Raw genomic sequence first — 254,367 nt, 5'->3', positions numbered from 1 at the left:
GTAAAGCAGTGGTCCTCTATCTATGGATCTTGGACTGCACGTGGTTCTTCAGGGCGACAGCAAGTGGCTCTAATAGAGTTTAAGAGTATGATACATTCACTGCCTGATGCTCCCTACCCTCTGCCCTATACATGTGAGAAAGCAGGGGGAGTTCTCAGCAAACTCCCTGGGGCTAGGTGGGCTTTGCTCTCCTCCACACCCTACACACGGAGGGGAAGAAAGAAAAAAGCCACTGGAATTCTCGTTCACTCTCACCAAAAGCCAGAAGGGTGGAACAGGGAGAAGGAGAAATATCCTCACCATAGACTATCTGTGAGCCGGAAAATGGGGAAAATTCATCCCTCCTAGGGGAGGGTCAAGAGAAAGGGGAGACTAGCTACCCTCATAGCAGCCAGGTGGTAGGGAAGACAGAGGAGACCCCCTTGTATTTCATATGCCCTGGGTGCATGGCAGCTTATGCAGCATTTTCCTGGTGTGTTCTATACATCTGGTGAGAGAGAGGAGAAACTCATTTTTTGTAAATGCAGTTTTCATTGTTACGGACACGTCTGTATCAGCACAAAGGTATGAATGCTGACTAGCAAATAGACCTTCCCCTCCAACTAGTCCGCGGTGAAGACAGAAGCAGCCAGTGAGGCAAGTCTTTACAGCAGTGAATGATGGCCCATAACGGCACATAATAAAATGGCGTAAGAGCCTCATTACCAGTCTTGCCTCACTATACAAGCTTTAGTTGTTGTGACAGGGTTGGGCCAGATGGCTACAGGAGAGTAATAGAAGGCAAATATATTAGCCCCACGCTTAGTAGGTCTCTTTTTCCTTGGTAAGGTAACAGGGAAGGTTCTAGAACAATCAGGAACCTCCTGGAGACAGTTAAGACAGGCTGATTAGAACACCTGCAGCTGATCAAGAAGCTGCTAGAATCAATTAAGGCAGGCTAATCAGGGCACCTGGGTTTTAAAAAGGAGCTCACTTCAGTTTGTGGTGCATGTGAGGAGCTGGGAGCAAGAGGCACTAGGAGCTGAGAATGAGAACGCTGACTGTTGGAGGACTGAGGTGTACAAGCATTATCAGACACCAGGAGGAAGATCCTATGGTGAGGATAAAGAAGGTGTTGGGAGGAGGCCATGGGGAAGTAGCCCAGGGAGTTGTAGCTGTTGCACAGCTGTTCCAGGAGGCACTCTAGACAGCTGCATTCCACAGGGCCCTGGGCTGGAACCCGGAGTAGAGGGCAGTCCTGGGTTCCCCCCAAATCCTCCCAACTCCTGGTCAGACACAGGAGGAGTCGACCTGGACTGTGAATTCAGAAAAACGGCCAAGCTGGGGGCTACCGTGAAGCTCCAAAGGCGAGCAAATCCGCCAATAAGCACAAGACCCACCAAGGTAGAGCAGGAACTTTGTCATAGCTGGTGTCAGAAGTGGGATCTGGTGCCCACAGCGCGGCAGAAGACGGAGGGTGTTTGGAAGAAAAAAAAAGGGAAGAGGGTCTATTTTTTTTTCACCACAATGGAGGAGGTAGTGCGGGCACTGATACAAGCCACGGCTGCCCAGCAGGAGGCTACTCGTGTCCAGGCAGCCGCCCAACAGGAGGCAGTGCGGCTGCAGCAAGGGACTAATCGCCTGCTGATGGACCAGGCTTCTCAAGACTGGGCTATGTTGCAGGAACTGGTAAACCAGGTAAAGGCCCTTACAGAGCTGAACCGCGGCCATGATGGGAGGCAGATCATGCAGGCCAGCAATTGGCTGCAGAAAATGATGCAGGAGGATGATGTAGAGGCATACCTCCTGACCTTAGAGAGGACAGCCCTGTGGGAAGCTTGGCCCCGAGAACAGTGGTCTGGCATCCTTGCTCCATTCCTGTGTGGGGAGGCCCAGAAGGCCTACTATGATTTGCCTGAAGAGGCAGCGGCAGACTACCCCCAGCTGAAAGCAGAGATCCTGGCCAGATCTGGGGTAACGACTGCAGTGCGGGCCCAGTGATATCATGAGTGGAGGTACCAGGAAAACAAAATCTTGCAGTCCCAATTATATGACCTCATCCATCTCTCACAAAAGTGGTTATGAACTGAGTCCTGGAGTCCGGAGGAGATACTAGAGGTTCTGGTCATTGACTGGTACATGAGAGGACTACCACTAGACTTTCGCCGCCTGGGTAAGCCAGAACGAACCCTCCACCTATGACGAGGTTGTCATGCTGGTAGAAAGGCGAAGGATGGCGAGGGAGCTAATCCGACCAGTTAAGGAAGAATCACCCCAGGTTAAACTAGCAGCACCAAGCCCTAGCGCTCAGGTGACTGGGCCACCAGGAGAACCCAGGTGGAAAAAGAGAGGGGCTGAAGGCCCACCAGAAGCCACAAAGAGTCAGAGCATGAGGGGAAAGCGGATCGTAATGTTAGACTACCCAAACCAAGAGACCGGGGGATGCCTAGGGCTCCATACAGATGTTATGCCTGTGGGGAGTGGGGACACATAGCTGCACAGTGTCCCAATGCCGAGGAGCCTATGCAGTGTAACCTGGGGAACTGGGCAGACCCATGCTCCCTAATCCACCTTGTGGGGGGTCTCACTAGCCCCACATATGTTCACTAGACCAGTGAAGCTAAATGGGGTAGAGACCACAGCACTGGTTGATTCGGGGATTGCTATCATGCTTGTCTCGGGGAAGCTCATGAAGCGTAGTCAGCTGCTGTGGGCTAAGCATACGGGGATAACATGCGTCCATGGGACAGTTGGTTACTATCCCACCATCCCAGTAAAAATTGAGATTCAGGGGAACACTACTGAGGTAGCAGCAGGTGTAGTCCCTAAACTCCCGTACCCGGTGCTCATAGGGAGGGACTTCCCAGGGTTTGGAGACTTACTCCTGGTTGGGGAATTGGAGAAAGGGGGAAGTCCTGAAAGTAGTGAGGCATCCACAGTAGACTGTCAACCTCCAACCTTCTCTGAAATATCCCCAGATTTGTTCTCTGCTCCCAGACAGCATACAAAGACAAAAAGGGAAAGAAGGGCAGCTAAGGCCTTGGGAACCCGAATACTGGCCCAAAGCCAGAGGGTCACTCTCATAGGTAGGCGGACCCGAGCAGCTGAAAAGGAGGTCACCCAGGAGGGAGAAGCACCCGAGTCTGTCCCACACCCTAACGTCTCTGAACCAGTAGAGGCGACAGAGACTGGTCCTCTAGATCATGGGCAGATTAGGCCCAGGAGAGGAAATTTTGGACGGGACCAGGCTGAAGACCCAAGGTACGACAACATTAGGAAGGAGGTAACCGAAATAGATGGGGTCCCTGTGGAAGGGAAAACCCAGGGACCAGGACCCTACTTCATAACGAAGAAGAATCTCTTATACCGGGTTGCAGCAGTACAGGGGCTAAAGGTACAGCAGATCCTAGTACCTCAAAAACACCAGAATGTTGTATTAAGTCTGGCCCATAGTCATCCTTTTGGGAGGCATTTGGGGGTAGAGAAGACTCTGGCACGGGTCCTGTGATGATTCTTCTGGCCCAGACTACATGAAGCAGTGCGGAGGTACTGTGCGTCCTGCCCAGAGTGTCAGCTGCACAGTCCCCGTCCCCACTTGAGGGCACCATTAGTGCCCCTTCCCATCATAGAGGTCCCCTTGGAGCGAATAGCCATGGATCTAGTGGGACCCCTGGAGAAGACAGCCCGGGGCCACCAATATATACTTGTCATTCTGGATTATGCTACTCGCTACCCAGAAGCTGTCCCCCTGTAGACCACGGCCTCTAAAACAATAGCTGAAGAGTTGGTGGGGATCTTTGCCCAAGTGGGGCTACCAAAGGAGATATTAACAGACCAAGGTACGCCATTTATGTCGAAGCTAATGAAGGATCTCTGTACGCTGCTCCATATACATACCCTGAGAACTTCAGTCTATCATCCGCAGACTGATGGGCTGGTAGAAAGGTTTAACCGAACCCTCAAGGCAATGATAAGGAAAGTGGTAAGTCGAGATGGGGCAGAAGCAGCATAATTATTGGTCCATATAATATAAGCCCTATTTCCCACTGTGGGAAGGATAGGATACTACCCAACTTATGTTTGCAATCCTGGAGGTACCTCAGGCCTCAACTGGGTTTTCCCCCTTTGAATTATTATACGGACGCCACCCCTGTGGCATACTAGATATTGCAAAAGAAATCTGGAAAGAGGAACCCAATGAGGGAAGAAATATAATTGACCACGTGTTGCAGATGCGAGAACGGATAGCCTGGATCACCCCTATTGTACGGGAGAATTTGGAAAAGGCGCAGGAGGCCCAGCCAACCCATTACAATTGCCAGGCAAAAGTCCGACAGTTCCAAGAAGGGGATTGGGTGATGGTGTTGGTACCCACAGCAGAAAGCAAGCTTTTGGCCCAATGGCAGGGGGCCCTATGAGGTGGTTGAACCCGTGGGGGAAGTAACCTACAAGGTGCGGCAGCCAGGACGCTGGAAACAAGAACAAATTTATCACATTAACCTCTTAAAGCCTTGGCACCAATGAGAGGCGTGTGTAGTGGCCCAAGAGACCCCGATCCAGGGAAATAATATGCAGGAACACATCAGGATATCCACTGATCTGACACCAAACCAGAAGAATGAGGTAACTGAGATGATCAACCGATACCAGGACGTGTTTTCAACCAAACCAGGCCAGACCACCAAAGCATATCACCACATTATCACAGACCCTGGGGCAAAGGTAACTTTAAGGCCCTATCGGGTCCCAGCAGCAAAAAGGGAGGAGATCAAGGCAGAGGTAAAAAAAGGATGTTGGAGCTGGGAGTCATCGAAGAGTCCCACAGTCAGTGGTCAAGCCCAATTGTGTTGGTGCCCAAACCCGATGGCATCACTAGGTTTTGTAATGACTTTCGCCAGCTGAATGAGATATCCAAATTCGATGCATACCCCATACCCCATATCGATGAGTTAGTTGACCGCCTGGGCAATGCCTGATTTTTGACCACCCTTAATTTAACAAAGGGATACTGGCAGATTTTCTCTTCCTGAGAGAGAAGAATTTACACCCTTGTGTGATTAATGCTAATGAGAGTTCTGTCTATAAAGCATCACACATTAAGCCACAGCTAATACCGCATGGTGCTACAACAGCAGCTTCCCTCATGAAATCCAACAGAGGGAAGGAAAAAGAGAAACAAATAATAGTGAGTGCCGACCAGCCAGAGAGATTGTTATACATTTTCAGAGGCCGGTCACCTGTTCTTTGTTCCATAGCATAATAAACTGCCAAACCTCATAAACTTTTCAGAAAGACTTTCTGCTCCCACAGTCGCATTTTTACATTTAATTTGTGATATGAATTTGGACTTTGATTCTTCCATAGTTCATTCCACAGACATCTCTGCCTCCCAGAACACGTCAGAAATGTGATTGTTCTTGTGACAAGGTCTGAAGTGCCGCCCATATGAAGACCATCATACTGTCTGGCTACTATTGTCAGTAAATCCAGCTTCCAGCCATATCCCTGGAAATAATTTCCACAATGGGCTTCATGATGATCACGCTGGGCTTGATTGAAATAACCGTCCCCCTCTGCTAACCATTACACAAAACTGCCATCATCACACTCTTCATCTGTGAGTTTTACAGGAGACCCCTCACTTCAGGACTTTTGATCCAGAAAATCGGCTTCCTGTGAGTTTTTTTAATCAAGTCTGCTTACTTTAACAAAACCAAATGTTTGCTCCTGCTAACTCCTCACAGAGTCAATACAAGCATCAACGAATGACCTGATTTCTATTGTGCCTCCTATTCAGTAGCTCTGTCTGCTAAATTCTGATGACAAAATCTTTATTCCTAGTGATAGTGTAAGAGGCAGTCAGAATACATTCCTTGTATTCCATGTTGAGTATGCTGTATTGACAGTTGGAAAATTCACCCTTTGACTTTTAAACAGATCACACTTGATATCAAGGCACTAGAAGATGATATGTAAGAAACTCTGTGATAAATAAAATCACATCCTAACTGTCCAGTCCTGAGGGTATTTAAGCCCCTTGCCTCTTGCTGACTGCAATGAGTATTGAGGGCACTCAGCACCTCTCTGAAGCAGGCCCTAATGTGTTTCTTGGATCATTCCTTAACCAGTGCTCAGTTTGGAGGGCATATGGTTGGGTATACCATGTCTTCACTTGTTCCTTCTGTTGGCTCAAAATTGTTGAGAAAGTGTCGGAGCAAACATTGGAAGTAGGGCCTAGAAGATAGATAAAATGTTCCCTTTTTTTCCCTCCTCATCGAAAAGTCCTGTAAAGATTAATCGGGATGAATCCAATAGGTATCTATAGAAATTACTCTAAAAACCTGTTGAATTTAACAAAAAGAAAAGGAGTACTAGTGGCACCTTAGAGACTAACCAATTTATTTGAGCATAAGCTTTCATGAGCTACAGCTCACTTGATGATCGATGAAGTGAGCTGTAGCTCACGAAAGCTTATGCTCAAATAAATTGGTTAGTCTCTAAGGTGCCACTAGTACTCCTTTTCTTTTCGTGAATACAGACTAACACGGCTGCTACTCTGAAACCTGTTGAATTTAACAGAGGGTGATCTCCTCTTGATAGAATTTTTAACATTCACCTATAGACTTTAATGGAGAACTATATCCCTGCTAGAGAAATGTGTAGGACTCTCCCATAAGGCTCAGAAATGATTAACTCATTGAAATTTAGACTTAAAAGCAGCTGTGACTTTGCAATTAAAAGAATTATTTTCAGAAGCAGCATAATTATTGGTCCATATACATATAAACCCTATTTCCCACTGTGGGAGGGGGGAGAGGAATTCCCCACTTTAGACCTCAATGCACCTCCACCATCTCATTCCACCCCTCCTACCAAAATATTAATAAAATAAGCAAAAAGACAGTGTAAAACAAAGGGAATGGAACCTAATTAAGGTCACCAAAGGGATTTTGGCATTTCTGGGTATTATAACAGATGACTGTATAATGTACTACAATTAATATGGAGGAACTCTCACAGGCATTGAGATTTTATTTCTCCGTCTGTTTATCAGTGAACATTAGCACAAGTTTCCTTTTTCCTGTATAAGATACATACTTAACCTGAAAATATAACCCAGGTTACTATTAAAATAGTATCATATTAAAGAGTTAGACGGCATCGACAGATACATGCCTGATGTATTCAGCAGCAACACTTTAAGTTAGTTTCCCAGACCTGAAGTAGAGCTCTGTGTAGCTCAGAAGCTCGTCTCTCTCACCAACAGAAGTTGGTCCAATAAAAGATATTACCTCACCCACCTTATCTCTCTGATCCACATGTATAAAATTGTAAGCTTAAAAAGACCTTAAATTCCTAACAGGGAGTATGCAGGCATTCAGTTATTTTACATTCTGACATACATTGTCTACATTTTATTCTGGACGATACAGAATGCCACTCTGAGCAAAGTACAATTAGAAAGGCCTGAAAAATAAGTTCTTATGCTACTAAGAGATGTCAGGATTACCTGATCAAACAGACATTCTCCTAAATGGATAGTGGACTTATTTTAACCTTTCTTGTTTATTTAATGTTTTTCTCAGTTCTTAAAGTACCTCGATATCAGAGCTCCCTCAGCTCTGCAGTGGTGTCTGTGGTTTACAGAAGAAGCCATGGGTAATTTTAATTATATTGGTTATAAGCAGAATTGCTTGATGTTTTCAGTGGCAGAGGGAAGTTTGTGTTGTATTGGTCAACTGCCTGCAGTTGCATTTTGTTGTTGCTTGATATGTGATTGAGAATTGAAGGCATGAGAACAATTGTCTCTCAAGGAGAGCATCAAAATACGATGTGTTCTAATTTGGCATTACAAACCATGTAACCAGATATTTTAACAGAGATGCACATTTGGTTCCCTTCCTTTTAGTCTGTAAGGAGTTTTGCCAACTGTCTTATTGTCATTTAACTACGTGTCAGGGGAAATTCTTATTGAAAAGTAGTTCTGCTGGTCTTCTGTGTCTCATGGTCTCTCCTGCTGTTGCCTGTTCCAAGCATGAGTGCATTTTATTGCTATCATGGTTCCTGTTTTCCTTAAGCAGACATGACATGGGTGGAATGGACTGGGAAGAGTTAGGAAGTGTTGATGTACTGTATATAGCTCACCGAGTTCCAGTAATGAAGGAAGCACCTTGTATATCTGTTATTTCCCCTATGGTTTCTTGAAGCCCTATCTTACAAATAATTGCTCCTCCATGCCAGGCTTTTGAGATGGTCAGTTTGGAGCATTAATTGTTCAACCACAATGTGGCGCCTGCTGAATTTAGAAACTGTATCCTATAGTCCCTTCACCAACTCTGCAATATCAATCCATCCCAAACATTAAGAATATCCTCTTGACATCTACACATTAGAAATGAGGCTCACACTCTCTCCATCCTCAATGTCATCAGTTCCCTTTTTCCCTAAGCAATTCCTTGTTTGCTTTTCTGATTTTTCAGAGTCTTTATCGCTTGGTAGGGCACAAAACTATTCTAATTCTGCTTCCCCCCACACAAACCATCACAATTTTAAACCACAATTTCCTCAAATTATTGTAATATCAAGAATGAACAAATGACCCAGACATATACAAATAAGTAAGAGCTTACTGGGACAGGCAAAGCAGCTGATTTAAGTGGGTATTCTCTAACAAGAACCACACAACACTCCCTTCCTGGAAACAATGGACTCCGAAAATATGTATTTAGTTCTGTAGCTATATAAAAATACAATGTTTATTTAGAACATCTTCATTCCTAAAAGAAGTACTTGGGGGTGTCTTTTGTGACACAGCTCAATCCATCCTCTCCAGAGGACTTTAAAGCAGTTATCAGGTGGAAACCAAATTCCTGGTGTGAGAACAGGGACGTTTCGCTCAGTGCTTTTAGTGAAAGATCATATATAGGAGGTATCTTGATGCTTCTTTTTCCCACCACTTTTACTTTGGAGACTGAAGTAACAGAGGGAAAAAAGAAAAGAGATATATTTCTTAGCAGTAGCACCGTCCAATTTATTTTCAGTACAAATGTACAATTCCCTGCCCCTTGCTCAAAAAATCAAATCAATGTGATATTGAAGGAAAGACAGAGTACCTGGAGAGCTGTTCCACATCCTCCACTGTCTCTGGTAAGGAAATTCCCTTTGTCTCAGGTAAAAACAGCACTAAGATCCCACAGATCACTGCAAGTATACCTAGGACAGGCATTGAAGAAAAAAAAAAACAAGAACCAAAACTGGTTTGTCATTTTTCTCATTCTCAGGACAGTTTTGTGGTACAAAATAAGAAAAGGGTAGAAAGACCTGAAGTTGCTCCCAAAACACTAAGTAAAAGCTGAAGGCCCGTTTCTCCCCTGCCTTGCTTCTCATTTGGTCATTTACATTTTTGGAAAGTGAGTGTGAAATGTTACCATGCTGATTGTAAAGTTTTTGGGTGCAGGGACTGTTTTTTTGTCCTGTGTTTGTACAACACCTAGCACAGTGGGGTCCTGGTCAATGACTGGGGCTCCTAGGCCTGATGAAAATACAGATAATAATTTTATACCCAGTTACACAGTGTTGTTGAGGATCAGGTCTTCAGAGTGCAGCAGAAATTCTGAATACAAAGGTGTAAACTAGAACATCTGGATACTGCTATGGCTGGAATAATATTAATTTGAAAAATAAATTTCTTTTCTTCTCTCTTTTTTACTTTGTATTTCAAATCCTCTTTCTCCACCTCTCTTTCTTTTTCTATGTTCTGTCCCTCCTGCTCTTTCCTCATCATGTTTCTCTTCAGAAAAACATGATTTAGCCTTCAGACTCAGGATTTCCTAACAAAAGGAAATACTTTGCTCACACAATTAGCCTGTGGAACTCATTGTCACAAGACACCACTGAGACCAAGAGCTCATCGGGGAAAAAAAGATTAGATATTTATATGAATAACAAGAATATCTAGAGTTAGAACAAATTAAACATGATTTTTTGGAAGGGTTATAAATCCTCATGCACTAGGGAGTAAATCAACCTGGAAGTCAGCAGGAAAATTCCATGTGACCAGATTATCCAGCTGCAGGGTTTCTTGCACCTAACTTTGAAGCATCTGGTACTGACCCCTTTTGGTAACAGGATACTGGACTACATGGATCACTGTTCTGAACCAGTATGGCAATTCCTATGTTCCCGCAAAGCAGGACCTTAAGTGGGAGATAACATGGAAAACACCTTTTTGGCCAGATCTGCTCTGTTGACTTTGATAGAGCTATACTAACTTCCAACAGCAGAGAATGTGGCCCTTTGTTTATTTGGTCTGATGAGAGGTAGTCGCATATGAAAACTATCCCGAAAATGTTAGAAACCCATTGCTGCAAGTGCTCTGTTTTGATCAGTAAACACATTTTTAATGGCTTTTGAGGGGTCTTCCTTAGAGGGGCCTTAGACCTTCGGAAGGATACAAATGCAGCGGGACTCAGTTGGAATGCCTCCTGGAGCTCCATGTGTGTGGGTGCGCAAGCTGATGTCACCACCATCACTGAAAGGATGCCACACAGCTCCCCTTTGCACTTAGGTCATCTGTGCCGGCCAAAGAGGATGGAGATGATGTATTTGGGAAAGATAGGTCATGCAATAAAACTCTTCCCAAGAAAAGAAGCTGTGTTAGTACACAGATTAAAAACAAGTTATAATAAAGGGGTCATCAAGGGATTAACTGGATTATTCACAGTATTGTGGATGGGAGCCATGCTTCCACCTTTCCCTTATTTCCTCTTTATTTAGTGGGTGTTTTCCCCACTGTGTTTGTTATGTTGCTGAATAAAGCAGCACTTTCCCAGCCTGCAGTACTGTAAGTAAAGTATTTCTCTTATGCACTGAACAGTCTCTTTGAAAAAGAAATACTCTATCCAAGGTTGCATTTTAAATGATTTCTTACTAAAGATGATTAGAGGTAGCTCCATCCAGATGGCTGCTAATCGGAAGAGAAGAAATGGGGCTATGATACCCCCTATGTCACACAAACTCGAACACAGGGAAACACCAAAGTTTCTGCAAAAGAAAGATATTCATTTTAGAGAGGTTAAGACAATGTAACCTAGGAGATGCATGTGTTAGGCCCAAAATTATCTCATAATCAGGGCATACAACACACACTTACATAAGCAAACCAGCACAACGAGTCTAAACAGTGAACTCATGAGAAAACAGAGGGTTACTGAAAAATAATATATTGAACATAGCAGAAACTAACAGGAAATTTTAAAAGAATTCCAGCCACTTTAAGGGCCAGATTCTGCCACTGGCACATCAGATTGCGAATTACCCAGTGATCTTCCCTAATGGGATTTCAGAAGCCGTACCTCTGTGGAACACTAATCCTAAATCATGGCACACAACGCCTTTCTGCATTCAGACCTTTAAACTAACCAATCTCCAAAATAAAATACTATTGGCACCATCCTTTTGCTTTAGCTACAGCATGGACTTTAGTGTGGGTAGCTGCCCATCTAAGTACCCAGGGTCCCTGTGGGCTTCTGCAGCCCCTGCTGAAGCTTAAGCTGCCACTGCTTCACTGCTATTGCTTCTTCTTCTGCTAACTATGTTGAAGCTAGCTCAGGTGTATCTACACATGCTACAGTCACATCTCCATTTGCAATGTAGACATACTCTTGGTTGATGGGGATTCTATGATCAGCTTTGTCACCGTCCTCCTGGATAACCTGGGGCAACTTCATTTAAGTTCTCGGTGCCTGTTTTCCCATCCTTAAAATGCTCAGACCCAAGCTAAGTTAAATTAAATGTGGAAAGAGTTTGTGAAACACTGTATCAAATGCTTTACTAAAACCCAGATATATTGCATCTGTGTTTCCACAGCCATTCACTTTCTTATTTTATCTTTAAAAGTTATCCAGACTGTTGCAATATACCAAAGATCTTCCAATCTAATTTCAACATGACACAAGTGAGAGTCAGAAACTGACAAAAAAAAACCAAAAACTGAAGGAGGAATGGAAGACTAAGGGTAACAATTACCAGGTTATCTAGTTACCCAGTAAATCAAGTGTCTGGACAGTAGGAATGTTTTATATATAATTGGTTTGATGCACAGATAATAGGTTAGTTGAACAGGTCTATTTTCTTATGGGGTAAATTTTCTACTACATTTTATCTTTAGGAGCACTCAAAGTTTATTTGATTATGGTGGTGGGGCGAGCACCCATCCCAGCCAGGAGGGGTTAACAAGCTCCTCTGGGCGCAATCAAGTCCTACCTGGAGCAAGCTGCCCCTGAAGAAGGGAGGTTCCGTAAGAGAGTAAAGACAAATCCAGAGTGAGAGTGCCAACCCCTTAAATCCGCAGAATAGTGAATGCTGAGTAGGAAGGCTGCTGAAGATCCTCCATTGCCTAGATCCTCTGGATAAGTAGAGGAACCTCTAAATTATTTTCCTTTCTCTCAGCCCAGAACACTCAGCCTGGGCCCCTTGGACTGCAAAGGGGTTAGAGAAATCCAGCCCTAACTCAAAGAATACTGACCTATTTGCCTTGCAAAGCACACCAGGTGGACCTGGACTGCTTTGGGGTTGCAGGACTGTTATATTTTGCCCTTTTCATTTGGCCTCCTGTGGGGGAGTGCTGAATGAATCCCCGCTACTTGTAGCTAGAAAGACACTGACTCTGTAACAACCTCTGTAGCTGAAGGAAGGTACTTGGAACAAAGGGAGGTACCCCTGCCCGGTCTCTCAAAAGGGGGCACTCTAGAGGTAAATCCTAAGACAATTAGCTTGTTTATTTCTTTAATGGGTATCAATTTAGACCGGGTTAGCTGCATTGCTATACAGGTTTTGGCTTGTTGGATAGAAAATACATCCTTCTGAGTAATGTCTTTCCTTTACAGGTCTTTGATTATGTTGCCTCCTCTGTAATTTGTCTCCCATGGGACACTATAACGCTGCATTTTCAAATTAAATAGAACGTCTTAAATTATGGAGACACCAGTCACACCTCCCTATTTAAGGTGGAGTTGAGTTCTGCATTTAAAATGCATAAGAAGAATGTCTTTCAGAGAGGTGCTGCCAAATTAAGCCTGAACACGGGCACAGTTACACTGTAAAGCCATTTACTATTCCAATGTGTCTAATGCTACCGAAGGCAACTTCCTTAAGTTTAATGTGGATTTCAGCTGTGCATGAAACTACAGTTACCTTAATATTGTAGGATACAATTCACTGTTCACAAGATACACAATTTCAAAAGCCATGGTGATTCCCAGTCTTCCCAGGGTGGCTACTGTGGTTTTCAACCACAGGGTATCTGTTAACAAGGTAAATTCAAAAAGAAAGGTTGATGAAATGTGTTTTACCTGTCAGCTGGAAAGCATGGGGCTCATTCCACTCTCCCTTACGTGGGTTTCACACTGGTGTAACTCAGCTGAGTTCAATGGCATTACCGCTGATTTATATTGGTGTCAGTGAGCAGAAGCAAACATCAGGGCTAGATTCACAAAGGGATTTAGGGACCTAATCCAACATTTAGGCACCACTGACTTTCACAAAGCCACTGCTCAGCCTATGCCTACACCTGGAGGTGCCTAAATTTCTGCTGGGTGGGCAGGCACAAAGCTCCCTAAATCCTGATGCCGCCTCACAGGCAATGGAGCCTTCTTTCATGCCACAGCCCCAACAGGATACTCAAGCAAGGTGTTCCCCTGCCTACCTTGCCTGCAGGGCCCACTCTGGTGGGTGTGCTCAGAACATGAGAACCTACGATTTAGTGAGCAATTTCTGGCTTTTCTGGCTGTAATTGAAAACTGATCAAGGGAAATCCTTTTTACACAATGCATAATTAGACTGGGGAAAACATTGCAACAGGACGTCACTGAAGCCGACATTCACAAAGAGACTGAACATTTCCATGGCTAATAAGACTATCCAGAGTTATGATTGTTAATCATCGTTAATGCTAACAACAGATTTGGATGGGATATTGGGTTTAAGCCATTTCTAACAGGGAGCTGGATGAGACCTGAAGTGGGGCAGATGAACCCAATCTGCCTACCATGGAGTTTTGACACTTTCCCCTAAGGCATCTGGTGTTGGTCACAGTCAGAGACAAGCTAATGGACGAGATGGACGTTGGGTCTGATCCAGTTGGCCAATTCCTGTTTTCCGGTACCTATATCTTTCTCAAAACTACCCTCCAAGCCTGATCAGGAAGAGTTACATCAGAGGGACCCTGGATCAGGTTTAAGGAAGAGTAGAACCAAAAGGGCATTGCTGCCAGGTATCCCTGTGTGCTGGTCTCTATGGGTGTTCAAGGTTTGCCTACTCGTGCTTTGTTGTGTCACCCAGGCCAGTTTGAAGACTCAGAAATCAATTCCAACCCACTGACTCAATGAAAACGTGTTGCATAATGCCAGGTGTGGGAAAATGGGTGGTGAATGTCGTTGCCAAGCTCCCATGATCCTACCCAGATTGTGCAATCCTATGCTTCAGGCAGGCTGCTGGTCATTATCCAGGTGTGACGCTTCCCCCCGCAACATTTTTCTAAATCAAATTATAATCAGAGCTGAGTCCGACTGACTCCCAAATAGATCTGGGCAAAAATGTCTCTTGGCCCCATAGAAAAGTCCTCCAGAATTTAATAAAAAATGACAATTTTTTTCTATAGTTTTTTTCACCATCCTATAGATTTTATGATAGAAAATTAAATGCCTGCTATGGAATTCTATAGGATGGCTCAAAAAAACTCTAGAAGGGATAGCATTGTCTATGAAATTCGATAAAATTTTAGAGTAATTTCTAGACAACCCTATCAAATGTTCAGAGGTCTCCATAGATTTCATCCCTATTTAATGGTATAGGATCTTTTCCATTAAAGACTTCAATATTACTAGTTCATGAAAAAGAGAAATTCATCTATTTTCTTTTTGTCTTGAATTTTTTGCAAAAACAAATTTTTTTTGCTGGTAGAAAAACTTATTGAATCCCCCAAATCTGTTTGCGTGCACGCCTATGTGTGTGAAAATGGTGACTTTCTCCTGGCAGCAAATTCAGAGAAATCAGACACACACAAAGGTAACATTTGAGGACAGAAAGGGGCAAAATTTCATCCTGGATCAAATTCACGAATAGAGTTGAAGCTGTTTAAATGGGAGAATGATAACTGGGACAGTTGCTGTCATAGGACAAACTTAAAGAAAATATTTTTTCCTGTTAAACTGAATAAATGTTCCGTTGCTTTAACAGAAGGATTGTAATGACTGGAACCATGGTACTGGGATGTCTGGCTGCATGACTGCCCTGTAGATTACATGACACATTATAAACTACTTACTTTTAGGCAATAATAAAAATACCTGATGCATAATAATGCCCATCACTGATACCATACTTTCCATCCAAAGCGCTCTGCAGATGAGGGTAAGTATCATTTCAAACTGCTTTACAAACCAAGGGATGTGACTTGCCCAAGGTCATAAAGCAAGCCAGTGACAGATCCAGGAACAAAACTCAGATCTCCTGATGCTCAGACCCTGGCCACTGAGCCTGGATTTATTGAAATAACTGAGCTGCTGAAACATGTGGTGTTGTCTTAAAGTAACTTTTGAATAAACTTTAAAAATGAGGCTAATTGTGGTAAAACTGGACCCACTGAGGAATGTGTTTCTGTGAAGGATCTTTTATTGTGCTTCCAAACCCACCCGTTTTCATAGGCTCCATTTTACAGCTCTTCTCTTGGGATATCTGCCTGCTAACTGTTGCCTTGTGGTATAATTTCTGGAGCTGATAGCGCTAAGGCGAATTAGTATTGGCAACCCTGACTTCATTCTGCTGATGACATCCTTAGGGAGGGGTGATCCTTTCTAATGGTCATTCAACATCCTGTGTAGCTCCAACCTAAACTACTCTGAAGCAAAGAGGTGGGACTTCACAGTCAGGGAAAGGCTGTCTGTTCTCTGTCTGCCTTTAGTCTGCAGCACCTATGAATGCTTACCTGTTCGCTATAACCACATAGTGGAGAGACATCAGTTTATAGAAAAGAATCCCTTGTCAGGGGTGCTGAGTCACACCCCAGAGTCACCCTGGTAGTCCTTGAAGCAGGACAAGAATTACTAAAAGGGGAAGCCAGATCCTCTACCTCTGGTCTGTCCCCTTTGAATTACCAGCTGGTGATTCCCTTTGTGAAGGGGAAACCCATGGGGGTGTCAAGCCAGGATAGCTGGCTCTGTACCACCTGCTCCTAGCCCCTGCCCCATGCCAGGGACAGGCTGGATGAAACGAGGAATGGACAGAGCACACTGCACTCTGGCAAGCCCAGGCTAATGGAATGGCCTGTTACTGAGATTAGAGCCAAGAATCTGACTCAAGAGCTGCTAAGACTGACCAGCAGGAAATATATCATTTAAATAGGTTTGTTTCTTTTCTCAGACACTGATTTATTTGGAGATGGGAAGTTTCCCCAAACTACCAATTTCCTGGCTTCATATCTGTATGATAAATATCTTCCCGGCCAGGGAATGAGTGTATTTCCCCTTTCTTCATATTTTTGTTCTGTAGTTGGCATTATCATTTGCTAACTGTATCACAACACGCTTTTTACCTTGGTCCACTGCTTCAAAACCTTTGTGTGGCTTCAACCTCTTTACTCTAGGAACTTCACAGAGTAAATAGCGGATGCTCTGTAACCTGAAGACTTTAAATCATGATTTCAGGACTTCAGTAACTCAGTCAGAGGTTAGGGGTCTAGTACAGGAGTGGGTGGGTGAGGTTCTGTGGCCTGCAATGTGCAGGAGGTCAGACCTGATGATCATGATGGTCCCTCTGACCTTAAAGTCTATGAGTCTGTGAGATAAATCACTGATCTTGGGAAGCTAAGGAAAGAGTTACCTTCTGGTAAGAATGCAGTAATTAAGCATGCCACTCCCGCCACTATGTTGCTTATGGCAAATGGAAGGCGTCGGCCAATTCGATCGATTGTCAGTAAAATCAAGAGAGCTGCAGGTAATTCCACAGCTCCGGAGATGAAAAAGTCTAGGTAGAGGTTTCCTCCTATAATTCCTAGGCGCATAACAAGCCCTTGGTAAATCAGGGCACTTGTAAACCTAAACAGAAAACATTGAGACAAACACAAATAAATGTAAGCAGCTGACTTGAATTTCAAGTTTGAGAGAATCACAATACCGAAAAAATATGACACTCAAAACCCAGTAAAATTGGGACTTACCAGGCATACATTAGAATCAACGTGTATTTTCTCATATGGGGAGTTCTAACCAGATCGAGAAATGATGGATTACTAACCTCTTCATCTGTAACTGTGATCTACAGAAAAGCAAACATCAGAATCAGCAGACCATAGGCAGGAACACAGGCCACCACAGCTGAGCTAGTTCAGCAGCTATGGGAGAGGGCTCAAAATGTAATACAGCTGCAGACTAATTTCCAGCTCCTTAATATTTTGTAATGACAATATATATGCCAGAAAAAATACAGCTTATTTTCCCGCTCCTATTGAGTTTCAGGAGAAAAAAACCCATATTTTTACTTGTAAATGTGGAAGTGGACTTAGAGGTCCCTGGGAGGCAATAAACCTGGCATCCTGCAATGCCATTTTTACAGCTGCTTTTCAGGGCAGAATTGAACTTTAAGGGTGACACAGAGAAGGAACTCGATTGTGAGTTCATTCCCCACAGCCAGCCCATGAAATTGTAATGGTTGATGGTCAGAACAAAGGGGTGGGTCTGCAGAGGGGTAAGAGATGGAGAGAGCAAACAGCAATGGCCTTGAGAGTGTTTTTGATACTACAGCTGAGTAGCAGGAGGAAAAGTAGGGAGGAGGACACTATCAAGAAGTGAGGCCAGGGTGAAAAGGCCCAGAACAGAGAAAGATTAATGTCTGCCTTCCCCAAAACATTTAAATGAAGCAGAAGGCAATGGGCCTTCAGAATGTGCTTATAGTTAAGAATCTGCACAAGCATTCTGCTGATTTAGGCCTTTTCCTTAAAAATCTGCAAATTATTTAGAAATATCAATTAAGCAACCCTTCCCCGAGATGAGGAGGAAAGTATCGTTTTCTCCATTTTACAAGTAGGTAAAATGAGGGTGAGAAAGCACACGTGACTTAGGGCCTGGCTATACAAACAGTTAGACCACGGCAAACTGGGGTGTGAATCTCTCCCATGCTAGCTGCCTGCGGTTTAACTGTCTGTATGCACTCTGCGGGTGCATGTTAACAGTTCGCTAATGCGCTTTGAGCTACTCCCAGTTCAACGAGGACTAGATCAAAGCTCTCTCACAAACTGTTAATGCACATCAGCAGGGAGCACATGAACAGTTAGACCAGATTCATACCCCAGCTTGCTGTGATTTTTGTGTAGACAAGCCCTTAGCCAAGGTAATACAACAAATCAGCAACAGAATAAGGAGTAGAATCCAGGAGTCTTGATTGAGATTTTTAAAGCTGTGCAAGGGATTTAGTCTCACATAGTCAGTGGAAGAGGTGTGGCTAAATCCCCTGTGTTGCTTTGAAAGTCTCAGTCCCTGATGCTGGGTCCCTTGTTCTAACCACTCAATAGGTATCGTTACCTCCCCACCGATGGGGCCTTGCAGAGCAAACAGCGAACCAAGCAAGCACAAAAGAGGATTGATAAAAAAAGATGAGATTGTGGAAAGAGAAAGAAGGACCCCCCCCCTTCTCCCATCTGTGCTGTGAAGTCAATGGAAATTACTTTGTGTGGTGGGGGGAAAATGAGGCCAAAGGGAATATAGAGACAGAGACCATGCTGATTGGTGAGGAGAACAATAAACTTGGTCAAACAGCATTGCCCAGTGATCTGATTCTAGTTCAGCCAAGGCTGTATACATGAATTTTATTTTGTATTTATTCCTCATCTCATAATATATAACCTTAACTTTTCAGTGAGATAAACAGCCCTTTGAGTGGACTTTTAACACCCCCTTTAACAAAAAGAGTGTCCCAGAACATTGGAAGTGTTAATGAAACCCCAGTTTGCCCTGGGTTCTCTTCCATTCCCTTTCATCATTGCTAGGAACCCTCTTCCCATCTTTACAGCTATTTTGTTTTCTGTAACGGAGTGAGATGTTTTCTCAAAGTTGCTTCCATTCTTTACATGCCAGCTCCCACTTTTTTAATCCTACAATGTGTTTGTCAGGCACTCATTTACATTCCAGATCAGAATCTGCTGGTTGCTGACATTTGTTATGGGCACACTCATGAAGGAGATAAAGCTGCCTTCATTTTGTTTATAAGAACATGTTGGCAGTGAGCAGCATGTGAACCTTGTGCAAATATGGTATTCATTTTCCCATGCAGAGATAAATGAAGCAGTCTTAACACAATGCCCTGTCTGTCTCAAGTGCCACTAACACTAGTTGGAAATAATGTTTGAGTATGATTTATGGGCTGGGGGGAAAGGACATTAAAATCATTGCAAAAAAACTCTTAACTCTTTTAAGGTCAAATCTTGGCCTCACTGAAATCAATGAGCGTTTTCCCATTGACTTCAATGCAGCCACAATTTCACCGTTAGTACCCAAAGACATGTTATATCCTAACCCTGGGAAGAGCAAAGAGATTTTGTATAAAATGATGTACTTCATCAATTCCTATCTCATTGTTTCTACAATGGTTTTAAAAATTCCAGTAAAAGTTGTGTACTTCACAAGCTTCGGTGCGGATCCTGCAAACTCTATGCACTGTGACAGTCTCCAATTCAGCAGCCCATGTCTATTCAGCATAGAACCAAGCCTGGTCTTCACTACGGGGAGATAGATGCTGCTGCATCGATTTAGCAGGTCTAGTGATGACCCACTAAATCAATGGCAGAGTGCTCTCTGGTGGACCCCTGTACTCCAGTTCTCTGAGACGAGTAAGGGCTGTCAACCGGAGAGTGTCTCACATTCACACAGTGCAGTGAAGGCACTGGGGTAAGTCAACCTAAGCTATGTCGACTCCAGCTGCATTATTCACGTAGCTGGAGTAGCATAATTTACGTCGACTTACCCCCATAATGAAGATAAGCCCTAACAAGCTCTTGAAGTCAGTGGGATTTAAGCATAGACTTTAAGTGCTGTACTGAATTACAGCCACAGCGTATAAAATTAAGAACATGTGTAAGTCTTTGCAGCATCAGGACCTTAACAACATGAGCAAAATCTTCTGTGCATGTTCAGAGTGAGATTTTCCAAGGCTTACATCTCTGTCTAATCAAAATCAGTTTTCACTAGAATACTCCAGGTCATTTCTCCTCAGAGAGGATACTATCCACATCTATCCCTGCCATTTTAATGCAAGAGATCTTTTTTTAAAAAAGACAAGATTTTTTTTTTATAATGGGAAAATAATTTGTTCCTCTCTCCTGTCACTTAAAAATGGATGAAGTGATTTTGCACATATGCTTACAAAACATTCATCCTTGTGCAGAGACCAACTGTAAAACATTTCAGCTTGAAAAATGAAATTTGGGGGAAATTGTGCACAACTGAGAACAGGGGGTTACACTGGAAACAACATTTAATAAATTATGACCAGTCTCCTACTATCACAATTCTGTAATACAAATACTGAACAAAACAATGCTCATCTGTCTTCGCTTCACACTCATTACTTGAGCTAGTCAGAAAATATAACATCAAAGCAGAAGTGTTATGCAGAGATTTATTGGTTTCAATGAATATTTAATCAGGAAGGTTTGGGGGTCTGAGGGAAGGGAGTGGAGAGCGAGCGAGGGAAAGACTCTCTTGATGGTTAGGCACTGGTCTGGGATGTGAGACACTCAGGTTCAAAGCCCTGCTCTGCATGATTCAGAGGAGAGGTTTTTCATTCCCATATCACTCTGAATCAGGCATGTGTCCCAAACTCTCTCACGCATACTCATTCTCTGTCTCTCTCAATCAAAAGCTCAGGTTTCAACACAATTATGTTTTTGAGAAAACATTTGAAAGGCTTTTGACTTGTTCCAGTGAGGAACAAAACCAACATTTCAGAACCTTGAAAATTGCAGTGAAACAGAAGTGTCCTCCGGTCACCTCTATTCATCAACATGGTATCTGAGTGCCAATAAAGGCTCTGATTTTCTGGGCATCTAATCCTTTCAGGCTCTCTTGAAAATCTTAGCCAAAGTCCATGCATGTTATGGTGGATTCTCTCTCTCTCTCTCTCTCACACACACACACACACACACTAACGCCTTTGTAAAGCTAGAGATAATTATCAGGAAGACAATTCTGGTATGAGTAAAAATGAGAAATGTACTTGACCCCCTATTAATGCACTTCCTGAAATATCACTGTCTCCTGGGCACAGCATCAGGAATGACAGAAGTTGTATATCAAAAAGGTCCCAGGAACAGATCCAAAGTGCAGCTCAGATATTACTCAAGGTTAAGCAGTTGCAGCTGTGAACTGGGGTCATGACTGTGACTATTTCTTAAGAATGTCAGCTGAGATCTTAATAAGTGTGATGGGAAAAGATGCAAGTCTCTATATTCTAGTCCAGGTTTTTAAAATACTGAAGTGTAGAAAAGAGAGATTAATCTGAGAACATGAACAGTTTTACTGACTTCTGTCTCACTCATGTATCTTTCCACTTCATTTCTCTCTTAACTGTTTCAGATTACACGTCTGTAACTGCAGAAGATGCTATTCCAATCTAGCTAGTTTACCCCACTCAATCTCTTGGGCTGGGGGTGACACTGACATCATCTTGGCCTGCATAGTGGAAATGATTTACTAATTTCTGGCCTAGCCTTTCACTGGTAATCAAAACTTCATCCATCACACTGCTTCACATATCTACAGCCATCCTGTCCTCTAATTATATTCTGTTGGCCAAGTAAATGAGTGGCCCAATACGTTGCCTATTCCCACACAAAAAAATGTCATTAATGTAAGCTTGCTCCTGTGATTAATATAATGTTCACAGAAACTCCATAACAAGAACATTATGACAATTACACAAAACTATGCACTAAAAAGCATGGAAATGACTAGTTAAGGAAAGGTATATGGATATTTCAACATATCCATCCCTGCTGATATATGTGTATCTATAAAACATATAACTAATGATATATGTATGTGTTAAAATAGTTTGTAAAGGTGTCAGGAAGGTCAGAGTTTAGCTTGTTTGTGAAATATGTCAGGTGAACTCTTACATTTCAAAATTGTCATTAACTGAATGTATGAATTATAAGGATAATGGAATATTTACACATATTAATTTCTATGCTTTTTCGCACCTCTTTTTTTGCAATGGAATATGCAGTTTTTATGAGGACTATATTTATCATAGGAGCAACCATGAGTAACTGACACTGGGTGGGAGTTGTGACTAATTCAAAGAAATTTTTTCTTACAGTGTAAATAAAATCATGCAGATTTGGGCAAAGTGTCCACTTTTGTGGAGGAAGAACAATAACTTGAAGGGATAAATGCCTAGTCTTCTGTCCAAGGTGGGTGAGGAAATATCTTTTATGGGAAAAAGAAAAGGAGTACTTGTGGCACCTTAGAGACTAACAAATTTATTTGAGCATAAGCTTTTGTGAGCTCAAATAAATTTGTTAGTCTCTAAGGTGCCACAAGTACTCCTTTTCTTTTTGCAGCTACAGACTAACACAGCTGCTACTCTGAAACTTATCTTTTATTGGACTAACTTCTGTTGGTGAGAGAGACAAGATTTCGAGCTTACATAGAGCTGAAGAAGAGCGCTATGAAATTCAGGGTCAATGTAGTATATTGTGGCGCAGTCTCTTTCAAATTAGTCACGTGTAAGGCTGTGAGTTTGTCACAGAGGTCATGGATTCCATGGCTTTCCATGATATCCATGACTTCTTCAGCGGCAGGTAAGGCTGGCCTGGGGGCCGCCTGAGCAGCTCAGACAGCCCCTGGGCCAGCCACACCAGCTGGTGCTGGGGCTGTCTCGGGCCACCACCCCCCAGTGCCACCAGCAGAAGGAGTTTGGGGGTGAGGAGGCTCAGGGGTGGGGGTTGAGGTGTGGGAAGGGGTGAGGGTTCTGGGCAGTGCTTACTTTGCGCGGGGCTCCTCAGAAGCAGCGACATCCCTCGGCTCCTAAGGGGAGGCATGGCCAGCGGGCTCTGCGCTCTGCCTCCGCCTGCAGGCACCGCCCTCGCAGCTCCCATTGGCTGCAGTTCCCGGCCAATGGGAGCTGCAGAGTCAGCGCTCAGGGAGGAGGCAGCATGCAGAGCTGCGTGGTTGTGGCTCTGCCTAGGAACTGAGGGATGTCACCGCTTCCCAAGCACCCTTTGCACTCCCTGGGGCCACCCCCACAGCACCCGCAGCATCCCCTGGGGCTGCCCACCCCTGAGCACCCGTGGCACCCCTGGGCCACCCCTCTCCCCAATATTTAGTCAGGGATATATAGAAATATAGACTCATAGAATATCAGGGTTGGAAGGGACCTCAGGAGGTCATTTAGTCCAACCCCATGCTCAAAGCAGGACCAACACCAACTAAATCATCCCAGCCAGGGCTTTCTCAAGCCTGACCTTATAAAGCTCTAAGGAAGGAGATTCCACCACCTTCCTAGATAACCCATTCCAGCGCTTCACCACCCTCCTAGTGAAAAAGTTGTTCCTAATATCCAACCTAAACCTCCCCGACTGCAACTTGAGACCATTACTCCTTGTTCTGTCAAGTCATGGACTGGTCATGGGCCATGAATTTTTGTTTACTGCCTGTGACCTGTCCATGACTTTTACTGAAAATACCCATAACTAAAATGTAGCCTAAGTCATGTGTAATCACCAGAAGGCCTCCCAGGGTAATGAGTCTCTGATATGCAGACAAACTCAGGTCTGCATATTCAGAGTCCGTAGGAACCATCTTGTTATGTAACTTTTAAAGATGGTTCTAGTTTAAACTTTATATCCCTGGAGTCACTCTGGGTTCCTGATGTACAGGGGCTGCAGCATACCCACAAGGAAGATATTCTCAGCTGCGGTTTGAGCATTGGCCTGGTAAACCCAGGGTTGTGAGTTCAATCCTTGAGGGGGCCATTTAGGGATCTGGGGCAAAAATTGGGGATTGGCCCTGCTTCAAGCAGGGGGTTGGACTAGATGACCTCCTGAGGTCCCTTCCAAACCTAACCTTCTAAAAAAAAAAAAAAAAAAAAAAGTGTGATTCATGTTAGAGAGCACAACAGTTAGTGTTCAAGCTGCACAAAAAAAAGTCATTGACAGCAAACCTCCCCACCCAGGGAAAAGAGAGAGAGGCAGTTTTACTTCAAACCCATGAATCACAGACAAAATCTTTCCTCTAACCCATTTGGGGGTTATTGTGAAACTTTACCAATGTTGTTCAGCGTGCTGCTGAGTGAATATTTCCTACAAATATTTTTTCTTTACCAGGAACAAGTTAACCATTCCTTTTAAAAAATCTTAATATGTTCAGTGGTGGATAGACTGCAGTCCTCTAGGGATTTTCTCCAGTGAAGCTAATGATTTAAAACAGATCTTCTAAGGCGAACCTGTGAGGTTCTGAAGTCTGACATTTAACTTCCAAGCCTGGCTTGTAGACTATACCTACAGATCTCTTGACTGACTGTTGCTGATAGGCTATTTGTCTACATGTCCAAAGCTAAAGAAAGTACTCTTTTGAAACCATTCAATGCAATGAGATATAGTCCATGGCCATATGTAATGCCATAACACTATGACAATGTATACTTAACCATGTCAGTCCTTTCACCTCCATCCAGGGCCACAAGAGAATTCTGATTCCATCAGGTATCCTCCCTTTTGCAAATGGTGAACTCATAGTCAATACAGATTCTGCTTGCCCTAGTTTAAATTTTGGCCATCCCTTTGCTCCTGTAGAGAAACTCTTGGGAGGAGGGCAAATCTGTGGGTTTCAGTTCAGAGCTCCTCTTAGATCCTCCCTTTGGGCAGGAGGGGTTTGGGACCCAGTGGACCAGCCAAAGGAAGCAGCAGCAGCTCCCAAAGACCCTGATGCCTCCATGTGATTTGCCAGGTCTCCTGGACCCTCATTCCCTCAAATGATGGTCCAGGAGTATTGGCAAATCACGTCCAGGTTCAGCATGTAAGTTCATGCTGCAAAGAGCAATGCAAGCTTTCATGCAGCTATCCATATATGATGTTCTAGGAGAGGAGCATGAGCAGCAGTGTCATTGCACAGTAGTGCTGATACTGCCCACTTAAAACTGCAGTATGCTTGAACAACACTCCCGTGCCTTAGTACTGTCTCTTCCCCCTACAATCGGTATGCCCTCTAAAATTTGGCACGGCCCTTAACAAGCAGAATAGGCATGGAGGGGCTATTATGCTGTGCTCACTATGTTTAATAATATAGCATTACAGTAGCAATCAAAGACTCAAATCAGGATTAGGGTATCCTTGTGCTAGGCTTTCTACAAATATGTAGAAAGACACAATCTCCATTCTGCAACATAATTTAAGGCCCCTTTGCTGCGTTGTTCCTACTCCGTTGCTCTGAACCACAAGGTCTATAATTAGGGCTGACCAAGAAAAACATCATTACAAGAAATATGACCAAAAAAAACCAAAACGAGAAACAACTTTGTTAGGGAATCTTATTAACCAGCTCCCCCCCCCCCCACTAAGTACTTAGAACCCACTTCCTTGTTCAACCTTTATTTTTTAGGACTGAGATAAATATCAGCTCCACAATGAGACTAACGGACACATCCTCCACATGGTGTACGTCAGCTGACAGACTACTACACAATATTGTCGGATCATAAGCCGTTATGAAAGATGCTGGCCCCTAGTGATTTAAGATGTCTAGTATAGTTCTTTAAGATATGGGATGTTTAGTGTGAATTTTACATTAGTAACTCAGCACTCCCATCTCTTATGACTTCTTGGAAATCTTCTCATTTCAACACGTGTCCTTTCAATAAACCTACTTCTTCCTTCTCAAGAGAAAAAAAAAATTGAGCCAGACAATCTGTTCACGGTGTTGTACTGTAAAATTCTTCTAAACCAAACAGAAAGGCCACTGGTTAAAGATCAAACAAAACTGAAGCAAACATATGGTAAGTACCTCAGAGTAATATGGTGAGAGATATTTCCCATTATGCTTGGCAATGGTGTGCATAATGTTTAATGCCTTTTCTCCTTTTTTGCGTGTCAGCAGCCAGCGTGGAGATTCAGGAACTGCCCTGTAAAAGCACAGAGGGAGGCAAGGATTTTGCTTAATAGTGTCTAGAAAACCATGGGAATCATCACCTGCATTAACACCTAATGCAGTGATTCTTCAGCCTCTCAACAAGATAGAAATTCTTCCATGGACCCAGCTCCCCAGTCAACCTTCAGCTTGACTCTCAAAATACTTCATGCCATGGACAACCAGGAAGGTCTATGGACCACAGCTTGAGAACTAGTAGATTGTCTACAGTTTACATGCAACTTTCAGCCATTTATCTTTATCTTTTTTTATTCAAATAGTTGTTAGATCTTGCTCAACTTTCCTGAAAGTTTCCTAAGGCCCAGAAGCCGTAGGGAATTGGTGACAGGACATGTAACTTTTTGCCTCTACATTGGAGGTCCTAATCTAGTTCAGATCAAATGGTTGATTGATGGCCTATGTGAAAGGAGTTGTTGACCTGGTCTAGTTCTTAGCATTGCCCTGCAGTAGTAGCTGTGTCAGTCCCAGGATATTAGAGACACAAGGTGGGTGAGGTAATACCTTTTATTGAACCAACTTATCTTGGTGAGAGAAAGAAGCTTTAGAGCCACCCAGAGCTCTTCTTCAGACCTCCAGATTTCTTCAGCTTATCTCTCACCAACAGAAGTTGGTCCAGTAAAAGATATGACCCCACTCGCCTTGTCTCCAGTGCTTAATGTATAATCAAAGAGGTGCTGGGGCTCAAGCAATTATATGTTGGAGCTCAAGCAAATTTTTTACTGTCAAACTGACCTGGCAAGCGCAGAGGTACCAGGACTATGAACTGCCAAGCCTAGAGGTGCCAGAGCTCAGCCCTGGCACAACTTAAGCACTGCTTGTCTCTCTAATTCTTAGCAGACAGTTAAGCATGGGATTGGGTGATTGTAGAGTTCGGATTTAGTCCCAGCTCTGTCACTAGCTTGTTGTGAGAACTTCAACAAATCTGCCTCAGTTTCTCCAACTGCAAAGGAGAATAGTTACCCACCTTTGTAAAGTGCTTTGAGAGTTTTAGATGAAAACCACTGTAACTCTATAACCACAAAGTTTTATTAAAACTCACCACCAGGGTTTGCACTAAGTGGCACCTTTCTGACAGTCTCAGAGAGGAAAAGGAGTGAATGACATGGAGAATGAATTACCTGTTTAACCAGAGATGTAGTTCCCTTCAGGTCAGGGTTGAGGCACACAGCTGGGAAGAGAATGATAGGTAGGTGCAGCTGATTCAGAAGTAGCGCATACTTCCCCACACTGCCCTAACTAAAGTACTTCAACCTTGACTTGGAGGACAACTCCTACAAGAAAGAAGGTAAGGGAGTTCACTCTCCATTCCTGTTCAACCCTGGGCCTTTTCCATTCCATTCAAATGAAATATTGCTTGTGGTCAAGCCAAACATACAAGTTAATTAACATCTCTGTGTGGTTCTTGTTCCCCTCAAGTGTTTCCTGGCACTTTGAAAGTCCCTGACCTTCCAATAATCTCTTTGTAGAATACTGGGTGGGGGAATCATAGTGCCACAGAGTCAAAGAGTAAATTAACAACAACAAAAATAACATTTAAAACTTCTAATGGGTGTTGTTCTACCAATCATTGCTCTCGCCCCTCTTTTCGTATTTGGTACATTGAACTCTGCAAGGCCAAATTCAGTCCTGGTGTACCTCCTGTGTACTCAGTTGAATTACATCAGGGAACAATTTTTGGCTCAAAATGTTTGCTTGCCTTGTGAACACCTAGGAAAGAACTGAATGAAATTCCTTGGCTACTACTGGGACAGTATTCAGTCACAAATAAATGTAATTAAACTTTCAAAAACATGTATATGAGATCCTCCAAAGAAGTTTAATTTGGAATCCAGGCCTATGAGACCTCTACAAGGCAACCAGAGAACTTTGGAGGATGGACCTAGTGGTAACAAAAGTCCACCCATGAAAATATAGGCATATTGTGAAGGACATTTTTGGTGGATTCCAGACCTGTAAAACCTATTTGGAAATGTCAGACTATGGGTCTTGTATAGTTTGACTAATCAGAAAGGCATTTTATCAGGCCACAAAGTTTTTTTTTTCACTTTATATTTTGTAACCAGGTCTTAATCTGAAATGCATCCAACAGTAATTTCTGAAAAGTTCAGGGAAACCCTCTTTTTAAGAATTCTCTGATCTAGATCTGAATACAAAGTATGAACCTACAGAGGTCAAAATGAACACAATAACGTTACCAGTAATACAGCAGGAAAAGAAAACTGGGGAGCGTTACGGCCAGCTGAATCCCCTGCCATGTGGGAACCAGGTAAGCAATTCCAGGAAGAATCATTATTCCAAGGGTGAAGAACATCTGTATCACAATTCCAACAATCCTTCGCTGATCTGAGCCAACTATTTCTGTCACTGAAGAGAAGGGAAAAACAGAAACAGAAATAAACCCTATTCAAGTTAAAAATATTACATTTGCAATGTTGGCTCACAGTTATGCAGGAGGTTCTACCTTGGATTACAACTGAAGGTGCCCTTTTTCTAAAAATTACGTGTAACCCATGTGCCTAATAGGGAGTTATTGGGGGGGAAAGGGGAAGGAATGAGTGTCTGGGTCACTGTTGCTAGGCCAATGCACAGTTAGCGTTCCATGTCCAGAAGTTTCTGGAATTGGGTGCTGTGCTTTTGGTCATACTCAGTAGGCTCCCTGTAGCTGGACTCAGACTCCACTGACAGCAAATAGTTAGGGCAGCTGCTTTATAAAAAGACACATGACCTACATGGGCTGGGAGAAGCTCAGGAACAGGAGCAGGCTGGCTTCCCCTAACTCTGAAGCATTTTGCAGCCAGCTAGTGCTATGGCTAACTCTGCAACACTGGCAGGGAAGCACCGGCAGTGTTAGTTTCTCCCTCCCATTTCCTCTTTCTGTGACTATCTTCTTTCATTTTAATTATATACCTGGAATGTTATTTGATGTTTAGCTAAACTGTTTTAGTTAAATTGCCTTAACCAGTATGGGTCACAATCTCTCTTCTTAGTTAAGTGTGATGCTAGAGAAAGAGTCATCTGTATTTGGCTCTTCTCAGTTTCTTATTTTTATTGTAACAGGGTTTTTAATTTATATACTTAATACTGATTGGTTGGTTAATTGGTTGACTAGCTGATTGAGTCATTCTACAGTTCAGCAGAGAAGGAGAAAGAGTCTTCGTGGGCTTCAACTGGAGATTTCTGCATGCAAGAGGCGGGAATATATTGTTGCAGTGCTTTTAACTCAGCAGGCTGTTTTGAGTTCATGAGCAAAGACTGAAGAGAACTCCAACCTCAACTTTTGGAACTCTGAGTTACTTCTCACTGTGAGTTTGTGGGGACTAACCTGTTTAGATTTAATTGGTTTGATTTTTTGTTTCTATTTATGTATAACTCTGAAAATAATATATGTGGATTATGAAGTAGCCCTGTTATGTAGTAGAAAATAAGCTATTATTATTGTGTTTCTTTATCATTATAAGAGTTTATAAAATTGGTACTTAAGAATTAAGTTAATTACTTTTGCTCTTTTTTTTAACTTGATTGTGAGGAGGTTGACCTCTGCAGATGCAGAGGAATTTGTATCACCGGTGATTGAGAGCTCCTTAACATCAAGACTCAGAGACTCGATCTGAATACATTGAACTCCCATAATCTTGTCCCAGTAAAAACGGGTTCAGTATAAAATCTAAGATTCTTTGGGGGCAGCCTCTTCTTGGATTGTTCCAAAGTACCGTGTCAATAATTTGAAGGGTATATCTCCAGGATATTACAGGAACCAACCTCCAAGTGTACTGAAGTCAATGTTTTGGTATAAAGTATATGTTCCCCAGAGATCAATATATGAGGCATAGTAACTTAGGCCACTGATCAGCCTTAAACATACCTGCTGGTAAAGCAAAGGGATAAATAAATCACATTGACCAAGGCATGGTCAATACCAGAAAGTTAGGTCAGCATAACTACATCATTCAGGGAAAAATCACCACCACTAAGTGGCATAGTTAATTCACCGAAGACATCAGTGGAAGAATTTCTCCATTGACCTAGCTACCACCTCTCAGGGAGGTGGATTACTTACGCAGATGGGAGAACCTCTCCCATCTGCTTAGGTAGTGTCTACACTGATGCACTACAGAGGTGCAACTGCAGTGTAGACAAGCCCTTAGGCTGTTAAGTACCTACGTCACTTTTGAAAAGGGGACTTTGCCTTAGATCTACACTACAGAGTTAAATCGACTTAAGTTATGTCGACGCTCATAAACCACTGTAATTACATCGCTTGTGTATGTTCACACAAAGCTCCTTGTGTTGGCGGAGCGCATCCACAGTTGGTGCTCCAGTATCAACAGAGAAAGCAGTGCACCGTGGGTCGCTATCCCACTGTGCAACTCACCACCTTCTGCTGCCAGAAGTTCTGGGAATGGATCGCAGTGCATCATGGGGACAGGCTCATCATCCCATGTTGCAGTTTTCTCCATTCCATCATTCCATGCGCTTCCAACTACTTTTCAACTGCCCCTGTAGACTGTGTGCCCGCCATCTCTTCCTGATAGCATGAATCCTGCACTGCTCTCCAGTCTTGTTATGAACACAACACCGCTGATCCTACAGTATTTCATGACCTGCAAATCTGAAAATGAACCCGTGGTGCCTGCCCTGATGTGTGCCATGGAAAGAAACAATTCAAGATTGATGTTACCATTCACAAAAGAGCTGCACACAGTGGAGCATCACTACTGGCTTTGGGAAACAAGCACTGAGTGGTGGGGTCACATCATTATGCAGGTCTGGGATGATGAGCAGCTGCAGAATTTTCGGATGTGCAAAGCCACCTTCCTGGAACTCTGTGTGTGGAACTTGCCCCTGCCCTGTAGTGCAAGAACAATGAGAGCTGCCCACATGGTGGAAAAGCAAGTAGCAATAGCTGTGTGGAAGCTGGCAACTCCAACTGCTATTGGTCAGTTGCTAATCAGTTTGGAGTTGGGAAGTTCACCATAGGGGTTAGGATTATGCAAGTGTACAGGGCCATTAATTGCCTCCTGTTCCGAAGGACTGTGACTCAATGTATGGGAAATAATGAATGCTTTTGCAGCAATGGGATTCCCTAGCTGCAGTGGGGCAATAGGTGGCATGCATATCCCAGTTTTGGCCCCAGACAGATATAACAGATTACATCAACAGAAAGGGCTACTTCCCTATGGTATTGCAGGTGCTGGTGGATCACTGGGCTTGTTTCACTGACATCATTGTGGAGTTGTCAGGGAAGGTGCACACATCTTCAGGAACACTGATCTGTATAGAGAGCTGCTTGCAGGGACTTTCTTTCCACACCAATAAATTCCAAAAGGGGATGTGGAAATGCCGATAGTGATCCTGCCTACCTCTTACTCCCATGGCTCATGAAGCCTTACATGAAAGCTTGACAGCAGCAAAGAGTGCTTGAACAACAGGCTCAGCAGGTGCAGAATGTCCGCTGAATGTGCATTTGGTAGATTAAAGGGTCGCTGGCACTGCCTTTTGGCAGGTTAGACCTCAATGAGGAAAATATTTGCATGGCTGTAGCAGCCTGCTGTGCTCTGCATAACATTTGTGAAGCTAAAGGGGAAAAGTTTCCCCGGGATGGAATGCTGAGGTGGATCACTTGGCGGCAGATTTTGAGCAGCCAGATATCAGGGTTATAAGAGGGACTCTGGGAGGGCTATTTGAATCAGGGTTATGTTATGTTCCAGTGATGATCTATCTCCACTGGTTCCTTTCACCTCTGATCATTGGTGAACAACTGTACAGTTCTCACTTACCTTTACATTCAGGTAGTCTGTCCACCAACATCCATTCCCTCAATCTCCCCACCCAAAAAGGGGAAAAGTACAGCTCTTACCAATAACATAGGCTGTCATCCAGGTTCCCTTTCCAAATACACCTTGTAGGAAGCGAAAGATCAAAAATACATAAACATTTGGTGCAAATGCTACAACAAGGCCACATAAGCCTACTCCAAGGCAGGAGTAGAGGTAAATACGGATTCTGCCATATCTGCCAAAAAAAAAAAAGAGCAAAAATGTTGAAATATGACTAATATTTTCCTTCTCGACTTAGTTTATGGCTGGAGTTTAAACCTGCTCCTAAGTCTTGTGTTGATGCTATCAATCTTGTAAGGTTTCCCATCACTAGGCCTTATGATGGTGACTTTCTGAGTCTTTGTTGTACTGGCTACTAGGAATTGGAACTCTCTCCTCCTGGATATTAATCTCAGCCTCTCTATCTCCACTTTTAAAGCAGTGATTGAAAACGTTTAGGCCCAGTTTTTGGAAAACAGTTTCTAATTTTGCATGGTGCACTTAAATTATAGAAATTAGAATGCGCCTATTGAAATAAATGGGACTTTTGCTATTGACTTCAACATGTGCAAGATTATTCCCTTAAACTGCCTATTTTAAGTACAGGCACACCCTGTGTAGGAAATGTCTTACCCTTTACTAGAATGCCAAATGAAGCAGCTGCATAAATATTCTGTTTAGAGCTTATAATGTCTATCTTCCAGTATTTTAATTTTGTATTCATTAGTATTGAATTTTAAACATTTTATCCCAACAATATTAATGGACAAGCCAAGCCTAACTACAGGTCCAGACTAGAGTTGGTTTAAAAAAAGTCAATTTTTTAATAAAAATATTTTTGATCAAAATAAAAACTTTCATTTTTCTCAAAATTTCCTGTTTTTGTTTTTTGTTTTTGGCTGAAACCCAACCAACCAACACCCCTCTCCCCACCCCACACACTCCAGAAACCAAAAAAAATTATTTTTTAACAAAAGCAACTTCTGTATTTTTTTCAGGTTTGTTTTTGGGTGGGGGAGGGAGTTGTTGTTGTGGAGAGGACACAAAGCAAAACTAATAAGAAATTTTGACCAAAATGACTTTAAAAAAATACTAAGAAAAATAATTGGTATTTTTCGATAAGCTCTAGGTAAAACCCTTTGAACTATGTGGTAAAGAGACAATTACAGATCCAAATGTTGTGGGTAAGATGTAATTCTATAATAATATAAATTATTTCTATTATCATTTCATCCAAGACTGTCAGGTACTTTATAAGCATCATGATTCTCTCTGATTTGATCATGAGACAACTAGTTTATAGTTGCAGCCCTGAAATGTTGTCTTCATCCAATGTTAACCTGGCTTTAAATCCCTTTATTCTGAATATGGCTAAGTGAATACTTTCAAACAATGATTTATCAGCTCACTGTCTCTCTCCTTCTTTCTGTTTGCGAATTGTCTGTGTAAAGATTAAAAAAAATTTCTTCACTTGATTCTTTTAAAAGAATTATTCACTTAAGAATGTTTGCAAATAATCCTTGCTCTCTACCATATTTGAGAGCTTTGTTGTGTGACTTCAGTATGCAAAAGTTGTATTGTTTGCTTTTGATTGGACACGTAGGTCATGTGGTAGGTTTGTCCTCTACTGGATGACCATAATTCTCAGTACAATGAGGTTTTTATTGTAAATACTTTTGTTTAGGAATTCAAAGTGCTTTATCTGAGAATATTCTCTTGTGCTCTGCCTAATAAAATCACCTACTAGGATATTCATGGATAGCAAATAGAAAAGGAGCACAAAACAGCAAAGGTTAATATATTTTTCAAATCAAAGAAATATTCATCTACAGTGAAATTCACCCTTGTATTTGAGCTGGCATGAGGACTGCACACCATTTAATTCTGACTTAATTCCTTAAAATAAGGCTTCCTCCTCCTATTTTGAAGGAAAGTTGGACTTAAGTAGTGATTAGCTCTGGCATTGGCCCTGTTTACAGGGCTGGATTTCACCCACACATTTTTGCAGTATTCAGTCAGCTCTAAAAATGTTGAAGACCAACTGTAACCATGACCTTGGTGGTCAACATATGGGTATGTGTGCCTTATGTGTGAACTCAGAGGGTTGTAGCACTGAGTTTCTTCTTCCTCTCTCAAAGGAGCTGCTTTCTTCATCAATGGCCTTATGCCCCCTCAGAAATTGTCAACCCCAAAACTCTCTGTGAATGCTTGCTTTTCATTTCTGTGTTCCTCTGTACTTCCTGAGTTCAGATGTGAACAGAAATTATGAAATACCACAAGAAGGGCTCTTTTCATGCTATTTTAAGTCCTAACAGGACCAGGAAGTACTAAAAATCTCATGAAGTTTCCAGACCAGTTTTACAGACTCAGGAAGTTAAGTTTATATGGGACCTGCTTCTTGGAATTGAACTGAACCTCCAAACTTTGAATGTTTGCATACGGTGATTACAGCACAAAATGTTTCTGCCTCTATAAGGGTAGACTTGCATTAACACACATACTTTACCTGTCTGCAGCATAGCCTAGAGTGAATGCTCCTGTCAGAAACCCCAGATTGAGAACAGCTTGTGTTAGATCTAGCATCCAGGCATTGGCACACACAAGATTATACTGTGGGAACAAGCAAGAGATATAATAAGATTCCCCCACAGAGATGGAATATTTTTCCTCAAAGCAAAACATTTTAGCAATTGTCTTGCTCCAGGACAAAAAACACGCCTGAGCAAAAACCTGATCGCTAAGTGTTTGAGAAACTACTTTCAAGCTTTTTTGTTTTTTACCACCTCAGTGATTAGCATCCCATCTCAAACATCCGTTTTTAATAGAAATTTACTAAGAAGATTATAATGCGGGCTGCTCCAATAACTCTTGAATGCCATAGACTTCCTGTATCCCTATCAGTCTGGTTCCAGATCTAGCACAGAGACTGTGTTGATATTGCTGGTTGATTATCTCCTCACAGTGGTAGACCAGGGTAAGATATCCATGATGACTTTATTGGACTTATTAGCAGCTCTTGACACTGTTGACACCTTTGCCTATCTTGCGGGGTCTCAGCGTGTGGAGCTATGTCAATCGAGTGTCCTCCATGGATTCTCTCTTCCCAGAGGATCTCTGAGCAAATACAGTTTCTTACTGACTGGTCTCAGATTAAACATCATCCATCTTGTGACTTGTCATCCTTCCTATTTATTGTGTACTTGTTCAATGGCAGGCCCAGATGGCACAGAGAAATGCCCGCATTAGTGAGTCCAGATCACTGCAGTTACAGTAAACATACAGAAAATGGGTCCTTTTTACCAAAAGGCTGCTGTGTTTCAGGTTTTGTAGGCCAAATGTCCTCAACAGGGGAGACATCTGAATTGGTTTGTTGTTATACAGATTGAGCACAATAGTTTAACATCTGCTGGCAAGGAAATGCTGCATCTATGTTTAGCTCAGAGTAAATGCAGAGCTGTAACCAGGGAAAACACTAACATCTCCAAATGTTTTTAATTTTTTTCTTAGTGCCTCCTAGGCAAAAGTAGAGATACTTGACCTGTGAGGGTGCAGAAAACGAATTTCAAACCAATTTTTGACAGGTTGAAAATGTTTTTCTTGCTGTAACTTTCTCAGACCCTTCAATTCTTTATATTGCAGCAGCTGTTACAGGATGACAAAATGCTGCTCCTGCGTTCATCTGAAGAATTCATGGGGGAGGAGGCAGGGAGGGAAAGAGACCGGAAACAAAAATAAAACCAAATTAAAAATTCATTTGTTGTGCGGATAGTATTTTGTTGGCAATTACTTTACAGGGTCGTGGAGAACAATTATATGCCAACCTAGCTCAATAAGTCCTGCAGACCTCATTGTAGTCAGGATTTTTTGATCTCTGACTAGAATGTCCTTTTCAACAATGAGGAGTTAGGCAAAAGCAAAGTTAAGAATAAACTGAGGTAATATTCTCAGCAGTTTTAGCCATTTATTAAATAGCACTCTAGAAATAGCCATAATTTCCAAGGATGAGCTGTAATAAATAATATTAATAATAATATTTTACAGATAACTGAGATACAGAATATTTGCAATGCATTTAGTATTTCAAGTTCACACTCATAATAATGTATATCAGATGAAGGTGCTCAAATACTGCAGTGATGGGGGGGGCATAGAAGTACTTAGATAGAATGAAGACATCTTCTATTTCACATTGGCCAAGATTTTTAAAAGTAATAGTCTAAAGATAAGCTTTTAAATCCATATTAGGCACCTAAATAAGTGGTCCAATTTTTTTAAGTGCTGGTCCCAGTGATCTCACTGCTGCTGGCTATTATTGCCTCAATGCAAACTGTTAGGTTATCAGTGCTTTTGAAAATCAGGCCACTTATTTAGGTGTCTAAAAATGGATCTAGGACCCTAACTCAGTTTTGCCAACTCTTGTGATTTTACTGCAAGTCTCACAATATTTGTATTTTCTTAAAGCCACAGCTCCTGGAATCCTGTGATTAAGTGAGAATCTCAACTTTCTTTTTTAAAAGTGAGTTTCTACCCCTTACTGTGGTGGAGAAAAGTTTGACTACATGAAACCTACGATTCAAAATCCAGAACAACAATAAAGACCTCTACATTTATTATTTAAAAAATCTGATCATTTTGAAGCCAAGCTCTTGACTTTTGGGAGCTCAGCTCATCCTTTTTGAATGTCCAGGGGTGTTCACTTTTAACTCCTACTTTTATAAATCTAGGCCAGTATGTATAGAATCATTAGGTTCTTCCAGGAACAAAACTTTTTCTCATGTCTCAGAAACAATAACTGCTGTGGAATTTTCACAAACTCCAAAGCGTCGCACATTTACTCTTTGAAGAGTACTCCTACCTTCTTGTTTCTTAAACAAGTGCGACAGCAGGACAGAAAGGACAGAACTTCATGAAATATTTCCAGAACGTCCCACTTCACAGAGTTTTTTCAAGGGCATGGCCATTTCTAAAAGTGACTTTAGAAATACTTGTACATGCCTGTGACATTGTCACTAGTCAGAGATTTCAGGAGGAATGTTTAAAACCACCCACACAGGCAAACACAGCCTATTTGGTCTTTAAAACTAGCTTGTTGAGTAGAAAATACAGGGCTAGCTGATCTTCTGTAGAGAAAAACATGGAATGGAATAAAATAGTGAAAAAATAGGCAAAGAGGACTAGGTGGAAGAAAAGCAAGAATGGCACCAGTAAGCCTCCTCCCTCTCTCCACCTGAGCCTATGGAAGTCATTCTACCAGTCACTAGGAAATGGATCTCTACGTGATAGAGCATAACCAGCCAGAGGGGTGAGATGGAGTCAGGGAGCAGTCACCCTCTGTGGTACACTCTTCTGGAAATATATTGGAAACAACTGCCAGAAGAATCTGGACCAATAGTCCCCAAAACTTAATGTTGTTCAATGAGAATTAAGGTTGCTCAGCACCATGTAAGTTCAAGGTCTTAAAGAGAGAGACCAAGCTAGCAAATGAACAAAGGAGCTCAATGTTGGACTGCAATAAAGAGCCCCTCACCAAGGAGACCAATGCAATGAAGGCCTATTTAGGATTTGACAACTTTGCTTGCTCTTAAAGCAGAAAGCCCTGACAGAAGACTTCTGTCCACAAGTCCTGCAATCAAAGAAGTAAAATAGGCAGAAAAAGTAAAGTTACTGTCTCATCAGAGCTCATAATGGATTATTATGGGCACAGAATGAAAAGGATTTAAGAATGAAATACTTTTAAAATAAACACATCATGAAAGGAAAATGTTTTTGATCTCAAATCCTTAACAGAATTTACAGGCACACTTAAGTTACAAATAAATACATTTTAAAATGAATTAGTTTAAAATCACTTCCTTTAATAAATACATTTTAAAACTCATTAATTTTAAATCACTTTCTTTAATTCCACCATCCAAATTCAGAGTTCAGGACCTCATTTTTCTAACACTGAAAGTGGCATCAGGCTTATTGCCTGTGTCTCAATGTTAGATCAACTCTCCCAGGCGAAACAAGGATAGCTAAACACTTCAAATCAAAGAAAATTCACCTTTCACATATATGCATTTGTAATGCCACTTTTGAAACCCAGGGTTGGATTCCAATCTCATTCACTTGGCTGTAAATAAGGAACAATGCCCCCTGAAGTCAATGGAATTACACTGGCACAAAACCTGCATAGTTGAGATGAGAACCAGGTCCATAGCCTATAAATTTGAGCCCATAGATGTCTAAGTATCCTGTTTTGACTCATGCATTATTGGCATGGACCGAATTATGAGTGAAGATGTAGAGATCTCATTGAACATGTGAGCCTTACTTTTCAAGCCTATTCTGCTAGGGCAAAATTTGTCTCATTGCAGAGCCTCCACACACCTAAGCTCCAAAGACACCCTGTCAGTCCCATGCTTTAGTGGTGTGGAGGCCATTGTCTTGTGGTGCCTTTTGGTATTAAAGACATTGTGTGGGTTTTCCAAAAGCACATCATAAGTAACTTAGGATCATAAGTGGCAGTGAAAGTCAACAGTCCCTTAGGTGCTTTGGAAAAATCCCATCCATTGTTATTAATATTCTGATAATACTCAGAGAGGCCCCAGTCAGGAACAAAGCTAGATGCTAGATGCTTTGCAAACATGGGCCCCGGTACTGCAAGCTGTTCTGTGCTAGTGGACCCCTGCACGCCTGCATGGAGCTCCATGGATTTCCTTCATGGAACGGCTTGAAGGATTGGTCCGTAGAGATAGCTGGGCTCCTTGCCTTGGAAAGTTACTATGCTTGATCCTTTTAAAAGTATATATTTATTTTTGAAATAAATTAATCCACATTTAAGATAAACAGAGAGAAAGCGAACAATCTGACATGAAGGGCCGGGGGAAGAGAGTGCATCAAAGAGACAAGGGAAAATATGCTTCCTTTACAATGCCCTTGTACCTCAACGTACATTTCACATTGAGCAGCTGACAGTTGAAATAAATTGTTGCCTTAAAATATCAGTCAAATACTTTAAATCACTTGCATTTTCCATGAAACAAGAGACGATGGATAACAGTTAGGCACTGGGAGTACTTTCAAAAGGATTTATAGTGTAAAATGCTTAAGTAAATTAACTGATACCTTATAAATAAATCCTACGTTTTGCTCAGGTCTATATATTTAAATATTCTTGATGTAGCTAAGAATTCTTGGCTTCATTTTTTGTTGTTATTTTTTGTCTGTTCAGGGTCCACTTAAATGCTCTTTATATAAACAGTGTTGTTACAGCCGCGTTAGTCCCAGAATATAAGAAAAACTCGGTGCATGAGGAAATATCTTATATTGAACCAACCATAGGTGCTGGAAGTATGGAACCTGAGGGTGCCGCATCCCTGGCTGGAAGTGGTTTCCATTACATACAGGATTTGCAGTTTGGTCTAATGGCTCTCAGCAGCCCCACTATACAGATTGTTCCAGCACCACTGGGACCAATTTCGGCTAGTGAGAGAGACAAGCTTTTGAGCTTCCCCAGAGCTCTTCTTCATCCTTTTCATTAACAGAGTTAACCTTTAACACAGAAGTGTATATAGTGCAAAGGATTGTTTGAGTTCTACAGCTCGTCACTCCCAGACCACCCTTGGCTTGGTTTGGTAGTATCCAGAGGTGTAAAGTGTGCTGGTACGGCCCAGTATGGCATAGCAAGTGGCTGCTGGTACCGGCCAGGACACAGCCGATGTTAAAGCTGTTAACGTCGCTGCCTCTTTTGCCCCCTCCGAGGGCAGCTATGGGGGAGGGCAAAAGGGGCAGCTGCCCTGGGGCCTGGTGATTTAAAAGGACCCCGGGTGCCCACCTGCTGCTTCGCAGAAGCAGCTGGAGACCAGGGTGGCGCGGGCCTGGCAGCACGGAAGGGCTGGCAGGGGGACACTGACCCCAAGCCCAGCCCCTTCCACCCAAGGCCCCACACTGGTGAGATTTTTAAGTTATTTTCACTCCTGGTGGTGTCCGAAAGTTACCACCATCTGAAAGCCGTTTGGTGGCCTGGATGAAAAGAATTGGTGATTTCAGTCTAGTCCTTAAAAGAGAATCAACCCCATTTCAGAAAATTCACTAGCAACTAGCACCCTAGTTGGCAGCCTCAGCAAAAAGGCATGGATTTAATGTGAATATAAAGGGTTAAGGTAATGTAAAAGTGAAAAGTAAATGTCTAGAAAACATGACCGATGAGGAAAGATTGAAAAAATTAGGTTTGTTTAGTCTGGAGAAGAGACGACTGAGGGGGGACATGATAACAGTTCTCAAGTACATAAAAGGTGTTACAAGGAGGAGGGTGAAAAATTGTTCTCCTTAACCTCTGAGGACAGGACAAGAAGTAATGGGCTTAAATTGCAGCAAGGGAGGTTTAGGTTGGACATTAGGAAAAACTTTCTAACTGTCAGGTTAGTTAAGCACTGGAATAAATTGCGTAGGGGAGATTGTGGTATCTTTGTCATAGGAGGTTTTTAAGAACAGGTTAGACAAAAACCTGTCAGGAAAGGTCCAGTTCAGTGGTTCCCAACCTTGTTCCGCCGCTTGTGCAGAGAAAGCCCCTGGCGGGCCGGGCCGGTTTGTTTACCTGCCGCGTCCGCAGGTTTGGCCGATCGCAGCTCCCATTGGCCGCGGTTCGCTGCTCCAGGCCAATGGGAGCTGCGGGAAGCGGCACAGGCCAAGGGACATACTTCCAGCAGCTCCCGTTGGCCTGGAGCAGTGAACCGCAGCCAGTGGGAGCCGCGATTGGCCTAACCTGTGGACGCGGCAGGTAAACAAACCGGCCCGGCCTGCCAAGGGCTTTCTCTGCACAAGTGGCGGAAAGTTTGGGAACCACTGGTCTAGTTATTACTTAGTTCTGCCTTGAGTGCAGGGGACTGGACTAGATGACCTACTGAGGTCTCTTCCAGTCCTACACTTCTATGATTCTATGAATGGAGCCCAAACCACCCTCTCAGTCCTAGCTGTGATCCCATGCAGAAATGTGCAGGAGTGTACCAGGATGTATCTGTTCTGTAGCTATAAAGAGCTAAGGTCCAGACTGAATCCATTTCTCACACTGGTGAGCAGTTACTTACATGTGTAGTCCCAAGAAAGTCACTAAGATTATTTGTGTGAATAACTGTTCACAAATTGGGCTCACATGTATTGAAAGGAAAGCTTTGCTCTTTGTGCATGGGGAAAAGAAAATACAAGGCTTCAGAATGGAGGGGTCACAAGCCTCCCTCTCAATCTTCTGCTTGGTGTCCAGGGTCAGTAATGTAGAGAATCCAAAAATCCAGAGCCCTCTCTGCCTGGGCCTCTTCTGTCTTGCTTCATCTTTCATTGTTTCTTATTAACCTTTCCAACTTGGCAATCCTGTGAAAGCAGAGCTGTATAGTGCGTCTGCTGAAAATAAACTATAAAAAAGTTCTGAGAGGTCACACTAGAACTGGTCTAAACCAAAAACCTCAAGTCTGAACATCTCACAAACATTGGGCAAGTTTGGATCTAGATTCACATCTAATTTTGAGGATTTGCCTTTCTATCTCTCAGCCACTATGCTCTCTTTCTCCCCAAAATTTGGAAAAGTTCAGGCCCAGACCAGAACTTTGCCTCTCTATTCTGAGTTTAATTCAAATGGAAGACCTAATGCCTGGAGGAAGTTAGTTAAGTAGGTCGTTTTAATTTCAGGGTCAGCTCCTCCATTGATGTGTGTGTCAGAAAATCCACAACTGCACTTGTACACACAGCAGTAATGCCCTGCTTAAGGCTGGGATGTCCACATTTTACAACACTGAGGGCTGCATTGACAACTTGTCTGTGGGCTACACACTTCATTTGCTAACACAGTTTCCGTACAGTACATAACAAAATGCACATTACCACACTATATGCTTGAACTGTATTCTTCCTCAATTTAATACGATGGCTGGAAAGGGCCTGGTAGATGAATTCATAACCAGTACCAATCTGAACTCCTCTGCTCTCACCGCCAGTGACATGTGCAGACACCAGTCACTGCAAGCAGTCGAGATAGGAGCTTAGGAGAGGAGAAACCACTTACTTCAGGACAGTGCCACGACTCTCAGCTGCACTGTGTTATAAATAAAGGAATGGAAGAGGGGAAAGCTGATGTCATTAGTTCCTCCACCAACTCCTTTGGAGCTGCCAGATTGTAGGGGATGAAAGGTTTCAGAATAGCAGCTGTGTTAGTCTGTATCCGCAAAAAGAAAAGGAGTACTTGTGGCACTTGTCATAAATATAAAGGGAAGGGTAAACCCCTTTAAAATCCCTCCTGGCCAGAGGAAAAATCCTCTCACCTGTAAAAGGTTAAGAAGCTAAAGGTAACCTCACTGGCACCTGACCAAAATGACCAATGAGGAGACAAGATACTTTCAAAAGTTGGGAGGAGGGAGAAAAACAAAGGGTCTGTGTCTGTCTGTATGCTGCTTTTGCCGGGGACAGAACAGGAATGGAGTCTTAGAACTTTTAGTAAGTAATCTAGCTAGGTATGTGTTAGATTATGATTTCTTTAAATGGCTGAGAAAAGAGCTGTGCTGAATAGAATGACTATTCCTGTCTGTGTGTCTTTTTTGTAACTTAAGATTTTGCCTAGAGGGATTCTCTATGTTTTGAATCTAATTACCCTGTAAGGTATCTACCATCCTGATTTTACAGAGTGATTCCTTTACTTCTATTAAAAGTCTTCTTGTTAGAAAACTGAATGCTTTTTCATTGTTCTAAGATCCAAGGGTTTGGCTCTGTGGTCACCTATGCAAATTGGTGAGGATTTTTACCAAACCTTCCCCAGGAAGTGGGGTGCAAGGGTTGGGAGGATTTTGGGGGGAAAGATGTGTCCAAACTACGTTTCCCAGTAAACCCAGATAAAGTTTGGTGGTGACAGTGGAAATCCAAGGCCAAAGGGTAAAATTAATTTGTACCTTGGGGAAGTTTTAACCTAAGCTGGTAAAAGTAAGCTTAGGAGGTTTTCATGCAAGTCCCCACATCTGTACCCTAGAGTTCAGAGTGGGGAAGGAACCTTGACAGCACTTTAGAGCCTAACAAATTTATTTGAGCATAAGCTTTCGTGAGCTACAGCTCACTTCATCGGATGCATGCAGTGGAAAATACAGTGGGGAGATTTATATACACAGAGAACATGAAACAATGGGTGTTACCATACACACTGTAATGAGAGTGATCAGGTAAGGTGAGCTATTACCAGCAGGAGAGAAAAAAAAAACCTTTTGCAGTGATAATCAAGGTGGGCCATTTCCAACCGTTGACAAGAATGTGTGAGGAACAGTGTGTGTATGGGGGGGAGGAATAAACATGGGGAAATAGTTTTACTTTGTGTAATGACACATCCTCTCCCAGTCTTTATTCAAGCCTAATGTAATGGTGTCCAGTTTGCAAATTATTTCCAATTCAGCAGTCTCTCATTGGAGTCTGTTTTTGAAGTTTTTTTTGTTGAAGAATTGCAACTTTTAGGTCTGTAATCGAGTGACCAGAGAGATTGAAGTGTTCTCTGACTGGTTTTTGAATGTTAAATTCCTGACGTCTGATTTGTGTCCATTTATTCTTTTACGTAGAGACTGTCCAGTTTGGCCAATGTACATGGCAGAGGGGCACTGCTGGCACATGATGGCATATATCACATTGGTAGATGTGCAGGTGAACAAGCCTCTACAGCCCCCAACTAAAACCTCTCCAGCCCATCATCAAGGATCTACAACCTATCCTGAAGGACGACCTACAGACAGCCCCCCAACCTGAAGCAAATACTCAAATACTGAAGCTGCTACCCAGTCTGTACTTGCTTTGGGGGTGTATAGATTCTCTCATTCTCCAAAGCATTTTTCACCAGCATGTCACTGAAATCAAACTGGCCTGTCTCCCAAGATTTGTGAGAGTGTTGGGTCATCCTTTAGGATAGGTTGTAGATCCTTAATAATGCGTTGGAGGGGTTTTAGTTGGGGGCTGAAGGTGACGGCTAGTGGCGTTCTGTTATTTTCTTTGTTAGGCCTGTCCTGTAGTAGGTAACTTCTGGGAACTCTTCTGGCTCTATCAATCTGTTTCTTTACTTCTGCAGGTGGGTATTGTAGTTGTAAGAAAGCTTGACAGAGATCTTGTAGGTGTTTGTCTCTGTCTGAGGGGTTGGAGCAAATGCGGTTGTATCGCAGAGCTTGGCTGTAGACGATGGATCGTGTGGTGTGGTCAGGGTGAAAGCTGGAGGCATGCAGGTAGGAATAGCGGTCAGTAGGTTTCCGGTATAGGGTGGTGTTTATGTGACCATTGTTTATTAGCACTGTAGTGTCCAGGAAGTGGATCTCTTGTGTGGACTGGACCAGGCTGAGGTTGGTGGTGGGATGGAAATTGTTGAAATCATGGTGGAATTCCTCAAGGGCTTCTTTTCCATGGGTCCAGATGATGAAGATGTCATCAATATAGCGCAAGTAGAGTAGGGGCTTTAGGGGACGAGAGCTGAGGAAGCGTTGTTCTAAATCAGCCATAAAAATGTTGGCATACTGTGGGGCCATGCGGGTACCCATAGCAGTGCCGCTGATCTGAAGGTATACATTGTCCCCAAATGTGAAGTAGTTATGGGTAAGGACAAAGTCACAAAGTTCAGCCACCAAGTTAGCCGTGACATTATCGGGGATAGTGTTCTTGACGGCTTGTAGTCCATCTTTGTGTGGAATGTTGGTGTAGAGGGCTTCTACATCCATAGTGGCCAGGATGGTGTTATCAGGAAGATCACTGATGGATTGAAGTTTCCTCAGGAAGTCAGTGGTGTCTCGAAGGTAGCTGGGAGTGCTGGTAGCGTAGGGCCTGAGGAGGGAGTCTACATAGCCAGACAATCCTGCTGTCAGGGTGCCAATGCCTGAGATGATGGGGCGCCCAGGATTTCCAGGTTTATGGATCTTGGGTAGTAGATAGAATATCCCAGGTCGGGGTTCCAGGGGTGTGTCTGTGCGGATTTGATCTTGTGCTTTTTCAGGAAGTTTCTTGAGCAAATGCTGTAGTTGCTTTTGGTAACTCTCAGTGGGATCAGAGGGTAATGGCTTGTAGAAACTCGTGTTGGAGAGCTGCCGAGCAGCCTCTTGTTCATATTCCGACCTATTCATGATGACAACAGCACCTCCTTTGTCAGCCTTTTTGATTATGATGTCAGAGTTGTTTCTGAGGCTGTGGATGGCATTGCGTTCCGCATGGCTGAGGTTATGGGGCAAGTGATGCTGCTTTTCCACAATTTCAGCCCGTGCACGTCGGCGGAAGCACTCTATGTAGAAGTCCAGTCTGCTGTTTCGACCTTCAGGAGGAGTCCACCTAGAATCCCTCTTTCTGTAGTGTTGGTTGGGAGACCTCTGTGGATTAGTATGCTGTTCAGAGGTATTTTGGAAATATTCCTTGAGTCGGAGACGTCGAAAATAGGATTCTAGGTCACCACAGAACTGTATCATGTTCGTGGGGGTGGAGGGGCAGAAGGAGAGGCCCCGAGATAGAACAGCTGCTTCTGCTGGGCTGAGAGTATAGTTGGATAGGTTAACAATATTGCTAGGTGGGTTGAGGGAACCATTGCTGTGGCCCCTTGTAGCATGTAGTAGTTTAGAAAGTTTAGTGTCCTTTTTCTTTTGTAGAGAAGCTAAGTGTGCGTTGAAAATGGCTTGTCTAGTTTTAGTAAAATCCAGCCACGAGGAAGCTTGTGTGGAAGGTTGGTTTTTTATGAGAGTATCCATTTTTGAGAGCTCATTCTTAATCTTTCCCTGTTTGCTGTAGAGGATGTTGATCAGGTGGTTCCGCAGTTTCTTTGAGAGCGTGTGGCACAAGCTGTCAGCATAGTCTGTGTGGTATGTAGATTGTAATGGATTTTTTACCTTCAGTCCTTTTGGTACGATGTCCATCTGTTTGCATTTGGAAAGGAAGATGATGTCTGTCTGTATCTGTACAAGTTTTTTCATGCAGTTGATAGATTTCCACTCCATACGGCTAAATGCAGTGCCTTGCATAATGACAGGTTTCAGAGTAACAGCCGTGTTAGTCTGTATTCGCAAAAAGAAAAGGAGTACTTGTGGCACCTTAGAGACTAACCAATTTATTTGAGCATGAGCTTTCGTGAGCTACAGCTCACTTCCTCAGATGCATATCGTGGAAACTGCAGCAGGCTTTATATATACACAGAGAATATGAAACAATACCTATTCCCACCCCACTGTCCTGCTGGTAATAGCTTATCTAAAGTGATCATCAGGTGGGCCATTTCCAGCACAAATCCAGGTTTTCTCACCCTCCACCCCCCCACACAAATTCACTCTCCTGCTGGTGATAGCCCATCCAAAGTGACAACTCTTTACACAATGTGCATGACAATCAAGTTGGGCTATTTCCTGCACAAATCCAGGTTTTCTCACATCCCCCCCACCCCCATACACACACAAACTCACTCTCCTGCTGGTAATAGCTCATCCAAACTGACCACTCTTCAAGTTAAAATCCAAGTTAAACCAGAACATCTGGGGGGGGAGGGGGGGAGGAAAAAACAAGAGGAAACAGGCTACCTTGCATAATGACTTAGCCACTCCAAGTCTCTATTTAAGCCTAAATTAATAGTATCCAATTTGCAAATGAATTCCAATTCAGCAGTTTCTCGCTGGAGTCTGGATTTGAAGTTTTTTTGTTTTAAGATCAGCGGCACTGCTATGGGTACCCGCATGGCCCCACAGTATGCCAACATTTTTATGGCTGATTTAGAACAACGCTTCCTCAGCTCTCGTCCCCTAAAGCCCCTACTCTACTTGCGCTATATTGATGACATCTTCATCATCTGGACCCATGGAAAAGAAGCCCTTGAGGAATTCCACCATGATTTCAACAATTTCCATCCCACCACCAACCTCAGCCTGGTCCAGTCCACACAAGAGATCCACTTCCTGGACACTACAGTGCTAATAAACAATGGTCACATAAACACCACCCTATACCGGAAACCTACTGACCGCTATTCCTACCTGCATGCCTCCAGCTTTCACCCTGACCACACCACACGATCCATCGTCTACAGCCAAGCTCTGCGATACAACCGCATTTGCTCCAACCCCTCAGACAGAGACAAACACCTACAAGATCTCTGTCAAGCTTTCTTACAACTACAATACCCACCTGCAGAAGTAAAGAAACAGATTGATAGAGCCAGAAGAGTTCCCAGAAGTTACCTACTACAGGACAGGCCTAACAAAGAAAATAACAGAACGCCACTAGCCGTCACCTTCAGCCCCCAACTAAAACCCCTCCAACGCATTATTAAGGATCTACAACCTATCCTAAAGGATGACCCAACACTCTCACAAATCTTGGGAGACAGGCCAGTCCTTGCCTACAGACAGCCCCGCAACCTGAAGCAAATACTCACCAACAACCACATACCACACAACAGAACCACTAACCCAGGAACTTATCCTTGCAACAAAGCCCGTTGCCAATTGTGCCCACATATCTATTCAGGGGACACCATCACAGGGCCTAATAACATCAGCCACACTATCAGAGGCTCGTTCACCTGCACATCCACCAATGTGATATATGCCATCATGTGCCAGCAATGCCCCTCTGCCATGTACATTGGTCAAACTGGACAGTCTCTACGTAAAAGAATAAATGGACACAAATCAGATGTCAAGAATTATAACATTCATAAACCAGTTGGAGAACACTTCAATCTCTCTGGTCACGCGATCACAGACATGAAGGTCGCTATCTTAAAACAAAAAAACTTCAAATCCAGACTCCAGCGAGAAACTGCTGAATTGGAATTCATTTGCAAATTGGATACTATTAATTTAGGCTTAAATAGAGACTTGGAGTGGCTAAGTCATTATGCAAGGTAGCCTGTTTCCTCTTGTTTTTTCCTACCCCCCTCTCCCCCCAGATGTTCTGGTTTAACTTGGATTTTAACTTGAAGAGTGGTCAGTTTGGATGAGCTATTACCAGCAGGAGAGTGAGTTTGTGTGTGTATGGGGGTGGGGGGGATGTGAGAAAACCTGGATTTGTGCAGGAAATAGCCCAACTTGATTGTCATGCACATTGTGTAAAGAGTTGTCACTTTGGATGGGCTATCACCAGCAGGAGAGTGAATTTGTGTGGGGGGGTGGAGGGTGAGAAAACCTGGATTTGTGCTGGAAATGGCCCACCTGATGATCACTTTAGATAAGCTATTACCAGCAGGACAGTGGGGTGGGAATAGGTATTGTTTCATATTCTCTGTGTATATATAAAGCCTGCTGCAGTTTCCACGATATGCATCTGAGGAAGTGAGCTGTAGCTCACGAAAGCTTATGCTCTAATAAATTGGTTAGTCTCTAAGGTGCCACAAGTACTCCTTTTCTTTTTGCGAATACAGACTAACACGGCTGTTACTCTGAAACCTCTCATTACAGTGTGTATGGTAACACCCATTGTTTCATGTTCTCTGTGTATATAAAATCTCCCCACTGTATTTTCCACTGCATGCATCCGATGAAGTGAGCTATAGCTCACGAAAGCTTATGCTCAAATAAATTTGTTAGTTTCTAAGGTGCCACAAGTACTCCTTTTTTTTTTTTTTTAGGGGATGAAAGTATCCCCTGGTGAGGAGCCAGATGCCTGGAAGGTGCTAAATGCTCTCACTACCAAATAATGGTGCTACCATTTGGGACCATTTTAGTTTACTTTGCCTATTTTGCTTATCCAGGAAAAGGATATTAAACTATCTGTCCATCTCCCTAGGGAGAGGGGAGAGAATCCCCAATATGCCTAGGGATTTCACATCTGAAATAACCTTTAAACAAAGGAGGAGGATGGGTCTGAAATGAGCATTGAGAAGGTCAAGCTCATGACTAATACCTGGAAAACAAAATGGTTATTACAGTGTCTCCCCTCACAGTATGTCTGTCAGAGGGCAGATATTTTTTATTTTGGACTGACACTCAGATTCAGTTAGGGGATAGCAAGTACTCAACAATGTTTTTCTGTGTAATTCAAGGACTGAAGACAATGGGAGTTGCAGGTATTCAGCAGCATCTCACTTTTCCGTAGAGAGGTGCAAGTAATTTGGGACCTGAGCCAAAGGCCACTGAAGTCGACAAAGTCTTTCCATGACTTCAGTAAGCTTTGGATGAGGCCTCCCATCTCTGCGATACAACTAAGGACAGTCTTCTGTTCTGGTGCTGAGCGGGATGCTGGAAAGCTCATACCTTAGTCCTTCAGCACAGCCTTTCCCTGCCTTACCAGACTCAACCCTGCATTGTCTTACCTGATAATAATTCATCAGAGGACTTGGAAGGATAGCACCTTTGGCCTGAGGTTCTGAAAGCACTGTACAGTCTGTCACAACTAAGGGTCACAACAGACAGGTGAGATAAGTAAATATTTGATTTACAACTATCGTTTCATTAATTGACCAATACTAGGTGTTTTTCTATGCCTGTCTACAATGAATCGAAGGTCTCAGCTCAGTTCTGGCTGAACAAGTGTCCATTTGAAACAACCACCAGCAAAACTGGCATCCTCCTTGGCAGTATTAATAGAAGACCAGTTTATCCTCTCAGTCCTGCAGATGGTGCTCCAGGGGAGGCTGGAAGTACATTGCTAGGGCAATCTGGGGCAGCTCAGACTGCTGCTACCCAGTCTGTACTTGCTTTGGGGGTATATAGATTCTCTCATTCTCCAAAGCATTTTTCACCAGCACGTCACTGAAATCAAACTTCAAGCTGATTCAGCTCAAGGGGGGCAAACAGCCCTTTTTCTTGGTTTTATCAGGAAACAAAATGTGCTAAGAGACCTCTTTGGGGCAGATTTTCTTCTCTACCTTGTTCAGAGGTCAGCACACCAGTGGCACTTAATAATGCCAAAGAAAAATGGAGGGTCAGACTTCCCTTCACTCATAAGTTGCTGTGTCACAAGAACCTGAGTAGTGGGGTTTGTTTGGTTTTGATTTTGGGTTTTTTGCCTGAATTTTCCTACATGCCTTCAAGGTCCAGCTTGCATCACTTGTAGATCTGCTGGCTGGACCACCCAGAATGATACCAAGCCTTCTAATGTGAAATTGGCCACCTCCATTTTTTTTAAACATTTTCCTTTCTTATTACCACTGCTGCCTCCAGACTGGCAAAATAAAGGAGAGATTTGTAAACTCATCCCAACCCTGTGCAAGCATAGAAAAAGTTCAAACATTTGAAATCAGTGTTCCAGCTTCTCAGCCAGTGTAAATTAGTGCAACTTCACTGAAATAAATGGGGCTGTGAAGATCTGCCCTACCTGAAGCACAATCATTTGTATATGGGGGAAACCTTACTGAGTAAGTAGTCAGTCCCGCTGTCCACTCCCGACACCCTCTCACTACCCCTCAAACCCTACCTGATATAGGAAATATGAAAGAGTAGCCCTGATTTCTTGTATGAACCCAGACATACTAATCAAGGTAAGTGTAGGCTTTGGGGCTTTTCCATACTGTAGAATGAATTCTTCTGGAGTAGTATAGAAAAAGGAACAGCTGTTTTCTCTCCACTCCAGCTTTGACTGTCATGTTATTCGCTGCTTTAAGATGCTGTAAAAGTGGTAAGGTAAACATTACTGAACTGGTTACAGATCCCTTTGAAAATACAGTTTTGTTTGGGTTTTTTGAGACAGCTGCCAAGTAAAAGAGCATGATGATTTATTTGCAACAACTGTAGTAGAATAATGTGTTCTGGTGATGATTTATCCTTCTCAGACCTCACACGTGGGCAATGAATTGTTACCAAATCTCAAAATTACATAACTTTCATCACAGAGAAGTGTTGCTGACCGGCCACACTGGAATCAGTTCATTATGCTAAATGTGTGCCAGTAAAGGCTGCTATTAAGTCTGGAACACACCAGCTTTGCTTTTAGCAGTTGATGAATCCATTGATTACTGTCTCCGCTGACATCTGAATCTGTAGATTTGTTTGTAATCCATTAACATGCCACTAGGCGTCATCATTAGGCTGACCAGAGAGCAAGTGTGAAAAATTGGGACAGGGGTTGGGGTGTAATAGGAGCCTATATAAGAAAAAGCCCCAAATATCGGGACTGTCCCTATAAAATCGGGACATTTGGTCGCCTTCGTCATCACTGCCAAAAACATTTGGATAAAATTACCCACCCTGTGCAACATTTTATCAGCAGCTAGTGGAAATTATCTAGGCTCAGCTTTTTTTTTTTTTCTTTCCGATTGCTGGTCTACCATACGGAGCTGCTGAATCAGTGCACCCTCTCGCACCCTAGCCACATCCTCTTTTCAGCCTGCGCCACTCATTTGCGGAAGTGGCTTTTAGAGACTCCACTCCCATTCCTAAGAAAATGCAGTCTGGACCCCCGCATTATTTATGCTGACATCATCTGGCATTAATGGGGGATGAATTTTGGCCAAGATCAGTACCTCCTCTATGGCTCCCTTTCCCAGCAAAATCTGACAATCCATTTGATTCCAAACCTGCTGCTGACACAACTAGTTTCTTTCTCCGGGTTCATGAGGAGTAACAAAAGCTCAATAAAAATAAGTGGAAACAATATTTGATTTTATTTTTGGGGTATTTCCCAAATACTTAATTTCATTGAGCATTGTGTGTTCTCTTAAACAGGGAAACTTAATTACGTTTGTGGAATTACTGTGAGGTTTTACAAATAAAGTCAAAACTGATTTCAGTGCATTTGCTGCAATCTGCATCTTAAAATTATTCTGATTACTACTCTGTCTAGCTTTATTCCACCTCAGGATCAGGGAGCTAAAGGGCTCTAGCTGCATTATGTACTGAGAGTTAACCTGTTTGCCTTTTGTAAGGCAACTCTCTCTGATTTTAGGTGCCTGCAAGGAAAAGCATGACCCAAAGCTGTAGGATCATGACCCATCCTGGTACAATGTGCAAAATTTCAATTTGCAGTGGCAAGGAGAAAGAGGACTTGCTGTTGTACCTCCATAAGATACAAAGAATGTTTTATAAATGAATCTTAGGTTTTGCTATTTCACCTATCATGAAGGCCTGAAGAAGATAAATAGAGTTGCCAACTGTTGTCCATAATGGACATTATAGTGGATTCTGTTCTCCTCCTCCTCCTCAAAACACCTCATTGTGAAAGGACCCACTTCCAGCCACCTACCCTAGGTGTAAATAAATTAATCCAGCTACCATGGAATGGGCATTAGGCACTTCAGGTGCTGCTCATACGCCAGCTCCGGAGTTCCCATCAAACCGAACAATTACTTTTACTTCGTGGTTTCTGTAACTGCAGCTGCCTGTGGAACTATTTCGAAACAGTTTAACAAATGAACTAGACATAAAATAATAGAAAGTGACACCACATTCAAGTGTTCCCCACAGAGAGATCCAGACCCTTTTGCACCACCGGAGCAGTGTGAAGGGATCAGAACAAAGATGAGAAACTCACCCAGCGTATTTCATTAATTTAATAATTAATCCCTCCTGTCCTCTGATCATTTTTCTCTCTCTGGTAATGAGGTGCTCAAAACTGAATGCAGCATTTCAGGTGTGATTGCATAAGAACTGGATAGAGTGAAACTGTTACACTTCTGTTCTGTGGCATGACATCTTTGCATAGCAGCCCATGTTTGCATTGTCTTTTAGCTACTGTATCACATTGCAAACTTGTGCCTAATTTGCTGTCTAGTATAGCCCCCTGCAAGTTTCTTTCAGCATTGCTGCTTTTCAAGTTTCTCCTTCCCACTAACATCTGCTTTTCAGATTACTACGTTAAATCATCCTTTTGATTTAGTCTCCCTGGTCGTGTTCTCGGTAAACTTAATCAGATATGAAATAACACATGTTTAAACACAGTACAAAAACAACAGTTCATCTATATAAAAATGAAGGGTTTAAAAAGAGCAGGCACATTAGAAAAGGGGTAGCTGTTTCAATGGTCAAATTAGATAGGACAGTACTATGTCTAACTTGGCTTCTCATCTAAATTTTATGGAAATCCTAATGTGTTATATTTAACACATTATATAAATATATATTTATATATTTTATATATAAGCCCTAAGTGTGTTATATTTAACATATTTATGTTGTGAATTGCCTGCTATGTCACTGCTTAGTAAGTGAGTAAAGCCGATAATTGGGTATGTTGGAGCCAGACCCAAGCTACAGGGACTGGACTTTTGGGCCCTGATCCACAGCCCAGTGAAGTCAATTGGAGTCTTTCCACTGATCCCAGAACTCTTTGGATCAGGCCTTTGGAGTCTGAAAAGAGCCCTGTGAATGCTGCTACTTGGTATACCATATGGTCATCTGGGAAAGAAGAATATGGTAGCACTCTAGCCACTCTAGCCTATTACTATTCTTATGTCCTTGTCTTTAGGCTTTGTATGTGAGCCTGTTATTTTACAGAATAATATTCAGAGGTTTAGGGGGTAGATTTTCAAAGGCATAAAGGACAATTAGGTGCCCAACTTCCAGTCACATCCAATGGGAGTTGGATGCCTAACAGCCTTCATGCCTTTGAAAATTTCCTCATTAGTCAGTAAGAGCACTCTTGTCCACTGGCCTTCCCTCCCCTGACCTTATGTGGGCTATCCAACCCCCTTCTTCTTCTTATTTTTGGTAGGGGATTTGGCAGGCAACGGTGGTGAAAATCAAAACCACACTTCTAATTTGGCTGGTTTTCAGCAGCTTGTTCACATGCACCTGGAGCATTTCCATAAGGTTCCCATTCACCATTTCCTTGGTCACCTTCCTTTTCCCTGTAGCCCCGCTTTTCAATTACATGAGTGCTGCTGAACACACAGGTGAATGTGGTACAGGCTGAAGATGTTTGCCAACAGAACTTTGAACTTCAGCTCCCACTCCTTGCTCTGACGACCCACAAGTTTCATTTTCTCCATGCATCAGCTAGTGAGCAGGGAGGTTTTTTTCTTGCTGCTGACGCAAAATCATACTGGTTGCATCAGATACAGAATAATCTTTTACCTACTGCTGCTGTAAATGGACTCTGAGTGAAGCTTTACATTTCTGTTTTGCTCACCCACTTTCAGCAGTCATCAGGGTCAACAGCTGAAAAAACATGGACAAAAAAGTAACCACACCCAACACACACACTCCTAATTTTCATCTTAAAAATAATGTCAGTTAAACGATACTTCATGAAAGATTCTGGACTGAAAGCCCCTGGAGGTGGAAATTCTTTGTACATCTCCAGGACAAGCATGACATAGGCAGCAGTGCAAGTTTCCCCTGCCAGTGAGGTTCAATCCTCACCTGGAATAGCCACTCCTAGGAATCTGAACATATTTAATTTTCCTTGCCCATTCAATCCATTGCTGAGATGGCAAACGAATCTGCTCAGTGAAGACTGTGATTAATGTTTTTTGAGGCGTGGATTCTTATCTACCGACACATTTCAGACAGCTTGCACTCATCAGCTTATTCTGAGTTTCAGTTATTTCTAACCCAAACCAGCTATGATTCTATGATGGATGCTCTGAATCCATTTACCAATCTTCAGGCCACTCAGTTGCTCTTATTTAACATTTATTCAGGGCATACAATGTTCTAGGCCAGGGGTGGGCAAACTATGGCCCGCAGGCCACATCCAGCCCTTCAGACCATTTAATCCGGCCCTCAGCCCTGCCAGGGAGTGGGGTTGGAGGCTTGCCCCGCTCCGCGCAGCTCCCAGGAAGCCACTGGCATGACCCCCTTCTAGCTCCTACTTAGTATGCAGAGGTGTGGCCAAGTGGCTCTGCGGGCTGTCCATCTGCAGGCGCCACCCCTGCAGCTCTCATTGGATGCAGTTCCTGGCCAATGGGAGATGCAGGGGTGGCGCCTGCAGACGGGGAAGCATCCAGAGCCACCAGGTGGCGCCTTGAAGCCAGAGAGGGGACATGCTTCCAGGAGCTGCTTGCGCTAAGTGCCACCCGGAGCCTGCACCCTTAAACCCAATGGTCCCATCCAAGAGCCCCCTCTTGTACTCCAAACCCCTCATCCCTGGCCCCACCCCAGAGCCTGCACCCCCAGCCAAAGCCCTCACCCCTCCCATGCCACAACAGCCTGCCCCATCCCTGATTCCCTTCCTGCCCTCTGAACCCCTTGGTACCAGCCTGGAGCCCCCTCCTGCACCCCAAACCCCTCATCCCCAGCCCCACCCCAGAGCCCTCACCTCCCCGCACCCTGACCCAGAGCCTCCTCCTGCACCCTGAACTCCTCATTTCTGGCCCCACCCCAGAGTCCGCATCCCCAGTCGGAGCCCGCACCCCCTCCCTCACCTCTACGCCCAATTTCATGAGTATTCATGGCCCACCATACAATTTCCATACCCCAATGTGGCCCTCAGGCCAAAAAGTTGGCCCATCCCTGTTCTAGGCACTTTATGGAATGTGTATAAGGAAAGTTTCCTTCCCTGAAGATGTCATAATCTAAGAAGAGACAAAATAGAACAACTGATGACAGGACTGGCTGAGGGAAGGCAGATGAGACTATAAACTCTTTGGGTTAGGGACTGTCTCTTTGTACAGCACCTAGCACAAGGGGGTCCTGATCACAATGTGAGAACCTGCAGGGCTGGAACTGTGGGGGTTTAGGGCTGCTGATGCCTCCACATTACCATGGGAGCCTTAGGCTGGGCTCCCATGGGAGGACCCTGTGAGACTGGGATCAGCAGGAAATACCAACCACCAGGACTGGCGTGGCAGCTTCAGAAAGCCCCCTGATTGGCTGATACCAGTATATAAACCAGGAACCCATGAAAGGGAGCTGTCTGAGCAACAACATAGACTGCCTGCCTGTCTCTGCTCCAGACCCTGCTTGTGAGAGATCCTCAACTCCAGCTTCTGATCCTGCCTGCCTCCTAACTCTTGGTTTTCCCTCTGACCTGTTGCGTACTCTGACCTTGCAGTACCTGAGTTGGTCTGCCTTCTGACGCCAGACTCTTGCTTTTGTCCTCTGGCCTATCTAGCACTCTGACCTCCTGGTATCTGACTTGGCCTGCCTCCTGACACTTGACTCTCAGTTTGCCCTCTGGTCTATCCTGGATCTGACCTCCTGGTACCCGACTTGCCCTGACTTCTGCTCTGACCACTAGGATTGACTGACCAGGACCTGATCATGACATAAAAATAAATAATAATGGGAAGATAGCAGGACCATGGGCACAGTCATCAAATCATACGGTGGTTTTGATACAGTATGCAACACTACATGAAGATTACATACCTAATTTATTTAAATGTGTTTTGGTTATGGTGTTTCTGAGCACTACAGTTATCACAGTTATTTACACACACCCATGCATCTCTAGTGCTGAGTCTATGGATTAGAGTCACATTGCATTGCACCGACTACATGTCTATAATCAAGATCTCCTAGCACAACTTATTGGTTGTCCTTTCGCAGCCCAATAGAGAATAACTGTATTTGCCAACACTTACCACAAATGGAGTAACAGAGCAACTGCAGTTATCCATTCCTCAGGAAATAACTCTGGTATTTCGGATACCAGAGAGTGGTAACTGTTGGCAAAATATGACTTTTTAATGACAACCAATGTAATTCTATTTTCTTATCAAGGTTAGGGACACACAGAAGTGGTTAGACACTAATTATTTATTACTAGTAAGTCTAGATGTTTACTAAAATAAATTATATAATGTCTATATAACTGGCCAGATCACGAGCTGGCATAAATCAGCAGCAGTCAATTGAACAAAATTGATTTATACCAGCCAAGGACCTGCCCTTAAATGACCACTCTAATGCCTCAGTTGCAATGACATTACTCTTTGTTTATTTTAGTCAAGCATTACAACAGCAAGAAAGCAGTATCCCCATTTGAGTTCATCTGCTTCAGAGAGTCAATACTAGGGATCTTTCAGATTAGCTCACCCATTCCTAAAAGGCTGGCATTGCTGCTTGATAATACTCAATATCCTGATTCATTTGTAACTGTCAGAGAAACTGATGAAAACTTTATTCTTGTCCCATTAAAAACATCTATACTACATATGTATTGCTCTAGCAATCAATTTTTATTTTACAATCCTGCTCTGACAATGAAAACACTGATTGGAAAATGTTGATTTCCCTTACCTCACTGATGATCGTTGAGTGGGATTGTTTATATACCCAGCCATCCTGGCATGGAGTAAGCGCCACGTTGCCCAGGCTGCGATTAGTAAAGTGGGACAGTGGGTTGGCACAGCTCACAGAGGTGTTATTCCACTCTATGTCAAACCTCTCACACTGGCCACTGGAAAACCTGTTCACCAGGTTCGGAGCTGGCACAGTATAATTTTGTTCCTCTTCAAGGGTCCATCCACATCTCTCACTTAATTCAGCTGCACCAGGGATCCTGCACCAATAGTGCTCTGGTGCGTGCCCAAGAAAGACCACTCCCACAAATAGAAACGAAAAAGTTATGCCTGTCTGGCAAAGGAGGAAAAAGACCCTCTTTTGGTACCTTCCAAATTCCCCAGCTTCTTTTAAAACCTCATCAAAAGACGGCATTGTGTGCAGTAGGTTTTCAACTCGGAGGGATCCAAGAGATGGCAGAGTCAACAGCTTTCAAACTTTGTAACTAGTGCTGGTGCTTCCTGTAGATGTAGCTGTGTGGACTGTCTCGCTCCCTCTCCCTCTCCCCACACACACACACACACAACACCACGGTAGCATAAGCAGCTTTGGAACAGAGCAAAGTTCCACAGACCCACCCAGAGCGTTACAGTATGTCAAGTGGTGTGAGGCTTACACACAGCAGTGTAGGAGAGCAATATAAAGTGAGCAAACATACCATAGGAGAGAAGGGGCGTGCGTTTCCTATCTATCCAGAATCTTAAACAGATTATGCAATAAAAACAATTAACTCTTTAGGGACAGACGTGCAGTAAACACCAGCTCTGCAGGCAGGGGCATACAGCTCTTGTCCTTACAAAGGGATCCCAGAAAAATGCAGTGTGTTAAATAAAAACATAACAGAGAGGAAGCTGCTGCAAAAGTAGCAATGAGCGATGCTGTCAGCATTCTGGGTGGCAGTGACAGAAATGTTCATAAAAAGCTCTGAAGTCTCCCCTTCAGCACACAGGAGTTATTTCTGCAGCCACGTTCTAGTACTCATCCAAAGTGCTATTGAACCATGTGTACAACTTTTATTGGAAAGGCTATTTCCTGTCTATGTTATAATTAAAGAAAGGTTGTCATGCCCAAAATGTAGGAGTTCCTTTTAAAAATAGGTCTATCTGTGCTTTGACCTATTTATGTAGGTTTTTATATGGCCTCATTCATCTTAGTATCTGAGCATCCCCTGCTCTCTCCTTTCCCAGAGGAGCTATACATTTAGTTAGTTGATAAGTTTGCTTGGGGGCCAGGGACTTGTGGGGGCCAGAGATCAAGGTGGGCTAGGGGTGGGTGGCACTTCCAGAGGGCAATCTAAGCCACAGAAATAATGGGTTTTGCATTTAAAATTCTGAAAGAGGTGAGATTTGTGGCCCCTCTTATCTCTTTACAGGAATAAGTGGAGGTCCAGTTCCCAGGGCAGTTCTGTCTCTGGCAATTACCCGGCTCTTACTGGCTATGGTTGTCGTTGATGGGATGTTATGGTTGTGGAGATAGAAGCAACCTTTCAGGTAGCTAGGTCCAATCCCATGGAGGGCTTTGAATATCAGGACAGACAACTTGAAATGGTGCCCAGGGAGGGAGCAGAGATCTGAGGTGATGTGCTCATGACTTGTGTTGCTAAGCAGATGAGCTTTTGTATCAGGCTGAGCTCTTACAGGGTGTGTGGTTTCAGTCCTAGATATGAGTTGCAAAATAATGAAACCTGCAGGTCATGAACGCATGGCTCACTGCAGGCAGATCTGTGTCTGACATGGTGTGGCGCAGTCTTCTAGACAGTTACAGACAAAAGTGGGTGGGTTTTTTTGCCGCCAGAGTTATCTGTGAAGCCAATAAAACTAAAGAGTCGAAAAGAAAGAGGGCTTATCCCTGAAAAGCTCAATGATTGGGGAAGAGACCTTTTCTCAGGATAATCAGTGGCTGAAAGGGCCACGTTTAGCTGAATTCAATCCAAATTCCAAGCCTTTTATAGTTTCACTCCTTTGTGATAAAATCTGCATTTAAAATATGACCACTTAAATATGAAAGGAAAAGACTAAGTTTAACAAAGCCCCACCAACTGTAGATTAAAAAAAAAATCTGAGGACTCTAAAAGACAAAACATTCCTTCTAACCATCATCCCTTTTGTCAACTAGACCCTGCATCTGGAAATTGTTACAGAACAATGCTTGTGTTCGGTTGGCAAGCTCAGGTCCCATCCACATGGATACAGGTCCCAACACATAACTTTGAGATATCATCACTTGAGTCCCCCAGTTGACCTAGTCAACCCAAAAGTTGGATGGTAAAACCAAGAAACGTAGGCAGACTCTGTAACTGCACTAAACTAGAGCTGGGCATGGAACAGCTTTTTCAGTTGCCCGCAGTTTTGAAAAATAAATCACTTTGGGTCAAACAGAAACATTTTCAGCAAAGCAGAGAGTCAAAAAAATTGCTTTTGGTTGAACGAAACATTTCTTTTCACCAAATCATTTTTATTCTCAGCCATTTTTACATATTTTTTACAAATAAAATGAAAGGAAATTTGGAAACTGAATATCAAAACATTTCATTTGGAAAACCAAAATAAAACGTTTCAATTTGGGGATTTTTTAGGAGACATTGACATGAATTTGCAATATGTTTCGATGTCTCTGAAGCTGCATTTTCTCTGGGAAAAAGTTTCAACTGAAAATTTTCATCCAGCCCTACACTAGACCCACCAGTAAAGGGAGTTTGTCTGACTCCTGTTCAGAGGGATGACCAACAATGTATTTTCTAAGATGAGACTTTGTGCTGTGAAATTTAGTAGCCATTTTGTCTCGGACCATAATAACCAAGAATAATAATTTTCAGTGGGAACAGCAGCAATCAGAAGTACCAACGGGTCAAATTACCATATGAGATAAATGGGCTTAATTTATATTACAATAATACTGCAGATAAAGGGAACACATGGAAAATAGACATATTGGGGCAGATCGTCAGCTGGTGAAAATCACTGGAATTAGGAACATAAGACCAAAGGAATTTCCATACTGGATCAGACCAACAGTCCATCTTGTCCAGTATCCTGTCTCTGACAATGGGAAGCACCAGACACTTCAGAGGAGGGTGTAAGCACCGCACAGTAGTTAGATGTGGGGTAATTTCCCCCAGACATTATATTTCCTTCTGATCTCTGTTAGAGATTGGCTTAAGGCCGGAAGCATGAGGTTTAATATCCCTTCTGTAGTGTATGGGAATAGGGTAACATCCTGCTAAATATTTTGTGAGCCTACTAGTGCCCTCACTGTCTTCTACGTTCCACCAGAACTCTGCCAGAGCAGCAGTGTGTGTGGGTAGCCAGGTGGTACAGGTTATATATGATTAGTAAACATGGCTATTTGGACCTCACCTTGCCCATATGGTTCCTTTATATTACATATGTTGTATAGAGAGCACAAGACACAACACCTTCTAAAACCTTTGTTCCCATCAACTATGACAACTCTGGCTATTCTTGTTAACCTTATCCCTTTTTGATTCTTGCTAAGTTTTTGACTTTGACGACTTCATAGAATCATAGAATCATAGAATATCAGGGTTGGAAGGGACCCCAGAAGGTCATCTAGACCAACCCCCTGCTCAAAGCAGGACCAATTCCCAGTTAAATCATCCCAGCCAGGGCTTTGTCAAGCCTGACCTTAAAAACCTCTAAGGAAGGAGATTCTACCACCTCCCTAGGTAACGCATTCCAGTGTTTCACCACCCTCTTAGTGAAAAAGTTTTTCCTAATATCCAATCTAAACCTCCCCCACTGCAACTTGAGACCATTACTCCTCGTTCTGTCATCTGCTACAATTGAGAACAGTCTAGAGCCATCCTCTTTGGAACCCCCTTTTAGGTAGTTGAAAGCAGCTATCAAATCCCCCCTCATTCTTCTCTTCTGCAGGCTAAACAATCCCAGCTCCCTCAGCCTCTCCTCATAACTCATGTGTTCCAGTCCCCTAATCATTTTTGTTGCCCTTCGCTGGACTCTCTCCAATTTATCCACATCCTTCTTGAAGTGTGGGGCCCAAAACTGCACACAGTACTCCAGATGAGGCCTCACCAATGTCGAATAGAGGGGAACGATCACGTCCCTCGATCTGCTCGCTATGCCCCTACTTATACATCCCAAAATGCCATTGGCCTTCTTGGCAACAAGAGCACACTGCTGACTCATATCCAGCTTCTCGTCCACTGTCACCCCTAGGTCCTTTTCCGCAGAACTGCTGCCTAGCCATTTGGTCCCTAGTCTGTAGCTGTGCATTGGGTTCTTCTGTCCTAAGTGCAGGACCCTGCACTTATCCTTATTGAACCTCATCAGATTTCTTTTGGCCCAATCCTCCAATTTGTCTAGGTCCTTCTGTATCCTATCCCTCCCCTCCAGCATATCTACCACTCCTCCCAGTTTAGTATCATCCGCAAATTTACTGAGAGTGCAATCCACACCATCCTCCAGATCATTTATGAAGATATTGAACAAAACCGGCCCCAGGACCGACCCTTGGGGCACTCCACTTGATACCGGCTGCCAACTAGATATGGAGCCATTGATCACTACCCGTTGAGCCCGACAATCTAGCCAGCTTTCTACCCACCTTGTAGTGCATTCATCCAGCCCATACTTCCTTAACTTGCTGACAAGAATACTGTGGGAGACCGTGTCAAAAGCTTTGCTAAAGTCAAGAAACAATACATCCACTGCTTTCCCTTCATCCACAGAACCAGTAATCTCATCATAAAAGGCGATTAGATTTGTCAGGCATGACCTTCCCTTGGTGAATCCATGCTGGCTGTTCCTGATCACTTTCCTCTCATGCAAGTGCTTCAGGATTGATTCTTTGAGGACCTGCTCCATGATTTTTCCGGGGACTGAAGTGAGGCTGACTGGCCTGTAGTTCCCAGGATCCTCCTTCTTCCCTTTTTTAAAGATTGGCACTACATTAGCCTTTTTCCAGTCATCCGGGACTTCCCCAGTTCGCCACGAGTTTTCAAAGATAATGGTCAATGGCTCTGCAATCACAGCCGCCAATTCCTTCAGCACTCTTGGATGCAACTCGTCCGGCCCCATGGACTTGTGCACGTCCAGCTTTTCTAAATAGTCCCTAACCACCTCTATCTCCACAGAGGGCTGGCCATCTCTTCCCCATTTTGTGATGCCCAGCGCAGCAGTCTGGGAGCTGACCTTGTTAGTGAAAACAGAGGCAAAAAAAGCATTGAGTACATTAGCTTTTTCCACATCCTCTGTCACTAGGTTGCCTCCCTCATTCAGTAAGGGGCCCACACATTCCTTGGCTTTCTTCTTGTTGCCAACATACCTGAAGAAACCCTTCTTGTTACTCTTGACATCTCTGGCTAGCTGCAGCTCCAGGTGCGATTTGGCCCTCCTGATATCATTCCTACATGCCCGAGCAATATTTTTATACTCTTCCCTGGTCATATGTCCAACCTTCCACTTCTTGTAAGCTTCTTTTTTATGTTTAAGATCCGCTAGGATTTCACCATTAAGCCAAGCTGGTCGCCTGCCATATTTACTATTCTTTCGACTCATCGGGATGGTTTGTCCCTGTAACCTCAACAGGGATTCCTTGAAATACAGCCAGCTCTCCTGGACTCCTTTCCCCTTCAAGTTAGTCCCCCAGGGGATCCTGGCCATCCGTTCCCTGAGGGAGTCGAAGTCTGCTTTCCTGAAGTCCAGGGTCCGTATCCTGCTGCTTACCTTTCTTCCCTGCGTCAGGATCCTGAACTCAACCAACTCATGGTCACTGCCTCCCAGATTCCCATCCACTTTTACTTCCCCCACTAATTCTACCCGGTTTGTGAGCAGCAGGTCAAGAAAAGCGCCCCCCCTAGTTGGCTCCTCTAGCACTTGCGCCAGGAAATTGTCCCCTACGCTTTCCAAAAACTTCCTGGATTGTCTATGCACCGCTGTATTGCTCTCCCAGCAGATATCAGGATGATTAAAGTCCCCCATGAGAATCAGGGCATGCGATCTAGTAGCTTCCGTGAGCTGCCGGAAGAAAGCCTCATCTACCTCATCCCCCTGGTCCGGTGGTCTATAGCAGACTCCCACCACTACATCACTCTTGTTGCACACACTTCTAAACTTAATCCAGAGACACTCAGGTTTTTCTGCAGTTTCGTACCGGAGCTCTGAGCAGTCATACTGCTCCCTTACATACAGTGCTACTCCCCCACCTTTTCTGCCCTGCCTGTCCTTCCTGAACAGTTTATAACCAGCCATGACAGTACTCCAGTCATGTGAGTTATCCCACCAAGTTATCATGACACAGTGAGTTTGGTTCTCTAGTCTAATCACGTGTTGTCTGAAAAAATATTTCCTTTGATCAATTTTGAATTTGCCAACTTTTAATTGGTCAGTGGAGGTAGCTTGGATCCAGCCCATTAACTCAAAAAATTGTCTTGAATTGGAGATATGTGGTGAGTGCAAAGGGAGAAAATGCAGTCTAGTGGTTGGGGTACAGGCCTAGGAGTCAAAACTCATGGGTCTGTCCTGTTAATTACTCCTTATGGTCTTGTTTATATTAGAGAAATTTACCATGCAAAGTGACACTTTTTCCCCCTCAAACAATTGTGAAACACCTCTCTTCCACAAATGAAAGTGCTCCAAATTGGAACATCAGTTCTTCCAGCCTCCATCGTTTTAGTGCCTTACTGCAATCTCCCAGAATGCACTGCCATGAACTGTTGGGTAAGAATCTGGAGGACACTGTGTCTGAAAAGGTTTAGTGCTAGTGAGGACACAGGGCAAACTTGCAGGTATTCTTCACGTTTCAGTGAGGATGCACTGAACCATTTGTTCTCTACCTGGTTAAATATAATCGGTTCAATACTCTAGTGTAGATGAGGCCCAAGTGATCACAGTTCCTTAATATCTCTCTAGACTTCCATTTAGCCATCTAAAAATGGTGTATTAATACTTGCTTACACCACTGGGTGTTGTGAGATTTAGTGTTGATAAAGGAATTTAAAATAATCAAATTACAGATGCAGGCAGTGTGCATTAGTAGTATTCCAGAACAAGCGATTCTTAGATTACCTCAGGTTTTCCTGGAACTCCAACGTTAATTTAGATATCCAAGTTTCAAACTGACATTTGATTTCTGGGAGATTGTTTTGGAAGAATTTATTGGCTAGTAATGCTGGTGCTGAGGAGTGCATTTGCTGCTGGAACATTCATCACTGTATAAGGCTGATCTAACTGGTCCAGAGAAAGAGGGAAATCCTTGCTGTGCCAAGTAAAGGAAGGGGATAGGGATGCAGTCAGAGGGGAAAATAAGGCCACCCGAACTAGCTTAATTTTGTAATGGAGACAAATGTAGTCAAAGAGCCCCGCTCCAAAGTCACACCTAACAGGTAAATATAAGGTCTGGGTCCCTCTTCCAGTGGCTTGACAGCACAGGATGGGGAATCAGGCTCACTGACTTTTATTCCTAGCTCTACCACTGACTGACTAATTCAAACAGCTCAATCCAGGTGTGCCATGGTTTCCTTTCCCATAAAATAAAGTAGAGAGATGCTCAGCTGAAAAGTTCATACCTACATGAAAAGTTTGGGAGGTGTATGGAACCAGGGTTTTGGTTTGGGCCACTTTCTAAAACCTGGGATAATAATCCTTCCCCACTCAGAACTTCTAAAAAAGGGCTGAAGAAATGAAGCTCTGAAATAGCATTTACAGCTCTGAACAGCTCCAATTTAAAACCAGAAACGTATGCGTTATTTTTGTTTAGGTGAAAGTAGGGGAAGAAAAGCACTGACTAGAATGAATCAAAGGCTACAGCTACATTTGGAGCTAGGGACGTGAGTCCCAGCTTGTGTGGATATACTCATACTAGCTCTCCTAGAGCTAGCGCAGAGGTGGATTTACTATGAAACATACAGTGCCCTGGCACAGGGCCCCCCCAACTACAGGGGGCCCCAGGACCAGGCAGCCCAGCACCATCCAACACTGCCGCCGGGGGGGACCGCTGCGGGGGCAGAACCTGTGGGAGAGCAGGGAGGGAGCCGTTTAAGAGCCGTGCTGGAGGCACGGCGTGCGGTGCGCTCTCCCAGCCGGTGCGTTGGGCTCCTGCTGGCTCCCAGGGCTCCTGCTGCAGTCACAGCAGGCAACCAGGTGAGACAGGCAGGTGAGGGGCTGGCTGGGGGCATGCTGCAGGGGAGGTGTGCGTGCTCCTCTGGTGGGGCGTCCGTCTGCGCCTGTCCTGCTGCCCTGCTTCTCTGGACGCCGGGAAGCGCAGGTGCAGTCCCTGGTGTGCCCTGCTGCTGGTGGCCCCTGGAAAAAAAGCCAGGGGAAGGGAGTGGCAGGCCACGGGGTCTCAGCTTTCATATGCTGCTGCCACCACATCTCCCTTTGGGAGCGAACAGGAGCAGCGGCAGGGCAGGGATGCACCCACCAGACAGCCAGGTAAGGTAACCCAGCGGCCTCGACTGGGACTGTCCCAGCCCCGAGCTCCCCACACACTGCCCCCTACGCACACACACCCCTGAACAGGAGCGGCTCAGGGCAGGGGGCTGGGGTGGCCCTCACATACCCGGCCCTCCACACCGCCAGCCCTCACTCCTGCACCCCCTCACACACACCTCTAGCCCCCTAACCTCCCTGATTCCTGCATACCCCCCACACACCCAGCCCCCCCAGACACCCTCTGCCCTGACTCCTGCACACCCCCATCCCCAACCCCGCCCTGAGCACCAAATGGGAGCTCCTGCATCCCCCACCCCATCCCCACCTGCACTCCTTGCACCAAACAGAAGCAGCCCCAGGTAAGAGCTCTGCACCCCAACCCTCTGCCCCAGCCCCTGAGCCCCCTCCCACACCCGAACTCCTGGCCAGACCCCACACCCCAACCCGCTCCTGCACCCTAATTCCCTCCCAGACCCCACACCCCAACCCTGAGCCTCCTCCCATATCCTAACTCCTGGGTGCCAGACCCCGCACCCCAATGTTTTTTTTTAAATAAAGCGCTCTAATCCAAAGCACTTCACAAATGGTACAAACAATATTTGGAAAGATCATTAAGTAGTCTGCCGACATTTTCATGTGGTCTGTGAAAATAAACGTTAGACTCCAAAAACAATCAAGGTACCACACTTTATTTTCATTTACTTCCTATCACTTATAATATGAAGACAAAAAGAATGAAAGACAGGGATGGGGGAGATAAGAGAGACTGGGTCCCGAGGGGGTGGGGCAAAAATGAAGCTGAGCACAGGGCCCCACTAACTCTAAATCCGCCACTGAGCTAGTGCACTGAAAACAATAGCATCGCTGCAGTGGCGTAGGCAGCGTCAGCAGCTAACTGCCCCATGTATGTGCCCTTGGGCTGCAGGCAGGTTGTACTTGGGGCAGCTGCTCCATGATGCTGCTTGCTGCTGCCCATGCTGCCGTGGCTACACACTGCTGTTTTGAGAGCGCTAGTTCGGGTGCATATGTCTACGTGAGCTGGGCATCACCCTGCGCCCCCAGCTCCAAGTGGAGATGTAGCCATAGCAATCGCAGGCACTGGGCAAGCTCCCTGGCACAACTCTGCCTTTCCAGGTGAACACTGAACCCACCCCTTCTAATTCAGGTCTGGGATGCTGTCATGGAGTGCTTGTGAGACTCAAAATTCATTTTCATTTGGGATTTGTTTGGGGTTCTCAACTGTATCCAGAACTGGAAGGCTAATTCAGGCTACACGTAGCGTCCCCTGGAAAACTTCTTTGCTGGATACGCATGAACGGAAACACTGCCCAGAACCAGAAAATCCTGGGCATTTATAGTGACCTTACGTCTTCCAGTTCTCTGAAATGGTCTTAGGGCTGGTGCTGGTCCCGAGTCAAACCAGTATTTCAGGACATTAATCGCACGCACGCAGCACAAACTGATGCTCTTTGATATCTGGAAGGAAGTAGCCAAGATGAGGGCGAGATAGAGAGAGAAAAAATGGGCTGAGGAGTAAACAAAGGGGGAGAGGAAGGGACGGCGTGGGCCAGGGAAAAGCAAAGGGGGAGGGGAAGGGACGGCATGGGCCAGGGAAAAGCAAAGAGGGAGGGGAAGGAGCGGTGTGGCAGCCGTAGAAGGGGAGGAACAGTGACAGCAGCAGTGATGAAAGGGGGCATATTCAGAATCACGAATCGCAAACATGAGTATTGCAGTGTTTGCAACTCCCTTTAGGAACCCAAATGTCACAACCAGTTAAGAGGCAGGAGGAAAACTATATTGTTCCAGCAAACTGTCTGTGGGAGCATTTCATGCACAGATCAAACACACTGTGTGCCATCTCATGCCACTGTGCAGCTGATAGCACAGATGATCGATTTAGATTTACAACCATTCTTCTTGTATCCTGAAATATTTTCAGCCCCAGTGCTACATCCCAGCAAGATAACAATTGCCTGTACAGTGCAGCCTAGCATGGGGATGAGGGAGGGTTGCATTGTTCAGTTCCCAGAAGCCTAAGGGCATCACCCAATCTGTATGATCATTTATATTGTGAAACTATCTGGCCTGAATAAATAAAATTGTTATTTAGACTGTAAATTCCTCCTGATCAAAAACTATAGGCCTGAGGCTCCATTGCTCTGTACTCTGGGTTGCTATTTACACCTCTGCCAGAGATCTACTACTGATATAAACAAATGGAGAATTCTGACTTGCCGGCACTTTGCACATGTTTAAACGATAAGACAAGTTTCAGGCCCCTTGTTTCCTATAGGCCTGTTAAGCACTGAACTCACTTTCAACACTATATAAGCAGTAATAATACTACGAGTCCACATTTTCTGCATTAAAAGTGTCATGTTAAAGTATGATTTATGATTATTTGGTTCTCCTTTCAGTTTCTCTTGCTGCCACCAAAATATTTTAAAAAGCACAGGAACATGACTGCAGCATGTTGCACCCACCTTGATGCTGATCCTAGGGACACTAGACATTTACCAAGCTAATGAGAGTATGCGGAGTTATGATTGTTAATGCCAGCAAACCAGTTTTGAAGAGATATAAAACCTCATGCACCAGCGTTAAACCAGTATCTAACTATTAGGGGTGAGGATAAAGTGTACGGATCCAGATTATCCCACATCTACCTATTGCAGGATTTCTTACGCCTTCCCTTGAAGTACCTAGTCTGGCCAGTCTCAGAGATAGGATAATGGCTTCGATGGGCTTCCGTCTGACCCAGTCTGGCAAGTCCCATGTTCTGTCTCTTGCTTTCTCTACATTTTTGTTCATTTGTCTTCTTCCTTCTGTAATCAGTGTCAGGATGAGCTCCACCCTGACATCTGGTGGTGAGGTGTGGCAATTTGTGGAAAAGAACTTCAGGGGCCGATCTCATTTGCATAGGCACACCCACCACGCCTAGAATGAGACCATAGCTGCCCAAATGGTCACTTTGGCTGCTGTGGGATCCCCAGTGTCTCTGTTATTGGGGCAGGAAGAATAAATTGTTATTACCCTGATTATGGGAACTGTGCTTGGAACTGTACGTGGCCTTTTGTTATGATGGAGGGATTCACCATCAACTAAGTAGCACTCGCTAGGCAAGGGTCATGGGTTCCAAAACTGTGTGAATGGAGAGAGGCTGGGGACAAGTATTAATACTTGGTGGCATGGGCCCCCTGGTGAGGGCCTTACATGCTAATTGCACTTCCTCTTCTCTTCACTGTGGAATATCAGAGCTAATTTTGATTTCATTAGAAGTCTAGTTATAGGCTGCTGAGCTCACTTTGGGCTGACAGTGCACCAGCACTGAGGCTCCCCTATTATAAGCTGAATTCACCTAAGAGCTGAAATCACTGAGTGTTGTGTTAAGTAGTGGGGGAGCCTGAAGATATATTGTGGAGCAGTTTGCGGGACGGCTGGTGAAGCAGTTCGATGCGGCGCAGTGTGTGGATGGCAGGAGCTGCTTGTGGGCCGTGGAGCTGAGCGAAGGAGTTCGTGGGGCGGCTGACGGAGCGGAGCGGGGCGCAGCTGAGTGAAGGAGTTCGTGGGGCGGCTGGCGGAGCGGAGCGCAGCTAAGCGAAGGAGTTCGTGGGGCGGCTGGCGGAGCGGAGCGCAGCTGAGCGAAGGAGTTTGTGGGGCGGCTGGCGGAGTGGAGCGCCACTATGGAGCTATGGGGCGGTCAGCTTCAGATCACGTAAGGTGCCTCTTACCCCTGTCCCATTTCCACCCAGGTTGGGAGGTAAAGCTCCGCAGATAAACTTTCGAACTCTGGGGCTGCCCTGACCAGGGACAGAGACTTTTGGGGCATTGGACTTTTGGGACTTTGGGTGATTTGGGGTTGCTGGACTCAAGAACCAAAGGGAAAAGGGCATGCCCCCAATTTGCCTGGGGTGGGTTTTTTGCTCATGGGTTGTGTTATGAATCCTGTTGGTGGTATTTCCCCAACATAATGCCACATTGTTTCTCTCTGTTATTAAAAGACTTTTGCTACACTCAGACTATGTGCTTGCGAGAGGGGAAGTGTTGCCTCTTGGAGGCGCCCAGCGGGGGTGGTATATATTGGTCCCAGGTCACTGGGTGGGGGCTCGAGCCGGTTTGCATTGTGTTATTGGAATGGATCCCCTAGATATTGAACCCGGCCCTTGTTGCTGCCAACTCTGACGGGCAGAAGGGTTACACTTCCATTTTCCTCTTTCATTTTTAACTTTGATCTCACTCCATTTTTCTTCCTGCCTTTTTCTCTCTTTTCCAAAAGGTGGCAACACCACTCAAGGGAATGGCACATTTCCCATGCCTCGGGGTCAATCTAACAAATTGTAGCTAACTCTGGGGCACGGGAAATGTTCCTTTCCATCCACGGGGTTTCCACCTTTTGGTCACAAGAAAAAGCACTACACTGCACTATATTTTCCTCTATAACTTTTCCACGGCCATTAGGCTATTTTTATCCCCGTTTCCAAGTACAGACATAAATAAATGTGAATACTAGGAACCTCTGAGTACAAGAATCAGGGGGATCTGTGCTCATTGCTAGGACAGCGGCTGAAAACAGGAGAGGAACATTTAGGGAAGTGGGAGAGAAAAGCCAAAAGAGGGAGGGGAAAGCAGGAGTGGAACAGCAGAGACGAAAAAGAAAAACAGAAGGGAGTAAAGAAGCAGAACCTAGAGGAGGGAAAAAGAAGAGAACAGTAACCATGTTCAGTAACTGGGAATTGGTCCTGCTCTGAGCAGGGGGTTGGACTAGATGACCTTCTGGGGTCCCTTCCAACCCTGATATTCTATGATTCTATGTCCTATAGGATGAAATTTGCTTCCCCTGCATAAAACCCTATAACCTGGGCTTGATGCAGGTGAAATGCATGAGGTATGGGGTGGAATCCATCTCCCATCTCGGGGCTAGGGTTGGGATACAGCAAGGCCCTGCCCCCATGGCTGCTCCTCCAGCTAATTTACTGCACGTGGCCGCTGGGTAGTCATAGGCACAGACTACCACTTCCCTCCTGCTCCCACTGTCATTTTTACTTAACTCAGTTGGTGTAGAACTTTGCTTATCCCACAGTCTTAGGGATACCTGAAAGCTATGGCTAATCAGGGTTTTGGTTAAACATGGGAGCCAGCTAGCTGACACAGGAACAGGAATTGCCAGAGCTTGCTAGCTTCCCAAGGCCAGTGACAGAAGAAGAGCAGGAAGGGGAGAAGAGGAGAGCTCTTTTGAGCTCCTCTCTTAACTCTTGCCTGTAACCTATCAGCTTTGAGAAAACCAAAGGAGAGGCAGCCCTACTCCCTACCTTCCTCTTCAGACAGCTGTGCAGCAAACCGAGGGCACATGGCTTGGGTGTTGGCTAACCAGGAGTTTTGGTCATCTGGCGTTGGGATAATCAAGATTCAACCAGATATTCTAGAACATTGCACATAATGCAGTGACTAGACTCATAGAATATCTAGCCCAACCCCCTGCTCAAAGCAGGGCCAATCCCCCACTAAATCATCCCAGCCAGGGCTTTGTCAAGCCTAACCTTAAAAACGTCTAAAGGAAGGAGATTCCACCACCTCCCTAGGTAACACATTCCAGTGTTTCACCACCCTCCTAGTGAAAAAGTTTTTCCTAATATCCAACCTAAATCTCCCCCACTGCAACTTGAGACCATTACTCCTTGTTCTGTCATCAGCTACCACTGAGAACAGTCTAGATCCATCCTCTTTGGAACCACCTTTCAGGTAGTTGAAAGCAGCTATCAAATCCCCCCTCATTCTTCTCTTCTGCAGACTAAACAATCCCAGCTCCCTCAGCCTCTCCTCATAACTCATGTGTTCCAGTCCCCTAATCATTTTTGTTGCCCTCCGCTGGACGCTTTCCAATTTTTCCACATCCTTCTTGTAGTGTGGGGCCCAAAACTGGACACAGTACTCCAGATGAGGCCTCACAAATGTCAAATAAAGGGGAACAATCACGTCCCTCAATCTGCTGGCAATGCCCCTACTTATACATCCCAAAATGCCATTGGCCTTCTTGGCAACAAGGGCACACTGTTGACTCATGTCCAGCTTCTCGTCCACTGTAACCCCTAGGTCCTTTTCTGCAGAACTGCTGCCGAGCCATTCTGTCCCTAGTCTGTAGTGATGTGTGGGATTCTTCCGTCCTAAGTGCAGGACTCTGCACTTGTCCTTTTTGAACCTCATCAGATTTCTTTTGGCCCAATCCTCTAATTTGTCTAGGTCCCTCTGTATCATATCCCTACCCTCCAGCGTATCTACCTCTCCTCCCAGTTTAGTGTCATCTGCAAACTTGCTGAGGGCGCAATCCACACCATTCTCCAGACCATTTATGAAGATATTGAACAAAACCGGCCCGAGGACCGACCCTTGGGGCACTCCACTTGATACCGGCTGCCAACTAAACATGGATCCATTGATCACTACCCGTTGAGCCCGACAATCTAGCCAACTTTCTATCCACCTTATAGTCCATTCATCCAGCCCATACTTCTTTAACTTGCTGGCAAGAATGCTGTGGGAGACTGTGTCAAAAGCTTTGCTAAAGTCAAGGAACAACATGTCCACTGCTTTCCCCTCATCCACAGAGTCAGTTATCTCATCATAGAAGGCAATTAGATTAGTCAGGCATGACTTGCCCTTGGTGAATCCATGCTGACTGTTCCTGATCACTTTCCTCTCCTCTAAGTGCTTCAGAATTGATTCCTTGAGGACCTGCTCCATGATTTTTCCAGGGACTGAGGTGAGGCTGACTGGCCTGTAGTTCCCAGGATCCTCCTTCTTCCCTTTTTTAAAGATGGGCCTTACATTAGACTAGGGTTGTTTCTAGGGAGAGGTGAACCAGTTTCCATAAAACAAGTATGGCAACTTCCTCAGCCAGATGTGAATCAACATTGCCCCCACCACGAGGCTTGAAAAGTTTGGTTAGCATTTTCGTTCATTGATTTTTCCATTTCTGCACTTGTACTTGCATGCCTCAATTCCATTGGATTGGAAGCAAAAGTGTCAAAGTACCACGGGAGAGGGTGTGGTTGAAAGATTCCAGCCCAATGTTGCAAGCACAAAATATATGTACAATAAAGGAATATCTAAACCATATCAGAGTGGAAACTTTTGAAGCTTACTCATGAGTAGTTGTTTGTTTCCCTAACTATTTAGAGCTTAACACATTGTAAACATATTTGTAGAATGTCTAGTATGTCTTTTCTATTTAATACTGTACCATTTTATTGCTTATGTGGTGCTTATTGAATTATTGAATATTCCCATCAAGCCTCCTCTATGGGCTCTCTCTAGAGTATTACCTGATTTCTAGTTCTGAGACACCTTGAAATTTCTGGAGATTACAATAATTAATGGAACAAAAATGGCAAAATCACATGATTTCATACAGATAACAATATGATTCACAAGTATCACCACTGTCCTGCTAACATCAAATAGCTTCCTTCTGTGCTAAAGATCTGAGCTAAAAGAAGGAAGGAGGATGTTTCAATAAATAAAATCTGGTGTCTAAAATAGCCTTAAGAATCCTGATGTAATGAGACCTAGCCAATCAATTTCAAACTGGGGGAAATGCCACACTCTATATATGCAGCTTCCTAACATGGTGGATCCTGATAATCAGTGGAGAAGGAACCAACCCCTTGATGCCTGGAATCAAAAAGCATCACGTCAAGGGACTGCCCTTCCATGCACTATATATGTATGTGTACAAATCAACAGAAATTTGGTCTCAGCAAATTCCTGTTTCTGGCGTTCCAAAAAGAAACCTCAGAATGGTAACTGGAAAAGAATAAAGAAATGGCTATACATAACCTGACACAGACAGAGAGAGGGAACAATCCTAGTACAACAGCAGAAGACTGAGGGATTTTTAGTACAACAACAAAAGTCCAGCTCATACTGGATGGATGGGAACTAGTCAGTCTTTATCTCCATACTCTGTTTTTTGGCTCTTTGTGGTAAAAGTCTATTTATAGCAAACCTTATTTTTGTCTTTTCTCTGTCATTACATTGTGTTCTTTGCTCCAATCACATTGTACTAATCTAGAGATTTTTTTAACCTCTCAGCTACTCATCCCTTTCTTGAATAGCATGACTTATTAACAGGTGTGAAGACCAATCCACTTCCATCAGGTCATTCTACTAGCTGTCCATGTTATCTGTTCATGAACCAAGCATCCAATCAGCTTTGTTGCTCATCAACTTGTTTAACTAGGTGAAATTTTTTTCCTTAAAAATTACTTATTTTACAAAAAAATTCAAAGATCTAAATCTGTGCACATGGATTAAACATGAAAGGGTGGTGGAGATGGGGGCCAGAAGAATTATCCACCTATAAATATTTGGAGCATGTAAAATCCAAGGAGGAAAAAGAATTGCTTAAATTGCTGCAAGAGAGTGAGATTATGAACAACTGGATGAAACTGAACAAAGGACAATGTATGCTGAATATTTATTTACATGTCCTACCATTCAAGTCTAATGTATTGTGAAATAATCACGCCAGTGAATACATGGAAATCCTAAGGTCATTTGAACTGAATGGGCCAAAACAAATTTACCATAGGGGACAATCCTATATTGTTAGTGCATTTTTAGTGTTTTTGTTCTTTAATGTCTACAGGCTAGATCTCCCCTTGACAGAGAAGGTAATGGAAGGAGAGCATAGAAATCAGAACACTCTGTGAAGTGAAGCGGTTGGCTTCCTGGCATTTGCCATGTGAGGTGGGAGAGGTTAGGAGGGGCTTAACAAAGGGAGGGAGAGCAGCTTCCTAACATGGTGGATCCTGATCATCAGTGGAGACGGAAACCCCTTGATGCCTGGAATCAAAAAGCACCACGTCAAGGGATTGCCCTTCCACGCACTGTTAGGCAGACATCCACTTCCCCTAGCAGCATGGGACTAGGAGAAGTTGTGGAGTCACTGGCTAAGTCTTTGCAGCTGTGCAGTAACATCCATGGCAGAGGCTCTGTGGGAATTAATGCTGCCTGATCCATATGGATTATGGGGTCAGATAGGGATTGGTGCCATGGAGAATGGCTGATCCCACTATTCCCTGTGGAGCCCAATCTCTGCAATGCTGGGGCATTTCTGCAAGGTCATGAGAAGCTTGGGACAATGCCTCAGAGATGGCACTTCACTTTCTGTGCCCTTCCCACCAGTCCACCAACTTTTCATTCCATCCACCCCCCAGAAGGGAAGAACTGGCCCCACACATCTTTTATTTTAAGGTCCACATATTTAAATTCCCAAGCTTAGATTTAGAGATGGAGTGGACCACTCTCTGAGAACAAGTAGATACTAGACTCACAGTCATCCTCCTGGAAGAATGAGCCATCTCCCTTTCTCAAAGATGATCACTATTAAAGGGGCATTTGGGGGATTAGTTCATGCTTTATTTTAATTAAAGGATGATTGAAGAAAAACGCATTCATTTTGGCTTATTTAATAAATGACAACAGACCGTAGTTACGGTATAACTTCAGCCTGAGTGTTAGCACTACACATTAATGTTGGCACCAGTCTAACCCTTCAGATATCTATCCCCATAGCTTTTCCTATTACGGGCCGGATTGCGACTGGTCCCAAGTGGGTACACAAAAAGGTAGATGGAACAAAGAATTTCCCCTTCTTTGTGCCCCTGTACCAGGGCTAGACACAATCAACACTACTGTGCTCTGTATATTCGAGGACTGCTGGAGTGCAGGGCTATTGGCCTTGCCACACTTCTCAAAGGGGTTTATGGTTAAGGCTATGCTGGCCTGCCCAGCCCCAGCAATGGGGATGCTCAAGTGTAAGAGCTCTTGGTGTGTGCTCCCAAGTTCCCCATCAAAGGAATTCTGTCTGTCAGGCTCCCACTGCTGCACATCTGTTGCTCATCATTGCATGCTAATCCTGTCCCCAACATAGACCATAGCTTAAAGATACAATGAACCCCTGTAAATCTAATACCTCTTTACAGATTTTTATTTCATTTATTTATTTATTGAAAACGTAACTTAGAAAATATTGCTGGTAACCCACATTCTGATGAGTCAGGGAAGAAACAGCCCACAACAAATCTGAATGGCGCAGAGGACAGAATTGTTCTCTTTCTTTAAACTCTAATGTTAAAATGAGCAATTGTTCCAAAACAGTCACTACACTACATTATTTTTCTCTGGTGGAATGCACCAAATCACTATGCATTTGCATTGTGATACTGGGATATTAATATTTAATTCATTAAATATTTCGTTTACTCTTCTTAAAGCCTATAAACTTCCCAGTTGACCCTCTTCTGTATACTTCTATATCAGAGGAGGTTTGTTCCTTGGTTTCCCCCTACCCCACAAGGCCCATCACACCATGACACATTCTCAATTTACCCTGGTCTGCCCTAATTTGTCTCTTCTGAGGATGACCCTTTCAATCCACTTTCTGCTGGAAAAACCCAAACGTTTAAAAAATATTATGCACAATATTGAGAAATTCTTCCTCTATTACTCCCCTAGTCCAAAAAGCCATCCATCCAGGGGGGACTGACCTTGTGATCTACATAATGAGGCCAAGAAATTAATAGGCAGCAGGTTTAAAACAAACAAAGGGAAGTCAACCTGTGGAACTACTTGCCAGAGGCTGTTGTGAAGGCCAAGACTATAACAGGATTCAAAAAAGAGCTCATGGAAGATAGGTCCATCAATGGCTGTTAGCCAGGATGGGCAGGGATGGTTTTTCTAGCCTTTGTTTGACAGAAGCTGGGAATAGGCAACAGAGGATGAATTACTTGATGATTACCTATTCTATTCATTCCCTCTGAGGCACCTGGCACTGGCCATGGTCGGAAGATAGGATACTGAGCTAGATGGACCTTTGATCTGACCCAGTATGGCCATTCTTATGTCTGTGTTTCTCCAACAGTACACCCCCCAACATTCATTTAGTTTCATTTAGTTTATCAATTTGTTCCAAAACCTCCTCTAATGACACTTCAATCTGGGACAGTTCCTCAAATTTGTCACCTAAAAAGAATGGCTCAGGTTTGGGAATCTCCCTCACATCCTCAATCATGAAGACTGATGCAAAGAATTCATTTAGTTTCCTTGAGTGCTTCTTTAGCATCTTGATCATCCCATGGCACCACTGATTGTTTAGCAGGCTTCCTGCTTCTGATGTACTTAAAAAAAATTTTGCTATTACTTTTTGAGTCTTTGATTAGCTGTTCTTCATATTCTTTTTTGGCCTTACTAATTATGTTTTTACACTTCATTTGCCAGAGTTTATGCTCCTTTCTATTTTCCTCATTAGGATTTAACTTCCACTTTTTAAAGGATGCCTTTTTGTTGGATCATATTAAAGAAGTTCTGTATTAAAATCACAAATGAGTTTGGTTCCCCAGAGTTTAAATTCCAGGTTATTACTAATTAAGAGGTCTCTTGGTTTTTGGTACGTTTCTCTCCCTCTATGTATGAAACTTGCAAGCTGCTAATTGTGTTAGTACATTCTAAGACAGAGTCTGTTCTCAAAGCAATTCACAGAGAGAGAGACTCAAAGCAATACTCTGTAACAACAGAAACAGCACCCAGAGACTCCCCACCCTTTTGTTGTATTAACCATTGTGATTAAAATAGAGATAGAGGATGTATGTGGATGGATGCTTGGTGTGGATAATAACTGAATGATCAGGGAGGTGCCAGCCTAAGAATCCAGTGTCCATCGGCTGAAGAAGGCGTCAAGTGGAAATAACCAGAGGACCCCACCCGGAGGGCAGACTGGAATCCACCCAACAGCCTCAAGAATGGGAGAACCAAAGAACAAGATAACATCTTGGAGCCGTCAGGAATGTGCTATCTGCTGATTGATTCAGCAACAGCATGATGAAGCAATTCCCATAGACTGGCATAGGAAGAAATTCCTATAAAAATAGACTCTAAAAAGTGAGAATTTTGGGGTCTGATTCTGCAAACCAACTTCCAGGAGCATCAGATAAGCATCTAACAAGGCCCTGCTCCCTCCTCAGGTCCAGGCCACCTGGCCAGTGGCTTGGCATGAGCAACTCTAAGGCTGGTAACTATGATAACAACCTTGCAGAACGTGTGTGTGTGGGTGTGTATGTGTGTGTGTGTGTGTTTGTATGAATGAATGTGTGAATAAATATGAGATTGAATGGAATGTTATAGCTATAACTAACTGCTTACTAGGATTCTTTCTGTATTCACAATAAATGTGGTATTTTGCCTTTTTCCCTTTAATAAGATCCTGCTGGTTTTTATTTTATTGGTACAACATTTTGGTGGAGAATGCGAAAGGGGGAATATTGGTAAAAAACCTCAGTTATTGTAAATATTGGTGTGCACACCGCCAGCTCTAGTGAGCTAGGCATTTCTATTAGGTTAACCAGACCTGCTGGCCTCCGAGAAGGTAGCAGGGGACCTGCTGGCCTCCGAGAAGGTAGCAGGAAAAACAGATTAAACCAGACCTGCTGGCCTCCGAGAAGGTAGCAGGAAAAACAGATTAAACCAGACCTGCTGGCCTCCGAGAAGGTAGCAGGGGACCTGCTGGCCTCCGACAAGGTAGCAGGAAAAACAGATTAAACCAGACCTGCTGGCCTCTGAGAAGGTAGCAGGGGACCTGCTGGCCTCCGAGAAGGTAGTAGGGAAAACAGATTAAACCAGACCTGCTGGCCTCCGAGAAGGTAGCAGGGAAAACAGATTGAACTAGACCTGCTGGCCTCCGGGAAGGTAGCAGGGGACCTGCTGGCCTCCGAGAAGGTAGCAGGGAAGAACAGGTTAACCGGACCTGCTGGCCTCCGAGAAGGTAGCAGGGAGAAACAGGTTAACCAGACCTGCTGGCCTCCGAGAAGGTAGCAGGGAGAAATAGGTTAACTGGACCTGCTGGCCTCCGGGAAGGTAGCAGGGGACCTGCTGGCCTCCGGGAAGGTAGCAGGGGAAAAACGCATAGATTAAGCTTCAGAGTAACAGCCGTGTTAGTCTGTATTCGCAAAAAGAAAAGGAGTACTTGTGGCACCTTAGAGACTAACCAATTTATTAGAGCATAAGCTTTCGTGAGCTACAGCTCACTTCCTCAGATGCATATCGTGGAAACTGCAGCAGGCTTTATATATACACAGAGAATATGAAACAATACCTCCTCCCACTCCACTGTCCTGCTGGTAAAGATAAGCTATTACCAGCAGGACAGTGGGGTGGGAGGAGGTATTGTTTCATATTCTCTGTGTATATATAAAGCCTGCTGCAGTTTCCACGATATGCATCTGAGGAAGTGAGCTGTAGCTCACGAAAGCTTATGCTCTAATAAATTGGTTAGTCTCTAAGGTGCCACAAGTACTCCTATAGATTAAGCTATGATTTCAGAATCTAGGCTGTGTCACTTGCTAAGTAATACCAGCAGTGACAAAGAGATTGAAATATCCATGTTAAGATGTTTAAAAGAAAACAGGGTAAGCCAGTACTAGAGGGAGGAATGGAGTCAGAAGGAACTCCAACCTCACCTTTTGTTAAAGAAATTACACCTTTTAAACAAATCCTTCAAAAATTTGGGCACAGTCCTTGGACTAAACAAGCCCTAGCTGATGTCTGCACTATTTCGGACCTAGAGGATAGATTGGCTCAGTATATCCTCATATACAAACCTTCTAGTGCTGCCAAAAGAGATGCAGCAGCAATTTGGTTGTTGTGGGAGGCATGTAAGGATTCTTCCCTCCGCTTGTCTTCATGTAAAGAGGAAAAGGCACAAATGGAAAAGGGAGCAGACAATTGGAAGGTGCTGGCTACAAATACCCAAAGCCAGCTGAAAAGAGTGAAAAAGTTAACTCTGCAGAGGCTGGAGGGAGGCAGGTAAAGGGGGAGAAGGTCCTATGTAGGGCACCCCCAGGCATAATTACAAAGAGAAAAGAGAGTAAAAAAAAAAAAAAGTTAACTCTGCAGAGGCTGGAGGGAATTAAGCAGTTAAACTTTGTATTTCACCCAAACAACTTTTAACCGAAAATGTTAAAAAGGAAAAGTGTTAGAGCATTCTTGGTTTCTTTGCAGCCATTCTGAAAGAAAAATGGGCCCTTTTCCAAAGGAATGTCTGTAAATTAGCCAGGCAAAAATAAACTATCTGATTAAAATCATTTGACTGGACAATTTAGTCAAATTTGCTAAAAGAACATAAGAGGGTTCTATTGGAACTTAACTGCCTCAAATGTATAAAGGGAATGTAAAGATGTAAAAAACAGAGCAGTGTGGAAGGGATGTTAAGGAAAAGAAAATGTGTATGTATCTGTCTGTGTGTGTGTAAATATGTAAAGTTCTAAGGACCAGTTAGTTTTGTTTTTGTTTTAAATAATGCCACTAAAAATCCATTTGACTCTTTAATTCAAAGTTGCAAAACTGACAGACCTTTTTGCTAGACACAGGTAATTAGTGTTGTTTGGTTTTGGGATTTGGCATTTAACCCTTAAAAAGTAACTCAATGCTTTACAAAATTTAAAATGTTTTTAAGTTGTGGCTGCAGCAGGGCAGTCAAAATCAGGAGAATATAAAAAAAAAATTTTTTGGATTTTGGATTTTTTGGAAAAATCCTTTAAGGTCGTATGGTAATGATGCTTCTCAGTTATTACCTGTAAATAAAACTTAAAGCTTAACACAGCAGGAAAAACATTATAAACTTTACAATGCTTTACAAAATTTAAAATGTTTTTAAGTTGTGGCTGCAGCAGGGCAGTCAAAATCAGGAGAATATAAAAAAAAATTTTTTGGATTCTTTTTGTTTGTTTGTTTTTGTAACAAAATAGCAGATGAGAGTTGTAGTAAAAAAATAAAAATAAAAAAGACAGTGCCTCTCTGAAGCAACAGCAGAGGTGAGGTGCACAAAACAAAAAGAAGCAATGTTAGAAACACTGAGTCTTAAAATGGCTGGGTTTTCTTTTTCAGATTGCTGTGTGTTTTGGAAGCAGAAGTTAAAAGTAATCAAAACTCTGGTGAAAGTTGATTGTGTCCCTTTTAAGATAGAGTCTCTGAGCTGCTGATGGCTTTAAATCCAAAAGCAGGAAGTTTCTGTGAAAATGCAAATTACCTAAATGATAAAGGAAGGAAAGAACTAGCAGCACAAAGGAGCTGCAGATAAAGGACATACCTGGTCAGCAAACAAATTGTCTAAATAAAAGGCATGGGATAACAAGATAATTTTAATAAATTTAATGATAATAAGTATCCCTGTAACAACGTATAGTGTGTATGATTTTTTGGAAAAATCCTTTAAGGTCGTATGGTAATGATGCTTCTCAGTTATTACCTGTAAATAAAACTTAAAGCTTAACACAGCAGGAAAAACATTATAAACTTTACAATGCTTTACAAAATTTAAAATGTTTTTAAGTTGTGGCTGCAGCAGGGCAGTCAAAATCAGGAGAATATAAAAAAAAATTTTTTTGGATTCTTTTTGTTTGTTTTTTGTTTGTTTGTTTTTGTAACAAAATAGCAGATGAGAGTTGTAGTAAAAAAATAAAAATAAAAAAGACAGTGCCTCTCTGAAGCAACAGCAGAGGTGAGGTGCACAAAACAAAAAGAAGCAATGTTAGAAACACTGAGTCTTAAAATGGCTCTGAGTAATCAGACTGTCACTTTGATAAAGGTACATGAAAACTCTGTAAGCAAAAAAAGAAATAGTGACACCTTATGTAAAAATGGATCTGGATAATGTTATAGAAGTTAAACTATGGAAGAAATGTGCATTTGCCCCAGAACATGTGCAGGGTATATTGTAGAAGGGGCAAAAGAAATGCAAACATACCATGCTACTTAATTAAAATGCTATTAGGGCTCCAAAGGGAGCCACAATAGGTTGGGTTTTCTTTTTCAGATTGCTGTGTGTTTTGGAAGCAGAAGTTAAAAGTAATCAAAACTCTGGTGAAAGTTGATTGTGTCCCTTTTAAGATAGAGTCTCTGAGCTGCTGATGGCTTTAAATCCAAAAGCAGGAAGTTTCTGTGAAAATGCAAATTACCTAAATGATAAAGGAAGGAAAGAACTAGCAGCACAAAGGAGCTGCAGATAAAGGACATACCTGGTCAGCAAACAAATTGTCTAAATAAAAGGCATGGGATAACAAGATAATTTTAATAAATTTAATGATAATAAGTATCCCTGTAACAACGTATAGTGTGTATGATTTTTTGGAAAAATCCTTTAAGGTCGTATGGTAATGATGCTTCTCAGTTATTACCTGTAAATAAAACTTAAAGCTTAACACAGCAGGAAAAACATTATAAACTTTACAATGCTTTACAAAATTTAAAATGTTTTTAAGTTGTGGCTGCAGCAGGGCAGTCAAAATCAGGAGAGTTAGACTCTAAAAAGTGAGAATTTTGGGGTCTGATTCTGCAAACCAACTTCCAGAAGCATCAGATGAGCATCTAACAAGGCCCTGCTCCCTCCTCAGGTCCAGGCCACCTGGCCAGTGGCTTGGCATGAGCAACTCTAAGGCTGGTAACTATGATAACAACCTTGCAGAACGTGTGTGTGTGGGTGTGTATGTGTGTGTGTGTGTGTGTTTGTATGAATGAATGTGTGAATAAATATGAGATTGAATGGAATGTTATAGCTATAACTAACTGCTTACTATGATTCTTTCTGTATTCACAATAAATGTGGTATTTTGCCTTTTTCCCTTTAATAAGATCCTGCTGGTTTTTATTTTATTGGTACAACATTTTTGCCAGTCACTGCTGCTTTTACTGTGTTGTCTAGCCACTGTGGCTCTTTTTTGGTTTTCTTACTATGTTTTTTAATTTGGGGTATACATTTAAGTTGAGCCTCTATTATGGTGTCTTTAAAAAGTTTCCATGCAGCTTGCAGGGATTTTAGTTTTGGTGCTGTACCTTTTAATTTCTGCTTCACTAACCTCCTCATTTTTGTGTAGTTCCCCTTTCTGAAATCTGTGGTGTTTTCCCTGCCGCAGGGATGTTAAATTTAATTATATTATGGTCCCTATTACCAAGCAGACCAGCTATATTCACCTCCTGGACCTGATCCTGTGCTCCACTTAGGACTAAATCAAGAATTGCCTCTCCTCTTGTGGGTTCCAGGACTCAATGCTCCAAGAAGCAGTCATGTAAGGTGTCAAGAAATTTTATCTCTGCATCCTATCCTGAGGTGACATGTACCCAGTCAATATGGGGATAGTTGAAATCCCCCATTATTATTGAGTTTTTTATTTTAGTAGCCTCTCTAATCTCCCTGAGCATTTCACAGTCAATATTAACATCCTGGTCAGGTGGTTTGTAATATATTCCTACTGCTATATTCTTATTATTAGAGCATGGAATTACTATCCCTAGAGATTCTATGGTACAGTTTGGTTCATTTAAGATTTTTACTTCATTTGATTCTACGCTTTCTTTCACATATAGTGCAACTCCCCCACCAGGAGGACCTGTTCTGTCCTTCCAGTATATTTTGTACTCTGCTATTACTGGTTTCAGAGTAACAGCCGTGTTAGTCTGTATTCGCAAAAAGAAAAGGAGGACTTGTGGCACCTTAGAGACTAACCAATTTATTAGAGCATAAGCTTTCGTGAGCTACAGCTCACTTCTTCAGATGCATATCGTGGAAACTGCAGCAGGCTTTATATATACACAGAGAATATGAAACAATACCTATTCCCACCCCACTGTCCTGCTGGTAATAGCTTATCTAAAGTGATTTCCAGCACAAATCCAGGTTTTCTCACCCTCCACCCCCCCACACAAATTCACTCTCCTGCTGGTGATAGCCCATCCAAAGTGATAACTCTTTACACAATGTGCATGACAATTAAGCTGGGCTATTTCCTGCATAAATCCAGGTTCTCACATCCCCCCCACCCCCATACACACACAAACTCACTCTCCTGCTGGTAATAGCTCATCCAAACTGACCACTCTTCAAGTTAAAATCCAAGTTAAACCAGAACATCTGGGGGGGGGGGTAGGAAAAAACAAGAGGAAACAGGCTACCTTGCATAATGACTTAGCCACTCCAAGTCTCTATTTAAGCCTAAATTAATAGTATCCAATTTGCAAATGAATTCCAATTCAGCAGTTTCTCGCTGGAGTCTGGATTTGAAGTTTTTTTGTTTTAAGATAGCGACCTTCATGTCTGTGATCGCGTGACCAGAGAGATTGAAGTGTTCTCCGACTGGTTTATGAATGTTATAATTCTTGACATCTGATTTGTGTCCATTTATTCTTTTACGTAGAGACTGTCCAGTTTGACCAATGTACATGGCAGAGGGGCATTGCTGGCACATGATGGCATATATCACATTGGTGGATGTGCAGGTGAACGAGCCTCTGATAGTGTGGCTGATGTTATTAGGCCCTGTGATGGTGTCCCCTGAATAGATATGTGGGCACAGTTGGCAACGGGCTTTGTTGCAAGGATAAGTTCCTGGGTTAGTGGTTCTGTTGTGTGGTATGTGGTTGTTGGTGAGTATTTGCTTCAGGTTGCGGGGCTGTCTGTAGGCAAGGACTGGCCTGTCTCCCAAGATTTGTGAGAGTGTTGGGTCATCCTTTAGGATAGGTTGTAGATCCTTAATAATGCGTTGGAGGGGTTTTAGTTGGGGGCTGAAGGTGACGGCTAGTGGCGTTCTGTTATTTTCTTTGTTAGGCCTGTCCTGTAGTAGGTAACTTCTGGGAACTCTTCTGGCTCTATCAATCTGTTTCTTTACTTCTGCAGGTGGGTATTGTAGTTGTAAGAAAGCTTGACAGAGATCTTGTAGGTGTTTGTCTCTGTCTGAGGGGTTGGAGCAAATGCGGTTGTATCGCAGAGCTTGGCTGTAGACGATGGATCGTGTGGTGTGGTCAGGGTGAAAGCTGGAGGCATGCAGGTAGGAATAGCGGTCAGTAGGTTTCCGGTATAGGGTGGTGTTTATGTGACCATTGTTTATTAGCACTGTAGTGTCCAGGAAGTGGATCTCTTGTGTGGACTGGACCAGGCTGAGGTTGATGGTGGGATGGAAATTGTTGAAATCATGGTGGAATTCCTCAAGGGCTTCTTTTCCATGGGTCCAGATGATGAAGATGTCATCAATATAGCGCAAGTAGAGTAGGGGCTTTAGGGGACGAGAGCTGAGGAAGCGTTGTTCTAAATCAGCCATAAAAATGTTGGCATACTGTGGGGCCATGCGGGTACCCATAGCAGTGCCGCTGATCTGAAGGTATACATTGTCCCCAAATGTGAAGTAGTTATGGGTAAGGACAAAGTCACAAAGTTCAGCCACCAGGTTAGCCGTGACATTATCGGGGATAGTGTTCTTGACGGCTTGTAGTCCATCTTTGTGTGGAATGTTGGTGTAGAGGGCTTCTACATCCATAGTGGCCAGGATGGTGTTATCAGGAAGATCACCGATGGATTGTAGTTTCCTCAGGAAGTCAGTGGTGTCTCGAAGGTAGCTGGGAGTGCTGGTAGCGTAGGGCCTGAGGAGGGAGTCTACATAGCCAGACAATCCTGCTGTCAGGGTGCCAATGCCTGAGATGATGGGGCGCCCAGGATTTCCAGGTTTATGGATCTTGGGTAGTAGATAGAATATCCCAGGTCGGGGTTCCAGGGGTGTGTCTGTGCGGATTTGATCTTGTGCTTTTTCAGGAAGTTTCTTGAGCAAATGCTGTAGTTGCTTTTGGTAACTCTCAGTGGGATCATAGGGTAATGGCTTGTAGAAACTCGTGTTGGAGAGCTGCCGAGCAGCCTCTTGTTCATATTCCGACCTATTCATGACGACAACAGCACCTCCTTTGTCAGCCTTTTTGATTATGATGTCAGAGTTGTTTCTGAGGCTGTGGACGGCATTGCGTTCCGCATGGCTGAGGTTATGGGGCAAGTGATGCTGCTTTTCCACAATTTCAGCCCGTGCACGTCGGCGGAAGCACTCTATGTAGAAGTCCAGTCTGCTGTTTCGACCTTCAGGAGGAGTCCACCTAGAATCCCTCTTTCTGTAGTGTTGGTTGGGAGACCTCTGTGGATTAGTATGCTGTTCAGAGGTATTTTGGAAATATTCCTTGAGTCGGAGACGTCGAAAATAGGATTCTAGGTCACCACAGAACTGTATCATGTTCGTGGGGGTGGAGGGGCAGAAGGAGAGGCCCCGAGATAGAACAGCTCCTTCTGCTGGGCTGAGAGTATAGTTGGATAGGTTAACAATATTGCTAGGTGGGTTGAGGGAACCATTGCTGTGGCCCCTTGTAGCATGTAGTAGTTTAGAAAGTTTAGTGTCCTTTTTCTTTTGTAGAGAAGCAAAGTGTGCGTTGTAAATGGCTTGTCTAGTTTTAGTAAAATCCAGCCACGAGGAAGTTTGTGTGGAAGGTTGGTTTTTTATGAGAGTATCCATTTTTGAGAGCTCATTCTTAATCTTTCCCTGTTTGCTGTAGAGGATGTTGATCAGGTGATTCCGCAGTTTCTTTGAGAGCGTGTGGCATAAGCTGTCAGCATAGTCTGTGTGGTATGTAGATTGTAATGGATTTTTTACCTTCAGTCCTTTTGGTACGATGTCCATCTGTTTGCATTACTGTGTCCCATTGATTATCCTCATTCCACCAAGTTTCCATGATGCCTATTATATAAATATCCTCATTTAATATGAGGAACTCTAATTCACCCATCTTATTATTTAGACTTCTAGCATTTGGTATATAAGCACTTTAAAAACTTGTCACTTTTTAGCTGTCTGCCATTATATGATGTAATTGAATGGGACGTTTTTTCTTTTGACTGTTTCTCATCAGATCCTACCTGTATTTTATCATCTTCTATCCTCTCCTCATTAGGACATAGGGAATCTCCATTTATAGATACTCCCCAAGGGATGTCCAAACCACATGCTCTTCTGCACCTGTCAGCTTTCCCCCAGCCCTTAGTTTAAAAACTGCTCTACGACATTTTTAATTTTAAGCACCAGCAATCTGGTTCCATTTTGGTTTAGGTGGAGCCCATCCTTCCTGTATAGGCTCCCCCTTTCCCAAAAGTTTCCCCAGTTCCTAATAAATCTAACCCCCCTCCCTACGCCATTGTCTCATCCTGTAGCATTTAGGCTCTGATTACTGGAATCTTAGAAGGTCCACCTGGCTTTCCATATGTCCCTTCTGAAATCTTACATGGAGAATCCCTTTTCTGGTCACTCTGCTCCATTACCACCTCCACTTGATATCCAGAGGCAAGAAGAGTATGAAGTCAGGGACATCCTGGACTCCAAGTGAGTTTAAGACAAACTCTATTATCTGGTGGGACTATGGACTGGAAGAGTGATCATGAGAGCTGGTAGAAAACTTCCATGATCTAGAACTCTCATACTTTCCATCAGAAATACTCCCTGAAACCTGGTCACATGGCCCCTAGGAGGCACCTTTGAAGAAGTGAGGAGGAGAGTGCAGACTACCATCAGGTATCTAACCTGAAGCAGAGCCGGTCCCCTGGCAACCTAATGAACAATGGCCCTGATGGAAGCTGTCTGACTGAGTCACTGATTGGCTGAAGGAGACAGCAGGCTATACTTACATTCAGCAGCAGCAGTCCAGGGGCTGCTCATGCTCAGTGTATTCCTACAGCACAGCTGTGCTCGGTCCTCTCCCTGCCTCGCTGTGTCTAGCTTTCTCCAGCCCCAGCCTGTACCTACTCCCACTCCAGCCCCCAGCTTCATCCTGACTTCTGACTCCTGGCTCAGACCCTCTGTGTTGGATCATATTAAAGAAGTTCTGTATTAAAATCACAAATAAGTTTGATTCCTCATAGTTTAAATTCCAGGGTATTACTAATTAAGAGGTCTCTTGGTCTTTGGTCTCTTGTTTTCACTGTTTCTCTCCCTCTCTGTGCGAAACTTGCAAGCTGCTAATTGTGTTAGTACATCCTAAAGCAGAGTCTGTTCTCAAAGCAATTCTTTGTAACAACAACTACTCACACAGAGAGAGACTCAAAGCGATACTTTGTAACAACAGAAACAGCACACAGAGACTTCACACCCTTTTGTTGTATTTATCTCGCTTTGTTAACAATTGTGATTAAAATAGAGATAGAGGATGTATGTGATGGATGCTTGGCGTGGATAATAAATGAATGACCAGGGAGGTGCCAGCCTAAGAATCCAGTGTCAATCGGCCGAAGAAGGCGTCAAGTGGAAACAACCAGAGGACCCCGGGAGGGCAAACTGGAATCCACCCAAAAGCCTCAAGGGTGGGAGAACCAAAGAACAAGATAACATCTGGCAGCATGGAGCCATCAGGAACGTGCCATCTGCTGATTGATTCAGCAACAGCATGATGAAGCAATTCCCATAGACTAGCATAGGAAGACATTCCTATAAAAATAGACTCTAAAAAGTGAGAACTTTGGGGTCTGATTCTGCAAACCAACTTCCAGGAGCATCAGATGTGCATCTAACAAGGCCCTGCTCCCTCCTCGTGTCCAGGCCACCTGGCCAGTAGCTTGGCACAAGCAACTCTACAGCTGGCAACTATGATAACAACCTTGCAGAACCTGGGGGTGTGTGTGTATGAATGAATGTGTGAATAAACATGAAATTGAATGGAATATTATAGCTATAACTAACTGCTTACTATGATTCTTTCTGTATTCACAATACATGTGGCATTTTGCCTTATTCTCTTTAATAAGATCCTGCTGGTTTTTATTTTATTGGTATAACATCTGACTGTCTCTGGTTAAGTCTTCAGCTCAGGTTTTAGTTTATGACTCTCTGCTACATCTTCCGACTGCCACTCCAGTTAACCCTTCAGCTCTGGCTTTGGTTTCTGACACCGGGCTACAACCCTTGGCTTCACTCCAGGACCTCCTTGTCTGAATTCAACTCTAACTTGTAGGCTGTACTCTTGCTCCAACCACTAGGTCAGGCTGCCCATGACTCAGTTACCAACAGAGACAACATTAATGCATTCACAAATTGTCCATCATGTTCATGTACAGATTATGGGATGCTGTGAATTAGCACTGATACTGGTTTACTAGTGCAGAGGGCAATATAATAGTTTTAAAGTTACTGACTGCTCAGACTTGAACAGGAATCGGCAAGCATTTTAATTATCTAGATAGCCTCATTTCCCCTTCCAGCTTCTCATTCAGATCAGGTCCCTAACTACATTTAGCTTCTAGAGTTACCGCCTAGTGCCCACAGAACCTTCTATTTCAGTCCAACATGGTTAACAGTAATCTCTCAATATTTAGTTCAATAGGGACCCTTTTCAACAATAGAAGCCATGTGGCTAATGGAATTTCTGTCTCTCCGGAACAGTTACAGAGACTAACAGAAGGCCTGGAACAGGAATTTTTCCCTCTTCTACAACCTTTTTAAACAGCCTTTTACTTCAACATCTGTGAGCATGTTTGTTTTCCTATGTGCCTGGTTTATTGGGTAGATTTTGGGTCATTATTTATTGCCCCCTCTTCTTTGAAGGAAATAGCTGATCAGATAGTTCTTTGCTGTACCTGAAAACCAAAAGCAAATCAAAGAAAAAAGAGGGAAGTTTAAAAGAAATGTTATTTTGCCGACTATCTGACAAGATTTCTTTGCACTTTATATCAGCGCCTAAGAATGGTCTATTTAAATTTATCTTCTTAATTTGTATCCCCTGGAATTATCTGGGAACACACACAATTGTTAACTTTACATTCTTGATAAGATCAGAGCTTAGGGTTCTGGGAAAGAATAATATTGTCTCTGCATTGTACGTGACAGATTTGTTTAGATTTGCACATAGCATTATTGTCAAATTGTTCAGTTGGACCGCACACTTGTATCTGAAACACAATAAAGATCTGACTAGAAAATGATGCAGGGAGGGGACCCTGGCTGGACTCTTACATGTATCTAGCTGTATCGACCCTGTCCAAACTCAGTGCAACAGATGTTTTCTCCCACTTGATATTACTCTTACCAGATGTTTCCTCTCTTTGTTATTCCTCCTTTGTGTCTAGATTCCAATAAAGTTTGGTTCTCATGGAACCAGGCTTAAAATATAGTTATTATAGTAAAAACAACAGGACTTATACAAATACTTGTTCTAACAAACTTTGTAGGTTATAAACACAAAAATACATTAAAATAGCATTAAGGTTATGACTCAAATCAACAAGTCAAGAGATTCAAAATTATGGCTTGAGAAACTATGAAGATGCATGGAAACAAACATTCCAGACACCACATTCAGCAGCTAAACTGCATATAGAAGATGTATTATCATGATTAGAGCTCATGATTTTGTACTCCAAAATATAAGCCTTTGCTGTCAGAGAACCTCCATCAGCTACCAGTAGCTGTAAATGTTAGAGAAGGAGCCATTAGAATTTCAGTATTCGCCAACTAGATCTCTCCAATTCTAAGCATGGGGGGAAATACTCTCATACTGTCTGGTAAGTGTTGACAAATAGTGAGTTGTTAATGATGATCAGTCTCAGCATTCCTGGTGCCACCTCCTTCCCTGTTCTGAAAGCCCCTGAGCGCACCTAAAGTATTCAAAGACACTGGTCCACTCCCATCATGAGAATCATTTCCTCAATATCAGTTGAAATTGATTCTCTATTGACTTGAACCCTTAGGCTTGGGGGAAGGAGGTTCTACAGCCACCAGTCTCTGGCAAAATACACATCCCTGCAAAGCAGGGCATAGTTGATGGCAGCTGAAGGGAGCAGCAGGTTTTCTCAGTACCTAGTTCCACTCAGTAAACCAGGGTCTTTCCACATAGGCCTGGTAGCCTCTGGTTCTGACCATCGCCAATTACAGGTGGTCAGGATCCCCTGGCCTGCAAGAGAAGTTGCTCATTGTCCTTAATCTCTCCTGTGTGTTATGTGTACTAAGAGAATCAGAGCAGCCATTTCTGAAGTGGGCCCTGTCTATAATGCACCCTTACACTGTAGCTGTAAAAAAAAAAAAAATCCTCTGTCACCAGTTCTGCAACTTTGGCCCCAGTCTGCTGTAGTTGGGCTCAAAGGGTCACAATCTACTTGCACCAGATATAGGCATAGGCAGGGCCAGCACTAGACGTTTTGTCACCCAGATCAGAAAATGTTTTTACCGCCCCCCCCATCAACAGCAGAGAAAAAGTCAATTTGTCACCCCAGAAAGTGGCACCCACTCACCCACCCCGCTCGCCCACCCCTGTACATGCACTACTTGGGCACAAGGTAGGTAGCTATTCATTCAACTTGAAGTCTGTGCCGTAGAATAGGTAGCCCCCACACTGAGTCATCTACTGCTGGACTCCATAGTTAAACTGGTCTTTTCCCTTGTGACTGGGTACTCACCTGTGCTAGATTTTATTTTGATCTGTAGCTTGAGAACTAAGCTGGTTTAGTCATTTATTTATTTAGTTATTTAATTTCACGAACTGCCCTTACTTTAGTCCATGACGTACTAACTGCCTACGCCTCACAGCCCAGACTCCCTTCTGTTCACTCTCACCTTGAGAATGGACTCTCACTAGCTAGCTCTGTATTGGTATCTCACCAGTACAAAGCACAAAGGCCTCATTCCTCCCACTCATGCTCTTACAATAAGCCAGGCTCACCTCGGACTCTTCCATTTTGAAAACTCAGACTTTTCAAAGAGGTAAAAAAAGCTCTACAGCAAGACCCTGGGGACACAACGTTCTCTCCTTTTACACTTCCTGGAATTTCTTCTCCCCAGTTCTGAAATAAAATACGTCACAATGGGTCATATAATAACATAGGATGTCCCAGACAGAAAATGTTTGCCACTATCTTTTGGGTCATATGCCACCTATGATATGTCTGCCTTCCATGCAGCAGAAACTGATTATTAAGGAGTTTCCATGCATGCCCATCCATGGGTTTTTGTAAGGGAAAAATCTTTGACTCTCCAGGCCTTTTAAAAATGGGATGGGGAGGGAATGTACAATGTATCAGAACAAAATCTAATCGATTCACTTTATCCGCATTCTCAGAATTGTTCTCATTAGCTTTGAAAATTAAAGGCAGAATCCTGAAAACTATTACTCACTCGAGTAGTCCCATTGAAGTCAATGGGATTAAAGGGAGTAAGGACTATATGTGTATGTGAGTAAGAGGTTCGCAGAATCTGGACCAAAATTACCACGGCAATAGTATTTTTGTTTAAAAATATACAGCCCATCTTTTCCCTCTTGTTTCATCATTCCCTAAACTACAGCCATCAAAAATTCGGGTACCGGTCACTTGATATTTAAGTTCCCATTGCATCTCTTATAAGAGCTGGGGTGTTAACCCCAAGGTCTTTGCTGAGATTATATCCTCAATCTCTCTCTCCCTTTGCAGTTTCAGTTGACTTTATGACAATCTTTCATTGATGACAGACATGAATACAGGATTATAGCCCCAGACCCACAAACCCTACCCCAGGTGAGTATTCCTTAGTCACCCAAGTAGCTCCATTAGGGTTAGTGGATACTTCTCATAGGAATCCAGGTTTGTAGGCTCCGACTCTATGGTTTCACTGTAGGCTGTGAAGAAAGCCCCCCTTATAGCACAGATATCTGGTATAATAATAGTAAAGAGAATGCTGAAACACGCTGACAAAATACAGCTTCTTTTTCATTTCAAGGTTGCTCCAATATGCAAGTCCCCCTTTAAAGAGCAAATTTCACCACTCAGACGGTTATGCAGAGTAAATTCGGTATTTTTCAGCAACATTAAAATGTATTTTATTAACACAAACCCTCACACTTTGGCATTACACTTCTTGTATTGGCAGTGCTACCCACACAAGCTGCTAAGGGTAAATAAAGGTTGGAAGACAGTTGATGAGTGGGAAAAACACATAACAAATCACTGAAAAGAAAAGATAATGCTACAAAGGAGCAAACAAAACAAAAAGTACGGAGAGATGTTCAAAGGTAACATTGAAAGTTTGTTCCTTCCCATAGGCCTGATATTTATTATCTTTTCAAAACAAACCCACAACTGAAAGCAAAACATTTGGCCTGCTGCTAGCTTTCCAATTAAGCTAATTGCAGAGGGAAATTCTAATTGGAGTTAGGTACCAGCAAACAACTCATCTTGGCAAGCGTCTACAGAATCTGAGCTTCAAGGGCAAAACTACACAAAAAGTTCACAGATGTTTTTGCTTAGTGTGTTGCAAGGGGCTTGATCATACTACCCTTGAAGTCACTGGCAAAACTCCCATTGACCTCAACAGGAATCAGAGCAGACCCTAAGGCCCAGCAGACAGCTGTGTACCTCATGGAGTGTCAAGGACCAAGGACAAAGTTACTGAGACAACAAAAAGAAATAGGGCCTGACCCAAATCCCTTTGAAATCTATGCAAGTCTTCCATGGACTTTAATGAGAGTTGGACCAGGTGTATAAAAGGCAGTTCAATCATGAGAGCTCAGGTCCGTCCCCGACCCCTTCACAGATCATTTTTGCCAAAAATCCTTGAATGTCAATTTATCAGAGGCGGGTCATCTGATTGCTTCTCTGCTGCAGCCTTGCAGTGCAATGACCCTTTGTAACGGGAGCCCGAGTCACAGTCAAACAAAAGCCAGTATCCTCACAGGTGCACTATTGCTACTAACTTGCCCAACAATAAAAAAAATGAATGGAACATACTGAATCAGTTTCTTCAAATTCTTTTGAGTTCAAAAAATCATACCAGAAACTTGGAGGGAGGACAGATTTTCTCTGAATTTGCTGCAGGGATTCATTACTAGTTACTGATCACAAGGCCAAATTTTACCTGCTTCACAATGGCTTTTATTTAAAAAAAAAAGAAAAAAAAAAAAAGATGGGCTACGGATTATAAGCCAGCTAAACAAAGCTATCCCCCTTGCCAAATAAAAAAAAATTAAGATTTGTGAACAAATAAAAATAATTGGGTGCTTTACTGTTTCTGCAGAAGTACAAAAATTATTCTTACCCTAGAAGCCAAAAGAACTTGTATGAATCATCTGAGTAAAGACATTAAAAGGTGAATTCTCTCATGTTATCGTCAAGTGCCATAATGTTAAATAACCTTTTATATGACTCTGGGGAATCTATACTTGCCCCTAACATCTCTGACAGAGACCCTGATTCACCAATCCATCCTTATTTAGCAAAGTGCTTAAACACGTGATTAACTTTAAGCATGTGATTAAATCCCACTGACTTTAGTATAATTTATGCACATGCTCAATGTTAAGCATGTTGTACAGAATATAGCCTTGTGTTCACAACCTGCACACTAACGTAATAATGTTTGTACAAGGTATGCCTTGTGAGGTATCACTTAAAAACTCATAATTTGTTGATCAATAACAGCATGGCAAAATGCACATAACAGTGTTATATGTGAAGTTATAAACAATGAAATCATGACTAAAAGTATGTTTTCCAGATAAATCTGGGGAATGGCCAAACCAGTTCCTCAGAGACAAAGGGCAAGCTGATGCCTCAACACAGCTGATGGACCATTACCTGCTAAGTGGACATTCTTTGGCAGGAAAGGGGGCAAGGGAAAATATCTACATCTATGCAAAGAAAGAGCATGGAGTTTCCTTCTACACAGTCTGTTTGTTGCCTTGCTCCCAGCTTCTCATTCTGGAAATGCTTCTCAAAGGTGGGACAGGACCATAAAAAGAAGGGGCAGACACCCCAAAACATCCTCATCTCTCTCCCTCCCCATTGCATTCTCTGCACTTGAAAAGATAAAGGACACAGCTGTTGGACTTTGGGGCCAGGGAGCTGACCTAAAGATTGGTCACTATGACTGCTGAAAGCATACAGTGAGAAAACTTTGCTCTGAATCTAATACAGTTCATTAAATTAGGCACCAGTAGTGTTTTATGTTTATTTTTCTTGTAATCATTTTTAAATTTTATGCCTCACTACTTATACTCACTTAAAATCTCTTTGTCGTTAATAAACTTGTTTTACTGCTTCATCTAATCCAATGTATTAGAATCAGAATGTCTGGATTCTCTATTTAAAATAATAAGATGGCATATTATTCCCTTAAAGGAATAATGGATTTAATATATTTGTACTGTCCAGGAAAAGGCTGGGCAGCACAGAACGTACGTTTCTGAGGGATGATCCAGGACTGGAGGTGTGTTAGGGTCACCCTGCAGTATAACCGAGGCTGGCAAAAGCCAAGGTGCGGCTGTCTGGCTGAAGCACACACAGACATAGCTGGGAGTTACTTACATGCCGGAGACTGTTTGTGAGCAGTCCATGTTGGAGACTATAGCAGCAAGGCATTGTTAAGGGCACCCCCAGTTTACAGGGCAGGGGTGACACAGCCCCAGCTAGTCTGGTTTGTGCCCCTGGTATGTCACAATATGCTTACCAGTGCTGCTGAAAAGGGATGGACTTAAGCAGCACTTGCTTAAGTGCTTTGCTGAATCAGGGCCAGAGTGTCTTTTTGCATTCCCCTCATCAGTCCTCTGTGCTGTACCAGTAATGCCAGCCTTGATATCCCTTGTGGCTTTTCTTCTCATTAATATTTCTGTGCCTTCTTCCATGTGGCCCCTTGTTCTTAGTCTACCTGGAATCTGTTTAACAAGCCTCTACCATCTTCTCTTTCAAAACATACATAAATGCCCTGAGTCTGCAGCATCACCTATGCAAAAAGAACATCTTTACCCTTATGTCAAAAATAAATAGATACATTTGAACCATCAAGGCGTAGATTTGCCTAAAATGAGGACCCATGTAACATAGCTTCACCCCACTGCCTACCTTGTCCCTCAATGTCCTGCTATTCATTATATTCTCACTTGCCTATCAAATCAATCTTTTAGGTCCCAGTCCTGTAACTACTCCTGGGTGGGTGATCTGCTGTTCCCACGCAGATTCCCATTGAAGTTAATGGGCCTCAGAACAGGTATAGTAGTCTGCCCCTGCGAAGTTGCAGGATTGAGGTCTTAGACTGTACATACTTTTAGCCTAGGACATATCTTTTGTGTAGCACCTAGGACACTGTTGGCACTATAAAATAACAGTTGATTATAGCTGATCTCTTTTTCTATCTTTTTCCCTACAACAATTACTTATCAACACTCCTTGATAATAACTGATATACAAACACTTGGATGTTACCAATACTCCTTCAGACCAGATCTAATTTCCCTTCCTTCCAATATCAGATTTTTTTTTCCGTTACAATATCACACATATAATTACAGTACATATTCATAAATATACAGCTAAAGGTACATTGAAACGTTTATTAGTCAATCATAAAGCTATATTTTTCTAACATCCCAATTATTCCCTCCTCTGGGCTTCCCAGTATATTGCAGGCAACTATGTCTGTCATGTTTTAACTGTAAGCTCTTCATAGCAGGGACTGTGTACTGTGACTTTTACAGTACTGGAGAACTTGTTATAATTATGCATTGTGATTCTTGGACTGCACAAAGCCATAGTGTATTTATTATTTAATACCAAGTTGAGTTCAAGCTGCACAGATCCAGGGTTTTTGGTTCAGCTGCATCTTCAGTTTAAAATAACTTTTATTTTTATTTTGCAAGGGGAAAAAAATCTCTTGCAGAGTTACTGTTTACTCTCTTACAAAAATTAATTAATAGAATGTGACCTAACTGCAAAACTTACTCTTTTTTCTGCTATAAAATGCTGTAAATAAATATTGTGTGGACAGTAAAAGAACAAATTTATAAAGAGACAACTTCTGAGCCTGAACAACATGTTCACAGATCGGCGAATGGAAAACTCTGCATATTGTTATTCTTTGAAGGCCGTGTTCACCTTCAGGCATGCTAAAACCGATTGGGGATTTAAGTGGAATTGTACAAGTGGAATGAGGTCTTAACCAGCCATCCTGTGCCCAGAACTCTCAGTGACTGATATCAGCAGTAGCATTATTCTTGCAAGCATGATGATAAAGTAGGGCTTATACATATGGAACAGTGTAAGACCAAAATAGTTACTAACCTATCTGATTGAAGAACTACATTACTAGAGGAACCAAAGCGTTGTGGTGTCTATCAAGTGAGTTCTGGCATGGGACTCAATATGAGGAGACCAAGGGCTCGATTCACAAAGACACTTAGGTGTCACAACTCTGAGCGTCCCTACACCTCACTTTTAGGCTTGTAGAAAAATCACTGGGATTCACAAAGGCTGAACTCGGTTTCTAGGCAATGAATGGGGAGAGATCGGAGCCTGCAAATGGGATCCACAAAAGCCAGCACACGAGGTGGGAAGATACCAAGCAAAGGGGTGTGTGCTAAATCCTGCCCCTTTCTCAGAGCTACTGTCTAAGTCCAGGCTGCAGGGAGGTGCCCATCTCTGTTTGGGATCCTTATCTGCAAACCCGCTCTAGGTGTTAGGCATCAAAGCTGTTTTAGCAAGTAGCCCAGGGGGCAAGAGAACAATGATGACACCCTACCTTCTAGCTCTTAGCCCAGTGGTCAGGGTACTCACCTGAGATGTGGGAGACATCTGGCTCAATTCCCCTCTTCACCTGAGGGGGAGAAGGGAGTTGAACAGGGCTCTGCCACCTCCCAGGTGAGGACACTAGTCACTGGGCTACAGGATATTCTGACATGGGGCTCCCTCATTCTGTCTTGCTGAAGCTGCTCCACTGTGGATAAATAATTTAAAAAGTCATTGGAACCAGGGGACTGGCCCCTGGGTCTCCCACGGGCGTGTGCTAATCACCAGGCTACAGTGCCAGTCTCACGCTCACTTGCTTGCTCTCCGGCTCATTGACTTTTTCAGTTAGTCACAGTGGAACAGCTTTGACTGAAGAGACTGAGAGAGCCCCCCCAGATCAGAAAATGCCATAGCCCAGTGGTTAGTGCAGTCATGTGAGAGGTGAGAGATCCTGGTTCAGATCCCTTCCTCTCCCTCCCGGCAAAGTGGAATGGAGACTTGAGCAAGGGATCTCCTACATTCCAGGTGAGTGCCCTAATAACTCCTGGCCCAAAAGTTATAAGGGAGGTCCCTCTCCCTACCTCGCCTGGCCATTTTGTGTCAGCTTGTTTAGAGGGGCCCAATTCAGTAGGTGAGCTCTCAGCATGCTTACCAGATCAGGCCCTCTAAGTGAGTTCAGCAGAGGAATGCCTATCTGCCCCCCATTCGTGCCTGGGGTGGTTAGGTGGGTAAGTCCTTTTGTCAACCTAGCCCCTGGTTTCTATTCCTATCTGTGACACTTTGGGCAAGTCACTTAAGCTCTTTTTTACTCAGATTCCCTATCTTGGAAAATAAGGAGCACTATACTCACCCACTTTTAGAAAATGCTTTGAGATCTATGGATAAAAAGTGCCACTGTTTAAGTACAAAACGTTATTTTATTATTATTGGCTTCGATCTGTATTTGTGAACTACAATCAATTTTCTAGAGCGGGTTGTTAGATTTAACTTTGTTTATGTATTAAATGAAGATCCCTTAAAAAGACTATAAACGTGTATCAGAGGCTCCAGGAGTTCAGTGTACAGGAACATTTAACTCAGCTTTTGGAGCGTTGACATATTTCATAGCAGGCGTGATAATACATTACTTTCTATAAACTAAAGAGATTACTGATTATACACAGTAACAGTGTCTCAATAGACAACTGCTTTAATTAACCTACTGCAGCAGGGCAATATAGTCTTCTGGAAACAGATATAGTAACTCTCCATTCAAATGAGTGTTCCTGATTCTTTCACCTTTGCCTTATATCCCCTCAGTAAGCATCAGAGGGAACCCAGATCTTGATCTGCACTAGGGGGAGGACAGGCTAGAGCAGTGGTTCCCAAACTTGTTCCGCTGCTTGTGCGGGGAAAGCCCCTGGCGGGCTGGGCTGGTTTGTTTATCTGCCGCGGCCGCAGGTTTGGCCGATCGCTGCTCCCAGTGGCCGCGGTTCGCTGCTCCAGGCCAATGGGGCTGCGGGAAGTGGCGCAGGCTGAGGGACATACTGGCAAACAAACCGGCCGGCCCGCCAGGGGCTTTCCCTGCACAAGCGGCGGAACAAGTTTGGGAACCACTGGGCTAGAGCTATGGATCAATGACTGAACTGAAAAAACCCAGCTGAAGTACAAGTTACGCCACAAGGAGACAGAACAGACCTGGCGGATGGGAGCCTGATCAGACTGGGCCAGAACACACAGCGGGGACAGCCAGACCAGACACACAGAAGGGGTTTGTAACAGACTAGTCCCAGGTGTGAATGGGAACCATGGCTTACAGGAAAACTAAGGGCTAACGCAATGCAGCTTTATAATGATGGAAGTGACAGCATTTTCCACCTCCAACACATGCTTTTGAGTCTATGGTTAGACCTTTAACAAATAGCTGACCTTCAGGTGACTCTAAATCTGCCTGTTTAATCTTTTAGGCCCAGATTCTGGGCTTCCCTGTGGGCCAGTCTTCCAGCATATAGGGACCACAAATCCTGATCTACCCCTAGGGGATACACCGGGCATAGGGAGGATTCTCCTGTGGCATAGGGGCAGTGGAACAGCCCTGTATTGCTCCCCCACTTGCAGTTCCCGGCATGGAGTCATGCTGGGACATACCCAGGAGAGAGAAGGAGGACAAAGTGCATTTCCAAGATGCATTCATGCACCTGCCCTTATATTTATTTTGGTTTGGTTTAGTATTATCTTTAAATATAAATAAGTCTGTAACCGGTGTAAATTTAAAGGATGTTTGCTGGTGGATACAGTTACTGAAAAGTGCATCTCTCACTCTCTTACAGGTGGCATCACTCATCTCCTGCCTTTGACATGCAATAATCTGGGCTATAAATAGTTTAAAAGCTCCCTGTGAATAGGAAAAAAAATCTGATCTTTTATTATGCCATATAGAAATTGTTAATTTCAAAATAGTGCCCATATTTGTGACTCGCCGGGTAGTGTCCATGGATGGCGAATGATTACAGGATTAGAAAACATGGCTTGTAGTGATAGTCTCAAGAAGCTCAATCTATTTAGCTTAACAAAGAGAAGGTTAAGGGGTGACTTGATTACAATTATAAGTACCTACAAGGGGAACAAATATTTAACAGACTCTTCAATCTAGCTGAGAAAGGTATAAGATGACCCAATGGGTGGAATCTGAACCTAAACAAATTCAAACTTGAAATAAGGGATACATTTTTAACAAAGAGAGTAATTAATGATTGGAACAATTTACCAAGGGTTGTGGTGGATTCTCCATCACTGACAATTTCTAAATCAAGACTGGATGTTTTTCTCTGGGAACTATTTTGGGGAAGTACAATGACCTGTACTATTTAGAGGTCAGACTAGATGATCACAATGGTCCTTCTGGCCTTAGAATCTCAGCATAGTACAGGAGCACAACATGTATGCTCTCAAAAGACAGAAGAGAGTGAAGGGAACACTGAGATTTCTTTATAGCTTTAGCATAAGCCCAAATGTTAGCATTGTATAATCACATTACATGACATAAATGGAACGTATACACAAGTTTCTGAGCTAAGCCTCCCAGGAGGTGCAGGAAACAAAGCACAGCCCAGAAGGAAGGGGAGGCAAAGGAGGTTTTAAGGCCAACGTTGCATGCCCCAAATTCTGTTCGCTCTGGAGATTAGTGCAGCCCCCAGCATAGTTAGAACAGCCGTAGGTGTTGCTCTAATTTATGGACCTGTAGCCCCTACGGGCTGCTCTGCAGTCCAGAATAGCTACTTTATGCTGTGGCCCTTCCCCTGCCATCTCTCCCACCATCAGCACACCCTGTACTGGAGGCTCTGAGGAAGTTTGGGCCAGATTTGTGAAGATATTTAGCCACCTAAAGATGCAGATAGGTGCCTAGTGGGATTTTCCAAAGCAGCTAGGCACCACACTCCCAATGTTTAGGCACCTAGGTGCTTTGGAAAACCCTACTTGGCATCTACATGCATCGTTAGCTGGCTAAATACTTTTAAAAATCTGGAAATATGGTCCATATACACTGCCAGCGCAGCATATAGGGGCTAGAATCTGTTATACTTGAGGGTATAAAAATTTCAGGACCCTATGAACAATGAAGAACACAATAAGAAAAGGAATACTTGTGACACCTTAGAGACTAACAAATTTATTGGTGCCACAAGTACTTTTTCTTTTTGCATTTACAGACTAACACGGCTGCTATCTGAAGAATACAATGTGCATTTATAATGCTTATAGACTCAGATAATAGAAAAGTGTTTTACAGAGGAATAATTGTCAAGCCTATATCATATGCTAACAAATCAACAGATGCTATGTAAAACACCAAGTGTAATCTTCCGAGCCATAACGCACAAAACAAGCTAATCACCAACAGCAGAGTTTGCATCACATAAGAATCAAAGCTTGATTTGAAACAACGCTTGAGAAATAAAGGTTGCAACGCATGGTTTGTCAATTTACAAGGTAAATTAACTATTTGACTTTTGGTCAAGCATCCTGCAGTTATTTAAACAGCTCTGCTACCAACTAAATACAGAGCAATGCTGTGAAGAGCAGTCCGGTTACTTATTTTAATTGAGTTGCCATATGCAAAAATGCCAACCTTAGATGACATTCTAGAGCATATTGGGGAATTTGACTTGTTCCAGAAGCGAGCCTTCTTTGTCTTATGCCTGCTGTCTGCCTCCTTCACCCCTATTTATGTGGGTGTCGTCTTCCTGGGGTTCAGTCCAGAACACCGCTGTCTCAGTCCTGGAGTTGCTGAGTTGAGCAGCAGATGCGGCTGGAGTCTAGAAGAGGAGCTGAATTACACCGTTCCAGAGCAGGGAAGACATGGGGAGTCTTTCTCTAGTCAGTGCAGGAGATACAACGTGGACTGGAACACAACTGGCCTCAGCTGCACAAACCCCTTAGAAAACTTCACTGGTTACGGCAACAGGAGCAGTATCCCGCTCACCACTTGTCAAGATGGCTGGGTTTACAGTTCTTCAGGATCATCCATCGTGACTAAGGTAAGACTAATAAACAATCAGCAACAGCCCATGGTTACCCAGCTATTTGCAAACTGAAAAAATCCCAGATAATAATTTTCTGAAGGAGGAAACACTTATGCCAGCTAATAGTCTCATCTCAGCGTGTGCATAGATGGAGTATAACTCCCAGTAACAATGGTAACACTAGACCTGGTTGAAGGGTACAAACAGTGATCTGTGAATATATTTGTGGGGGTAAATGGTAAGTACACTGTGCTATTATTTACAGAGTCATATTACTAGTTTTTCAGGAGTAGTCAGAAGACTGGAAGTTTATTCATAAAATGTCCACAAATCCTGAAAGTTTCATTAATTTCCATACAAATGATTATGCACATTTCATCATTTGCTATTCTCTTGTTTAAATGTTTCAGTCATCTGTGCACGGGTCAGCTCTACAGATAGCATGAAAAGTTAGCAGCATTTAAAGCAAATACAAGTTAGTGAACTACTTTTCATGCTAAAATAGATGAAAACAAAAATCTGTGTCCAACTACATTTCAGAACAAAAATGGGTTTTAATGTTGTTTTTAATAAACAGGGGGAAAGAGTGTTATTTACCCCCAAATATTTACTCAGAAAACTGCAAAGCTAATTTTTTGCACCAATTTTCACCCATTTTTTCAACACTGATAAGTTCCAAGGACATTTTAAACAAAATAAAAGCTTTACACATGACCTAGCTGACTGATCTTGCACATGAATAATAAATAATGTCAAAGACACAGTGAAGACAAAATTGGAAATATTTTACATTGGAAAATATTTACATATAACAAATACAGTAATAGATAATAGGGATAAGTTAAAAAAGAGCTGCAAACAGAGAAAAAGCCTACATTTGTCACATAACTAATTTGCAATAGATAATTCAACTGGCTCTAGTTAACATAGATGCCTCCCCTGCTCCATTCTTCAAGATGAGAATACAACCTATAAGTGATCATCTGTCTTGAGCAGTTTCCAAAGTGAGCAAGTTGTAAGGGGGAAGGCGCCATGAAGACCTTTTAAGGTGAATTCCCCTCACAATTCCTCAGTTTCCCCAGCTGTAAGACTGAGGATAAATACTTTATCTCCTATGTAAAGCACTTTGAGATCTACTGATGAAAAATGCTACGTAAGAGCATGATATTGTCACTATTAATGTAGACAAATATGTTGAAGAAATATGCTGAGAGTTGAATTTGTGCTGTCAACTCCAGAAAGCCAGACATCAAGTACTATAAAAAAGGAGACTAAGAATAGTCCACACATTATCATAATGCCAGTATACACAGTGAGATAAAGCTTGATCTGCATCGATGCTGCATTCCCTTTAGGCAATCTTCCCTTGAAAGAGGCAAAGATCCAGAGAAATAATTGGGAGCATGTTGGGAGGGTGTATGTCACAGGGCGAGAGGCTAAAGAGATTACAATGATTTAATTTGGAAGGGGGATGAGAAAAAGCATATGTGATGGATACTATAAAGCAGTGGGGAATGGTAAGAAGTCTTGGTGCATGCTTTATCCCTTCTCGTAAATGAGAATGTGAGAAAATACTGTTGAATTAAACACCAACACACATAAATAAAAGGGCGTGAGTTAAACATTGGGTAAAGTGGAATCTGTGGAACTCATGGCTGTAGGATGTTATTGAGGCAAAGAGCATAAGAATTTAAGAAAAGGTTACACATGGGCAAGAACAATATCTGCTCTTACATTGGCTAGGATAAAATTATATGGACGAAGTGTTCTAAGGATGGGGAGCAGAAAATAAGGACATCCCCCACCTAATACCTGGTCCTTTTCCTGTTTTGCCATTGACTTCAATGAGAGTAAAACTGTGCCTGAAATACAGTATTAAACATTCAAGGTTTTCACTTTCCTTTGATGCATCTGGCATTGGCCAAGGCTGGAGACAGCCCCTCAGCCTGGAGAGATCATTGATGAGAGACCAGCCTGAGCCTCAATTTAAAAGCTCGGTCTACAAACAACTATTTTTAGAGCATGAGCATGACCCCCGCTAGCCCAAGTCTGTTGACCCGGTCTGGGAGGCTGTGGGCTGTGTAGACATACCCTATGTTTCTGTTGCTCAGTGAGTCGCAGCAAAGTTACAGAGTACATGCTTGCTGTAAGTAAAAGTGAAGTAGACTCTGCCGCTGGGCTTTGTGCCCGTACTAATTAAGAGTTTGAGAGCAGGTTGCTCAGCTTCACTCTGGCAGGGCCCATTGTATCACACCTAAAGACTCTATTAAGCAACAAATATGAACCCACAGCCCGTAGCCCATGGATGCTCCCACAGACATTACTGTCTTCACAGCTGCCGGGTTAAAGCTCAGTTCAGGAGCTCAGAGTTTGAAAATATCTTTACCTGCTGCTGAAAACTGCATTAGGCAAGCCTCCTAGCGTCCAGCAGCAGTGCAAACCCCCATGGTGCTGCCTAGCCCTATAAGCCAATCTAAAACTAATGAAAGGCACCAGGGTGATACCACAGAACAGCCGGAAAATGTAATGTACTCCTAAATCAAAGCCATAAATGCTTAACTCCAAAGCAGAACTGATGGACACTTCCTCCATACAGAGTCACTACACATAGATGAGAATGAAGCCGAGTAACACCTCTGCAGCATCACACCGTTTCGGTTGCTAGATAATTTGCAGTGAGCAAACCACCAAGTCTACAGGTTTGCCAAGATAAACTGATAGAGATTCAGACATTTTTCCAAATTTATCCAAAATTACAGGCAGATTAATTTTCTTAAGATTCCCTCCTCTTTCCCCCTGCACCCTCACCCTGAGAAGTAATTATGCTATTCAGAGAAATAATAGAAATCATAGAAATTTAGGGCTGGAAGGGACCTTGAGAAGTCATCAAGTGCAGCCCACTGTGCTAAGGCAGGACCAAGTGAACCTTCCCCACTCTGAACTCTAGGGTACAGATGTGGAACCTGCATGAAAGACCCCCTAAGCTTATTCTTACGAGCTTAGGTTAAACCCTGCCACCACCAAAGTGTTACACAAAGAACAGGGGAAGTGCCCACTTGGAAACGTCTCCCCCCAAAAAAAGTATCCCCCCAAGCACTACACCCCCTTTCCTGGGGAAGACTTGATAAAAATCCTCATCAATTTACATAGGTGAACACAGACCCAAACGCTTGGATCTTAAGAACAATGAAAAAGCAATCAGGTTCTTAAAAGAGAATTTTAATTAAAGAAAAAGTAAAAGAATCACCACATAGAGAATCCCTCTAGGTAAAACCTTAAGTTACAAAAAGACACAAACGTTCCATTCAGCACAACCTATTTTATCAGCCATTTAAACAAAACAGAATCTAACGCATATCTAACTAGATTGCTTACTGACTTTTTACAGGAGTTCTGACCTGCATTTCTGCTCTGCTCCCGGCAAAAGCAACACACAGACAGAGAGAACCCTTTGTCACCCTCCCCCCCCAGCTTTGAAAGTATCTTGTCTCCTCATTGGTCATTTTGGTCAGGTGCCAGCAAGGTTGTCTTAGCTTCTGAACCCTTTACATGTGAAAGGGTTTTTCCTCTGGCCAGGAGGGATTTAAAGGTGTTTACCCTTCCCTTTATATTTATGACAACCCTATACTAACTTTGTCCTCCCAAACCGCTAGCCCTCTGTTAAGGTCACATATTTTTATGCTTACCTGTAGACCTTTGTCACCTACCCCCTTTGAACCCTAGTTTAAAGCTCTCCTCACTAGGTTGGCGACACAGTGTGAGGTGGAGTCCATCTCTCCCCAGCACACCTCCTTCCTGGAACAGCCTCCCAAGGGCGCAGGGTGCCAAGCCCTCTGGTCTGTGCAGCCATGCATTCATCTCCAGTATGCACGTGTCCCTGCCTGGGCCCTCACCCTTAACAAGGGCAGTATTTTTCTGGAAATTGATACAAATTGGACAAAATGTATTTCAGCTATGATGGTTAAAAGAATTGGGTCATTTCATTTCTGGACAATTTTCCTAATTTCCTCTGTGTGTGTGTGTGTGGTGGGTTCATCATATCTCAAAATGTCTGGGCCATGTCTTATGTTAGGGAGTGTCTGTCCTCCCTATTCTAATGCTGATGTGCCTCTGCAGTTTAACCTGGTGTGTGAGGACTCCTGGAAGCTGGATCTCTTTCAGTCTTGTGTGAACACTGGATTTTTTATTGGCTCCCTAAGCATCGGCTACATAGCAGACAGGTACGTGTGGGATGAAACATTCACTTTGGGTATTTAACATTCATATTTTTAAACAGTTATGATTGAAGGGAAAAACGAACGCACTGAAAAACTAATTCAAAAGATCACTCAGTCCCTTAGAATAGAGTCATTTTTGGCAGCTAAAATATTTTATTTCCTAAAATATATGGTTCTGATCAGTGGATTTATATAAATGTCATTTCCCAGAAGCCAGGAGCGGAAGAGAGGGTGGATCACTGCAACTGCCATTTAGAAGCTTCAGTTAATGTAAAATAAGACTTCTTAGAGGTGTTAGTTCAAAGGAGTATATTAGACCTATTCATAGACTCAGCTGGTTTCTGGGCAAAATCCAAGGTGCTCATTTTGATCTATATAGTTTTATGTGTTTTGTACCCTGGTTACCATAAAGACCACCTCTCCTCTTATGCAATGTTTGAGATCAGCTATAGTACTCCTCACTTGCCCCTGCAGTTCAGATCTGGAACACTGAAGGCCCCTAGAGCATTCTTAGGAGATGGACCTTGAGTCTGGAATTTCCTGTTGGCCTTGCAAAGCCCTGTTGGCTGACCCTTAGGACGTAGTTCAAAATGACCTGCTTACGCAGGATTTGATGGAAGGGGGCATCTGAGTGACTTGAGCTGCTGATGTTTTTGAGGGGAAAAGAAATTTACTTTGGCTGTCATTTGTCACTCTGCTGTTTTTGTTAGTGTACATTTATTGGATTGGGATGCGGAGTTTTGACTGACGGTGCATTGTTATAAATAACTAAATAAAGAGTTCTCTATTAAACCAAACCAAAATGTCTTTCCAGCATTGTAATAAGCCTGTTTCTTTTGGAAACATTTACTTTTGAATATCAGTGGAGCCATTAGGATACCAATGGAGAGACAGCTGCAGGCCCAATATGAAATTTCTGAGCACTATATCTGGGGAAGGATGATCAGAATGAGGCAAAAATTAGTGTCATTGAATAGGTCAATGGAGGTCATTGTAGTAGTAGGTCAACTACTGTAGCATAGAAGAACTATTACCGATCAATGTAGCGTAAGCCACCACAGGATGTTTCCAGAGCCCATTAGCCCGGTCAGTAAGTGTTTATGGTAAGAAAATGTGCAAACACATGGGTGAAAGTCTGGAAGAACTCACCAAGATCATTGTAAAGGGAAAATCTTGGTGGAGGGGAACCACAAAGCAATTCCTGCCTTCATTAAAAGCAGCGGGGAAATCATGTGGGTAAAAGGAGATATAAGGACAGAGACTCTAGCTGTCGCCCCTCCACAGGCAAAAAAGAGGGCAATAACAGAAGAAAATAACAGCTCTTTCAATAGAATGAATTCAAAAAGTATTGCTTTGCAACCATCATGACTCAGCCACGGGAAAGTTTGCTCTTCAGTTGTATTTTACATGATGTAATGCATATAACGATCACAGATACATTTGTTTCTCTGCAGGTTTGGTCGTAAATTATGCCTTTTAATTACAATCCTTGTCAATTCCATTTCTGGAGTTCTCATGGCCTTTGCACCAAGCTACATGTGGATGCTGATCTATCGTTTCATACAAGGACTGGTCAGCAAGGGAGGCTGGTTAACAGGCTACGTACTGAGTAAGACGGATTGCAATTACCACTTCTGGGAATAAAGCCCCGGGTGTAGAAGTAGGGCTGAACAGATTTGTTCTAATACAGCTGAATGTAAGGAATTATTAGCTCACTGGGTAACACATTGAAAAATTAAGCTCATTTTATTCATTGAAAAACTGCAGTTCTATGCTCAAAACCAAGATTTATGTCAAAAATCACATTTTCTTTTCAGAGGTCACAATAGCAGGGTTTTCAGATCTAAAAACCTGGCATTCTTCCTTAAGCCTTTGAGAAGCCTACGCATATTGGAATAAGACAGTTTTGGAAAATACTGTGCCTTCCCACATTAACAAGCATATGTTCCAATAAATACCCATATAGGGACATGGATTAATTGGAAATGCTGTCAAAGGCAGGTTACATTTTAAGGGTGTACCTACAGCTGGAAGCAAGCCCAGGAAGACCCAGGGCTAGCCAGCTCAGTATGGATTGAAGGGGCTGGGTGGGCTTCTATTTGGGTGCCTTGCCTGCGTCACTGGCCATGTCATAACTTCCACACTGCTATTTTTAGCATGCTAGCTCAAGCACCTCTGTCTACCCAGGCTAGGAGACCCGCTCCCAGCTGCAGTGTACACATACCTGTACAGGCCGAGTGGGGCTGGCCTCAAAAGGTAGTGAGTAGTGTAGTGTCCAAATTGAATTTTTTGTTCACCAGACTTTTTGGGGTTCCATGACTTGAGACCGTATAAAAAACCGTATTTCCAGACAAGGTAAGGTTACTACATGACAATATTGTGCTCCCTCTTTACATTTAGAAAACCAAAGCACTTAAATGCTTTGTCCACATAACATGTTAATGGGTGAAATACTGGCCCTACTGATGTCAACGGCAAAACTCCCCTTCACTTCAGTGAGGATGGGATTTCACCTGTTATTCACATCAAGTACAAAGAAACGCATATTTCGTCACAACCCAACACCCTTAACTCTGACACACAAATACTCTTCTTTCATCTGTAATCTCAAAATGAGAACATATCACCAAGCCCTTTCTGAAAAAAAGAAATCTAAAAATTAAATATGCACACAGTAATGATACTGAACAGCTTCTAATACAAGTCCACATAACCATACATCGACATCTATTAAACTACATACACAACATTCTCAAGAAACATCAATTACAAGCTGTCTACCTCCTCCCCTGGCCCCCCTCACCCCTAAATCTACTGCCATTTTCCACTTAGCGGTATTCATTTAAAAAGGTAAATATTTAGATACCAAAATCATGGTTAGAAATTGACTGTGGTTTAGTAACATCCAAATTTTTCAAAAAGAGTCTATGTAACAGAAGTTCATGAAGCATGACCAATTTGTAGAATTTGATTTTTAAATAGTTATTATACATTATTGAAGAGAACTCAGTTTAAAGTGCTGTTAAGGCTTCTAGATAGGACAGAAATTTTACAAGGTCATAAATTCTAGAATCTATTAAATTTTAAATGGTTTTAAATTAGGGGATCGAGGTTCTCCAATCTCTAAATTGATTTATCACTGATTATTTTCTACCTTGATTTGTGTTATCTTTTTAGTCACAGAATTTGTTGGCTTAAGCTATAGAAGGACAGTAGGAATTGTTTACCAAGTAGCCTTTTCTGTCGGACTCCTTGTACTCTCTGCTATTGCTTATATGATTCCTCACTGGAGATGGCTGCAGCTCACTGTTACTCTGCCAAACTTCTTCTTCTTGCTCTATTACTGGTAAGCACATTTATATTTCACCCAAGAGCAAAAATACAAAATGGAGATTTTAGTTTACAGTTTAAGCTCCTTTTGATAACCTTAGTTTATTGTTAGGGCTAGTCAAAAAGGTTTCAGCTGTAACATTTTACCATTGAAAAATGGGTTTTCACCAGGATTCAAATTTTTCACAGGAAAGGATCAATTTCTACAGAACTTTCCATTAGAAAAATCTAAATGAAACCTTCTTTTTCATGTCAGGTCGACATTAACTTGTGTGTCTACCAAAGCCACTGTGTTGACTCATGGTATTTGTAGTTTCAGGTCTCTCATTCCCTGGTTCTCCCATGGGCCATTCTTCTCCAACTGGACTACATCTCCCATGATGCATGGCAGTCTTTCTCTGCAGCTGAGCCACTGCAGTATAACATGGGAGTCCCATAAGAATCAATCACAGGAAAAGACCACCTTGCATCATAACAGATGTAGTTCAACCAGGGTGCATTGTCTATAGGAGATAATGAGGGCATGAAGAACCCAGAACAACTCACATAAGGCATCACAGTGGCAAAGGCAGACACATACACACTAATGTCAACCTGAGCCAAAACAAAATGTTTCAACTTTTTTGAATTGAAATTGTTTGGAACCTGTTCTTCAAAAAGTTTTGATATTTTGACTTTTCTTCCTGATTCAGGATGAAAAGAAATGTTGAGATATTGGAGGTTCCCAGGGGATGGAAATTCCATTTTTCTATTAGATCTACTTCTCACCTGATTAGACAGCTAACCTGAGATTTTAGAATATTCTGCACAAAAAAATCTACCATATCATGAATGCAGTGTTATGGTCAATCTAGCACTCAATGTTGTTAATGAGTAAAGAGGTTGTTACCTAACAATGTAAGACACTCTATTCCATTCTATCATCCATAGCAAGGGTGCTGCATCTCCAGCATCTTCTCCGTACATTCAGCCTCAGAATGGCAATAATAAAACATTAGCTACTAGGTCACTATTCTAGGCTTATTTAGAGATGGGGGCCAGGATTCAAATCCAGGTCTGAATTTTGCATGTCATCCCACTCCTTCCAAACTTGGGGTTTTTTTAATCTAGAGGCCTCCGTTTGATCCATTAGAGAGCTATGGGCCAGCTGCAAAATTCAATACCACATTTGGGCTTGAACTCCCCACCACCCACTGTTACCCGATGCACAGAGTTCCAGGGTGTTTCTCTAGACCCATCTCTAGCTGTGATGTTTAACATTTGAAACATGGGTGTCTTTAAGTAGTGGGAAAGGTGAGGAAGGGGATTTGTAACTTTTCAAAAGTTACTCATTTAGTTTAAGAGCATATTTACTAGTACTACTCAATATTTTCATTAATGACTTGGATAATGGAGTGGAGAGTATACTTATAAAATTGGCAGATGACATCAAGCTGGGAGGGGTTGCTATCATTTTGAAGGACAGGATTAGAATTCAAGACAACCTTAATAAATTGGAGCATTTGTCTGAAATCAACAAGATGAAATTCAGTAAAGACAAGTGCAAAGTACTCCACTTAGGAAGGGAAAGTCAAGTGCACAAATGCAAAATGGGGAATCACTGGCTATGCAGTAGTAGTACTGAAAAGGATCTGTGGGTTATAGTGGATCACAAATTGAATATATGTCAACAATGTAATGCAGATGAGAAAAAGGCAAATACAATTTTGGGGAGTTACTAACTGGAGTGTCATATATAAGACATAAGAGGTAGTTGTCCCACTTTATTCAGCACTGGTGAGGCCTCAGCTGGAGTACTGTGTCCAGTTTGGGGCCAAACTTTAGGGAAGATGTGGATAAACTGGAGAGAGTCCAGAGTAGAGCTACAAAAATGAGAAAAAGGTTTAGAAAATCTGAACTATGAGAAAAGATTAAAAAACTGGTCATGTTTAGTCTTGAGAAAAGAAGACTGACAGGGAAAGGGAGTGGAACCTGATAGCATCCCTCAAACCTAATCATAGAAATGTAGGGCTGGAAGGGATCCCTAGAGTTCATCAAGTCCAGCCCCTTGTGCTGGGGTAGGATCAAGTAAACCTAGACCATCCCTGACTTGTGTTTGTCCAACCAGTTCTTAAACAAATATGTTAGAAGGAGGACGGTGATCAGCTGTTGTCCATGTCCACTAAAGGTAGGGCAAGAAGTAATGGGTTTAATCTGCAGCAAGGGAGATTTAGGTCAGATATTAGGAAAAGCTTCCTAACTATAATGGTAGTTAAGCACTGGAAGAGGCTTCCAAGGGAAGTTGTTAAATCCTCATCACTGGAGGCTTTTATGAACAGGTTAGACATAGACCTGTCCAGGACGGTGTAGGTTCACTTGGTCCTGCCTCAGTTCAGGGTTTCATTAGATGACCTGCCGAGGTCCTTTCCAGCCCAACATTTTTATGATTCTGTTGGTTTAAAATGGCAGACAATAAATAAATAAAATAAATAAATGAATAGAACAAATCTGCAAACATTTTGTTGACTATTTCATCAGAATTTCAGCAAAAAAGTTTCATCACAATTTCACAATTTAGAAAAATGGCAGCCCCTTCTCGTATTTCTGGACAGCATTTTCTTACATTATTTCAAAATATAGCAAATGGTTTTTTTTCTAAAAGCCAGACGATGTCATCATAAACAGGAGACTCAAGTAAGAATAGAAAGTTTATTTTACCTCCATATTTGGCCTTCGTCTGACCACTGATGGAATATGTGTCTAGTTCTGACGTCCACAATTCAGGAAGAATGTTGATAAATTGGAGAGGGTTCAGAAAAGAGCCACAAGAATGATTAAAGATTTAGAAAACCTGCCTTATATTGACTGAGCTTCTTGAGTCTGTTTAACTTAGCCTTCTCTTTGTTAAGGGGTGACTTGATCACAGTTTATAAGTACCTACATGGGGAACAAATATTTAACAATGGGCTATTCAATCTACACAGATCCAATGGCTGGAAGTTAAAACTAGACAAATTCAGACTGGAAAAGAGATGCAATTTTTTTTAACAGTGAGATAATTAATCACTGGAACAATTTACCAAGGGTTGTGGGGTATTCTCCATCATTAGCAATTTTTAAATCAAGATTGAACATTTTTCTAAAAGATGTGCTCTAGGAATTATTTTGGGGGAATTCTCTGGCCTATGTTATACAAGAGGACAGAGTAGATGATCACCGTGGTCCCTTGTGACCTTGGAAACGATGAAATGATGAACCTGAGAGTAGCTAAGCATCCTCAACCCCCTTCCCCCCATGGCTTCAGCTGGAGTTATGGGTGTTCTGTACCCCTTAATGTCCTATCAACAGAAACTCAATTTAGTTTGAATACACAGTGTTACAGTGACATATATTTTGTTTCCACGTACCTGTGCCTGGTTGCTTGTGTTGCAGGTGTCTGCCAGAGTCACCCAGGTGGCTGATAGCTCAACAGAGAAATGACAAAGCCATGAAAATTATTAACCGTATTGCCAAGGGAAATGGGAAAAAGGTGCCTCCCTCTTTACAGGTGATCATGTATTTTTTTCCTGGGTGTGTAATTACAAGCAAACAATGCTATATATTTAGGATTGCTCTGACTCCAGACCAGGAGCAAAATGACAAGCCAAAGTGCTGCAACTCTGCAAAGAGGAGTTGAGTGGTTGTCTTTTTGTGAAAGCCTCGGATATTAAAACAACATACTGACATGAATGGAGACTCCTATAACTATTCCAATAGCCAAAATGAGTTCTTCCTCTTATAAAGTATCAAGCAGCATTCAACCAACCAGATCACATCTGACTGAACATTCCAAAGTATCTTTTATTCATTTATCGTTTTTAAAAATAAATGTTACTTCATTTAATGAGGTGGCTTTGGTACAGACAGCTGGGGGAAAGGGTGGGCTGTTTAAGTGTTCACAATTCCCCTCGGTTTTTGGTTACTTTGCAGACAGACTCTTAATTGGTAAATGAAAAATTCCAGAAACAATGATGTTTATGTTGATTCAATGAAAATAAACAAGGCCGAACTCCCCAGACTCTCACCCCCTAACCTCTTCCTTAATGTCCCTCTGGTTCTTTCCTAGAGTCTCAACCCTGAAGAGGAAGATGGGGAAAAGCTGAGCCCTTCATTTCTAGACCTGGTCAGAACACCTCAGATAAGGAAACATACACTCATTTTGATGTACACTTGGTAAGGAAGGGTAACGCAGTTTTCATTTCAAAGCATTAGACCACCCCCAAGCCCTCCCACACATAGTTACTTTGGCTGTTTTCCCCATATGGCCCTTGACTGGCAGTGCATCTTAATTCTTTGAATAATCTATCCCTTTGCAAACTTGCCTTCAGTTGGACTCTGCTCTCTGCCTAGGTTCACAAGCTCTGTTCTGTACCAGGGGCTCATCATGCACATGGGGATTGCTGGTGGGAACATTTATCTGGATTTCTTCTATTCTGCACTGGTTGAATTCCCAGCTGCCCTCATACTCATACTTACAGTTGATCGCATTGGCCGTCGCTATCCCTGGGCTGCAGCAAATCTGGTGGCAGGGGCTGCTTGCCTTCTTACAGCTTTCATCCCAGACAGTGAGTTACTCAAGTTTTTGTTAGTCTGTGTCACTGTTACCCCTGAGAGAGAGAGAGAGAGAGAGAGAGTGTTCGTTCTTGTTCTGGAGAACTGAAAAGACCACTTTTGCTATTGTAGTCCACATCAGTGTTGCAATTCAGTGGAAACAAATTATAGACATTTTCCCCACAAACATTGGTGAAGATAAAAATTACCAATAATTTTTCCCCTCTCTAGTTGCTTTTTATAACGCAACTGTTGAAAAACGGGGCACATAATGGGCTAAATTTCCCAAATGGCATCAACTCAGCCTGTAAGTTTGCACGTGCAAGTTCACAAGCACACTGTTTTGGGCAGCCATGTCTTTGCACACCCCAAAGTTTGGATCTGCACACACACACAAAGAACTCGTACACACCTAATCTGATGGACAAGCCCAGTGAGAGACACCAGGCTCTTACAAGATTTAATATACTCTTTTATATTTATAGTCTCAGGTCTACTAGTCACTTAAGACATAATACATCCTCCCTGAAGTTTTACATACAGCCCAAAAACTGAGCTCAGCTGACAGAACAAACTCATTTTAAAACAGCGATCAGACACTTCATGGTTTATATGAGGAGGGAATGTAGGCTAATCAATTACATTTGTGGCTAGAGCTAGGACATCCTGAGTTCTAATCCTAGGTCTGTGTGTGTGACCCTTGGAGAAGTGACTATCTTTGTTGCTTTCATTTTACAAATAGGGAAACTAAGAGATCACTACTTACCCTACCTCCGAGGAGTGTTGTGGGGGGTCAGTTACTTTATGATTGTACAGTACACTGACAAATCTAAAATGCTTAAAATGCTCTGAAGTACTAGTATTGTAAACTGGGGTGAAAGGAGGATATGAAACTGGGGTATGGGGTGAAAGGAGAACCCATTCATAGCTGCCCCTGTGGGGTTCCTGTGCTGTATGGTTTTCACTAAATGCAATCTTTCACACTCTTATGACATGATCAGAAAAAAACAACCACCACTGTAATGCTAACATGTGACTTCCTTCCAGATATCTATTGGCTAAAAATTACTACAGCTTGCTTGGGCAGAATGGGAATTACCATGTGCTATGAAATGGTTTGCCTAGTAAATGCAGAACTGTACCCAACATTTCTCAGGTGAGTACACTGTCTTCTATTAATCCAGCATACAAGGTGACGGCTAAGAGTGCAAAGTGTCTCTCTTTACTGATTCAAGGGTATCACAGAAACACGTTAGAGCCACAGACTGCACAGTAGAAAAAATAGAATAGTGTGTCTATCAAATGACAGAAGTTTCATTCAAAATTAAACAGCAGAGCGAGCCACCTTAACCTATCCAAATGCATTGCATGGCCCAATGGGGCAGAGCTTCCATGTAGAACATTCACTGCAAAAGTTGTTTCAAATACCACAAAACACAGGGTTGGATTTGAGAAGAATCACTCTATAGATGGATATTTAGCATCTAGGCCAGCGACGTGAAACACTTTTGGCGCTGGCTGATTTTAAGACTGGTTCAGGACTATAGCTGTGGTGATGCCGAAAGGCTGCCCCCAGAAGATGGCGAAAAAGGAGCCAATGAAGAATGAAAAAGCTGCAGCAGCAGAGATCTAGTGGACGCAAGCCAGGAGAGAATGAGTGGGGCCTGAGGATTGCCAATGGAGGCTGGCTGGAGGCTATTGCTACAGGAGGGGAAGCTGCTGGCCATGTAGTGCCCAAACAAAGTGATTTTGTATTTACGAAATACACCCAAAAAAAAAAATGTCAAACAATGTGAACAGCAGCCCGATAACCAGCAACTAGCACGCCATGGTGCCATAAGACACCCAGGTTCTGTTCTCTGCCCTTTCCTCCTTCTCCCTCAGTTCACACTACTTGGAGGACAGTGCCACAGACTAAAGGTGGCAGGTTTCTGAAGTGTATGTCATAAATCATTTCAACGCCTCCTCTGCCTCATCCTTTTCCCCTCCCCTCCAAAAAAACCTGATTAAATGAGGGTATTATACAAGGAAGAACAGAAAACCTACAGGACATTTGTCCATCTCTTAGAGTGTTTTTTGTAGTGCTTTATCCAGTCTAGATTTATATCTTCAAAACCATGGGGCTTCTATTGCACCACCTAAGGAACACTTGCATTTCCTAGTACATCTCACTGGAAGATTTGCCTGACGTTTCACCCTTTTTTTTATTAACTGCATCCTATTACTCTTGGTTATTATTAGCCCAATCAGAGGTGAACTTTTTAAAGTTCCTTTTTATTATTTTATTTCCTCACCAATCTTTGCAACTCTTCCCAATTTATATCATCAGTGAATTTCATTAACAAGATATTTATCCCCTCTGCCCAGATCATTAATGAAGATGTTAAATAAGATCAGGTCTCAGACCAATGCCTAGTGCACAAATCAATTCCTAAGTTCTTCTGGACAGCCCACTAGTGCCTACTATGTTCTCATTATATCCCGGTGGGGACATTACCATTGCAATATGCAACAGATTAGGCACATCCCTCCTAGAATTGTTAACAGGAATGGCTTGCCTACTCTTCTGTATGCATTGCTAAAAATGTTTAAGTGAATAGCTGCAGAATGCTTTTTAAACAAATTAATAATGGGGGAACATTTCATGTACATATATTTTCTAGGAACCTGGGAGTACTTGTCTGCTCTTCCATGTGTGATATTGGTGGGATCATAACTCCATTCATTGTCTACAGACTGGCAGAGATCTGGCATGAGCTGCCACTTGTAGTTTTTGGTAAGAGTTCTGTATTGTAGAGTGACTGTATTTACTATATGCAGTGTTGTTGGAGCCGTGTTGGTCCCAGCCTATTAAAGAGACAAGGTGGGTGAGGTAATATATTTTATTGGACCAACTTCAGTTTGTGAGAGAGACAAGCTTTCAAGCTTACACAGAGCTCTTCTTCAGGTCTGGGAAAAGTACTCAGAGTTACAGCTGCACAATCTGTTTTTTTATATAGCAGTGACACCGAGTTAGTTTCCCAGACCTGAAGAAGAGCTCTGTGTAAGTGCAAAAGTTTCTCTCTCAGCCACAGAAGTTGTCCAATAAACAATATTACCTCACCTACCTTGTTTCTGTATTTACTATGTCCTAGGCAAATTATTCCCATGGTTAGTTGCCCTCAACATAAAAAAAATTGTATCTTATTTCTAGCTGAATTTGTCTAGCTTCAGCTTCCATCCATTGGATCATGGAATGCTTTTGACCAATAAAGAGCACACTACCATCAGAAATCTCTTCCCCATGTAGGTACTTAGAGACCATGAACCAGTGAGTCGCCTCTTAACCTTTTCCATTAGGCTAAAAGGAGCTGAATTTATTCAGTGTATCTCAGCAAGACAGATTTTTCCAGACCTCAAATCACTCTCGTAGCACTTTTTAGAACCCGCTCCAATTTATCAACATCCTTTTTAAAGCATGGACAGAAGGGGACACTTCCCCAGGTGATTTACGCAAGGTAGAAAGTCTGTGGCAGAGCAGGGAATTGAATCTTGGTCTCCTAAGTCAGCATCCTAACCATTCAACCATGCTTCCTTACCTCTTGGCCTACTGGACTGTCCATGAATACTGGCCAGTTGCTTCCATGAGTCCTTAGGTGAGGGAAACAGCCAATTCACCCCAGCCTACTCCCCACTGCAGCCAGTGATGATTCTTCAAAGAACTCCAAGCCCTAGATACAGCTAAGGAAAGCACTATAGTTCCCTAGCACCCAAGCAACAATGTTGGAGGTGTATCCAGCTCATGGAACATTTAACAGACAGCGTGTGCAGCAGCAGACGAGACTCTGCAACACTTCATGGAAAGTGGGTGGTCTGAAGGAGTTAGGATGGGTGGTTATGGGAGGGAAGGAACAGATTGCCTAGGCAAAGGGATGGAGTCGGAGTGAGGTCTCCTCATTCGCTAATTGTGTAAGAGAACTTTCCTAGTAGACAATATTGTGCACTAGGAGATATGGTGTATTTTTCCCTATTGTTCTCATGACAGAAAGATTCACTAAATGTCATGGCTCATGAAATGCCCTGAATCGCTTAATTTTCTTTCACTGTTGGTTCAGTGTTGGAGTTTTGTTTGAGATGATTGCAATATGTTAGATACACCAGCTAAATTAGGTTAGGCCTTCACCACTGGCACATGGTCCCGAAGGGGTCAGACCCCAGTGGAGGACTGATGTAGCAGAGTGCCACCCCTTCCCTTTCCAAGTTCCTCTGCCAACAAGTGGGGAAGAGGCAGCTAGGGGCACAGGAGCATCCCCTCAGAGGAATTCTCAGCTGGCCTGCTGGAGCCAGAATCCGGCTCCTTTGTACCCTCTGAGGGGTGCAGGGGCTAAGCCACATCTGAGATAGTGGCCCAGCCTCTCTTTTCTCATCTCAGAAGGGCCTCGGAAATAAGAGCAGTGCCTACTGAAAAAATGGAACTTGGATAAAACCCAGAAGCCATTTGCTTTTCTTTAAAGCCTTCTTACTCATTCAGCAGAGGCAGCTTTGACTCAAATTCATAATCATTGCTGCACATGAATATTAAACCATGTAATGCTCACTTTGTATTTTGTATCAAATTTAATCCTTTTGCATGATCTTTGTTCCAAGCTGTGGTTGGTTTAATCGATGGTGGACTAGTGCTGCTCCTACCTGAGACCAAAGGGAAAACTTTGCCTGAAACCATAGAAGATGCTGAAAACATGCACAGGTACAGTACCATCCAGCCTGAGAGAAATTTGTATCAAACCGTCTTAACAAAATCTGCCTCAGAACAACGTTTCATTGTACATCCCTGGAAGGATCTGTTGTTGGTCTTCTTTGCAGCCCCAGAAATGCAGAAGACTGCAGACACAGTGTAATACCTGAAAAGACTACGCAAAGTTTTTCCACTGGGTTGGCAGGATAGCAGATTTTAAATTATACCATTTTATTTAATCCAGGCTCCCAGTGTCATTGCTATTCTTAGGCTTGTTTTAACAAAATGTGGAGAGGGTGGAATCCTTATTCCTAAGTATTCCAATAAATTTGTAGTGGTTTGGCTAGTTTGTGTGTTAAATGTAACATGTCGTACCACACCCACATCAGGAGTCACAGTGATACAGTATTTCACAACTACAAAATATTGGCATCTGTTTTTGTTTTTCCCAATGGTCCACTTTATGGTTCAGATCATTTTGAGTTGCCATCCCCTTCTCTCTACCAAACATTTTGTTATTTTCAGATTGTTTGTTGCTGCAATCGCAAAGCACTACAGTACTTCCTGCCTACCAGGATTCCAAGAACAAATAATAGAGGTCATTAGCTGGCCTTTGGATAGCAGTATCACGGCTACCATGCATGATCTACTCGAGCTGTACACAAGTATATATCTGAAAGGAAATTTGTTTTACGTGGAATTTGAAACGCTGTGACCTTGACGTTGGCTGTTCAATACAGTGACGTGCGTTACATACTGAGAGGCAGCAAACTTTTGTCTGTAGGTATGTGGAATGAAGTCTTTGCTGTCACAGCAATAGCAGCGGTCATGGATAAAAGGGAACAGTGAAGATCTAGAGGTGACTTTTGAACCCAGGGCTTAATTCAGTGCCATGTCTTTGTAGTAGGAAAGGGCCTTGGCAGTGAGTTTTGGCAGCCAATTCACCTTTTCTACCACCAGGAAAAAAGTTACATAAAAGACGCAAAGGCAGCAGTCCTAGGGAAAAGCTGGACTAGTGTAAGGTACATTGGCTGGGTTCAGAGTTCACATCTCATTTTGTTCAGTGACAGGGAAATCACACTCAAGCCGAGGTCATAGCTGTGCAAGGTAAAGTCAGGTTCTTGTTTGGCTTATTTAATTGCCCTTATGCAGGGCAAGGAGTTTGGGGGAAACGGTCCCTAATTACATTTGATATAGTTTAGACGCTGCTTGACATATCCTTTCCACTCTGAATACTAATGGATGCCAACTTAAAATGTGCCATAAGTGTAGTAGGGCCGGTTTACCATGTGTTTTCCACTTTTTATATGCATTTGTGCAAATAAAATAGTTGCTCAAATGCTCATGGACCGCTCCCATTAAAAAAAGAACAAGCAAGACTGAAGCCAATGTGTGCAAATACTCCTGGAAAACACAGCGTGGTATTCACCCAGCCCATGTTCATGCGCTCTCTCTCTCTCTCTCTTTAAACCCTACGGGCCAGTTTCTCAGCTGCTGTAAACTGGCATATCTCCATTGACATCAGCTGAGAATGTGGCGCTATTCACTTCCATTTAGGCACGGCTGTGGCTGATGGGGAAAGAAGAGAATAAGGAGAAGGAACAAGCAGATAGTGGTGAATTTGACCCTCCAAGAAGCTATTCATATGCCATGATGATTAAATGGCAACGTCGGCATATCTCTGAAATAGGAAGCTGGGACTGGCAGGCTGCCTATGATTGGGGTTTCCTGACTCTTTGCACTAGAAGACCCTGGTTTTAGTTGTTTGTAACTTGGCCAAATTTCGGGGAGAAATGATTCAGCCATTTCCAAGAATGAAGCTAGTGGGAAACATTTTGCCCATGTTAAAAAATTCTTGTACCCTCTCTTTACAAAGCTCTATCATCCCCATGCTTTGGGGCAAGGAATTTGGTAGTGGTGGCCTTTTTGTCAAGGACAGGCCTTGTGCTGTTCCGAGGAAAATCTGCCCAAATGCGGCCAAATTATAAGTCTTTGAAAAACTGCAGTTTGCACATGCTCTGTTGAGACTCTCAAGTAAATTCCCCAAAGATTCGGTTTGCACTGGGCATGCTCCAGCCTGGGGCCAATAAGGACTTTTGCTGCACTTGCAGCTCTGAGCTGCTGTGGGGCTGGGCCAGGCCCCAGCACCTGAACTGAGAGTAAGGACCCTGACTTTCTGAGCTCTCAGTGACCCGCTGCTCAAGAAGGTGTTTGATTCAAATGCAACGGGGACAAAAGCCAGACCAAAAAACAGATTCAGAGGGAACAAAAGCAGTGGCTGTAGATTAGGACAAGGAACCCTGGCTGGGGAGACTGTCTGAGCAAGGAGACGGGGCTGGAAGTGGGGTCTAGGGGGACTGGGAGCCAGTAGATGGTGGAAGATGGATTGTCTGGGCAGGGCGACTAGGCCTGAGAAACAGTCAGGGTGAAGAGAAGGTGGTGAGGAGAGAGATCTGATGAGTAGCCAGAGGAAAACTGGGACTGGCTGGGCAAAGAGACTGGGACAAGGAAACAAGGGAAGGACTCAGAGATTAGACAAGGAGCCCAAGAGTAGGGAAATAGGGAGTGGGAGTCAGTGTGGGTGGGGAATATGTGGAGGCAATTGGAGCCAATATGGGGTAGAGAGGCATATTGGTTTAGAAGTTGGGCGGGGAGACTGGGATTGGCTAGGCAAGGGCGGGGTCAGGAGAGGTGAAACTAGGATATACTGGGCACAGACTGGAGCTAGGATGAGAAGCCTAAAGAATGTAAACTCAGATTAGCTAGGTAAGGAGAATGGAACTGGTGCAAGGAGTCAAGGGTGGGAAATATATAGGACTGGCATGGGGCAGGCTGGAGCATGTGAGGCTGAAGGGATCACATGGGGGGGGGAGAAGGGGTAGAGGGGGAATTGGCAGAAAAGTCTGTGCCCTCTAGAGCCTGGAATGGAACCCAAGATTCCCAAGTCTCACCATTTCTTTGCTCTCAGCAAATACTGTGAAATCCCCTGGCAAAGTGTGTGGCTCAATCACCTTCCAGTGATTGTCCACAAAGGATAACGTCTCTAAACAAATTAATATGTGATCATGTAATTAAAGACAGACAATCTCATAATGCATAGGCACAAGGGGCCAAATTAAGGTTCCACAGGCAAATTTCCTAAATTTTGCGTGGTTAACTTTGCAACCTGAATGCTCTTTTAACTTCGTGTGTGTGTGTGTGTGTGTAATATAGTTATATATGTGAAAACAAAGTTAGTAGTTTCTCAGTAGCTGGAGCTACTTTTTATCATTTATACATTTTCACAACTTAAGATAAGAAGAGACCATTAGATCTTCAAGTCTGAGGCCCTGTGCATCAGAGGCGATGGAATCTCATCCAATTACTTCTGTACTGAGCCCAGTAACTTGTATTTGGTTAAAGCAGATCTTTCAGAAAGGCATCTAGGCTTGAAGCCCTCAAGAGATGGAGAATCCGCCACAACCTTTGGCAGCTTGTTCCAATGTTAAATCACCTTGTTAAAACTTGATGCCATATAATAGACAAAAAAACGCAAAAAACCCCAACCTTTCTACTTACATATATTTTTGCTCAGACAGAACTCTAGATAAAAATCTATGCTTTATAAAACATCCCAGGGAATTATTTCTCTCAGCAACACAAAACACTGCTTAAATTAAACAGTAACACCAGCAAAATGGAGGAAAAATCAGAAAGTAAAGGCTAACACACTATTGATAGCTCTAGCATTTGTGCTGAATGTCAGTCCTCAGTTGGCATTTCCTGCATTTTGTTGGCTTGATCACAAATCACTTTTAAAAAACAGTTTTCTCCGCCAATCCATATTTAATTGCATACAATGTGTACTCCAAAGCAGTCTCAGGGGAGTGTGGGAAAAGGTGTGTAGCCTAGCTGGGAAGTTTGAATACATTCTTTACAACTTGGTGCAAACTTACAGTCCTTTAAATGAAAAGCACCTGGTTGTTTCTTATAAAGGCCTATATTTTGCTATGAAATAGACAATGCGAGGGGACCTTAGAACAGTCTGATTCCTTTGCAGGTTAGTTCCTCTGTTTGTGTCTGGAAAAGAATTCAGAGATTCGGTTTTTTTATTTGCCAACCACAAACTAGTTTTTCGTTTAATTTAATCAGAGTAGAAGATATGCTTCTTTTTGTTCCTTGGGGGAGCGCCTGTTCTTTTCCTTATTCCTCCCAATTGCCTTTTCTGTTTTGTTTCCACAGACAAAGAAAGCGCAAAAAAGAAGTGATTTACGTGCATGTTTCAACAACAGAAGTTGCACCTAATTAAATTAAAGAGTTGCTTCTCCCAGGGCCAGCCTTTGATGACACATTAATAGACTGAAAACAGAACATTTATATGACACACACCATCTACTGTCATAATTTCTTTATTCTGCTCTAATACTTGCTACACATCCTTAAGACAACAGACCACTGGTTATCATCCACAGAGCTGCATCTGTGACACACATCTGTCTTCCACCACTGATCATTGCTACTATCTGTAGCTCAGTCCAGGACACTTAGACCATGTCTACACTATCACTTACATTGGCAAAATTTATGTTGCTCAGATGTGTGAAAACACACACCCTCCTCCCCCGAGCAACATACATTTCACCAGCATAAGTGGCAGTGTGAAATCTGCCGCTGCCCCAGCTACTGCTGCTCGTAGGGGTGGTTGTATTATGTCGACAGGAGAGCTCTCTCCCATCGGCATAGAGCGGCTACATGAGTGATCTTACAGCAGTGAAGCTGCATCAGTACTGCTGTAAGCTTCCTAGTGTAGACATGGCCTTACGGTTTCCAGAGGTTATTTGTAGGCCAACTATTTCAAAAAAACAGCTCTCCGAGTCCTGTATGGTATCTTTAAGGCTTTATTGATAGAAATTCCACCAGAATCAACTATGCAGAGAATACAAAATTTGGAGGGCAAACAAGGAATACCCAGAGCCAAAAGTGTAAAGTGGAGAGAACAGAGCAGAGAAGGGGCTGCAGTACACCTGGTGAGTCATTACTGACCTTTGTAAAGGCGTTCAGTTCAGGAGAGGAGACAGACACTAAATGGATGTGGGTGGATGGTACCAAGAAGCTGCTCCCATTGCATTAAAGAAAGTTCATGCTCATCTAGCCTCATTACTTTCCTAATATTACTGTTTCACATAATCCTGCTCTATAAGTACCACAGGGGAGCTGTGAGATCAGGACTGGGAGAGAGATGGGCCACAAAAGATCTCCAGGTTTTTGAAATATTGAGAAGTTGGGGAATCATGGCAGTAGGGCTTCTGTGACTGAAGGATCCCTCATACACCCTGGTACTGTAAAGCCAAGCGTAGCTGTCCTCCTGTACATGGTTCTGATCACATCCATCATCTCACATGTGATTTAATCTGTGGCTTTGTGTTTACCTTCTGATCACTCCCAACTCTGAGCCACAATTCAGGCCCGAAGGAAGAAATGTGTAGAATGGTCTGACGATGCCTCAGACCAAATAAATAAATAAATAAAATCAACATTGTTCTTCACCCACACTGTGTGCGGGAACTTATTGTTCTTCAGGAAAAGAGCTATTAGAGAAATATCTCATCAAAAAAGTTTGAGCAAGCGAGGCCCCTGTCCAGCACATCCATGTTACAAGGATTTAAAACATCCCCTGTAGAAAACAAATAGAAAGTTTCAACAAATGCAAGGTGAGTCTTTAGAAGCCATCTAACGTTGGCTTAGGACTGGAGTATACATGCTGCTAGTCTTCACTTAGTAATTAACTGCCTCTAGACCTGAAGATTCCCCAAGTTGTGACAGGGCGTCCCTGTCTGCATGGGAGATAATGTTTTTTAAGACTATCGTCCATGCCACACCCACCAATCAAACTCCGCTTCTCCTGCCACAGTGAGTTCATATCCACATACAACACCACTCGACAAATGCCTCCAGCATTTAGCTCCAGGATAATCACCAGCTCTCAGATCTGTAGAGTTGTTGAACTCTTTGTAGGGGCTGGCCGACAGATGCAATCACACAGCCTTACAGCCACGCTGCATTACACCAGGATTTCACAATCAGGTTTATTTTGTTTCCAGGATTTCCCTGCAGTGCAGCACAGGTGGGCAAGGTTTATTTGCCTTCCCTTATGTGCTGAAACGGTCCATTACCTTGGAGCTGAGGGCCTCATCAAGAGAATTCCAACTCCCAAATCTGCAGTGAATTGAGTCTGAACTTCTCCCTTGCGTTCGGTCAGGAGAGGGAATCCAGATCACTCTAGAATTGGCTTATTCCCTGCTTCTAGAAGAGACCCAGAGAAGGTGCCTAGCACTTCTTCATTCCCCATGTCACACACAGGGCAGCATGAAAACCTAGAGAACAGAGACAAATTGGAACAAGGAGTCCTTGTGGCACCTTAGAGACTAACACATTTATTTGAGCATAAGCTTTCGTGGGCTAAAGCCCACTTCATTAGATGCATGCAGTGGAAAATCAGTAGGAAGAGATTACACACACACACACACACACCAACACACACAGAGAGCGCATGCATGAAAAAAATGGGGGTCTGCCATACCAACTCTAATGAGACTAATCAATTAAGGGGGGCTATTATCAGCAGGAGAAAAAAAACTTTTGTAGTGATAATCAGGATGGCCCATTTCAAACAGTTGACAAGAAGGTGTGAGTAACAGTAGGGGGAAAATTAGCATGGGGGAATAGTTTTTAGTTAGTGTAATGACTCATCCATTCCCAGTCTTTATTCAAGCCTAATTTAATGGTGTCCAGTTTGCAAATTAATTCAGGTTCTGCAGTTTCTCATTGAAGTCTGTTTTTGAAGTTTTTTTTTTTTTTTTTAATAATTCTGATTTTTAGGTCTGTAATTGAGTGTCCAGGGAGGACAAATTGTTCTGCCTTCTTCTTTAGGAGGGAAACTGAAGAAGCCTGGCCTCTGCTGCCCCCTAGTGCTAGGAGATGACCCAGAGAAGACTTCACACCAGAGCCAGCGCCTGGGGAGGAGATTACAGAGATTCAAACATCCTCCTTCTTGCTCCTGCACCCAGTTTCCCCAAATCCTGGGATGGGCTATGATAAAAGTCCAGGATTCTGATATGGGGGTGGGGGGGAGGGAATACCTGGATTTTAGCCATTGCCTTCTTAGTACAGCTGAAGGACTGCTTCAACTCAATATGCAGCATGAAGAGATTTACCAGTTCAGATTCAAATGCTTCCTAGGTGCATCTAGTTTTCAGTTAGTCTAGCTGAACAAAAAAAAGGGGGGGGGGCTTATAACTGGAGGTTGGAAGCAGTAAATGAGGCAGCACACATTTATTCTGCTCTCTTCTTTACCCATCTCCATGCCTCTGACCTTCTGCCATCTCCACTTTCCTCCACCCAGCTCTACCCACGTTCACTGTGGGTCTCTCCAATATTATCCTACTCTGCATTACTTTCTTCTGCAGTTTAGGGCTTTTGATTACCCCCATTCCTTCTCACATTCCAGGCCTATCTCCCAGCCCTTTGAACACACTCCTTTCAAAAGATTATAAACATATTGGAGGCGAGAGGCTTTAAATGGATTATTAAATTCTTATGTTTAGCAAAACAGTCTGATCAAGTGCAATTAGAAGAGCAGTTATTGAACACTGTTAAACTCCCTCTCTGCAAATGTAATCTCTCATCCAAAAAGGGTCATTAAAATTCCTTTTCCTGACTGAAAAACATCTGACACCTCGTATATAAACTAAGGGCCATGTAATATATGAAGTAGTCACTCCAATTATTAAACTACTTCTATAGACAGGAATTGCCAGACTGGATCAGGCAGTGATCCATCTAGTCCTATATCCTCTCTCTGACATTGGCTGGCACCAGATGTTGCAGAGGGAAGTGGGAGAAACCTTAGAGTAACAATTATGGAATAACTGGCCAACATAAGCAGTTTCTTCCTAACTTCCATTTATTAGAGGCTACTTATGCCAGGAAACATGAGAACTTTCATCTCCCTCTCAGACACTGTCTTTATGTCGTGGTTTTGACTAGATAGGGGACTATGAAAAGTTTCTCTTCATTTTCATGAACTGCTGATAACTTGAAGGCACCAGTAATTACTAGATGTCTTCCTGCTGACTTTAGCCAGTGGATTGGCTGTGATACCTCGACATGGAGAGACAAGTTGGGTGAGGTAATATCTTTTAATAGTAATAGGAATAGGATGAAATTTAATAGTGAGAAGTGTAAGGTCATGCATTTAGGGATTAATAACAAGAATTTTAGTTATAAGCTAGGGACGCATCAACTAGAAGTAACGGAGGAGGAAAAGGACCTTGGAGTATTGGTTGATCATAGGATGACTATGAGCTGCCAATGTGATATGGCTGTGAAAAAAGCTAATGTCGTCTTGGGATGCATCAGGAGAGGTATTTCCAGTAGGGATAAGGAGGTTTTAGTACCGTTATATAAGGCACTGGTGAGACCTCACCTGGAATACTGTGTGCAGTTCTGGTCTCCCATGTTTAAGAAGGATGAATTCAAACTGGAACAGGTACAGAGAAGGGCTACTAGGATGATCCGAGGAATGGAAAACTTGTCTTATGAAAGGAGACTCAGGGAGCTTGGCTTGTTTAGCCTAACTAAAAGAAGGTTGAGGGGAGATATGATTGCTCTCTATAAATATATCAGAGGGATAAATACCAGAGAGGGAGAGGAATTATTTAAACTCAGTACCAATGTGGACACAAGAACAAATGGATATAAACTGGCCACTAGGAAATTTAGATTAGAAATTAGACGAAGGTTTCTAACCATCAGAGGAGTGAAGTTTTGGAATAGCCTTCCGAGGGAAGTAGTGGGGGCAAAAGATCTATCTTGCTTTAAGATTAAACTCGATAAGTTTATGGAGGAGATGGTATGATGGGATAACATGGTTTTGGTAATTAAATATTCATGGTAAATAGGCCCAATGGCCTGTGATGGGTTTTTAGATGGGGTAAGATCCAAGTTACCCGGGAAAGAATTTTCTGTAGTATCTGGCTGATGAATCTTGCCCATATGCTCAGGGTTTAGCTGATCGCCATATTTGGGGTCGGGAAGGAATTTTCCTCCAGGGCAGATTGGAAGGCCCTGGAGGTTTTTCGCCTTCCTCTGTAGCATGGGGCACGGGTCACTTGCTGGAGGATTCTCTGCTCCTTGAGGTCTTCAAACTACAATTTGAGGACTTCAATAGCACAGATATAGGTGTGAGGTCTTTTTTAGGAGTGGTGGGTGAAATTCTGTGGCCTGCATTGTGCAGGAGGTCAGACTAGATGATCATAATGGTCCCTTCTGGCCTAAATATCTATGAATCTTTTATTGGACCCACTCCTGTTCATGAGAGAGACAAGCTTTCAAGCTTACACAGAGCTCTTCTTCAGGTCTGTCAGAGCTCTGTGTAAGCTTAAAAGCTTGTCTTTCTCACCAACAGAAGCTGGTCCAGTAAAAGATATTACCTCACCCACTTTGTCTCTCTAATATTCTGGGACCACCATGGCTACAACTACACTATATACCCTGACATATACACTTCAATGTTCTGCACACCGCTGGCCCGGTTCTTCTCAAAGCTCCAATGTAATCAACATATCTGCAACAGGATCCTAGTTCCAAGCGTAACTAAAGAAGAGGGCGTTGAATTCATTGTTTACTTAAAGGGGAATTTCAGATGGTTTAAGTCACATTCCAAAATGCCACAAAAGAAACCCACTGAATTCTTAGTGAGAGCTGTCATTTTTGTCACAATCCAGCCTGGACTGGAAGGGCTTGCTGGGAAAGCAACGCTGCAGATAAAGCAATTTGTAACTGAGACAGGTTTTGTATTGCATGCAATTACAGATATTGACTTTCCACATTCGAAAGGGAGATGTATTATTTGGGTGGGTGTGAGCACAGAACTACAGGAAATGCTTTTGCCTTCACACTCATGAAATTGTCACTGGAAGTAAATACCCTTAGAACTGCTAGGTAACCCCCAAGAAGTTAGGCATGCCAAACCTGTACTATGCAGCTTTTATTACAACACAACTGTAGTTACAGACATTCAAATACAAGACAGAATTTCTACATTTGGTCTTCGCAATCAGTGATTTATTCCTCTCAGACTCAACTGTCCTCATTGCGTGTCTTTTCCATTTTGTTTGCTGCACACAGCTTTTCTACGTATGCTCATTAGATAAACTAGAAAACTTCTGTGCTCTTTAATAAACTAGAAAACTTCTGGGTTACAAGGTTTGTTAGGTTGGTGGCATGGTATCTCCTGGATGGACTCATAACTCAAAATTAATTGCAGTTCAGTCAAATCTAAACCAAGAACAAGCTCATTGTACTGCATCGATTGCCAACTCCTCTGGGACAAGGTTACACCACAAATTCCATCAGGCCCAGAAGGAGTTTAGCAGGAATCTTCAGGCACAGCTGCAAGCTCTTCTCACCTGGACTGTTATTAATTGTTTAGTGCCAGCAGTGTGCTTGGCTCTCTACAAGATTCAAAACGAAAACCATCCCTGCCCCCAAAGTGCTTGGAATCTAAGACAGACTCTGTGATGATGGGACACACTGGAGAGGGGTCTGAATGATTCACTTCTAGTGACTATCGGAGAAGGCAGTTGCTGTGCAGATGGAATGAGAAGGAAAAACTATGAATAAGGAGTGACCAACAGGGGGACTAGAATGGGAAGAGGAAATGAATGGGGGCTTCCAAAGGGATGTAGTGAGAGTTGAGACCAGAAATCTAAACTGGACTGGAGTTGTGGGGGCCTTGGATAGTGGTTAGTCAATGGCCTCAGTGCAGTTAGAAATCTCCATTCTCTCAAAGCCAGCAGTTACCTCAGGATTATCTTTAGTACCTGCCACCTTGGAGCAAACCACACACCTGATTGAGTAAAGTGCCTCAGAAACCATCACCACCAGTCATCTTTCCAACACCAAACTGGTTGGCAACAGACCTGTAGCAGTCTGCGGTAGCCAGCTTCCAGATGATTATAGCAACCTGCTTCTGGACCAGCAAGGGTGCCCTCATCTACACTGGAGGGTAGGAGCAAGCCAGACCTACTGCTGGTCATTCCAGGTCTGCATAAAGATGTGATCCCACTAGGCTGTGCTTGTGGCCCTGTCTCAAAAGCACCAGTATACGTAGCTATGCTGATTGTACTGAGGAGCATTTGCCACTGCAGGTCTGCCAAGCCAGGGTACTTTTCTTCCTCTGCCTGCTCCTGCTCCATCATGAAATCCATCAGGTACCTTTGGTGGGTCAGAAAACACCACTGAAATATCCACTAGCACCTCACGGAAGCTCTGCCCGTTTCCTGACACAGGAACGAAGGCAAAAGGAGAAGCTTGTCAAAAGCCACCTCCTCCATCTTGCTGACTCCAGTAGCTAGGAGCACAAAGATCAAAATGACTGCTGGGCTGGCTGCGTTGATGAGCTGTTTAAACTTTCTGTAGCATGCAGGGTAGGCAGTAAAGTTTGCCCACAGTGCATCATAGGCAAAGGACGAGAGCGGCCACATTTCAGGAGGGCGCTAGGGACTTTGGGATATGGTTGTTTGACTTGGGTCAGCGTGCTGCAGTGTTCATGCCAGAGCCCAGGTTCAACCCCAGAAAAATCTTAATGTAGGATTAATAATCAACCAGTGTTGACATTCAAGCCCAGAGTTCTCTAACATGGGTCAGCTGACTCAAGTTCTACTAACCCTGTGGTTTCATTGCAGCGTAGAAATACCCTAAAGTAATCTCTGTATTAATAAATATTCAGATACTACAGGGATGATGGCAGTGCAAGTATCTGAATAGATGTGTGTAGTCTATGTGATTAGCAACCAAGTTCCAAACTACTGTCCTAAAATGTAAATACACCATAATATGGTAAGAGGGAAGAAGGTACTTGGTAGCTTGCTGTGCCTTTTGGACAATGAAGCAGAAAAAAATCTTAAGTATGTGGAACCAGGGATTAGAGGTGCATAAAAGGAAGCAAGGTTCTACAGTGTGTGTTATTTACAAACTCTTTTTGTATTATTGTGCCAAAGACAGATCACATTTGGAGTGTGCAATAGGGTGACCAGATGTCCCGATTTTATAGGGATAGTCCCGATTTTTGGGTCTTTTTCTTATATAGGCTCCTGTTACCCCCCACCCCTGTGCCAACTTTTCACATTTGCTGTCTAGTCACCCTAGTGTGCAACTTCCTGTGTTTGCACGTGGAGGTAGATAATTTTCTCCCGAGGATTTTCTTGCCTAAAAAGATGAAGCAAAAACAAAAAGGGAATCAGAACAATGATGAAGTGAGAAAAGAGCATGCAATATCCAGAAACAAAGAATAACCAGGAACACAGAACACTAGTGACCAGCTAAATAAAATGGTAACATTTTCAGAACATCTTCATCCCATTTTCAAAAGTGATTTAGGCACTTTGGAGTAAGACTAATTGGAATTAGGCTCTTAAGTGCCTACGTCACTTTTGAAAATGGGTCTTATGCTCCTAAATTGCTTAGACACTTGAAAATTTTACCCAACAGCCAATATGCTAATTCAACTTCAACATCAGTTTGTAATTCACTTGGGATGAGTATCCTGCAGTTTTTTTGTTCTTGTTATTATATGATCAAGCACATACTACCAACTGTTGACTTAATGCTTTAACTAAAGGTACACAAGCATAAGCTTAACTTTTAGCCTGTGTGTAGCCCCATCGATTGCAATGTGACTACTCATGTACTTAACATTAGGCATGTGCTTAGGTAATTTGCTAAGGTACTTTGACTATCTGAAGAGACATATTCAGCAATAACATAGCGCATTGCATAGCTTATAGGCTAAACTGCAGATATAGTTTTACCACATACTATTTGTTACTTCATATAGGTGTCATATATAGTAAATTTAATTGGATTCTTAAGATGTCATCATGGGTTCAAAGGTCATCTAACCTCATATGCACTTCTGGTCACTGACTTCTGACTTTGTGAAAATGAGCTGTCTATTCCCAAAGACCTGATGTTTGCTATCCCTCTCAACAAACATTGACATCACTGCACTCGGTGTCTGATAACAAGGACTCATCTTTTTTTATTCTATAGGGGGGAAAGAAAAACCTCCCCCCACCTACCCAAACAGCATTTGGTCAGTCAGTCATACAATGAGTCTGAGAGGCTGATGTTGCTATCCAAAGTCCAACTAATGGCCTACAGTTGTTCTTCTCAGTTTCCGGGCAACTAGTTTTCCCAGTGCAACAAACTGAAGCCGGAAGGTTCCTAAATTAACAAGCTGTGCTCTGGAGGCAGAGAAGGTAGCCAGCCAACCCAAAAATAGCTCTGGGCAGGAAAAGGTTTTGAGTAAAACTATCAGAGTCACAATCTGCTTACTCATTTCCCCCTACTATACCCTGTGCCAGACCCATACCTGACAACATCCTTCCCCTGGCATGTCAGCATAACTATGCTAGTCAGCAAATTCAAGGGCTAGAGTCATGGCTCCCACTCCCTACTCCATCCCGTCCACTTGCACCAGGTTGGGATGCAACATCCCCACGGAGGCTGCTTTCCTTCCTGTTCTGCTACCCATGATCAGGGTAGCCACTGCAAGGCAATGAGAGGGTACATAATGCAAATTCCAGGTCACAATATTGCCATCAGACATATGTAGATAGATCACACTATTTTAATATTTACAGTATTTATGAACATCAGATATTGGTAGAACTATTATATAAATTCTTATATTTAATAAGAAATTATCAGAAGCAGCATGGAGTTTTCTTTTGGAGAACACAATGTCTATCTACCTGTTTTTCTTCTCAGTCCTAAGAAAAATCACCATTGGAATAAAAGTGCAAAATAATAATTTCACGGGATTTTGTGGTGTGTTGGGAGGAGGGACAGGATGTATGCACCTGCTGGAGATGTCAAAATTGAACATTTTTCATAAAGCCATTAAACACCAGGGATCCAGTGGTCACCATTATACACTACAGTTACCTTCTGAATGCAAAATGAGCTTTGCCATTGTCTACATAGCATTCGTATCCCTAGAACTCAGAAGTATACTGCAGTAACTATGCCACAGATACCATGATGATTTCAATGACAACCACTGGATGTACATTTACATTGTAGCTTTTTCTGTTAGTCTTTTCTTTTTCGAAACATGAACAGCTCCAACAATCTGAATGTGCCACCTGACTCACCTATGCAAGTTTTCTACATCTTCAATAGTCTCAGGTAATATTTTCCCTTTGGTTTCAGGCAGCAACACCACCAATCCACTAGCAATTAAACCAACCACAGCTTCAAATTAAACACACACGAGAAGACCAAGTTAGAACCCAACTCACATCATAGGATACATTTGATGCCATCTGGCTGCAATAATTGCTGAATTTAATTAAAACAACAAAGTTGGTAGAAGAGATTTTGTTTTTTAACATACAGAAATAAAGGGCCAAATTTTGCTCTATAGTGAATGTGCGCGCATGTGTGTATATATATGAGTATATAGAATTTTTTTTATCACAAGGCAGGTTCACAGCTTTTCAGGGGTCTCATTGCGGCATTACTGAGAATTATAGATAGTAAAGTTTAATTGTAAGCTATGTACTGTAATGGTATATATCAAGTTGGAAAGGCATGTTTGAGGAATTATAGTCTGTATATTTGTACGACATGAAATGTACTGGATTTCTCGGTCACCATGAGAACAAGATTTTAAAAATTACAGTTAATCTCTCACTCACTAAATTCCTGGTTACCAACTTTCATAAGCCCCATTCTAAAATGTATGTATTATTAAGTCCCTTGTAAATAATATAAATATGCTCTTTATTAAAAATAATGTATTGCCTTCAAAGACAGACTTCTAGCGATAACGCACTAGTCCAAAGACTTTGAGATTTTGCAGTACCTGGCCTGAAGTTTAGATTGACTAATCTCCAGGAAATTTCAGCCTGTTTTGAAGAAGGTTGCTTACTAGTCTATAGCCTATTTTAAAGATGATTACATGGCTGTCCAATCAAAAAAGAGAATATTGACAAGACTGAAGTATGCAACATCCTTAATAATCCATAAAATATATCCAACAGGCACCATTTGAAATGACAACATCTTGTCTCAACACAGAGACCAAACCACAGAAGTGAGAAAATGACTCTAATGAATACGGTCAACAAATTGACATGCGATCTGAATTTTGGTAAATTTCACAATCCTTTTCAACTTGTCAAAGCAACATTTGTTAGTTTGCAGCTTTTTTTTAAATAAAAAAGCACATAAGAAACCATAATATATATGGACGCGGACTCTGACTACATACACAACTCAGAAGTGAGCTATTAGTTTATTATGATTTGAAGGTTTTGTGAAGGGAAAAATATTCTCTCCTAGATTTGGAATCAGTTTCTCAGATTTGTTTGTCATAACTGAGGCATGGTTAATACACCTGAGGAACACTCCACAAGAAGGTAAGAAAATACTTACCAAAAACTACAAGTGGCAGCTCATGCCAGATCTCTGACAGCCTGTAGACAATGAATGGGGCTAGTATCCCACCAACATCACACAAGGAAGAACAGACCATTACACCAAGGTTCCTGATTGAACAGCAAAACAGTCATTGCATTATACTGGTCTGAAAAAGTTCTGTAGCTGGAACAGAATACATTCTGCCATAAAATTGTGATGATTAACTATTTGCATTACTGCAGTGACTCAAAGCCCAGGCATGAACCTGGACTCCATTGCACTAGACACTGTGCAAACAGAACAAACATCCCTGTCCCAAAGAGCTTACAATCTAAGCAGGAGACAACAGATGGGGAGTACAAGGAAACAATGAGACTATTGGTCAGTATGATAGGCTGTGGTTTCAGCAGCCTAACCATAATAAAATACCAAAATGGAATCATAAGTCCTGATTCTTTCCTGCCTTGCTCCTCATGAAGTCATTCACACCTGTGTAGCATAAGACTATAACCCTACCAAATAGCCATGGGAAGGTTTACACCTCTTTTGCATAAATGTGAGTAAGTGATTCCCTGAGATTCAGAGAACTTTCTACAGTTTCGTGTGAGCTCTTTCTGCCTTGTGCTGATTGGCTGGCTACACCAACCCTCGTCATCCCTCACTGTCTGCCTCAGTTTCACTCCACACCTGCCCCTCTTTACTCTCTTCCAATCTGTTCTGCCCTCCCTTCCCCACTTCCCTTCCCATTTAGCTGATTCCCCCCCCCCAAATAAAAATATCATGAAGTTACCCCTCCCACCCACCATTTTGATTCTCTCTGTTTAGATGGTAAACTTTTCAGGGCAGGTACCATCTACTACTCTGTTTGTACAGTGCCTAGCACACTGGGGCCCTACTCTTCACTGGCTCTTAAACACTACTGTAATAAACATGATTAATAATAAACTTCAAGGTAGTAGAGAATCAGGCTCAGAGTGTCCCATTAGAACCTGCCACCAGATAGAACAGAACTTTGAAAATATTAGCTACATTATTTTAAATAACTGTCAATGTAGGGAGATGTTCAAAGGTCTGCCTAATGTACACGTCCATAAAAAAAAAACAAAAAAAAACCTTCAGTAGCTTCCTAACTAGAGCTTATAGGCAGAATGATCTTTATACAGGTTTCAAATGAGCATATGGGAATCTAGCAGTTTCTACATAATATGGGCTAAATTTAGATTCTTTCAGGTTTTTGGGGGGGGGTTGTTTTTTTTTAAAAGGCGATGAATGCATGTACCTAAAATCCTCTTATAAAACTGCTATCCAAAGCCGGCGTTCATGGTAGATTAAGTTTCATAGAGTTTAAGGCCAGATGGGATCATTAGATCATCTACTCTGTATATCACTGGCTCTTAAATTTCATCCAGTTACCCCTGTACTGAGCCAAGTAACTTGTGTTTGGCTAAAGAATATCTCCAGAAATGCATCCAGTCTTGACTTAGAATAGAATTGAAGACTTCAAGAGATGGAAAATTCATCACTTCCCTTAAAGACCAAAAGGTGCCCCAATCCACCAACACATTGGGGCTTCCAAAATTTCAACCAGCCCAGATTCTTCCCAGTCCTCCTTAATTCAGCTCCCCCTCCTCAAATAAACTTTTATTCTACTTCCATCTTCCTGCTCTCCCAGACCCCTGACAGACTCTCCATTTCTCACCCATTCATTATTGTCTCTAGCCCCTTTCAACCTCTGGATTTGAAGGACAAGAATCTTGCTTTAATCCAGCTCTGCATGTTCCATTTGCAGTGCAATGTATAAGGAGAAGTTGCATGTTCTGTTCCTGCATTAACTTGTCTTTTATTCAATTTTCTACGTGATCCATTTGCATAATGTTCTTTAGACATCAATACATCTATAATTCTGGAGCATTTCTGTACTAATTGTTAAGTCAATATAAAATACAACGTATCTGTCAGTTTCAACAGCTGCCTTTCACATCATGCTGTCCCCAGACAATGCACTCACCTCAAAAACGTTGGGTACAGTTCAGTGTTTACAAAGCAAACCATTTCAATAGACATTGTAATTCCCATTCTCCCAATGCAACCTACAGTCACTTTTAGCCAGTGAATATCTGCAAAGGAAACAGTTATTTCACTTACAATGTTTTCTGGAGGCTTTTTGGGCCAACGGTCATTGGGTAGGATGAGGTTATCTAATGAAACAATGTTATTTTTAGTAGAATCCAATAATCCTGTATTACTTTAATTTTATTAGTTCGAAAGAACTGCTATTAATTGTATAAAGCAGCAGATTAAAACAGTTAGCACCACATGAGTTATTGTTAAATGTGATTTGCAAAGTTATGTACGGTACCCTATTTCCCCAAGATATTTCCTATTAATTCTGATGTCTGCAAAAATGTAGACTTTCATTTATTCCATCTCACTTCTGGGGTGTGGAGGGCTGGAGGTGTGAGAAAAGTCTCCAGCACCTGTCAGGTGCACAGCTACAATCCCAGACATGCTTTTGCAAACTTTCAAACCTAGACTATAGTGAGACAGATTAATGAGGTCCCCAAGAGGTAACACTGAGAAGGTAAACTACTGGAAACCTCTGACAACTCACCTTCGGGGATTAAAGCCATAATGAGACAGGCAGCGCCTGCCACCAAAGTTGCCACAGCCCAAGGATAGCGACGGCCAATGTGATTGATTGTGAGAATGATAATGATGGCAGCTGGAAATTCAACAAGGGCAGAATAGAAGAAATCCAGATACATGTCCCCACCAGCCATTGCCATGTGCATGATGAGCCCCTGGTACAGAAGAGCACTGGTCAACCTAGGCAGAGAACAGAGCCCAAGCTTCTTAAAAGATCTAGTCAAAGAACAGAGACCCGTTTCCTCTTGGAGTGCACATAAACAAACCTTCTGAACCACAATTAGGTCAACAAAACCAACTTCAGCTCTAATTTACTCAACAGTGTAGATGAAAGCCTGAGAGAAGAACAGTAGAGATTAATGCTGGAAAGCAGAAACTAGAGGTAGAGTTTACAGCCCATAAAATAATATGGTAGTTCAGGAACTGAGCATTGAATATAAAATCGGGTAGGAAATATCAATAGTATCATAGACTCAGGCTAAAAAAGCTTTCAGCCTACCCATACTTCTAGCTCTGAGTTACAATTATGGGCTTATGACCACTGAAGGAATAGTCCTTTGTCAAGTGCCCATTCTGCCCTCTGCATCCTCACCATCAGACATAATGGAGACTTAGATGGGCAGTTGGACAAGCAATGCGTTTTCTAAATAACTCCTTTTAACTGCTCAGACGGTTGAAAAAAGAGCTCTTAGTTAAGAGCAAATTGACCACGCAATTGGGGAGCGAGTTCAGAAGGTAGGCAAACTCCTCTAGTCAAATGCTTGTATTAACATTCTCATCTTGCCTCAAGAAATAAATTTACTTGTAATTGTTTCATATAAGGATGAGGCTAAGAGCTTGTCCACATGGCAAGTTACTGGATGGAGACCCAGGGTGTGAATCTACAGCACAACAGCTTGCCATGCAGTAACGTCCCACGGGAACTACTACAGTGCACTGAAAGGCCGGGAGCGTGGCTTAGTGCAAGTCTTTCACTGCACTGTAGCAGGGTCCACGTGACAAGTTACTGCATGGAAAGCTGGTGCACTGCAAGGTTGCGCCATAGTAGTGGCTTGCTGCACAGTAGCACACCACATAAACAAGCTCTAAGACTGGGAAATTCTGTCATGGCAACACGGATTTGTTGTAATCATCCATGGTGGCATATGGTTATTATTTGTGTCGTGGCAACACTGAGGTTGGTGCTGTCTTAGACACAGAATACACACAGTTCTTGCCCAGGGGAACTTGCAATCTAAGCAAATGACAAACACTCTGCTCCAGTTCTAGGGGTTAGATATGTGGTGCTATAACTTACGCACTGTTAGTTTGGCAGAAGTGTCTACAAAAGGAGAGAGTAAAAAAGGAGCAAACAAAAAGATGGCCTCTTCTACCCGGTTTTACACTTCTTCCTCCCCTTTGGTTGCTTTTGCTAATATAAACCCTGCCCACTCAATCACTGGTTGAACAAACTGGGTATAAGAACTAATGGCTCTATCACGGAGTGATTTCTTTACTGTACACAAGGCCAAAATGACTCCCCGTAGGCCTTGTCCAACCTCATTAATAGCACAGATTTCTGTTAGTGCAATTGGTACAAATTTCTGCTTGCTCTTGTCTCTGCTTAGGGGTCAGCACCAGCAGATCTACAGAGATTCCTAGAAGCTAATGGGTGACTATGAGCTATTCCTGAGTGCAGGCAAAGCCGACGGAGTCACTTTGGCTTTGTCTATACTAATCAGTATTGCAAATAGATTGCTTTACATCAATAATTCCACCATCAATTGAATGTGTCCACACCACGGCTGCTTTACATTGATTCAAGTGAGATGGCTCCTTCAGCCAGTGAACCTCAGTCCTCAGATGAGGGACCCCTCCCACATGGTATTCCTCAGTTACCTCCCACTTCACAGCAACCCCCTCCATCACACTGTCCCCAATATCTCCCTATTCCCTGGCTAACGTCAGGCCTGGGATAGGGAGACATTTCTGGGTATGGCAGATACTGTGGGGGGGTCACAATGAGGATGGGGGTGCAACTATCAGACCTGATATTGAGCCCGTTGTGCCAGTGCATTGCAGCCAACAGTTACTCAACTGATTGAGCCTGCACCAATTTAGGCTACCCCAGTTCTTACCCCTATCAAATTTTGGGGTAACTGATACCAGTTTTTGTCTCCTTACAGTTGACTGAAGCACTTGTCTACATAGATGTAACGTGCTCTTAAACTGATGGAGTGGGAAACAAGTTTAACTTCTCTATGTGTGGAGAAGTCCTCATGTGGCCCCATAATTCATCCATTGGTGACCAGACACATGAGGTCATCATGGCAATGGAGCGAAATTAAAACCACAGCTAAGAACTCTAGCTCATACTATTCCAATGATCTCCCCTGACAGGACTGAGAGTAACTGAGAAACCTCCCCAGCAGTACAAAGGAGGAAGAAAGTCTGGAGCATGAAAAAACTGAGTTCTGAGTGCAGGAAACAGGGGTAAGACAAAACTGGAACTTTAATGCTTTGTAATAAAAAGTAAGTCTTAAGATGACTTTAATCTTTTTTTTTTTTTTTTTTTACCAGTTGTACATCAAAATGAATGTGTGTTTCCGCATCTGAGGTGTCCTGACAAGGTCCATGAATGAAGGACTCAGCTTTTCCCCACCTTCCTCTTCAAGGTTAATATTCTACAGAAGAACCAGTGCATTGTTAATTAAGGGCTAAACCAGGTGACAGAAATTTATCATGTTAAACAGGAAGGGAGGTGATATATTGTAATATATATTAGACATGTTACTTAATACAATACATAAGAGCTTCCTGAGAAACGCACCACTCCATTGTGATTATTGCATGGAATATGGAGGAGAAGGATCACAATGATAACGAGGGAATTCTTTAACTTCACTTCAACAGTTTTAGTCATTCCTTATCTTTTTGATCTGGCGTTTCCTAAGTAATTTCTCCAGGATCTCAAGCGTAATTCTAAATAATTTCCTTTTTCTTTAGTCTTAGCTGAACAGGGTCATGAGTCAGCAGCATTGCAATGCAAAATGTTTCGGCTCTCGAATAAATAAGAACCTTGGCACAGCACTGACACCTGGAGTCTATTCCCGGCCTTGTTTCAAACCTCCTGCATGATCTGGGACAAGTCCGAATCTCTCCTTGCACCAGCTTCCTCATATGTACAATGGGGGATAATAGTTATCCAGCTGGGACTGTGTGGTTACCTTTGATATTTACCAGCATGTAGAATTCCTCAGGTGGAAAGCATTATAGAAAGAACTTTTATGTTGTTCACCTACAAGCATAAAACCTCAAGCCCACCTGAAAATGGGCAGGCAGCTTTTTCCCATTCTTTTTGGCAATATAGTTCACAATCTTCATGGCCTTGTCATTCTGCTTCTGAGATATCAGCCACCTTGGAGACTCAGGCAGACACCTGTAACACAAGCAAGCAGACGCTGCAATACAGAAAACAAAATGGTGCATCCACACTGAACCAAGGTTGTGGAGACAGTACTTCAGTTGAACACACACAGTGACACTACTTTCTGCTTTTCAAGAAAAGAACAGTTTGCCATGCTGCAAGATGAAGTTGGAGGAGGAGCCTTGGCAGTAGCTTGATTTTACTGGAGATGAACACACTCATGATAAAACAATATGAAAACCTTGCAATAAGAACATGTGTAACACTTGCCCAGTCAGTTTACTCCTCATGAGGAGCAATTTTCCAGCTACAGTAACTCCTTGCTTAACGTTGTAGTTATGTTACTGAAAAATGCTACTTTAAGGGAAATGATGTTAAGTGAATCCAATTTCCCCATAAGAAATAATGTAAATAGGGAAGGTTAGGTTCTAGGAAAATTTTTTCCTGGAACCTAGCCTCCCCTATTTACATCAGTGTGTGTGTGTGTGCACACACACACACACACACAGTACAAGTTTTAAACAAACAATTTAGTACTGTGCACAGCAATGATGATTGTGAAGCTTGGCTGAGGGTGAAGTCAGAGGGTGGGATATTGCCCAGGGAATGCCTTACTGCTAAATGATGGACTAGCACTCGGCTGAGCCCTCAAGGGTTAACACACTGTTGTTAATGTAGCCTCACACTCTACAAGGCAGCACAAGTGGAGGGAGGAGAAACACAGCATGGCAGAGAGTCAGGCAGACACACAGCGTGCGTGCAAGAGAGAGACAGACACACAACGTGTGTGAGAGACGCACGTTGCCCCTTTAAATACGCTGACGCCACTCTAAGTACACTACCTTTTTAAGTAGATCAGCAAATTGAGACAGCAGCTGCTGCCAGCAAGCTCCCTCCTTCCTGAGCACTGTCGTGTTCCCCCCCCCCCAAGTTTGTGGAAATGAGGTGCAGGAGTAGGGGGGTACACCCTGACATCAGCACCCCTCTTTCCCCTCCCCCACAGCAAGCAGGAGGCTCCCAGGAGCAGTTCCAAGGCAGAGGGCAGGAGCAGCACACGGCAGTGGGGGGAGGGACACCTGAACTGCTCAGCAATTGATTGCCTGCTGGGCGGCTGCCGCACAGGGAACTTAGGGGAGCTGATAGGGGGCTGCCGGCCCACCCAGGTTCCAACCCCCACCAGCTGGCTCCAATGGGCTGGTCTTCCTGAAAACAGTGGACAAAGCAGGCGGCTGCCAAACAACATTATAAGGGAGAATTGTGCAACTTTAAACAAGCATGTTCTCCAATTGATCAGCAACATAACAACGAAACCACGTTAACCGGGATGATGTTAAGTGAGGAGCTGCTGTACACCATCACCACACTCCACACACACCCGGCTAAAAGCACTGGAACTCTCACTCCATTTACTCATGTCAAATAAAATTCACAAAAATAGACAAAGGAAGAAAACAAAACTCTATCCCCCCCTAATCCCCACGCCGGGCAGACAACTCTTCATGACTCAAGTGCTCATAAAAAGAAAAGAGTGAAACCAAAAAGATACAAGTTAATTATTTTAAACAATAAATCAAAATGATCTACTAAAAAGGAACCTATATTACTTTTGGTTGTGCCACAAAATATAGTGTCATTTTAAAAAAATTGTGTGCAACAAACCACTTTAAATAAAAATACTTCACCATTGGACAATGATCACTAATTAACCACCATTTCAAGGTGATGTCAGTCAAATTATGGTCCTAAATTATGTAATAATTTCCCTTTAAACAAATGTTCAATTGATGCATATATAAAATTCAGTTCTGTGTGTCAAATTATTTTACATTCAATTTTTAAAAAAAAAATCCATTAACAGCATAACGCAACAGAAGTTTGATTCCTAAGAATAATTAGATAAAATGTGCATGCTCTGATACAACCAAGGATTGAACATTAAAGAAGCCTATTCCCACTCTTTATTGGTGTAGATCTGCAGTTAACCAGAGTAATGTGCATGTAAGCAGTATACAACATTCTCCTACAGCTCTTTAGCATCTCTCTTGGATGAAGGGAAATTGCATTTTAAATCTTCTGCTGAGGTATATGAAAGTCCTTACCAGTAATAGAACAAGAGGAGGAAGCACGGTAGAGTAACAGCAAGCTGCAGCCATCTCCAGTGTGGAATAGCGTAAGCAACACCATCAAGGAAGAGGAGTCCAACTGTAAAGGCTACTTGATAGAGAATTCCCACAGTCTTCCTATGGCTTGGGCCAACAACTTCTGTGACTGAAATGTATATGATATAAGTGACTGCTCAAAAACAGAAGGAAAACTGATGGGTCATTTTAGAGATGGAAGAACCAAGAAACCCTACTCCAGAAACAAGAGGTTTCAAGCATTTTGGGAGGTGTAGGTTTCTTTTCAGGGATTCTGGAGGCAAACACTAATTCTCTGAACAATGTTTCTTAAAAATTCTAGATTTTTGCATAAAATCTCATCACAAATCCTTTGTTACTTGCAGACCAAGCTTAATTTGCTTATGAAAATTTATTTTTATTAGATCATTGAGGTCAGTACCTATGTTCTTATTCCAGACTGTACTGTGCTTAAATCCTATTCTCTGTTATGGCATTCCATGCTTAAGGAAACGCTATCACCAAAATTTACATCTGGGATATTTTACTGTACAATACAACACTATCCTAAATAAAGTTCCAATCATGTATAACTGAAGGATCATATTGTGCCAGGAGGTAATAATCCTTTGTTGTACGACTGATGTGAAGTGGAGGGGGCAGTTGTTCCAGTAGCGGATGTAATACTCAAATCACTAGTATATATATATATATATATTGTGTGTGTGTGTGTGTGTGTGTGTATGTATATATAGAGAGAGAGAGAGAGAGAGAGAGAGGGAGGCACAGAATGGACTGGTTGTTACATTAGGTTTTCTTCATCTCAAACTTCTGGATAGCTACATTAGCTAGATGTTTCTGCTACAATGTTTAGCAGTATAATCGTTTAAAATGTTGGCATTTCAGTTTTGTCACCTTCAGAGTTAACACTCCACTGAGGTGAATGAGGCAGTTCGCACCACTCACAGCTATTGTTTTAAAACTGTCCACTTTACAGATTCAGGAAGACATGCAATGCTAAGCCATGTAGCATTTGGAAGATTTTCTTTGCAACTGTAAAGGAGAAACACTTATATTTTAAGAACAAAACCTAAATTCTGCAACACCTAAGGGATCCCTAATGGCACCTTGGGCAACAGCGAACTATATTTAACCGACCATAAAAACAAAAAACAAAACAAAAAAAAAACTAATGCTGGATCAGTGTAAAGTGACATAATCAGAGTGACACTGTCACTATTTGAGCAGTGCTGGATTAACACATAGGCAAATGAGGCATATGCCCAGAGCCCAAATTTGGGGAGGAGGTGATGGGTTTTTTTTAACCAATGCAGATTTTTGCACAAACTAAAAAAAACTTCACTGGGCAGGTCTACACTACCACTAAAGGTTTCAGAGTAGCAGCTGTGTTAGTCTGCATCCACAAAAAGAAAAGGAGTACTTGTGGCACCTTAGAAACTAACAAATGTATCTGAGCATAAGCTTTCATGAGTTACAGCTCACTTCATCGGATGCATAAAGTGGAAAATACAGTGGGGAGATTTTATATACACAGAGAACATGAAACCATGGGTGTTACCATACAGACTGTAACAAGAATGATCAGGAAAGGTGAGCTATTACCAGCAGGAGAGCGGGGAGGGGGACAGGGAGGGGGACACACGACTGCTAAAGTCAATCTAACTTACGTCACTCAGGAGTGTGAAAAAGATACCCCCCTGAGCGACGCAAGTTATATCGACCTAAGGGCTGTCTACACTGGTGCTATGTTGGCAGGAGACGCTCTCCCACTGACATAGCTTCCGCCTCTCACAGAGGTGGAGTAATTATGCCGCCAGAAGAACGCTCTCCTGTTGGAATACAGCGTCTTCCCCAGATGCACTACTGCTACACTGATCCAGCTGCACTGATGTAGCTCTTCTAGTGTCAATCTGGCCACTCATTTGAGTGGATGGCATTGCAACCTGGTGCATGGGATTGCAGCACTGCTCAGGTTTGACCTATCCACCCCCGTCCTGGTGACTAGTGCCACAAGCAGCAGCAGAACAAGCAGCCAGTCCAGCAGATCCACAGCATGGCCAGCCTGGCCATGGTGAGTGTACCTTACGACTGTTTGCTGTGATTCACATTAGAAATTGGGGCCCAGGAAGTGTACGTTTGCCTAGGACCCAGAGATGGGTTAATCTGGCTCTGCATGTGATCTCTTTATTGCCTTCCCACCGTCATCCTTCAAATGAGCATGTAATATCAAAGAGCACCAAAACAACTTCTGCCTTTTTCTTGGTAGGTATCTACTGTACTTGAGTTATTGTTTAAGATGTAAAGCCTGAGTTTGCCGTTTACTGCTCCCTTATGTATAAAGATTCCTCAAAGTTGTTTGTTTCCTCTGCTTGTTTCTTTACAGTCCTCCCTCATCACCTCCTCCCTTCAATCTGTTTAGAGAGCACTGGAGCCTAAATACTGATGTCACACCAAGATGCTGCACCCTTCCCTCTTTTGCATACTGGGGAATGGGAGGCTGAGCTCTGGGGTAAGTGGGACTGCATTTCAGGTAACAGCCTCATTTGACACCACTATTCTGATCTTCCAAAGACATCGGAATCTGAGGGAAGAAAAACTGATCTCTCTAAAGTAAACTGATAAGCAAGGGGAAAAGCAATCTCTGAGCAAGTCATATATATTCACTTTCAAAAAGCAGCAAAGGGCCCCTTTCTGCTTTCCAGTTCACATTTAGTCCAATGAATTGCCAGTTTTCCCTTCATGTCCCGTTACCAATATTACTCCCAGGGAAAGCACCAGTCTTACTCAGGATGTAGCCTGCTGTCCAGCTACCCTTGCTGACCAGTCCTTGTAGGAAGCGAAAGATCACCATCCAAAGGTAGCTTGGCGCAAAGGCCACAAGAACTCCAGAGATAGCACTTACAAGGATTGTCACTACAAGGCAAAGTTTACGGCCAAATCTGCATGGGAAAAGAATTACATTTATGAGATCAAAATTCAGACACACACTGAAGTAAACTGTTAAAAACTTCATGTAGCATTTAGAAAATCCAAACATTTGTCTATTGGAGGGATAGACATTAATATTATAAAACTACATTTTTCTGGTGTTAATGGGGGCCTAGTGCTCACCTATCATTTGGGTTAACTTCTCCATCGCTTTGTAATTCCATAAATGCTTTTGAGCAGTTTGGATGAAACCAAGTATCCCAAATGATAGGTGAGCAATAGGCCCACATTAATACGAACAGACCATAAAGGTATTCCTTCCTGTCTATTTTTGGAATTACAGTCTGTGTTGTTAAGTATGGAGGAAAGATACCTGAGAATGAATATAATTACTCTGCAGTTTCTTTTGAAGTACCTATGTAATGTGAGGATTAGGAGTAACTAATTTACATACAAAGGGCCTGTCATAAATATAAAGGGAAGGGTAACCACCTTTCTGTATACAGTGCTATAAAATCCCTCCTGGCCAGAGGCAAAACCCTTTCACCTGTAAAGGGTTAAAAAGCTAAAGGTAACCTCGCTGGCACCTGACCCAAAATGACCAATGAGGGGACAAGATACTTTCAAATCTGGAGGGGGGCGGGGAAACAAAGGGTGCGTCTGTCTGTGTGATGCTTTTGCCAGGAACAGATCAGAAATGCAAGCCTTCCAACTCCTGTTAAGTTAGTAAGTAATCTAGCTAGAAAATGCGTTAGATTTTCTTTTGTTTAATGGCTGGTAAAATAAGCTGTGCTGGAGGGAATGTATATTCCTGTTTTTGTGTCTTTTTGTAACTTAAGGTTTTGCCTAGAGGGATTCTCTATGTTTTGAATCTGATTACCCTATAAGGTATTTACCATCCTGATTTTACAGAGGTGATTCTTTTACCTTTTCTTTAATTAAAATTCTTCTTTTAAGAACCTGATTGATTTTTCATTGTTCTTAAGATCCAAGGGTTTGGGTCTGTGTTCACCTGTACTAATTGGTGAGGATTTTTATCAAGCAAAGGGGGTGTAGGGCTTGGGGGGATATTTTGGAGGAAGATGTCTCCAAGCGGTCTCTTTCTCTGGTCTTTGTTTAAAATGCTTGGTGGTGGCAGCATACCGTTCAAGGACAAGGCAAAGTTTGTATCTTGGGGAAGTTTCTAACCTAAGCTGGTAAAAATAAGCTTAGGGTGTCTTTCATGCAGGTCCCCACATCTGTACCCTAGAGTTCAGAGTGGGGAAGGAACCTTGACAGGGCCCGATCCTGCAAACCATCCATGGTTAGATCTTTCATTGACATGAATTGAAGTTTCTCATGTAGAGAGAACTTACACGATGAGGCCTGTAGAGCTTGCAATGCAAAGCAATTTGGAGGGGGAACGAAGGGGAATACATTATTAGGAACGTGGACACAACTTTTTCCAGTGACTGGAAAAATGGTTCTAATGGTTTATAACACAATGTGCACTTCCTGTGCCCGGAGCCAGAATATATACACCCTGAATATATATACCCTTAATCTCAATGGGAGTCTACAATGACTTCATACCCTAGTTCTGAACATGGTGCTGCGGTTACGTAAATCACTTTTGTCTCATATTTGCATTGATATTGTATCTATTTGGCAATCTCCGACTATTATTTCTTGATAAGCAAACATTTGTCAAAAGGGAACAGGATGTTTTCATATCAAAATTGCAATTCATACCACAGAAAGACAGAATGACAGCTCCAACTCAGTTTTCTGGCTTTTGTTAACAATCAATATATTCATATAGGGTGTCTGGGTTTTTTGCACGTATCACCATAAAATATACTGAAAAAGCACATGAGCACTGCAGGGAGGGAGCTTGCGGGATCAGGAAAGATCTGCAGCTACAAGTAACTATAGACATCTCAGAGTCTGATATGTTTTTCTAAGACCGAGAGACTTAGAAGTGTTCATTCACTGAAAGGTGCATGAGCATGCTATTAGTCAGATGGATTTGCTTCTACATTTGTTTATTTTTAACTGCTAAACATTGATTAGGGATATCAACTATGTTTTAATATCCCACACATACCTGTCTGCTATGTAGCCGATGTATACCGATCCAAAAAAAAAGCCAGCATTCACACAGGACTGAAAGAGATCCACCTTCCAGGAGTCCTCACATACCAGGTTAAACTGAAGAGGCACATCACAGTTAGAAGGAAAACTCAGTGAATATATCCACTCCTTAAAACTAGAAACTGGTTGATACCAACAACCACTGTAGCCTTGCCTTATTAAAACAGCATTCTGTTCCAGGGTTGATCCTGCATTTTAAGAGTACCACCCAAAAGCCTCCACCAGGATTAGGACTCCTTTGTTCTAGGCACTGTATAACCATAGTTCATCACTATGGACTTGAACATCCTTGGACATAGACATGCAGGCAACTCTGGTCCCTTTGGCAGCTTCCACTGGGGGCTGGCAGCTACGGTCCCAGCCGCGATTCCTGCTTCTTCTCCAACTATAAATCAGTAGCCCTGGCTGCTCTAATAGGGGTCTCAAATTTTCTTTGCAATGAAGATTCTAGATGCCTATAACAAGCAGCAAACATCACGTGACCTCCGCTGGGCCATAGTCTGAGTGCAACTGCCTTGAAATACTGTGCACTCTGAGCAGAAACAGTTTGAATTTGCTGTAAGAAGCCCAAAAAGAGAGGTCCTCAGAGCTTGCTGGGCCTGAACACAAGGTCTTCAAGACACTGGGGGGGCTTTGGAGAGCTAAAGCAGGATTGTCCCTATGCAAGTGTTATCCAGAATCAACCCTGTTAGATATTGGCTACTCATCCTTGGGTTTTGTGCATAGTTTTAGAAAATGTTTCGTAAAGAAATATTGGTTGGGGGGGGCGTGAATGGGAGGTGTTAAAGGATGTAAATCTGTCTGTATATCCCTTTCCTTCCTGCTGGTGTTCGGTTAATTAAAGCTATGTATTTGTAATCCACACACCAAGATGTGTTTACTACTGTGCTGGTGTACTTCTGGCTATAGGGGTTACCACAGGACAAAGGCTGGTGCTTCCCCTGTGTTACCTTTACACTCTGTGATTTTTTTTCCATGTCCATTGCTGCACAGCCAAGTAAGGGCTGAAAGGAAGGAGCTAGGGCCTTTGTTGGAGGCCCACAGTTGCAACCACGCTGGAAGTTGTGGGCAGTGGTGGGGATCCTTATCCAAACCCTTTAAACAAAACTTCAGACTTGATCAAAAGACGTCTGCTCAACTGAGGTGCCCATTCTGACTCCGCAGCAGGGAGGCTCCCCCAGTGTGGTTGGCAGCAGGCCAGTTACCGAGATCCTACTGTTCTTTTCAAAGATATTTAAATAGAAGAATGTTTAAGGTAAAGAAAGTTACGATTAGCAAAAAAGTAGGTTTTCAAACAAAATTTTTGTCTGTTTCTCCATCTGTGAACAAGTGTTTGACTCAGCGCTGCAGGAGGCAATTAATCTAGTTCTTGCCAGTAGAGGCAATTCCAATGGAATAAAGCAAATATTGACAGTGCATCTTCCCCGGGGACCTCACTTCGCTTTAAAATTGACAGCAGAACTCATATGTGATGCAAGAGAGCTGACTCTGCAATAACATTGAGGCACCTGACTGCTCCAAATGCCTAACAGATACATAGGTAATCTGGGACAAAGTCTAACAGACCTATAATAATGATTGACAAGGAGCACAGGATTTTTAACTGAATTTTTGTTTACTTTTAAAAAAAAAAAGCCTAGAAGTCAGAACTATCTGTGGAAATCTTTTATAATGCAGATTTACACAGTTATAGAAATGTTTTGACAGGCTCCCAAAAGCTATTCAATGCAAGATCTTTAACAAATTTAATGAAAGTAGAAGAGTGTTCCTCGTTCGGTCAAGATTTCCAAAAGCGATTGATCGTGGCGTCTCAGTTTGAGTCCCATCTTGAAATGCCTCAGAAAGCCCAATTTTCAAACAGTTGTGAGCACCCACTTTGAAAATGAGACACCTTTAAAGGTGCCATTGAGACACCCAGGATCAACAGTGACTTTTGTAAACCTTGGCTCACTGGACTTACATTTTTAGTTTGTCCTTCAGCTGCTGCTATATAGACAATACAAATAATTACAAGTTAACAAAAGGTCTGTTGCAGATGATAGCAAATATGAAGCTAAAATGCTCAGAAATTATTATTCATAAGAAAAGGAAGGCATAGAGAACCTGTCTGTGTGTACAGAGCTCTTCAACACAAGGGGCATTTGGGCCAAAATGTTCAGAATTGACTGTTGAACGTCACACACCCAAATCCACGTTTAGACACCTAAATAAGTGGTCCGATTTTCAGAAAAGCCAATCATCTGCAATGCCCATTGTCTTCGAACTAGGCATGCTAAGAGGCTTAACATGGGTCATTCCCTCACCAACATTACCTCCTGTCATTTGGATACTCGCATCCATCTCAATACAAAGATTTATCCTTAGAGCCACTTCATAGGCAATTTCACCTTCAGGTTCTCATGTGCTAAGCCAAAGCTGCAATGTTCGGGTTACAAACGCTACAAGGAATCTGCTTTTTAATTTTTTTTTTAAATAAAATAATGGAAAGCTTTTATTTTAGATGCTTTAAAAAAAAAATATATATATATTTTGGGCTAAATTTGATCTGACAAGATCCCTTAAGACAATTTTCTTACTCTCTAAAAATTAACAATGAGGCTTCATGTTGAAACTTTTATCACTTAGCGTACACCTGTGAATGGGGTATTTTCACAAAACACATAATATTGCCCAATATGCACCTGTTATTTCTAAGGCTGTCAAGCAATTAAAAAAATGAATGGCGATTAATTGCGTGATTAAAAAAAATTGTGATTAATCGCACTGTTAAACAATAGAATACCATTTATTTAAATATTTTGGATGTTTTCTACATTTTCAAATATATTGATTTCAATTACAACACAGAATACAAAGTGTACAGTGCTCACTTTATTTTTGATTACAAGTATTTGCACTTAAAAAAATAGCATTTTTTAATTCACCTAATACAAGTACTGTAGTGCAGTCTCTTTATCATGAAAGTTGAACTTACAAATGTAGAATTATGTACCAAAAAAACTGCATTCAAAAGTAAAACAATAAAATTTTAGAGCCTGCAAGTCCACTCAGTCCTACTTCTTGTGCAGCCAAATCGCTCAGACAAACAAGGTTGGTTACATTTGCAGGAGATAATGCTGCCTGCTTCTTGTTTACAATGTCACCTGAAAGTGAGAACAGGCATTCTCATGGCACTGTTGTAGCCAGTGTCACAAGATATTTACATGCCACATGTGGTAAAGATTCATATGTTCCTTCATGCTTCAACCACCATTCCAGAAGAAATGCTGATGATGGGTTCTGCTTGATAACAATCCAAAGCAGTGCGGACTGATGCATCTTAATTTTCATCATCTGAGTCAGATCCCACCAGCAGAAGGTTGATTTTCTTTTTTGGTGATTCAGGTTCTGTAGTTTCCACATCAGAGTGTTGCTCTTTTAAGACTTCTGAAAGCATGCTCCATACCTCGTCCCTCTCAGATTTTGGAAGGCACTTCAGATTCTTAAACCCTGGGTCGAGTGCTTTAGCTATCTTTAGAAATCTCACATTGGTACCTTCTTTGTGTTTTGTGAAATCTGCAGTGAATGTGTTCTTAAAATGAATATGTGCTGGGTCATCATCTGAGACTGCTATAACATGAAATATATGGCAGAATGTGGGTAAAACAGAGCAGGGGACATACAATTCTCCCTGAAGGAGTACAGTGGGAAGTCCCAGAGCTCAGGCTGCAGCCTGAGCACAGAGGTCTACGCTGCCATTAAACAGCCTAGCAGCCTGAGCCCTGGGAGCCTGAATCAGCTGGCATGGGACAGCTGCAGGTTTTTATTTGTAGTGTAGACATACCTTGTGTGGTTGGTCAGACCAGCCCCCACATGGTGCTGCTGTGTCTATAGATTCTCTGGGTGCTCAATCTCCTGCAGAGGCACTAGGGGAAAGCTAACCAGGTTTTCCCAGAATGCACCAATGTGAACACAGTTAGACAGTGTGGATACATTACCTTGTCTGGCATGTGGTTATGTTGTGCCAAGAGTTTGTGTGGATACAACTCAGCCATGTTTGTCGTCTGATGAGAATGGCACAACCCAGTTTCTAAAACACTGTTGCATCTATGTGTGCAGGGCCTTAAATAAAGGATCCTCTCTAGAAACTGCTTCTATATGGGCCCTTGAGTTTGCTAATAGGAATGTGGAGAACCAGCAGGGCAGCATGGCTTGACGTGGGTCCCTGGGCCTGGCACCCAGTCAATGGGAATGTACAACAGCACTATCGCTCACTAAAATCAGTGGCAGTAATTGGGCTGGTTGGTGCCTGCTCCAGAGGAGGAGCATACAGATGGTGACTTCTGAGGGAAGCATCGTGGAAAAAGACAGCATGAGGAGCCCTGCGCAGCCCTAGCCACACTGAACCCCTGAATCTGAAAATGAGGGGAGCAACAAAAGCAGGAAGCAGAGAGAAAGGGAGGTGGAAAGAAAAACAGGACGGCACCAGGATGCTAGTGAGAAAGATAAGGGAAGGAGAGGGTCAGAGACTACAAGAAGTGCTGGATTTTGGGTGAAATATGAAGATGAGGTTGATTCTGCCTGTCCTTGGTGCAAGGGGTGAATGTCTCATAGGCAACAGCGACTTGGATCAACACGCTAGTTTTTGTCAAATTAAAAGCAGTTCCAATGTCCAAGCTGAACTGACGTATTGTACAGCAGTTAAAGTTTGTCTTGGTTGTAATAAGTGACTAGAGTTGTTCTTACTGGCATCTCCCATGAAAACAAAACCTTTAATGAACAAGGTTTTAGAACAATTTTTACAAGTAGAAAATGGAAATGATGTTTTCTTCAGTAAATTTACAAAATTGTTGTCAATGAAGTGGAATCTGAAGAAAACTTTACACAAAAGTGTGTGTATTCATATGAAGATAATTCCTTTAAGCACAGGAAAATTAGTGTCAGAAATCAAAAAGTATCCACAATTAAGATGTGGAGATTTTCTGAAAATCTAAAGGGAAGGAAGTTTCCAATAAAAAAAAAACAAACAAACAAAAAACCCCACAACCACAACTTTGTTTTCCCCCCTTATGGTTCATATGTTTTGTTGCTACAAAAATTGTATTTTTAAAACATTTTATCCCACTAAATCCAATTCTCCTCAAGTAGCTCAATCATTAGTCTAATCTAGACAGTAAATCCTTTTATTTTTTAGTTCGTTCATTCTTATCAATTGCACTTCAACAAGTGACGTTTTTCTTTGTAGCATTGTGCCCGCATCCCACCATCTGATCCCTGCACAGAGTCCCACTGCAGTCATAGGCACGGGAGCCCACTCACAAAGATCAGATTGCCATACTGGGATCAGAGTGAAGGACAACATATTGGCTGCCGTTACAAGGACTCTAAAGCACCACCTCTTCAATTTCAGCAAAGTAGGACATTTCCCTAACAGCAGTGACGACATGTTCACCTGCCTACCTGATGTAATGGGAATAGATGGCACAGCATTACAATAGCTTCAATTATTCCCCTCCAGCACCGCTCAGAGAGGGGTGCTGGGTAACTATTCCTCTTACCCATGGGACTCCACAATTCCCCCTTCTACATGAGACCACTTGGAGAGATGGCCATGGAGCCCTAACAATATCCCGATAACTCATTTTCCACTGACACGAACAATACCACACTACCAAGAGGTCAAAATGCCTATGAGATCAGTTCACGGGATGAAGGGCAGCTGCCTCAAACTCAGCCTGGGCAAAAGCAGAGTGTTACTGCTTGGAATGATGAAATGCCCAGAAGAACCATCCAAGGCCTTGTCTCTGGCCCACCCAATGGTCAAAGTGGCACAAAGCCTTGGGGTTCCATTTGGCTTATCAATGTGTGGATATGACCAAATAGCATCAGTGACAGAAGAAGCCTTCTTCCACTTCCAGCTCACAAGGACACTCCACCCTCTTTCTCCTGGACAAGGACCTGGCCACAATGATCCATCCATTTGTCACCTATAAGCGCCATCACTGTATGTGATGCTGAATGGGGAAACAATGCACAGGCCAAATTCAGCTACTTGCCTCCTCCACAGTTTAATGTGCTCATAGCAGCTAAATATGTACTCCAGTCCCTCCACTGACTCTGTCAAGGCTGATCTCCCACTCTGGCACTTCGAGTGCAGAAGGTGGGGGCGCGCAAGGATTCTAAAAATTAATACTGGCCACTCCAGGCTTGTATTAAACTCCCAAGGTGACAGCTTTTTCTGACCTTGGATGGGTAGATGCTGCCACCACCCAAGTGCAAAAACCCCTTTGAGAACCCAGGAAGGCGCACTTGGGAATTCTTTCCTGTGGGATACCCTCAAGCCCTTTCACAACTCCCCTCCAGAGAAGAGCTGAGAAAGAAAACAAAGGAAATCAGCTGTTGCCACCAGCTAATTAAACAAGATGTGCACAAACCTCTTAGGACACAAAATCCAATCCTGTTCTTAAAAAAGGTAAATTTTATTAAAACAAAAAGAAAACACATTTAAAAACTCAGGTTTTGTTAGATTTAAGAAACTCTCTTATAAAAATTAAACATCGAGAATAACCTTCTTGAGGTCCAGCTTAAAGGTTATAAGCAAAACAAAATTATTTGGGATTAGCACAGAGGAGTCCACAAGCCATAAAGAAATAAACAGAGATAAACCTAAACATGTCTTCCTAGACATTTCCTGATCTACTTACATATCTGGGGTTTCAACTGAGTAGTTTCTAGGTATGATTTGATGATTTTTCATACCTGGCCCAAGCTCTCACAGCATAGCTGTTCTGTCCCTTCTCTCCCAGAGAGCCACCACAGAGCAACAATGTGGAAGTTTTTTCCCAATTTTAAAAAGTTCTAGCCTTTCTATTGGCTCTTTTGGCCAGGTGCCCACTCCCTTCTTTTTAACCTATGCAGGGAGACTTTTTAACCCTTTACAGGTAAAGCAAGTAGAGAACAACTACTAAGAGGGATTTTATAGCTAATTGGCTGGCTGGGTGTCCATAAAAAAAAAGAGAGCTACCCCATTTATCACAGACTCCCAAACTGCTTCTGCTGCCAATTTAAAGCCTTGGCCCTGATCTTAAAAGCCACAAACAGATTAGATCCCAATTACATTAGAGACCGCATCTCCATCTAAGAAGTGCCTATGTGTGTTTTTAGGAGAGATCAATTATCCTGTAATTTTTCTTACATCGCCCTTCATGTGGGGGTGTAAATCTAGTTTCAACAATCTTCAGCTTTTATGATTTTTGTCAAATACTTGTATTGGTTCTCGCAATTGTACAAAATATTTTAGCTTAGTTTCGTCAAACTTAGTTTAATCCTGTTTATACAGGTTTTTCCTACCACTGCTGTGAAGTTAGGTTTAACAGCTGGGATATTACAAGTGGTGTTCAATTTTTTAAATATCTCTTGGAAGTAATGGTTATTTTCCAATATTTGACAACATTTTCAGCACATTGGAAATCCATGGATTCTTTTCTGTGATTTATTTCCAATTTGGTTGACTAATAAATGAGGTCTCTTTTAGTAGGATTGTGCATTATTTTTTTCCTATATGTAGCCATTTAATCTCATCATCTTTGATCCAACCTAATGAATTTAAAAGGTGTTTCACATTTGTCAAGGCTAACCCTTAAATTCTTTTTCCCCCTCAAAAGCTATAAGATGTAGGCCACAATCCTACAATGAGCACCGTGTGGGTGTAGGAATCCACTTGTGTGGAACTCACTGCACACGTCACATCTTATGTATTACTCTTGGTTTCCGTATCAAGTTTGAGATGCACGTATGCACTCTTCCATGGGAGTGCTCATGCAATTAAAGCTTTGCATAAGATTGTGCTCAATTTACACAAGGAACCATTTACCCTGGTTGAATGCAAGAGCCTATCAACACTGCAAACAATTCTGTTCAGCACTTCAGAACAGAAAATGAAATACATGTTATGCAATCAAACAGGCCGTAGTAGTCAATATATTTCATTATGAGGAGTCTCCTCTTTAATGAAAGCACTTCTGTTAAATTTAACCTTTGTCTGCCCTCAACTAGTTGATAACCCAGGGGATGGGGAGGAAGAGGAAAATATTCATTTGTACCTCAGTCACAATGGATGATCCTGAAGAACTGTAAACCCAGCCATCTTGACAGGGCGTGAGCGGGATACTGCTTCTGTTGCCATAAACAGTGAAGTTTTCTAAGGGGTTTATGCAGCCGAGGCCAGTTGTGTTCCAGTCCACGTTGTATCTCCTGCACTGACTAGAGAAAGACTCCCCATGTCTCTCCTGCTCTGGAACGGTGTAATTCAGCTCCTCTTCTAAACTCCAGCCACATCCGCTGCTCAACTCAGCAACTCCAGGGCTGAGACAGCGGTGTTTGGGAGTGAACCCCAGGAAAACGACACCCACGTAAATAGGGGCGAAGGCTGCAGACACGAAGCATAAGACAAAAGAGACTTGTTTCTGGAACAAGTCAAATTCCCCAATATGCTCTAGAATGTCATCTAAGTTTGGCATTTTTACATATGGCAACTCACTTACAGTAACTAACCTGGTTTCTCTTCCCAACACTGCTATATATTTTGTTGGCAGCGAAGCTGCTTAAGTAGCAATAAAACATTTGACCAAAAGTCAAAGAGCTACTTTATAAATTATTAAGCCGTGTATTGGCAGCTTTATTTTTTAAGTTAAATTTGACATCAAGCCTAGGCTCACCTGTGAACCATGGGGAATTGCTATTTGACCCCCATCAGCTCCCCTAGAATATTCTTCTTCTGATGGGCAGGAAGTGGGGTAGAGGGGCATGTTGTTTGCCCACAAACAACGTTAACAGGGCTAATAAAGTCACTTATTTGTCATTAATTACCCAAAACCTTAGTAAGGTACTTTGAGAGGTATCCTCCCCTAGCTGGTGCCTTATTACCTTGATTTAGGTAGGGTACTCAACAATATTTCTAGCTTAATACATTTATTAGCAAGAGTGTGAGAATGAAAAGTTTAGGGTTGCCATTGCTAGGCAACAAATTCTTTAGTGCCTGTCATGAACAGGCTTTGCAGGGGGTATTTAAAATGCGGTTCAATAGAGAGATGCTTTCAAGAAAAAAAAACAGCTCCCACCTTTGAAGCTGAGCTTTGTAGTGGAGAAGAAATATATGTTCTGAAAAGCTTTGTAGCCAGATGCCCATTTGTGTATTTACCCTCAGCAGGGGTTTCCCCATTCCTCTCTCTCCACTTCCTCACAGGACAGGTGCAGTGGGATTGCTGTCACAGGTGAGGATTTAGAAGGCAGGTATTTGCCTGTGGACTTGTCCTCCAGCACCTTCACAGGGTGGATCTGGATTGTGGATAGAACTTCTTTGCACAAGGCTTTAAAGATTTCAGGAAAAACCTTTGAAGCATTCCCCCCCCCCCCCATGTCCTTCTCAAACCCTAAAGCTGAGAGCTCCCCTTCCTCAGTAGAATAGTTGTTTGAGTCAGAAGACAGAGATCTTAGGTTATTTGTCCCTATTCTCCACCTCCCCCCCCCTTCCCGCTCCAGCTTTTCTCTTTTGGGGGGTTTGGGCCTACTTCACAGGCATTCCTGCCCAGCTGTTGTCAGGAGTGGTCTTTTGCAGCTTGCTTTATGCAGAGCCTTGAGCCCTCTGGATACGTCTCCCTCAGGGTGGTTCCCTTCAGGTCCCACTTCCCCTACCCCAGGATCATTGCTGAACTCCTTGATTCAAACCAGGAAGGAGAGCTTGATATGAGCCCTGCCTCTCTCCCCAGGAAACTGGGGACCCATTTTAGGGCTTTGAGGCCCTAAGATGCCACAGGGATATGGTCTTCCTAATCCTGTTCTGTCCTGGGACTAACCCCTGGGGTTGGCTGAAGTTCTCTATTTGTGGAGTCTCTCCCCAATCTGCTTTGGGATCTCTTGATCAGGCTTTTCTGTGTTAGAGTCATGACTTCTTGGGGGCAACGGGACACTGAATATGCCTGTCCAACTCAGAGCCCCATGCCCTAGCAGTGCAAGGGTTGGCAGATGGAGAATGAGCAGGGCACATTCAGCCTCTGAAGAGCGCATAAAAGCTGCCTCACAGACAGAACACTGCTTAGATTTAGCTCAGTATTTGTAAAAGTTGCTCTGCCATGCCTGCAGGGGTCCGCGGAGCCTCACAGGGAGTAGCTGCAGCATTGGCTCCAGATAGCGGAGACCACTCCACTGCTCTTTACCAGATCCAGGAGAGGGAGAGGAGGAAGAAAGGCAGTAGCAAGCAGCTTTCCCAAAACCACACAAAAATAAAGGCTGGCAAAGAGGAGTCAGGAGCAAAGTGAACCGTGCTTGACTGTTGCTGTGGGCACATACGACCTGGCAGCAAGCTGAACAAGAGAGTGTGGCTAGCACAGGCTGTGCGAGAGCTTTCAGCTGCCTCCAAAACTGCAGAGAGGAGGGGAACAGGCCACATGGATCAGAATTGTGGAAAACGCTGAGCTACAGAACAGTTGGGTTTTTTAAGTCTACTCTTTTATTAAAAAAAAAACCCCACACCCAATACACCTATCCCAGCTAGAGAGTTTTCACCCCCAGAAGGGAGGAGACACTGCACGAAGTGCATTATGCATTTTACATGGAAGGCGCCCCAACTAAAGTTACAGGCATCAGTGTAAAATCCTAAAACAGAAATGCTCAATCCAGACCAAAAAAAAAAAAAAGGCACTCTAACTCCACTTCTCCAAGAGGTGGTTTTTGAAGTGACGCACAAGATGGAAGACCAATTCACTGCAGGAACTGTGCAGGGAGGGGCAGCAGCTTCTGGATTCATCATTAACCCAAACCCTTAACTCTTCTTTAGCTATGTGTTTAACAGTGTATTTCTAGAATTGACAGCTTAGAGTCTGAGGGCCTAGTTACTTATGCAGCTTTAAATAGGACTCACTTAATATTCACAGGTAAACTCTGATTAGTAGAGTCAGTCAGGTGGGATCATTAAAATGATTTAGTCTGACTTCCTGCATAACAGGCCATCCAGTAATTCATGCAGTCCAGCCCAACAACATGTGGTGGAACTAGAGAATACTTCTTTTAGAAATATCCAGTCTTGAAGACTGAATAATGGAAAATCCACCATCTCTCTTGGTAAAAATGTTCCAGTAGACTAACTACCTTGGCTGTTGGAAATGTGCATCTTATTTCCAGAATCTATTTCCTCCCAAGAATTGGCCTTACACCAATTTTATTTCTAGATATAAAAGTGTTGTTCAAGTTTGGAATGCTGACACTTTCTTATATTTAACACGGCTTTACAAAATACACCTAATGTTATGGTTTTATTTGTTACTCATAGTTCTCCATACAGAATCTAGGGGGAAACCAAGTCTGAAAAAGAAAATCCATTATTTGAAATTTGCTTATAAATTCAGATGTCTGTGGTGAGACATCTTAAGTTTCATCTTTAGCTTTGCAATCAGAAATGTTAACAGTTTCCAGCAGGAAATTTGGAAAGTGACTTTCAGGTTGTCAAACTACAATTTTTTTTAAAAAGTGTAAGCAAGAAAATTTCAGCTCTTATTTTAATACATATGGGAATCATTTGAAACATCCATTTCATTTATTTTATTGAAATTGCTGAATAGTTTATATTACACTAAATTTGATTCAAAATGGAAAACGTTTTATAAAATGAAGAAACCAGTGTTGAAACCAAATAAGCGAACCAAAAAGGTACAAGGAAGAGTTTCAAAAATTCTGACCAACACACACCTGTACATGTATATGAAACCATATTATCGCCCATAAGATAATTCAGAAAACACTGAGAGGAGTAGACTGCTACAGGAAGACTGACACCACCTCCATTAAGTTTGGCAACACTAATTCAGTGACCCTTGGCCCACCATATTTTATGCAGTTAGTACCAAAAACGATACCTGTTTTGCAAATTAAGGCTTCTCTAGGTCTTGGGCTTTTTAAGATGACAGAGTTGTGAATATGGCATTCTAGGAATTCTGCACCCATGACCTTGAACAATCCAATTATGTCTGGGCATGCATAAATTCTAGTCCCATCTGCACTCAAGGGTAATATTTGGGTGCTTGTCAGCTGTTTAAGTAAATACCGATGAAATATGTCATGTGACCAGTACCAAAAATATCATGCAAAGACCAACCACCATTTCAGACTAAAGCTAACAGAATTGTACCTCTCGGTAAATGGTTTTCAATCAATTAAGTGTTTAAATTAGAATGGAATATTCAAATTTACAGGATAAATTAGACCAGTTCCAACATTTACATCAAACCACCCCAAACAAAAAGTTACTTTTATTTTCCTTCTCATATGATAGGTGAATCTATAGAATAATACCCTGCCGGCAGGAAGAACACGTTGCTTTTATTCAGCAAACCTGAGTAGTGAGAGTCAATAAATACAAGGAGAGAATTAAAATGCTAGCAGTCAAATATCTTGAATCTCAAGTGACGGGAAAAATTCAGATTTAATCCTGTACTTTGAAACAATTTTGTAACATGTCGTGCCTGTGCTGAAGGTTTAAAAAGAGAAGATCCTGGGGAGAGGGGGAAAAAGAAGAGAGAGAGAGAAAACGAACACCAACATGACTCAGCCAACTGGATGCTGGAAGTCCAGTCATTACTGAACAGATCATTGTAAACAACCAGGATTGATCTTTTTTTTCCCTTCCCTTTTGAATGTTTTCTTGTTAAAGGCAAAATTCAGAAGAAATCTCAGGCTAAAGTCTTCATATTTGGTTGGAAGTGTTTTGTTGTCCCACTATATATATCTATATTTATTTAATTAGGCACAAGAGGGGCTATTTAAACATTCAACAAGTCCTCATCGCTATCATCGTGGAACGATAGGGTATTCGTAGAATTCTGTGTCTTCCGTTGGCCTGGGTTAGGTTTTGCTTTCCTTTCCTTCCCTCCATTCAGCAAGTTGGTCTTGGCATCACTTCCAAGGCTAAATGGCTTCTTTTGCTGGTGTCTGTTCTGGTCTGAGCCTCTGGATTGCACCCCTCTAGTTGACTGAATCTTCACATCTGGAATAGTTAGAACTTCATCCTCACTGTCCAGGTCATCCACGTGGAGAGATGTCAAGGCTTCTGATTTAACAGATGTGGTAGTGATGTGACCATTTTCTTGTCCTCCTTTTCCTGGTCTCTGATTTGGTGCTGCAATTTCCTCCATAAGCCACTCAGTTTCATTCTCGTTAGCTTCTTCTTCAGTGTTTATCTAGAGTATGAAGACGGTAAAGTTACTAAATAATATTCAATAGGCTCTCAAGCACCCTTTATAGTCTCCCAAAATCCATCACCTGAGAACCACCAACAGCTCCGTCCTGCACTTTGATTTACCATCTTCCACTGATAAGCAAATAGCACAAAATACAGTGTTAGTGCACTAATACTACTTTGATCTCTCTATGCTGCCTTTTACATGCTGAGCGCACTGCCATTTTAGTCATCTTCTCTGGCTCTGTGCTTTCCCAGTCTGCCTTCTATTTGTTGGTCACTCCTCAGCATTTCCCTTAAACCTCCTCCTGTCCCCCGATTTGTGGGGACTGAAACTGTTCTGTTCTTTCCCTCCATCTACTTCCAGATTTAGTCTCAGCCAGCCAACTAGCTCACCTATAGTCACAGAGTTAGTTTAAATTCATTTAAAGTAATTGTAAGTAGAAGCAGCTACATATTACTGGTCTGTTTTTTAAATGATTTTCCAGAACCTCAAAGGTCATCACAACTATAAGTAGTACAATTACCTTTGTATATTTATAGGAAACGTTTGATGTTCTTCTGCAGCAGTTGGTTATCTTGTGTATCACAGTTTCTCTAAAACAAAAAATGAAAAAAAAAAAAGTGTTTATCTTACAGTATTAGATCCCTATTTATCCTTCTGGAGAAAAACCAGTGATCAGCAATACCAAAACCCTTAATTTTCACTCTCTTCTGCCAGTCTTGGGAAATCTGCTCAGTTTCCAGTCAAGACAAGAGATCCAATACTCTTCTCACATACACCTTTCCAAGTCCATTAATTGAATGGGGTACACTAGTTTATCAGGGAAAGATTTGGTCCAAGACTATTCTAATTGCTAGCACTAAAGACTCAATTCTAGTATCTGTAGTCAATCACACCACTCCCTCTCTACATCTTGTCACCAATAAATGTTCTGGAACTCCTCTGCCTTCTCAAATCTAACAAAATTGCTAGCAGAACATTCACCTGGGGAAGAGCAAACTACATTTACTCTGCAGTGCTGAACATCATGTTAATCATGATAGCATTAACTTTTGTATTTGTTCTCTGCTGTATCTATTGGGTCAAGCTGAACCAGGGGAAACGCTTGAGTTTACGCTTAGAGACACCATCAACTTCAAAAGAAGTCAATTGCCTGAGTCTTCCATTACTCCATTATTGTTACACGTAACACTTAAGAGTACAATAACTGAACAGATTAGTCAGCCAATTTCTCCCATTTGTGTGGGTCTTTCATACCTGTAAGTACTTTTAATGCATTCTGAGAAACTGATTAGTTTTCAAGTGGATGCCATTCCTTTAACTGAAATCACCTTACATAACACAAGGAAACAATTTTCCCATTAGCCTCCCTTATCTTACCTCCTCTCTTTTTTGTAAAGCAACAAGATCAACAGACACGCTGTGAGAACCACCAGGAGGACACTCAGCACAGCCCCAACAGCTTGGCTTCTTCCCGAAAGGCCTTTGAAAATTTGCACTCCCTGGCCCTCTTTGCTCTCAGAACTTCTGTAGGCAGCATAGGAGACATGGTTAAGAGGACACTGCCTGCTTGTGTATAACAGTCTGAGGAAATGCTGATTAGAAACAGTGGATCAAACAAATTCAGTACAAGATGTAATGCCAGCTCTTGTTGGACTCTTATATAGCAGCTTCTTCAAAGGGAGAAGGTTTAGTGCATTTCTGTTTAATACACAAGTGATCTAGTTTATTCTAAACCAAAGAAATAGGAAGAAGGTGGTCACTTGGGTCTGCAACCAAATACAGAATTATTGTTTAAAAGGACAGTTTTGTCAACATTACACATTCGCATGTAGTTATTAACAAGTAGAATTCTCAGTAACAGTTTTAAATATTTAAGGAACAAAAAAGCTGAACCCCAAACCAACATAGGATCTAGCTATGAATCCACAGCACCCCAATCCTGTGGAACCCTGGAAATTCTATAGAACTGAGCCTGCACCATAGCAAGTTATAGCAGGTGAACACAACAATGCGTCTTACAACAAGCTGCAACATAGCACCCAGATGCAGCTACACATCTTACCTTTGAGACCACGATCTATTGTGCCCATCAGTATTGTTTTATTGTTACCTTGTGCTCTCCCATCTGTCTGTTGGATCTGTTGGATCATCCACTTGTTGGATCTTGTCTTATACTTAGATTGTAAGCTCTTTGAGGCATAGACCATCTTTTTGTTATGTTTGTACAATATCCAGCATAACTAGGCCCTGGTCTGTGACTGATAGTCCTAGGCACTACCGCAGTACAAATAAATGTTGTCCACTCCAGCAGAGAAAGTTCTGGCATAAAGTGGGCAGGTAAAGGTGACAACCATTTGCAGTGTGGAAGAAACCTAGCTATTCATTTGCACACACTGAATAAACGACTATGGAGGAGCTCTCTTCCCCCCCCCCCTTTTTTTAAAGTTAAAAAAGACAGTTTAATGGGACATATGCCTTAGGCTACTCCTCTCAGTAACCAGAAAACAAACTGAGTGAATGGGGAGAAGTACATTTTAATTGAGGTCTCTTTTCAATTTGTTTCAGTGCAAATATTAAACAATCTAGACCTAAAATAATCTTAAGTACAAGATAAACATTTAGCTGGCAAGTGGAATCAGTGTTCCTCCATTAAGCCTTGAAACTGCATCCACTCACTCCTCTCACAAGCATTAGATGCTCCTTTTACTAGATTCTTAGCTGTCTCTTCCTTGCCACAACTATTGTGGATAATGCTGGAAGGCAAAAGAACCTTCTAGTAGATAAACTGCTAACAAGAACTGCATGTTACTTTGGGAGAATGAAGTTACTTACCCTAATGGACAGACTGCAGATGTGTACCAGGTAAACAAGTATTGGCAGTCTGCGGTCTCATGAAGGAATTCTGGGATGCCTTCCTTTGCTTGTAAACTGCAGTGGAATAAAATTGTTGAAGAGGCGAACTTTGATTTATCTTTACCACAGGCTGAACGAGATGAAAACATAACATCCAAGTCATCATCTACAAAGAAGAAAAGTGAAAAAGATTTTATAAAATACTCCACAGGTACTAGGTCTTTACAAATGGTCTATTAAATGTGCTACATTTTTACTGAGGAGAGAGCAAGAGAAAATGTATTCCTTCAGAATGTCTGTCTAAATTTACTTCTGCAATGTTTAGGTTATGATTACTCATAGCATCCCTTTGAGAAAAAAAGTGTTACACTCAGGCTATCAGGCAGGAATATATATATTAGAGAACCCTTCTAGAATTACTAATATTTTGCCTACTTTTTCCCCAAAAACTCCTAACTGGGAGTTAGAAGTTCATTTAGTGTTATACGCCTTATGTTCATCCAACAAATATTAAATCCAATATGCAATTTGATAACGTTTTTCTGAATTCTGGAGAACATGAAACAATTCTCACCAATGACATCCACTGAGTGCTATCTGCTATTCGAGGTTTTGGGAAAGCATGGATATAAATCTCTGTTGGAATGGAAGGAGGGTTTTTAGTTAGAGGGGGGAGGAGCAGGAGGCGGCGGAGGATCAGCAAATCAGGCCTTATTTTCATGCAGTGATGCACAAGGCCCAATGCTTACTTCAGCAAGCATTTCTTGCTTGTGTGAGCACAAATCAGGATTTAGGCATGCACATCTAGAGGCAACCAATACTCAAGTATTCTATGGGTATGTCTACACTACGAAATTAGGTCAAATTTATAGAAGTTGGTTTTTTAGAAATCTGTTTTATATATTCGAGTGTGTGTCCCCACAGAAAATGCTCTAAGTGCATTAACTCGGCGGAGTGCTTCCACAGTACCGAGGCTAGAGTCGACTTCCCGAGTGTTGCACTGTGGGTAGCTATCCCACAGTTCCCGCAGTCTCCGCTGCCCATTGGAATTCTGGGTTGAGATCCCAATGCCTGATGGGGCTAAAACATTGTCACGGGTGGTTCTGGGTACATATCGTCAGGCTCCTGTTCCCTCCCTCCCTCCGTGAAAGCAAGGGCAGACAATCGTTTCGCGCCTTTTTTCCTGAGTTACCTGTGCAGACGTCATACCACGGCGAGCATGGAGCCTGCTCAGCTCACTGTCTGCTGTCGTATGTCTCCTGGGTGCTGGCAGACACGGTACCGCATTGCTACACAGCAACAGCAACCCATTGACTTGGGGCAGCAGACAGTGCAACAGGACTGGTAACAGTCATCGTCATGTCTGAGGTGCTCCCGGTCACCTGTGTGAGGTCGATCAGGAGCGCCTGGGCAGGCATGAGCGCAGGGACTAAATTTGGAGTGACTTGATCAAGTCACTCTTTAGTCCTGCAGTCAGTCCTATTGAACCATCTTATGGTGAGCAGGCAGGTGATACGGATTGCTAGCAGTCCTACTGCATCATCTTTTGCCGGGCAGGCAAGAGATGAGGATGGCTAGCAGTCCTATTGTACCATCTTCTGCTGAGCAGCCATGAGATGTGGATGGCATGCAGTCCTTCTGCACTGTCTGCTGCCAGCCAAAGATGTTTTAATACACTCCATCTATCTTTTACAAGAAATAGACCAGATTTGTTTTATACACATTTGCAAACCCCCCCACCCCCCATCTAGGGGACTCATTCCTCTAGGTCACACTGCAGTCACTCACAGAGAAGGTGCAGCAAGGTAAATCTAGCCATGTATCAATCAGAGGCCAGACGAACCTCCTTGTTCCAATAAGAATAACTTAGGTGCACCATTTCTTATTGGAACCCTCCGTGAAGTCCTGCCTGAAATACTCTGATGTAAAGCCACCCCCTTTGTTGATTTTAGCTCCCTGTAAGCCAACCCTGTAAGCCGTGTCGTCAGTTGCCCCTCCCTGCTTCAGAACAACGGCAAACAAACAATCGTGCATCTGAGTTGAGAGTGCTGTCCAGAGCAGTCACAATGGAGCACTCTGGGATAGCTCCCGGAGGCCAATACCGTCAAATTGTGTCCACAGTACCCCAAATCCGACCCGGCAAGGCCGATTTAAGCACTAATCCACTTGTCAGGGGTGGAGTAAGGAAATAGATTTTAAGAGCCCTTTAAGTCGAAATAAAGGGCTTCATTGTGTGGACAGGTGCAGGTTTACATCGATTTAAAGCTGCTAAATTCGACCTAAAGTCCTAGTGTAGACCAGGGCTATGTGTTAGAATACCTGGGGGGGGGGGGGGGGGGCGGGGATCAAGCCCTCAATATCTGTTGTTGTATTCCTTGAATTCCGGTCAGCAAAAGCACTACAGAAAAAAATGTTGCATAACACTGGGTGTAAAGATTAAGGCCAAGAATTTTTTAGAGCCAGTTATGATTTTTGGGTGCTCAACTTGACATCTTGAAGGGGAAGGTGATTTTCGTAAAATACTGAGCACATGCCCTCTGAAAAGTCAAGCTCCTTGAAGGTCTTGACCAAAGTATGGGTCACTTTTGAAAGTTTTGATCAAAGGCTCTGCTCCCAGTTTCAAACTCCAACGTAAATCCTGAGACTAAGATACTGCAAGACAACTCCAGCAAGATCTCAAACACACCTCATGTGTTAAAGACGGATGGATGGTTATTCTGTCACCCCTGGTATTCTAAAGCAGAAGTACAGGTTCTCTCTTTTGCGCAGTGTAAGTGGTGGTGCACTCTTGACTGCCAGCAATCCACAATGTAAAGAGATTTAGTAAGCAGTGATACTAATAACTGTCTCCATGAAAACAGGGAGTCTCTGTATTGGTATTGTGTCCAGCGTGTCATGGCCCGTTTGGCAGCATTGACTAATAGAGGTGGTCTTGGAGCCAGGAGAGAGACATTCACTTGAATACTATTTCAGGCAAGTTTTGTATCTGCAGGGGATGTGAAGGGTCCGGCCATAATGAACACTAAGTTTTATATGCAATGCTTTATGCTGCAGAGCTCACCTGAGCTGTATTAAACCCTTTTCTGGGCTCACAGACACAGTACAATCTATTGCTTATAGAGCATACATGCAAATGGGGATGGGGAGGAGAAGAGAAGCGTCTTGTTTTCCCCATCACTCCACCAATATTTTTTTCCTATAAGGAAAGTCAGTCATTTCTGCCTCCGTTATGCCACTCCTGCACTTAAATTGACAAACAGGAGATGGAAAGATTGAAGCCAGGAAGATAAATTCCAGCAGCCTTAACAGGAATATACTAGTACAAACAATAGTAAAAGCAGAAGTCTCACATTCTAGGAAGTGTCTACACTTGAAACCTTTCTGTGAGTTAGTTCTAGTCAGTGAGGACTTACCTTGAACATAATATTTAGCTTTAGCAGAAGAGCCAACTTTCCTAACATAGGTACTTGTAGTTTTAATCTGGCATACGTTGGCTCCAGAGCACTGTGGGTGTGCAGAGTCTGTTATACCAGAAAGTTGGATTTTATACACGTATTTGTCACCATTTGTCCGTATATCACCAGATGCGGTGTATAATCTGAAAGCAAAAGCAACTTTACTACAAAGTCCAAATTTCTCAATTATGGGCAAGAACAAATATTGCAACAGCAGCAGCAACCGGATTTTAACAGATTTCCAAGCACATTTCTTATATTCTACAGTCAGAAAGGACAGATATTGGAAAAAGTGTTCAACCCTTGGTACCTACAAATTCGCTCCCAAATCCATATGTAGGCACCAAAAGGTAAATTGCCTGATTTTCAAAAGATACTGAACACCTGCAGCTGCCATTGGCTTCAGTGGGATTTATGGGTGATCAGACCACTTATTTTGAGGCCTAACTATGGATTTAGGAGCATAAGTGGGCTGGGCTGAAGTGTTGGTCATAAAATCCTGCATTCTGCCTGATCAGTAACTGCGGTAATATCCTCGCACTACTGACACCAATCCAGGACGTCCAAGAGTAATGGCTACCAACCACTTGTAATGCATAAATTTTATAGTTGTATCTACTGACATTACTGGAGAGTGTTCAAGTTTTGAGGTTTTTTAAAAAGGTGTTTGTTCCAGTACTCCTCTCCATTCTCAAGATTGATTTTTGAACAAGCCCACGCCCAGTTACCTTTCCAAGTCTGCTTTGGAATAAGGAACTATTTCCTACCTGTCTGTTCCCCGCCCTGCCTTACTCAATGACATTAGGCAGTAGAAACCACTGAACATGGCAGGGCTGCCATGTGAATAGCTATACCAGTGCTTTTGCATGGCTATACCACTCGTACTCTCTTTAGTGCGCGTTGGTGGTCTGTGACTCGGAGAAGCAATGCTTCTTGGACTGCCTTGCTTTCCCAACACACCCTCAAATTATGAGGCTATATATCTATATATCCATGCCACACACCCTGCATTGTTTACTTCATTGCATTTTTTGAGCATGTTGTAAATCTGCTCTAATCAGTTGCTTCTGTAGTTCTACTTTTTTTTTTTTAAATATATATTGGGGGAAGGGATAGCTCAGTGGTTTGAGAATTGGCCTGCTAAACCCAGGGTTGTGAGTTCAATCCTGGAGGGGGCCATTTAGGGATCTGGGGCAAAAATTGGGGATTGGTCCTGCTTTGAGCAGGGGGTTGGACTAGATGATCTCCTGAGGTCCCTTCCAACCCTGATATTCTATGACACACACACTCTAGAGTCAGTCTTGAGGTCTAACATTCCTCCCTTCCCTGAGCCTCCTGTTGCTTTTAAGGTTTCCCATTTCAACCAACGACTCAATATTATACCTCTCCATGGTTAAAGCTTTGCACTATGGCCACCAAACTTCCTGCCTCAGCACTTGCAAGCAATTCTCCCTTACTGGCAATTTTTAAATCAAGTTTGGATGTCTTTCTAAAAAATCCACTGTAGGAATTATTTTGGGGAAATTCTACAGCCTGTGCTCTGCAGGAGGTCAGACCACCATCTGCACAATGGTCTTTTCTGGCCTGGGAAGCTGTGAATGTATCATTACTGGAGTACAAAAGAGGTGCTACATAAAAACCAAAGTCACCATAATGATTGAGTAAGAGTCTGACAGTGGCCGAAGGAATAAACACTGGGCAAGATCAGGGGGTTGTTGTCTCTTTATCTTCTTGAGAGAGAGTTCTGCACACACTAGATGAACTCTGATATCCGGTTTTAAAAAGGGCCTGACCCTGAGGGCTCCTGAACACCTTGAGATTCACAGAACACCCTCAACCCTCATTGACTTCAGCAGGAAGAGAAAGCACTCAGCATGTTCCAGGATCAGGCCCCGAGTCAGTAGTTCGCGCACAACTGGTGAGTTACAGAAAGTTCATTAGCATGTGTGCTCCAAAGCCAGGCACATCCAAGACAGCCCATGGCAGTCAAAGTGGTGTGGTTTCATTAGCCAAATTCAGTACACTAGGAACAAGCCTTTACTTACGTGTAATAAAGGTCACCCAGGCTGAAATTGTTCCCCGTTGTAGGATTAATAACCATCCCATTCACTATCTCCACTTCTTGCTGCTTCACAGCACAAGCTGCTCGAGTTCCCCATGTGATGTAGTATGTACAGTTTTCTTCATCAATCCTATCGAACACATAGGAAAGTAGAAACAAGTCTCATTTGAGTGATGTGCTTGCTAGTCCGAAAAGAATATAACTCACAGGGGGAAAGAAGGAGGGGAAGATACTCATGACTTTCAACATGGTGTAGCCTATTGGTTCAGCAGGTAGAAACTTAATATCTGTGCTTATTTCTTGCATAAACTGATGACCAAGATCAAGATCACTGTTCTACCAGCCTTACTGAACTGCTTCCTAAGTCAATGCATTCAGAAGTCCAACAACAGGTAATTACAGATTTTAAAAAGTGTAAAAAATAAATAAATAAAAATCAGAAAAACAGCTGCGTAAAGTTCCCAATGGCACATGCTGCATTTGAGATTTAAAGAAAAGAATAAGTCAAACTAATCAATAGCCTTGTTTGCTTTGGAAGGTTCACATTTTGCATATCACTGATCTTGGACAACAAACATGGCTGGTCAAGTTCCAGTCCCCGGCACCTGTGCTCAGTTTTCCTATAGCTACAGGGGAACATTTAATTCCCAGACAGAGCTGGGCCGTAAAGTTTGGCTCCAAACAAAATCAGTGCTCAGCGGAGGTGTTCAGAGATTATGGCTCTCATTAAATGAGAGCTTTTATACATAGAGTTTTGTCAGCTTTTACCATTGCACACACAAAACACATTTTAAAGTTAAAGTAACAGATTAAAATCATTTAAGAAATCTGCAGTTAGGCACCACTCTCTCTCCAAAACCTCTTTGGTAACATCAATAGCTAAAAATACTTGAGACGGATATAATTTGAAAAAATCTAGAGAAAAAAACATTGAACAAATAACGGATATACTGTAGCCACATCCACCTCAACAACAACGGATTCTCTCCTGTTATGCTATCACATCTTTATTAGTTTGAAGGGAATGCCAAGATTTTAGCCCACACAAGCTAAAATAAATACTGAATAGAATTGCTGTTTATGAAAATGAACAAGTGGAAAGAGTCCAAAAGCCTCCAATTTCGTGTAAACAGATTGAGAATGTGTTCTGCGCAATTACACACATTGAAGTCTGTCCGATTCTTAAATGGCTTTCTAGAGACTAAGGGGAAAAAAAATCAGGCTATACATTTGCTATTCCGGGGCAACCATCCAGTTCCTTTACTTGGAATTTACAGATCACTGACCAGAAGCACAAAGTTCACGTTTATTAAGAACTTTCTGCATTTACTTTTAAGAACATGTGAATACAGCAGGCAGCTGTTTGTCCCATTGCTAGCAATTTTTCCGCTAGCATCCTCACATGTGTCACCATTGTTTTTGCTCTCCACAAGGTGCTAATGCCAGAGAACAAATGCGGAGGATCAAAACAAAAAGAGGGATGCCAGCTAAGCTTTTCAAGCAGAATAGAAAATATATAGTTACAGATTGGGAGAGAGGTTTGGTAATTGGGCTGAAAATTGATTTAACTGGCAAAATTTCTAAAACTTGGCACCTAAATCCTTATTTAGGCAAAAAAGTTTGGAAGTCTATTTTGTTCAATTTTTTTTTTATTTGAGAGTAACTGACACTATTTTGAGGTATGAACAGAAACTGCAAGTTAGAACCTATGGCTCAGATTCCCAGCACGACCATTGACTCACAGTATTACCTTGGTCAAATAACCTGCGCCGAGATTTTTGAAGGTATGTAGGCACTGTTCCACCTCAATTATACATTGCCAACACTAAGTCACTTTTGAAAATGAGACTTAGGCATTGAAACACTGAGTGAAGTAATACCTGTAAAAATCTGGGTCTTAACCCCTCCATAAAATGGGCACAGTACCAACCTCACTAAAGTGAGGGAGACTATGTTCCTAAATCACTTAGAGATTCTTGGATGAAAGGTGCTATAGGACAGCAAAGTTAACATTCTAAGTTCTTATGCCAAGAATTTGGTTTTCGTGCATTTAGTATTGCATCCTTACAGCACAATGAAGCTGTTTCCACTACCTCTCTATCTTTCTGATCGACTGAACCAAGGAGGTCTAGGTAATATAATCAGAAGTCTCATTACTCACCTATGTAGCATGGGCTCACCAACTGTTTTTGCACATTTCAGTTCTATAATAGTTGTTGCTTTCTTGTTTTTTCTACATTCATGTCCACCTGAGTAACTAACAAGGACTTTATCATCTGAAAAAACAATCATTGAGAGACTCAGTTCTTTGTGTTCTGTAATCCTTTAAATAAAACTTTGCTTGTGACTGTGGTTATAAAAGACTACTGCAATTTTAGGATTACAATCTAAATACCTAATCCCAGCGTTTTGATGGGCCCAGAGGTCAAATTACATCTTGTTACATCAGTACAAAAGCTAAAATTTAAATCCTTCCAACCGTCCTTACCAAACAGTTTCCACCACACTCCCTCAAAAGAAAAACTTCAGGTACAAATTTGTTCTGTCCTTTAAGGTTACTGATAATTTGCCTAGATAGTTCCATTTTACAATTTTAATATATCCCACATTCTCAAATAACGAATGAAAAACCCACGTTTGCAAGTAAGGCTAAGAGTATACGTGCATGAATTTTTTCCTCCTATTGGTTAGATTTCTTTCCAATCTTTAAAACACACAAGAGATTTAAAAGTTAGCTGCAGGTGCACTTTTGGAAGACAAGAGGAAAGATTCTTCTTTAAACCAAAGCATTGCAGCAGAGTAATTTTTCTTGCATTTTCTAAAACTGTCACTATCTCGTTTCCTTTAACTAGGATTTTAAACAAGAATCCTTGTTTAAAAAAGCAACACCTACATACATTCTGTTAAAGTGAGCAAAGCACTTGGACATGTCCCACTGCTGGATTCTTGATAGCAAAGTTGGGATTTCTCCTAAATAAAAAATGGCGTCAGAGAAGCTCAGCTATAACTAATTTTACTTCCTTTGGCCACTATCATAGCCTACATGTTACTCTGTTTTCGATGGAATTCTGGAAGAGTTTTTAAAAGCATGTGTCATTAATAAACTATTACTGCCATTTAAGATAAAAAGCTTAATTAACATGCAACAGATGTATTTACTGAAGCCTTTATGCAAGAGAGTTTCAGCATCACCACTAGATCCTCCCTATAAAAATACTGATTTTGCAGCTGTCTATTGAAATAAGAATTCAAAAGGATTATTGAACCTGTCACATCCAGCTTCTGCGTATGTACAACTCCCAGAACCCGAACATCTCCATTTCGGCTTTTGCTGCAAATAGCAGCTCTTTCAGGGCAGCCTGTGGGTCCATTGTTTACTCTCCGACACAGATTCATGTAATACCTATCATAGGAGAAAAGAAAAATATATATATTTATACTGAATGAACAGGCACAAGGAAAGGATAAAGCATCATGAAATATTCTATATTCAGAAATGTTGATTGTTGCTTAGTTTACATGAGAACTCAGTGGTTATTTTTACACGCTTCATTACCATAAGAGCTATCTGAATCCATTCGGGCAAACACAGAATGAGCCCCAAATGGCAGATTTTTTGCTTGCATTTCCAAATCAACTGATCTGATTCTTATTTTAAGATTTGTGTGCGCGTCATTCACCGTTCTCTAACATGAATTTACTAGATCAATTTTACACTCATGTCAAGCTATATTTAGAAGAAAATTGGAGTTCCATTAAACACAGAGAGAGCATCATGAAATTGTTAGTTTAACAGTACCTTAAAAGTACTGGATTCATAAAGCCACACGTTTATAAAAAATGTGTTTTGCATTAAAATTGATTAAACAAAAGTATTAATTGTAGTTAATCGAAAAGATGGTTTCTGGTAACAATGTTTTTCAACTTTTTAGAACTTGTACATCTCATCCTCTCCACTTTTACTTTATTCATAGAATGGAAAAGCAAAACAAAGTTCCAGCTTTCTCAGCTCAAGTTGGAAAAGTAAACACCAGCATTGACTCCACTGTCAAGACAAAGTAGCAGATGTATGGCCTGCCCTAAATAGGTCATATTTATAAAACTTGATTTGACCTCAAAAAGCTAAACAGATTAAGAAAAAAGATATTCCCTTAAACTCATTAAAGGGAGTATTCACCAATGCTATTTTTTATTATTTTCAATATTTTTTTAAAATCTGATGTTTATTTTAAGATGCCATCATTTTTAATCCTCCCTTGTGCAAAGATACCCATTTGTGAAGAATGACTTTTCCCAGTTAGTTGGATAAGCAGCACCTTTCATTACAGCTTTCAATTTCCCAAATGCTAAAATGCACAGGAAAATTCATGAAAGGCTGTGATTTGGAGAAAAGCTCTAAGTCAAACCAACTACCAAATGTAGACTATCAAATACTGAAAAACCAACACACACCTCTCCATACAACTCAATCTCAATCCATCGATGCATAAACTGCTGTGTAAAAAGCATCAAAATCATCTGAGAAAAAACAAAGAAACAAACAAAAAAACAACCATCACTCACGCAATCCCGTTGTAATTAAAAAGCCATGATCCTGTCAGTGAGGAGAGCACTCTTAAATCATAGGTTTTGTGCTTTTGGATGAACTTGCACTCCATCTTCTTTGGAGGACAAAGAAACTGTGTTTTCCATTCAAAGGTCACAGCACAGCCAAGTGTCTCGCTCAGGAGCTGAGGGTTCCCATTCCCAGCATTGTCATCGCACTTGAAAATAATAGTAGCTTCTCGATTCCCAGTTGCTATGTGGAGATACATTAATGGAGAGAAAAAACTCTTCAGGGGTTGTAACGTATGTGTGGACTGTGCAGTGTAATAATTATGACTCTAGACAGTAGTGGAGAACTGTTCTAAATCAAGCATAGCTTCTCATTAAAGAAATATGAACTTTTGTTTCTATCTCACCTATGTTAAATTCACATAATAGGCAGAACACAATCATTTTGATGTACCATTACTTTAGTTCATTAGGCTGATTAAAAAAAATATATATATAGTCTTTACTTTATCTCCAGCTTAATGGGAAAATCAACTATTAGGTAAAATAGTTTTCACCATTTTTTGGCATTAGGGTTTTTGTTTTTTTAAATTGCACACTGTTGTCTCATGTTACAGTTTCTCATCATAAAGGACTTTTACCCACACATCAAAAGTACTGGAGAGGAGGGAGGGAAAACGACACACACACAAAATGATCCTTGTACTGCAAGAGTCATGTAAAAAGAGCCTTGGTTTAAACTGAGAATCAGGCTCAATAGACACACCCATCATTTCATATCTCCAGTAAATGAAGTTCTTACTAACCATTTCCACAAAATCCCCCTTTTCCATCTTTGTCATAGTCCTTAGTTGTGGCACACCATCGCCGTTTTTCTTCGTCCACAATACAGTCCTCATAGCTCTGGCCTTTGTATTTGAAGGGGAATACGCAAAGCTCACCTTTTTCAGTCACTGTAAATGGAGGTGACACCCCTTGAGACATATGCTCTGTAGTTGCCATGTGTAATGCCAGGCAATAAATCAACAGCAGTTTATAATTCGAGATTTTGTACTCGGTTCTGTTTTAAAAATCCATCAGCCCAGCATTCAGGCACAAATACAGAAACATCACGTCTAAATGCAATCAGATGACCTTGCAAAGAGATACACAGTTTAACTTTCTGGGCAAACAGCTAGGGCCTTCATGGAGCCATTTCAAACTGACATATATAGCAAAGGCTGTATTGAACATAGGTAAATAACTTCATTTCAGAGGTCAGTAATAGAGCATAATGTTTTATGTTTTTAAGATAATTAATTATACAAGAGCCAGGATTACATCCTCCTATTGCTAAACTGTTTTTTCCTGGCAGTTTTTCAGCTGCTCCATGTCCTAATGGGACCAGACCATTTTTTATGTAAATTACCTACAGCCAGTTACAGGGTCTCACCTGGAGGGCACCGATCACCCCCGGTATACTGCAGAATGACAGTTTCGTCCTGATGCCTGTAATCCATTTTCATTTCCTTTAGGGTTCCAAATGAAGTGACACTATTTTCAGAGACCAGGCACACTGCCCCATCTCTGCATTTTCCCCGGGGCACATCTGCTTCAGCACACACCCCAACATGGTAACTGTTGGATCCAGAAGATACCTGTAGGCATCCACAAGAGAACCGTATGTCACGAAGATAACACACTCTAGAGCCCAACAGTCAATACTCTGAGAATTACCCACGTCCTTTATATACTTGAAGTCTTTGAAAAGTTTAGACGACAGGGATTGGACATTATTTTACAGAAAATCGTTTCAAGACCATAGGGAAGAAATACACCCTACAATTTAAAATTTTATTGTACTGAGCCACATTAATAGGTCAGCCTTGCAAAACTCAATATTACTGTAGCACCCAGGAGGTTTTATGAAAGTTGATTGGCCTGTTAACAAACATCCATTTTTTAAACATTACAATGCCTAATAACGGAAAAGTTAACGGTGCTTCCTCACTGGAGGGGCGGGGGAGGGGGGGAATATCCCAGACAAGTAGAATTTCGCATGTCTAGTAATAAGCATTTTATGAGAGAAGGACTAGAGCTACTAGTACATAGTTTTGTCTCCTGGCACCATAGGGGCTGCCGCCTGGAACAGCACCATAAACTTAACGCTAGTGGCTCTTGGAGATGGCACAAAAAAGTAATGCACACGCCTCTTCATCTCAATTTCCTCAGTTCACATGACTTATTCAAATGATTACTACTGCTTTGGTTTCCACGCAGGCTATTCCCCCCCACTTCCGATAACAACAATAGCCCCAACACTGTGTCAATGTTACCTTATATGAGCGTCCAGAAAGGCTGGACAAGTTAAAAGTGTAGTTTAACTGCTCATCAGTCACAGAGCAGCCCAGCATGTCCACTTTATCCGGACACACTAGAGGAGTACCCCACTCGAACACGAAACTGCAGTCAGATTTTCGTATCATGTTTGGCTTGCCCTGTTACAAAACACAGCAAAAGCATTACAATGAACTCTGTGTGGGTTTAATTATTTCTAGTTATCTTTGGGGGGAGGGAGGGAGGGAGGGAGGGGAGCAGGAGGAGAGAAGACTCCTGATGGCAGGGCTGTTTTTATTAACTCCTTGGCTCAGGACTACCACCAGTACAAAATGGTAAGATGTCAGTCACCAGCAACAAATTATTCCATCATAACACCCATTTTCATGCCTTTCTAGAGCTCTGTGGAAGACAGAAATGCTGTTTTGCAAAGTATTTTGAGATTCCAAATTTTGGCTTTGTTTCATATCAGAACAAAAACTGAAAGTTTGAAAATTCTCCAAAGGAAAATTCAGGGTGTTTTTTTAGAGTTTGACTTTTGTTTTATATTCTTCTTCGATTCCTATCAGTCACTTCAACAGCAACAATAGGGCTGAATGAAGTCTTTCCACCACTTTCTGTTGTGTACTAGCTTCACAACTTCGTTCAGAACCTCTGTTCTACACCATTCTTCACAATATCTATCCAGCATCTTCTTGGTTCCTTGCACTCTGGTGTGGATAGCTGTGCATTGCATCCTTTCCGGGTCTCTCTTTAACTTGCGTCCAAATCATTATAGTTGTTTTTCTTGACTCGTCTGTAACAGCGTTATTTCATTTTCTCATATTCTTATCTTCTTGCCCTAATCATTTTTTGTTTGTTTGTTTTCCACTGCCTTGAACCTCTCAGTATTTCCCTCAGCCAGTTCATTTCTGTAGTCAAAATCTTTCATTCATCAGCCTTCCTCATACTCCAGCATTTCAACCTGTACAGCAGTATCGGCATGATAGTGGTCTCATGTACATGGATTTTTGTATTTATTGAAATGTCTTTAGCCTTCCAGATCTTGTAGAGAGTTTTCTGAACTCTGTAGTAGCAAGTCTGATTCTTCATTTTATGGCATCTTCACAATTCCCATTTTTCAGTACTAGTCCTCCAAGGCACACACATGTTCCCACTTGTTCCAGTTCTGTGTCTCCGAGTTTGATCTTTACCACTTCCTCTTGTCTTCTGATTGCCATAACTTGTTTTATAATTCTAATACATTAGATATAATAAATAAAGAGTTTAAGAGAAAGTAGTTCCAAAAAAAAAATTGAAATGTTCTGATAATGCTGAAATGTCCCATTTTGACATTTTTGGAACTTTTCATTTTTGGTCCTAAACAAAATTTTGGAGGAAGACAGTTACAAAAAAGCATTTTGACAGAAAAATATCTCCACCAATATTTTTCTGACCAGCTTTAGTCTTTATTAGGGCTGTCAAGTGATTAAAAAATTAATCGCGATTAATTGCACTGTTAAACAATAGAATACCATTTATTTTAAATAATTTTTGGATGTTTACTACATTTTCAAATATATTAATTTCAATTACACAGAATACAAAGTGTACAGTGCTCACTTTATATTTGTTTATTACAAATATTGTACTGTAAAAATAGAATTTTTCAATTCACCTCATACGAGTACTGCAGTGAAATCTCTTTATCATGAAAGTGGAACTTACAAATGTAGAATTATGTACAAAAAACCTTGCATTCAAAAATAAAACAAACAATGTAAAACTTTAGAGCGTACAAGTCCACTCAGTCCTACTTCTTGGTCAGCCAATCACTCAGACAAACAAGGTTGGTTACAATTTGCAGGAGATAATGCTGCCTGCTTCTTGTTTACAGTGTCACCTGAAAGTGAGAACAGGCGTTTGGATGGCACTGTTGTAGCTGGGGTCGCAAGTTATTTATTTGCCAGATGCACTAAAAATTCATATGTCCCTTCATGCTTCAACCACCATTCCAGAGGACATGCTTCCATGCTGATGATGGGTTCTGTTTGATAACAATCCAAAGCAGTGCAGAGACCTGATGCATGATCATTTTCATCACTTAAGTCAGATGCCACAAGCAGAAGGTTATTTTCTTTTTGGTGGTTTGGATTCTGTAGTTTCCGCATCAGAGTGTTGCTCTTTTAAGACTTCTGAAAGTATGCTCCACACCTCGTCCATCTCGGATTTTGGGTGGCACTTCAGATTCTTAAATCTTGGGTCGAGCGCTGTAGCTATTTTTAGAAATTCACATCGGTACCTTTTGCATTTTGTCAAATATGCTGTGAAAGCGTTCTTAAAAAAACAAACATGTGCTGGGTCATCATCCAAGACTGCTATAACATGAGATATATGCAGAATGAGGGTAAAACAGAGCAGGAGACGTACAATTCTCCCCCAAAGAGTACAGTCACAAATTTAATTGACGCATTACTTTTTTTTTTTTTTTTTTTAAAAACAAGCATCATCAGCATGTCCTCTGGAATGGTGGCCAAAGCATGGACGGGGCATACAAATGTTTAGCATAAAACACCTTGCAATGCTGGCTACAAAAGTGCGATGCGAACGCCTGTTCTCACTTTCAGGTGACACTGTAAATAAGAAGCAGGCAGCAGTATTGCCAATCAATGCAAAGAAACTGGTTTGTCTTAACGATTGGCAGAATAAGAAGTAGGACTGAGTGACTTGTAGGCTCTGAAATTTTACACTGTTTTGTTTTTCAGGCCAAAAAAATCCGCATTTGTAAGCTACTTTCATAATAAAGAGATTGCACTTCAGAACTTGTATGAGGTGAATTGAAAAATACTGTCTTTTGTTTAGCATTTTTACAGTGCATATATTTGTAAACAAAATATAAAGTGAGCAGTGTGCACTTTGTATTCTGTGTTGTAGTTGAAATCAATATTGAAAATGTAGAAAAACATCCAAAAATATTTAATAAATTTCAATTGGTATTCTATTGTTATAAATGTGATTAATCGCAATTAATTTATTTTTAGTTAATCGCATGAGTTAACTATGATTGACAGCCCTAGTATTAATATAAAAATGTGTATTTTTAAATGTAACTGAACACCTATATTAGAAGAACATTTAAGATGTATTACATTTCCTGTCCTGAGTGCCTAACCAGACAGCTTTAACATTTCATAACAAAGTATCTTTGGTCTTTAAATTGGGGAAAATGGCACACAGGGTACAAAGGAAACATTCAAATAAATTCTAACGTTTTCCTCCAAGAGGCAAAAATTCCACTCCTTCCTTCTGGTACAGGGCTAAGGCTGATCAGAGACAGTATTAAGAGGAAGTTTAAAATGTTAACAATAAGCTACCACTAAACTAATTAACTCAGCAAAGTCTCAGATAGCTTGCAACTTGCGTAATTTGCCGCCTGCCTAAAAATATGTATCTTAATATAACTGAAGAAAGGACTAATTTTCTTTCAGGCCATAAAATGTGAGCTCTCTTCTGAAGCAAAACATACTTGCTGTCTTTTCATGAAGTGCTTTTTTCCCCTCCCCTTCTTACTAGTTTTGGTTGGAGTTTAAAATAGAAATTCACTACGGAAGAGCAAAGTTTACACTATCTCATTGGTTACTTCGCATTTTGCGATACACTTCATATTGTTCCTTTTCCTACACTAAACAAATATGTATTTTCACTGTAAAATATATAAAAAAGAGTTCTTACCAGATTTGTTCCTCTTTTACAGTGGAATACAATAAGAGAGTTGTAGTTTAACATTTTGTCTCCTTCACAAGGAGTTGTACTGTTAAAAGTGATATAAACTTCATTTACAGCGGGATTTATTTTTGGAGGTTCAGTGATGCGACCAATATCCTAAATGAGCAAAAACATTGATTAATGACAGCACATTAAATACTACAGCCCCAGTTTTCAGACGAGCCAAGTAGCTGCATCTTCCATTGACTTACATGAGAACAGAGGTACTGAGCACCTCTGAAAATCATGCCCTATAACAATTGCTCTCCTTGGATGTACTTTGATTAGATCTTAAAAACAGAAGATAACCACTCACTATGTTAAATGGGTAAGCTTGAAAAAAATAGCACATAATAAACCAACAAAATTTCACATCTTGTGTGCAAGATGTGTCGTTAGGCCAAGAAAGAGTGCTGTTTTCAAAGTAACAAACGGGTTTCTTATAAGCCATCATGGAAGCATCCAAAGTCTCAAGTAAAGAAATTTTGTCATTTAAAATACTAGCTTCATTTGCTCACAGCCTTTACTGACTCTTGATGCACATTTTTGTAAGTTAATCTTCACTAAGATTCAGCAAGAGAAAAACTTCAACATCCCTAGCAACCTCCCTTATGGTGGGGAGTTACCATCACCTTCAAATCTGATTTCACCTTCAACTGTTGCTTTGCAAACCATGATATCTGGTAGTCAAGTGTTTGAAGGTAATTCACCTGTAGTTACATTTCACTACACACTGGGACACATACCGCTTCATATTTAGGACACACTATTAATTTTATGGCTAGCATCTTTTCTCCACCATATACAGGCGGTTACTTAAAAGCTTTCTACTCACCAATCCGAACACCTAGTAGGTACTGCTAAATATAAACCACGAATGAGACATGTTTGGCTAACGTTTTGGGTCTATCCCAGTGTGAGCTGTCGGTATATATCACAGGAGACAGAAGTCTGCAATGCCAGTGGATCTTTCCAACTCAGAGGATAGCCATGGGGACATAAGACGTGGACACAGTTTGGGGAGAAGTGACAAATGATGTGATGGGGCAGGATTTTGCAGATGTAGTTTTAATCAACCTTTCCCCCAAAACTCATAATCAGACCAGTTTCATTGGGGTAAGAGGTGTTCTTCAAAGAAGTTTTCTGAGTTACAGAATCTCAAAATATTTCAGTGCTGATAGTTACACCATACTTACTATGGGGGGTCCATTAACAGGAACCATGCAGACAGCAGCTCCAGGTGGGCAGTTGACATCTGTGATTGGATTCAGAGGCTCACAGATGTTAATATAGAAATCTGGAGTGAGGTCAGTTAAATCATCATCATCAAATGCCTCATAATAACCAGTTCGATGAATCAGAGGGGAGAGGTCAATAACTGAGCTGCCATTCATCACGGAGCATTTCACCTGTTAGAAAACAAATGTGATGCCTTTATGGGAACGGTTTATTATGCAATGATACTTCCTTTTCTCCCTCTGGCCAGAATTAATTTCAAGTGGGATTAAATTTCAAATTCAGTTTGGAGAGTCTCTGAGTAAAACTGCACTTGTTACTCTTTGCTTAGCTACTGACAGTAATCTACATAATTTATATTTGTTAGAGGAAATGGGATTTTATTATTTAATGTTTATGACTTAGGGCCCAGGTTTGCCACTAAGAAAAAGAGAAATGAAGCATTGGTGTGTAATTTCTTAGTGAAGATAGCCATAAAAATGTCTCAAAGGGTCAGCAAACTCAGCAGCAATCTCAAAATCAGTCCTGGAAGTACACTTCAAGTACAGTATTTAAGCCATTTAATTCCAATGGAGTAATTTTTTCTTCATTGTACAATCGAGTACACTTGTTCTCGTCGTGTTTATACTTTCAGGCACCAAGAGAATCAGAGTTTCTATGTTTCTCAAATCATATGAATGTTTTGGGGTTTTGAATGGTAGCTAGGAAAAAAGCAACAACAACTGCAAAATGGGTCAGATTCATGGACTTCTAAGGCCAGAAGGGACCATTATGATCATCTAACCTGATCTGCGTAACAAGCCACAGAGCCTCACCGTGAAATTCCTGCAACAGGCCCATAACTTCTATTTCAGCTATGGCATATCTTTCAAGACAAAGATGCTCAATAGTGAAATGAGTTAGCTTAGAAGCTATCAAAGTGTGTCACATTAACTCAGAGGTTAACATCTGAAAATGCCTTTTCTGTTCTTGTTAAGAGTACTCTCAGATTGGTCAATAAGCACCAAAACTAGAAATCCTTTGCTTACAAGTACTACCTGGTAGCAGACTCGTACCTTTTACTGTAAGCACAAATTATACTCTCTGCACTTATTGCTAAAAAGACACTTCTGCTATGAACTTCTTTATAAGTTAGGGTACTACACAAGAGGAGACCTTTCCCTTGAAATGTAGAATTTTAACCACCACCACTTTTGCCACATCAGGACAATGCTAACAAGAAGCAAAATGTTTTTTCCACTGTACTGTGTCTGTGGTTTCTGTATCAAAGAGAGACGTTTGTTGATTTTCTTACCTCTGCCTCACAAGCTAAAGAAGTATGCCAAGAAAAGTAATGGGTGCATGTCCTCTCATCAAAGGACAAAAGCACAGGTTGGCTACCAGTTCCAGCATCAGACTTGCACACAAAGCTAAAATAGCTTGTGTGTTTCAATTCAGAGTTTGCAGGACAGGGATCTCCCCCAGAGTAGACAAGTTTCAACAGCTGATCCTCATAAATCAACATTTTGCTCAGTCTTCCAGCATTAATTGGCTTCTGATCACCAATGATGCAGGCACCTAAATTAAGTAAAATGGGGACAAAAGTTATTGGCTAGGAAAGAAAATGAATAATCTGATCGTGCCGTGTATTTGTATGGTAAATTACAATTGTTCCTTAAATCTTACAGTGGTCTTAAACTAGGACTAAAAGAGTTTTGAATTACTACTTTTTTCCCTAAACGAGGCTTACAATTTTTAAATTTTTCCAATTTAAAAAACCCCCTCTCAATATGGTATCAACTACTTGCACCACTATGTTTAAATAACATTTTACAAGCATAAAAATGGAGTGGTGGCTGTAGAACAGGCAAAAGTTTTAGTATAGCTACTCCTAGGGCTCACCACCCATTCCTCATCTCCCCGCAAACATTCAGAATTAGCCATTTGCTTCTTTTAAATTATAAGGGTGCAAAGAACATTAGCCACTGAAAAACTGGAAACAGACTTTTTGTCTAAGATGAAATAAGGTAGGTTACTTGTCCATTTGATGGGTGTTAAACCCTTTGGGTATTAGTATCTCTTTATATTACAGAGATCACTATAAATTACTCAAAGCAGTTAGACAGACAGACAACATTTGAAGTGATGGTGTAACTGTCCTCCTTTGTGGAATTACACATTTATCTGGCAGACTGCAAGAGCTCTGATGGGGTACTACTGTAGCCACTATAGGTCAGGATATGGAGCCACACAGAGTAGCAGAGGCCATCATACCAGACACGCTGTGATACTTAGCCATAAATGGATCCGTGAAGTGTGGACCATCAGTGTTGGTTCCCTTTTCAATTCTAGGAGAGCGGTTTTTGTCTCATCGACTAAAGATTGTTTGGGAGAGGAGAGCTCTATCTCCCCACCCCCTCCCCCATTAGAATCCCATAGTTTTCTCTCCTTTTGAAAAGATAAACACCCATTTTTTCATGGTCTGTGTGTATAAAACATCCTCACTGCATTTTCCACTTTATGCATCCGATGAAGTGAGCTGTAGCCCACGAAAGCTTATGCTCTGATAAATTGGTTAGTCTCTAAGGTGCCACAAGTCCTCCTTTTCTTTTTGCAAATACAGACTAACACGGCTGATACTCTGAAACCTACATGGTAGATAATGCCTTACCTACTACTGTAGGTGACACTTAATAGGAGAGAAGAACACTGTCAGTCTTCTGGACCAGATTAATCTGCTACATAAAGAGTTAAACATCCTCTTATTAGGTCACCACTGGAGGTTTGGTTTAGGGATGGGATTAATACCTAGTGTGGATTACATTTATACTAAATGCACTAAATTAGTCCTGGGGGAATTCTGTGCTACTGCGTGCATGCATATTTAATGTACCCTGCAGATTTCTATTTTTTCATGCAGAAAAAAAGCTTCTGCCAAAATGTTGCTGCAGTTCTGCCTTTTTCCCACCAGAGGGCGCTGTGACGATAGAACAAAGTTGCTGCTCCCGCAGCAAGGGAAGAGAGCTGCCTTCGCAGTGCTGGTCAGGAGGAGACGGGAGCTATGGCGTGCTGGGGGAGGGGGTCAGACAGGTGCTCATAAGGGCTGGGGAGGGGGTGTGCACAGACACATGAGGAAGGGCACAGAGGCAGATGTGCCTGACTGAATGGGAGAGGCTAGGTGTCAGCCAGGGTCTGCATGGGGGAAGCTCCCTAATAATCCCTCCCCGCACCTTCCAAAAAACCTGTTCCATACTTTCCCCACCCATACCCAACAGCCCTACAAGTTCACACCCAGGCTCCTCCCCAGCAATTACTTCCCTCTCCCTCAGCTCCTCTGTTTCCCCCAACTCCCCCAAGCCTTTGCACTGCTTTGGAGGGGTGCGGGAAATACAGTTCTGTATTGCCGTTTTAAATCAATTATTACTCAGAGTTCTGTATTAATATGCCTAGTAAGGAATCTATTTGTCAAAAAACATTTCCTGAATCTTTTTTGTGGTCTGTATTGTTAGACATACTTGCTGACAGATATTTTGAAATAAATGACCAAAAATAATTGAAACTGGTATGATAATATTGTGTTATTCTGACAAATAAAATATGCAGAATTTGAAAATATTGTGCGCATATTTTTTAGGCACAGAATTCCCCCAGGTGTAACTAAATGCACCGGCAGAAATGCTCTTCAATCTAATGATAGCCAATATGCCTTGTAACTGGTTTCCTAACATACAGGAACGTGCATTTATTTCCTTAAATTTGAGTGCAGTTTGAGGTTGTTGGAAGAAGGGTCACAATATATATCTAAGGGGTCTCTTACAGTTTGGCAGCACTTGTATAACTTGCATGTCAATAAAGTCTCACTGAATTGAAATGGAGTCACAGCTGCTTCTTTAATAGTTTGGCTGAATAAATGTAAATGGATTATATTGGTGACTGTTGCATGTCGCGCCACAACTTAGAACAGTTTAACGGAGTTTCTGCTGTTTATTTTTTGCAGTGTTTCTGGTCAGTTTTGCAATCAGCTGTTTATAAGCGATAGGAAGGGGGGGAAAAAGGTTTAATTTTCTTAAAGAGAAGCGGATTTCCATCTTCTGGGAACCAAACCATATCTTTTGTTCCAAGTGCCAAGTGTTTTGTTTTTTGTTTTTAAGACAGAGTGCTCAATGTCAATTCCCAAGTCTTGCCACAAGCAGAGACCCATAGAGCCTGCACATGCCCAGAGGCTGAGAACTTTGGAGAATTCCACAAAGGACTGGCCCTATTCCCTGCTTGCAGCCAGATCTACGGGTCTGTCTCCATGGTCCAGAGAGAAGGGCTTCTGTTCAGATAGAGACTGGGGAATAACCCTCACTTCTCCAAGAGGAATGTTGTCCATTTCTAACTCCATTCCTAATGTGTTACATTTCTTACGATTGTCAAGATTTTTTTTTTTAAACCAGTGAGTCCCAGCCAGGCTACCTCTATCGCCCCCACATATTAATGCATTATATTCCACTATCTCCTGCCACTTGTATGTTTTGGTGTTTAATACTGTGAGGAAAAATAGGTTTTTCTTTAAGCAAAGAGTTTCACTGACTGATCTATTGTTAGTGATGTGGCATACTATATTCAAGCACAGAAGGCAAATTCAGAAAAAAGCAAACAAAAAACAAAAAACTTACCAACCCCACTACCACATGGGCTTTTAGCTTCGTTACAAACACTTAACTTAAGTGTTCTACTTCTCTTGCTGTCATAGATAGTGTAGCCAGACTCTCTCTTTAAAGAATTTAGGTCAAAGAGATGGCCTGCAGGGAGAACAAGGAAGAATTTACTCCTTTTCCAGAATCAAAAATAAATAAAATTGAGTCAAACAATGGCTTTTTAAAGAGATGCTTAAGAATGATAGCCCAGCACTCCCCCAACTCCACAGGATGCCTACCAGTTTTGACAATTATTTGCCTTTTAAGCTACTTAAGAGGAATCCAATACTGGGATTTTCTGAGGCAACAATCTGTTCAGGGTCTGCCAGTAGCATTCATGATAGACCAAGCATCTCCAAGAGGCTGAGATGGTAGTTTCTTTACACAATATTTCTCCCACTCACCTCAAAACAGTTCCCCTTTAGAGAAGGTGAGGGGAAACAACCCTCATCTCCCAGCACCTGAGAGTTCTCATGCCACATCTGGCAGAACGAGGGCAAGCTGACCAGGGTTCAGGGACCTCCCATTCTCCTCATTCGTTGTTACTGGCAATGACAGCTAACAGAGTACAAATGCAATACAGTTTCCAGCGGCTCTAACACATCTGGAACACATTGATGCCATGAGCATAAAGTGGTCATGTGTCCCTTACCTGTAGCAGGGTTGGTTACTCTGCAGTCATTTTGCATATTTCTTTTCAGAGGACATGCAGCAGCAGTGAACCATAAGAAAGTATATTCACATTCTTCAATAGCAGTTACTAATTCTGGCTTAGACTCCTGAAACACAGAAGATTTGAAAGAGAAAAAAAAAAATCAAAGTATCTTCACACAGGCACGTCAAACATTTAAATGTGACAGACTATCCTTATAGCATTTACCACTTAGGCCAAATCCGTCTAGTCCCACTATGGTGGGAAAGCACCTGGACTCCTATATTATGTTCTGGACATTTCATACTGACAAGGCAGAAGTGGCGATGGGCAAGAGGAATGGCATGAGGAGATTTAAAGAACACAGCTTGGGGGAGTGGGCTGTGATGACTTAAAGAGGTGGGAGCCAGGTAACAATCTGTAAATACTTTTAGGGTGTGAACACAGAAGGTGGCATATATTTGTGCAACAAGATAAATTAAAAAGGAACATTTAGCTCATATATCGGGGCAGGAGGAAAGGGATTCTTCTTCAAGAAGAAAGGTTATTTCAGCTGTATAATACTTTCCCACAGCAAGTAATGGAAACTCCACTGCTGAGTATGTTTGAAAGCTAGAGAAAATGTTGGACTATGTACTATAGAGAATAACTCTGCACTAGCAGGCATATTAGACATGAAAAAGACCTTTCTGGTCAGTCACTCAAATTTTAGGAGTCTCAGATCAGGAGCTCAACTCCTTACTTAGCTCCCATAGCCAGTTCCAATCCAATTGCACAAAAGGGTTTTTGCACCACCCCCAAAGAGTGGATGCATCACAGCAAGATAAAACCCTACTGGTAGTACCATACTTACAACTCTGCTTTCATCACACTTGAGGCGTAATATTGTTGTCCTCTTGCGAATTTTGTCTGGACATGGCTCCCCGTTTATGTACTTTAGAATAGAAATGCCATTTTCCCATTGTGGTCCGTCAGCAACCTCACCTAGATTTATATATTTGGAACCATCCACTAAGCAGGCAGCCGCATCTGACGGACAAGACCCTAGACATGAGATAAACACAGAAAAATGACGTTTGCTCTCTGTGACTCCATCACCAGCTGTCCCAACAGTTTAGGATGCATGTTTACGAAACAAGGGATTCTTCCTCAAATATACCAGCAAATATAGCGGCGAAGTGCTAGGTTACCCACCAACATCACTTTAAAAGAAATGCTTAGCTTGACCGTCACTTTAAATGGCTGACCTCAGTCTCGAAAAGAACTGATTATGTTGCTTTTCAACACTTAGGTCACTTCCACTCATCGCCCAGGGCTCTTTGCTTCCTTTATACAGCTTCACCACCCACTCACAGGGTCATGCAGCGGCAAGACGGGCCAGCCACAGCTGTAGCTGCTAGAAGGGAGGTCTGCTACTGCACAGATCAGCTGCCAGAATGCCTGCCCCTAGACACCCGGCCAAGAATCTAGGATCAGCTTGATAGGGCTAGATAGAAGCAACCTCCTCAAAAGGTCACCCTCCTCCAGTGATGCTCTTGTATGTTATCTCGCCCACCCCCAAGATCTATGGTGGACTTGGAATAAAAGGAGGAAGAGCTAGATAGTAGTGAAGCAAGACTGAGGCTGTGGAGGGGTGAGGGTAAAGAGGAGAGCTGCTGGAGAACACCACCACTGGTTAGAATGAAACTGACCCTCCCCCTGCTGCCCACAAGCCACAGCTGTGCCTGTGTCTACTCTGCACCTGGTGATCTTTTGCTTTGCTGTTGGAGCAGTGGGGACAGGAGACAGGGCTGTCTCTCCTCCTGTTTTCATCCCATAACTACCAATGGCATTTAAATAGATATTTCTCTTGCTCTTACCTGCACCTGCATGTAGCACTAAGGACTGGCAGACATTAATATAGTATTTTTGTGTTGAGCCAGACATTGGAATAGCTTCCCAGTTTTCTCTACGCCGTGTCAGAGGTGAAAGATCAAATGAGTTTCCTTTGTTGTCTCTGCATTAAACAAACAGTTTTACATTTAGATGAATCAAAGCCACCTCCAAAAGCAGACCACCACGCTGGGTCAACAATTCTGCACGGATTCAGGGGAAAATGCCACATGCAGTAAGCATCTGGAAATCCTGCACCAATAATAGGTTTCTGGTTGGGATGCTGCTAATAGGTCTCACACCTCGTAGGTTTGCCAAGACCAGCCATTAGATAGGGTGGACCAGTGCTATGAGGTGTTACGGAGAATCCTCTATCTAGGTCTCTAGCTGGTGTGTCTTACTCACAGTCACAGCGATTGCCAGATTTGGGGTCAGGAAGGAGTTATCCCTGCCCGGGTCAGATGGGCTGGGGCACTGGGGATTTTTTTTCCTCCCTTCCTCTGCAGCATGGGGTGCGGTTCACGTGCTAGGACTATCTGGGTTTCTCTCACCTAATCAATTCCCTGCAATTGCAGAGGCCTCTGGCACAGGGGCACCACAGTCTCCCCTGTTCCCTGCCTGTGGCACACAGTTCAGTCTTCTGAGGATTAAATGCTTTAGTCTAACTAAAGTCTCTGGGCTTACTCTAGGTGTGTCTGGGTAGAACTTCATGAATCCGGATATACATTAATTAGATCCTCTAGTCTGAATTCTGGGCTCTTCTAGCCTTAATCTCCATGAAACTATGACCTAGAGAACTATTCAAAAATGTTTTTACTGGGAAAGTCTCACGAGTCATCTTGCTTCTAGGAGGGTCAGAGAGCACAAGCTGGTGGTCAGCTATAGTTCAGTACACAGACAGCAAACTCAAACATTAGGTTCCAGTTTCCATCATACATACCCCTCCTTTTCAATAGCTCAAAAACCCAACACCAACAGCTTCATATTATCTCTGGCCTCTCTTTCTGCTCCTTCCCCCGCTCAGTCTAACATCATCCATCTTGCCACTTCCCCCGCTCAGTCTAACAACATCCATCTTGCCACTAAACTGTTAAACCCTCCCTACTTCCCAAAAGCAGTCTATCCTATATACAAAATTAGTTCATAAGCTTAAGTTTGTTTTCCCCCATCCCAGAGAACTACATTTGCACTTGGGCATTGCTGATACATGTGACAATTTAACCTATCGCTAATTCACACTGGATCACGTTAGAGAGAAAATAATGGCTGTGATTATAGCCACTCATGCTGAATACAATGTCTCCTGAATGGGCACATGTCACCACAAGCACATCACTACCAGTTTAGGTCAGAGGGAAGCACAGCTTACTTGTAGGAGCATTCTATAGATCGGAAGGGTGGACAGGCATATGGGGTGTGCCATTCAAACAGGTAGGTGCAATCTGGAGTTTCTTTTAGAAACACTGGCTGAGAAAAACAGAACCAGAGAAGTTTATATTTCACATATCTAAATACAGCGGTGAACAAAATTTCCCCTACTTCCTTATTTGGCTTTCAAACATTAGTGCAGTTGGACAAGACACCAGAGATCTAACGTTACACAGCTGAATGCAGAGGATACCTTCACGTGTTACTAGTCCTAAAGTTGCGTACACATGACTGGAGCTCAGAAAAAAGCCATTCGTCAAGGGCATGTAAAAATGTTACCCAAAGGAGAGGGTCAAGAACGATTGGCTCTTCTAGAGGATTGTGGGGAGGGAGGAGTAGCAGAGCAGCGTAAGGGCCACTGTTTCTTTAACCAGGAAGGAAAAGGAAAATGAGGGATCAGAGTGGACAGAACTGCTAGCTTCTGCCCAGTTCCCTCCAAAATGGGAGTGGGTAAGCAGAGCAACCCCCAGAGCCACTGGTCCTTTCAGAGTATGGGCTAGGGAAAAAGGAGCAGAGGGATCAGGAGGAGGGCCACCTGCACCTTCACGGTGATACTGAGGGCTACAGAGACAGCCCTGTGAAGATGTAAATTAATTTTATTTACAAGGCAACAGATTTGGTTCATTGGGGATGGCAGAACTGGAAGTGCCGACATGGCCATAAAAAATAAAGCAGGCCTAAGCTTTGGAAAGTTGGGGCTTTTAGGAACAATGCAGTGCAGCAATATATTTCTTCCAGACTAAGAGGCTTAATCCTCAGGCAAATACTGTACATTCCAGGAAGTTATTCACACTTTGCAATGCAACTCTTCTGGATGCATTTGTTTCCAATTGATTTCAAGCACACTCTTCACAAACATCAGGCAGCCTTAGAAATGTGGAGTCAACCACAGTCAGTTGGGGCAAGATTACCATGATCAAGAGGAACATATTTCCCAGAATTCTGTACCTTCTAATAATTCACTTAAAAGGTATGTTTGTTATAAAACAAAATCTCTGTCAACGTGTAACAAAAGAATAAAAAGAAAGCCCTGTTCTTCTGTAGAACAAGCTACTCATCCTTACGCCATGTGTTTTACACTTTAAAAGTCAACTTATTCCCTTATAAAAGGAAAGATTCTTTCCCAGTCTCCCTTAAAAGCTAGTTCAGGGCTCATGATTCAGCTACTGTATTCACAGTAATTCTCTGGAAAGAGAAATGGTGCTAGAGATTTCCCTGGGGTCCCCACATCATGCCAGGCAGACATCCAGATGCCACATGAGGGTGCCTTTCATTTAGCTGCTGATGCGTTTTCTAGCTAGCCACATTATCCCACAACTCAGGAGGAGAACAAAACAATTTAACTCAGTTGGGGGGGGGGGGGGAAATGGGAGGTGTTGTTAATGGAGGACTACACTTTTCTTGAAACAAGATGCATAGCTTCCCTTACACTTGTCTCCCCAGCCCTCTCATGAGGATAATTTCAGAAACTATTATTTTTTCTGTAGCTCCTGAAGACTTGTCTCAATGTACAAAACACATACTAACCTCCAGAGTGTTGTGATCACAATAAAAAAATATGGCAGTTGAGCGTTCATATATTTTGTGGCATTTCTCTCCACTGGTATAGTTGATTTTTATTAATCCATTTTCAAAAGTCAGCTTCTCAGTATACAAACCTTTTAAATTAGACAAGCAAATTACTACTTGAATCCAACTACAGAAAGTTAATCCAGTACATTTGCATAGTTATTGCCAATATTTCTGCCAGCAGGGCCACAAGGATTAAGTAAGCGACAGTAATTTAAAAAACAATACATTTCTGCCAATACTGTCTCAAATCACGACAGACAAGTTACAGGTTTCTGGTGATATTAAATTTTTTAGCTACATCGAATAATTCAATCTTCGCTTTGAAAGAAAGAAATTCTATGTAGCAAGATTGCCATAGTCGGAGGCCTTATGTGCTCTTCTGCAATGTCTTTACCATCATTGCCAGTTAGATGGCAGAATGGGCACAGGTTCTTCTTTCTACTCTGAAATCATCCTGACATTTTTCACTGAAGCCACACTCCATTTGCTAGCCCATGTAGCCACCTCATCTGCCCCTGTTCATTAGCTAATGAAGATTCATATAAAGCCGCTCCAGCAAATGCGGTGCTCTCAGTCCCTCCGAGCTCAAAGGGAGGTTTGAACTCCCAACTCGAGCTACTGATTCACTGTGGTCTGTACCCTACAGTTTTGTGGCAGTACAGGACTTATTCAAAGCTGACAACTGGATTTGGAGAATCATTGACTAGAGTCAGAAGAAGAGATGGTAAGGACTGCTTCTAGTTATACAGAAGCCATTTTAGGGAACACGGAAGTAGATGTTGCTCTTTAAATGATGTTTTACTATTTTATATTAGGATCTGCTTGGCAGTGGTTCTTTACCTCCAGGAGATGCATAGTAAAGCATGATGCCACTGAAAAGCTGCACTCACACTTCCAGAGTGATGTAGCAACCCCCTCCCAACTCCTTTTCACTAAATCCAACAACTACTATACCTGCTACTTTTCTAAGAGTCGGGTCTTGCTTCTTTACTTGGCATGACGACACATTGTTCTGATGATTTGGCTGAGGGCATGCTTCCGTTATTCTCTCACAGACTCTGAAATAGTAGTCATATTCATCTGTACTCACTTTCTTCTCCTTCCCAGAAAGAGGCCTCAGATCATACACAAAGTTGTACCTTGGATCTTTAACTTGACAGTTATCTCCTTTAAATCAAAGTTAACAGAAGGCTTAAATTGCAAATAAATTAACACAGCTAAAACACAAGTTATGTAAGATACGCTCAGAGACAGTCATACATACCCACAGCTGCAGAGTCAAACCTGTACAAAGGACAGTCCTTATTAGGCAGCCTCCTGCCCATCACTCCTAAGAGCCTTAGAATAAATTTTCCTCCAAACTTTATTGGAAGGCCACTTCAGTTAAAACAACTCATTTCTGTTGATCACGTGAGAAGCCACTTAAGAGTTTCACTCTTATTTAGCTTTTAGTGACAATTTATTAAGAGAAAAGCTCAACAATTCTTAATAACCCCTTAAAATTGTTAAATAAAAGCTTGTACTATTCACTGTTTTAAAGCAATATTCAAAAATAGACTCATGAGGCAAAATATGGCCATGGATCAAAAACAGTCTAGGAAGCAGGACAGAGTAGGATTAAATAGTCAACTTTCATCATGCCAAAAGGTTAAAAGCGGAGTGCTGCCAGGTCCAGGACCTTTACTTATTAATGATCTGCAAATGGAGAGTGAGTAGTGAGGTAGCAAGGAGGAGAGCAGTTTTGGATGGGCAGCTTACCCCATTTCTGTCTAGTGTAGAGCTCTTAAACCACTCTCTAAGCATCAGGTGGCAATACTGGAGTAAGACTACCTCAGGTCTGATCTGCAGTGGCAATTCCTATGTTCAGCTGCCATAATGTACATTTACATATTTTATCTGTCTATCACAACTTTACTTAAATGGAAGAGCTAGAGAGTAGTTGTGGGTTAAACTGTAACTTGAAGAGCCAAACCCTCAGCTGGTGTAAGTCAGTACATCTTCACTGCCTTCAATGGATGGAACTACACTGATTTACAACAGCTAAGGTTCTGGTGCCACATTTTAAACAGATTTTAATCAAACCAAGACACCTGTGTGTTGAGAATCACCACTGTGTATTTTGAGCTATTCCCTCCACACACCACCAAGCTTACTAGGTCCCAAATAAAGGTAATTCTAATGGGATTGGCCTTTGCAGCAGTACTGATCCTACAGCATTATCAAGAGTAACAATAATGGCTCAGAGTACTTTTATAACAAAAGTTCTGAATTTTGCTGATACATCATTGACAATTTAAACAGAGAAAAAACTAAGAATTCAGGATCACAATGGCACACAAGTTACCAGAAAGCTTCTATGGAAGGCTGGGCATTTAACATTAGAGCTTGAAATAAAAAAAAAAAAAAAAAATGTACCCAACCCCTACCAGCATGAGGGCTAAGTTTAGGAGTCTGGGTCAGACACCTGTGCTGCCACACCCTACCCTAGGGTTACACTTTGTAACTTTCATGAAGCACAGAGTATGATAAAAGTCCACAACTTGTTTGTCATCACAGGTCAGTGGATTTTTCAGATACTAAAAGCTCTCTCTTCATAACCAAGATGAGCCTTTCGTGCTCTGAGATTTTGTATATGAAGGTCCTCAAAGAATCAATCCTGAAGCACTTAAATGAAAGGAAAGTGATCAGGAACAGTCAGCATGTATTCACCAAGGGAAGGTCATGCCTGACTAATCTAATCGCCTTCTATGATGAGATTACTGGTTGTGTGGATGAAGGGAAAGCAGTGGATGTATTGTATCTTGACTTTAGCAAAGCTTTTGACATGGTCTCCCACAGTATTCTTATCAACAAGTTAAAGAAGTATGGGCTGGATGAATGCACTATAAGGTGGGTAGAAAGTTGGCTAGATTGTCGGGCTCAACGGGTAGTGATCAATGGCTCCACATCTAGTTGGCAGCCGGTGTCAAGTGGAGTGCCCCAAGGGTCAGTCCTGGGGCCGGTTTTGTTCAATATCTTCATAAATGATCTGGAGGAGGATGGTGTGGATTGCACTCTCAGCAAGTTTGCGGAAGATACTAAACTGGGAGGAGTGGTAGATACGCTGGAGGGCAGGGATAGGATACAGAAGGACCTAGACAAATTGGAGGATTGGGCCAAAAGAAATCTGATGAGGTTCAATAAGGATAAGTGCAGGGTCCTGCACTTAGGACGGAAGAACCCAATGCACAGCTACAGACTAGGGACCGAATGGCTAGGCAGCAGTTCTGCAGAAAAGGACCTAGGGGTGACAGTGGACGAGAAGCTGGATATGAGTCAGCAGTGTGCCCTTGTTGCCAAGAAGGCCAATGGCATTTTGGGATGTATAAGTAGGGGCATAGCGAGCAGATCGAGGGACGTGATTGTCCCCCTCTACTCGACATTGGTGAGGCCTCATCTGGAGTACTGTGTCCAGTTTTGGGCCCCACACTACAAGAAGGATGTGGATAAATTGGAGAGAGTCCAGCGAAGGGCAACAAAAATGATTAGGGGTCTGGAACACACGATTTATGAGGAGAGGCTGAGGGAACTGGGATTGTTTAGTCTGCAGAAGAGAAGAATGAGGGGGGATTTGATAGCTGCTTTCAACTACCTGAGAGGTAGTTCCAGAGAGGATGGTTGTAGACTATTCTCAGTGGTGGAAGAGGACAGAACAAGGAGTAATGGTCTCAAGTTGCAGTGGGGGAGGTTTAGGTTGGATATTAGGAAAAACTTTTTCACTAGGAGGGTGGTGAAACACTGGAATGCGTTGCCTAGGGAGGTGGTGGAATCTCCTTCCTTAGAAGTTAAGGTCAGGCTTGACAAAGCCCTGGCTGGGATGATTTAATTGGGGATGGGTCCTGCTTTTGAGCAGGGGGTTGGACTAGATGACCTCCTGAGGTCCCTTCCAACCCTGATATTCTATGAATTACACAAGTATTTTCACAAAAGCATTGTGTACAAAACTGTTGTAATATTAAAGAACAAGATCAAATTTCATATTTAATTCCAGTTTAGAGACTTTTTACCTTCTGCTTTGTGGACAGGACAGGCTGCCAGGGTTCTCCATATAAACACAAATTCACAATCATCCTCATGCTGAAACACAGGTGACCCCTACAACACAAACACATGGGGAATAATCACCAGTTCTAATATTTAAGGTTTCTCTTTCTAGGTAAGCAGGGAGAGGGGAGAAGATAAATGCATTTTATAAACAAACAAACTCAAAGTGTATTTCTAAGTCATGGAGATTGAATTCAAGCAGACTCATCTAATGCCTGTACTTTTAACCCTATAAATCAGGTTCCTGAACAAAGCCACTGTTATTGAGTAATAATGGGGAGTCTAGTATTGCACAGCATAAAACTTTATTCAGTAAAGGCCGATGAAAATGATTTTCCCTTTTCTGGCTATTAGAATATATTGAAAAATATTGCTAAGCAAAATTTAGAGGCCTCCAATTCTGTTTTTTTCTGGAATGGAGAAATAAAATACATTTCGTTACGTGCCATAAGACGGAACTATTACCAGGATTTGATTTTTATATAAAATCACCACACACACTTACTAGGGTTTGATCACACTCAAAGAGGATACGTGTAGAATAGCGCTGTTTATCTTTGCATGTGTCACCATTCAAGTAAGTAATACTAAGAGACCCATCGGTAGCAGCTTGAGGACTTATCTGAATAACACCAAGGTTCTGGCCTTTATCAGCAGATTTCACACAAGATCCTATTGCACCACCTGCAGGAATAGGAAATTTTATGTCATGCTGCATTTTCATTACAGAAAAATCCACTTATGGAGACATAATTTAAAAAAGCAGAGTGGATCAAAAAATGCAGTAGCTCATATCAAAGAGTGAACTGGGATCACTATATAAAAAGTGTCACCAGTTCATCTGAAGCTGACAGCACATTTTATTCAGAACTTTACTTTGTTTTGTTAGACTGAAAATGCACCTTGCTAAGCTTATGTATTCATGTTAGTGGTTCCAACAAGTTCCTTACCAGATTAAGATAAACAGAAGGGGCATTTTTTTTAAAATGTATTTATGGCTACCACCTTTGCTATAGCCTGTACTAACAACAAACTGGTTCAATCCTAAAATAAACAACACAGAAATAGATAAATATCAATTCTTTACTTCATAAAAATTACTCAAGTCATAAAACCACAAGCTAGGAAGAGAGATTTTAATGCGCCACTGTCAGCTTACCAGGGCATCCGGGCACATAAGGTAGAGGCTTGCAAACATTCAAATAGAAAGTTCTTGTTTTTGCATCTTTTGAAGTATCTACAGCAATCCAGGGCTCTCCCTCCTTGCTCAAGTCACTTAGATCATATTCATTGCCAGCTGAGTCTGAAATGTATTTGGGATGTACAATAAGTTGAGGGGACATTAGGTTGAGGACAATAAATATAAAAACTGACCTTCGTAATGTTCTTGTTACAAGGTTAGATGGCTCCTCGATACATACCGAAGTCTCATTACCAATATGAATTTATTAAGGCAGCAGTTCCCAAACTGATCCATAGGACCCCTCCCGAAGGTCCATGAAAAGCTAGCTGGCCAGCCAAAAATACTGGCTCTGTTATACCAAACTGCATGCAGTGTTGCTGTAGCCATGTTGGTCCCAAGATATGAGAGACAAAGTGGGTGAGGTAATATCTTTTAGTGGACCAACTTCTGTTGGTGAGAGAGACAGGCTTTCCAGCTTACACAGAGCTCTTCTTCAGGTCATCTTTGTATAAGCTAGAAAGCTTGTCTCTCACCAACAGAAGTTGGTCCAACAGATTATCTCACCCACTTCATCTCTCTAATACCACAGTATGGACAGCTAGAAAATGAAAGCTTATGCTCAAATAAATTGGTTAGTCTCTAAGGTGCCACAAGTACTCCTTTTCTTTTTGCGAATACAGACTAACACGGCTGTTACTCTGAAATCTATATTCCCTTAGTTTTCCATGCAAGCATTGAGATAGTTGTCACAGGAATGTTATGAAATGGACTTCTGGACCTTTCCTCTCCCATTTGTTGTTAATGTGGTACACTATGGAAAAGAGACAAGAACCCACTCCCAAATCAAGTACACTTGGTAGAGCATGTTTTTAGCTATCTACACTGAGGTGGCACCCGAATAGGATCAGGGTCTCACTGGGCTCAATGTCATACATACAGTTCTCAATGACATTGATTTTTTTTTCCAAGCTAATTTTTTTCCTTTGGCATAGTCTTCCAAACGAGCAGTACATAGACCTAATACTGCCGCATGTGGTCGCTTTTATCACTGAATCTGGAAGCAACATTGATTGGTCTGTAGACAGATTCTAAGGGCATAAGGCTACTGTTCTCACAGCTCTATGGATATAATGGTCTATGGGCGTGAAACATGGACCTATTATGAACAGCACATTAAAAATCTTGACAGTTTCTATTTAGAGCTAGACATCAAATGGCAGGTCCAGGTGTCCAACATGGAAGTTTTGTCAAAAGCTGGTTCAGTTGGTATCGAGGGTTATTTGCTTTGCATCCAACCGATATGGACACACTCATGGACTGGTCATGTAAGTTGTATGCCCGAGACCAACCAAAACTAACTCCAGCAATAAGTAAGTTGTATGCCCGAGACCAATCAAAACTAACACCAGCAATAATGTGCAGCTCAACCAGCACAACCAGGCAAATGGCCCTGTGGTTAGTGCGGTAAGTGTTATTCTTCTCCAACTGGTCTTTGGAGCTATGCTATGACCCATCAATACAAACTGAGATTGTCGACATCCTCTAATTCAGGGTGACTATTATAATAATAATAATACAGACCTAGCTGCATGACATACAGACACATGCAAGTGACCATACAGCTGACTCTTTCCAGTGCAGACTGAAGAATAGTGGTTGTCAAAAGTCAGCTATCAAGCTTGGTAGGGTCAAAATTTCATATATATCTATCTGCAAAGTCAATTAGTTCCTAGCTTTCTCCTAAAACTAAGACTTTAAAAAAGTCTTGTACCCTAGGAACATGAGATACTATTGGCATGCAACAGAGGAACCTTCCATTTTCTGGATTCTAATGAGGTTAACAGTCATGAAGAGAGCTGCTTCCTTTTAGGTACTACTCAGCTACATAAATGAAGTATTTTAGTCAAACTCCTTTTTGAGGACAATCCCAGCTTAGGACACCAAAAACCAAAAAGCTACCACATGGTTTCCAAGTCCTTCATAATCATAAATCAGGAAACATTTGTAGCTTCACCATACTGAGATAAGGAACCAGTTGATTTACTTATCTAAATAAGCAGCATCACCAATATGAGTACTCTGGGCACTTCTAACAAATACTTAAAAATACAAACAGCAACCCCATGATATACCAGATAAAGCACCCCTTGAAGCCCAAATTCTCCACTTTCACTAATAATCATCACTATCAATATTTGCTTCTTTAGCAGCCTCCTAACAAGATGTGCTGCAGGTGCGAAGAAGTTATCAGTAGGGTTTACATGTGAGAAAGAGTGGTAAAGAGCCAAGCCACTAGGGAAAACAGTAACATGTGACTCAGATGTGGATTACTGATCAAATATACACCTAACGTTTAAAAACGTTAGAGAAAAGAGTGCTACGTTAGCAAACAATTAATATGCACCATTAAATAACTGCAGTTTAGCCCTCCATGAATCATCTACCCACGTTTTTACATGCTTATTTATAAACTGTAATTACGTTTGAGCTCATTTTTATAAAAGAATCAAAACTAGTGCTAGCAAACAAGGGTTAGAAAAGTTCTTCTAGACTCTTACCTGAAGATAATGAGTTTTTAAACATTTTTGACCCTACCTCAAACTTTCACTCATCTCCATAGAAAGCTTTACCTTTTGTTCAATTACCCTCACCTCCATGATATGCATTTCATGCAACACCCCCACAGTCAAAATGTACTTACCAGTAACCTGGCAGTCTACTGGAGCAGGGGCACAGGCTAAGGCTGTATGAAACTCAAAGAACGTATTATGAATTCCCAGTGCACTGTTTATTTCTTCCTCCACAAATTTAAGTTCTCCAGGGTATGAGTCATTACAGATGAAAGTCACTGTAAAAGTGTCTGATGCTCCTGTGTGAAGATACAGCAAATGATCTACTGCTGCATGCAACTGAGATTTGTTTTCTAATCTCAGATTAAAGAAAAGTGAGCACTCTAAGAATAACAGTCACTCTCCTAACTCAGCATATCCATTTGTTGCAGTAAATCAAACTGTAAACCTTAATATCGGTCAGAAAAATTCGACCTTGTCTGCAGTGTTTCGAACTACAAAACAAAAAACTCCCCAACAGGGAGCCTTTAGAGAGGATCTGGGCCAGAATTATTCAATTGCCAATTAGAGTTTTAAAAAAAAAAAAACCACACACGAACACACCACACACCCCAGTTTAAACAGACTTGTCATTGGAAGCATATCAAATCATGGACCGCTGAGGCTGATTTCAGAAACAAGTATGCCCAGTAAGAACTGTGCTCCTTGAACCCTTGACCACAAAAAAAAGCAGCCCATACAGATACACACCCCATCACTATTCAGGCATCAGATACTGTTGCCATGGCTGCTGACAAGTTATCCATGAAAAAGTGAGCTCTGATTTCTACGCAAAGTCCAGGATCTTGGCTCAGACATTAAGGAAACAATTACAGCAGCACTCTTTTGGCCTATTCCAATGGAATAGCTTCCAAGCAAAAACAGAACAAATGGAGTCTCAAGACCGGCATTGCTGAATGCAGTAGGTTGGGCGTGAAGGGAGAACAGAAGACACCCTAAATCAGACAAAGAGAGAGGACTTAAGTTACATAGGGCCTCAAGAAGTAGTGCCAAGAAGCTTGAGCTTTACCTATTATTTCTGACATTATGATGTTTGATATCAACTTTCCAGTTAGTCTTCATAATTGTAGGTTATCCATTTTATATGGCACCCAGCAACAATAATATGTTTGGTGCCAACTGTTATGGTGACAGATCTTCACCAATCTATGGACTATCATTTAAAATTAAGCATAATGCTTAAGACGGTACATCGACCCTTCCTGCCCAGTGCTCCTTTCTCAAACGGCCACATTCCTTTCCCAATAAAGGCCATGTCTCCCAGTTGGGAGCCCAGAAACAGAGTTCGTTCAGACATGCAAGTGAACAGTTTCCCAAGCACGTTTCAGCTTCAGAAAGTTAGTCATGATAAGAAATAGGAGTAGTCATTCAAGACAGTATGCCATCTAGAGCTAATTAAAAGTTACTGATCAAAGTGTTTGAAAAGGTATTTGTCAAATTGAAAACTTGTGGATAATTCAATTCAGCCACAGTTTTGCCAAAAAAGCCCAAAGTGATCATAAAATGAAAGTTTCAATTTGAAACTAAAATCAAGTTGGTTTTCCCTATCCCCCCTTCCCACTCTTCTGGGGGAGTAGGGGGGGGCAGAGGGGAGGGGATGTTTCTTCAGATTTTTATTAAGTTAAAAAACAGAGAAAAAGAAACTAAACTGAAACCCAAAACATTTTGTTTAATGAAACTATGAAAATGTTGACATGTGTTTCACAGAAAAATTGAGAGTTTTTACTCAGCTTTTCTGCAGCATGAAAAATTCTCATTTCTTTTGAGGTTTTTGTAGAAATTAATTTGGGTTTTTCCACACAGCTTTAACACACTGAATTTATCAGATAGATTTTGTTGCACAAAGAACAGGGCCTGGGAATGAAACCATCAACACAGATCTAAAGCAAACGCCAATTAATTGAAACCATAGCACGGGATTTTGAACTCACCTGATTTTACCTCAAAATTGCCTCTGTAGGTAAGAGTTAGAAATCCTTCTGGGGACAGAGAGAGGGTTTTGTCCAATTCCACTATCCTCACTGATATCAGATCTTCTACTTCACATCCACTAGCTGGTTTTCCGTGAATAGTACCACAATCCGGTGCTGGTCCACAAATATTTAGCTAAAAAAAAATTAAAATGTGAATAATGTTAACTTGCCTGAAGAATTAACATTGAGAACCATTCCCACATAAAAGCAACATCAGAACATAGCCTCTGCTGTTTCTGGCCCACAGGAGGGCTGTCTATACAGGATAATTAAATCCCACATTTCTGCACTCACCCTGGTTCTTGCTTACTTCCTTTTTTATGTATGTCGACATCAGTACAGAGAGGGTAGTTGATCTGTTTATGACCCTCCACCACCATCCAAAAGAAAAGGGAGCACGCAATGTAGTAAAACCAGAAACACAGCAAAAACCACACCAGTTTTATCATTTTGTCAGCATCAGGAAGATGGCTTTCGAGTTACTTTCGAGGTGTACCAAGTGTCAGTTTGACTTTTTCCTCAAATTTCTTCTCACCAGCCACTGAAAAAACTATTTAACTGCCTTCCACTCCTTTCCCGAAGTAAGACATTGCCTGGCTGACTCATAAGGATACTGGCACAAAGGATAGGATCAGCTGTCAAACTTTCCACTTTACCAACTAAGACCAGAAGGCATGAACCAGCTGCAGTCTGTACATTTACAAAAAAATAAAATAAAAATAAATTAAAAAGTACCATAAATGTCTTCCCAATTCCACTGGTTATATAGCCTTTTTCTGAAGCTAGTGGTTGCAAGTTGAACAAAAAGCCACTGTTTGGATCTCTCACAGAGCAGGACTGAAAAAAAAATGGAGGTGGGGTTGAGAGGTGGAGGAAGAGAGTTAGTTATTTTAAGAAGGGACCTGCAGATAAACTTGGAAATTATTATTTGTAAAAAGGAGACGCTATATACATAGCTTTAAAAAACTGCACCTTTACAAATATGCATAATGACCAGGAGGGTCACAACGTAACTTGGGCAAGGGCTAACTGAGATTTAATTTAGACTGACTAACAGTCAGTAACAGTACTGACTAACAGTTACAGTAACAGTAACACCACATTTGTATTCTTTAGTGCAGTGCAAGGACAGCTGCCCATTTACTGTCTGCGAAGCTACCCAAGAAAGCATGCACCACTGGCATACTGGTACAACTGAACAGAATCCTCTATAAAGCAAGTCTGAAAAGGCAAATAAAGACAACTAAATGAGGGAGAAGAGAACGCATCAATGAAATTATAAAAGGACATGCAGATATTTTGCAACACAGTCACTAGTTTAGATCCAATCCAGGATGTGCATAAAAATCTGAGGGTTATTCAATTGCCAGTGTGAAATTAGTCTGATCTCCCTACAGATCTTTACAAATCCAGATGCAGCTGTGATGAGCTGAGCATAAATCCCTGGACAGATATAATACAGTTGGTAGTTTGTTGGTGGTCTCAGTAGGGGAACAAAACAATTCAATGGTCATAGCAAGCAAGTTACCCTATCTCCAGGGGTGGTTTTTCTAGGTCAACATTCTAATATATTAGTAGAGCCATTTGGGAAAATTGCCTTATTGCTTCTCATGACATAACTGCTCTATTGATCACTTAACAGAGGACTTCACTCTTGAGTATTCTAAGTCTGGCCCCTTTCAGTAGCTCTGGATTAACTTTAAAAACTACTTTGGTAAAACTAGCTTTGCAGGAGACAATAACGTGAGGAAAAAAGGGACAAATGGCAGCAGAGCATGAAGAACAATTTTTAATGGCTACAAAATAGCCCTCCCCACTCTCACCTGAGTTTCATCTTTTGTTGTTGTGACTGGACAAGCAGCTTCTGTTTCCCACAGAAAGGTGACAACACATTCTCGATTATCAATAAACCTGGGGCTGCTACTCTGAAAATTCAAATTGCAAAGAAAACATAAAATTAAAAAAAGACTCATTTAAAGTGCATCTGTTTCATCTTATGTCAAAACTACTAATTCTTGAAAATTTGCTATTTTAATAAGAGTTTAGGGACAAATTCTCAGTTGATTGAGAATCTGGCTCAAATTAAAAAACCAAAAAAAACAAAACAAAAAAACCTTATTACTGCACATGTACTTTGTGGTACCTTTTCCCCAGCCAACAGTTCAAGACTTTCAGTATGTAGAGTGCCTACATTAACCAAACAGCTTAGACTAAATAGCTAATTGTATTAAAGACCTGCATTAACAAAACAAAAAAGTCCTACTTTTACACTTATCAAATCCAATATTTAATTGAATTATTCATAAATTTCAGGGCTTGACACATAGTCCATTATGATAAGCAAGCAATTACTGTCAGGAAATATTGAGTAAATAGGGCCATGAAGCACTAGAAGGTTAGTTTAACTACTTCAAATAAGAAATATTCAGAAATTTACTGTGATCGAGTGTTATAGGTCCAAATTTACTCTGTACTGCTTTGCTTTTGCAGGTAAGTACTAAAATCCACATATATATATATATCCTATGTCCCTTGTACTAAGATTCTGACCATGATAATGTTATGCACTGATCTCAGAGTCGTGCAATATTTAAAACACCTAGGATGCAGCAAGAACAAACCTAGAACAAGTATTATTCCAGGCTTTCTACCTTAAATCTGAATTCCCTTGCTTATGTGGAGTTAAGTAATTGTAGTTTTGATATAAACAAAATGGGAAACAGTTATATACATGCATGACAAAACAGAGACAGTGAAACTGTTAAGTCTGGTTGCCTTATAAAGCACATAGGTTTCCTCATTTTGGATCTATCCTCTCCCTATGGTCACATTAGAAAACTTACACATTCATATTGTAATGTAAGACTCAGAGTTACGTGTGTAAATCCTCATGCATATCAAGGTCATATGAGAGCCAGCCTCTGGTCACTCAATAACAGACCTAAAAGTGGCAATTCTTCAACAAAAAACCCTTCAAAAACCACACACTCTAACATGAGGCTGCAGAACTGGAATTAATTTGCAAACTGGACATCAGATTAGGCCTGAACAGAGACTGGGAGTGGTTGGGTCATTACAAAACCTAAACTTAATTTCTCCCTACGGTTACTCTTTCTGGTCAACTGTCTGTAATGGGCCACTCTCTTACCACTTCAGAAGTTATTTTTCCTCCCTGGGTATTCTGCTGTTGATTTAACTCATTAGACTGACCTCACACTTGGTAAAGCAACCCCCCATCCTTTCTTGTATTTATACCTGCTCCTGTATTTTCACTCCATGCATCCAATGAAGTGGGTTCTAGCCCATGAAAGCTTATGCCCAAATAAATGTTAGTCTAAGGTGCCACAAGAACTCCTCGTTGTTTTTGCTGATACAGACTAACACAGCTACCCCTCTGAAACCAGTCTTAAATATGGCCTCCAGATCAGACCATTAACTTCTCAATTGTTACAGTCTTGTTTGTCTCTCTTTAAAATTTGGCTAACAATGTAAGTCAACTCTAGATACATTGCTGAAGCACCAGAGTCATGGGGGGGGAGGAAAAACCACTATTCAGTTTTCATCATGTCTCCAGTATGACACTGTTTCTGCACCCCATACAGAGCCTCAGAGAACATTAGTACAATGAGGAGACTAAAAGCATTTCCATCCTTACAAGAGTGCCTTTGGAGCACGTAAAATGAATTATGGTTGTATAGGAGGTCCTCTTCCCATCAGCACTGATGCACACAGAACCATTTGTGTAGGTTAGGAGGACTCGACCATGTCCTTCAATTACTAGGCCTTTGCTAGCAACCCCCAGGTTACTAATGGAAGTGGTTTCAGAAAAGGAATCCTAGAATGAAGAAAAAAGGATGACAATGAAACAGCGCTTGCTTCGCAAAAGTAAAACTAAAATCAAGCTTCCCTCTTTTCAGCTATAACCAGAGTTCTTTGCTGTGCCAAAGCGACATTCCGTAATATCCTTTTTTAAAAGATGCAGGTAATTGTGAAACAGCAACTGAGAGGTTAAGAAATCTACCTTCCCCCTCTCCCTCAAATTATCTTGACATTTAACAGTCCCATCTATCCATAAGTATTGGTTTATAGGAAGGTGTTTAAGAGGCTACCCAAAACCTTTAGAGGCAGCAGTCCCTGTCTGTCAGCTAACTACAGCTCAGCAAAAGAATTTAGAGCAGGGGGGTTACCAAACTGTGGTACATGTACCACTTGTCATTTGTGATCTTGATGTGGTAAAGTAAATAGACTGAACAAGCTTTTAAGAAGGTGGTATGTGACTCAGAATTTGGGTGCCACTGATTTAGAGAGAGTTTGTAAGTTTTCATCTCACATTTGATGCTTCTGCAGTTTGCACTGCTCTTGTGAGAGACCAAGTGGTCATGGACCTTAGGGCATTTCCAACAAGTGACACATTAGGTTTCCATAGGATAGAGCCAAAGTAGATTTTTGGGTATGCAATATGTCATCAGGGCCAACAATAAGAATCCTCTATGGTTCTGATGTCCAGGGAAGTGAATGGCTGATGACAGTGGACTATTATGCAGGTTTCCTTACTGTATCTCCATCTTGACACAAAACAGCAAGAGTTTCTACTTACCGACTCACACTGTCTAGAGATTGCCAGTTGTGTATGACGACTGATGGGAACAAACATCCACCAACCAGGGGGCAGTAACTACCAAACTCATTTCCATTTGCAAACCAAGGCAAATCCAAATTTGAGGCTCTGGGAATCGATAGATTACTGATTTAGCTGACAGTGTCTATTTCTTACTCTTAGAACTGCAGAGAACTAATACAGTTCTTGTGAGAAAGTAGTTTTTAAGTCATGAGCTCACAAAAGGAATTCCATCAGTCTCCATCAGTCATAGACAGTGTCTTGCAGAGAAACACAGCTGAAACATTTTTTCCAGATGTACAGTTACACAAAATCTTTCCCCACTCCATCTGGGTACTTATATTGCCCTCATCACTATCAAATTTGAGCACCTCACAATCAGTCATAGATTTTATTGTCTGCACCCCTGTGACTTATGAAGTTCTCCCCTTCCCAGGTGGGGAACTGAGACAGAGACACTAAGGGTATGTCTACCCAGGAAAAAGCTAACAAACAAAAGAAGCGGTATCAGAGCCCAGGTCGCCGGGAAACAGCTCAGGAGAGGCTGAGGTTTGCTTTTACTCTCACGCCCTTCTCTACCACAGTTCACTCTAATGTACAAAATAAGACAAAACAAAGAGGATGTTGATGAGCGAATAGCATGTTAAAGTATTTTAATAGGCTCTCAGTTTGTGTAGGATCCAGCCCGAGAACTTGCACCAGAGTGGGTACAAGCTCTGTGGCATGTTAATTGCTTCACAATGCAGAGGTGAAGCAGAAATCTGTTAAATTTGACAGTTTAACAGGAAGCAGGAGGATGATTGACAAATTTGTGGATGGAGACCTCCCCCTCGCTCTTCCTGGTATGTTCCTGCTGTTGCTGTTCATTCCTGCAGTGGATTGCAGGTACACATGCTCAGGAGACTCTTCTGTGACAGTGGCTGCACGGTCTCCACACCAGCACCAGGCTCCCCATCCTATTTTTTAATTTTTTGGTTAAATAAATTGAAGAGTTTAAAGAGTGGACCAAAATCTCAGAGGCTCCTACTTACAAAAGCTTGTGAGATTTAGATCATGGGAGGGAATTTTGAGATTCTGCCTCCAGGGAAGAGGAAGAAAGAGGCCAGAGTTTCTTGACCGACTGTTTATGCCCTTTGTTTAAGGCATATGGCTATCCACCCCCATAATATGCATTGTAGATTTTGGCTGCAAAATCATTACAGTGCACAAGGAAAGAAAAAAGTGACTGAGGAGTGACAGGAATGGGAGACTGACTGTTATAGTATGCTGGCCCTCAGATGACTGTGTGGTTTAAAGGAGGGTAGAATTTTGCTCTTGAGTATATTTGGTATTACTTGAGATTTACAGCCTTCTAAGGGTAAGTCTGACCCTTAACTACCAGAGCTATTAAACTACAAATCACGGTCCTACTGAAAGACCTGCTATTCTGCCAGTGATTGTGCCAATGCTTATGGTCCCACAGGCCATTATTTTTACCCTCCTGAAGAGTCAGAAGACACTTAAAATGGATCTTTGATGTATACATAACAGTTGGACTAACTTTTGGTGCTGGGGTGGAAGTGATACTCACATGATCTTTTTCATACTTCATCTGACAGCCTGAGGCATATCGATCACACCCGGGAACAGGAACCAGAGGGCGGCAGACATTTATGTAATACTTCTTGTGCTCATTTGGTTCAGAGTTGTCCATGGCATACCAGTTTTCACCTTGGTCTTCGGATTTTGATAAACTGAATTGCCAAAGTGAAATATTTATATTCTTAAATTACAATACACATTCCTCTTAGAAATGGAGAGGATTAGAGACACTATAATTTGTGAAGTGGCAAGAGGCAAGCAAAATCCATTCTTCAAAAACCTATGCAACAACTATTTCAGAAGCAGCAAATACAGAGTCTCCCTTATTGGATATTATCATTGCAACACTCAGAAGTAAATAAGGGACTAAAGTTTTAAATGTTTGGCTGCAGAATGTTTCTTAAAAACACAGCACAGAAAGTGCAGTTGTTTGCAGACTACAAAAAGAGACAACCGTTTTTGCTATCAAAGCCAGCCAAACAACACACAATGCAGGACATCAATCAATTTACAACTATGACAGGCACAGCAGTGTGCCCCCTAAAAAATGGGGATATGCTTTTTCCCTCGTTTTTGCTTGTCCTTTACAATTCAAGACTGTCAAGAATGATCATGGGTTTCTGACGCTGTCTACGCAGCCTACACCAAATTTACAGTGAGACTTCACTAGATAGGACATTTGTTTTTACATGTGGGTTTTGTCCTTCCATTACGAGTCTATTTACTTCTCTCTTACCTTGATAAATCATACTGTTCCATGGTGTTGGGATCAGTCACAACACATTCCAATGGCATCTCTGGACAGGCATATTTAGTGTACCATTTAAAGTTGTATGTGTAATTGTCTTCTACCTAAGTTACCAGAATCATAGGAAGACAGTCACAAACGGACTGCAGAATAAATAGGTCACAACAGTATGGCTTCTAAGAATATCAAACTGATAAACCTTTTAACTTGGATAAAATGGGTCTGTTCCTTTATACATGGGGAATAACCAACCTATGCTCTCTCTCAGGATGCAAAAAACTCGGGATCCACAGCTTGCTGATTTCTGTAGCTCTCCAGTCTGTATTTTTCCCCAGTTCAGTTATCACCAAGACTTAATCTCTTCATTCATTTAGAATTTTTCATGCCACAGGATTGCACAGCACTTTAACAAGTTACTCCTGCGTGTAGCTTCAGTCACTGGGATGTAGCCTCAGTTGGCTCAACAGCCAACTATACTTTTATCCAAATGAAACTACAGAAGAATATAAGGCATGGGTGTGGCTTCAGTAACCACAGTTGTTTGGTGCAGAAGCAGAACGTAATTATTCAAGCTGGAAATTAACCAGATCAGGGCAAACACCCTGCTGTTGCTCAGAATGCCAGACAAAACTTTGCAGCTCTCAAGGTTATGACTGTAACCAGAGGCAGATACTCTGCAATAATCATTCAAAATGCCTTTTATCAGAATCCTCACTGCAGCTGTTGGGAGTTTGGCTCTCCTTGCTTTTACACAGATTTCACACAGATACAATGCAGCTGAGAATCAGAGATCCTTGAAAAGTAGGGGTTTCCGCCCATGCCCTCTTGGTCATTTGGAAGTTCTTACCTGGTATTCAGGCTGACCTATTCCAGCTTCATAATCACAAAGGAAAGTTATAAGGGTAGATCGCTGTGTTTTCTTCTCATTGTTGTAGGTTGTACCATTTTTGTAGGTCAACTGAATCATTCCATCGTAATAGGAAAGTTTGGAACTGGGTTCTCCTAGACTCCAGGTATGTTCCTTGCTAAAAAGGCACACAACACACAGCTTGAAAAGAATGTATTTAAACCAAATGCTAACTGAACTCATAAGACACCACTTAAAAGCTAGGATGTGTGCACCCACACACAGTAAATAACTGATGTAAATTTAACAAGCCTTGGAGGGAAACCAAGTTTTCAAAATGCTAGTTCTGAGCCACATTAGCATTAGTATATCCTTTGAATATACTAATATTGAAGTGGAGCTCTTCTTTGAAAGTGACAATATATGGCATGGGGGGAGGGGATCCAGGTTTATTTTATCTTAATGGCTTCCAGAGCAACTCCTCTCCATTTACAAGTAGAGGGGATGATTTTATCCAACTTTTAGCCCTGCAACCTGAACCTGGGGTCTAGCAGCATAACTGGACTCTCACAAAGACATACATAACCACTCTGCAAGCCAAATTCTGGCTTCAGTCTCACCTATTCAACCTAGCCATTTTCAGTGAGGACAGAATTTGGTCCATTGAAACGGTTATTGAATAATAAAGTGCTATTTTTACAATCACCTTTCAGAACAGAACTGCTCTTTAAGTGAAATTTAAAGTATAACTCTCATAACTAAAGTCTCCAAGAGTTCCCCCATCAAGTGGGAGCTGTGAAGTGAGACGTTTTTACATATTGCTTAGAGCTCCTTTACCAGTAAGTTTGAAAGAATTGCAGGACTTCATAATTAACTTCAGCAAGCTAGTCACTGCATGACCACATCTAGAGACAGGCACCTAATGCACTATATACAACAACTGACCAAGTACTAGAGATTACGGAGACTGAAGATACTTGCTTTTTTGATACTTGACATGCTGCTGCTGATTTTGGCTGACAAAGTTCCTCTGAGACACTGCCACAAATATTTATGTAGAAATCATAATCGGCTGTATTAATGATATAGCTGCCACTTTTCTTTGTTAAAGGTGACAAGTCAAAAGAAAACTCTAGCGAGAAGCAAATAAAAAAAGAAGTTCAGTATATTCAGATTTGTTTTCAGTTTTTTTCCTTTTCTCATCTTTCTGAAAGCTCTTGGCCTATAGTCAAGACAACTATACTTTATTTTCTAAACCAAGTAGATAAATACAGGTATATTTGACTAAAGCATGTGCTCTTTTACATTTTACACGTCTTTTCATCTAATCTGAATACGCTGTTAAGAACTCTTGTTATTTCTTTTGCACAACTGTCAAGAACATTCTGCTACCTTCAAGAATGTATAGGGTTTGATTTTCAAAGTCAGATGCCTGGCTAAATTAAATGTATGATTGCAAAAGCAAGTGGAGTACAGTATTTGCAGATGCATATAGCTAATCATGCACCTAACAGCCATTTCCACATGCCTAGTTTCATAGATCAAATTTCAAATGCAAGAGTGACTATAAAACCTCAGAATCATTTTATGTATTTTAAAAACGCGATTAAGTGTAGAATAGGTTGTCAAATATGAAAGTCCACGTAGCTTGAGATTTCTCCATTAACAAAACCCTCAAATCCAGCCTCTGTGGGAGTTGGGAACATACCTGCCTGAGCATCCGAGACTCTGCAGTTGTCTCCTTCAGTTTTAGACAGGACACAGGCAGCAGCTGTATACCACTCAAACACATACAAACACTCGCTGCTCTCCAAGTTAAAGACAGGAGCACTTTCTAGGTCACCTGGCATAAAAACCAAAAGAGGTACAGTATGAGGCTGAATTGTCACATGGATTGCCGTTTGTTTTCAAGCCCCTTCTGCCAACCTTAGTAGCAAATAGCCTGAAACAGGCAAAGCTTTCAGATGGCTGAGCTATCAGTTCCCTTTTCCCATTGAATGCAGAAGCTGGTAAATTAAAAAGGGTACTTTTTTTTTTGGACAATATATCCCCGACTTACAACACCTCTTCAAAAAAACACTGGATTATAAATTCTCCCCCACATAACTGGTTTTAAGTAGTAATGTTATTTCTCCTTTGCTAAAGCTAGGGTACATGGACATGATACAGGTCTGTTATAGGGAAAAGTAGTAAGAGTCAAAGCTGTGTGTAAAAAGGGTGCCACCATTGCAGGGAGTGGGACATTTGCTCTGCAACCCCTCTGCCTGGAGCTTGGAACTTCTGGGGCCAGGAGGATCCCCTCCCACTCCAGACCCTGCTCAGCCTCCATCTCTCCTTTGATTCTCCCTAGGCACCTTCCAGCCAGCCTGAGCCCGTCACACCAGGGTCCCCTCCAGATACAGAAAACCCCTGAGTGGGGAGGGTAAAGGCTGCACTGCACAGCCCATCCTGGACAAATACCCCGCAGCCAACCTCTCGAAGGCTGGCTGCCAAGAGCAGCCCAGCACTGCCTCCCCACCAGAAGAGCCACTCAGATCCCTCTGAGGGAGCGGGGACCCTCCAGCCAACCTGCACAGAGCCCACTTGCCTGCTGTCCAGGCTCCTTCCACTGCTCTTCTTCCTGCTGACTACAACTCCCTGAGCCCTCTCACCACCAGTTACAGAGCCACCTATTCTCCCCTGTCAACCAATATCCCCCTGCCCTCAGTCCCAGTCTCCACCATGGCCCTAGCCCCAATATCCCTCTGCTCTGATCCCCGAAGTCTCCCCTACTCTCCCCCTACCCCAACGCCCATTTGTTCTCTCCCTTGCTCTCCTCTCTGTTTAACCCCAGTCCCTCTTGGCATCTATCTTACTCTCACAGTTAATCCTATTCCTTCCCCACCCCTGCAGCTCTCACCTCCTCCCGTCTGTCTTCCATCCAGTGTTGCCAACTTGGCAGTTCTGTCACTAGATCTAGCGAAAGTCGCCAGATTTCATTAAAAGTTGTGTTTTAGCAAAGGTTTTGCCAAAGAGCTTTAATGGTTAAAAACATTTCTGCTTTTATCTTTCATTATAAAAAGCTTAGAAAACAAATGCGTGTCAACGTTCTCACCTGGTTTGCACACAAGGGTTATGACAGTTTTGATCATCTTGTTTTTCCCACAGCTGTCTCCCTTTGAATAAGTAAGCTGAATCCTCTCTCCAACTTTTTTGGGAGAAGACATGAACGTTCCTAGATTTTTAGGCTTGTTATTTTTATCTGGGGGTAGAAGGAGGGAGAGAAGAAGAAAAAAAAGTAAGCTTACTTTAAGTAGTGACTATTTTGTGATTTCCCCGAGTTGGAAAAAAGCTGAAGCCAGTATCTAAATATTAGGGGGTGGAGGAAGAGTAAAAACAGCGCTGAGAAATTTCTGTTTTGCATGATTATTTTATGGCAATTTTTCTGTTTTACACCTTAAAAGCATTGTCAAGGCCTGGAAACAAAGTGAAATGTAAAACTTCTCTTCGATTTCAGTTAAAGTATGTTTATGCTGTTTTTCCTAGGCCTTTTTCTGGCCACAGGGCATCACTTTATCCCCATTCTCTCCTCCAGCCCCATGCAAACCCAGCCTTTGTGCCCCTCTGAATTATTACAAAACCAGTCACGAAGTGCTGTATATCTTTATAAGCAATATTCCACACAAACGTGTTTCAAAATTGTGCACTCACCAACAGAGCAAACAGCTGCATCATCTGGGCAGACAACAGCTGCTCCTTTCTGAAGTACTTTATGACAGACATTGATGAAAAAGTGTTTCTTGTCTGCTTCGACGGGACTGCTGTCCACAGCTTCCCAATTCTGCGCTGACTCTGGGAACCAGAGATTTTAGATATAACAAACAATCTTGTCTAAGATTAAGTTTACTTAATATCCCAAACACATCCACAATATGATGAGCGGTTTAAAAACCACAGCTGCAAATAAAGGGACCTTGAGTGGAGACTGATAAAGAATTGAATTCCTTCTTAAAAGTATAGCCTCTATTAGAGGTTTTTGCATAAAAAGGAAATTGAACGTTAATATCACACTCAAAAGAGAAGATTAAGAACCTATGCAAAAGCTAAAGACGAGGCTAAGAAGAGGCTCACAACGGAGAAGTGGCAATTAAGAAAATAGCACGTGGTTTCATGATAAATTGAAAATAGTCCGTAGAACAGTAGTTTATTTTTGCTGCTGTACCTGAACTGCGAATCAGAGGTGACAAATCATATAGTTTCTTCTTATCAGCAACTCTGCAAAGGAGGTCTTCCTTTTCCCGAACACAGGCGTATTTAGTATCCCAGGTGAAGAAATATGTGCAGTCCACCTCCCCAGTGAACACTGGGGCCCCTTTTCCTTCGTTACCTTATAGGGTTAGAAAGCCAGGAAGACTATTAGGTTTCAAGTTAAGGGGTATGGGTGAAGTCTGGGAATTGCATTTATGCCTTTCGCATCCACGTCACAGCAGAAACATTACAAAGCTGTAATTCCAGGGCAGTGAGATGTACTGCAGCATCAGTCACAGAATTAACTGCAGACCATGAAAACAACAACAACGAAGAAACGGACCCTTTGGTGGCTGAACATTAAAAATAAAGTTAGTGCTTTAAAAACTAAAGATAAGTGTTCTCTAGCTGGTTGAAAATTTCTTTAGCAGTTACCATAGTAGTCAGGAATGACAGTGCAATTAGTCTCAACCGAAGATAGTTTTTGATGCTAAAGTACTTAAACTAGAGAATTACCCCTAACCAACAGATAAGAAATTAGATACAACCATGCTGGCTTATAACCACTTGGCTCTTGGACACGAGGAGTTCCTCTAGTTCAATAGCAAAAGCATACACAGAGGCTACAAAAGCCCTGTAAAGTAATTGTAACCTATATTCTCACCTGCAGTCTCATTGCACTCAAAGTTTATGACAGTCATTCGATGAAAGCCAGAGCTGCATGCATCTCCATCTGGGTATGTTAGAGTGAGATCCCCATCAGAGTACCTAATAAAAAAAATCCCAATGCTTTAAGTTAAGCTATGAAAAACATTACCACCAGGCATCACCATGTTATTTGTCCCACCTAATGGAGGCCCAATTCGTGCAATTGATTACTGCTTCACTCCTTCCAGGGGAAGAAATTGTTACTCAGCATAGCAACTGAGTTTTCCATCAAATTGAGAATATTCCAATTGCTTTTCCCCTGAGATTTGTAAACCATAATGGAGAAATTCTGTTGTATACACCTTCACAATTAACACTAAAGGCCCAATTCGCCACCTTGGTGTTTTGCACCTTGTGTGTTTACACCTTTCTGATTTGTAGTGTTTTACAACCAGTTTGCACAGGTATAAATGACCACATGAAGCGCAGATAAGTGGAGACTCAGGCCCTAACTTCTCTCCATCAATCTACATGGCATGGGATTTCATTTTGCATCAATTATACATTTTCTGAACAAAATCTGAATGTTTTTCTTGGATGTTTCTGCTAGAAATTAAATTTTTCTATGGTTTTCATTTAGGATCTCCTCTGTGTCCAATACTCCATTTATTGGAAGAATATAACTTTTGCATGAAAACATTTTCATGCCAGGTAGATTAAAAAGTGAAGCTAATTTACATTTCTGTTTTTGAATGGAGAGAAAGTCATTCCTCAGAGTGTCCCACCCAGAAAAAGTCAAGAAGCTATGAGGGTATGTTCTGAACAACAAGGTTAAGAGGCACCCCCTGTATATCAAATCTAAAGAGTGCTGTTTTGCAAATACTAGCATCCAGACTAGCTTAGAGGTGCCTCAGTAAGGAATATATGGATGTAGAGATCTTGCTTCATTGCATGGGTTTGCAGTTCTAAACAATACAAATTGTACATCACAGAAGTATAAGATATGTTCAACATGGCAAAAGCATGCAATATAGTAAGAAACCCTAGCAGGTTCATTACTCTATATAGCCTGGCTCCAACAGGATTCTGATGTAATGTTGCCAGCAAAACTCAGTGAGGCAACTCAAGAGCAGCAGCTAGAAGGTCTAGACATCAACGGGACAGAAGTACTTTTTAGCACTCCCGCCTCTTGTGGGCCACCTTAGCTCCTCTGGTGCTGTACAGCTGCCATGGTGCTTGCAAGCATGGCTCTGCCGAAGCTTTACCATGATTTTTAACTCAAACTCCAAATAGATTTGTTAGAGATTGCTTTAATTATTCATCCTCCTACTGTATTCTGTACCTTTTACAAAACAAAACAGTTTCTATATACAAGTCTCAGAGTTTCTATCAAATGTTTATCCCCTTCCCTCTTTCAGTGACCTATCTGAAGGCGTGGCTCAGATGACTTTACAAACCTGAGGGTTTGGTTCTTAAATTTTCCTGCCACTTTTTGCTGGTTACTCTGAGACTTTACTTGGCAAGATGAAACATATCCAGTGGCATCCTTGCAGTTGCCTGCAGTGGTTTTCTCACAAATATTTAAGTAATAGTAATACTCTTCTTTTTCATCTTTAGCCATATATGGTGTGACATAGCCTAAGGAAATGGGGAAAGAAAATGATTAAGGTGGCAGCCTTTTTCTTTAAAAGGGTTCAAAGAAAAGCAACAACCCTGAACAGGTACTGGAATACAAGACTGGGAATGAAATTCGGTGACACAAATGCTTTTAAACGCTCTATACAGGATGCTATCCCAAGCTCCAGTTTTGGTCTATGGAATTCACTCCCTTCTCTGTTAAGGAAAAATAGGAACTTACTTTGTTGCTGAGTGAGTGGTGTCAAATCAATGGAGATATCATGCTGTTCACTGGTCAGACTACAGTTCCTACTTTCCAGGTAATCCCTGTGACAGGCATATTCAGTGACCCATTCAATTTCATACCGGCAGTTGAGCTTGGCAGTGAGTTTGGGACCCGTGCGCTGATGTGGAAGTGAACATGATTAAATAAGAACAAAGCATTTTTTTTTAAATGTATTTGACACAAGAACTCAAATGGAAGGTAGGTATACTAACACCCCTTCCTCCCATTCCACCCCAGCCCATTTAGGTGAAAGTCAAGTTTCCAGCAAAGTAAGACCATGCTTTTGGAAATCTAAGAGCAAATTTTTTTTTTTAAAAAGAATAAAGACTCCCGCATATTACGCAAGTTTGTCATCTTCATTTGTATATTTTATCTATATAAAATGTGTGCAGTATCTTTGTTCTACACCAAAAAGAGTGACCAACCTTTTTGAATCTAGTGCTTACGATAGGCAACTAGATCCATATTTAGCCTATTTAGATGCCTGAAGATGATTCTTGGTATGTACCTTAAGCACTAGATTCCAGAAAGTTGGTCTTTTGTGTGTCTAAAACAAAGGTGGCGCACAAGACTAAATTCCTGAAAGGTTATCAGTGGTATAGCATATTTACAAGAAGAATAAATGATCACTATTAAGAGTTGACTTAACGCAGCTAACATTGGTAAAAGACTTTCTACAGCTTTAAGAACACTTCATTGTAACAGTTTTCTTCAAAGCACTTTAGAAGCACAGATCACCACCCTTGAGAGACTGGTAAAACAATTCCAACTAATAGACTATAGCTTGCCCAACATGAGATTGTATCAGAGCCAGGATTATAATTGCAAATCATATGCTTAGACTACTCTACTTGTTAACGGGACAAGAGTTCAAATGAATAAAAGGATGGGGACACTTGTCTGAATAAGACACTGAATTACACAGGATTCACCCTCTCCTCTACCCCCAAAAAAGTACTTCGGTAAATGGTTTTTACTGTAGAGTTCTCATCTCTTGCCTCCCTCCCACCAGCTTGCCATCTGGTTAAAACTTCCGGGAAACTTACTTACTGTATCCGAATATTCGTATCTCCTGACGAAGATGAAGTTAATTCAATAAGCAACAGATTAACTCCTTATAATGACTTAATAATCAGAAGGAAAATGTGGTCACGAGAACAAACCACTTTAAATTTTGAATGTGCTTTAAGTGGAAAGAAAGTTTGTAAGAAATATTTTCCTTCATAAGTCTGCATTTAATATTTTTGCTTCCCAATTAATGTTCAAGTGTATAAACACACTGGCCAGGCATAGGAAAATTGGGAGGGCAAAGGTGGAATTAGTAAATCTGCCTGTAACATGGCTGTTATGTAAATGCAGAGTATTTTAAAATGAACGGGGAAAAAATTCTTTATTCAATCAGTTTTAAAGAGTGATCTGGCTGAAGTGTAGACAGCCATCTAGGTCAGGAAAGGAACAATAGGCTAGAACAAGGCCAATCCAAAACGTGCAAATGTGACAGGTTATGCAGAGAAAGTGTCAGCAATGTTAATTTCAGCCTGGTTTTAAAAGAGAGTGTCTTGCTGCCAAGATCACATGCCATTATGTGAGCTGGAACAAATGGATGTTGCTAGATATGTTAAAGTTATCAGTTCTTTCATAACATTCCGTTATGCCAAATAGGACATCTAACACACAAGGATGATTCTACTTTAAAAACTGATCAGAGATAATTTAAAGAAAGCACATAACACTTATTTTGCAGACTAAAGGCATGGGTGCAATAATAGATGTAAGACAAATGGTCAGATTTAAATGAAACCAAATTACACAGAACAAAGACTTTAAGCATGTCACACAAATCAGGTTGGACAACAGCACTTATTAGCAAGCAGAACATCTTGCCTAGGAATAACGCTCTAGAGAGGGATACTATTTCCACCTCAATGCTAGGTTCTAACAATCTCAACGCAATTTGAAATTCAGACGAGAGCAGTTGTCACCCAAAGAAGAGAGATTCTTTAGGAGACAGCCTCAAGACATTTGTATTCCTATGATTGTTTACAGTGTTGTTGTAGCCATATTAGTCCCAAGATATAAGAGAGACAAGGAAGGCAAGGTTATAGATTTTATTGGTCCAGCTTCTTTTGATGAGAGAGAGACAAGCTTTCAAGCTACACAGAGCTGGGAGCTCACCCACCTTTTCTCTAATTTGTATTCCTAGTTACAGCTGATTTCTCTCTGAAAATATTTTTAGTTTAAAAAATCCACTAATACTGGAGTGAGTATTAATACTTTGCACCTGAGGATCTCAAACATTAATAAGCTTCATGACCCCCAACAGCAAAGCACATACTAGGTTTCTGCTCTCAGTAAAATAGAGGCTGAAGCAGAGAGGTTAACTGAGAACGATCATTAATGCAGTCTAAAGAAGTTTAATTACCTCTCCTCTTCTCTTTGATGGGCACACAAAAGTAATAGTCACTGCTGGATTATGGCCAAGACAGAAATTTGGCTTCTCTTCTTCACTGTATGTTTTCTCATAACTCAGTACAAGCCTAACAAAAACAAAAAAAAACAAATGGGAAGCCACAAAAAAATTCCAACTATAAATAAATACAAAGTGTACTGCACATGCTAGCAAATATCAAGGATGGGATACTTGCAATTTACCCAGAGACCCTGGGAGAAGAGTTTTAAAAATATTAAATTCTATCTTTAAAGGGGGACTTACAAAGGGGGAGGGGAAAAGGGCTTCTGCCTTTTTTGCTTAGTTACAACAATCTTCAGCCTTATTTTCCCCCTTTTCCCAAAACTATGAGAGGCAGAGCTGACAGCACTACTTATTCAAGTACCCTGGCACTTCCCATTGTAGACCCCATTTTCAGTTGCTTATAACTTGGCCAAATTTTAACAATTTGGTCTGAAAGTTTCCATGTTGGGTACCTGCCTCAGGCTGATAACTTCTGGAAAGTTGCATCCAAAACAGTTCAGCCATTTCCAAGATCAAGGTTAGGGAACGGTACATTGAACATGTAAGACAAAAAGTTCTTACAACTGTTTTGCTGAGAATCTTTAGCACAAACTTGAAGTTTGACAGGGGTTAGCTTTTGCGGCAGGAGGAATGCGCCTTTTGCTGTTTGTGACAATCCACTCAAATTTGACCCAATTATAAGTCATTCTCAGTAGAGAATTGTTAGACCCTCCCCGCTGAATTCTCTAAAGTTTCCATCCTCTGGACTTGCTCCAATCTAGGATTTAATGGCACTTTCCTGCAACTACTATTCCTGACTGCTGTGGGCAAGGGACAGAACAGGCACCAGAACTGAGAGCAGAAGACTGTCACACGTTCCCAGTGACCCTGTGAGTGCCCAGGCAGCATGGAGGAGGAAGGTGCCACACTCAAATACAAAAAGGACAAGACCAGGGCACAGGGAAGGAGACTGTGCAAGGAGGGGCAAAACAGATTGGACAAAAAGTCCAGGGAGGGAGGGAGACTGGGAAGTAGTGGAGAGGGAAGGCAGACTGGGCGAGGAGTTGAGGGTAAGGAAGGCTGGGATCTGGACGGGGACACTAGGACTGGGATGAGAAGTCAGGGGTGGGGAAGACAGGACAGGGACAGAAGCGGTCTGTGCCCATTAGAGCTCACTTCCCTCCTGAGTCTGCTGGAATGGAACCCAACATTCCCTGGTTTCACCATTCTTCTGCTGTCAGTAAACCTCCAAGAAAACCACCCAAAGTGTGGGTCTCATCCCCCCCTAGTGCTGGCACAATCTTAATTCATCTGTCCCCTTGTGTGTATGGATGATACCATCTTTAAAATCACACATTCACATACTATTTTTTCCCCAGAGAACCCCTGCTTCATTCAGTGCACAGAATGAATGGTGGGTGCTCATTTACTGAGGAGCTACTCTTTTTTCCCTCTTCCTTGTCTGATGTGGTTATCTTATTTCCTGCAGTGTTCAAATCATGCTCTGAATACAAAATTATTCATTTTCTCATGGGTTTTTCTCATCACTACAGAAAAACTGTTCCACAAATAATTTATCTTCAAAAAGCCCCTGTAAGGTGAGGGACTATTATCCCAAATTTACAGTTGAGTCATCGAGAAATTAAGGTAAAAAGAGAGTGTCCACTAATTTTAGGAGTCTCAAACTGGGCACCCAGGACCTGATTTTTCAGAGTACTTAGCATTATATAGTACTGTGCTCAAAGCATAGCCCAGCTGACTTTAGCTGCAGCTGTCTTCTGCAAATCAGACTTCAAGGTCTCCAGCTGGGCTCCCAGAAAATGTGCACCACACTATAAGTGACCACCTGCAAAAAGTCTGGTTTAAGTGACTTGCTTAGCATCACATAGGAACTCTGTGGCAGAGGCAGGAACAGAATCCAGTTTTCCAGGGAAGTATTCCACTGCTTTAACCATCTTCTTGCAATCTCCTGCCTCATTTCACTACACACCTTCAATAGTCTGCAACAAAGGAAGCAGGGGTCCTACAGATGCTTCATTCATTGCACAACCCGGATTCACTTCCTGAGCAGATCCAGCCTATACACTGAATGAGGTAAGGGCCCTATGGAAAACAACAGGCCATGATCATGTTATTAAAGATGGTATGGTAAGGCATATCCATAAGGAGACTGAATTAAGGCTGCACAGGCAACCTTTTGAGTTCCTGACACTGCAACCTTAATATTTTTGTAATGTAGTTTATGTTAAATATTATATAAGAAATGTAGATTCTCCCTAGCCTAAGGTATACTAAGAACTCAGGAAATGGTGAAATCACAAGAGCTAGGACAATGAAGGGGAATGGATGAAGGCAATGGATATTAGAGCAGATGAAGGGAATGGATTTTAGTCAGTTTAAGACTCTGTATTGTGTGTCTTTAAACAAGTCACTGATGTTAATCAGAATCTTTTGGAGGAAGGCTTCACTAAAAATTCAGCAGTCCTGTTCCCAGGCCCTTGATTTAAGGTGCCAGTGCCAATACACATCCCAAAGACTCAGCAAGTCCTCCAACAGAAGCAGGGAAAGCCACCTTTTAGGCATTCCATATACATCACGAAGCACAAAGGGTCACGAGCCCAGTTTTAAAAAAAAAACAAAGCCACCTTTTGTAGGTCACCATATTCTTTCAGCTATGTGGATATATTTGTACTTGTAACACGCACAAGCTTACAAATCAGAAAGACGAGAATACTGTTTTATTTCCTGTATATCAATCTTGTGTCAGGAACTTTCCAGTTAACAGGAGAACTAGTACAGGCAGATGTTCTTAATTCTCAGTCTACGAGGCCCATGTTAGTATTTTTGGCAACCACATTTTGAATAGTCATCCTGTGCAGCAAAGCCAAAATGATTTTATTCAAGCTAGTCATTAAAGCCCATCAGTTTCACTACCTGACTTATTTTAACTGGCTTCCATATAATTGGAGTCCCAGCCCCTGGTCTGCTTCACAGTGACCTGGTTTGCTCTGCAGTTCCACTAGCAATATGCATTTGGCAGGGTATCAAACAAGGAGTGAGTGTTGTAAGAATGGATGGGTAAGCAGTGCTCCCCACAGGCAACAAGAGAAGAATAAGCTCAAAGGGGCCATAAAAGAAGCTAATGCTCAAAAACGAAACGTCATCCATTGTGTTGCCACGAAAACCCAATACCAACCCCATCCAAATAAAAATCTATACACTCATCTGACTCTCCTCCCCACCAAAATTGGGCCATTTCAGACCAACCCAATTAATTCCAAAGTTGAGAGGCCCCCCTTGGAGAACATCCTCCTAGGACCTCTCTCTACTGAATACCAAGGAAGTTTAGAGCCTCTGATTCAGCTGTGGCAGCGTCACACAAGGAGAGACGGGGTCTCAGGCTGGCAGATACTAGACAACTTAGTGTCACAGCCAGCACCTTCTACTATACCCAGAAGCCAAGAGGCAGCTAATGCAAACGCATAAGGGCAGCATTCGACTCTAATCCTTGTAACATCTGTGAGAGATAAAGTAAAGTGAGACAGAGGCCAAATGATTTTCCCAGGGGCATGCAGCAGGTCACTGGAACAGCTGGAATTAGAACTCAGTCCTTTGTTTGGGGCATCCTGTCCAATGACCATCCCATGCCACCAGAGAGTGACACCAATAATTTCATCTTATTCTTTAAAGAAAAGCTAGGTAGTTGCCTCATCCTCCAGAACTTTTTATATGTAAGCATGCCCATGGGGTTAAAAAAAAAAAAAAAGACTAGAAGTTTACTTTATGGCAATGATAATACATTAAAAACCTAGTCTCCTCATGCCTGTCTACAAAAAAGATGCCACCTTCCAATTTTATCTCTCTCTTGGTAATTAAATATGTTGAAATATATACAATATTAGCACGAAATGCTAAGGAATATATATCAGCCAAATAACGAACAGTGTTTTGTCCATAAACACAAAAGGGAGCCCTTATAAATATATACACGAGATTTTCAGACATTTAAAAGTACCACCAAAAGTACCTGTCTTTGTCACGCAGTTTCAGCTGTTCTTGAGGACTGCCAACATCAAAAGCATGGCCTCCACTTAACAAGCATGCAGCACTACCCACAGGACAACTTCTGGTTTCGCTGCTTGAGCTTCCTGTTAGGAGGATACCAGATATCACTCAAATGAGGTTTTTGTTGCAGCGCTAAGTATTTAGTTACATTAGACTGAAGCAGTGTTCATTCTAAACCCCTTTACAGCTCATAAGTTTGAGGGGGGGTTTAAAAGCCTTGGACTAAAGTTTTCAAAAGTATAGTTTGAACTCAAATGGTTTTATTTTTGGCAAGCTAAAATTAGGGAAAAAAAGATTGCTGAGGATTTGAAGCCATGAAAGAGATAAAATGCACACTTCCACTACTTCTAGCTGAAAAGATGTCATCTAACTTCAAACAAAAAAAACCTAACACATTCAGAAGCTAGAAACTTCAAATTCTCATTGTAATAGCTTTTTCCTTCCACTGAGCAGTATTCTAGATGTGGAGAAAGTCCAATTATGGAATTTTAATCAGTATGTTCTCCTAGTCTATTTTGCAGTTTACTTCAAAGCAAGTGGGATTAGAATACTAGCTGTAGTTCCAGTCAAGACTACCATGTTAAAGTGATTCTACTACTATAGTAATAGCTACAACTAATATAAACTTCCATACATACGAAGATTTTCGCATACTGATGGAAACAAACTGGAATAATACAACCCTCAAACATTACATTAAAAAAACCCAAAGTTTACAAAGATTTGAAGACATCTATTGTACATGTCCAATTATATTGAATTTTGGAGAAGAGTTACTCTAGGTTTTTAAGGCTCTTCCTAGTATGTGTGCAATACTCAGTTATGGGTATTCACTTTACAAATCAGGGATAAAAAGAAATGGGGAATTTGACAATTTGCAGGCATTAATCTCAACTGAATGTTCTAGGTCAGTGTTTCTCAACCATTTTGGTATCAGGGACCAGATTGCTGCCCTCCTAAACTGTGTCAGGGAAATCTTAGGGACTAGTGCCAGTCCACAGACTGGTCGTTGAGAAACATTGTTCTAGGGAGAACCACTCAGATACCAGGGTGATAAGCAACACTATATTAAAACAAATGCAAATCCTGAGATTTTTGGCCAGCAATATTTTATAGAAACCTGCGGACCATTTTGTTTTGACGTCCTGTTGATATTAAATAAAGATGTAACTTCCAACACTAAGTTTCAGGCCAATAGGATTTGAAATAAAATCATAGACTTAGTTTGTTCTGTGGGCAAAGTTCATACACGCTTCTTTCTAACAAAACAAAGACCAGTTTCACATACATGGTTAAAAATGCAAAAGCAATGCAATGTAGAAAAACTAAATTTGTTAAAGTTATCTAATATGTATGAAATTCAGCCTGTGAAGAAATTTCTCTGCTGTTAGAACTGTTTATATTGTCTCCATTCTCCCCACTATTGGACAAAATAAGTATCAAACCAGCAAATCATTTAAATATTTAAACTTTATGCCGGGGTGGGCAAACTTTTTGGCCCAAGGGCCACATCTGCATGGGGAAATTGCACACAGGGCCATGAATGTAGAGCTGGGGCACAGGGTTGGGGGGGGGGGCGGGAGGGAGTGCGTGGTGCAGCTGGGGCTCAGGGCAGGGGGCTGGGGTGCAGGAGGGGCGTGGGCTCCGGCCTGGCGCCACTTACCTGGAGCCACTTACCTGGAGCAGCTCCAGGGTGGCAGCGGCGCACACCAGTGCCTCCCATGCCTCAACATGCTGCCCTTGCCTGTGGGTACCTCCCCCGAACCTCCCATTGGCCATGGTTTCCTGTTCCTGACCAATGGGAGCTGCAGGGGACGGTCCCTGCAGGTGAGGTCAGCACGCGGAGCACTCTGCTTCCCCCTCAGGGACGTGGTGCCGGCCGCTTCTGGGAGCAGCGCAGAGCCCGCAGTGCCACAAGGAAGGCAATCCTGTGCGCAGATCTAAAGCCTTGAGGGGCCAGATCCAGCCCATGGGCTGTAGTTTGCCCACCCGTGCTTTGGGCACATTATTTCAATAGGACTACTCATGCTTAAAGTTAAGTGTAGAATCATAGATTATCAGGATTGGAAGGGACCTCAGGAGGTCATCTAGTCCAACCCCCTGCTCAAAGCAGGGCCAATCCCCAACTAAATCATAAGCAAGTGCTTGGCTGAATTGGAGCCCACATTGAGCTATTATCGCTAGCTATCGCTCTGGCCTAAGAAACATGAAGCCAATGGACAGATGACAGCAACAAGAGAGCAACCATAACTGTTACCTTTGTTGCCAGTCTCAGCAGAGAAGCCTCAGATTGGATTGTACTATTTTAAGACAACCCCTTTGCCATCCAAAAGGACACTGTTCTTCAAATAGCTCAACAGTTCTGGAAGACTGCTCTAGGGAAGCTGCCTTCAAAGCCACATTTCAAATCAAAGATGGATTAAAACAATAGAGAGTTATAAACTCCTAAAAGCGGGGTTTAACAGGAAATAAAACCAGATAGTCTTTACAAGAGGCATTAGTGAGTACTGCCATAACTCATACAACTTAGACACATATACTGTACACAGAGGTTCAGACCTATGTCTCTACAGACGTTTATATACAAGGAATCGTCATCTGAGTCATCCACCAAGTAGCCTCCTGAAGTCTTGATCAGTGGATTCAAGTCATGTTTCTTCAAATCATCAAAAACGTAGCATGGTACCTAGAAAGTTAAACATGTTAGTTAATTCCACGTAAAGTCCATACCACACTAGTTAGAGACATCATAGGACACGAAATACTTTTTCCAAAGAAAACTGATTTTTATAAAATCTAGCAGTGGAAAGGTTTGCCCAGAACTCAAAATAATTCCATTAAAAACACCAGGCTCCCCACTAAAGGCAAAATGTTCACAATGTTGGCTATTGCACAAGCAAAAGTGAAAACCCTTCACTCTCATTTTACCGTGCAGAAAGCAAAAGTCACAGGCACAAGTACTGGAGAGTTCCTTAAAATTCTCATCTTTGTTAACTAAAGCTATTAAAGAATTTGTTCTAACAGGATATTCATAATTTTTAAAAGGTGGATTTTCATTTCAAAAAAGTTGACAAAGCTTTTGTGAAGTTTTAATTGCTATTTGTGCCAAAGTTGCTATATATTAAGACTGAACAATGGGATTTCTAACTGAATGTATGCTGTAAAAAACTAAGAGTATTATTTGACCGACTATTCCATTCTTCTAACTGAAGACTGCAAAATTGGTGAAGTCACCTTATGCATTGCATGAGCTAGGAACATTACCTCTTTCTTGGCTTTAAATGAGTCTTTCTTGCAAGCAATAAAAGTCCTCCATTCGAAATAATGCACACACTCAGTTGCAGTAACAAGTTCTGGGGATCCCTATTTTAAAAAGATCATGAAATCAATAGTTAGCTTTCAGTTTATAACTATAAAATAAGAAATCAAAAATAAAAAGAGGTTAAGAAGTCAGTACCAACAAAACAAAAGTTTTTTGTTGGTTTTTTTTTTTTTTTAAATCATCCAAATTATTTCTTGACAATAAGAATGGCATGGATAGTACTCAAACGATGACATGACCCAGTAAATTAATGGCAAGTTTAGTCATTACTTAGGAAAGCTGTTAGAAAGCACAGGCAGAGGCATACTGCCAAAAAACACAGGAAAGTCCTAGCTGTCCATTCATATATGACGTATACCACACTGAGTACGTGAGCCCTCAAAAGTAACCCCTCATTTCCAAGGTGTACAATTTGCGCTACATTTTACAGGCCAAAATTAGGGACTTTATTTTCAGAAAGGCTGAGTGCCCACAACTTCAGCTGAAGTCAGTAGGGACATCAGATGCTCAGCAATTGTGAAAAGCAGGTCTCTGTTTGCCATGATTTATGTTTTAGCAAGACAATGCATGTCTCCCTACCTTAGCATCCATAGGTAAAAAAAACTTCAAATCCAGACTCCAGCGAGAAACTGCTGAATTGGAATTCATTTGCAAATTGGATACTATTAATTTAGGCTTAAATAGAGACTGGGAGTGGCTAAGTCATTATGCAAGGTAGCCTGTTTCCTCTTGTTTTTTCCTACCCCCCCCCCCAGATGTTCTGGTTTAACTTGGATTTAAACCTGGAGAATGGTCAGTTTAGATGAGCTATTACCAGCAGGAGAGTGAGTTTGTGTGTGTATGGGGGTGGGGGGGATGTGAGAGAACCTTGATCTATGCAGGAAATAGCCCGACTTGATTATGTAAAGAGTTGTCACTTTGGATGGGCTAGCACCAGCAGGAGAGTGAATTTGTGTGGGGGGGTGGAGGGTGAGAAAACCTGGATTTGTGCTGGAAATGTCCCACCTGTTGATCACTTTAGATAAGCTATTACCAGCAGGACAGTGGGGTGGGAGGAGGTATTGTTTCATGATTTCTGTGTGTATATAAAGTCTGCTGCAGTTTCCACGGTAAACATCTGATGAAGTGAGCTGTAGCTCACGAAAGCTCATGCTCAAATAAATTGGTTAGTCTCTAAGGTGCCACAAGTACTCCTTTTCTTTTTGCGAATACAGACTAACACGGCTGTTCCTCTGAAACCATCCATAGGTAGGTATTTTTTGCCTGCCATTTATCCCACAACCAATTACCAATTAAGGCCAGAGAAACTAACCTTCTCTCGAACCATACACCAGCAAGGGATCTCTTCTGGAAAGGAAAAACTAGTTTTGATAGGCCTGGTTCAAGCTTTTCATGCCCAATCACACCATCAGTTTAATAATGCAATAACCATAGCTTATTGTTAAGTCAGTCTAGTACTTTAAGGAGTGCTTAACATGGACAGGGCTGGACAGCCATGGAAACTAAGTTTATTTACCTATGAATATCCCAGGCAGAGCAAGCTTTCCATTTCCAGATGAAGGATGGAAAGGAGGTGGTAAAAGATCTCTATGGCCTGTCTACACTAGTACATAGTCCCCACCACACTAGTACATACACACATCCTTGTCAAGAAGCTATTTTTAAAAAAAGTTGTGCCAGCCAATATCAACAGGAGATCATTTTGTTAAAGATAAAGAGTTTGCGGTGTCCTAATCATGTGAAATCTTTAACTAGCTCTAGCAAAGTCACACCCTGGCCACACTGGCTCTTACAGTTTACCAATAAGAGACAATTTTCTTGTCACTGGAAAACTAATGTAGAAAGGGCAAAAGGATCTCTGAGCTTCCGCCTCCACCCTCTCTCTTCAATTTGTCACATGTGGAGTGTGAAACTTTTTAAAAAAAACTTTGATGTACTGACACTTCACATAACGCTCTAAGTTACCCTGCTTTCCAAAAAGGTGTGTAATAAAGTTATCATTGCCAACAGCATCACTTCTTGAAGTGTTTGGGTCCTAGTATAAGTGACTCCAAGCTCTGATCGCTTCAGCTAGTAAGAGTTTGGGAGGTGTGAGTCTGGAGACATCAAGTATCAGAAAATAAAACCTTTTAAACTAGAATTTTACATCTGTACTAAAGTTTTAAAAACTTGCATGAAGCTGTCCCAAAGAGGGATTAGTCAGAGGTCTGAGTTTGTTTTCTGACCAATGCAATATTTATTTCTGATTTCCAGCAATTATCAGAAGACACTACATTAAAATAAAAGGACTTTACAAACCTAAACACTGGTTCGAGAGCCATATATTAGCTTGTAAGAATGGAATTTGGTCATATTCTTTGATGCTGTTCTATTTCATCTATTTTAAGTCCGCAGTTTACTCAAGCGGACACTTAAATAAGAGCTTTCAGGTGCTCTGTACGCTGCTGACTTTAATTTATTCTATTACATAGTTTGTGAAAATACTATACTGAAATCCATTTGAAAGCATTAAAGAACCAGAAAAGAGTCATTGACTAGACCTAGCAAAACACAATGAATCAAGATAGCTGTTCGTTTAATATCATCATGCATGGCTTGCCTGTGCCACAATCTGAGATCAATACACATTCTTGGAGAGCATGGGCTGTCATGGGAGTTTCCAAGAACTGGTGTAATCACAACTGTAGCATCACAAACTGAGGTATCATTTCAGATTTTTCCAAAAAGAAAGGAAGTTTAGAAAAACCACAAGCTATGCTGACTAAATGGGAGTTAAAGAGACTAGGTGGGTGAGGTAATATCTTTTACTGGACCAACTTCTGTGATGAGCGACACAAGCTTTTGAGTTTACACCGAGCTCTTCCAGTGACCTGAAGTTACTTGCACAAAGGACATAAGGAAACAAATGACAGACTCACCAGAGTCTTCCCACAAAGGAAGTTAATGTTGCTTTGAACAACATGTTGAGCGCCTTGCTGCAAACAGGGCGTTGTCGTGTTGAACTCAAGAAGTGATTGAGAACTTCTTTTCAAAGAGGAGTCACCTAAATGAAGAGATAAAAGCTGCAATAATACAGTACTTTATAAAAAACACTACTTGGTACATCAAGAATATCCTATGTTGTTGTTAAGCTTAAGTACTACACAAGACAACATACAAATCCATTTAAAGGCAACTTTAAAACAAAGAATAATAAATTAAGTCATTAAGACAGACCCAGGGTAAAAATTTTCAGAAGTGCTTAAGTGACTTACAAAACTTAAATCTTTTTTCAAGAGTGACTTAGGCATTTCTGAAAGTTTTACCCTCATGCTTTTCAAATTAAAATTCATCCTCTTGTTTTTCCAGCTATAGCAATTGTGAGTAGTATTTATTAACGCAATATTGCTGCGGTGTATTCAGTCTGTTTAAAGGCAGTACACGTTTTGATTAAGAGCGTTCTTTTGTTATATAGCTACAACCTTTTGGCTAAGAACTGTACTTACAGCTAGTCAGTGCTCAACCATCTTCTTTGTTACCCATCCTCCCTTCTCTCTGTCACCATCCCCTTGTTTGCGTTTTAGACCGTAGGCTCTTTGGTGAAGAGACTTATTTACTCTGTATGTATGAGTGTATAGCACAAGGGAGCCCTGGCCTACCTGAGACCTCTAGGCACTACATCAGTATAACTTAACACCCCACTACCAGCCAAGGCCCAGATCCTCACAGGTATTTGGGAGTCAGGCACTTGAATACCTTTGAAGATCTGGGCTCAAGTGCCTACAATGAATGTGCATGGGGACAGGCCATAAGGGGAGGCGGAAAAGAGAATCAATCTATCCATGCAGCCTTGCTTAAGATGCTACTTTTAAAGCACCTCATGTGACAGCTTCCATCATACCTCTTGGGAGACTATTCCAGAGTCTTCTCTCTCGCTATCAGGAGCTACTTCCTGATATTAAGTCTAAACTCACCCTCTTATTTTTACCTTAACACCTCAAGTTATGTTTCCGTACCATAATAAATAATTCCTCTCCTCCTTTGAGGTTTGCACCTCTCAAATATTTTAAGATTTACATTTCTCCTCCCCCTAAGCAGCTGCTTTTGAGAGAGCTTGGCTCATTCCCCATATCAATCTCTGCGCCCCATGACCATGTTTGCAGTCCTTAAACCGCCCTCCAAAGTATGGGAGCATGGCAATGCCATGCTCAGAACTGAACGTGATGCACCACACCCACACAGAAAGGCCGCTCCCCAGTGGCTGCAAAAAGGGCCAATGCATACATGTCACACTGCAATCCTAGCTAACTGGTTGTCCACCTCAAGGTCTTTCTGTCTTACAGCCTCCAGAGTTCCTCCTATTTACTGAGTGTGGGCATCTTGGATTATTTTCCTCACAGAGTCTATTAAGATGAATTTTCCTCCCTCAAGCTGCATCTCATTTTGTTATTTTCTGTCGATGTTTCTAATCTAAGTGTTTTTGTATTATTTCTCCAACCAAAGTACTGTTTGCAACTCAGCCCAGTATGAAACATTTATTCACTATGCTGTTCGCTCCCCTCTTCCAGATTAATGATGATATTAAGACCTGACCCAACACAGCTCCACACCACAGCCCACTAGACACCTCTTCACTAGCTGTCTACACAGTTGTTTATCATTACTCCCCAATTATCTTGGTGCCCATTTTCAGTCCACACGAATGTTCCCCTGTAGACCTATTTTAATATTTCTATTAATTTTAAGAAAATAAAATGTTACACTAAAATCCACATTACTACACTGACTGCATATCCTCCTGCTCCCCTCCACACACTAATTTTGTACAGCTAGGAAACACAGCCTGCCTGGCACAATTTTATCACACTGGAGCAAGTGCTCTTTAAATGCCAGCATGATACTTACTCCTCCCTTTTTACTTCCCTTTGCTTCCAGGCCCTGGAGCAACTAGGAAAACAAGTCATGTTTGAATGCATGCCAGTCAATGATTTTCCATCTCATATAGACGTAGTCTGACACCTTTAAAACAGGCTACTTGGTTGTGGTTCAAGTTAGCTAGGTTTCCCATAACACACTTCCCCTACTCCAGACCTATTTGTTAGCAAGCAACAGAGCTAAGTGAGGACACCCAAAAAGGAATGTGTTTTGGGAGCAAAAGGAACCTTCTGAATATTTGCAGAAGACTTGGACAAGATGGGGAAAGAGAAGAGAGGGTTAACATTGATAAAGGGAACACCGACACTGCAGGAACACCAGGCATCAGAATTTGAGACCGTGCCCACTGCCAATGCTCTCCCCCACTCTCCCACCCCCCCCCCAGAAATCCTAGTGCCAGCAGGAAGGCATTACCACCAGGCTAGCTGAAACTCTGCCCTTTTGTCCAGGCCTGCAGATAAGCTGGGATGGGTGGAATTTGTGATGCAGAGATCAGCAAGCTCTATCATGGTGAGCTGTACAGCCTACTGACAACTATGAAGAGGAAACCTACGTTGGTTACAAACCTTACAGATGGAAACGAAATGGGTGTGAATCACAATGGAAACTTACCCACTAACACATTACATTCACTCTACTCTAGGGCCTCTATTAAAAGAGGAGCTAAAAGTTTATGCTAATTTAGCTACAGGGACACATTTTAGGACATTAACACCCTAACAGCTATTCAGAGAACCCACATGCTGTGGTGAGGAGCAATGTACAGGAGCATTCAATTAATTATCTGTAACCCACTGAAGGCAAGGTTACAATGCACAATTAACATTGGCATGAGAGGAAAGCAAACAAAAATAAAATGACAGGATACACAGGGGATGCATGGTATAAGTGTCACTCCAGTTTAGAAGTAACTCTACTTTTACAACCATTTCTATTACTACTGCTGTAGTTTCCTCAGCTGACATATTGCATATACAGTCTGAATTCTCACAAAGAATGCCAGCTCTGGATGAGTCAGTATGTGCTACACAATGAGGCAGGCATGGCAACACCCTTTTCGTCAAGACAACATACAAGTTCTGTTTAAGATGTGCAATTTCTACACAACTCTGCAATGTTACAGATGTGCTGGAGAGCACTTGAAAACTTGGTCAAGCTGTGTTGAGAATGCTTGATTTTCTTCATAATAAAACCACATTTTTATTCAGTGCTTGAAAAAAGCCTACTCACACATGCAGTAAGAAGCTTTCATGGGGTCACGGGCCTCCCCCTGGTTTTTTGGTTGCACTCCCCCAGCTCAGACAGGCTGGATAGCCTGCTGAGGTGAATCAGGAGGTGGAGGTGGCACTCCCTCCCTTGAGCCCTGCCACCCCAAGCCACCCTCACAACTTTGCACCCTGGGCAGCTACCCTGCTCGCCCTGCCCTGGTTACAGCCCTGCCCTGAGGTTGTTTTGGTCGGATCCTGCAAGGCACTCACCTCACAGTGGCAGCTCCTCTTTTGTGGGTCTCGCTGGGCTTGGCTCTCTGCTCGGGACATTGCAACCTCTGGGATTGCAGCATCTGTCAGGTTTGGCCCCATCCCCTGACTGGATCAAAATTGTGGGAGTGGAATTGTGACCTGGCTCATGAGGTTGCAGTGCCATTCACTCAAATTCGACCTACCCAGACTCCCGTCATCAAGACAGCTGGGCCAAACCTGAGTGGTGCTGGGACCCCAGAAGTTACAGGGCCTGGAGCAGGGAGCCCAACCAGCCCTGTGGGACAGGAGCTGCCACACAACCCTTAAACTTTCTGCTACTTAAAGTTGGGCACATGGCTTAAGCACCTTGGTGAATCAAACTTTTACTTAAGCCCTGTTTAACCCACCTAGGAGTGGGGTTCAGACAACCAATGAAACAAAATCTGTATTTTGTTTCTAAACACTTATTGGCACCATCTCATTTTGCCTCTAATATGATTTGTTAAAAAAAGAAAAAAAGTGTCAAGTTAACAAGTTAACACACTTAAAAAGTCACAAGTTGTCAGGAAATTCAAAAGTTCAAGTTCCTTTACTCAACCACATTGCACATCCTCAGTCTTTTATTGCATGCCTTTGACAACTATCTTAAGCCACACAGTGAAAGAGGAATAAGAGTATTAGCCATGTGGAATCAAAACCACCATCCATCCAGCCTTCTGGTCACCCTCAACAATTTTTAAAAGGGACAAACGCACTGAACCAAACAGATTTGTCAGTTTCCCCAAGATCAAAACAAATGCACAGTGATGACAAACGTAAGTGAAAAATAATCGAATCACGTGATCTCCAGAGTCACCTTCACTACCCAATGTGAAACAAATAACCAAATAAGAGGAGGGTCACAAAAATACTCATCCAAGAAGCTTAAAATTCTGTGGGATTACTTCTTCACAGTAAATAATTTTCAGCAACAGAAGTAGTGAGGAGACACCATGTTTGCATGGGACATGGGTAACTATGGGTCTATAATGAGGGACATTTCTCCAGTGAGGTATTGTTGATAGATCTAATCCAAGCATTGGTTATCTACATAAAAACCATACTTCAACCAACACGCACGTATGCAGTGTACATTGTGCTAGAAGTAGATATACTAATAGAATTACAGTGAAATACATACTGTTGCTCTTCCTGTTTAGAGGAGAATTTTATTTTAAAAAATTATTAGATATGCTCTAGTTCAAAAAGAATTTTAGAAAAGTTCTAGGACCTGTATCATACAGGAAGTCAGACTAGATGATGACTGATCCTTTCTGACCTTGGAAGCTATGAATAGCTGCTATAAACTCTTGTAAACTGGGTAAAAGTTAACCAGCATAAGAAAAAGGATTTAGTATGCAGTGGTAGAAATCTTAGATTAAAATTTTATTCTGTAATTTAAGAAATATTGTTATGGCTTACATACATTAGAAAACCTGGAGAGAAGCTACAGTAAACATGCCAGAAGTTCTCTATATTTTGGAATGTTGACATCATAAGAAACAAAACATTAACTTACCTACTGACAGATAGACCTTTTTATTCAGGTCATATGCACAGACTGCACTTGATCCACTACAGTCTTCAATGCCACCACAGGGATTTATTTTATAACGCACATGTTTATCTATATCAATTGCTTCCCATGTATAACTGAAAGAAAAACAAGAAAATAGCCTGTCAGTTAATACATATTTGCAACCATTTACTCAAACCCAAAAACCCATCCATGAAATATCAGATCTAACCAAAGAATGCCACAATCTCCATAACACTGGAATCCCAATTCTGAAGTTTGTATATGATGTAGTATAAGAATTCCTTCATGTTACTTGTGGCACCTTAGAGACTAACCAATTTATTTGAGCATGAGCTTCAGATGATGATGTGAGCTGTAGCTCACGAAAGCTCATGCTCAAATAAATTGGTTAGTCTCTAAGGTGCCACAAGTACTCCTTTTCTTTTTGCGAATACAGACTAACACGGCTGTTCCTCTGAAACCTGTCTTCATGTTACTTGTGTATGGTCCCAGGGAAAAAACAAAAACACCATACACAGGAAGAAATTTAGCCACTTTACCACTGACTGAAAATGCTTCCAACTCAGCAGCTGTCCTTGTGATAATAGATACCCACCTCTACAGAGCTCTTGTGAATAATCCTTTAAAAATCTGGCCACTCAATACTATGGAGGTGTTGACAGAGAATTCAGATGTGAGCCAGAAAAATTACAGGGGCTTGAGAGAGATGCTTCTGAAGGAAAGACTGAGTACTAATATGTATGTCTAGACCAAAAGAACAACTGAAGGAGGCACAAAGTTTCACACTCATTTTTAAAGTATGTAAATAGCTAAATTGCTCTCCATTCACTGCAAGTACAATGGAGTGACACTATGAAAACATGAAGTAAAATTAAGTAGACAACTGGTAGAGGAAGTGGGTGGCAACCTAGGCAGCAGTGACCATGACGTGGTTGAGTTCAGGATCCTCACAAGAGGAAGAAAGGAAAGTAGCAAAATACAGACCCTGAACTCCAGAAAAGCAGACTTAAACTCCATTAGGGAACTAATGGGTAGGATCCCCAGAGAGACTAATATGAGGGGGCAAGGAGTCCAGGAGAGCTGGCTGTATTTCAAAGAAGCCTTATTGAGGGTGCAGGAACAAACCATCCTGATGTGCAGAAAGAATAGTAAATATAGCAGGCGACCAGCTTCGCTTAACAGTGAACTCTTCGGTGAGCTTAAACTCAAAAAAGGAAGCTTATAAGAAGTGGAAATTTGGACAAATAACTAGGGAGGAGTATAAAAATATTGCTAGAGCATGCAAGGGCATAATCAGGAAGGCCAAGGCAAAACTGGAGTTGCAGCTAGTAAGGGATGTGAAGAACAACAAGAAGGGTTTCTACAGGTATGTTAGCAACAAGAAGGTGGTCAGGAAAAGTGTGGGACCTTTACTAAACGAGGAAGGCAACATAGTGACAGATGTGGAAAAAGCTGAAGTAGTCAATGCTTTTTTTGCCTCAGTCTTCACAGACAAGGTCAGCTCCCAGACTGCTGCACTGGGCAACACAATATGGGGAGGTGGTGAGCAGCCCTCAGTGGTGAAAGAACAGTTTAAGGACTATTTAGAAAAGCTGAACATGCACAAGTCCATGGGTCCAGATCTAATGCATCCAAGGGTGTTGAGGGAGTTGGCTGATGTAATTGCAGAGCCACTGGCCATTATCTTTGAAAATTCGTGGCGATCGAGGGAGGTCCCGGACAATTGGAAAAAGGCAAATATAGTGCCCATATTTTAAAAAAGGAAAGAAAGAGAACCCGAGAAACTACAGACTGGTCAGCTTCACTTCAGTCCCCAGCAAAATCATGAAGCAGGTCCTCAAGGAATCAATTCTGAAGAACCTGGAGGAGAGGAAGGTTATCAGGAACTGTCAACATGGATTCACCAACAGCAAGTCATGCCTGACCAACCTGATTGCCTTCTATGATGAGATAACTGGATCTGTGAATATGGGGAAAGCTGTGGATGTGATATATCTTGACTTTAGCAAAGCTTTTAATGCTGTCTCCCACAGTATTCTTGCCAGCAAGTTAAACTATGGATTGAATGGACTATAAGATGGATAGAAAGTTGGCTAGATTGTCGGGCTCAACGGGGAATGATCAACAGCTTGATGTCTAGTTGGCAACCGGTATCAAGCAGAGTGCCTCAAGGGTCGGTCCTGGGGCCAGTTTTGTTCAACATCTTTATTAATGATCTGGATGATGGGATTAATTGCACCCTCAGCAAGTTCACAGATGACACTAAGATGGGGGAGAGGTAGATATGCTGAAGGATAGGGATAAGGTCCAGAGTGACCTAGACAAACTGGAGGATTGGGCCAAAAGAAATATGATGAGGTTCAACAAGGACAAGTGCACAGTCCTGCACTTACGATGGAAGAATCCCATGCACAGCTACAGGCTAGGGACCAACTGGCTAAGCAGCAGTTCTGCAGAAGAGGACCTAGGGATTACAGTGGACAAGAAGCTGGATATGAGTCAGTGTGCCCTTGTTGCCAAGAAGGCCAACAGCATATTGGGCTGTATTAGTAGGAGCACTGCCAGCAGATTGAGAGAAGTGATTATTCCCCTCTATTTGGCACTGCTGAGGCCACACCTGGAGTATTGCATCCAGTTTTGGTCCCCCACACTATAGAAGGGATGTGGGCAAATTGAAGAGAGTCCAGTGGAAGGCAACAAAAATTATTAGGGGGCTGGGGCACATGATTTATGAGGAGAGGCCGAGGGAACAGGGATTATTTAGTCTGCAGAAGAGATGAGTGAGGGGGGATTTGATAGCAGCCTTCAACTACCTGAACGGGGGTGCCAAAGAGCATGGAGCTTGGCTGTTCTCAGTGGTGGCAGATGACAGAACAAGAAGCAATGGCCTCAAGTTGCAGTGTGGTGGTCTAAGTGATATTAGGAAACACTATTTCACTAGGAGGGTGGTGAAGCACTGGAATGGGTTACCTAGGGAGGTGATAGAATCTCCATCCTTAGAGGTTTTTTAAGGCCCGGCTTGACAAAGTCCTGGCTGGGATGATTTAGTTGGTGTTGGTCCTGCTTTGAGCAGGAGATTGGACTAGATGACCTCCTGAGGTCCCTTCCAACCCTGATATTCTAGGATTCTGTGACAACGTAAGCAGAATGAGAAAAAAATTCCCCAGAGATGTTAGTTTGTGGCACCATCTCCCAGGAAAAATGGAGGCACCATCTTTATTTGGAGCTTTTAAATTTAGACTGGACAAAGCACTAGAACAAACATTCAGAAGAATGTCCAGCACTCAAAGATTGATCTGTCACAGATATTTCTAATGCATGATCACAGTGGTATTAGACCACTTGTATGACCTATTAGCTCTTCCCCACACCTATCCCCTTTCCGGTTTCTACAGTTTTACAATTCCAGTGTGGTTTGAGACATTTATCAGACAGCTGCCAGCTCTACCAATGAAATTCAGGGTCAATGCCACAAGAAGCCCAGCAACCTGGTCCAGCTACTGGGATTTTATCAGGGTGCAATCCATGGACTCTGCTTCAGGGCCTCATCTTCTGTACCAATCTCTAGCTGGCAGGAGTTTTGATCATTTGAAGCCATCATTCCCCAAACAGCTAGAACACAAAGATGCTCTCTTGTTCCACACTGAAGGCTGACTACTAGGACCAGGAAGAAAGGAAAAGAGGAGCTACTCTGTCCCACTCTCAGGCTGGTTTTTGAGTTATCTTTGTCTATGAAGATCTCCAGTGCCTGGTTGCATTACTTGTTTTTGTTTGTTTTTTTAAAAACAGCAGGTCAAAGTTTAGTAGAGAATTTTCAGTGCACCACAGGAGGATCCACGCAGCCTGTTTGGACATGGCATTGAGAAGCATTGTAGATTTACATCTACCTTGCAGTGTACTAACTCGCTATGTAGACAGGCCCAGAGTTCTCGCTTTATGGAGAGACAGCAACACAAAGAAACTTGGTAAGCAGTGTGTCGATTTCACCGTTGCCCAAAGGGTCTGCACAGCAGCAAGGGAAGTTGACCAGTTTTCTTAATTTCACCCTGCTGCTGCTTGGGAAAAAGGTTATAAGTTGGTGTAGAGGCATCAGAACTATCTGCAAATTCAAAAAGGATTCTGTGCTAGACAACTTTCCAAACATGACCTGTTTTCTTTCCTCCAAACCTTACAGTGGATCACCTCTTAGTTACTACTCAATACCAGGTAAGAAAAGTTGGTATCATTAGCAAACCAATGGAAGATGGGTAAAAGGAATTCAATGTCTACTCAATAGGCATTTCCCCTTTCCTGTAACCAACCTAATCTTTAGCCCCATATGTGCAGGTACATTTCACAAATTAGGTATCACTGAGGTAGAGAAAGAGCTCCAAACAGCAAAGAACAGAAGTTATAATGTAAAAATTACAAGAAATGGAGGAAGGGAAAGGAGTTAGACAACGCCAGAGCAAAACTAAGTAAAAAAGTGAAGTGGTAGTTAAAAAAAACACAAAAAACAAAAAACAAAAACACACACACACACACACAACACACCCTGAAGAAATTGACTTAACCCTCAGGTAACATGGGGGCAGGAAAAGAAAAGACTACAGCTGGTTGGAAAAACAGAATAGTTTTCCATCAAAAATGCAGTTTCATTGAAATCAAAAATGCTTTTACAAAATTGTGTCAGTCTCACCTAGTGTGGATAAAAATCAATGATTTTTTTCTAAAAAGGTTATTTAACTCAGATTTCTAAGGTAGATTTTATACAGATTTTTAAAAAAACCCATGCACACCCAATTTCAAGTTACATTTGAAACTGACATCCTAAGCCAAGACTTAACTTATCAGTCTATTAAAATCATTCCATGTTTCAAGATTTTCATACAGCAAGTAACATGCATTGACAGAAAATCACTAATCCTGAGTGAAGTAGGAAGACAGTGCACTTTTTATAGGTCAGGTCTACACTACAAATTTATATCCCTTTATCTATGCCACTCAGGGATGTGAAAAACCCACAACCCTGAGCAATGTAGTTATACCAACCTAACCCCTCGGATAGACACTGCCATGTCAACGCGTGGGCCAGTGGGGTTACAAGAAGGTGAAAGTCAGTGCAGTCTCAAGTTTAGGCTGTAAGCCACCTAATAATAAAGCCTGAAAATACCAGTCACCAGTTCTAGCAAAGCAGAAGAAACCTGGTTGGTTAATATTCTGTGTGAATTTGCTTTGAATAACATGACCTACTGGTTCTCTACAGCTCAATGGTAACAGACGACTACTGGAAAGTCTGACACACATCTACTCCCATGTAATCGTAAAGGCCCATCACAAGTGGTATTCATTGCTTTGCGAGCTACCAAACCACACCAGCCTCTCCTTTTTGAAGTGGTCATGAGGCTCCTTTCCCTATGTGCTCAAAATTCTGCAAGAGTTCCACATCAGTAAGCTTTAAAAAGAATGTTAAAGTTAATCCACAGGTGTCTATATAGTCAACAGCAAAGGTCATAGGACTGAACTTTTGTTTTCATGAAAGGAAAGGAGTACTTGTGGCACCTTAGAGAGTAACCAATTTATTTGAGCATAAGCTTTCGTGAGCTACAGCTCACTTCATGCTCAAATAAATTGGTTAGCCTCTAAGGTGCCACAAGTACTCCTTTTCCTTTTGCGAATACAGACTAACATGGCTGTTACTCTGAAACCTGTCATTTGTTTTCATGGTTTCTGAAGAACCCATTCAGTTAAAACATGTTTTACAAGAATCAGGGTTTTTTTTAAAAAGTGATCTTTAAATTGAAAAAACTCATCCCAGCCAGGGCTTTGTCAAGCCTGACCTTAAAGGAAGGGGATTCCACCACCTCCCTAGGCAACGCATTCCAGTGTTTCACCACCCTCCTAGTGAAAAAGTTTTTCCTAATATCCAACCTAAATCTCCCCCACTGCAACTTGAGACCATTACTCCTTGTCTTGTCACCTGCTATCACTGAGAATAGTCTAGATCCATCCTCTTTGGATCCACCTTTCAGGTAGTTAAAAGCAGCTATCAAATCCCCCCTCATTCTTCTCTTCTGCAGACTAAACAATCCCAGTTCCCTCAGCCTCTCCTCATAAGTCATGTGTTCCAGACCCCTAATCATTTTTGTTGCCCTTCGCTGGACTCTCTCCAATTTATCCACATCCTTCTTGTAGTGTGGGGCCCAAAACTGGGCACAGTACTCCAGATGAGGCCTCACCAATGTCGAATAAAGGGGAACGATTACGTCCCTCGATCTGCTGGCAATGCCCCTACTTATACATCCCAAAATGCCATTGGCCTTCTTGGCAACGCACACTGTTGACTCATATCCAGCTTCTCGTCCACTGTCACCCTTAGGTCCTTCTCTGCAGAACTGCTGCCTAGCCATTCAGTCCCTAGTCTGTAGCGGTGCATTGGATTCTTCCGTCCTAAGTGCAGGACTCTGCACTTGTCCTTGTTGAACCTCATCATATTTCTTTTGGCCCAATCCTCCAATTTCTCTAGGTCACTCTTGACCTTATCCCTACCCTCCAGCGTATCTACCTCTCCCCCATCTTAGTGTCATCTGTGAACCTGCTGAGGGTGCAATTAATCCCATCATCCAAATCATTAATAAAGATGTTGAACAAAACTGGCCCCAGGACCGACCCTTGAGGGACTCTGCTTGATACCGGTTGCCAACTAGACATCAAGCCGTTGATCATTCCCCGTTGAGCCCGACAATCTAGCCAGCTTTCTATCCACCTTATAGTCCATTCATTCAATCCATACTTTAACTTGCTGGCAAGAATACTGTGGGAGACAGTATTAAAAGCTTTGCTAAAGTCGAGGAATAACATGTCCACTGCTTTCCCTTCATCCACAGAACCAGTTATCTCATCACAGGAGGCAATTAGATTAGTCAGGCATGACTTGCCCTTGGTGAATCCATGCTGACTGTTTCTGATCACTTTCCTCTCCACTAAGTGCTTCAGAATTGATTCCTTGAGGACATGCTCCACGATTTTTCCGGGGACTGAGGTGAGGCTGACTGGCCTGTAGTTCCCAGGATCCTCCTTCTTCCCTTTTTTAAAGATTGGCACTAAATTAGCCTTTTTCCAATCTTCCAGGACTTCCCCCGATCGCCATCATTTTCAAAGATAATGGCCAATGGCTCTGGAATCACATCCGCCAATTCCTTTGGCGCTCTCGGATGCAACGCATCCGGCCCCATGGACTTGTGCACGTCCAGTTTTTCTAAATAGTCCCGAACCACTTCTTCCTTCACAGAGGTCTGGCCACCTCCTCCCCATGCTGTGCTGCTCCGTGCAGTAGGCTGGGAGCTGACCTTGTTTGTGAAGACAGAGGCAAAGAAAGCATTGAGTACATTAGCTTTTTCCACATCCTCTGTCACTAGGTTGCCTCCCTCAGTCAGTAAGGGGCCCACGCTTTCCTTGCCTTTCTTCTTATTGCCAACATACCTGAAGAAACCCTTCTTGTTACTCTTAACATCCCTCACTAGCTGCAACTCCAGGTGATTTAGCCTTCCTGATTTCATTCCTACATGCCCGAGCAATATTTATATACTCATCCCTGGTCATTTGTCCAATCTTCCACTTCTTGTAAGCCTCTTTTTTGTGATTAAGATCAGCAAGGATTTCACTGTTAAGCCAAGCTGGTCACCTGCCATATTTACTATTCTTTCTACACATCGGGATGGTTTGTCCCTGTAACCTCAATAAGGGTTCTTTAAAATACAGCCAGCTCTCCTGGACTCCTTTCCCTCTCATGTTATTCTCCCAGGGGATCTTGCCCAATCAATCTTACCCTCTGCTCTTGTATGCCTGTTACTTTGTTCAACAAACATTGATGGTAAGGAAGTATGTCCTTATGACAAATCCTGTAGCTATGTCATATGTCAAACCTATATAACTTACTGATTTGGCCAGGAAATCTTAACCCTCATCCCTATGCTTTGACATTTCACTTGGGGGCTACATAAGTCTTATGATACATCCACTGGCTTACGGAGCAGAACACATGCAAGCCAATTACAAGGATAAACCAATTTTAAAGTGCCTGCAGCTGAATGGAGCTCAATCACTGCAAACAGAAAAGGGTTAAAGCAACCATAAAAAAGGATCAGATGTGAAGGAAGCATGTTATTAAGAAAGCAAGATGGGATTTGGATCGGTTTGGTTTGCATATGTAGAATGATATCTTGCATTCATGTGGCACCTCCTACTTAAATATTTCAGCATGCTTTAGAAGCCAGCTAATTTATCTGAATTTGCCCAAGGTCACACAGTGCGGCTGTGACAGAGCCAGGAACAGATCATCAGGTTTCCCCATTCCCAGCGTGAAACTCCTCAAAAAGAGGGTGAACTGGAGGCTGTTCTCTGGTTCTGTCAGCAGCACACGTGTTGGGAGTGGACCTGACATGCATTCTTATGTCAATTATGGTACAGTGTACAGTGATTAAGAGGCTGAAAGAATAATAGTATATAGTTATGCCTGGAAGAGCATGGGGGATGAGATTATGAGGAGAGAGTTAAGGTTGTTGGATTTAAGCTGCAGCAATTTTGAATTTCCTAACTTTAAAACAAAACTACAAGTATTTGAAACATGCAGCATTCTATTAACATTCTACTATTTTTTTCCCCTTAAACTAGTGACACTGCAATAGGTTTATAACTTTTGCTCTATCTTACTGAATCTTTGCCTGAGGTTTATTTTAAATATACACAAGAGCAGGAGCTCAGTAACACTGCTCTGCATGTTACCACAATACTGGTTGAGCTAGCATATGAAAAACTACATGGACTCATCCTACGGCTGCAGAAAAAAAAAAAAACCACCACACTTTCTCTTCATCAAGCCACACTCGTTTTGTCTAGGCAAGGTCCATCAGAAAGGAGGAAGGCAGAGGGGAAATATGAAGTTGGAAAGGGGCTAGGACATACAGTAGTGCAGAAGCAAAGTTAAAAAACTCCAGGAAGAAGTGGTTTTGGGGGGGGGGGGGGGGAGAGAAGGAGAGGGGAAAGAGAAGAGAGAGTTTTCCTTTAAGATTGCCCAGACAGTGTTTGTTGTAGAATTTCAAAATGATGTTTCTATACTTCTAAGTCATGTCTGCAAAAGTATTGTTTTCAATACTAAATCTGTCCATCTTTTTTTGTGGCTTCACAAATAAATTTTCCTTAAAAAGGATTTGTCTCTCCTCTGTTGCTGTGAGATGCAAACAAACTGGGGAAGAATTTGAACTGTGTCCAGAGTGCAGTCAGACAAGATAAACTGAAGATAAACTGAGAGACTTTTTCCCCCTCTACTTATTTTGCATTATAGTAGCCTTAACTGTCACAAGACTTACCAGTTAAAAAACAAATCAGGCAGATTTAAGTTGACTGGCTTAAAGGGACACTGCCTGAAAGCAAGATTTTTACCTAGCACAGTTATGGCTAAACATGTGAAGAAAAAACAGCTGGTGGAAGCTATGAAATTAGTTTTACAAAGCCAGAGAACATGATTTAGAATGGAAGACTCTCTCTATAAGAAACTTCCTTTTACTCCTACATTCCACAAGCCAACTAACCAACAAAGCACTAGGAACAAGCAACTCAGACCACTACAGCTGAACTGCATAGAACCTCACACTGTGTGTTTGTGGTGCCTGTGAAGACTTGGAAGCAGGCTGTCCTATACACCACTTCTCTACCTTGAAAATTTTCCTTCTGGTTTGTCCAGCTTTGAACACTGAGCAGGGTGTGATAGGACCAGTGAGAAGGAGACATGGTTCCACTGTTCCAGCAAAACAGACAGGCCAAAAGTTAAACTGACTGAGAGACCTGTTCTACCCAGGTCCTTATCATGGAATCAGTTAGCAGTCAAGAAATGTATAAGTTATGTTTGTAGCTTTAGTATTGTACTAGGCAAGGAAGGGAAGAGCATGTCAATGGCTGAGGCCACTGTAGAATGATAGTGATCCACCAGGTCCTCCACTCCTCATCCTCCAGGTGGGGTGCTGATGTCCTTTAGCAGGCTTTGTAATTCATTGGAGTCCATGAGTCTTCATAGGGGAAGCTGGATTGTTGTTTTTTCCTTGTTGCCTGAGTGCTGGAAGGTTTCTGACCACTGTCTTAATGAGGTGATTACCCACCCAAGACTGTGGCTAGGTCATAACATCCTCATACTTGATATCTTGGCCAAAGATCAGGTTCAATGTATGTCCGGCTGTGTGAGTTGGACCAAAGATGACCTATGAAAGTCCTAGGGAGGCAAGTGAGGAGATTGTTTTGAGGTTTTTAAATCTTGTCAACAAGTACTGAAGTTTCCCTGTGTGACAATTCTGGGGTATCTCACCACCGCCAACAAGGTGTCAGGGAGCACCTTTACAAATCTTTGTCTGTGGCGGTTGGTAAATTAGCATAAAATTTACATAGCTTTGGTTCTGGTTTCTACTGTCATATGAATGAATTCAAATAAAGTTGTCTTATCAGAGGTACCTCTCTTACATCTGATGTTTGCAGAGAAGATGAAAGCTGTGCCACCTGCCTAGGTCTGTGGTATACTAAGTATCCTGGGGAAGACAAGGTGACCTACCACATGGCTTGCAGTGTCATCCAGCCACTCTCGATGCTTCAGGCTCTCTCATGTAATGCATCACTGATGAGGTCATATATAGTTAGCATCAATTTTAATTCATGCTACTTTGTGTTGTCTGTTTCTGACCCATGCCTCAGTAATAGACCTGTGCAGTATTTAGGGGTCAGATGTCTAGAATTTGATTTCTTATTTCTGCTTCTGTTTCCTTGGACAGCTCCTCCCAATTCAAACTGGGATAGGAGAAGTAGTAGATGTTGCCATGGGATGTGCCAAGTGGAGGAATGGTAGTCTGATTTCCCAGATGTCATGGGAAAGGCAGGTTCGTTGAATATCTTTTGGAACTCTAACCTGGCTGAGTCCTGAAAATGGGCAGAGCTGGAGCAATGTGTTCTTGGAATAGTGGTGGGTGCTCTGGAAGCATTATGGCATAACAGCAATGGAAATAGTAATAAATGACAACAATAAGGGCTGAGCCCAGTAAGTGGAAGTGTCAGTGGCATCATACATCAGTTTCCTTTAAATAATCTGTCTGTTGTCATGACACCCCTGTTGCCGTTACCTGATTTGGGAGGGAGGTGGAGAAGAGTGAGGAAGAGACAAGTACTTACTTAGACAAGACTAAAAAGTAAGAGCTGAAATGTGGCTTCCTCACCAGCAGATGGCAGAGTAGCCTGGAGGAGCAGGGCTGGGGCCCAGGACTCCTTTCTTATAGGAGAACAGAGCCCAGTGGTGGCCTTGTTCCTAGTGGTGGTTATTGACTTAGAATCATAGAATATCAGGGTTGGAAGGGACCTTAGGAGGTCATCTAGTCCAACCCCCTGCTCAAAAGCAGGACCCATCCCCAATTAAATCATCCCAGCCAGGGCTTTGTCAAGCCTGACCTTAAAAACTTCTAAGGAAGGAGATTCCACCACCTCCCTAGGTAATGCATTCCAGTGTTTCACCACCCTCCTAGTGAAAAAGTTTTTCCTAATATCCAACCTAAATCTCCCCCACTGCAACTTGGGACCATCACTCCTTCTTCTGCCATCTGCTACCACTGAGAACGGTCTAGAGCCATCCTCTTTGGAACCCCCTTTCAGGAAGTTGAAAGCAGCTATCAAATCCCCCCTCATTATTCTCTTCCACAGACTAAACATCCTCACGGCCTCACTTTGACCTTTTAAAAATTGAAAGAAGTTATCTGAAAAATGAAAAGTGACCAAAAGTCCCACTGGGGGGAGGCAGGAGAGTGGCTGGAGCAGCAGAGCCCCAGACCCTTTAAAGGCTGTTAGGATCCCCTGCTGTTTCCACTGGTGCCAGGTGCATGTAGGGCCAGCTGGACCCTGCTCCTGCTGCTAGAGCTGCATCCCCAAAGGGTGGGGGAGGAGACAGGAGCACTGGATAATCCCTCCAATGCTGAAGAAAATATTTAGCTTTTACTGGGTATCTTACACAAATGAAGATGTGCATGTGTGCTTTTGAGAGAATGATGTGTATTCACTGTTCTGAATGTTCCGTTTTGTGAGTGATGGTTGTTGAATTATTCAGAGCTGAAACAACATGAAAACCAAGCAATCCTGGACTATATTCCTCCTAGAAATATAGCTTTGTAAAGGTACATTTGTAGTTAGACTGTAAGATCTTTGGAGCAGGGCTTGTCTAGTTATGTGTTTGTACAGTACCTAGTGTGACTCAAACTCCTGTTATGATTGAGACCCCTAGGCACTACCGTAATGCAAGAAAATAATCTAATAAAATGTATTATTGACTAGAGCAGAAGCAAGGCCTACAGCACTTCTGAACAGATATAGTTATCACTTGAGAAGGAGAAATCCATTGTATACATGCCTATAGTAGGTTTCAGAGTAACAGCCGTGTTAGTCTGTATTCGCAAAAAGAAAAGGAGTACTTGTGGCACCTTAGAGACCAACAAATTTATTTGAGCATGAGCTTTCGTGAGCTACAGCTCACTTCATCGGATGCATACCGTGGAAACTGCAGCAGACTTTATATACACACAGAGAATATGAAACAATACCTCCTCCCACCCCACTGTCCTGCTGGTAATAGCTTATCTAAAGTGATCATCAGGTGGGCCATTTCCAGCACAAATCCAGGTTTTCTCACCCTCCACCGCCCCCACACAAATTCACTCTCCTGCTGGTGATAGCCCATCCAAAGTGACAACTCTTTACACAATGTGCATGACAATCAAGTTGGGCTATTTCCTGCACAAATCCAGGTTCTCTCACATCCCCCCCACCCCCATACACACACAAACTCACTCTCCTGCTGGTAATAGCTCATCCAAAGTGACCACTCTCCCTACAATGTGCATGATAATCAAGGTGGGCCATTTCCAGCACAAATCCAGGTTCTCTCACCCCCCCCCCGCCCCCCATACACACACAAACTCACTCTCCTGCTGGTAATAGCTCATCCAGAGTGACCACTCTCCCTACAATGTGCATGATAATCAAGGTGGGCCATTTCCAGCACAAATCCAGGTTCTCTCACCCCCCCCCCCGCCCCCCATACACACACAAACTCACTCTCCTGCTGGTAATAGCTCATCCAAACTGACCACTCTCCAAGTTTAAATCCAAGTTAAACCAGAACATCGGGGGGGGGGGGGAGGAAAAAACAAGGGGAAATAGCCACTCCCAGTCTCTATTTAAGCCTAAATTAATAGTATCCAATTTGCAAATGAGTTCCAATTCAGCAGTTTCTCGCTGGAGTCAGACTGAATTGGAATTCATTTAAAAATTGGATACTATTAATTTAGGCTTAAATAGAGACTGGGAGTGGCTAAGTCATTATGCAAGGTAGCCTATTTCCCCTTGTTTTTTCCTACCCCCCCCCCAATGTTCTGGTTTAACTTGGATTTAAACTTGGAGAGTGGTCAGTTTGGATGAGCTATTACCAGCAGGAGAGTGAGTTTGTGTGTGTATGGGGGTGGGGGGGGGGGTGAGAGAACCTAGATTTGTGCAGGAAATGGCCCACCTGATGATCACTTTAGATAAGCTATTACCAGCAGGACAGTGGGGTGGGAGGAGGTATTGTTTCATATTCTCTGTGTGTATATAAAGTCTGCTGCAGTTTCCACGGTATGCATCCGATGAAGTGAGCTGTAGCTCACGAAAGCTCATGCTCAAATAAATTTGTTAGTCTCTAAGGTGCCACAAGTACTCCTTTTCTTTATGCCTATAGTAGGTAACCTTGTAGGAATTGGTGTACTTGTTGACCATCTTAGAAGACTCATATCTACAACATCTTTTAATTCATTCCTACGATTATTTTTAGTGTAACTCTTATATTAAGCCATAGAATTAATCAGTACTAAAATAGTTAAATGTCAACAATATTTATCAACTGGATAATGCCTTAAAGTGTGATTCTACTCCAAAGACTTACTCCAGAAGCAGCTTCAGTAGTGGGTTCCATGTTTATTAGGTCTCAATACCAGAACAAATATGCTCAGTTTACAAGAAGAATTTTTTCTACCTACCAACTCTGCAAAAATCAATTGAACTGTCACATGGATTTTTCGTCCCTTTTCACACATGAGCATCAACAGTGAAGTCTCTCGAGCCCATTTTATGTCCTCACTGACACCTGTCCACCCCAATTGCCTTGAATGGGTTTACACTGGTGTATATGTTACCCATTTATATAGATTATGCACAAGGAGGAGGCAGATACAGCTCCCTCCTAGCTGTCTTTGCACTGTAGGATTTACAGGAATAAAATAAAGGAGTAAGCTTGTTTACCTCACTAAAATGAAATATGACAGCACACAACAGAAACAGGCTTAAGAGTAAGAAGGTGCCATTTTTACAGTGTTGATTTTCAGAGTAGAACTATACTTTAACTCACTCCTCCTTCACACCTAAAATTACTTTGATTTCTAAGTGTATTTCTAGCTTGTTTAAACAGAAAAAGCTATATATAAAATCTGGCTTCTTCTGAAATATCTGAGGCCAACTGTTTTAGGATAGATATATTAACGGACAAACCTTCAAAACTTCTAGCTGAGAAGCGGATTCATCACAAATATAGTTTCAAAGAACAATGTAGGTAAAGTACACAGAAGAGAGGACCAACATACTAATATGATACTACTGTATACTCTGTGTCAGCATGAGTCTTTACATTCATCCTTGTGTAACGAAAAGTTTATAGCTGCATTGTTCCTCCACCCCTACCCAGAGCACCAGAACAATGTTTGTAGTGGGGATGCTGAAAGACCCTAAACAAAACCATACACCCTGTATATGATGGAAGCCTACTTCAAACCAGAGAGTGCTGCCATACGCCCAGTGCTCCTAGTTCCAGGAAAGCATTTCTGTCACCTATAAATTTCATCTTCTGAATCTCTAACCCCGAGGGGGAAAAAGCTAGCTCACAAGCTGCTAAACACTAAGCTGTGGCCAGTATCAGTTTTATTTTTTCTCAGCACTGTTTAGCCTGACACCCACTGAAATTGGCAACTGGAACAACTTGCTTGAGTTGACTCAGAGACAGAGAGAGAGAGAGATTGATTATGCATGCACAAGTCATACATTATGTTTACACAGTTCCTTTGATCCCAAATGTTCCAAGCACACTTAATAAATTTAGATATATTTGACGCTAGTAGAAAGCAGTCACCTCCAGGGAGGGGGGCAGCAGCCAGGCCATGGCCCAGGCATTGGTCAGGGGCATAGGGAGGAGGAAAACTAATCAAATATACCAGTACAAAACAAAACCTTTTAGTAAGCATAATGGCATCACCGACACAAAAGCAGAGCTAAAACAGCACGGGGTCCTTGTGGCACCTTAGTCTCCACAAGGACTCCTCGCTGTTTTTGCTGATGCAGACTAACACGGCTACAGCTCTAAAAGCGGATCTACCTATTCATGTTTAAATTTCTCCTCTGAAAAGCCACAAACCCTAAAAATTTATGTGAAATTTTCAAAAGCGTCCAAGTCCCTTTTGAAAATGGAACTTAGGAGCCAGTGACTTTTGGGCATTCCTCCCCCTCCCCTTTACCTGAGGGCATGTGACACAAACAAAAAGGTAATAAAAGGAGACCAAGCACCTTGCAGCCTCAAACATTACCCACTCTTTCTCCACAGGTATATACCACAGCGGCAGGCTCCTTAGCCACCAGTTAGGGAGGATCCCAAAGCACTCTACTAGCAGAGTCACAAACGGCACACAAGGGTCAAGCCCCCACATCCTGCAGCCACCTGAGCGGAAACGCTCAGCCGTTTAATGGCACAACACAAGGCAGATGGTGAAGGCAAATAAAGGCCGTGCCCCTGCGGACTGGGCCGCAGGAAGCAAATGGCAATTGTACAAGAAAGCGCTTAGCCGCAACACCACAAATGGGAGGGTGGGGCACACAAATAACCAAGCACGAGAGGCAAGACGCTCCGGCACCCGTTCGCCCCCCAGCTCGCTGCCACATTGATTTAGAGGCGTTGCCAGCTCAGTGAGCGATGGGGGGCGGGGAGCTCTTCACAGACTGTCCCTTTCACGCCATGGGCCCTGCAGGGGGCTCCAGCAGCAGCCCCCAGCGCCCTGCCCGCAGCGGCGGGTCCCCCACCTGCACAGCGGCTGGTAGTCCAGGCTCTGGGCCTCGCCGCCTGCCCGCAGCCCCGGGAGCAGGAGCAGGAGCAGCCAGGCCGGGAGGCGGGGCGCGGGGAGCCGGCGCGGGGCAGGCCCCGGGCCGCGGGCGGCGCGTCTCATGGGTGCAGCGCGGGGGCCTCAGAACGGAGCCGGAACTGGCGGGCGCCCCTGCGCCTGGGACCTGATAGAGAGGAACGGGGGGGTCATGTGATCCCCACCCCCCCCAGCCCGCTCATGTGACTCCCTGGTCATGTGACCAGTCAAGTGCGTGACAGGCTCAGCGTGGGAGAGGGATTGTGTGTGACCCGTCCCCGGGCACTCATCCCTCTCCGCACGCACTGACCCCTGCCCCGGGCACTCACCCCCCCCGCACCCACTGACCCCTCCCCCGGGCACTCACCCCCCCCCGCTCCCACTGACCCCTGCCCCGGGCACTCACCCCCCCCGCACCCACTGACCCCTCCCCCGGGCACTCACCCCCCCCGCACCCACTGACCCCTCCCCCGGGCACTCACCCCCCCCGCACCCACTGACCCCTCCCCCGGGCACTCACCCGCCCCCGCTCCCACTGACCCCTCCCCCGGGCACTCACCCCCCCCGCACCCACTGACCCCTCCCCCGGGCACTCACCCCCCCCGCACCCACTGACCCCTCCCCCGGGCACTCACCCGCCCCCGCTCCCACTGACCCCTCCCCCGGGCACTCACCCCCCCCGCACCCACTGACCCCTGCCCCGGGCACTCACCCCCCCCGCACCCACTGACCCCTCCCCCGGGCACTCACCCCCCCCGCACCCACTGACCCCTCCCCCGGGCACTCACCCCCCCCGCACCCACTGACACTTCACCCGAACACTCACTCCACCCATACACCCCACTGATACCTCTACATTGATACCATGCAGTCAGCCCCCCATGCACTTCAGTGACACCTCACCCAAGCACTCAGCCCCCATTCATCCCCATGAGACCTCACCTGGGCACTCAGTCCCTCCCACACACCCCAGTGACACCTCACCTGGGCACTGAGCCCCCCATGCAGCCCAGTGACACCACACACCCCCCATACACCCCACTGACACTTCACCAGGGCACTCAGGCCCCATGTACCCCATTAAAGCAACAGGGAGTCCAGTGGCACCTTAAAGACTAACAGATTTATTTGGGCATAAGCTTTCGTGGGTAAAAAAACACTTCTTCAGATGCAAGTGGTTTTTTACCCACAAAAGCTTATGCCCAAATAAATCTGTTTTTGTGGATACAGACTAACACGGCTATCCCCTGATACATGTACCCCACTGACATTTCATCTCCCCAAACACCCCAGTGACACCTCACATGAGCATTCAGCGCCCAAACACCCTAATAACACCTCACACTCAGCTCCCACACCTCAGTAACACAGTCAGCTTCTACGCTGCCCTACATGTTCCCAATCACATGCCCTCAGTCACCATACATACACGTCTCAACAACACACACCCAGCATCTCCCAATCCTACACATACACCCACCTATTGTGCCACCACGGGGCTACCCATACACCCCAAGAGCCCCTCACATACATACTCAGTCCCTCACACACATGCACACACCATAACACCCTTGCCTTTACTCACACTCTGTTCTTTAATCATCCCACATACTCATCTGCTACTTACAACAAGCCAACAACCAACTACACATATAAACTCATCCCACAATCCCCCAACACCTCCCCTCACAAACATCCCCAACAAACCCACATCATATCTATACACAAACACACATGTGCATTCCCTCATATACACAACCCAAAGAGTATGCATACACATACCAAACACATTGAGATCAGCTATGAGAAGTTGAATGATGGAAAATTTTAAAAAAATGTTAAGTGAGAGTTTTAATGAATCATTTATTCCTGTATAATGTTTCTCTAAACAAAAGCTCACTGTTGTCATGATAATCATTTTGTCTTTTATATTTAAGTGGCAACGGTTTGCAAACCTGTTAAAACTTCCTAAATAAATAAATTAAAAAAAGATTAAAAACAATTCACACACACATAGCAAAATTCTTCAGCACTGGAAGAGACTGAAAGCTAATCCCATATCGGTGAGACCTGCCAGCAAGTCTGTGGTTAAATGGCAGATGGAACGATTATTACTACAGCAGGAAAGCCAAGATGGTGTAGAAACAATACCTTGTTTCAAACTGTGGGAAGGAGTGGAGGCTTGCACACAGCAGCATTTTTCTCATAGGGAAGTAGAGACATCCCCTATTGCCACGTCCACTCAGTTTATCTCAGCAGAGCCAGTAGGCTCTGAACTTGCACAATCGGTTATTACCAGACATATGTTAGAAACACACACACAAAAATTGGGACATACCTTATAACTCTATTGAAGTACAGTTTAGATGGAGAGCATTCTGGAGTGACAGCCAGAAAATGGAAACAAACATTTAAAGACTTATCTCTCTCAAATAGTGACAGCTGTCATTTATGGAAAGAAGTTTTGCCCAGTAGTTATCAGCACTCTCCAGTAGGAATTTAGACAAACAGAAATATAAAATGTATCAGACACATTGGTGAAAATGTTTTCTCTTTTTCTCCCACCCCACTTCTTAGCATCCTGCATCCTTTTGACCAGTGGGATTCCAAACAAGGGGCAAGATTATAATACCCTAGCTCACACTGAATAATCCATTACTCCACAAGCAGTCCTACCGGGACTACTCATGGCATAAGGCACTATTCAACATGAGTAAGAATATCACAATCTAGCCCAAGAGCAGAGTCGTAAACTGATGAAGACAGGATTGGGAGATTAAAGGCACCCACCTCTGGTCCCACTACTGAGGGGAGAAACTGAGGCATGAAACAGCATTCCATGTATATCTGGTCAGGATCTGTGATAAAATTAAAGGGGCATACTAAAAGCAGTCAGACTTTAAATGTTATCTTCTTTGACAGTTTTCTCTTATTATAAGATTCAGTGTTGCCAACTCTCATGATTTTATTGTGAGTCTTGTGATTTTTGGTGTTTTTGTTAAAGCCCCAGGTTCTGGCGCTTTGTGATTATGTGGGACTCTCAGCTGGTTGGTTGGGTTTGTTTGTTTGATTGCTTTAAAAAAAAAAAAAACAAGTTTGCAGCCAGTGTGGTTGTGGAGAAAAGATAGGAAACATGAACCCAAAGGCTCAGAAGACAAATTTAAAAAATCCAGAACCTTTTATTTTTAAGCCGATCTCATAGGGGAGGGGAGGTTCTGACTCATGATTTTTGAATGATCAGGTCATACTGAGTTTTACTTTAAGATTTTCGGCAAAGTTATGCATCTGCTATGCTGAATTCACCACAACATTAAATAAATAAATTAAATTAAATTAAAAAAACACTCTTCCTACTGCATCTCGCACTCTAAACAAAGCAGTGCAGACTTGTTATCACCTATCAATACATTCTGCCTTTATTTACCAAAACGAATAGTCATGCCAGAATTAATAGCTGTGCAGACAGACATACTGTAACTTCTAATTTGAATGATCAGATTAACTACTGTGTTTAAATTATAAAGTTGACTAGGGCCTTGAACCTGAAAAGACTTATGCATGTGCTTAACTGACTTCAGTGGAGCTAGTCACCTGCTTAACATGAAAATCAATGTGACTATTCACTTGGTTAACTTTTAAGCACATGTGTAAATCTTTAGAGGCTCAGGGTCTAGGAATTTATCGCAATTCAGTTAGGTTATGTTATCTGAAAAGGACAAACCCAAAGCTGTTTTCCGATAAATTAAGGGAGTTCCCAATCCTGCCAGCTGTTTCACATACACTGACCCCTGCTCTTGCACAAAGCCCTTATGACTTCAGTGGGGCTCCTGGCAGATACAGAATTCCATGAAGAACAGCTTGCAAGATCTGGCCCTTCCTAGAAAAACAAAAAAAATTGTGCCTGTACGGGCATTGCAGTCATGTGCATCATCAGCCTACCAGCAAATCAAGGTTAAAATATAACAAGGTAGTTATAAAATTACATGAGTATTTAAATATACATTGAAATTGCTGATACCTTCAAAATCAAATTAAAAGGTATAACTGACTTCAGCTGGCTGGAATCCTATGGATAAAGGCTCTGAGCCTGCAAACAAATACATGTATGCTTAATTTTAAGCACATGGATCATTCAATATTCCCATTGAAATCTCTCTATTTTAAATCATTTTGGGGCACCCAATTAAATGGAATAATTAATTATGAATACATTTGTATAAATAATAATTAAAGCATTTACCTCTCATGAAATTGGCACTTCAGCTGTCTCTCAGGAAGTCAGAAACTATAGAAATGGTAACACATTAAAAATATTCCATAAACTTAATCTAATAGTCGCTTTTTCCTCTTCAGCAGCTGAGACATGGCATGAATGGGTTAAGTTTGGTTTTAGTCTGTCTCTAGCATCTTAGGCTCAGGTTGAAAACCTCAGGTTGTAGCTGATTCCTAGAAGACAGGATATCATAGATTATGGATGGACAAGTCCTTTGGAGTCCTTCCTCTGGTCTGGTCTCGTCTCAGATGTTATGGCCCATATTAGGCTCATCGTGCTTCATAGGTGCTGGTGTGAAGGCGCTCTCAGTCATAGTTTGCTTTGTGTTTTCTTCCAAAGTGATGTCTCTGTTCCCTGTGATGATTACATCTGGTCTGTGGCTTTTCAAAAATCAGGAAACAAAACCCCTCTCTGTCTCAAGGGGCATTTTTACTGTAAATCCTCCATGGCTCAGGAAAGTTTCTTCTCAGGTGAGGTGAGGACACTTAGTCACTAATTTTCTCAACACTTTACAATAGTAAAATAATTATTTCCAGCCTTTCTAAGGCACAGAACTGTTCATAAGATTCCTCTCTGGCCAGTCCTAGTCTCTAAAAATAACATATGCCATTGTTCACTGTCACCGTTCACTGAATCTCACCCTCTCTACCTACCTAATCGTGACACTGTTAGTCTCTCTCACTTTCTTTTGCTCACTCACGCTCTCCTTTCTCTCTCTCCCTTCTCTGGTCTCTTTCTCCCTTTAGTCTTATCTTACTTTTACTTTCCCCTTGACTTTGCTTCTCCTTCTTTGCTTTTCTATTGCTCCTGGTAATGGTATTTTTCAAAGGCAAAACCTCTGATACGGGTACCTTCCCAGTCATGCCCACTTAGCCTACTTTATACTAGTTTAAAAGAAGATTATTACAAGAATGCAAACAGGGTCTGATGACCTTATTTCAGAGGCTTGGTTTAGGCTTCTCAGTGCCTTTACAAGGATAGCATGACATTTCCAAACCCAGCTGGTATTGCTCAATGAAACTCGAATGTAAAATCAACTTTTTCTAATTTTGCTGAATTTAACCCCATGCCCTGATGCAGGACAAATTCTTACATACTGCACTTTGTGTACATTGC

At 42.2% G+C, this 254,367-nt stretch overlaps 4 protein-coding genes and 1 long non-coding RNA gene across 20 annotated transcripts; 2 read left to right on the top strand and 3 right to left on the bottom strand.

Annotated features, from left to right (window-relative positions):
* Nucleotides 1-7,062: 7,062 nt before the first annotated feature.
* SLC22A3 (solute carrier family 22 member 3) lies at nt 7,063-57,780 on the bottom strand. 3 transcript variants are annotated; one of them, XM_073337843.2, is made up of 11 exons: nt 57,061-57,771; nt 34,497-34,600; nt 32,032-32,186; nt 28,370-28,538; nt 26,031-26,148; nt 17,195-17,292; nt 16,858-17,072; nt 13,174-13,282; nt 10,910-11,022; nt 9,093-9,192; nt 7,063-8,950 (listed from the first exon to the last, which is right to left on the bottom strand). In XM_073337843.2, the coding sequence occupies exons 1-11, from the start codon at nt 57,475-57,477 to the stop codon at nt 8,896-8,898; spliced, it is 1,653 nt and encodes a 550-aa protein (XP_073193944.1). In that variant the 5' UTR covers nt 57,478-57,771; the 3' UTR covers nt 7,063-8,895. The 3 variants fall into 3 exon arrangements, with proteins under 3 accessions (XP_073193944.1, XP_073193945.1, XP_073193943.1); XM_073337844.2 differs by lacking the exon at nt 7,063-8,950 and having other exon boundaries at nt 9,106-10,551; nt 57,061-57,777; XM_073337842.2 differs by lacking the exons at nt 7,063-8,950; nt 9,093-9,192 and having other exon boundaries at nt 10,562-11,022; nt 57,061-57,780.
* Nucleotides 57,781-97,310: 39,530 nt separating this feature from the next.
* LOC140909168 (solute carrier family 22 member 2) lies at nt 97,311-123,724 on the top strand. Of its 2 annotated transcripts, XM_073337835.2 has the most exons (12): nt 97,311-97,392; nt 100,557-101,384; nt 105,486-105,589; nt 107,041-107,195; nt 108,764-108,932; nt 112,328-112,442; nt 113,001-113,107; nt 113,285-113,499; nt 114,533-114,641; nt 116,149-116,261; nt 118,112-118,211; nt 122,421-123,724. In XM_073337835.2, exons 2-12 carry the CDS (start codon nt 100,968-100,970, stop codon nt 122,485-122,487), a joined length of 1,671 nt encoding a protein of 556 aa, XP_073193936.1. In that variant the 5' UTR covers nt 97,311-97,392; nt 100,557-100,967; the 3' UTR covers nt 122,488-123,724. The 2 variants fall into 2 exon arrangements, with proteins under 2 accessions (XP_073193936.1, XP_073193935.1); XM_073337834.2 differs by lacking the exon at nt 97,311-97,392 and having other exon boundaries at nt 100,377-101,384.
* LOC140909169 (solute carrier family 22 member 2) lies at nt 122,623-156,237 on the bottom strand. Of its 11 annotated transcripts, XR_012158105.2 has the most exons (14): nt 155,000-156,237; nt 146,872-146,975; nt 144,642-144,796; nt 141,819-141,987; nt 139,617-139,731; nt 138,870-138,976; nt 136,279-136,493; nt 135,676-135,784; nt 133,683-133,795; nt 132,398-132,497; nt 130,384-130,448; nt 125,318-125,443; nt 124,352-124,552; nt 122,623-123,852 (listed from the first exon to the last, which is right to left on the bottom strand). XR_012158105.2 is itself a non-coding variant. In XM_073337837.2 (11 exons), exons 1-11 carry the CDS (start codon nt 155,414-155,416, stop codon nt 130,385-130,387), a joined length of 1,668 nt encoding a protein of 555 aa, XP_073193938.1. In that variant the 5' UTR covers nt 155,417-156,237; the 3' UTR covers nt 127,926-130,384. The 11 variants fall into 11 exon arrangements, 3 of the variants coding, with proteins under 3 accessions (XP_073193938.1, XP_073193939.1, XP_073193940.1); XR_012158111.2 differs by lacking the exon at nt 132,398-132,497; XR_012158106.2 differs by lacking the exon at nt 125,318-125,443 and having other exon boundaries at nt 122,624-123,852.
* LOC140909171 (uncharacterized) lies at nt 145,457-173,054 on the top strand. 3 transcript variants are annotated; one of them, XR_012158116.2, is made up of 4 exons: nt 162,999-163,196; nt 165,847-168,358; nt 168,824-168,894; nt 172,477-173,054. It is a non-coding gene; the product is annotated as an uncharacterized LOC140909171 (long non-coding RNA). The 3 variants fall into 3 exon arrangements; XR_012158114.2 differs by lacking the exon at nt 162,999-163,196 and adding an exon at nt 145,457-145,511 and having other exon boundaries at nt 165,847-168,894; XR_012158113.2 differs by having other exon boundaries at nt 165,847-168,894.
* Nucleotides 158,479-249,164, bottom strand: IGF2R (insulin like growth factor 2 receptor). Its single transcript, XM_073337840.2, has 48 exons — nt 248,923-249,164; nt 232,750-232,883; nt 227,736-227,860; nt 224,760-224,858; nt 224,055-224,181; nt 221,458-221,578; nt 217,401-217,515; nt 214,934-215,096; nt 214,533-214,713; nt 213,092-213,195; nt 212,402-212,566; nt 211,891-212,031; nt 211,295-211,441; nt 209,909-210,043; nt 209,182-209,332; nt 208,201-208,378; nt 207,342-207,457; nt 206,595-206,757; nt 204,062-204,241; nt 202,230-202,331; nt 201,142-201,243; nt 200,365-200,539; nt 198,505-198,672; nt 195,780-195,923; nt 195,126-195,304; nt 194,584-194,671; nt 191,492-191,704; nt 190,493-190,623; nt 188,907-189,004; nt 187,525-187,661; nt 186,519-186,709; nt 185,666-185,792; nt 184,993-185,118; nt 181,647-181,909; nt 180,313-180,525; nt 179,084-179,233; nt 175,372-175,533; nt 174,489-174,693; nt 173,863-174,009; nt 173,066-173,300; nt 171,769-171,905; nt 170,664-170,778; nt 168,486-168,632; nt 166,399-166,583; nt 162,965-163,151; nt 161,510-161,656; nt 160,653-160,722; nt 158,479-160,126 (listed from the first exon to the last, which is right to left on the bottom strand). Exons 1-48 carry the CDS (start codon nt 249,063-249,065, stop codon nt 159,710-159,712), a joined length of 7,449 nt encoding a protein of 2,482 aa, XP_073193941.2. The 5' UTR covers nt 249,066-249,164; the 3' UTR covers nt 158,479-159,709.
* Between the last annotated feature and the right edge of the window lie 5,203 nt (nt 249,165-254,367).

Source organism: Lepidochelys kempii, chromosome 3 (assembly GCF_965140285.1).
Source record: "Lepidochelys kempii isolate rLepKem1 chromosome 3, rLepKem1.hap1, whole genome shotgun sequence".
NCBI classification, from domain to species: domain Eukaryota; kingdom Metazoa; phylum Chordata; order Testudines; family Cheloniidae; genus Lepidochelys; species Lepidochelys kempii.
Note: the sequence above shows the minus strand (reverse complement) of the source record. Positions and strands in the feature narration are given on the sequence as shown.

Bases quoted from the DNA above. Each gene is read 5' to 3' on its own strand.
- SLC22A3 (XM_073337842.2), bottom strand. From the start codon at position 57,477: ATGCCGTCTTTTGATGAGGTTTTAAAAGAAGCTGGGGAATTTGGAAGG. The intron at 28,539-32,031 runs GTAAGAGCTGTA...CCTTCTCTTCAG, and splicing joins GATGACAGCCTATGTTATTG to TGACAGAAATAGTTGGCTCA. The intron at 26,149-28,369 runs GTAACGTTATTG...GTGCTTTTACAG, and splicing joins CTTTTCCTGCTGTATTACTG to GGCAGTTCCTGAATCTCCAC.
- LOC140909168 (XM_073337835.2), top strand. From the start codon at position 100,968: ATGCCAACCTTAGATGACATTCTAGAGCATATTGGGGAATTTGACTTG. The intron at 105,590-107,040 runs GTACGTGTGGGA...GTTTCTCTGCAG, and splicing joins ATCGGCTACATAGCAGACAG to GTTTGGTCGTAAATTATGCC. The intron at 112,443-113,000 runs GTGATCATGTAT...GTTCTTTCCTAG, and splicing joins AGGTGCCTCCCTCTTTACAG to AGTCTCAACCCTGAAGAGGA.
- LOC140909169 (XM_073337837.2), bottom strand. From the start codon at position 155,416: ATGCCAAACTTAGATGACATTCTAGAGCATATTGGGGAATTTGACTTG. The intron at 144,797-146,871 runs GTATGTGTGGGA...TTTCCCATGCAG, and splicing joins ATCGGCTACATAGCAGACAG to ATTTGGCCGTAAACTTTGCC. The intron at 132,498-133,682 runs GTAAGTATTTTC...TTTAATTTGAAG, and splicing joins GCTGCCACTTGTAGTTTTTG to CTGTGGTTGGTTTAATTGCT.
- IGF2R (XM_073337840.2), bottom strand. From the start codon at position 249,065: ATGAGACGCGCCGCCCGCGGCCCGGGGCCTGCCCCGCGCCGGCTCCCC. The intron at 187,662-188,906 runs GTAAGCTGTGCT...TGTTTAATGCAG, and splicing joins TCTATAGAATGCTCCTACAA to AGACAACAAAGGAAACTCAT. The intron at 168,633-170,663 runs GTGAGTAATGAG...TGTGTTCGATAG, and splicing joins GGTGAGCCCATGCTACATAG to GATTGATGAAGAAAACTGTA.